The following is a 288,358-nucleotide window of genomic DNA, read 5'->3' as shown; positions in this document are numbered from 1 at the left end:
CCAGCCTGCGGTGTAACTACAGGCTGTGTCCTCGCAGCCGGCGCTCTCTGACCCACATGTGCTTTTTTTTTCTTTCTTTCCTTTATTGAATTTTAAGAAAAACAGGCCGGTGACTTAAAGTGTAAAATGGTGGAGAATTGTGGAAAGTTAAAACAGGAAGCAAAGGGGTTGGCAATGTTAAAAATACACAGGTATTAGACAAGTAACATAGTAGACACACAATTTAAAAAAAAAACATGGCGACAGTCTGGTTTTTGTTCGCAAGAGATAAAAAAAAATCACACCCTGCGACAGTATGAAGGCCGTTCGCAACACTTCCCAAAAGACACACAACACGGAACGCTCACTGTAAAACACTCACTGTAAAACACTGCACGAAAATGTCGGCACAAAGATGACACTCCCTAGCCAAGGGCAAATGAGGGGGGGGGGGGGGGGGGGACCTGGAGGAGGGGGAAAACAGGGCGGAGAAGAAAAAACGAAAAGGGGGGGTGACCAAAGGAGGGAGACGACTCATAAGGGGGGACATACGGGGGAATAGGGGCAGGGCAGATGCGAGAGGGAATGGGAAAAGACAGAGGAGGGAAATCCAAAAGTACTCGGGGGAGAGAAGGGGGGTAGAGAGAGGGGAGGTGGAGAAAAAAGAGATGGAAGGGGGGGAGAGGGAGACTGGGAAAAGGACAGAGGAAAGGAGGGGGAGTTAGGATCAGAGTTGATAGGAGGGAGGGAGGGCATCATCTTGGAGGGGGAGTTCATGGGAGCCACCTTGGGAAAGGAGATGAAGGGTGTAGAGACGAGTAGGGGGACACAACAGTAAAGATGTGGCATGGGGCGGGGATGGGAGAGGAGAGGAGCAACTAGGGGATGAGGGCGATCAAGGCGGCGGGAGGTGTAGAGGATGCGGCTATGTTCCACATCTGTACCCTGCTGTTGTTCTTGTAGTCTCACTTAGGGGTCCTAGACACGCACCAAAAACGGACCGATCAACTTCGTGTGCAACTTTCACACGACCCGACCGACTTTACTCAGCCATTACAATGACGGAGTTAAAAACTTTTGGCGGCGGTTGGAACGACAGCGCTACAACTTCACCGTTATTTTTAGTAAAAGGGGAAGGGCGGGGGGGGGGGGGGGGGGGGGTGATGGAAGCAGTGATGGGATGGCGAGGCGCGGCGACTCCAGCGCACCGAGAAGTACTCCAGCCTCTAGTTCTCAAGCATTCCTCGAGAAGCTCACGAGAAACGGCTAGTCGGCGTGTGCCGCTGCACGCCAGTTGGCTGCGACAACACACGCCGCGCCGATGTTGTTTTATCAATAGAATGCCGCCGCTAGACAAACACGCTCACTGTGCTCGTAACTAGTATGTCTCAGGTTTCATTAGAGTAAAGTTGTTATTCATATCAATATATTGTTGTTGTTGTGGTCTTCAGTCCTGAGACTGGTTTGATGCAGCTCTCCATGCTACTCTATTCTGTGCAAGCTTCTTCATCTCACAGTACCTACTGCAACCTACATCCTTCTGAATCTGCTTAGTGTATTCATCTCTTGGTCTCCCTCTACGATTTTTACCCTCCATGCTGCCCTCCAATACTAAATTGCTGATCTTTTGATGCCTCAGAACATGTCCTACCAACCGATCCCTTCTTCTGGTCAGGTTGTGTCACAAACTTCTCTTCTCCCCAATCTTATTCAGTACTTCCTCATTAGTCATGTGATCTACCCATCTAATCTTCAGCATTCTTCTGTAGCACCACATTTCGAAAGCTTCTATTCTCTTCTTGTCCATTTATCGTCCATATTTCACTTCCATACATGGCTACACTCCATACAAATACTTTCAGAAATGACTTCCTCACACTTAAATCAATACTCAATGTTATCAAATTTCTCTTCTTCAGAAACGCTTTCCTTGCCATTGCCAGTCTACATTTTATATCGTCTCTACTTCGACCATCATCAGTTATTTTGCTCCCCAAACAGCAAAACTCCTTTACTACTTTAAGTGTCTCATTTCCTAATCTAATTACCTCAGCATCACCCGACTTAATCCGACTACATTCCACTTACCTCGTTTTGCTTTTGTTGATGTTCATCTTATATCCTCCTTTTAAGACACTGTCCATTCCGTTCAACTGCTCTTCCAAGTCGTTTGTTGTCTCTGACAGAATTACAATGTCATCGGCGAACCTCAAAGTTTTTATTTCTTCTCTATGGACTTTAACACCTACTCCGAAATTTTGTTTTGTTTCCTTTACTGCTTGCTCAATATACATCGGGGATAGGCTACAACCCTGTCTCACTCCCTTCCCAACCACTGCTGCCCTTTCATGCCCCTCGACTATTATAACTGCCATCTGGTTTCTGCACAAATTGTAAATAGCCTTTCGCTCCCTGTATTTTACCCCTGCCACCTTTACAATTTGAAAGGGAGTATTCCAGTCAACATTGTAAAAAGCTTTCTCTAAGTCTACAAATGCTAGAAACGTAGGTTTGCCTTTCCTTAATCTTTCTTCTAAGATAAGGTGTAAGGTCAGTATTGCCTCACGTGTTACAGTATTTCTACAGAATCCAAACTGATCTTCCCAGAGGTCGGCTTCTACTAGTTTTTCCATTCGTCTGTAAAGAATTTGCATTAGTATTTTGCAGCTGTGACTGATTGTTCGGTAATTTTCACATCTGTCAACACCTGCTTTCTTTGGGATTGGAATTATTATATTCTTTTTGAAGTCTGAGGGTATTTCGCCTGTTTCATACATCTTGCTTACCAGATGGTAGAGTTTTGTCAGGAGTGGCTCTCCCAAGGCCGTCAGTAGTTCCAATGGAATGTTGTCTACTCCGCGGGCTCAGTGCTCTGTCAAATTCTTCACGCAGTATAGTATATCCCATTTGATCTTCATCTACACCCCCTTCCATTTCCATAATATTGTCCTCAAGTAGATCGCCCTTGTATAGACCCTCTATATACTTCTTCAACCTCTCTGCCCTCCCTTCTTTGCTTAGAACTGGGTTTCCATCTGAACTTTTGATGTTCATACAAGTGGTTCTCTATTCTCCAAAGGTCTCTTTAATTTTCCTGTAGGCAGTATCTATCTTACCACTAGTGAGATAAGCCTCTACATCCTTACATTTGTCCTCTAGCCATCCCTGCTTAGCCATTTTGCATTTCCTGTCGATCTCGTTTTTGAGACGTTTGTATTCCTTTTTGCCTGCTTCATTTAGTGCATTTTATATTTTCTTCTTTCATCAATTAAATCCAATATTTCTTCTGTTACCCAAGGATTTCTACTACCTCTCGTATTTTACCTACTTTATCCTCTGCTGCCATAACTACTTCATCCCAACAAAGCTACCCATTCTTCTTCTACTGTATTTCTTTCCCCCATTCCTCTCAATTGTTCCCTTATGCTCTCCCTGAATGTACAACCTCTGGTTTAGTCAGTTTATCCAGGTCCCATCTCCTTAAATTCCCACCTTTTTGCAGTTTCTTCAGTTTTAATCTACAGGTCATAACCAATAGATTGTGGTCAGAGTCTACATCTGCCCCTGGAAATGTCTTACAATTTATAACCTGGTTCCTAAATCTCTGTCTTACCATTATATAATATATCTGATACCTTTTAGTATCTCCAGGGTTCTTCCATGTACACAGACTTCTTTCATGATTCTTAAACCAAGTGTTAGTTATGATTAAGTTGTGATCTGTGCAAAATTCTACCAGGCGGCTTCCTCTTTCATTCCTTTGCCCCAATCTATATTCAACTATTACGTTTCCTTCTCTCCCTTTTTGTACACTCGAATTCCAGTCACCCGAGACTATTAAATTTTCGTCTCCCTTCATTATCTGATTAATTTCTTTTATTTCATCATATAGTTCTTCAATTTCTTCGTCATCTGCAGAGCTAGTTGGCATATAAACTTGTACTACTGTAGTAGGTGTGGGCTTCGTATCTATCTTGGCCACAATAATGCGTTCACTATGCTGTTTTTAGTAGCTTACCCGCATTCATATTTTCCTATTCATTATTAATTCTACTCCTGCATACCCCTATTTGATTCTGTGTTTATAACACTGTAGTCACCTGACCAGAAGTCTTGTTCCTCCTGTCAGCGAACTTCACTAATTCCCACTATATCTAACTTTAACCTATCCATTTCCCTTTTTAAATTTTCTAACCTACCTGCCCGATTAAGGGATCTGACATTCCACGCTCCAATCCGTAGAACGCCAGTTTTCTTTCTCCTGATAACGACATCCTGTTGAGTAGTCCCCGCCTGGAGATCCGAATGGGGGACTATTTTACCTCCGGAATATTTTACCCAAAAGGACGCCATCATCATTTAATCATACAGTAAAGCTGCATGCCCTCGGGAAAAATTACGGCTGTAGTTTCCCCTTGCTTTCAGCCGTTCACAGTACCAGCACAGCAAGGCCGTTTTGGTTATTGTTACAAGGCCAGATCAGTCAACCATCCAGACCGTTGCCCTTGCAACTACTGAAAAGGCTGCTGCCCCTCTTCAGGAACCACACGTTTGTCTGGCCTCTCAGCAGATACCCCTCCGTTGTGGTTGTACCTATGGTACGGTTATCTGTATCGCTGAGGCACGCAAGCCACCCCACCAACGGCATGGTCGATGGTTCATGGGGGGGAGGAGATTAGGGTTACACAAGTCTAAACAGTTTGCCGGCCGCGGTGGTCTCGCGGTTCTAGGCGCGCAGTCCGGAACCGTGCGACTGCTACGGTCGCAGTTTCGAATCCTGCCTCGGGCATGGATGTGTGTGATGTCCTTAGGTTAGTTAGGTTTAAGTAGTTCTAAGTGCTAGGGGACTAATGACTACAGCAGTTGAGTCCCATAGTGCTCTGAGCCATTTGAAGCAATCTAAACAGTTTAAGGAAAAATAGAATAAAATTGTGGAAAGGAAGAAAGATAAAACTTGTAACATTCAAAAATAAATTCTCAACTGAAAAATAATCGGAAAAAATATACGTAGAGGATGTGCTAGTATATATTAAACAAGAATTAAATGTTAAAAACGTAACGAATGATAAAATAATCCCACCAGTCGCAGTCATGCAACTATCTTGAACCGATAAATTGCAGCATTTTCGTTCCTACTTATACGAAACAAAACCGAGCGAGGTGGCGCAGTGGTTAGCACACTGGACTCGCATTCGGGAGGACGACGGTTCAATCCAGTCTCCGGCCATCCTGATTTAGGTTTTCCGTGATTTCCATAAATCGTTTCAGGCAAATGCCGGGTTGGTTCCTTTGAAAAGGGCACGCCGATTTCTTTCCTAATCCTTCCCTAACCCGAGCTTGCGCTCCGTCTCTAATGACCTCGTTGTCGACGGGACGTTAAACACTAACAACCACCACCACCACCACGAAACGAAACCCATATTCTCGAATAGATATTTACAAGCTTCCAGTCCTTTGATTTTGTCCTAACAAAGAAAGTTAGGGAACAGCTTTCTCTCTCTCACACACACATACACACATTATGTTTTTTATTTGTTTGGTGTGCTCCACTATCGGCGAGGCACGAAAATTTCCGTGAATGAGTTTCTTAGTTTTGAGTACAGTCACGAAAGAAATATAAAAACAAGAGTTACTGATTTATGATGCTTGGTTTGCAGACAGTTCTTAGTATTATTAGTAACTAAGCTGCAGTCCCTGAACCTAGTTGCACAAGTATAAAATGCCACTACGAGACGACAGCTAATGTAGAAAATACTTTTCTGACTATTTTGGCACGATGCGCTCTCCCTATACATAATACAAAAGCTTCGAGATGCATCTGCTGCCTGGCCGTCTATTAAACCTGAAAAGAACAAAATGTCGTAGAAGGTTAGCCCTTCTTCCACATGAGACTATTTTGGGTTGAGAAGAGAAGGGAATTATGTTCAAAGTTCCATTAAATTGATAACATCGGCAGACAGCAGAATTGCGTTTAAAAAAATGTAGCAGCGAATGTAATAGAACTCGCGACGTCTTATCTACGGATCGCGACGCTTACCGTTGCGCTACTAGCAATCTTGTAGCTACAGCAGCTCCAGAAGTCAACAACAGTTTATAGCGTCCCCAGTGCTATATGACGAAAAGACTTAAAAAACAGTATTAATACAGAAGAGACATTTAAAAACTGAATAATATATTTTTATCATGTAGCCATAAAATAATAATTTCTCTATGTAAGTTTCGATTGCAAAGAAATAATTGATGACAAAATGATCTAAAGAGGTGACAAGATACGCTCTTTTGTCAATTTTTTAGTCGGCTTCACTCCTTCTCTTGTCTTGATTGTGTATAGACGGACATCTTGCGAGTGCTGGCAAATGTAATCATATTTGTACGAGTTAAGCAGATTATATATATATTCAGTTAATCTTATTGTGCACTTTTAATTTGTTAGAGGTGATCCCGATTTAATGTCCGCCTTCCTTGAATTAACCTGCATTCAAGTAATTTACAGTTCAACAATCGCAGCTGCTCATGCAGCCAACGACGCCATTACTTATGAAAAATTAGCGGAAGCGAAATACTCGTCCGCTATTACCATAATATTAATTCTTCTCCGCAGCCGCACGAAGTTGCACAAATACGTAGCTTTAAGATTCTTATTTTCAGTACCATAGCCGACAGCCAGAGCCAGACTCCGACTACGTGGCAATGGTTAACGGAGGTAAGAGAAAAAGTACTCTCGCGCGTGTGTGGGCCGCAATTGTTATTAATAAGTAAAGATCTTTTGCTTTAAAGTGATCTGACTAGCCGAGGAAATTAATACGAAAAGTTTATTACATTGTTCAGCTTATATACTCATGTTTTAAGATTCAGCGAGTCTATCATTCATTAACGTAACAAATAATTTGAGATTAATGTTGTTAAAAAGGAGAACTTTAGGAAAACATTTAATCGTAAATCAAAATTAAATGAAATATCATTTTTATTAAGGCTTACCACATAAGTCAGCAACAATAAAAAAATAATAACAACAATAATAATATATTAAATTACGACGGCCGACGGACGCGTGATTGGCGCCGCAATTTTGGGGACCGATCAGTATGATTCTATTGTAATGAATGTAATAACGTATGTGTCTAATTGTTGTAAAATATTAATGCTTATATGAATTCTTTTACATGTACAACAACATAACCACACCCTGAGGAGATCTGGAGAAGAAAAAGTGTAGAAAAGAAAAAGGATTGCGAGAAAGAAAAATAAGTAAGGTAAAGCCTATTGTGCAAGCATCCTGTGTAGCTCTGTGCGGAATATCGAACCATTGTGCACTTGAGATACTTTCGGTGAAAAAAAATAGTAAGTAAAGTGGTAATTAAAATTTGTGTATTTATACGTTTATTTTTGAAGGGGATACTTATTCGTGTGTGTATCGGTGTTAAAGATTCGTCAGTGACTTAAAGTGAATTTATTGTGGGTAAGATAGGACAAGCTAAAGCATCCGTACCAGACGAACAAAATTTTGTTAATATGGAAAGAGAGGGTCATTTGCAATACGCAAACGAATCCCAAGCCACCGCCTCGGATAACATAATTTCCGGAGCGGGGGGCGAGGATCTGTGGACGGTGAATGACGCTCCACAGCAGAATGGGAATAGAATAACAACAACTCCACTGCCTGGGCAGGGGGGCAATCAAGTGCTAGATTAAGCGGCAGTATGCTCACCAATTGCAGACCCTTTTGCTGAATTTCTGCGTAGACTCGAAGAAAGAGATAGAGAAAGAGACGAAAAACTGGCTCAGATGCTACATGAGCGGGAGAAAAAATTAACGCAAAAGCTCATTGAGCAAGAGCAGGGCAGTGAAGCGAAGCTAGACAGTATCCAAAGCGAAGTTGCGGAGATGCGGGACGCTTGCAAAGAAATCCCCGATGTTGTGCAAAGCTTAGCCGGCGAGATGCAAAAATTATAGATATCGCAGGCTAGGCTTGAAGATAATGTCCAGACTTTAACCAACCGCGTGGATAATGTGGGGATAGATGCACGGAAAAGTATTGATACATATTTGGAAGTGCAAGCTCAAAAAGAATTCAATGAATGGCTAGAAGTAAAGGATCGCGAGGCATCTGCAAAGATTGAAAGCGACGTAAAAACAGCTGTAGAACAAGCGACTTCGGCCGCGAGTGTAAATATTGACGCTAGCGCCGCCGCACTACATGCCGAATTAACACAGATCAAATCCCGTGTGACTGCGGAGTTGCCAAATTGGCAACAGGAGGTCGCACGGAGACTGTCTGTGTTGGAAAGCAGTGTAAACAGTGGCGGACAGATAATGAATCCGACTCAGCGTACTGACGACTATAATAACGCAGACTGTATGCAGGGTGCGAGTGCCAACCGCAGCCTAATGTGAATTACGGGCACGAACAACATGCGATACCGTGCAGCTCACATCACGAAGTAATGAATGTCACAGAATGTAGCAATCAGATGTGCAAAAAAGGGGACAATGTAATAAAACACAGGACATTCCCACCCTTCAATGGCGAAAGTCGAAATGTCCATCCTGTGGTATTTATTAAGAGCTTCAGGAATGTGTTTCTCAGGACATGGCCGGAAACACAAACAATACAGTTCGTGGTCTGTGGGCCACCGACGTGTCCGAAAAATGTCTAACGATGCAACAGTTTGAAGGTGCATTCTTGCAAAAATTCTGGTCCGATAGCGTCCAAGAAAGACTACACAAGGAGTTGTACAGTCCAGAAATGTTCAATCCTAAGATGGGAACGTTACGCAAATATTTCGAAAAGTCTATAAACAAAACCAGGTACTGGGACAAGCCAATGTCCGATCGTGACATAATCAGATTAGTAAAAATGAAGTTGACCAGTGAAATTAAAAGATAGTTCATCAATGTGCCGGAATACGATATAGAACAATTCATGGAAATAGTGGATTCTGTTGACTTATTGATCGAAGATATGAAAACCGAAAACAAGTGGAACCATGCAAGCTGTAATCAACAAAAAACCGATTACAATAGCAGCCACAGTAACGGTAGTAACTTAGTACCAAATCGTAACAGGAATAGGAAAGAGCACCGGTAACAGAATCGAGGCACAAACAATGGCAATGGTTATAACGGTAACGGTTATAATCGTCAAAATTGGAAGAGTCATCATGATGGACGCATGACTTAATAGATATAACGGTAACGGCAATCCACAATGGCGGAACAACCGAAACCAGTGGCGTGGTTGTAATGAACCGACACCACAGTGGCAACAAAACACAGCGCCACAATGGAACGCCAACCCAGGTCCGTCACAGAACATGTCAGGAAGTTACAACCGACCACCGCAAAACCAGAGCCATACACAGTATCAAAATACACCATCGGGGAGGCAGGGCGGCCAACCCAACAGTGGCAACAACTACAACCAGAACCACAATGTGAGGTTAGTGGAAGTGGCAGACAACTGTCAACCCACTAATGCTCATCCGTTAAACTGAAGACAGCCACAATACGCTCTCCGTTGTTGGCTGCAGGATGGTGTAGTGACAGCCATAAACTTTGTATGCTGAGATACAATGAGGGAATAAAAATAGAAAAGGAGCTTGTAGACATACCGTAGAAATGTAACCAAACCGACAAAAGTGTTGAGCAGGCCATATTGCAAGCAGATATGTACGGAGCACCAATACAGATAATAGGTGGTACCGGTGCGTCAACCAGTGTCATGAGTGCAAATTTTTACAAGTACTTGAGTCAACATAATAGAATACCAGTATTTCCAGTGAAGAATTGTCGTAACAGTTGCAATAAGTGCACAATCTCATGTCATAAAGCACCAGGTGCAAGTTGAGTTTACGGTAGGAAATGAAGCAATGAAAAGCTTGTTCCTAGTAGTTAAGGGATTAGGTGTTGCTTACATACTGGGGATGGAATTTTTACGCCAGAGGGACGCAAAAATCGACCTCTTGTGCGGGGAAGTAAGCCTTATGAATGAGGGTATACGTGTAATTTTGCCATTGTTGAGGTCACGGGAAGTGCACGGTAAATATTGCCGGAACTTTCAGTCTAGATTCGAAGGAATACAGGTAATGAATTTATATTCTGACATAAGTACAAGACAAGCATATTATAAAGACTTTATTACTGAAGACAAAGAGGAAAAAAGTAAACTGATAGCCATGAAAGTCAGGGAGCCAGAACATTTGACTGAAGGACAACAAAACGAATTGACTCAACTACTTACAGATTATGAGAATGTGTTTTCGGAAAAACCCGGTGTTATCGAGGGCTACACCTATAACATCGGAGTGGTACCTCACGATACTGTCTGTCACGCAAACTACACCATCCCGTGGTCAAAGAAGGAGGCAGTTACGAAGGAAATAAGAAAAATGCTCGATTGGGGGATAAATGAACCATCTCTATCCCCGTACAGCAGTCCGCTCGTGGCCGTAGCGAAAGCGGACGGCAGTATACGTCTCGTGCTTGAAGCTGCCAGAAAACATGGATGAACAGATACAGAAGTTTTATGGAGTTAAATATCTGACCTCTATCGATATGCGTTCGTCGTATTGGCAAATCCCACTAACCGAATCATCAAGAAAGTACACTGCATTTGTGTTTGCCGGCAGAAGTTACCAATTTAAAGTTTTACCATTTCGATTAAATGTTGGTGCAGGTGTCTTCATTGCAGCGCTCGATACAGTATTAGGACCAGATTTGTTGGACCGAGTATCGTTGTATGTCGATGACTTACTAATAGCTACTCCCGATTGGGAAAGCCACATGGACACACTGAGATGCGTACTAAAAAGATTTTCTGAGGTAGGCGTAACAGCAAACCTCGCAAAATCCAAATTTGGCAGGGAGAGAATAAAATTTCTTGGTCATGTAATATCACCTACAGGTATTGTGTCCGATCCAAAGAAAATGGCAGCAATTGAGAACTTCCCTCCTTCTAGAACCAAGAAACAGTTAAAGGCATTTCTGGGTCTAGTGTCGTTTTTCAGACGATTCATACCTGACCAGCTTTTAAATGATAATACCCTGTTAAACTTGTTGAGAAAGAATACTCCCTGGATATGGAATGAACTGTGCCAGCAGTCATTTGAGAAAATACAACAAGTCCTTCTAAATGCTAATCTACTGTCACATCCTGACATGTCAAAGGAATTTTGCCTTGCTACAGACGCTTCCACTGTCGGACTGGGCGCTTGTTTATTCCAAATCGATGAGGAAGGTGGAAACAAGAACGTAAGAATAATCGGTTTCGCAAGCCGAGTGTTGTCGGGTTGTGAACGATCATATACAGAACTCGAAACAATAGCAGTAGTATGGGCCATGAAGAAGTTCAGATATTATGCGTACGGAAAAAATGTAAAAATTCTCTGTGATCATCAGGCCTTAAGTTTTTTGCTGACATGCATGTTAATGCACGACAGGTTGACTAGGTGGGTGCTTGCTCTGCAGGAATATCAATTTCAAATAATGTATATAAAAGGTTGTGACAACGTAGTACCTGACGCTTTGTCACGGTTTTCTCAAGGTCTACCTGAGTTAACAACAATACTAGAACAGGCAACAGAGTACAAAATTTTAGTTATGAAAGACTCTACTTGTCGAAAAAGTTCCTGCAGGCGTGCAAGCAACTGCCTAGTTTACAGGACGAAGATCCCGCCTTGGGAAAACTCAAACAAGAACTCCCAGCTTCGGGTGGAAATCAGATAGGTAGCCATTATTCTGTGCAAAATAGGGTATTATATTACCGGGAGGATGTTAACAAGGACTTGTGATGTATCTGTGTACCGGAAGTATGTATCAGCGATTTAATCTGGCACGTGCACCTTTCGTGGGGGCACGTGGGCATTGAAAAATGTAGAGCACTTCTCGCAAGACAATGTCATTTTAAGAATATGAAAAGAATAATTCAGAAAGTTATACGGAAATGTGTAGTTTGTCAAAGGACGAAACCTACAAATCTGCCCACTGTAAGTGAATTGCACCCTGTTGTTCCTAAAAAACCATTACGACAGGTTTCTGTTGACATTCTAACGCCACTACCCACTGGCAGAGGTGGTGTGAAATATATATTTACTATATATGATGCCTTTTCCAAATTTCTAAAATTGTATCCTGTAAAAGCTTCAACGGCCACACCCCTCATTCAGAAATTACGAACAGATTATTTTGTTAATGTTGGCAAACCACAGATCATATTATCCGATAATGCCACCTATTTTACTGGTCTCAAATGGAAAACGTTTCTACAAGAGCAATGTGTTAAACACATTTTTGTAGCTCGATTTCACCCGGAGAACAGTCTTGTAGAGCGTACCTTTAAAGAGTTGAACAGGTTCATGAGAACTTACATTCCGAATCGCCACACCAAGTGGGCAGAATACGTTTCGACTTTTGAGGAACTACACAATAGATTGCCACACTCAGCCACCGGTTATACTCCACTAGAAGTCATGTTTGGAAAGAATGAAACCGACAGCTGGCTGTCACCATTAGCAACTGTACCACGACAAGTTGTACCTCACGAACAAATTATAGCTGAGACTTTAAATAACTTAACGAGGTGCGCGGGGCGCCGAAAGGAGAAACATGACAAGAAAGTAAAGAAGGTAACAGTGTATCAACCAGGTGACTTGGTGCTAATAAGGACTCATCCCAAGTCATCTCTGTTAGCGAAAAAGAATAAGAAATGGCAACCGGTGTATGCCGGGCCCTACAAAATCATAGACACACCACATGGATGTAGCTATTTGTTGGGCGACGTAGAATCGGAAGAGATTAAAGGACTCTATCCATACAAAGACTTAAGGAAGTTCGCTCAGTAGAGCAACGTTTACATATGTGTGTAGTAGGTTAAGTTTAGAGTGTATGTTTTTCTGTGTGTAAATGTTCAGATTGTAGTGTAACATTTAAAGACAATGAGGCACACAAGATTAGTGCGATTCAATTTTGCAGATGTTAAGGAATAACAGTATCTTTAAGCAATTACATTTTGAAGGATTAAATGAACGTAGGTTTAAGAATAATTTACAAATTTCATTTTTAAAAATGATTTAAAAATATTTGTTAAAAAAAGTTCAACAGCATGTAATGATGAAGAAATTTTTCATTAGTGTGTCATGAATGTTTTTGATCTGTAGCAGTAACGAAACTTATGAAATTCAATATTATAGTGTATACACTCCTGGAAATTGAAATAAGAACACCGTCAATTCATTGTCCCAGGAAGGGGAAACTTTATTGACACATTCCTGGGGTCAGATACATCACATGATCACACTGACAGAACCACAGGCACATAGACACAGGCAACAGAGCATGCACAATGTCGGCACTAGTGCAGTGTATATCCACATTTCGCAGCAATGCAGGCTACTATTATCCCATGGAGACGATCGTAGAGATGCTGGATGTAGTCCTGTGGAACGGCTTGCCATGCCATTTACACCTGGCGCCTCAGTTGGACCAGCGTTCGTGCTTGACGTGCAGACCGCATGAGACGACGCTTCATCCAGTCCCAAACATGCTCAATGGGGGACAGATCTGGAGATCTTGCTGGACAGGGTAGTTGACTTACACCTTCTAGAGCACGTTGGGTGGCACGGGATACATTCGGACGTGCATTGTCCTGTTGGAACAGCAAGTTCCCTTGCCGGTCTAGGAATGGTAGAACGATGGGTTCGATGACGGTTTGGATGTACCGTGCACTATTCAGTGTCCCCTCGACGATCACCAGAGGTGTACGGCCAGTGTAGGAGATCGCTCCCCACACCATGATGCCTGGTGTTGACCCTGTGTGCCTCGGTCGTATGCAGTCCTGATTGTGGCGCTCACCTGCACGGCGCCAAACACGCATACGACCATCATTGGCACCAAGGCAGAAGCGACTCTCATCGCTGAAGACGACACGTCTCCATTCGATTCACGCCTGTCGCGACACCACTGGAGGCGGGCTGCACGATGTTGGGGCGTGAGCGGAAGACGGCCTAACGGTGTGCGGGACCGTAGCCCAGCTTCATGGAGACGGTTGCGAATGGTCCTCGCCGATACCCCAGGAGCAACAGTGTCCCTAATTTGCTGGGAAGTGGCGGTGCGGTCTCCTACTGCACTGCGTAGGATCCTACGGTCTTGGCGTGCATCCGTGTGTCGCTGCGGTCCGGTCCCAGGTCGACGGGCACGTGCACCTTCCGCCGACCACTGGCGACAACATCGATGTACTGTGGAGACCTCACGCCCCACGTGTTGAGCAATTCGGCGGTACGTCCACCCGGCCTCCCGCATGCCCACTATACGCCCTCGCTCAAAGTCCGTCAACTGCACATACGGTTCACGTCCACGCTGTCGCGGCATGCTACCAGTGTTAAAGACTGCGATGGAGCTCCGTATGCCACGGCAAACTGGCTGACACTGACGGCGGCGGTGCACAAATGCTGCGCAGCTAGCGCCATTCGACGGCCAACACCGCGGTTCCTGGTGTGTCCGCTGTGCCGTGCGTGTGATCATTGCTTGTACAGCCCTCTCGCAGTGTCCGGAGCAAGTATGGTGGCTCTGACACACCGGTGTCAATGTGTTCTTTTTTCCATTTCCTGGAGTGTATGTTGTTCCATGTATTTATGTCTATACCGATCTTGAAATATGCTCAATCATAATTTACTAAACAACATGAGTGCATGGTGTACATCACCCAAGGTACCTCATGTGTTGTGGACAAGGTACAAAGCAAGTCAGTAAACGCGACTACCGCTAAGCACTGTTAAAATATATTGCCATCTGCTAAGGCAGAGATTTGCACGAATTTATCGTGTAAACAAAAGTCACAAATCTAACACTAATCTAGGAACTTGCACGCTAGACCTATATTATAAAATGTGTACAATAAAGCGAGAGGCAAAGTTTTGTAAAGTCGACCCTGGCTCTGGAGAGCAAGTACGCAATGAATGGGCAGACGTGACATGGGGACTTACATCAGATGAGACGGATAAACAATTGTATAGTAAAAAATAAATAAATAAATAAATAATCTGAAGGCAAGTACGACTCTAAGTGGAAAATGAAAAGAGATAATTAGTGCGAGAGACTGGTAAAATCCAGCACGAGCAAAATCCAGTTCAGGCTGAATGAAATACGTTAGTGTTTGTGAATTAATCGAAACAGTTACTTTAAGCAGTGTGAAAAACTGTGACGGTGAAACTGTGATACGGACAGTGAAGTGCTAGTACTGAACGTTCAACAGCGGTGAAGACGCCAAACGCCAATATTACGCACGAAAAACTGTGAATTTGCTTATAAAAGTGAACTGTTAACGTGAAGTGAACCCACAGTCAATATTTTTTGGACAGGCTGTAGTTTCAGTGAGCACAATAATGCGAGATTGGAATGCGATAGCGACCGCAGAAACGGCGAATGTTTGTGCTAAGCTCGTATTGGGACACTCACCAGTGCCTGCGAGTGCGGCGAAAACAGAAATAAAATATCAAGACAAAAACTGACGTGTAATGGAAACAGTGGCGCATCAAAACTTCATTCACGGAAGAACATGCATGTCATGTATTCTGCAAGACACTCGGAAACTGGCGAAAACTTAACAACTTCCGCACTAATACATGCTTCTTTCCCACTAGCGTAACCATCTGCAGCGGGAAACAAACATTACGTTGGTTGTGTGTATGTTTCATGTACTACGTCGGAGATGCGTAGCAGAGCTGACTCCTACCAACAAGTGCACGGAGGGGGGGGGGGGGGGGGGGGCAGATATCATCCCACTCCGCCACGCCGGGCTGAGACAGAAACGCATCGCCAACCGTGCAGCCTATCAGCTGATTCTGACGTTCCGCGACGGCGAGAGACACGCTGGCGAGGAACGGGCGTTGACCTCTCCGCAGCCGCCGCGAACGCCGAGCACCTAACACACCAACGGGCGCCGTCGCGAGCTGAACGTCGCGGCGTAGATCATCAACGACACCGCAATCAATTGTTAAAATGACCTCATTTCTTTACATAGTGCAACAAAACATTATTCGTAATGTATGCACGTCCTTTACTCCAATGACATCTCAGAAACATTTAAGTGAAGGTAGCCAAAGCGCCGCTCCGCCGAGGTTTTCCCCAGGGTTTCCCTACGGCCGCTCCAAATGGGGAGCGAACAGTTGACACCCCTGGGACTTCAGATATTCCAGACTAACTCGTGATTGTATACCTTGAACACTGCAAAAGTTGCAACCCTAAGAAGAAGCAGCCAAAATGAAACTAATTGTATTGTATGTCCTTTTCTTTTGTACATGACTGTATACGTAACCAATTGTATATTACATTGTTATGTAAATAGCTTCATCTGTATTACACTTTGTGTGCAACAAACCTCAGTAATTACAACGGTTTAAACATACGATGTGACATACGTAGACTGTGAAAGAAAAATCTGCGTGTGGAGACTGTGGAAATGAAAGAGGAAAAATTTACGTCAAAAAACACGAAAATTTTTTTTAATGACATAAACATTTCGGTGGGCAATATAGCGTCCCCAGTGCTATATTACGAAAAGACTTAAAAAACAGTATTTATAAAGAAGAGACATTTAAAAATTGAATAATATATTTTTATCATGTAGCCGTAAAATAATAATTTATCTATGTAAGTTTCGATTGCAAAGAAATAATTTATGACAAAATGATCTAAAGAGGTGACAAGATACGCTCTTTTGTCAATTTTTTAATCGTCTTCACTCCTTCTCTTGTCTTGATTGTGTATAGACAGACATCTTGCGAGTGCTGGCAAATGTAAGCATATTTGTGTGAGTTAAGCAGATTATGTATATATTGAGTTAATCTTATTGTCCGCTTTTAATTTGTTAGAGGTGATCCCGATTTAATGTCCGCCTTCCTTGAATTAACCTGCATTCAAGTAATTTACAGTTCAACAATCGCAACGGCCGATGCAGCCAACGGCGCCATTACGTGGCGATATTAATTAGCGGAAGCGAAATACTCGCCCGCTATTACCATAATATTAATTCTTCTCCACAGCCGCACGAAGTTGCAGAAATACGTAGCTTTAAGATTCTTATTTTCAGTACCATAGCCGACAGCCAGAGCCAGGACTCCGACTACGTGGCAATGGTTAACGGAGGTAAGAGAAAAAGTACTCTCGCGCGTGTGTGGGCCGCAATTGTTATTAATAAGTAAAGATCTTTTGCTTTAAAGTGAGCTGACTAGCCGAGGAAATTAATACGAAAAGTTTATTACATTGTTCAGCTTATATACTCATGTTTTAAAATTCAGCGAGTCTATCATTCATTATCGTAACAAATAATTTGAGATTAATATTGTTAAAAGGAGAACTTCAGGAAAGCATTTAATCGTAAATCATAATTATGAAATGGAAGACGATGTAGATGAAGATGAACTCGGAGACATGATATTGCGTGAAGAGTTTGACAGAGCACTAAAAGACCTAGGTCGAAACAAGGCCCCCGGAGTAAATAACATTCCATGGGAACTACTGACGGCCTTGGGAGAGCCAGTCTTGACAAAACTCTACCATCTGGTGAGCAAGATGTATGAGACAGGCGAAATACCCTCAGACTTCAAGAAGAATATAATAATTCCAATCCCAAAGAAAGCAGGTGTTGACAGATGTGAAAATTACCGAACTATCAGTTTAATAAGTCACAGCTGCAAAATACTAACGCGAATTCTCTACAGACGAATGGAAAAACTAGTAGAAGCCGACCTCGGGGAAGATCAGTTTGGATTCCGTAGAAATGTTGGAACACGTGAGGCAATACTGTCCCTACGACTTACCTTAGAAGCTAGATAAGGAAGGGCAAACCGACGTTTCTAGAATTTGTAGACTTAGAGGAAGCTTTTGACAATGTTGATTGGAATACTCCCTTTCAAATTCTGAAGGTGGCAGGGATAAAATACAGAGATCGAAAGGCTATTTACAATTTGTACAGAAACCAGATGGCAGTTATAAGAGTCGAGGGGCATGAAAGGGAAGCAGTGGTAGGGAAGGGAGTGAGACAGGGTAGTAGCCTCTCCCCGATGTTATTCAATCTGTATATTGAGCAAGCCGTGAAGGAAACAAAAGAAAAATTTTGGGTAGGTATTAAAATCCAGGGAGAAGAAATAAAAACTTTGAGGTTCGCCGATGACAACTTAATTCTGTCAGAGACAGCAAAGGACTTTTAAGAGCAGTTGAACGGAATGGATAGTGTCTTGAAAGGAGGATATAAGATGAACATCAACAAAAGTAAAACGAGGATAATGGAATGTAGTCGGATTAAGTCGGGTGATGCGGAGGGAATTAGATTAGGAAATGAGACACTTAAAGTAGTAAAGGAGTTTTGCTGTTTGGGGAGCAAAATAACTGATGATGGTCGAAGTAGAGACGATATAAAATGAAGACTGGCAATGGCAAGGAAAGCGTTTCTGAAGAAGAGAAATTTGTTAACATCGAGTATAGATTTAAGTGTCAGGAAGTCATTTCTGAAAGTATTTGTATGGAGTGTAGCCGTGTATGGAAGTGAAACATGGACGATAAATAGTTTGGAAAGGAAGAGAATAGAAGCTTTAGAAATGTGGTGCTACAGAAGAATGCTGAAGACTAGATGGGTAGATCACATAACTAATGAGGAAGTATTGAATAGGATTGGGGAGAGGAGAAGTTTGTGGCACAACTTGACCAGTTGGTAGGGCATGTTCTGAGGCATCAAGGGATCAGCAATTTAGTATTGGAGGGCAGCGTGGAGGGTAAAAATCGTAGAGGGAGAAGCAGATTCAGAAGGATGTAGGTTGCAGTAGGTACTGGGAGATGAAGAAGCTTGCATTAGATAGAGTAGCATGGAGAGCTGCATCCAACCAGTCTCAGGACTGAAGACTACAACAACAACAACAATTAAATGAAATATCATTTTTATTAAGGCCCATCACGTAAGTCGGCAACAATCAAAAAATAATAATATCAGTAATAATATATTAAATTACGACGGCCGACGGACGCGAGACGTTCCTCCAGAATGCAATAGAGTAGCTCCTGTTTAAATTTCTGCATCCTACACTGTTGGCAGTTCTGTGTAAGTGGCATTTACGTGATTTTATTTCGGTGATTACAAAATATAGTCGAATGTATGCACTGGGTAGCGGAAGCAGCTAGTTCATGGCGATTCGGTCAGCCAAGTAAATGAATGCACTGAACATGCTACAAACCACTACAGGGAGCCTGTGTGTCAGAATTCTCATCGAGTGTGCCGCAACGCTGTTATGACACAAAAATGAGTTTTACAGAAGTGATTTGGTGGTCTGTTGGATTGATGCTAGGTGCCTATGATGATGGTGTTGGTTCAATTCCAACTTCTGCTGATGATTTTTAATTGGGAGAGACAGATTCTATTCTCTTCTGGTTACGCGAAGTGAAGAAGTTACAATAGAATTGTTGTCTGAAATTCACATTAAACACGATATTCCTTCTGTACCAAGTAGACGTTAGGTTGAAAGACAATAAAGTCAGGAGTGGCGAAATGTGGGAACTGTACCACCAGTAACGTTTCTTATACTAGTTATCTATTGCTAGCGACGAAACAAACGGTATGTACGCTCACAGGACACTTATTCCATCTTTTATTTGAGCTTCTGCATGTCGATAAAATTGGTTCTGAACGGGGAATGCAACTCAGACCACACTTAACGCGGAATGTGATCCCTTCGTGACAATACAGCTCGACTACTATTTGTTGTTTGTTCAAAGCTGCAGATTCCTCAACATCTCCACATATTGCGCGAAAGTGGGTTCGAATCCTGGCCCGGCACTAAAGTTTGCATTATGTTTTATCAAGCTCTATCATGAGAACACCTATCTGATGGTGAATAATTATTTTGATTTTTAATGCATTTTCATTCGTTGTCAGCACGAACTATATCTGACGTTTTTGACTCCCAGTGAGACACAGAACTATTTGAGAGATCACTGTAAGTTCATGGGATGTTATTCCGAGCTGCTGGTGGAGAAAATTTCGCTATCTGACGTCTCTTTGTGTGTAGTCAACAACGATATGTGTGGGGCTCTATTCCCAGTGAGCACTGAACTCTTCGTCATATTATTTCTAGTTCAAACATGCTCACATGTCGCTTCTGGTGTAAGAAACTCATATTTAACGTTCATTTTCCTTAGAATATAACAGCGATAGGTGCCGGGTTGGAGTCCTGGGAGGGAAAAAAGTAGTGTTTCGTCTCTTCATTTCAGTTAAAACATCTAGCTACTGCCGAGAAAGCCGGCAGGAGTGGCCGAGCGGTTCTAGGCGCTACAGTCTGGAATCGCGCGACCGCAACGGTCGCAGGTTCGAATTCTGCCTCGGGCGTGGATGTGTGTGATGTCCTTAGGTTAGTTAGGTTTAAGTAGTTCTAAGTTTTAGGGGACTCATGACCTCAGAAATTGAGTCCCATAGTGCTCAGAGCCATTTGAACCATTTTACTGCCGAGAAAAACCGATATGTCACAGTTGATTGTTCTTCGATAACAATCCGATTAGGTTCTGGGTTCGAATCCCTGTTCAACACAAAGCTTTACCTCACGGCATTTCAAGTACGTTACTTGTGAGGAAGCAATATTTAACATCTCTCTTAGTTCGTTAACAGGGACAATAGATGCTGGGTAGGAATTCGCGTCCGTTAAAAATGTTTGCGTCATGTATCTAAAAGTTGATATTTGCTAACTGATACTGCCTCAAACCGAGGGATATCACTGTCTGTATGCCTAGTCTGGAATGACTGTGAGTTTCTGTCAGTCAACAAATCTTAGTCTGCATGACCTGGGTTTGAATCCATATGCAGAACAAGGCGGTTCGTCGTTTCATTTGAAGTTCATACATATTCTCAACTAGCTGCTAGTGAATAACGTAAATTTTTAATGTCATACTGTGGTAAATAACAAGTATGGTATGTTACTTTGAAGAGGAAATCACGAATGCGACGAACTTACTACGTGCATTAACTATCTGACGTAATAATGAAAATGGTAAACATTTCAGGTACGTCATTTATAGCAATAAATGTGAGCTTACAAGTCTTAAGGACAGTCTTATCTGTGATAAGGTGTTCCCTGATATTTGTAGTATCTTGGTATTACTTTACATCTTGAGTTATTGCGATACAGAGCAGTGTTTACTAGTGGTGATTTGTTGGAACCATTTTCAATAGTCCAACGACTGTACGGAGGAACGATTAGAGGACGTGCTAGACAGCTGCGTTATGTGGGTTGCATGCGAATCAGGCGAAATGCAATTCAGGTCGTTCGGATACTTTTGATCACGACTGTACAATGTTATTCACATTTCTCCTTGTGTTGTGATCTAGTTTTTACAACTAAATAACATAATGAAGTAAGTACCCTTTGTCAACAAGGTATGGAAAGAATTGTTTACAAATCAAAAATTCAACAAATATATACAAATTTAAATTCACCTGAAGATAGAGAATATAAGACAAAATACATCATAACTAGAGCACTAGACCCTGAGGCGCTTATTAAACACAAATGTTACCGCATAACGAAAAGGAAATTTATTGAGTAAATCATAACCTAAGGTAACAATGCAATTAATTGGCCACTGTGTTCGCGTCACTCAGTGTCGTGTGTTTTTGTCTCAAATCGCTGTGCTCAATAATTTCTAGTTGTTCCTCAGGCGTGCGTGTGAATCGGTGTCACAATCTACACTTCGTACTGCAAACTTCTTTAATACCTTCTATCTTAATGACTATAATATTCAGCATCAGCGTTCTGCAATCATGTCTTCTTTCTTCAGTCAGGTACATAAATATTACTTAATTAATATTAGTATCCTCTGCCTGTCATTCTTCTGTGCATTCCCTTAAAACTATTATTTACATGTAGTTATTCTGTGTTGTACTTCTTAATGTCTTTATGCGGATATAATCCTATGATCTTGTCAATTCTCCTGTTCTTTAGTAAGTACGCTCCTGGATGCGGTATCCCGTGGATTATGTATGGACCGTCAGACAAGTCTCCACTTAGCATTCCTATGCATCAGAGCTGAGGATTTGTGGTGAGTACGCAATAGTACAAGTTCACCTTGCATGTAGTTTGGCCTTTTCTTAGTTAGTTTACTGTAGTGTCCTTTTCTTATCTTACTTCCCCTTTACAATGTATTGTAGATTTCTCTTAGCTTGTCCTCTAGTGGGATTTCTCAGCTTCTGTATTGGAGTACTCCATTCATTTCTTTCTGCTATGTTAAACATGATTTCCATAGGTGTATAGGTAGTGTCATATATGTTTAGATTATTGTGCACATCCTCAAATGAGATCAATAGGCTTACCCATTTGGTTTGCTTATTTTGTATACAAGTCCTGATAAACCGATTGAATTCCCTAAATACTCTTTCTGCTGGGTTACCTTGTGGTGCAAATTTACTAATGAATATGGGTTGTATGTTGTTGTCGGATAAAAATTTCCTCCAACGAAATCCAGTATAGTATGTGGCATTGTCCGACAGGATTTTAACCGGTTTTTCTACATGTGGTATGTAATCGTTCTTAAATCTCATGATAATGGCATTGGCTGTTGCAGATTTCAGTGCAAATAATTTTATTTTGCTCCTCGAGAGCTTGTAGGATGAGGTCCAGATATGTCAGTACTTATTATTTCCAATGGTTTGGTAGGCAGTATTGAATGTAGTTCTGTTCTGTGTGACTGGTTACTTGCTTTTGCTTTCTGACATACGGTACAAGTTTTGAGTGTGTTATCTACTTTTCTCCTCACGTTCGTTAAGTAACAGTATGAGCTTAATTTAGAAAAACATTTCTTAGATCCACAATGACCAAAGAGAAAATGTGTATGCCAAATAAGATATCCTTCATATTCCTGGGGAATACAAACGGACCAGTTTTTACTCAAAATGTGTCTTCTGTAAAACAATACTCCTCTATCTAGTTTATATCTACTACACAGTGTGTGCTGAGGCTGATCTGTGATAACGTTCCTAATTTTTGACCAGTGAGGGTCTGCCATCTGTAGTGTTACCATGTTTGTACACAAGTCTTTGTAATACTGTGTATAATTGCTACTCTGCATTAGCAAAATTCTGTAATCATGGAGGTTCTCTGGTTCTGTTGTATCCTTACTTAATCCTTGTGGAAGTCGTGATAGTAGGTCTGCTACGACATTATCTGTACCTTTAATGTGAATTATTTCAAATGAGTATCCTTGAAGGGAAATCGCCCACATGGCTAATCTGGGGTGTAAATGTCAACGCATGATGATCTGTGTATACCCTTGTGTGCTTGCCAAAAATATAATAGTTAATTTTCTTGAAACCCCAGACTATGGCTAATATTTCTAGTTCTGTAGTTGTGTAAGATCTTCCACATTCGACCAAAGTTCTGCTAGCAAAACCTATATTTCTAACTTCTTCCTTACCACCTTTATTTACAACTTGGAAAAAACATGCTCCTAAACCATAGTTGGCTGCATCACAAGCTAAATAGAATACTGAGTTAAAATCTGGGTGGCATAATATGTCTGCATTCATTATTGCATGTTTAATTTTCTCAAAGCCTTCCTGACACTCCTTACTCCAATGCTAAGTCTGGTTTTTCTTATGTCTTTTGAGTAGATATGGGTTGTTTAGAAATGGGTGAGTAAAAAATTTCTAAAAAATGAGAAAAATCCAATTAGCGACCTTAGTTGTTTTTTTGCTCTAGGTGCTGGGAGATTCTTCAGTGCATTCAGCTTCATGGGATCTGGCCGTATGCCTTGTGAATTTATTATATGTCCTAGAAATTTTATTTGTTCACAAGCAAACTTAGATAGATTCACTGTTACACCATATTCCGTAAATCTGTTTAATAGCTTGTTAAGAATGTACGATTTTTTCCCCATGTGTGGGTGGCTATCAAAAGATCATCCATGAAGTGTGTGACAGAATGTTTTAAATCTTCATTCAGTACCGTCTCTAAGACTGAGATGAAAACACCAGAGCTGATATTCAAGCCAAAAGGCAGTACACAAAATTGATAACTCTTTCCATTAAACGAAAAAGCTGTGTGTTTTGTACACTGAGGTTCCAGTCTTGTTTGACAGAAGGAATTGCCCAGATCTAAGGAACTAAAATATCTCGCATCTAGAAGTTTCTGCAGTTGCTCTTCAAGGTTCTCAGGCTTAGTTCTAACAGGTAGTATAATCTGGTTTATTGCCCTAGCATCTAACACAAGTCTAATGCTACCATTAGCTTTCTTTACAACTAATAGTGGGCTGCAATATGAAGATCCACTCCAGCATCTGTTTTAACTCTTTTCAAACTGCTGCTTTCTGTGAGTGTGGTACACTATATGAATACTGAATGAGGCTTCACTTCAATGTGATAAGAATATGTGTTAATTACTGCTGGTCTATTTGAGAAAACACTGGCATATCTATGCAGTAGTTCTGCTGTTTCACTTCGTTCGTCCTCAGACAAGGCCGATGACTGCTGTACCTTACTCTGTATAGTTGTATCTGTCTCAAACATGTCTTGCTTAAGTACTGGTGTGTATGTCTCTATCATCATGTTCATGTATTATCTGTAATTGTATCCTGGATAGTGTTTGTCATGGATTACTTCTCTAGTTTCTAAGTGCATGGTGTACTGATTGCCAAAATCCTTAAAACTACATGTTTGTGCAGAAAAGTCAATTATAGCTTCCTTTTCACACAATAAATCCAGTCCCGGTTTAGCATCACATATTAAATTAGGTACAACTAAGAATGCCCAGTTGATCGATCCATTCTCTACTTAAACTGGTATATAAACTTGCTTCTTAATACTAATAGGCTTGTTACCTACAGCAGTCAGTATATTGCATCCTTGCACTGGGAACACATCCACTTGTCCATGTTCTTGCATTAAATTGTAAAAATTCTCAGATAATACGCTTACAGCTGCACCAGTATCTAATGTGAGACATGTAGTTATACCTCCTACTTTTACTTTACTGGAAGCAAGTAATACTATTTTGGGTGATGACTGGCAGATATTGTTATCATTTTCAATGAGTTCATCTGATAAATTTTGACCATAATTATAACGTAAGAATAACACAGGTTTATGCTTGTAAATACTTCTTACTTTTTCTTGTTCAGTACTTACTGTGTCACTCTTAAATAATTCTTGTAAATCAAAGTCGCCCCCATGGTATTCCTCAGCCACAACTTGGGGTCTAGTAATGGCTGTCATTAGTTTAAATGTCTGTCTTGTGTTCTGTCAGTCTGTCTTGGTGTATGTGGGTTATTGTCTACCTCTATTATGTTTCCATTCGGGTACTCTCTATTCCAGTCACCCGCATTCCTTCCTTGTTGCTGTGTAAAATTTGCATTGGGTGTCTGTTGTGTTGTGTTCTGTACTGCATTGCTGTAATTCCTTTGTGGCGGCCGCTGTGATTGAGTTGGGTGTTGCCATGCGCCGTTGTTTACACTCAGTGGCTGCGGGTATGCTGGATATTGCATTCCGTAGTTTGGGTTATTACTGTACCAAACCTGACCCTATTGGTTTTGGTTACCGTTGTAATTAAAATTTTGTCGGTTATTTTGCCAGTTTTGGCCATTTTCATAATTGCGGTTTTGTTTATTGTTCCGCCTGCGCTTGTAGCCATTGTCGCTATGCGAAAATGTGGGGTTAGTGTTCAAGGTGGGTGGTTGTATATTAGGTACACTGTTGCCAGCATAATTTGCATTCGCTGCAGGGCCAAATTGGGGCGCAACATATGCTACGGTAGGTGGTGTGCGTTGATGAGGTTGGCTATCCTGCTTGTTTTGGTTGGAATTGCGACTGTCATAAGGTTTGCTGTCATGTCGGCTGCTACGCTGATCTTCAAATAACGGATCAACAGTATCTAGAGCCTGGAGAAAATATTCTATGTCGTAATCTGGGATATGTAACAATTTCTCTTTGATATAGAACGGTAAACGTGCTTTCAACGCACGGAGCAGATCCTAGATGCGACAGGTTCTGACAAGAAATGCGTCACATTTATATACTTCTCAAAGTAACGTTTAAGATTTCCGTACTTTGGATTAAATGGTTCGGGTTCTACGATCTGTCTCCTTATTCTTTCCTGCACGATATGTGACCAGAATTTTGACAGGAAAGTATTTTCGAATTGCTGAAAAGTTTGGCATCTGTCTACCTCATCATAAGCTTCCTTGTGTGTAAGATACAGTAAATTAATTTTCCTCCTCTCACTCCACGTGTGAGGAAATGCGTCTTTGAAAGCTTTCATGAAAATTACAGGGTGAATGGTTTTCTTGTCTGAAGTAAAAGGTTGAAAGGTTCGGTGTTTTATAAAACTTTCTTGCTGTCTGTCAGATTGATCTCTGTTTCCTCTTCTCGTCCTTTGTCTCTGATACATTTCAGGACAAGAAGACTGTGGGTCAGAATCATTTCCGAAATTTCGGTTTTGTTCTACTTTTCTATATTTACATCTGTCTGAGTTGTCTGAATAAGTTTCTCTCTTTTGTCTGTTACGTCTCGAAAATTTATGTCGGTTGTGTGTTTGAATGTAACTATCACTGTGATCTGAATTGTCTGTACTGTCAACATCGTGTACACATTTGTTTACACGTATTCTTGTGTGTGCGGCATCAGGTACTTTGCTCGCTTTCGTTAGAGCATATTCATCTACAGTTTGTTTGACTACTGCTGGTAGGTTTGTCCTAATGCATTCGTCAAGATGTTTGTCTTTTCTGTCAATCCACTCATGAAATTATTCATTAATTTTAGAAAAATGTCTGTCTGTCCTTAATTTGATTGTCTGGTCAATTGTCTTTGTCATGGTTTCTAAATCTGTCTCTACTTGTGTGACACGCTTCGTGATGTCATCATGAGCAGTGACGCACTTTTATACTTTTGTCGTCTCGGTGTCACACGTGCTACTTAACTGTTTGACATTGGTTTCAAGAACATCGATTTTGGTTTCATTATGTTTTGCTAAAACAGTTAGTTTTGAAAACTTCGTGTCCATTTCATCGATCCTTTTGTTTAAGTCACTACCAATTTTGGTTAATTTAGCGTCATTACCGTCAAGTTTTTCGTTTATTTCCTGAAATTTTTCCGTAAACTGTTTGTCATTGTTCTGTAAACTTGTATTCACTGCTGAAATTGTTGCATGATTACATTGATAAATTGAGAGAAATTTACTGTTTGAACATTATCTGCCCCGGTAAATCGTGAGAATTTACTGCTTGTGATTCAGTTTCCATATCTTGCGTCTCTATGTTACTGTCTGTTGCTACGGCTAGATTGTTTAGGTTCTTTATTTGATTTACTGATTCGCTTGTTTGAGCATTAGTGTTTTGAGCAAGCGTAATTTGATTCTGTGCTTCTTCATTGGATACGGAACTTGCAGTAGGCGAACTGTTTATGTTATCCATTCTATTTGCCATACTACGAGTCGTGACCATATCAATAGCAAAAATGTAATAAATTTTTTTGAAAATTCAGTAAAGAAAATGCGTGAAATATTTTTAAACTCGTCTCTACAGCAAATATCTACAATGTTTAGGTTGTATGTAACTGTTATTCAAACAATGCATAGAGTTGATCTATTATTGACTATGTATCTACATGCCATGTTGTCTCTACTAAGCTGTGTATCGGCCATATTGCAATAATTGTTGTCGTACTTTGAAAATTTGAATAAAATTTTGAAAAAAAATCACACTCGGTAGTAAAAATCACTTCTTTTTTTTTAAAAAAAAACTTTTGCAAAACTTCATTATATACCGCGAGTTAATGAAAGATTGCGCCAGAGTCAAATGCGATACATATGATAAGTCTGTCCTTCCTTCTCTGTTGTGGTGATTGTTGTCACAGTCTGACCAGATTTTCCATTATGCTTTCTGGATTTAATATTCTTTCCATTCCTTCTTGTTGATTTCTCCGAGTAATGTTTGCGATGAAACATGCAACAAAAAGAAATTATTAGCTCTCAAATAACCTCCTGGCCAACGTATCGCCAATGTAAATAATTAAATATGATTATTTATATTATTTTAATTTTTGTTGAACTGAATAGAGATGGATGGCAATATTCAAAAATCGGTGAATATATTTAAACCATGATAAGGTGGCATTGGACATATACTTTGAGAATTTTGTCGCCGTAAGGAGGTTAGTGGGCCACATTATTTCTGAGCTAAAATGAGATAAATACTGAAAATACAGTTTTCATATAGTGTTGAAATTTTAGGATTGTGGATTAAACAAATAATTGAATCGCAATAGCGTTAATCATAACTATAATTGCTAAATTGGACTATGCTACTTACATTGGGAATACAATATTAATCACTAGTGATATGTTGATTATCCGCACGTCGGTATCTCGTCCGTGCGCAGTGGAAATTTCCTTATGTAATTGCTAGTATGTGCGAGTATGCGCCCTGCAGTACGCAGTGACTTTTTATAAAATCAAAGAGTTTAAATTAGAGCGGCCAGTCTAACACGCGAGGCTCTCCCTCGACAGAAGAAGTAATTGACAAAAGACTAGACGTCCTTTCTGTGTCTCACCAGCGCGCGATCACATGCGACAGCGCACAAGATAACTTGCATTGGCTTTCATGCTTTATTAAACGAGGTTCTCTGATTAATTAAATAGATTTACGTGCTATGGCTAAAATTGTGTCTTTAAAGTTTCCGAAGTGAAATACGAAAGAACCACTTCGCAGCTTTGTTGATGTAGTTCTGGTACTCTGTTGCATAAGTTATACACAGAATACAAGAGCAATAGCCTTTAATTCTTGATTGTATTTTGACAGGTTGGCTTGCACTCTAGCATAATGCATCCACGTATTTCACAAGTGTGACGTGTGCTGCCATCTGTTGATTTCACATGGAATCATTGTCTGTATGAAAGAGCCCGCATATATAGCCCCCAAAGAGTGCATGCGTTCTCTTTACGGCACAACTGCAGATTTGTACCTCTTGAGTGTGTTGTACATTCCGAAGGATAGGTTTTGTTCCTGATGACTTCAAATTAGATTGCTGCTGCTCCTGGCACGAAGTAGTTTGCTTTAATGAGTAGACAGAAAGCTGTGAGTAGAGGACATAGATTTTGGCGTTTCCAGCTGACTGGATCCAGTGCATTAAGTGTGGGAGATGTTGGCCGGTGTGGCCGACGGTTTCTAGGCGCTACAATTAGGAACCTTACGACCGCTACTGTCGCAGGTTTGAATGCTGCCCTGGGCATGGATGTGTGTGATGTCCTTAGGTTAGTTAGGTTTAAGTAGTTATAAGTTCTAGGGAACTGATGACCTCAGCAGTTAAGTCCCATAGTGCTCAGAGCCATTTGAACCATTTTTTAAATTGCGGTCGTTTGTGACATTTGGCCATGTTATACGTACTGTTAAGTGCAGGAGAACGAAAGAGCGTGCATTTCCTGTTTTTTGTATTTTTGAAAATTTCGATAAAAGTATTACCTCTCGGCTGCTGTAGTTTTCTGGACAAGTAAATTTTGTGTTAATAAATACAAACCAGAAATAATTTTGTTCACCTATTGGTAATAACCAAGATAATTAAGGCTTTTTCTTAACTGCGCTCTCTTAGTATCGTTCCCCTAATGTTGATGAACTGGAGAGCCCCTCACTGCGGAATTTCGTAGCTGCAAATATATACCGGGTGATCAAAAAGTCAGTATAAATTTGAAAACTTAATAAACCACGGAATAACGTAGATATAGAGGTAAAAATTGACACACATGCTTGGAACGACATGGGGTTTTATGAGAACCAAAAACAAAAAAAAAAAAAAAATCACTAAATGTCCGACAGATGGCGCTGGACACAAAACGTCAGTGACTGCACATGACAATCGTGTATAAAAGGAGCTGTAATGAGAGAGAGAGAGAGAGAGAGAGAGAGAGAGAGAGAGAGAATCAGATGCACGAGCAGTCGCAGCATGTTGACGTAACCTGAAAAGGCGCTTTTAATGAAGCTGTATTATGAGAATGGGGAATGTGCTAGTTCAGCGTTACGATCCTATCGCCATAGGAAGGGGATTCCAATGGATGAAGCTGTGGTGAGAATGATTTCAAAGTTCGAAGCCACGGGTTGTTTAGACGATAGACCCCGTAGTGGCCGACCGAGCACAAGACGCAATACTGCTGAGACAGTTCACGAAGAAATGGAGACTGTAGCGAGTTCGTCTATGCACAGGGAAGTCAGCGCTCATGCAGTCGCATGTCACACCGGCATTCCATACACTACAGTTTGGTTGGCACTTAGGCGTACCCTCCGATGCTGTCCGTACAAAATCTATCGCCATCATGAACCGTTACCTGACGATTTAGTGAAGCGGAGGGCATTTGCAGTGTGGGCGTTTCAAAAGATGGAGGAAGATGACGATTGGTTGAGTAACGTGTTGTGGACCAACGAAGCTCATTTCACGCTCCGAGGGTCTGTCAATGCCCACAACTGCAGAATTTGGGCTACCGAAAATGCTAGAACTGTCATGAAAACTCTATATCACGACGAGAACGTCATGGTATGGGTTGTATTTACCACATCTACCGTTATCGGGTCTTTTTTCTTCGAGGAAATTCACGATTCTGGTTTTGGAACTGCTACCGTGACTGGTGAGAGGTACGCCGATATGTTACAGAATCACATCATCCCCAGCCTGGCTGATAAACACCTGCTGGAATGTACGATGTTTATGCAGCATGGTGATACACCCCATATTGCTGGACACGTGAAAGATCTCTTGCGCGCGTCGTTTGGTGATGATCATGTGCTCAGCTGCCATTTTCGTCATGCTTGGCCGCCCAGGTCCCCAGACCTCAGTCCGTGCGATTGTTGGCTTTGGGGTTACCTGAAGTCGCAAGTGTATCGTGACCGACCGACATCTCTAGGGATGCTGAAAGAAAACATCAGACACGAGTGCCTCACCATATCTCCGGACATGCTTTACATTGCTGTTCACAACATTATTCCTAAACTACACCTATTGTTGAGGAATGATGGTTGGCATATTGAACATTTCCTGTAAAGAACATCATCTTTGCTTTGTCTTACTTGTGTTATGCTTATTATTGCTATTCTGATCAGATGAAGTGCCATCTGTCGGACATTTTTTGAACTTTTGTGTTTTTTTGGTTCTAATAAAACCCCATGTCATTCCTAGCATGTGTGTCAATTTGTACCTCTCTATCTACATTATTCCGCGATTTATTTAGTTTTCAAATTTATACTGACTTTTTGATCACCCGGTATATTCATTTTTTTAAGGCTAGTGTAAAAATGCCGGGAATAAGCAAGAAGCTGGAACGCTGTAAAACATATTTGGCACGTGCACAGAAACAGTGTCGTAATTCTCGGTGACAAAGCGTTATACTGCAATACACAGCAGAAAGCTAAGCTCCGCTCTCTGCTACTGAAAGATGATAACGAGAGATAAAGTTGAATCATTGCCAGTACACAGAACTGTTATCGCTCCCTTTCTTTACGTAACACAAACACTTACACGCCTGCGTAGACGAGGACTCTAGCGCACGCCTGCGCAGCGAAGCTCAACTCGGGGGTGAGGCGGTTCGAATCCCACGGATGAAATTTTCATTGCTAGTTTCAGGCGGGCGAGGAAAGGACAGGGCGTGGCGAAAGTTCCTGATCGTCAGTCTTTGCTCCATTAACCCCGATTAAATTCCCAGCCCCTCTGCGGTGGCTCCGTCGGATGGGAATTATAAGCTCGCCTCCCTATTCGAGAGCAGTTTCCGTGTCATTGGCGTCGCTATTCTACTACACAAACTGTGCTATGCGTACTGTAAGAACTTCGGTACACACACCATCAGATTATTTGACTTGTCGCTCTAACGAAGTATGCGAGTCTTAGCAGTATGTCTCGTGGTCTTATTGTGGCGTGTTTATCTTCTGCCGTTAGATCAGACGATAGAAATGCCACTTGCAGATTGACAGTGACCAACTTTAAACAGAACTTGATTAATTTTCACATACATTTATTAAAATAATAAAAACCATTACGTAACTTGATTCTGGATTCTGTTTACAATTGACAACAAGAAGTTCCTTTAGTCTTGGTACGTTAATCTTATTCTCGCATATCTCTGATACTTGACAAAGTGTCTATACATTTCTCTTCATGGCTATGTACAGGAATATGATAATCTTAATAGGCGCAGACTGAAACTTGACTATAGACTGGTACAGACAAATGCAGACTAGTACAGACTGGTGCAGACAAATGCAGACTGACTAATCGGAGGTCTGTACACTCATTATAATACCTCGCGCGTTCAGGTATCACTGCGTTAGTGTGATCTGCGAGGAGAAAAGGTTCTACGTTAGCAGCAATCTCAGTGGCGGCGTTACATATTAATACACGGATTGGCGGAAGCAGAATTTGGTCCGTCTCTAAGGCAGCGCCATCTCGTAGTGTAGAGACAGACGAGCGCTGCGCCTGCACTGTTGTGCAAGGCGGGGCGCGATCTGACTACGCGGAACTATGTACACAACACAAACGGAATGCTACACTATACAGGCATCAATTACACCTAAGTACACTCTACAAATACGTACGCCCACCGCAACTCTCGCATCTGCGCAAGGAAACGGGCCAGTGTGTGCACAGGAAGGACACCATGAGATATTCCAGGCAACAATGCCATACGACGTTCACATTTTATACAAACACTTCTTGTGGCTGATACAGATGTATAAGGTAAAGTCAGTTGCTGCTGACGACAGCATATTGAAAGAAAGAAAGAAAAAGAAAATTGCATAGGCTTCTGCGCCAGAGTCAGTCGACATAAAAGTTTTCTGGGTATGGTACCGCCTCATTATGTATAAAACTGCTGCTGCTGGAGAAATACACCCAACGTTTCCACTGTAACTGTGGCCGATACGTTGGTTTTTCTTTTCTCCAGCAGCAGTAGTTTTATACATTATGACGCAGTACCATGTTTGTTGTTGTGGTCTTCAGTCCTGAGACTGGTTTCATGTGGCTCTCCATGCTACTCTATCCTGTGCAAGCATCTTCATATCCCAGTACCTACTGCAGCCTACATCCTTCTGAATCTGCTTAGTGTATTCATCTCTTGGTCACCATCTACGATTTTCACCCTCCACGCTGCCCTCCAATAATAAATTGGTGATCCCTCGATGTCTCAGAACATGTCCTACCAATCGATCCCTTCTTCTAGTCAGTCAAGTTGTGCAACAAACTCCCCTTCTCCCTATTTCTATTCAATGCCTCCTCATTAGTTATGTGATCTACCCATCTAATCTTCAGCATTCTTCTGTAGCACCACATTTCGAAAGCTTCTATTCTCTTCCTGTCCAAACTATTTATCGTCCATGTTTCACTTCCATACATGGCTACACTCCATACAAATACTTTCAGAAACGACTTCCTGACACTTAAATCAATACTCGATGTTAACAAATTTCTCTTCTTCAGAAACGCTTTCCTTGCCATTGCCAGTCTACATTTTATATCCTCTCTACTTCGACCATCATCAGTTATTTTGCTCCCCAAATAACTAAACTCCTTTACTACTTTAAGTGTCTCATTTCCTAATGTAATTCCCTCAGCGTCACCCTACTTAATCCGACTACATTCCATTATCCTCGTTTTGCTTTTGTTGATGTTCATCCTATACCCTCCTTTCAAGACAATGTCTATTCCGTTCAACTGCTCTTCCAAGTCCTTTGAGGTCTCTGACAGAATTACAAAGTCATCGGCGAACGTCAAAGATTTTATTTCTTCTCCATGGATTTTAATACTTACTCCGAACTTTTCTTTTGTATCCTTTATTGCTTGCTCAATATACGGATTGAATAACAGCGGGGATAGGCTACAACCCACACCATACCCAGAAAAAAGGCTTTGCGACAAAATGGTTCAAATGGCTCTGAGTTCTATGGGACTTAACATCTGAGGTCATCAGTTCCCTAGAACTTAGAACTACTTAAACCTAACTAACGTAAGGACATCACACACATTCATGCCCGAGGCATGGATGCAGTAGTCGCGCGAATCCGGACTGAAGTGCCTAGAACCGCTAGGCCATCGCGGCCGGCACTTTACGACAAATGTATCTATTAGCTAGACAAATAGAGCACGACCACTAATAAAATTATTCGTGATCTCACAGGCATATAATGAACTGTTATAGAAAGGAAATTTTTTATGGTGTTCTCGAATGACATGATTACTTTCGTATACGCTGTCAGTTCTCAAAGTCTAGCGAGGTAACGGCCACGATAGTTCACAATCATTTGATCCCAATAGGAGGCTCTTTAATGACAGGTAATGGAATCGTCAGAAACAGCAGAGGACTTGGAAGAGCAGGTGAACGGAATGGACAGTGTCTTGAAAGGAGGGTATAAGATGAACATCAACAAAAGCAAAACGAGGATAATGGAATGTAGTCGAATTAACTCGGGTGATGCCGAGGGAATTAGATTAGGAAATGAGACACTTAAAGTAGTAAAGCGGTTTTCCTATTTGAGGATCAAAATAACTGATGATGGTCACAGTAGAGAGGATATAAAATGTAGACTGGCAATGGCCAGGAAAGCGTTTCTGAAGAAGAGAAATTTGTTAAAATCGAGTATAGATTTAAGTGTCAGGAAGTCGTTTCTGAAAGTATTTGTATGCAGTGTAGCCATGTATGGAAGTGAAACATGGACAATAAATAGTTTGGACATGAAGAGAATAGAAGATTTCGAAATGTGGTGCTACAGAAGAATGGTGAGGATTCGATGGGTAGATCACATAATTAATGATGAGGTATTGAATATAATTGGGGAGAAAGGGAGTTTGTGGCACAACTTGACCAGAAGAAGGGATCGGTTGGTAGGACATGTTATGAGGTATCAAGGGATCACCAAGTTAGCATTGGAGGGCAGCTTGGAGAGTAAAAATCGTAGAGAGAGACCAAGAGATGAATAAGCAGATTCAGTAGGATGTAGGCTGCAGTAGGTACTGGGAGATGAAGAAGCTTGTACAGGATAGAGTAGCATGGAGAGCTGCATCAAACCAATCTCAGGACTAAACAACAACAACAATGGAATCCTAATTACTTGTGTCATCCAGAAACTGCTGTAAAATTTTTTACATGGCTGATGAGCCAAAACATCATGGCCACTGCCCAGTGCGAGGTTGTATGAGGCTGGTGGTGATGAGGGCATGTGACACGATATGAGAAGTATGTGAGCGGAGCAGAGGCGAAGGGGGATTCATTCTAGCCACCATAAGTGGCGCAAATGCGACTTTGACAATAGCCAGATTGCTTCCTGGGAGGGAGCATCTCGGAAACTATGAAGCTGGTCGCCGGTTCGAGTGCTACTGTCGTGAGCAACTATCATAAGTGGCTGAAGGAAGCTTAACCACGAGTAGGCGACCAGAAGTTGGACATTCATACTTCATCGCAGAACATAGGGATCGGAGGCCTTCTCTCTCTTTAAAGCAGGACAGGCGGTGGTCTGCGGCAGATCTGACGAGAGGGTACAGTGCTGACGCAGTCGCAGGTGTTTTTGAGCACATCGTTCAGCTCACAGTGTTGAACACGGTGCTCTGCAAAAGAGGCCCCTACATGTTGCCACGTTAACCCAACAACATCGCCAAGTATAATTACAGTGCGCACGGGATCATCCAGATTAGACCTCGGATTAATGGGATTGTGTCGCCTGGTCCAATTGATGCCGTTTATTGCCAAACCAGACGGTAGTTTCCAGATATGCCGTCATTCCGGTGAACGGCTGTTCGGAAGATGCCGTGTACCGCGGACTCAGGCCGATAGGAGCAGTATAATGTTACGGTGGACATTCACCTGGGCGTCCATGACAGCTGTGGAGTACGTCAACATTATGAGGGACCACCTGTAGCTCCTTGTGGTTGATGTCTTCATCGACAGCAGTGGCATCTTTCAGCAGAATAACTGTCCTCGTCACATGGCCAGAATCGTGCTGCAGTGGTCTGAGTAGCATGATAGTGAACTCACGTTGATGTCTTGGCCGTAAAATCCGGCTTGTCTGAATGCGATGAAACCGAAATGGGAAGTTATCTGGCGCCAGCTCCGCGCCCACAAACCAACCGCTCATAAATTACGGGAAGTGTGACCAAAATGGTACTGTAACAGAGGATGACAGACTAAAGGCCGAAATACTAAATGTCTTTTTCCAAAGCTGTTTCACAGAGGAAGACTGCACTGTAGTTCCTTCTCTATATTGTCGAACAGATGACAAAATGGTAGATATCGAAATAGATGACAGAGGGATGGAAAAACAATTAAAATCGTTCAAAAGAGGAAAGGCCGCTGGACCTGATGGGATACCAATTCGATTTTAAACAGAGTACACGAAGGAAATTGCCCCCCCCCCCTTCTTGCAGCCGTGTATCGTAGGTCTCTAGAAGAGCGTAGCGTTCCAAAGAATTGGAAAAGGGCACAGGTCATCCCCCTTTTCAAGAAGGGACGTCGAACAGATGTGCAGAACTATAGACCTATATCTCTAACGTTGATCAGTTGTAGAATCTTGGAACACATATTATGTTCGAGTATAATAACTTTTCTGGAGACTAGAAATCTACTCTGTAGGAATCAGCATAGGTTTCGAAAAAGACGATCGTGTGAAACCCAGCTCGCGCTATTCGTCCACGAGACTCAGAGGGCCGTAGACATGGGTTGCGAGGTAGATGCCGTGTTTCTTGACTTCCGAAAGGCGTTTGATACAGTTCCCCACAGTTGCTTACTGAACAAAGTAAGAGCATATGGACTATCAGACCAATTATGTGATTGGATTGAAGAATTCCTATATAACAGAACATAGCACGTCATATTCAATGGAGAGACGTCTTCCGAACTAAGAGTGATTTCAGGTGTGTCTCAGAACAGAAGGAAGAACCGATCGGGGTACTCAAAGTACCCTCCGCCACACACCGTCATGTGGCTTGCGGAGTATGGATGTAGATGTAGAACTGTGTGACCCGTGCGTAGGCATATGGTGCTACAAATCTCTCGGAACCTATCAAGAATCTGTCGAATCCGTGGCACGCAGGATCATTGCGTAGGTGGTCAAAATATTTTGGCTCATTAGTGTACATATTTGTATTACTGTTGCGGTCAGGACGTGAGCCCAGGGCGGCGGAGGTCTTGACCGTTCGACGTTTCCCCGGGTGAAAGTCGATTACAGAAGTTGCCGTGAATGAAACCATTCGGCGAGCCGTTAGTGAAACATCCCTGTTTACAATGGTCCTGTATTCGTTTCGGTAAGGTGATGGGGGCGCAGCAGGCTGAAGACTAATCCCTGTCGGGGATGCAGGTGGCTGCCGGTTCGCCAGGCACTGAGCTCAGCAGTCAACTGGCTCGAAGGACGGCTAACGTCAGCAGCGACGGCACCGGCGTAGGCGAAGCAGCCGCTGGAGAGTATGCCACGCAGCTTCTGGCAGCCCGACTGCCTCGTCTCGCCGCCACCACACCGGCACAGACAGTGTTTTTACCCCTAACGGCCATAATCGCCAAAGTTGGAGGCGTATAACCACACCGAGCGGGGATTAGGGACGATGGAGGCTTTCAGAAACCGGTGTGCAGCAACAGAGAGGTCAAGTTCGAAGGCCTTCACCAGCAGAAAATAGTCGTCCGGCAGGTGACTCATTGGTGTGAAGGCGCGAAGTCGTCTCCAGGTCAGGCAGACGCCTGACAGAGACCTCGGAAGGTGACTGCACGCTTAATCTAGCGCTGCAGGGATCTTCGTCCTGAAATTAACAGCTGATGAAAACAGTGGCGTTCGGTATCATGTTCACACACCGAATATCTCAGAGTGAGGTTATGACTTGGGGGTGGGGGGGTGGGTGGGGTGGGAGTTGGGGGGTGGAGGAGAGGGCTACTTATGAGAGTCTGCTGTCCAGTACATCTCCAGCAGCAGAAGAGAGAACAAGCTGTCGTAGCCAGGTATTGCCATTGGATGGCAACGACTTCTTTTGTTTAGTCATCAGGAGCCTTGCTGGAGCTTCAGTATTGACCAACTTCACACTTCGACTACTTCCTGAATAAGCGTTCTTTCGTTTTGAATATGCATTCTTGCGAATCTGTGAGTGCGGTTCAGGCTGATGCTCCCTTCCTCCTGCGTAGTGACGTTTTGCTCAGCATCGCAGGAGTAGTTCAGCAAACCTAACGGGGTCGTGGTAGAACATTATTACGTCCGAGTAACCGTCGTTTGTCACACGCTCTACTGGTGGACGAGCTCAGTGTTGTGTTGCCAGGTCTCCATGCCTTGATATCTGCCACACATACCACGCCTTTTGAAGTGTCCATCGCAAGTGATCCACCGAGAGATCAGTACGATCGAGCAGATCCCAAAGAAGAAGAACTGTCTTCAAAAGAATCAACAGAGTTTAGCGTTCCAATGTCTACGTATATGCTCCGGAAACCATCTTCTGTTCTATTTACAAATGATACGTGTGGAGAATGACCGTTCAAGTCTCCGCGCGAGACCGAATTTGTCTGAATCGCTGATTCCGTAAGTTGCATATCGTGGGAACTAATACACTGCCCGACTCTTCTTGAAACTTAAACGCTCGTAATTTAGACAATAATCCTAAAAGACTTTGTGTAGTATTTGCTGCCTATATTGATGCTATCTGTTATCTGATTACTTGTTCATTTTGAATTTTGATTTTATTAAAATGTGGGATACATCTTTCGCTATATACAGTGAACTTTATGTCAAGCTACTGTGCTTCTTATCATGAGCAGGCGATGCCCCTATGTTTGCAAATTCTACTGTGTGTAATGATGTCTGAAGTAATTAGAAGAATTTGACCCAACGATTTGTCAGTAACGCGCAACGGAATCTAAGTAAATGACTTCACCAAGATTTGTCAAGGAATGTATTCAATTAAGCATTCAAAAAGACATCTCTGAAGCCCAACAGCTATTGCCAATAACTAGAAGAGGCGGAAGGGAGGCTAATGACCTATATTCAGTGAAAGAGGACATTTATTATTAGCAACATGTTCTCGCGTCGACTTTAGGAATCTTTTAACAAGGCAAAGTCATCTTAATATTGTATTTCCTCACAGGAGGGCGTTCTCATAACAAACTCTCTTGGCATAATTCTCTCAGAAAAGGATCATATCACCAAAAGGATGGGCCCGGGCGCTTTTGTCAACGTACTATATCTCAGACACTCGGTACAATTGGAATGGAAAGTTACTAAAAGATAAGTTCATCATACCAAATAATTCCTACGTATTGCGAGCTGTTACTATCAAATCTGGATTGAGACGAATACTTCTGTTAAAGTAGTTGTGTAGAGCATAATGAAAAAATTTTAACGTGGTTGGATAATGAAAGCAAGCCGTCCTTCCAAAAACCATTTGAACCTATAGAATGTAACTATAATGCAGCAAGAATAATGTGTTTGAATTTATAAAACGAAAACAGCACTTCATCTACTTGTCCCTCTAACCAGAGCGTCATCGATATTTACACTGTAGTAGTATGGTATTCTGCCTTAAGACAGGTCAAGTCATGGTTTAAGCATCTTCCACTTTTGTCTGTCCATAGCCAGTCTTTTCATTTCTGAATATTTGCCTCCTTTGATATTGTCCAGCATTTGATATTTTCTTTTTCCTCTTCCCCTTTTTCCCTCCACCATTCCTTCTATTCCTTCCTTCAATAAACAGTCCCTCCTGAAACAATGTCCTATCCAGATCCGTTTTCTCTTTCTGATGACTTTTAGCATGTTTCTTCCTTCTCCAACTCTTCTTAATATTTCTTCATTCCTTACTCAGTCTTCCCATTTCACTTTTTCTATTCTTCTCCACATCCACATATCTATTGCCTCCAGGCTTCTTCATCTTATTTCTTCAATGTCCAGGTCTTCGCACCACATAGTGCAACGCTCCAGATGTTTTACACAGTAAAATACCTTAACAGTGTGGAGTCTGTATACTTCTTTCTTCTTGTTTTGATAAGATATTAGTTATTATATATTATATTGTAGCGGACGTATTCGTCGCGAGAGAGCAGCAGCTGTGATATTCAAAACAATGCAAATTTATTCATCAGTCTTAGTTGCTCATTTTTTGTGTACCACATGTTTCGAATTCTCTCGATCATATTCATATCTAAAACAAAGCAACACTAAACATGTAGTGCGTATTATGTAACAGCAAGGAAAAGAGAATTGTATATAAATGTAGAATTTACTTGTGTAGTTGCGTCAGCGACCCGCCTTGTCTTCTCAGCAGCTCACATCAGAGTGCCGTGTTTTGCAACTGTGGCCAGTGTTTTAAATGGGTATCTGGAGGTTGAATAATAGAAAGTACATATTTAGTTTTACTTTGTTTTAGATATGAAGATGATCCAGAGTGATCGAACACATCACATATTAAAACAGAGGAGCTGAATCTGAAGAATAAAATACTTTGTAAACATTAGTGAATCCTGAAAATAACGCTGAAAATAGTGTATCATAGACGTAAGTTATATGAAATACAGATTTTGTATACAAGCAAGTGGCATTTTAATATTTGTAATAGAATGCCGTTGTGCTCATTTTTGCGCAATATGAGGCAGAACGTTTTGTAAAGTTTTGAAAATCATTTTTGGTCAGCTCCGTTCAGACACTGAGCATGTGGTGTGGAGATATGTTTTTATTTCTAATTTTTTTTTTACTTATCTGTATACAATAAAACATCTAAAATGTGAATCGAATTCAGCGTTCGGTAGTTGTTTCAGGAAATATCTAATGTCGAAGCAGTTTGATTTCTCGACTGTCGCTGACATAGGATTAAAAAGAAAGGAAGGACGGTAGGTCAGTGGCAAGAAGAGCCAGGCAGGAGTTGGACACAATGCCCTCAAAGGGCAGGTTTCCCGTTTCAAGTTCCGGTTCGGCACGTTGTTTTAAGAGGAGGTACCTGTGTTTTAAGAGGAGGTACCTGTGTAATCTAAACCCGATCGTAAAAAAAATTACAGGGGACTAAAAATTTGTTTTATAACATATCTTGCCATGCTGGAGTAAGTGGATACACCCAGTTTGACAAAGGAAATTTTTTTCTTAATTTGGGATTAGTGAATTTTGAAGAAATCATTAGTTTTCCAATGACATACGCGAAGTTGTTGGCTATCACGGAATGTATGCACAAAAAAGGTTCCAGCCAAATATGTTTAAAATTAACAGAGGAGTAGCGTTTTTTTATTGGTGCCAATTTGATTTTGTTTTAAAAAAACTTAGGTACAGTTAGTTTTCTATCACTAGATGGATAGTGCTGAAGTTTAATTTAAACACTATTTTTGTCTATATATGAATGTCTGTATATGTGCATGAATATGTCTATATACGTGCATAATCTATATGTACACCAGTAAACATGTATGTAAATGTGCCTAATTGATATGTAAATCAGAAATTAACGTAAATGTATAAGTTTAACAATAGTTTACGTTTTTTTGCCATTTGCAGAAATGCGGATCTACGTGCGCAGTGGACTCAATTGCGAACTGGGTATTTTAAAACTTTCTGGTCCAGGATGGGTGAAGGCGAGGTGTGAGATTCTTAGGGCGAACAGGTGATCAACATTCGAACACAGCTCAGTTACTTTACATAACATTATTCATACCACGATAAATGCACATTTTTGAAATATAGGGAATAACATAAATTTCTTACAAACTATGGAGTCCACACACTTTATTCGACATGTAAACGTCACTACAGATATTTGGATTTAGTTTATGACATGTCCGATATGCCTGCCATAATTGGCGATGGCGTCGCACAGAAGAATAGTGAAATTCTGAATGACTCGCTGAGGTGTCGTAACATCGATGATGCTTTCGACGACCTCCTTAATGCCTGTTTTTGGCTCAGCAATGGTTTTCTGGTTATTGCTGTACACCTTGTCATTAATGTAGCTCCACAAAAAGAAGTCGCACGTGTTCAGATCAGGAGACTATGGAGGCCAGTCGAGGCCCATGCCAGTGGCCTCTGGGTCCGCAAGAGCCAGAATGCAGTCCCCAGAGTGCTCTTCCAGGACATCAAACGCTCTCTTGCCTCGATGGGTTGAGCTCCGTCTTGCATGAACCACATCTTATCGAAATGAGGATTACTTTTGATAATGGGGATGAAGCCTGCTTCCAAAACCTTCATGTACCATTTGGTAGCCACCGTGCTTGTGAGGTGTACAATTTTACTCTTCTGAATGTTTAAAGCATATTGCCGATCTTTGCACCACTTTGAAATCTTATCTAGATCTTACTGAACATTTATGCAGCTTCTTTCAATCAGAACTTCATTATACACTCTTGGAAATGGAAAAAAGAACACATTGACACCGGTGTGTCAGACCCACCATACTTGCTCCGGACACTGCGAGAGGGCTGTACAAGCAATGATCACACGCACGGCACAGCGGACACACCAGGAACCGCGGTGTTGGCCGTCGAATGGCGCTAGCTGCGCAGCATTTGTGCACCGCCGCCGTCAGTGTCAGCCAGTTTGCCGTGGCATACGGAGCTCCATCGCAGTCTTTAACACTGGTAGCATGCCGCGACAGCGTGGACGTGAACCGTATGTGCAGTTGACGGACTTTGAGCGAGGGCGTATAGTGGGCATGCGGGAGGCCGGGTGGACGTACCGCCGAATTGCTCAACACGTGGGGCGTGAGGTCTCAGCAGTACATCGATGTTGTCGCCAGTGGTCGGCGGAAGGTGCACGTGCCCGTCGACCTGGGACCGGACCGCAGCGACGCACGGATGCACGCCAAGACACAGGATCCTACGCAGTGCCATAGGGGACCGCACCGCCACTTCCCAGCAAATTAGGGACACTGTTGCTCCTGGGGTATCGGCGGGGACCATTCGCAACTGTCTCCATGAAGCTGGGCTACGGTCCCGCACACCGTTAGGCCGTCTTCCGCTCACGCCCCAACATCGTGCAGCCCGCCTCCAGTGGTGTCGCGACAGGAGTGAATGGAGGGACGAATGGAGACGTGTCGTCTTCAGCGATGAGAGTCGCTTCTGCCTTGGTGCCAATGATGGTCGTATGCGTGTTTGGCGCCGTGCAGGTGAGCGCCACAATCAGGACTGCATACGACCGAGGCACACAGGGCCAACACCCGGAATCATGGTGTGGGGAGCGATCTCCTACACTGGCCGTACACCTCTGGTGATCGTCGAGGGGACACTGAATAGTGCACGGTACATCCAAACCGTCATCGAACCTATCGTTCTACCATTCCTAGACCGGCAAGGGAACTTGCTGTTCCAACAGGACAATGCACGTCCGCATGTATCCCGTGCCACCCAGCGTGCTCTAGAAGGTGTAAGTCAACTACCCTGGCCAGCAAGATCTCCGGATCTGTCCCCCATTGAGCATGTTTGGGACTGGATGAAGCGTCGTCTCACGCGGTCTGCATGTCCAGCACGAACGCTGGTCCAACTGAGGCGCCAGGTGGAAATGGCATGGCAAGCCGTTCCACAGGACTACATCCAGCATCTCTACGATCGTCTCCATGGGAGAATAGCAGCCTGCATTGCTGCGAAAGGTGGTTATACACTGTACTAGTGCCGACATTGTGCATGCTCTGTTGCCTGTGTCTATGTGCCTGTGGTTCTGTCAGTGTGATCATGTGATGTATCTGACCCCAGGAATGTGTCAATAAAGTTTCCCCTTCCTTGGACAATGAATTCACGGTGTTCTTATTTCAATTTCCAGGAGTGTATATAAATGCATCATCTGCAAGAGGCCTGACGTTACTATGAATATCGTATGCGAGGTCATTAATTGTAGGGTACGGCACTGCACCCTCAAAGCTTCCGAGCATAACAACACCGATTTCAAACTACTGGTTGTTTACGCAAGACAATGTATACAGTTCTACACAACATCTACAGTCCGCAGGCCACCCTGCGGTGTGTGGCGGAGAGTGCCTTGTTTACCACTTTCACTACCTACCTGTCATGATGATGATGATGTTTGGCTTGTGGGGCGCTCAACTGCGCGGTCATCAGCGCCCGTACAAAGTTACAACCTTTACGTAGTCCAACCTAGCCACTGTCACGAATGATGATGATGATGAAATGATGAGAACAATACAAACACCTATCCCCCGGGCTGAGAAAATTCCCGTCCCCAGCCCGGCCGTGAATCGAGCACGGGACCCCGTGATCCAGAGGCGGCAACGCTAACCACTAGCTTCGTACTCCCCTCCCCTCTTCCAGTCGCGAATAGTTCTCGGTGAGAACAATTTCCGGCAAGCCTCTGTGTGAGCTAAAATAACAATAATTTTATCTTCATGGCCTTTCCGCGAGATATACGTCGGAGAAAGAAATATACTTGTTGCATCTGCTAGTAATGTACGCACTCGGAACTGTAACAAGAAGTCCACTCTTCCAGCCTCTGTCGCTGGAGTTGGTTGATCACAACGGAACATAATCACCCACCCACCCTATAGTCCTGACTTGGCGCCCAGTAACTAACACCTGTTGCCTAGGTTAAAAGAACATTTGGCCGGAAAGCGATTCAGTTCCGACGACGAGGTGAAAGAAGAGGTTCATAAATTTCTGAACAGCATGGCGGCGAGCTGGTATGATATGGGCACACAAAAACTGCCACAGCGTCTACGAAAATGCATCGACAGAAACGGTGATTATATCGAAAAATAGCTAAATGTTCAAGCTGTAACTGATGTAAACCATTGTAGAAATAAACAGGTCCATGTACTTATAAAAACAGGAGACCTTGCTTGTGGGATTACCCTAGTATCTCTGTGTGAAGTGCGATGTGATTGAACTGCACCCGTTCAAACGGAGAACGTAAAACACCTTTCGTTACTAAGTTGTCGCCATCCATAGCCTAAAGCGCTAATAGAAAGCACTGATGCTCAAATAATTGTAGGCACTGAAAGCTGGCTTAATCAGGAGACAAGTTAACCAGAAGTTTTTGTGAAGACCCTAACAGTGTTCCGAAAGCATAGACGAAACACAGTTGGCGGTGGCGCGCATTTTGCTGTTAGAGGTAGTTAATTTTGTAGTGAAGTTGAAGCAGATAGTTCCTGTAAGATAGTGTGAGTTAGTATGAGCAGAACTCATTGTTAGCAACCGAAATAAAATAATAACTGGATCCTTTTACAAAACTGGTTCAAATGGCTCTAAGCACTATGGGACTTAACATCTGAGGTCGTCAGTCCCCTAGACGTAGAACTGACCTAAGGACATCACACACATCCCTGCCCAGGGCAAGATTCGAACCTGCGACCGTAGCAGCAGCGCGGTTCCGGACTGAAGCGCCTAGAACCGCTCGAACACAGCGGCCGGCTATCCTTTTACTGGCTTCCCACCTCAGATGATACAATTGCTGAAAGGTTCAAAGATAACTTGCGTTTAATTTCAAAAACGTACCCGACTCATACAATCAGAGTTGGTGCTGACTTTAATTTATCCTCGATATGTTGGCGAAAATACATTAGAAAGACCGGAAGAACGCATAAAACATTATCCGGAATTGTGCTAAACGTATTCTCTGAAAATTATTTTCACTAGTTAATGAGCACACGCGAATAGTAAACGGTTGTGAAAACACACTTTACCTCTTAGGAACAAGTAATCCGGACCCAGTAACGAGCATCAAAACGGACACAGAAATTAGTGAACACAGTGTTGTCGTAGGGTGATTGAATATTGTAACCCCCAAATTCTCCAAAAATAAACGAAAATATACTTTGCATGGGGGGTTAATTAAATAGAATGCAAATATTTTTAATTTTAGTCGCTGTATGTCCGGCTACGAAGTCTCGTAACCGGTTGGCCTTGAATAATATTAGTACGCAATCTGACTGCATAGAATAACAACAAAGAATGAAGGAAATTTCCGTAAACACAATTAATTAATTAAGTCCCCAGCAACTATAAAAGCTACGAAACAACAAAGCACTAATGTAACTGTTCTGTGTGTGGAAGTGTGATTCAACGTACACATCTGGCACGGTTCTTCCACGATAAGACAAGATATTTTAAACACCCTTTATACTGAAGTAATTAAAAAAAACAGAAATACTATAATTGCATACAGAAACAGAATTACAGTCTAATACAAGAACACGAGCCAGATGCTTTGTTGGCTGAACCTGTGACCAAGAGGTATTGTTATATGGGACATTAAAAACAAAAAATTTTCTTCTTTTTCATATATATTGACAAAAGAAATACACTTTGATCATTACAACCCCAATCTAACAGCATCGGCTGTGTAGCCCATCAGAACAACTGCACACGACATGCTCACAACTAGTACTGCAATTACGGCTACGTCAGAACTACAACTGCCCACAGCAACTTCTTAGCTGCAACTGCCAGTGGAGGCGGCTGAATAATACTCTTTGGCGCAATATCTGGCGCTGTGACACAGTGTAGCCACCTTTCATATGCCCCTCCTCCACAGGCTAGAATTTGATGGTACTATTGCCAGCATTGGTGGTGCAAATACCACCAAATTCGTCCAAAAAATACAGACAAAAATAAAAGATAATATTAAATAAGTAAATACCACATAACTAAATAAATTTTGGCTTTGCACTGACCCTTCAATAACCTAATATATAAACTACAGTAAGGAATACAAATGATTGCATACATGTGATTTGACATAATAGTTTACACAAATATCATGTGGATAAACAATTCAATCAGTAGTGTCACCAATGACGAATAGGTGCACGTAAGAGTCACATAACATTTCATCAGCAGTATTTAAACAGCGGAAACAGTGCCACCCAGGCAAGCGCAGCAGGCGCAGAAAACATCAAGTGACATTTTCTCAGTAGCAGCAGTTCCATCAGTAGCACCCAGCAATGTTGAACAGGTGCAGACACCAACAAGTGACATCAATTCAGTAGAAGTAGTTCGATCAGTGGCGCCCAGCAATGGCGAGCAGATGCAGACACCAACAAGTGACATTATCGCAGTAGAAGCAGTTCCACCAATCGCACCCAGCAATGTTGAACAGGTGCAGAGAGCAACAAGTGACATTATCTCAGTAGAAGCAGTTCCATCAGTGTCACCCAGCAATGCTGAACAGGTGCAGGCACCAACAAGTGACATCATTTCAGTAGAAGCAGTTCCATCAGTGGCACCCAGTAATGTTGAGTAGGTGCAGACAGCAACAAGTGACATCATTTCAGTAGCAGCAGTTCCAACAGTGGCACCCAGTAATGTTGAGTAGGTGCAGACAGCATCAAGTGACATGATGTCAGTAGCAGAAGTTCCATCAGTGGCGCCCAGCAATGGCGAGCAGGTGCAGACAGCAACAAGTGACATCATTTCAGTAGAAGCAGTTCCATCAGTGTCACCCAGTAATGTTGAGCAGGTGCAGACAGCAACAAGTGACATCATTTCAGTAGCAGCAGTTCCATCAGTGGCCCCCAGTAATGTTGAGCAGGTGCAGACAGCAACAATTGACATCATATAAGTCGAAGCAGTTCCATCAGTGGCGCCCAGAAATGGCGAGCAGGTGCAGACAGCAACGAGTGACATCATTCCAGTAGAATCAGTTCCATCAGTGGCACCCAGTAATGTTGAGTAGGTGCAGACAGCAACAAGTGACATCATTTCAGTAGCAGCAGTTCCATCAGTGGCATCCAGTAATGTTGAGCAGGTGCAGACAGCAACAAGTGACATCATGTCAGTAGCAGAAGTTCCATCAGTGGCTCCCAGCAATGGCGAGCAGGTGCAGACAGCAACAAGTGACATCATTTCAGTAGAAGCATTTCCATCAGTGGCACCCAGTAATACTGAGCAGGTGCAGACAGCAGCAAGTGAAATCATTTCAGTAGAAGCAGTTCCATCAGTGGCACCCAGTAATGCTGAACAGGTGCAGACACCAACAAGTGACATCATTTCCATAGAAAAAGTTCCACCAGTGGCACCCAGTAATGTTGAGCAGATGCAGACAGCAACAAGTGACATCATTTCAGTAGAAGCAGTTCCATCAGTGGCACCCAGTAATGCTGAACAGGTGCAGACACCAACAAGTGACATCATGTCAGTAGCAGAAGTTCCATCAGTGGCTCCCAGCAATGGCGAGCAGGTGCAGACAGCAACAAGTGACATCATTTCAGTAGAAGCATTTCCATCAGTGGCACCCAGTAATACTGAGCAGGTGCAGACAGCAACAAGTGACATCATTTCAGTAGAAGCAGTTCCATTAGTGGCACCCAGTAATGTTGAGCAGGTGCAGACAGCAACAAGTGACATCATTTCTGTTGAAGCAGTTCCATCAGTGTCACCCAGTAGTGTTGAGCAGGTGCAAACAGTAACAAGTGACATCATTTCAGTAGAAGCAGTTCCATCAGTGGCACCCAGTAATGTTGAGCAGGTGCAGACAGCAACAAGTGACATCATTTCAGTAGAAGCAGTTCCATCAGTGGCACCCAGTAATGTTGAGTAGGTGCAGGCACCAACAAGTGACATCATTTCTGTAGAAGCAGTTCCATCAGTGTCACCCAGTAGTGTTGAGTAGGTGCAGACAGCAACAAGTGACATCATTTCTGTAGAAGCAGTTCCATCAGTGTCACCCAGTAGTGTTGAGCAGGTGCAGACAGTAACAAGTGACATCATTTCAGTAGAAGCAGTTCCATCAGTGGCACCCAGTAATGTTGAGCAGGTGCACACAGCAACAAGTGACATCACCTCAGTAGAAGCAGTTCCACCAATGGCACCTGGCAGCGTTGAGCAGGTGCAGACACCAACAAGTGACATCATCTCAGTAGAAGCAGTTCCATCAGTGGCACCCATCCGTTGAATAAGTCCATAATATTCACAGTTCATCAGAGTTCATTAGCACAAATTAAACATTTTCAAGTGGCACCCACCAATGTTAATACGTGTAAGCACGAACAGGTGTTTCAATGCACACACAATGGCTTTTACAACATTATCATCAGTGCTCTTACACTAAACATAGAAATTATAATAAACATATAAATGATATCAGATAATCGTAATATTAAGTATTACAAATACACAAATGTCAGTAAACTTATAATATTTACGGGTGTCAGTGCAGGCCACAACAAATAATTAAAATAATATTTAGGAGATAGTTCGGTATCAATTATTTGGGTTAGGTAAGGAAAACACACTCACTCATATTTCATCCACATTTAAGTACTACTGTGTAATTGAATAGTGTGAACTGTGTAAATGCTCTCGTGTCAAAATTTGATGCTCAATATGTGTATGAAGTAGTAGTGGTACAGTGTATAAGAGTCAATAATAGTTAGTCAACGTCACAGTCATCATGTCAAGACCAATGTTTGCCAAGCCAAATCAAAATGTACGGTTGCTGAAGAACTGTCAATGTGCCAAGATATGCCATTACTTCCTATCTCCAAAAAAAAGTACACTCCTGGAAATTGCAATAAGAACACCGTGAATTCATTGTCCCAGGAAGGGAAAACTTTATTGACACATTCCTTGGGTCAGATACATCACATGATCACACTGACAGAACCACAGGCACATAGACACAGGCAACAGAGCATGCACAATGTCGGCACTAGTACAGTGTATATCCACCTTTCGCAGCAATGCAGGCTGCTATTCTCCCATGGAGACGATTGTAGAGATGCTGGATGTAGTCCTGTGGAACGGCTTGCCATGCCATTTCCACCTGGAGCCTCAGTTGGACCAGCGTTCGTGCTGGACGTGCAGACCGCGTGAGACGACGCTTCATCCAGTCCCAAACATGCTCAATGGGGGACAGATCCGGAGATCTTGCTGGCCAGGGTAGTTGACTTACACCTTCTAGAGCACGTTGGGTGGCACGGGATACATGCGGACGTGCATTGTCCTGTTGGAACAGCAAGTTCCCTTGCCGGTCTAGGAATGGTAGAACGATGGGTTCGATGACGGTTTGGATGTACCGTGCACTATACAGTGTCCCCTCGACGATCACCAGAGGTGTACGGCCAGTGTAGGAGATCGCTCCCCACACCATGATGCCGGGTGTTGGCCCTGTGTGCCTCGGTCGTATGCAGTCCTGATTGTGGCGCTCACCTGCACGGCGCCAAACACGCATACGACCATCATTGGCACCAAGGCAGAAGCGACTCTCATCGCTGAAGACGACACGTCTCCATTCGTCCCTCCATTCACTCCTGTCGCGACACCACTGGAGGCGGGCTGCACGATGTTGGGGCGTGAGCGGAAGACGGCCTAACGGTGTGCGGGACCGTAGCCCAGCTTCATGGAGACGGTTGCGAATGGTCCTCGCCGATACTCCAGGAGCAATAGTGTCCCTAATTTGCTGGGAATTGGCGGTGCGGTCCCCTACGGCACTGCGTAGGATCCTACGGTCTTGGCGTGCATCCGTGCGTCGCTGCGGTCCAGTCCCAGGTCGACGGGCACGTGCACCTTCCGCCGACCACTGGCGACAACATCGATGTACTGTGGAGACCTCACGCCCCACGTGTTGAGCAATTCGGCGGTACGTCCACCCGGCCTCCAGCATGCCCACTATACGCCCTCGCTTAAAATCCGTCAACTGCACATACGGTTCACGTCCACGCTGTCGCGGCATGCTACCAGTGTTAAAGACTGCGATGGAGCTCCGTATGCCACGGCAAACTGGCTGACACTGACGGCGGCGGTGCACAAATGCTGCGCAGCTAGTGCCGTTCGACGGCCAACACCGCGGTTCCTGGTGTGTCCGCTGTGCCGTGCGTGTGATCATTGCTTGTACAGCCCTCTCGCAGTGTCCGGAGCAAGTATGGTGGGTCTAACACACCGGTGTCAAGGTGTTCTTTTTTTCATTTCCAGGAGTGTGTATACTGCTTATTGATTTAACAAAGTGTGTGTGTAGACAATCTTCCTTCTACTTGAGTGTTCTAGTCTGCCATATAAACCAACAAAAAAAAAAATTATGCTCCTCACTTACTTTACCTCTTATCCACCAAAACTCAAATAATCATCAGCATCACATAATCTCAATACCTCAATAATACCTCTTCAATACGTCAATACATAAAAACCTTATCACCAATATCATTTCACTTCCCTAACAACTCTTTCCTCGAACAAGTACAGATAAAATCCTAGTGCCAACTTCAATTCATCATCCCATACAATCCGAAGACTCAATGTCCACACACAACCTCTGTGTAATCCATCTGACCCAAATCTTCTACTCATTATGAATTATAATATACATTTTGTTTACCTTGTCCGTCATTAAATAAAAGAAATGCATACATGACCTCTAACAGGCTTTAGTTTGAATAACTTTCAGTAAGTAGGTACGAGTACGGAGTATGAATGATCATATAAGACTTTGAATGAATAAATCGTAATATTTCACAGTGCGTACACCACTTCAAGGATCAGGGCAAAACAGAAGCAAACACGTGGAGTATTTCTTGTGTCTAGTGTCACTTGCTATTTCAATTGCTCACGAAGAATGCAGTGTAATAACTGTCAATGGTCTAAGCCTAGTGTTGGTATGTCGTGTCGTTAGCTTCCTTCCTATTAGCATAAATTTATACAGCTTCCATAAGACCTCCAGCACATGTGACTTCGATGAAGTTTCTTGTACCAATGTCGTTCGTAGAATTATAGGAGTTCATTTTTTTATCTTAAAATGTAAGGCACTGAGCGTAAGCAAAACATGCAATAGCGAGTAAAGATACCAGTAGAGAACAGAATGTTAAGTGGATGTAGCACAATCCCTACAACGAGGCTCTGCCAAGCGAACAATCTATAATTAATACCATGGTGTGACCCAAATTCCATGTTCGTACACGGTATAGCAGCATTTCTATATACCAAATTAAAGAGTAATTATGACAACAAAACAGAAATGTGTAAATATGCAATCCATACGCAAATCAGCAAATATATATCTTACATAATAAACAGGTCATTAGCATCATATCAGCATAAGCAAATACATGTTCATATGTAATCTTAATAAGTAAACATGAAGGCGCAAGCAGATAAATCACGATGACTTACATACATAACCATATAAGCACGACTAATCAGGTGACAATTATAATTTAAATAAATAAGCACAGCAGGCACATAATAAAAAAATATGATATCAGTGAAAAAGCATAGCAGCAAATCGATGCATAATATACATAAGTAACAACACTGTTCATTAATCAATCATTGTCAAAATCAGTAAACACAAAGTATAAATCACGCAATCGCGAGCAGCAAATTAGACGTACCTAAGTGGAAATATGTTAGCTGAAAAATAAACTCAATTAATAGTTACGTTTTTAGTTTATTGCTTTCTTCTTCGAAATTACATTCTTCCTAAAATTTTCTCGATAGCAAGTCCTCTTAACGTCGAACACACACAGAATTTACCTGAAGTTCTTAAATATTTTATACAACCGTATCCTGAAAAATACTGAACGTTAATAACATAATTCATCAAGTCACTATAGCTTTATACTGAACTGAATCAGAGAAATTAGACTGTGTATTTGTTTAGGGCTGTCAGTGTAATCGCACTGAGCGCTCGATCAGCTGTAGGTACGCGTGACGTAGGAAGTAATTGTTTGCGGTCAACGACTGCCTTGTGCGGCGCGCAGACTTGACTGTTGCTTTGAGTATGTGCCGCCGCCGGAACACGGCGCGGTATCCTTGTACTCTCCGTATGTTTACGTATAACTGTTAGTTTCTCAAAAGTATGTCATTCAAAATTTTAACGTTCGATATATGATGTATTCCCTTTGAGCGCCGAGATTTAAGAGTTTCTACTTCGACAGTATTATCATGAATAATTTTGCAAACCCTATATGGACCGTTATAAAGCAGAAAAAATTTGCGACACAAGCCTTTTCCTTTGTGAGACAAACGATGAGACTTAACAGCTTTTGACCAACTGACAAGGTTTTTGAACGACCAGGACGTTTAGCTGATTTTTCTCTTCTAGCAGCCGCAGATGCAATATTCTGTAGTGCCAGGTTGACAACTTCAGAATGCCGCAGTTTTCGTGAAGGCGGAAAAGGAACGATTTCAGAAATGCGATTTGTCGGTGCTTTATTTTTTAATATTAATATAGGCGGTAAAGAAGTTGAATCATTAGGGAGTTCATTCAGAACGTTTTGAAAAATATGAAGGTACTGATCCCACGTTCTGTGATTCTGATGACAATAAATTCGACACAATTTATTGATTTCCTTCATCCATCTCTCTGAAGCGTTAGATTGAGGGTGAAAAAGTGAAATGAAAATTGGTTTAATCTTACGACGCCGTAGAGCACGAAGCCAAATTTTAGAGCGAAACTGTGATCCATTATCTGATATAACCTTATCAACACGCCCCACTTCTTTAAGAAAATGTTTGATGAAAGCATTAGATACTGAACGAGCTGTTGCTTTGCGTAAAGGTGTAAAACACGCATATTTTGACGTCAATTCCACTGCTACCAAAATGTACGCAAAACCATTAGTAGAACGAACCACTGGACCGAACAAATCGACTGCAGCCATCTCCTTTAATTTCGCTGGAATGATAGGAAACAACGGTGCTCTGTGAGAAATAGTTGGCGGCTTAGCCTTTTGACATAATTCCATTTTGCAAGAACAGATGGAATACGTTTTTCCATATTACTGAAGTAGCAATTTTCTCGTAATTATGAAAGCATTTTCTGGGACCAAAGTGTGCATAACTGAAATGTGTATACCAAATCAATTTATTAACCCACTCATCAGGAATGCAAACTAACCAGAGTTGTCGACCGATTTTCGTTTAAAAAGAATATCATTGCGAACTAAATAATACTAACCGCTACACTTTCCTTTCTCCTCCACTTCTCTTAATGTCCTTCCAGACTGGATCCTTGTTTTGCTCCTTAGCGATGTCCTGGAGCGAAGACGAAATAAAATTTTCAAACGTAACACCTTGAATATACATCAAACAATAATTCTTTTCTTTGCAGTCCTCAGCACTTTCTTTCAAACTCATAGGTGCACGTGATAAAGCATCAGAAATAATATTAGAAGTACTCTGTATGTAAACAATAAGTCAAATTCCTGTAGATACAGCGCCCATCGTGACAATCTTACATGAGTTAATTTTGTTGACATAAGAAATTCCAGAGCTCGATGATCGGTGTAAACCTTAGTATGTCTGCCATACAGAAATACGCGAAATTTTGTGAAAGCCCAAACAACAGCCAAGGCTTCAAGTTCCGTAATCGAATAATTCTTTTCTGATTTAGAGAGAACACGACTGCAATGCAATAGGTTTCTGCACTACAACGTCGTTTTCTTCTATCTCTTGAAATAAGTGTGCACCTAGGCCTTTGTATGATGAGTCCGTCGTCAAACAAAAATCTTTAGATAAATCCGGATGTGAAAGAAGTGGAGCAGCAACTAAGGAATCACGAAGTTGTTGAAATTCTGATTCAGCTTCCTCATCACAACACCAATTAGAATTCTTTCTAGATAGTTCACATAAACGAGGTGTGGCCAAATCGTCCAATCTAACAAAGCGTCTAAGAAAATTACAGACACCAAGGAAACTACGAACATCACGTTTTGTAATAGGAACAGCACAATTACGAATAGCATCTAGTTTCTCTGGATCAGGAAGAATACCTTCTGTAGAAATAATATGACCAAGAAATTTCACTTCAGAACGGCCAAATTCAGATTTTTTCAAGTTCACTGTAATGCCAACTCTTGCAGAAATACGTAATAATGAATCCAAAATTTTGTTGTGCTTACTCCATGAACGTTTAGCAATAAGAATATCGTCAACATATGAAGTAATATTGTCACGAACATAAACAGGTAACATTTCGTTTAAACCACGAATGAATGCTGCTGAAAATACAGTAAGTCCAAACGGTAATTTCCGAAATCGCTTCTTGGGTAAAATAGTCATATCCGGTTTTCTTTACCGACTCCCTAGATAGACTGATAGTTGAAGAGTTGTTTTGGTAGATACAAAGAATAGTAAAAGAGTAGGCAGCGGTGCAGAAAACTAAAAGGGAAATAGGACTACTACAGCTCGGGGCCCTGTGCACGCTACGGCACATATTCACTTAGTGTAGCGAATCCCCTGAGGACTTAAGTAGCCGCACATAAATTCCAGTTTGTGACTTAGTGGCCGATTTGGTGGAAGTGCGTACATAAATTGATTTAACCATGAACATGGATCTATGTCATTCTTAGAATTGCGAAAGATCTTAAATTTCCGAACAGTTAAAAAGTGTTTATAGTCAAAGTTTTCGCCTCGTGGCGACAAAGACCTATCGTGTCTGTCCCAGTCCCAATGTCGATTATTGTCAAGTTCACGCGCCTGGCACTCTCTTGTTGCTTCTCGTAAATGAAATAAACTATTTTCTTCAAAGCACTCTGCTATCTGTGATTCTAAATTTCTTCTACTGTCCTTTCCTACGATTTCGCTTTCAATTTGTTTGACTTGCTTTCGTAACGCCTCAAATTCCCTTTTAGCGAGTTCATTAAATTTTCCCTGATTTTCAACATGTTTATTTATGTTCTGGTACGCTTCGGTTTCTGCAAATGGCAATGGAGCTGTATCGTCTGAATCTCTGTCTCCATCTAAACTATGACTTGTCAATTTATCTGAAGTCTCTTCAACTCTTTCCGATAAGTCACCTATTTGTTCTTTCTGTTTATTTACGTCTTCCGTAAGTGTCGCGGCTCGGGTTTCAGTATTAACACATTTAGTAGTTACCTGTTCATACTGTTGTGTTAGGTTATTTATTCTGTCATTTGGTTCCGATTTCTCGATTCTTTCAAATATTTCTTCCTTATCGTGTGCACGTTGTAAATTTAACTCTGAAAATTTTTGTACTATCACGCGATCTCTTTCTTCCTGTTCTCTATCCTGTTCCTTTTGTCTGATTTCTATTGAAATTAATATATTATTGTGAGCATTCAAAATCGGTTGTACTTCTTCTCTAATTTCTTTCTTTAATTCATTTTTCATGTTTTTAAAACATGTCCCTATTCGTGAGTCTAACTGTGTTGCCATTGTTCCCATAACAGTATTAATTGTTCATATATCAGTTTTAATTGTTCCTATTTGTGATCCCAAATTTAATATTGCACTCATCAACTGCTCCATATTAACTGGTTCGAATTTTTTTCGCCCTTAACATTTCCCGTAAAACTAACTTCCTTCGGCATAGCCCTAAAGCTATCTGTGTTCGATTCTATTTCAGAATCTTCTATCGTCAATATCATATTCTGAAAATTTACCGAGTGAGAAAAATTTTGAACTGGTTCCGAACTATTTTCCTTGCTTATTAAATTTCTTTCTACTTCATCATTCATCCTAGTGTTCTGCTGTGTTGGCGAGTTCGCCATGTTAACATTTTCTTCATTCTCCCTATCCATCATTTTTGCCTTTTTCATCGATCGTGTAATCATTTACAAAACATACAAAACTGGTCACAATACAAAAATTACGCAGAATATAACACTATATCAACAACAATAGCATTCACACGACATGCTTCCCGACAAACACGCCTAACGAACAATTAAAATTTTCATAGTTGCACAAAATTGTCAAACCCGTATACAAGACATCAAAAATTAAATTCTGCCAGAATACCATTAGAAGAATGACAAGACAACTACTAATGTTAATCACAAAATCTATACATGCAGTATAAACTACAATTACTATACTACAAATCACTACAACAATCCTACTGTCTGCTATTTTTACTATCAAAAGAATTCCAAGGGACGATCCGAAGCAGCGGTCGCCACGTGCATGGGGGCTTAATTAAATAGAATGCAAATATTTTTAATTTTAGTCGCTGTATGTCCGGCTACTAAGTCTCGTAACCGGTTGGCCCTGAATAATATTAGTACGCAATCTGAATGCATAGAATAACATTAAAGAATGAAAGGAAATTTCCGTAAACACAATTAATTAATTAAGTCCCCAGCAACTATAAAAAATACGAAACAACAAAGCACAAATGTAACTGTTATGTGTGTGGAAGTGTGATTCAACGTACACATCTGGCACGGTCTTCCACGATAAGACAAGATATTTTAAACACCCTTTACACTGAAGTAATTTAAAAAAAAAAAACAGAAATACTATAATTGCATACAGAACCAGAATTACAGTCTAATACAAGAACACGAGCCAGATGCTTTGTTGACTGAACCTGTGACCAAGAGGTATTGTTATATAGGACATTAAAAACAAAAAAGGCTAAGTCAGAACTACAACTGCCCACAGCAACTTCTTAGCTGCAACTGCCAGTGGAGGCGGCTGAATAATAAATACTCTTTGGCGCAATCTCTGCCGCTGTGACTCAGTGTAGCCACCTTTCAACTTATTCACAAAAGCAGTTAAAATTCACTTGACGTCTTAATGAGAGACAACATCCTTTCCTTCCAAATTAAAATGTAAGTGGAGACCACATGTGGCTTGAATTCAAAGAAATAATAAAGACAGTATTTATACCAAATAAATTAACAAACAACGGAGCTGATCTTACTTGGTACACAAAACGGGCCAGAACGCTGTTGCAGAAACAACGAAAAAACATGTCAAACTTAAACGAACGAAAAATCTCCAAGATTAGCGATCTTTTACAGAAACTCCAAATTTAGAGCAATCTTTAATGCGAGATGCTTATAATAGTTGCCTCAACGAAACTTTCTCTCAAAACCTAGCTGGAAATCCAAAGAGATTTTGGTTGCATGTAAAGTATGCTACCTGCAAGACAGTCAATGCCTTCCCTGTGCGATAATAATGGAGTACTATCGACGACAGTGCTGCGAAGGCAGAGTTACTAAAAACAGCCTTTCAAAATTCCTTCACCAAAGAAGACGAATTAAATAGTTCAGAATTCGAATCAAGAACAGCTGCTAGTACGAGTAACTTGGAGGTAGATATCCTTGGAGTAGTGAAGCAGCTTAAATCAGTTGATCAAAGTGGTTCTTCTGGTCCAGACTATATACTAGTTACGTTCCTTTCACGGTGTGTTGATGCAATAGTTCCATACTTGACAATCATATTCAACCGTTCGCTCAACAAAAGATCCGTTCTCAAAGAACGGGAAGTTGCAAAGGTCACACAAATATTCAAGAAATGTGTTAGGCCCAATCCACTACATTACAGGGCCAGCTCCATACCAGCTAGCTCCCTACCGGAAGCTACACGAACCGGAAACTTACAACTAGCGCCGAGCTAAACATTCAGTATCGGTTCGCTAACTGTAATGCAATAAAAGTTTTTATCTTCATTCATGCAGAAGACATAGACTGTGACATCGTAAGTATTTCTTAAAATCCAGTGTCCACGTTGTCAGAACGTGTTCAGGTAGCCGCTGACATTTGACACTATTTGAACAGCTGTTTCTAGCACCGTAATTCTTGCTCGAGGCCCGGAGCGTTCGTTATCATAAGCTGTGGCCTTCGCTGATGGGACGAGAATGACATGCGTTGTAGTGCATAGTCACTGTGCTGCAGCACATCCCCTCTCCCCCCTCACCACACACACACTCATCACCATTACGCTGCAGAGTGCGCGATCGTATATAAAACAGTCCCTCCAGAGAACGGCAATGTGAATCCCATTTGCTCGCATCAGAAAACTGTTACGAAAGATAATTTACTTTCTGACTGAACTGTGCGAGTGTCAGGTCAGCGATATTCGTTTCGGTCTTCTGCCGCATGTAAGTGAACTAACTTCCAATTTACTTATGTTCAGTTCCCCAAGAATTTCATTTATTTGATTTCAGTGTTCTATTGCAAAGCGTAATCCTGAATGTATTGATGCACTTCCTTGTGACCATTGTTCTAGATACAGAAAAGTTATTGGGAATATCGCATTGATTACGCTATGGTTGTTACTGCCCTAGAATTACTTTCGTGTTTTTTCTGCAAATAGGTGAGTGAAATTCTTACATTTCGAAATTCGATGGAATCAAAATCCTCTAAAATAACTTTTGATATTTCACTCTTCATATCTGATGTTGTTGTCGTCCTACATTATTACACTTTTCAGTACTGTGTCCCTTTATCTGTCCAAGCTGCTACACACCAGTAAAGCTGATCCACAATTTAATTACCTCCAATTCGTATACACAGAGCAACGCAGGTTTTTCTCGGTGTATATGAAAAAGTCTTCATTTTTTGGAACACCGTTATCATTACCGTGAAGTTAGGACAGATTTTTAATTTAATAGTCAGCATCAGGTGTACCTATCGAAAGCATTTTTTTTGTAATTATTCTCTTTGTGGGCTGGTACTACAGATTTACCATACTTTCAGATATTCTTTTCGCAATATGTTTGACGCAGGGTCTGCGACGTGTGCTGTAGAAAACCTCCTCTTATATCGCAGATGTCTCTTTGGCCAGCTGATCTGCAAATTCATTTTCAGACATGCTTAATGACCTTTAATCCACTTAATATCTGTATTTTATTTCTCGTTTTGCAAGGCTCTAGCGTATTTCTTCTTCATCATCTAAACTACTGTCGACTGTTTGGATTTCTCTGAGAAAGGAATGTTGTTTTACTACGGATGTTCCTGCCGGTCTCTGTAAACCATCTAATGTGTTAACCCTATCGACAGCTATTTCACTGATAAATCTTGACTACTTGAACATTCGTTTTTCAGTATGCATTTTGTAAGGTAAGCTGGTATTTTTATGAACGTTGCTTTTTCTGATTATGCTGCTGCATTTTCCTCCTGTCTCTGAATGTTTCTTTCAAAAGTGTAACAATCCATTGCGTTCTTAGTTTCAATAATTTTTGAAGGTGGACCCGATAAAATACAAAGTATATGATTTATTGGTTTTGGCAACCTTGATATTAATTAATTGTTGTACTCGTTTGTACTTACTTCACTTTTACTGTTTTGTTATGTTAATCCATATGAGGAATGTGTACTATAAGTAACATGGCTCCTTTGTAGATGTCTGTAGCTGGAAATTAAGCATTTGTTTGTGAATTCAGTAATTATTTGTTCATATCGGGTGTTATTCACATCCTCAGGTCTCTACAAATAGGGGGCACTAATACAAATTCGGCCGACAATTTAGTTAAACAACTTTATAAAACACTCTGTATAAAATGCCCTAGCTCTCAACTCGATTACGAGTTAAAATGTAGTCAACACTTGGCTAAAGTAATCAAGGATCTCACTTCATGATATTTATCCCTTAGAGATGTATTTCATTGAGCTGACCTAATAGCAAGGGTATTGACTTATTTTACTGGATTTATCTTCTGTGTATTCCATACAAGGTAAATAAAGTTTTTACCCAGCAGAAGCCAGCGCCAACAATACTGTATGAACTAATTAACTGCATGCTTCGTAGAGCCATTTTAAGGATTATGGGATTCATAGACTCACCCCCCCCCCCCCCAGTATATTTACTCCTGAATTGGTTTTGTTACTGATAATGACAATCGGTTTTAGGTGAATAGGAATGTACAAAGTCATAATGGTGGACACAAAAAGAACTTTCGTGTAGGCTTTGCTTCCTTTCCAGGATTCAGACTACTGTTATATATTCTGGTGCAAATGTGTGTAACAAACTTCCATCTAACAAATGGGATAAATTTGAAAACCCTTGAAATAACGGTATATTTATAATTTTTATTTTATGGATCGTCTGACAGCAACTGAATAAAACACAATTTTAGTGCCATACGCGTTTCGCCTTTATTTTCTGCAAGGCATCTTATCAACATACCGTAATATTACACAGAACTGAGGAAGACAGGACTACAAAAGCTGAAGATGTCATTGAAAAGAAAATTAAGAAAATATCTCATTACCTACATTCAAGGATTGAAAAGCTCTGTTAGTTACATGAACAGCAGCAGTTCAGTCTGTAAGACATGTAAACGTGTACTGCAAGCAGGACTCTATATTTACAGAAGTAGTAAACTTTTTTTTAAATATCGATGTAATCATGTGAACATTAAGATACGTCAGATATAAACAGTAACTTTGTAACATAAATGAGAAAGCAGCAGCTGTTTTTTCAAAGTATCAGCTGCCTTTCTAGTTTGTTGTGGTCTTCAGTCCAGAGACTGGTTTGTTGCAACTCTCCATGCTATTCTATCCTGTGCAAGCTTCTTCATCGCCCAGTACCTACTGCAACCTACATCCTTCTGAATATGTTTATGTATTCATCTCTTGGTCTCCCTCTACGATTTTTACCCTCCGCGCTGCTCTCCAATACTAAATTGGTTTCACTTCCATACATGTCAACACTCTATACAAATTCTTTCAGAAACGACTACCTGACGCTTAAATCTACACTCGGTGTTAACATATTTCTCTTCTTCAGAAACGCTCTCCTTACCATTGCCAGTCTCCATTTTATATCTTCTCTACTAAATTTCCTCCCCAAATAGCAAAACTCCTGTACTACTTTAAGCGTCTCATTTCCTAATCTAATTACCACAGCATCACCCGATTTAATTCGACTACATTCCATTATCCTCGTTTTGTTTTTGTTGGTGTTCAAGACACTGTCCACTCCGTTCAGCTGCTATTCCAGGTCTTTTGCTGTGTCTGACAGAATTACAATGCCGTCGGACGAACGTCAAAGTTTTCATTTCTTCTTCATGGATTTTAATTCCTGTTCCGATTTTTTCTTTTGTTTCCTATACTGCTTGCTCAATATACAGATTGAAAAACATCGGGGAGAGCCTACAACCCTGTCTCACTCCCTTTCCAACCACTGCTTCCCTTTCGTGCCCCTCGACTCTTATAACTGATATCTGGCTTCTGTACAAATTGTAAATAGCCTTTCGCTCCCTGTATTTTACCCCTGCCGCCTTCAGAATTTGAAAGAGCGTATTCCAGTCAACATTGTCAAAAGCTTTCTCTAAGTCTAGAAATGCTATAAACGTAGGTTGCCTTTTCTTAATCTATTTTGTAAGATAAGTCGTAGGGTCATTATTGCCTCACGTGTTTCAACATTTCTACGGAATCCAAACTCATCTTCCCCGAGGTCGGCTTCTACAGTTTTTCCATTCGTCTGTAAAGAATTCGTTTAGTATTTTGCAACCGTGGCTTATTAAACTGACAGTTCGGTAATTTTAACATCTGTCAACACCTGCTTTCTTTGGGATTGGAATTATAATATTCTTCTTGAAGTCTGAGGGTATTTCGCCTGTCTCATACATCTTGCTCACTAGATGGTAGAGTTTTGTTAGGCGTGACTCTTCCAAGGCTGTCAGTAGTTCTAATGGAATGTTGTCTACTCCAGGTGCGTTGTTTCGACTTAGGTCTTTCAATGCTCTGTCAAACTCTTCACGCAGTATCATATCTCCTATTTCATCTTCATCTACATTCTCTTCCATTTATTTAATATTGTCCTGAAGAACATCGCCCTTGTATAGACCCTCTATATACTCTTTCCACCATTCTGCTTTCCCCTCTTTGTTTAGAACTGGGTTTCCACCTGAGATCTTGATATTCATGCAAGTGGTTCTCTTTTCTCCAAAGGTCTCTTTAATTCTCCTGTCGGCAGTATCTATCTTACCCCTATCTCTTCTGTTACCGAAGGATTTCTATTAGCCCTCGTCTTTTTACCTACTTCACTATTTCATATCTCAAAGGTACCCTTTCTTCTTCTACTGTGTTTCTTTCCCCCATTCTTGTCAATAGTTCCCTAATGCTTTCCGTGAAGCTCTCTAAAACCTTTGGTTCTTTCAGTTTGTCCAGGTCCCATCTCCTCAAATTCCACCATTTTGCAGTATCTTCAGTTTTAATACACAGTTCATAACCAATACATTGTGGTCACATCCGCCCCTGGAAATGTCTTACAATTTAAAACCTGGTTCCTGAATCTCTGTCTTACCATTATATAATCTGTCTGAGATCTTCCAGTATCTCCAGGCTTCTTCCATGTATATAACCTTCTTTTATGACTCTGAAACCAAATGTTAGCTCTGATTAAGTTATGCTCTGTGCAAAATTGTACCATGTGGCATCCTCTCTTATTTCTACCTCCCATTCCATATTCACCTACTACGTTTCCTTCTCTTCCTTTTCCTACTATCGAGTTCCAGTCAACCATGACTATTAAATTTTCGTCTCCTTCACTATCTCCATAATTCCTTTTATCTCATCATACGTTTCATCAATGTCTTCGTCATCTGCAGACCTGATTGGCATATAAACTTGTACTACTGCCGGACGCGGTGGTCTCGCGGTTCTAGGCGCGCAGTCCGGAGACGTGCGACTGCTACGGTCGCAGGTTCGAATCCTGCCTCGGGCGTGGATATGTGTGATGTCCTTAGGTTAGTTAGGTTAAAGTAGTTCTAAGTTCTAGGGGACTGATGACTACAGCAGTTGAGTCCCATAGTGCTCAGAGCCATTTGAACCATTGTGCTACTGTGGTAGGCGTAGGCTTCGTATCTATCTTGGCCACAATAATGCGTTCACTATGCTGTTTGTAGTAGCTTACCCGCATTGCTATTTTCCTATTCATTATTGAACCTACTCCTGCATTACCTCTATTTGATTTTGTATTTATAACCCTGTATTCGCCTGACCATAAGTCTTGTTCCTTCTGCCACCAAACTTCACTAAGTCCCACTATATCTAACTTTAACCAATCCATTTCCATTTTTAAATTTTCTAACCTACCTGCCCGATTAAGAGATCTGACATTCCATCCTCCAACCCGTAGAACCGCCAGTTGTCTTTCTCCTGACAACAACGTCCTCCTGAGTAGTCCCCGCCCGGAGATACGAATGAGGGACTATTTTACCTCCGGAATATTTTACCCAAGAGGACTCCATCGTCATTTAAGCATACAGTAAAGTTGCATGCCGTCGGGAAAAATTACGGCTGTAGTTTCCCCCCTGTTTCAGCTGTTCACAGTACCAGCACAGCAAGGCCGTTTTGGTTAGTGTTACAAGGCCAGATCAGTTAATCATCCAGACTGTTGCCCCTGGAGCTACTGAAAAGGCTGCTGCTCCTCTTCAGGAACCACACGTTTGTCTGGCCTCTCACCAGATACCCCTCCGTTACGGCTATCTGTATCGCTGAGGCACGCAAGCCTCCCCACCAACGGCAAGGACCGTGGTTCATGGGGAGGGGGCTTTCTAGTTAACTTAGTCATATTTTGAAGGCACACTCACGAATAGCAATAGTAATGGAAAAATGTTGTTGCTTTCGTGGCCGATTGTCAACATATTACTTTTTGGGTCATGTCTCGTGAGCTTTGCCCTTCGTCTCTTTAATGATTTTCGAGATGTTTCGCCATCGCGAGTGGCTGGGGGGTGTTAAAGGTTCACGCTCGGTTGTCCGGCCTCATAGTAGCAGATTTCTGCGTCGGACCAGAACCGCGGGCGCGTTCGGCGTGTATTTTTGGCGGATGAGGTCCGTCGTTTCCCCACTGTTGTAACGTGCTGGACGCAAACATCGGACCCAGTCTCTCAGTCCTGGCAGCAAGTCGGTTCTTCCGTGTGTGGGGGGCAAATCGGTGGATTTTTGTGTCTTATACTCTGCGCTCGTATTTGCGTTTGCTGCTACTGGTGTTTTGCTACACACCTTTTGTTGCTTTTTGAGAGCTGTGCTTAGAACAGCTAATACAGATAAATCGTCTGCAGTTTAGAGCATTTATGTTCTCCCAGTGTACAGTTATTCTCTAGGTAGACGTGTCTTTACAATGGTTAAATATGTCTTCATCAAATGAAGACATTAAGTCTGGAAATGAGTCTGTGATCGTATCGTGGCACTTTATTTGTAAAGGTCAACCTTGGTCGCATAAATTTTGTATTTCAATATCACCGGTTTCGGCTACTGCCATCTTCAGACCATAAAATGTTCTGATAAAGGTAACAACTTCAAAATCTATACATGTAGTTACTGACTATGTACCTACATGTGTAGATTTTGACGTTGATACCTTTATCAGACAATTTTATGACCTGAGGATGACAGTAGACGAAACCGGAGATAGTGAAATGTAAAATTTGTGTCATCAAAACGGACCTTGACATATAATATGTATCTTCAGTATAAATACAGAACATAAAGGGTGAAGGACTGCACGTATGCCTGACACCTTCAATTATATTTGCAAATTTGATCTGTCTTCAGACTACCGCTCTATGCTTCCTATAAAGCTGCCATGTCTCGATGTCCTAACTAAATGTGTCTTACGATTTCTAGCCCACTGAGTGAAACTTTCATAATGCGGCTTAAAGAATTTCACAGTTTTCATTTTGTTGGTTTCAAACATTCACACTTTTTATATAGGTCTGGCTTCTTTCATTTGCAATATGTGAGGTAATATTCTGTAAGGAACACCAGTCTACCACCTTAATTTTCTAATAATTTTCATACTTGATATGCCTTTATCAACAGCTTCCCAGCACTGTTGTTATTCTAGTCATTTACCAATGTTAATTACTGCAGCCTGACTTATGCATGCCGTTCGTTAATTATTATAGTTCTGCGACGTTATGCAACTTCTATCCACGACTGAGGAAAAACGTTAGTTTTGTTTCTGAAACATAATTGTGCGGATCTGTCAGTCTTTTAGAGATCTCTTCCTGTATTTCGCTCTAAGTGCACATAACATTTGACAATAAGCTTCGAGCATCCTTTGTTAGGCGAACTCAAGGAAACAACGGATACTGTTCGCGTTGTCAAACACAGGTGATACTGCGTTATGCTGACACCCCCAAAAACTTCCATTCACTGTTTCATCGCTCATGTCTCCAATTGTCACAAATTATAACAAAAACTATAGGAAAAAATACGAGTAAATGCTAGCGATTACCATTGTATGAAGTTTCAATGGCGCACGGAAACAAAGTACAGCAATATTCAGAAATCAATATACACTTCTCAGAAATAAATCAATCTATATTATAAATGTAAGTGCACTTTCAAGTCTAGTGGAACGTTCTGAAACATTGATGACCATTCGAAGTCTTTTTCGTATGTTCTGGAATTCGCCACCGGTGGGGTTGCCCATTGGTGGGGTTATATAAAGCATGACCCGTCGTGGGTTTGAACGCCAGTTCCTTATCAGTGACAAATGGAGGAACCAAAAAAGTAGTGCAATGAGTAAATAAAATAAAACAGCGAAGTGTGAGCAGTCAAAGTGATACAGTGACTGAATATAAATCGAAAATGAAGTTTAAAACATGTTTAAAGTGTACTTAGTGGATTTGTTAGTATAAAGTTGCTTTGATTTATATTTTAGACAAAGCCTAAATGTTAGTATAAAGTTGCTTTGATTTATATTTTAGACAAAGCCTAAACGTAAAACAGGAGGGTATCTTACAAATTGTGAAGCACAACGGTGAAAACAAAAAGAACAGCGAAAAAACGAAACAGACGAAGAGCGCGAAGTACGTTTAAGTTCCCAACGTAGGAAAATGAGCGCTATACAGAAGCAGAGAAACCGAAGAACAACGAAATGAAAGGGTTGAAGAATCAAGAATTGCGACACAATCCACTTATAAAAGACTGCGAACTCAAGCCACCCATGAAAATGTCAACCTACGAGAAGCGCCGACGAGGAGAAGTAAACAGTGCAACCTAACAAGTGAACGATACGGCGAGAGAATACGACAAACACAAACACGCCGTAACCGGTAAAATGCATAACATCTGTAATGTTTTGCAACACGAAAAAAATCATTAGAGAAACATCAGTGTTCTGTTGCATGAATGGAAAAATTCGATTACCACCACTGGAAGCAGGCATTTTTATGTTATATGGGAGAGGAAACTCCAGAATCAAAACACTTTCCTCAAAATATAAAAGCGTACAACGCCAGCTTCCATATGACTTCTTCCGGTGTCACTTCGATCAGCACTAACAGAGATATTTCTTGCATCCAAGGGTAAATCTATCACAACATGGGATGATTATTACCATTACCCAACAAAGATCATAAATTTCCGAGAGCATGTTTCATCGGGAATGAAGAAATATTGATCAGTGACGCGCAGATATCAGTGAATTGAGACAGAAGCAGTCCAAGGTATGCAGAGGATCATACAAAAATACGGTCAACTGATTTACACATTTAAAGAGCAGTAGACCGAATGATTTCTGACGACTATACAGTCATAATTCAAGTCGACAAAGACCAACTGGAGAAAGCGAACGTCCGTCGATTTAATGTACCTCAGATAGACGAAGTTGCCATCGTAACTGCGGACAATGAAAACACAAGAAGTGATATAACTGTACAACGAAGAAGAGAAGGACTACAACTCTCTGCAAAGACACGGCGTTCATACGATGCATTCAAATATCCGTTAATATTTGTGCACTGAGAGGACGGATATCGTTTTTATGTGAAACAAATCCAACCTGAAACAGGGGTAGAAACAAATAAAAAAGTCACTTCCAAGGAGTTCTATGCTTATAGCTTGAAGATCATAGACAATGAAACATAAAGTCGCGTTCTCAACACCCAACATTTATTCCAACAATTTCTAGTAGACATGGGTGCAAAAACAGAAGCGCAACGGATGCCTTACATAAGGCTGAATCAGAAGAAACTACGCACGGAAGAATAATCCACCCTCGAGATGCAGTCGTAAATAGCGGAAACATTGTCGACATTTGAAGAACGGTAAGCTTACCCTCATCATACATAGGAAGTCCGAGCCACGTGCACGAATGAACTCAAGATGCTTGACGTACACAAGAAAATATGGATTACCTGTCCTTTTCATAACATTCACATGCAATTCGCCGCGGCCAGAAATCAAAGAACTAAGATGCAGATAAGCCCTCATCCATCGACACGACATGATAGCCCGAGTTTCCGACAAAAACAAATGAGAGTCATTGTAATAATCACAAAATACATCTTCGGAACCGTTAGGTGCAGGATGTACACAATCGAATAGCAAAAACGAGGACTGCCTCACTCACACAATCTCATATTACTACACTACAGAATTCACACCACGGATATCGACAAGATCATTCAAGCTGAATTCCGAAATCCACAAGAAGATCCGGAACTGTACGACATAGAAGTGAAAAACATGATTCTGCATCTACATCTACATCTACATCCATACTCCGCAAGCCACCTGACGGTGTGTGGCAGAGGGTACCCTGAGTACCTCTATCGGTTCTCCCTTCTATTCCAGTCTCGTATCGTACGTGGAAAGAAGGATTGTCGGTATGCCTCTGTGTGGGTTCTAATCTCTCTGATTTTATCCTCATGGTCTCTCCGCGAGATATACGTAGGAGGGAGCAATATACTGCTTTACTCCTCGGTGAAGGTATGTTCTCGAAACTTCAACAAAAGCCCGTACCGAGCTACTGAGCGTCTCTCGTGCAGAGTTTTCCACTGAAGTTTATCCATCATCTCTTTAACGCTTTCGTGATTACTAAATGATCCTGAAACGAAGCGCGCTGCTCTCCGTTGGATCTTCTCAATCTCTTCTATCAACTCTATCTGGTACGGATTCCACACTGGTGAGCAGTATTCAAGCAGTGGGCGAACAAGAGTACTGTAACCTATTTCCTTTGTTTTCGGATTGCATTTCCTTAGGATTCTTCCAATGAATCTCAGTCTGGCATCTGCTTTACCGACGATTAATTTTATATGGTCATTCCATTTTAAATCACTCCTAATGCCTATTCCCAGATAATTTATGGAATTAACTGCTTCCAGTTGCTCACCTGCTATATTGTAGCTAAACGATAAAGGATCTTTCTTTCTGTGTATTCGCAGCACATTACACTTGTCTACATTGAGATTCTATCGCCATTCCCTGCACCACGCGTCAATTCGCTACAGATCCTCCTGCATTTCAGTACAATTTTCCAATGTTACCACCTCTCGACATACTACAGAATCATCCGTAAAAAGCCTCAGTGAACTTCCGATGTTATCCACAAGGTCATTTATATATATTGTGAACAGCAACGGTCCTATGACACTCCCCTGCGGCACACCTGAAATTACTCTTACTTCGGAAGACTTCTCTCCACCGAGAATGACGTGCTACGTTCTGTTATCTAGGAATTCTTCAATCCAATCACACAACTGGTCTGATAATCAATATGCTCTTATTTTGTTCATTAAACGATTGTGGTAACTGTATCGAACGCCTTGCGGAAGTCAAGAAACACAGCATCTACCTGGGAGCCCGTGTCTATGGCCCTCTGAGTCTCGTGGACGAATAGCGCCAGCTGGGTTTCACCCATGCTGATTCCTACAAAGTAGATTTCTAGTCTCCGGAAAAGTCATTATACTCGAACATAATACGTGTTCCAAAATTCTACAACTGATCGACATTAGAGATATAGGTCTATAGTTCTGCCCATCTGTTCGACGTCCCTTCTTGAAAACGGGGATGGCCTGTGCCCCTTTTCCAATCTTTTGGAACGCTACGCTCTTCTAGAGACCTACGGTACACCGCTGCAAGAAGGGGGGCAGGTTCCTTCGCGTACTCTGTGTAAAATCAAACTGGTATCCCATCAGGTCCAGCGGCTTTTCCTCTTTTGAGCGATTTTCTCTATCCCTCTGTCGTTCGAATACTGCCTCGGGCATGGATGTGTATGGTGTACTTCGGTTAGTTAGGTTTAATTAGTTCTAAGTTATAGGCGACAGATGACCTCAGAAGTTAAGTCGCATAGTGCTCAGAACCATTTGTTCCCTTTGCTTCCGTAGCAGTTTTCTAACTCGGTTGTTGTACCACTGTGGCTGTTTTCCATCTGTTACGACCTTGCTTGGCACATACTCATCTAATGCATATTGTACGATTGATTCACTGGCTATGCCGGCCATTGAACCCCAATTCGCCACATCCTTTTGATGGAAAATGTACCAAAATAAAGGAAAAAATAAACCGAAACCGTACCTGGACGACACACACATCGGAGTTGATGGCTACCCCACACACAGAACACGATCACCCAAAAACAGTGGCTTCACAGAAAAAGCACGAATGTAAGACAGTGCGAACTTGAAACATAATCAATGAGTAGCATATAACACACCACTTTCCAAAATTTTCCAAGCACACATAAACGCAGAATACTGCAATTCAGTGAAATCCATGAAGTATGTCTGTAAGTACGAGAAGAAGCCTGTGACACGGCAGTATTTCAAACATCCAAATACAGCGAACAACAAAACAGAAACGACGAGATCATCATATACCAAATGGGAAGATACAGCAACTAACGAAGCAGCCCAATGGATTTTCGGGTTTCCGATGCACGAACGCGAACCAACTGTGCAACATCTGGCAGCAGATTTGGAGAATGGACAGAGAGTTTACTTCACAAAGGACACCGCCAGAAAAATTGCAAGCGAACCACCTCAGAACACAACATAAATAGCTTTTTACCAACTGTGCCAAACGGATCCATGAACGAAAACGTTACCATATGTCGACGTCCCTACCTATTATACGTGGAACCCACAAGAAAAATCTGTAAACGATGAAAAAAAGGAATTCCAGTAAAACATCATACAGGAATCATGAAAACTGGCGCACTAGGCCGCCTATACACGGTACATCCGAACAACGCCGGATGTTTCTACCTCCGGATTTTGCTGCAAGAAATACGGGGACCAACAAGTTTCACAGATACTGGCAGAAGTAAAGATGTGAGTACCAGGCGTGATTCGTGCTTCGGTAGCTCAGATGGTAGAGCACTTGCCGGTGAAAGGCGAAGGTCCCGAGTTCGAGTCTCGGTTGGGCACACAGTTTTAATCTGCCAGGAAGTTTCATATCAGCGCACACTCCGCTGCAGAGTGAAAATCTCATTCAGCAAGTATTGTAATTCTTTTCAAGAATTTTTTTACCTCTTATACTTTAAAATTTATCGTTTTATTCCAACTACCACACAGTGTTATATCAGCTCCCTGAGCGAAGCCAAGTACCTCAGGTAGTCACGTAAATAATTATGCCATTATGAAAGAAACGACGATGTATAATTTCATCCAACATCAGTTTAAAATGCGAAAGAATTTATATTTCGCACATAAAAAAATAAAAATTTGACCACAATTATTTCTGAAGGGTGTCTATAATAAACGTTCCAATTTCAAAACACTGTAGATAGAGAACCATTGCTTAAAATGACGTCAGATTTGAACACAGTATTATTGACTGTTCTCTTCTTGTGTAATATACCTGCGTTTCATATCCTCTCCTCTTCTGCCGTCATCAGTTTTTTGCTGCACAAGTAGTAAAACTCGTCAACGACTTTTAGTGTCTGATTTCCTCGCCCAAATACCTCGACATAGCGTTATTAAATTCAGTTATATTTCATTGTCCTTGTTTCTGTTTGGTGATGTTTACCTCACGATCCCTTTTCGAGACACTATGCGTTCCTTTTAACTGTTCTTGCAGACGCCTTGCCGCCCATGTCGGAATTGCAGTGTCATCGGCAAACCAAAAAGTTTTCATTTCTTCACCGTGAACTCTAATACCTTTTCCAAATTTCTTCATGGACTCCTTTACAGCTTGCACATTGTAGGGAATGGATAACATCGGGAATTGTCTACGACACTGTCTCACCCCGTGTCACTGCCACAGCTCCCTTTCATGCTCTTCGGCTCTTATAACTATACTCTGGCTCTGTCCAAGCGGTAGGTAACTTCTCGCTCCCTGTATTTTACCGCTGATGCATTCAGAATTTCAAAGGATGTAGTCTAGTCAGCAAAGTCAAAAGCTCTCTCTACAACTAATATGGAATTTTTCCCTTCTTTAACCTACTTTCTGAGGCAAGGGTCAGTATTGTCTGGCATGTTCCTATATTTCTCCTAAAACGATACTCATCTTCCCCGTGGAGTGCCTCTACCAGTTTCCCCATTCTGCCGTAAATAATTCGTGGCCGTATTTCTTTAATATTGTGTACAGATCAGTTATGTAGCCGTTGTGTTTATCCCTTCTGTCTTCCAGAAGGTCGACATATGTTTTGTTGTGGTCTTGAGTTCAAAGACTGGCTCTATGCAGTTCTCCGTGCTAGCCTACGCTGTATAAATCTTTTCACCTGCAAATAACTTGTGCAACCTCCACCCAGTTGCACCTGCTAACTGCATTCCTCTACAGCTGAGTGGGCACAGCAGTTGACTGCCCTGCGGGGTATCGAGCAGGGATTCCCTGTGCTTCCCGGCACTTTCCCTTGGTAGGAGGAGAGGGCTGCAACCGGGCCAACGAGAAATTTGGGCTGCACAACGAACTTGTGACGTCACACTAGTCGGCCTGTCTGCAACACTTCGGGAACGCTCGGCTCCGTGCAGAGCCCACGGGAAAACAGTATACAGGGTGGTCCATTGAGAGTGACCGGGCCAAATATCTCACGAAATAAGCATCAAACGAAAAAACTACGAAGAAAGAAACTCGTCTAGCTTGAAGCGGGAAACCAGATGGCGCTATAGTTGGCCCACTAGATGGAACTACCATAGTTGAAACAGATATCAACTTCGTTATGATCAAAATGCCCAACGTGCGTGTGCTATATATGCTGCTCGGAATCCTGGACGACATCATCCAAGTGTTCGGACCGATCGCTGGATAGTTACGTTATTTAAGGAAACAGGAAGTGTTCACCCACATGTGAAACGTCAACCACGACCTGCAACAAATGATGATACCCAAGTAGGTGATTTGGCTGCTGTCGCGGCTAATCCGCACATCAGTAGCAGACAAATTGCCCGAGAATCGGGAATCTCATAAATGTCGAACTACTCGCTGTTGAGAGGAATGTCATTACACGTATTGCCAAATGCATTGAGTTTGACAGACATCATTTTGAGCATTCATTGCATTAATGTGGTATTTACAGGTAATCACGCTGTAACAGCATGGGTTCTCAGAAATGATAAGTTCACAAAGCTACATGTATCACATTGGAACAAACGAAATAAAATGTTCAAACGTACCTATGTTCTGTATTTTAATTTAAAAAACCTACTTGTTACCAACTGTTCGTCTAAAATTGTCAGCCATATGTTTGTGACTATTACAGCGCCATCTATCACAAAGCGAAAAAAGTGCTGCATCTAAAACATTCATATTTCTTTACGTACTACACGAATATGTAACAAAAAATGGGAGTTCCTATATTAAAAAAAACGCAGTTGATATACGTTTGACCTATGGCAGCGCCATCTAGCGGACCAACCATAGCGCCATCTGGTTGCCCCCTTCAAGACAGACAAGTTTCGTTCTTTGTAGTTTTTTCGTTTGACGCTTATTTCGTGAGATATTTGGCCCGGTCACGATCAGTGGACCACCCTGTATAATTGAAAAGGTACCTACTGAAGGTGTTCACTTTGACGTGTGCTACGAAGAGCTTACACGAATTTAAAGGGGCAGACGAGAGTTATTAAACTCATCTGAAATAGTTAGTCACACCCTGCTGCAGACGGCTGCTGGCACTCGTTAGACCTGCAGTGTGACGTGCTATGTACACATCACAACCTGTCTTTCTTGTGAGCCGCTACTGGAATGGGGTGCTCTGAGCCTCGTGAGGCCGTGGGAGGAGCTACTTACCAAGTAGCGGCGGTTACAAGTCCCGCAAACTGACAGCGGCTTGGATAGCGGTGTGCTGACACCACGTGTCTTCGCACCGCATCCAATAAAGCCATCGGCAGAGGATGACGCGGCGATCGGTCGGTACCGCCGGGGCTACCAGCTGCAGTGGACCGATTTCACAAGTTCTACACTTCCCTCCAGCATCACACTGACAATTCCTTAATGCCTCAGAATGCGTCTAATCAATCGATCCCATCTTTCAGTCAAGTTTTGGGATAAATTTGTTTTCTCTCCAATCCCTTAGTTACACGATCTATGTGTCCAGTACTCGGCATTCTCCTATGCCACCACATATCAAAAGCTTCTATTCTCTTCTTATCTGAACTGTTTATCGACCAAGTTTCACTTCTGTACGAGGATACATCACAGAGAATTGTTGTTCTTGTTGTTGTGGTCTTCAGTCCAGAGACTGGTTTGATGCACCTCTCCATGCCATTCTGTCCTATGCAAGCTTCTTCATCTCCCAGTACCTACTGCAACCTACATCCTTCTGAATCTGCTTAGTGTATTCATCTCTTCGTCTCCCTCTACGATTTTTACCCTCCACGCTGCCCTCCAATACTAAATTGGTGATCCCTTGATGCCTCAGAACGTGTCCTACAAACTAATCCTTTCTTCTAATCAAGTTGTGCCAGAAACTTCTCCCCAAATCTGTTCAGTACCTCGTCATTGGTTACGTGATCTACTCATCTAATCTTCAACGCTCTTGTTTAGCACCACATTTCGAAAGCTTCTATTCTCTTCTTGTCCAAACTATTTATCGTCCATGTTTCACTTCCGTACATGGCTACACTCCATACAAATACTTGCTTCCTGACACTTGAATCTATACTCCATGTTAACAAATTTCTCTTCTTCAGAAACGCTTTCCTTGCCATTGCCAGTCTACATTTTATATCCTCCCTACTTCGACCATCATCAGTTATTTGGCTCCCCAAATAGCAGAACTCCTTTACTACTTTAAGTGTCTCATTTCCTAATCTAATTCCCTCAGCATCGCCCCACTTAATTAGACTACCCATTATCCTCGTTTTGCTTTTGTTGATGTTCATCTTATATCCTCCTTTCAAGGCACTGTCCATTCCGTTCAACTGGTCTTCCAAGTCCTTTGCTGTCTCTGACAGAATTACAATGTCATCGGCGAACCTCGGTTCAGAAAATACTTTCTTAACACTTAAATTTACATTCGATGTTAATAAATTCGCCTTTCTCAGAAATATTTTTACTTGCTATAGCCAGTCTTACACTTTATATCCTTCCGACTTCGGCCGTCATCAGCTGTTTTGCTGCCCAAATAGCAAAACTCGTCCCCTACCTGTAGGGTCTCATTTCCTATGCTTATCTGCGCAGCATCGTAATATTTAGTGCAACTCCGTTCCATTATCCTTGTTTAGCTTTTGTTGACGTTCATCTCATATCCTCTTTCCAACACTCTGTGCGTTCCGCTCAACTGCTCTTCCAGAACCTATGCTGTCTCTCAAAGAATTACGTTATTATCAAGAAACTTCAGAGTTTTTGTTTCTGCTTCCTAAATTTTAATTCCTTTTCAACTACTCTTTAGTTTCCTGTACTGCTTGCTGATGGACACCCACTAAAAACAACGAAAGTCGCGGTGCACAACAAAGCGCATCCGCGGCCTGATGCGGCTAAGGACTCAGTGCAGGTGTTGTCTAGGCTAGTAGTTCGGCGATGGTGGCTTAGTTAAACGGTCATTCAGTGGTGAAACGTTCAGCCGCGTTGACGCAGTAGGTAAAGAGCACGACTCCTCGTTTACAGAGCGAAGATGGGCATGCTCCAAGACGGCTGGATGACGGAGCTGATTTTGGCTCTGTCGGTTGTGGTGCTGGCGCTCTACCTGCGCTTCCAGCGTGGCTACCAGCACTGGAAGAGGAAGGGCGTGCCGTATGAGGAGCCGACTTTCCCGTTCGGTAACCTGGGACGCAGCCTTCTGGGCCAGAAGTACTATGGGGACCTCCTCCGTGACCTGTACGAGAAGGGAAAAGGTAAAGGCCTTCCTTACTGCTGCATTAGTTGAGAGCACTGCAGTTATTGTTATTATTAGTGTTTAGTGTATATAGTAGACAGAAAGAATCATAATACAAGTGATACATCTGATGACTACAATTAAATCTGTAATCGTATGCAGAGCACATAGTAGCTGATAACAGGTGGTAATTACAAAATGCGGCAAATAGCAAGAAAGTCTTTACTTTAGAGTATTGAAAAAGGTAAAGAACTGGCAGACTACTTTATTATGAACTGATTTCCGGACGTTATGTTCAGAATATACAATGGCTTCCATTATATAAAGGTTTAACAACACCTAGATATAGGTTCATGCGTTGGTACAACTGACCTTCTTGAAAATACATTGAATTACAAACTTACTCGTAGAGAGTGCATTAAAAATGTGTATCTAGGAGATACTGATGATCAAAACTAGAAAAAAGTCCGATAAGCATATGACCGGAAACAAATACACTACTGGCCATTAAAATTGCTACAACACTAAGATGACGTGCTACAGACGCGAAATTTGACCGACAGGAAGAAGATGCTGTGATATGCAAATGATTAGCTTTTCATAGCATTCACAAAAGGTTGGCGCCGGTGGCGACACCTACAACGTGCTGACATGAGGAAAGTTTCCAAGCGATTTCTCATACACATACAGCAGTTGACCGGCGTTGCCTGGTGAAACTTTGTTGTGATGCCTCTTGTAAGGAGGAGAAATGCGTACCATCACGTTTCCCACTGATAAAGGTCGGATTGTAGCCTAAAGCGATTGCGGTTTATCGTATCACTACATTGCTGCTCGCGTCGGTCGAGATCCAATGACTGTTAGCAGAATATGGAATCGGTGGGTTCCGGAGGGTAATACGGAACGCCATGCTGGATCCCAACGGCCTCGTATCACTAGCAGTCGAGATGACAGGCATCTTATCCGCGTGGCTGTAACAGATCGTGCAGCCACGATCCCTAAGTCAGCAGATAGGGACGTATGCAAGCCAACAACCATCTGCACGAACAGTTCGACGACGTTTGCAGCAGCATGGACAATCAGCTCGGAGACCGTGGCTGCGGTTACCCTTGACGCTGCATCACAGACAGGAGCGCCTGCGATGGTGTACTCAACGACGAACTTGGGTGCAAGAATGGCAAAACGTCATTTTTCGGTTGAATCCAGGTTTTGTTTACAGCATCCTGATGGTCGCATGCGTGTTTGGCGACATCGCGGTGAAAGCACATTGGAAGCGTGTATTCGTCATCGCCATATTGGCGTATCACCCGGCGTGATGGTATGGGGTGCCATCGGTTACACGTCTAGGTCACCTCTTGTTCGCATTGACGGCACTTTGAACAGCGGACGTTACATTTCATATGTGTTACGACCCGTGGCTCTACCCTTCATTCGATCCCTGCGAAACCCTACATTTCAGCAGGATAATGGACGTCCGCATGTTGCAGGTCCTGTAGGGCATTTCTGGATACAGAAAATGTTCGACTGCTGCCCTTGCCAGCACATTCTCCAGACCTCTCACCAACTGAAAACATCTGGTCACTGGTGGCCGAGCTACTGGATCGGCAGAATATGGCAGTCACTACTCGTGATGAACTGTGGTATCGTGTTGAAGCTGCAATGGCAGCTGTACCTATTCACGCCATCCAAGCTCTGTTTGACTCAATGTCCAGCCGTATCAAGGCCGCTACTGCGGCCTGAGGTGGTTGTTCTGGATACTGATTTCTCAGGATCTATGCACCCAAATTGCGTGAAAATGTAATCACATGTCAGTTCTAATATAATATATATATCGCCACCCGTTTATCATCTGCGTTTCTTCTTGGTGTAGCAATTTTCATGGCCAGTAGTGTAATTGTTGTGTTGAGATACGTGCCATTCACTCCTGTGAGAGCTGCACTATAGGTGTGACTATCACTCGTTCTCCCACATCCATGAGCTGTCACTCCCAAAGAATAATGAACTAATGGCACCACTCCTGGCTGCCCTCGGATCTGACCATATGCTCCTCTAACATGACCACGTTGTCGATGTGTGAGCAGTTCGCTTTTAAATATCCATGTGGACAGAAATCCAACAAGCTGGAGATCTCAGACACGGTCAACCGATTCGGATCACACTTGGCAGGCCCACTGTGTAGAAGCTAAAATGAGAAATTCCAAGATATTTTGGTCCAACGCCCACCCGTTTTTGAGCAAACCATCCCCGAAGTTCACGATGTGTAGTCGACTCAGAATTGACCGGATCGATATGTGAAGAATAAGTATTTCTCATCATCATACGGGAACTACAAACGCGTTTTTTCCTAGAAACCGAGAAAAGAAATTGTTTATGGCAGCCACTTGCATACTCATAATGAGACGTTGAGCAGTGAAATTTCCGCTGGCATGGGGACCAAGGCAATATGGGTAGTAATTGGGAGTTTATTGAAAGCATACTACGCATACCATAACATAACCTGAAAAGTGGATGCAGAAAGTTGATGATGAGATATGCTGCGTTCGTGCAATTCCCGGTAGGTTTCGAGAAGCACATTACAATTTTGAGACCTCTAAATTAATTTCTGTCGCGTGCCCCGCGGAAACAAACATCGCAGGGTCTATTTCCTGTGGTCCCTCGCGCCGAATTCGGAGCAGCATTACACGGAATTGTTGTCATACAACGAGGCGTAAAATTTTAATTTCTTACTACTCCAAGTCATTTGAGAAATTTATTTGTCTACTTTGTTATTATTCTTTACTGGTTATCTATTCCTACCAATTTCGACACGGAAAAAATACAAATAAAAAAATTGAAGAATGCATATGGGAATGGAACACAGATTATCCGCTCTCAGTTGCTTTGGTCGCTACGCCAGCGAAGATTTCACTGAAAACCGTATGGCTTTATAAGTGGCACTCATAACAGTTTCTTTCTTCGATTTGTAGGAAAATGTGCATTTGCGTACCCCTTATGTGTCAACCAACAACGCTCACTTTTCAGTTATAAAAAAAAAAGAATGGTTCAAATGGCTCTGAGCTATTGGACATAACACCTGTCGTCATCAGTCCCCTAGAACTTAGAACTACTTAAACCTAACTAACCTAAGGACATCACACACATCCATGCCCGAGGCAGGACTCGAACCTGCGATCGTAGTGGTCACGCGGTTCCAGACTGAAGCGCCTAGAACCGCACGGCCACAACGGCCGGCTTCAGTTATCAATCGATCCTGTAAACCTTAAGTCGACTGCGCATCGAGCTTTTGGGGGTGGTTTTCTCAAAACCGTAGGGGTGTTGACCCAACGACAAAAAATAATTAATGTTCAAATGGTTCAAATGGCTCTGAGCACTATGGGACTTAACATCTGTGGTCATCAGTCCCCTAGAACGTAGAACTACTTAAACCCAAGTAACCTAAGGATATCACACACTGCCACGCCCGAGGCAGGGCTCGAACCTGCGCGGTTCCGGACTGAATCGCCTAGAACCGCTCGTCCACAGCGGCCGGCAGTTAATGTAGAATAATGAAATTTTGGGAATACATTTGTCTAGGAATCATATTTACGTGATTACCATTGCAAGATCACGGGTTAATGTAAGCCAGAATGTTGAGTACAAGCTTGCAGTCATGCATGCTTTTTGTTGTGGTGTGGGGTTCCATGCCTGTTGCACTTGTCGATTAATACAGGTTTGTGGATGACGCTGGAGTTGACCCAAAATATCTTAGAGTTATTCATTTTACGTGGCATACAAGCGACCTGCCAAATACATTCACTGACTCTCTTCCAGCACGTTTCACAGCGGTCATCGATGCAAAAGATGGTTATACAGGCTTTTGACGGGTGGCCACATTAACGTGACTGCATATTCATCATTTTGATGTGCAGCTCCTTGTATTGGCCGTGTTTGCAGTTAAAAATATTTTGTATTTGAGGTCCGCCAGTTATGCAAAACACCGTTTTTCTTTAACACCCAAACATGTTTCGGCACCACTGTGCCATCATCAGTGGGTTTCCTTTTTATTTTGCACTTTACATTTGATGAATGTGAAATTTACAGATCCCTTTTTTGTTGTAGCTTGTCATAGTTTTTCGTGGCCAGCACTCTGATTTCCCGTATTATGTTGACGTGTAGTGATGCACACGCAAGTATAGCCGGTTTTATCACAAATATCTTGATGAAAAACAGTTTTCCACCTCGCCAAAACACAGTATGATCGCGGTTTGTTGTGTGTCCCAGCCCAGTCGATGTTCATTTTTCACCGTGTATATCAGCACTAGAAGTAACAAAAGTGGTCCGACCTGGTTGGTAGTCACACAGTTGCATTGTTTCAGGCAAACGATTTATTGGGTTCTACTCGATACTCCGTCCTGTGCTGCTCGTGAGGGATCCTGAGCTTATTCGACGAATGCTGATAAAGGACTTTGCTGCGTTCCACGAGCGCGGGGTCTACTTGGACGACGGAGAGCCGCTCAACCGTCAGCTGTTCTTCCTGCCCTCTCACGAGTGGCGCCGCCGCAGGGTCAAGCTGAGCCCCGCGTTCACCTCAGCCAAACTGAAGGGCATGTTCCAGGTGAGCTGAACACTGACGTGTACCCACATCACTGCATAAACACAGGACGTTGTTTAATGATCCTACCAGAAACACTCAGAAGTTCTTGACCGATTTATTTCAAGCTTTTACACGACGCTCTAATAAACTTCCGGCTGGACATTTTTAATGTATACAAACAATGGTAAAACGTTATTAACAAAAATCTCGAGAAGTGTTTCAGCAATTTACTTGTTACCGTTCATTTCGTCCTCATCACTTACCATTGCACACCGCCACACACCAGCAGTTGAATTTAGGACCATGATCAAGCTTCCACGTGTGTCATATAATGAAGGCTTTCACGTCCGGATGGTACTGCTGTTGATAATTCTTCCGGGTTATATGGCCGTGGTCCATGGAATACTTCTATTCCTAACGTTTCGTTCAATACTACGTTGCACATCCTCAGAGGTATGACGTAGTATTGGACGAAACGTTAGGAATAGAAGTATTCCATGGACCATGGCCATATAACCCGGAAGAATTTCACGTGTGTGTTACATATTCGTCTCTTATTCTGTAAAACTGAGTCAGCATCCACGGATGATGATATAAATGCTAGACTTATAAAAATGGTTTAACGATAGTATTACTGCACTATTGATCTTGGTTTATGATTTTCCTGCAAAAAGCATTACTTTCTAACTGAATGTTATAACGTAACAAAAATGTTTCAATTTTAATTTTTTAATTAACCGTTAGTCTGAGATCTCTGTAATTGTCCTGTGTGTGATCTGAGCACATTTTAAATGGACTGATTTTCGTCAGATTTGCAGACGATACTCTAATAAGTTTTTAGAAGGACATAGAATGTATGGTTTTTAATACAAGATCTGCATATTTTTTGTTAAAACTGTCTGCAAGAAAAAAGAATGTTGTGCTGTGAAAATATACGGTTTCGTTTTCTTTCTCGCAGTCAGGTTTCACTACTGTAGTAGGTAGTACACCCGATTGATGTTCCCATATGTGTTCTCTCTCCTAATATGTAATATAAACAAAAGTTGTGTATACAACAATGTGTTGCTTTGTTTTCTTGCTCGCAGTGGTTTCAACAGAAAACAGGAAAGATATTTATCGATTTTCGGATTATGATTAGAATATTACAACAGAATCTGAATCGTCTGAAACTTTGCAATCCTATGCATTCAAAAATTAAAACTATGTGAAATTCTGTCATTGAAGCTACTATCCTCACAGTTCCAGCAGCTGTAGAGGTCTCCCTCATACCCCATGTACCAATGATCCCAACTAAGTTATACATTCATTTTAAGCGACTTTAATTCTCAATAAGGGTTTGAAATAACAATAAATGGGAGTCAAGGTGAAAAAGAGGGGAAGAGAAGATGGATAGAGAGAAGGGGGAAGTGCTGGATAGAAAGGAGACGAATAGGGAAGAGAAGGACTGGATACACAAAGGGGAGTAGGAGATGGAGAGAGAGGGAGGTGAAGAAGAAATGAAGAGAAGTTATGGATGGACAGGGAGAAGGAGAGGTGATGATTGACAGAGAAAGGGCAGAAGAGGAGATGAAGAGAGAAGAGGAGGAGAGATGGATAGAGAGAGGAAGAAGGTTATGGACATAGAGAGTGCAGAAGAGTGAAGAGGAGGAGGGATGGGCAGAGAGAATTGCAGGAGGTGATGGACAGAGAGAGGAGATGAATAGAGAAAAGGAGGAAAGAATTGACAGGGGAGAAGAGGAAATGAAGAGAGAACGAATGGATGCACAGAGAGGAGGAATTGAAGGACAGAGAGAGCAAAGTGACAGGAGGAGATGAAGAGAGGAGGACGGAATGGACAGAGAGAAGGGGAAGAGTCGATAGACAGAGAGAGAGATGAAGTTGAGTTGAAGAGAGAATAGGAGGAGTTGATGGACTGAGAGAACAGAAAAGAGGTGATGGACAGAAAGAGGGCAGAAGCGCAGATGAAGGTAGACGAAGAGGAGGTAAACGACTGAGAGAAGGAGAGTAGGTGATGGACAGAGGGAGGGAAGGTGATGAAGAGAGAGGTGGCTGTAGGGATGTACAGACAGAAGAGGGGGTGTTGATGGACAGAGAGAGGGTAAAAGAGGAGATGAAGAGAGTATAGGAGGAGCAGGTGGACTGAGAGAAGGGGAGGAGGTGATGGACAGAGGGAGGGAGAAGAGGAGATTAAGGTAGGGGTATGGATGGACAGAGAGAAGGGGAACAGGTGATGGACATAAAGGGTGGAGAAGGAGTTAGGATGTATACGTAGTACCTATACTTATTTAGCAATTGCGAAGAAATGCCGTGTTAGCTAGAACAGCGTTAGTAGTACGTCTTCAAGCACCTATTTAGACACGACTTCAACTCTGGAAAGTCATACTGCAGTAATATGGAGCGAGTGATATAAGAACCTGCTAACATCATTCCTTTAATTTACACTGAAATATCAACGAAACCTAACGGTATCAATGTATTGATTTAGTCATCACAGCTTTTGTAAGAACATGGAAGCCGTTTTCGGTGTATAGATGGGAAAGATGACGTATTTAATACAAATCACAAGAGACCGTGGCCAGAAGAAGAGTATCAACTGGATAAATGAAAATCGTGTAGTCGTAAATCCAGTGGATCACTTGGTCATCAGAGCTCTTCACGTTGTTCCTCGTAGGCAAAATCGTAGAAAGGAGTAGTGTTTACATCTACACTAGCATTTTGCGTGCGGCTTCGCCTCTTTGTGCATACGTCACATATGTTTATATTTCGCATATATCTTACATATTTCTCAGGTATCTGTAGCCAATTTTTCCCTGTAGTGTCATCTGAATCCTGTGAGGGAGCTGTCCGGTTCCCAGCGCTGTTTTACACCATACGATTCTGGAGATTGGGTTAAGTGACACTTTGATCTTCAGCAGTGTGCCATCAAAAGATAAGGACAAAACTGTTGCGTCGTGGCAGTGCTCATTTTCGAGACCTGGTTGACGCACTGAACAACACAATATGCGCTTCATACTTTTAAAATATTTCTTGTCAAGAAAGAAATCCCAACGGCTTGTTGTCAAACGTTTTTATATGTAACTCCTTCTCGTCCCAGCCACCATTCCCAGGGGTAGTCGAGGCCACAGAAATGTGTGCGAATAGCAAGTTATAAGTTATGTTTGTACCAGCTTTGGTAGAAGCTTCTTCAGGTGTTGCAGAGACGTACTGTATATCACTGCCCCTTCCCCCCCCCCCCTCCGTCCCCTTCCTCTAGAGGTGCAAAGTCAGGGGGACCATTGGTAATAAGTCGAGAATCCCCGAAAACTATGGATTCGATACTAACATCGGTCATTATCGAATATAATAGACACTTTTTTTCTTTCCTGGTACGAAATATTTAAAGAGGAGATCAGTACGTCCTGGGAACATTAGCCTCACGTATTTCCATACTGCATCATAGTCCGTCACTTAACTATCTCTCTTTGTTCGGCAATAGCACATAGCACATTTTGAGACCTGAGTTTCTCCTGGCGTATACAACTTTCAAACAACTTCCGGGAATTCAGCCAGATAACACTTTCAGCGAACGCCGATATTTCGGCGGGAGAACACCCCACCATTTCCAAGGCAAGCTGCAACTGACAGGCGGCGTACATGAAAAATTTAAAACCTCTGTTCTCGGACTGAGGCAGGAAAGATAAGACACACACTGAACACCAGTGCCACCAAAGATAACCAGAGCCAGAGCTATCGATAGTGAGGCTATGAATTCGCAGGTGAGGTAGCATTGACTCTGTCCCTCTGTTTTTTTGACAAGGGAGAGAGCCGGATTCCAAACAGAGTTTAAACAGAAACCTCCATCCCTGTTAACGAGGTTGCTCTCTAATTTAATCTGAACTGCCTCCCTAATAACACTGTCCCAATAGCTGGACGTGCATGCAAATATCTCGGTGTTATTATATAATGTGGGGTGACCAGTATCTAAGCAATGTTCAGCAATAGCAGATCTACTTGGCTGCTGTAACCGTGTGTGCCGTTTATGCTCAGTACATCGGTCCTCCACGGTCCTGATAGTTTGACCAATATATGCCATGCCGCAGCTACAAGGAATACAATATACACCCGCCTTACGCAGTCCAAGATCATCCTTAACGGAACTGAAAAGTGCTCTAATTTTAGATGGAGGTCGGAAAACACATTTCACATCGTATTTCCGTAAAATACTACCGATCTTGTTGGACGTGTTTCCTACGTAAGGCAAAAAGGCAGCAGACTTAGGTATTGACTCCGAATTATCATCAATCACCCGCTGTACAGTTGGTCGATAGCGCAACGCACGTTCAGTCTGTTTATCACTATAACCATTTTGACGAAATGTAACTTCAAAATGGGACAGCTCAGCTGGCAAAGTCTCAGCGTCAGAAACGACATGTGCTCTGTGTACCAAGGTACGAAGTACTCCTTCACGCTCAGCCGGATGATGACAACTATTAGCCTGTAAGTACAAATCGGTGAGAGTACGTTTCCTGTAGACTGCATGTCCCAATGATCCATCATCCTTCCTCCTTGGTTAGGTGGTATTTACCGAGTATGGACGTTAAAAGTGATAAGCAGACATAAAGTTTAGTCATACTCTTCAAGCAATGGAGAGTGTAATCATAGGAAGCAAATCGAGAATATTTCGAGTCTAGAAATGTATCACTGTCTTTCTCTTCCACCTTACTCGATAGTAACATATTTTGTAACTGCGTGAAGGCAACGGACCTGCGTGTGGTCTCGAGTAGTGAAATGGCAATGGGGATCCACGAGTTCGTCCAGAGCAGCGAAGACACGGGTATCAGGCAGCCGACGCCGGCGGCAGCCGCCAGAGAAATGTTGACAGTGTGAATGGACAACCATGTTATAATCAAAGTAGAAACCGAGTGGTCATAAAGCAAGCCGAAAATAAAAGGCAGAAGTGTGAAGAGCAAATAAAGGAGAGCGAGTCGCACACCGGTACACGAATGTCACCTAGCATCGCGCGCGTGACCTTCCTATTGTTAGATGTCTGCGAAGATAAGCGAAATGATAACCACGTGGGCGACTCATGCGCATGTCCCTTATCGGGATCCGCAAGTCTGTTGTTAACTGGCAGGCAACACACGAGTGGATTTCTGCTTCGAACCAGAACCGTGGTCCGGGTCCACGGGTATTTGTGACGGATCCCCACAGATCGTCCCGGAGCCTCACTCCCTTCTCGTGTGGCCAAAATCGCCAGATTTCCGCACTATATCCGAGGACCCAGGAGTGCGGTGTGCGGTGCATGTTCCACAGGCCAGAAGCCACGGCCGACGGACTTCACCAGCTGTCTCCACTGTGCCCCGCCAACAATACGTTGCGCTTTGGGTCGCTTTTAGGCAATAGTTTACTGTAGCACTTTTACGGATTTTGGAACTCCTTTATATCATTCCGAAAAAGTCAGTATAGACGGCAATAGGTACAAAATTCTGGCAATCGCGTTTTTATGTCTTGTAATTACAAATTTTTCGAAAGAAAAGGTATGAAAAAAATTAATTGGTGAAAAGCAATGTTGCAGCCACATGGGTCTGATCCAGAGTGTGAGGGATACTTATTCTGGCGGCTACAAGATCTCCTTCAGAATGAAGAAGAATGAGATTTCAAGTCACTTTTGGATGTCTACATTTCATTTTTCATAGCACTCAATAGTTGATCTGACGCAGAAAATCGTAATTTAATGTTATTATTTGATATGGCGCGCCCCACGGTACAGTAATGCGTAAAAAAAAAAGACTGACTGCCACGCTTATATACACTTTCGCAAAAAAAAGCGCAACGCCAAAAAATAATTTATGTAGAGTAATGAAATTTAGGGAATACATTTGTTTAGGCAACATATTGTGTGTGTGTGGGGTTGATCTGCTATTCTGTTATTTTGCGCAACGGATTAATCTGAGATGTACCCTTTACCCTGTGGCTCCTGCAAGATGCAATTTCCACCCCCACACTACTACAGAAGTCAGACAGACGCTCCTAACGTTCTAAAGGGAAATGTCTGAAAAACTTCCAGTAATAAATATCTTCTGGAGTCGTCTGCTGTAAGGAAATGACACAAAAATTCACAAAATTTCTTACGTAACTAGTGGGATACTTGGGTACTGGAGTAGTGCTAGTTAGTATAAGAAAATCATGAAACTAACGAATATTATTTTGCAAAAATTCTGAGAAATCACAATGGCACTTTTAGTTATGAATTGAACAAGTTATACCCTGGTTCTTTTCGGAATGTGAAGTTACCTCTCAAGGATAGGATTCGCTAATAAAATTTCTATACAAAGTTTAAGATTGTTATTAACTTGGCAGAATGGCTGAGAGAGGGGCCTACTCAACTTGAATAATTATTCTTTAGAATGTTGCTAGGTACGCTCGAGGCTGTCGCGTGTGTAATGCAGTGAAGTGTACTGTTGTGGAGGAAATATGGGGCTAGCAATAGCTGTAGCGCATAATACCTTAAGCTGCAATGACTGCTGTCTGCGCCGCTCGCTGCTGACAAATAAGATAACTCGTTCTAGCTGGATTGACCTTCGCCGATCAAACTCTCCCTACACCTTGATGAAGTCAAGGATTCCTATTCGCCCCAGTCCAGCTATTGGCGTGGTACACCGCAATGCCACTCAAAAATTAGCTCGAAGGCGTTTAACTATAGCTCTGTCCGTTTACACCGCTCAATAAGTGTGTCGGCCAACACAGTGAACAACGCTTAATCGCAAGGACTCAATATAGAGTTGCACTTCGATTCGCTCTGGACAGAGGTGCTCTCCCACTGAAGTACTGAGGAGAGACTTGTTCTCGCTCCAAGAGCGACAACGGAACTGCGCCTCTCCACGCCGGACGTGAAGGGGTATATCTTTCGGTCTCTTCCATTACTCCTTCAGCTCAAGGCGTCAGAAATATCGTCTGCCAATCAGCATTCCTCTTCTACAACGATCTCCTTGCGACCGGAAGTTCTCGTGGTCACTACTGCCAGCAATCATGTGCAGTGGCCACATTCCTTTCAAGTGTCTGTTCACTATCGCAGAAGGAACATCCAGCCTCTCGCAGCCCTATTACACGACCGCGTTCAAGCTCTGCGCGATGTTCATAATGACTTCTTTGTCCTCTTGAAGGCATTCTTGACTAACGTGGGATCAGTCCAATCTCAAAGGCAACTAATGTTATAGGCTGTATTCAAAGCAAAACTCAGTTGGTCGGCCGAAGTGGCCGAGAGGTTCTAGGCGCTACAGTCTGGAACCGCGCGACCGCTACGGTCGCAGGTTCGAATCCTGCCTCGGGCATGGATGTGTGTGGTGTCCTTAGGTTAGTCAGGTTTAAGTAGTTCTAAGTTCTAGCTGACTGATGACCTCACAAGTTAAGTCCCATAGTGCTCAGAGCCATTTCAACCATTTGAACCATTATCTGGAGTCTTTTCCAATCCTTACGGTCTAAATGACCCTCCCATTTCGAGATTTTTTTTTACTTTTTCGTTTAGGTTACCCGCTCTTAAAAATTTTCTTGTATCCTCGTTTCACTTACTTCTGTTATAAATAATTCCACTCTTCTTAAAATATTCTCCCCCTTTTTAAATAGAGATTGCACTTCTCATATATGGGATATCTTGAATTTACCACATGTAGTTGACTAAATCAGTAGCAATAGCATCACCTTTTCTTCGGAGCATACTTCTCAGCTTGCGCAGTGTGACGTAAAATTAGGTGTACAGCCATTTTAACAAATTAGCGTATACTCACAGCAATATTAAGATACGTTTCTGAAAGTTCATCCATCTCACAACATCTGAGATCTTGAATTGTTAAACTCTTTGTTGAAAAGAATAGGTCCAGACTAGCTGCAATAGGTTTGATATTTTTCATTACGACAGCTGTTTCGGTTATACTTCCGTTCTCAAGGAAAGTCTAGTTTTATTTGACGTCTATAATGCACCTACAGAAAAACTGTCATTGTCAAATTCGTACAGATTATGGGACATATTTTAGTTATAAATGTATGGAATACGTTTTGATACTTATTTGACAGTTCAGTCCGTTTGCTCTGATGCTTACAACGTGCTACAGCGCCGAAAGTGGCTACTTCTTGTGCCATTGACACAATAAGATCGTCCATGTGAGACTTTTTCATCATGCAGCTTCCAACAAGTTTGTTCCGTGCGGCAACAGCATATTAACTACTACGAATTGTGCATCTACATCAAGCCTTCCGTCTTTTTCTCTGACGTCTTTGAGTCTCCCTACCGTAGAAGCTCTGTTTGACTCAATGCCCAGGTGTACCAAGGCCGTTATTATGGCCAGAGTTGGTTGTTCTGGGTACTGATTTCTCAGGATCTATGCACCCAAATTGCGTCAAAATGTAATCACATGTCAGTTCTAGTATAATACATTTGTCGAATGAATACCCGTTTGTTGTTGTTGTGGTCTTCAGTCCTGAGACTGGTTTGATGCAGCTCTCCATGCTACTCTATCCTGTGCAAGCTTCTTCATCTCACAGTACCTACTGCAACCTACATCCTTCTGATCTGCTTAGTGTAGTCATCTCTTGGTCTCCCTCTACGGTTTTTACCCTCCACACTGCCCTCCAATACTAAATTGGTGATGCCTTGATGCCTCAGAATATGTCCTACCAACCGATCCCTTCTTCTGGTCAAGTTGTGCCACAAACTTCTCTTCTCCCCAATCCTATTCAATACTTCCTCATTAGTTATGTGATCTACCCATCTAATCTTCAGCATTATTCTGTAGCACCACATTTCGAAAGCTACTATTCTCTTCTTGTCCAAACTATTTATCGTCCATGTTTCACTTCCATACATGACTACACTCCATACAACTACTTTCAGAAATGTCTTCCTGACACTTAAATCTATACTCCATGTTAACAAATTTCTCTTCTTCAGAAACGCTTTCCTTGCCATTGCCAGTCTACATTTTATATCCTCTCTACTTCGACCATCATCTGTTATTTTGCTCCCCAAATAGCAAAACTCCTTTACTAATTTAAGTGTCTCATTTCCTAATCTAATTCCCTCAGCATCACCCGACTTAATTCGACTACATTCCATTATCCTCGTTTTGCTTTTGTTGATGTTCACCTTATATCCTCCTTTCAAGACACTGTCCATTCCATTCAACTGGTCTTCCAAGTCCTTTGCTGTCTCTGACAGAATTACAATGTCATGGCAAACCTCAAAGTTTTTATTTATTCTCCATGGACTTTAATACCTACTCCGAAATTCTGTTTTGTTTCCTTTACTGCTTCTCAATATACAGATTGAATAACATCGGGATAGGCTACAACCCTATCTCACTCCCTTCCCAACCACTGCCTCCCTTTCATGCACCTCGACTCTTATAATTGCCACCTGGTTTCTGTACAAATTGTAAATAGCCTTTCACTCCCTGTATTTTACCCCTGCCACCTTTAGAATTTGAAAAATATTCCAGTCAACATTGTCAAAAGCTTTCTCTAAGTCTACAAATGCTACAAACGTAGGTTTGCCTTTCATTAATCTTTCTTCTAAGATAAGGCGTAAGGTCAGTATTGCCTCACGTGTTCCAGTGTTTCTACGAAATCCAAACTGATCTTCCCCGAGGTCGGCATCTACTAGCTTTTCCATTCGTCTGTAAAGAATTCGTGTCAGTATTTTGCAGGTGTGGCTTATTAAACTGATATTTCGGTAATTTTCACATCTGTCAACACCTGCTTTCTTTGGGATTGGAATTATTATATTCTTCTTGAAGTCTGAGGGTATTTCGCCTGTTTCATACATCTTGCTCACCAGATGGGAGAGTTTTGTCAGGACTGGCTCTCCCTAAGCCGTCAGTAGTTCTAATGGAATGCTGTCTACTCCGGGGGCCTTGTTTCGAGTCAGGTCTTTCAGTGCTCTGTCAAATTCTTCACGCAGTATCGTATCTCCCATTTCATCTTCATCTGCATCCTCTTCCATTTCCATAATATTGTCCTCAAGTACATCGCCCTTGTATAGACCCTCTATATACTCCTTCAACTTTCTGCTTTCCCTTCTTTGCTTAGAACTGGGTTTCCATCTGAGCTCTTGATGTTCATACAAGTGGTTCTATTTTCTCCAAAGGTCTCTTTAATTTTCCTGTAGGCAGTATCTATCTTACCCATTGTGAGATAAGCCTCTACATCCTTACATTTGTCCTCTAGCCATCCCTGCTTAGCTATTTTGCATTTCCTGTCTATCTCATTTTTGAGACGTTTGTATTCCTTTTTGCCTGCTTCATTTACTGCATTTTTATATTTTCTCCTTTCATCAATTAAATTCAATATTCCTTCTGTTACCCAAGGATTTCTACTAGCCCTCGTCTTTTTACCTACTTGTTCCTCTGCTGCTTTCACTACTTCATCCCTCAAAGCTACCCATTCTTCTACTACTGTATTTCTTTCCCCCATTCCTGTCAATTGTTCCCTTACGCTCTCCCTTAACCTCTGTACAACCTCTGGTTTAGTCAGTTTATCCAGGTCCCATTTCCTTAAATTTCCGCCTTTTTGCAGTTTTTTCAGTTTTAATCTACAGGTCATAACCAATAGATTGTGGTCAGAGTCTACATCAGCCCCTGGAAATGTCTTACAATTTAAAATCTGGTTCCTAAATCTCTGTCTTACCATTATATAATCTATCTGATACCTTTTAGTATCTCCAGGGTTCTTCCATGTATACAACCTTCTTTCATGATTCTTAAACCAAGTGTTAGCTATGATTAAGTTATGCTCTGTGCAAAATTCTACCAGGCGGCTTCCTCTTACATTTCTTAGCCCCAATCCATATCCACCTACTACGTTTCCTTCTCTCCCTTTTCCTACACTCGAATTCCAGTCACCCATGACTATTAAATTTTCGTCTCCCTCCACTATCTGAATAATTTCTTTTATTTGATCATACATTTCTTCAATTTCTCCGTCATCTGCAGAGCTAGTTGGCATATAAACTTGTACTACTGTAGTAGGTGTGGGCTTCGTATCTATCTTGGCCACAATAATGCGTTCACTATGCTGTTTGTAGTAGCTTACCCGCATTCCTATTTTCCTATTCATTATTAAACCTACTCATGCATTACCCCTATTTGATTATGTGTCTATAACCCTGTTGTCACCTGACCAAATGTCTTGTTCCTCCTGCCACCGAACTTCACTAAGTCCCACTATGTCTAACTTTAACCTATCCATTTCCCTTTTTAAATTTTCTAACCTACCTGTCCGATTGAGGGATCTGACATTCCACGCTCCAATCTGTAGAACGCCAGCTTTCTTTCTCCTGATAACGACATCCTCTTGAGTAGTCCCCGCCCGGAGATCCGAATGGGGGACTATATTACCTCCGGAATATTTTACCCAAGAGGACGCCATCATCCTTTAATCATACAGTAGAGCTGCAAGCCCTCGGGAAAAATTACCGCTGTAGTTTGCCCTTGCTTTCAGCTGTTCGCAGTACCGTAACAACATGGCCATTTTGGTTAGTGTTACAAGGCCAGATGAGTCAATCATCCCTGCAACTACTGAAAAGGCTGCTGCCCCTCTTCAGGAACCACACGTTTGTCTGGCCTCTCAACAGACACCCCTCCGTTGTGGTTGTACGTACGGTACGGCTATCTGTATCGCTGAGGCACGCAAGCCAACCCACCAACGGCAAGGTCCATGGTTCATGGGGGGGAATACCCGTTTATCATCTCCATTTCTTCTTGGTGTAGCAATTTTAATGGCCAGTAGTGTAAAACTTAATCATATCCTTAGCACGAAATCGCTGCTGTCAACTGGATGGAGTTGTGAGAAGAGCGTGTACAAACATATGTTTTGATTCTCCCTGCATTGTTTGAGACTGAATTCTTGCTGAGTGCTGTGAAACGCAGATTAAAAGCGACGCCTGCCCGGCAGATGATCCAGCAGTGCGGCCGAGAGCTGGCCCACGTGGCGGCGGAGTCGGCGAGCCGGGGAAGCCCCTTGGAGGTGCGCGAGCTGGCGGCGCGCTACAACACTGACGTCATCGTGTCGGTAGGCTTCGGCGTCGACTCGGACTGCCAGCGCAACCCGGACGCCGTGTTCCGCGACTGGGGCCGCAGGGTGTTCGCGCCGGGACTCAAGGCCAGCCTCAGCGCCAGGCTCAACTTCATGAGCCCCCACCTCGCGCACCTACTCAGGCAAGTTGCGCGCCTTCCCATAAGTCACAATATTATGTAAACACTTCAACAGTTACGTTTTTAGGGTTTCGTACATCGGTCCATAAAAACGGAAACCTTATAGGATCACTTTGCCGTCTGTCTGACTGTTCACAGCCCTTATTCTCAGGAACGAGTAGACAATTCGAGTTGAAATTTATATGACAGGCTGGGGTCTGCGGATCATTCGTGACGTAAAAAAGTGAAAATGTAACTCATTACAGTCAAAAGATACGGCCATTTATGTAACATATCTTCATACTCGCATATTCACTCATAAAAACCTATAGGGTTCTTTCTGTTGGTCTAGAAACATGAAATTTGGCAAGAAGAAATTTTTCGCAGTACAATTAAAGGGAACAATCCGAACTGTTATTTTGTAACTATGTTGTTGTTGTTGTTGTTGTTGTTGTTGTGGCCTTCAGTCCGAAGAATGGTTTGATGCGGCTCTCGGTGCTACTCCATCCTTTGCAAGCCTCTTTATCTCCAAATAACTATTCCAACATACATCCTTCTCAATCTGCTTTGTGTATTCATCTCTTTGTCTTTCTCACGATTTTTGACCCCCCCCCCCCTCCCCCCCGCCCCACAAATCCCTCCAGTACTAAATTCGTGACTTCTTAATATCGCAGAATGTGTTCAACCAAACGATTCCTTCTTCTCATCTAGTTGTGCTACAGATTTCTCTTTTCCCCAGTTCTGTTTCGTATCCCTTCATTAGTTACGTGATCTACCCATATAATCTTCATCATTCTTCTGTAGCACCACTTTTCAAAAGCTTCTGTTCCTTTCTGCTCTAAACCCTTTATTACCCATCTTTCACTTCCGTACACGACCACACTCCAGATAAATTCCTTCAGAAAATATTTCCTAAAATTAAATCTATCTTCGACATTAGCAAATTTCTCTTCTGCAGAAACCCTTTTCTTGCTAGTGTTGCTCTGCATTTCATATTCTATACATCGGCCATCAGCCTTTATTTTGCTACCCAAATAGCAAAACTCACATAGTACTTTCAGAGTCTCGTTTCATAATCCAATTTCCTCAACACCACCTGATTTTATTCGACTACATTCTATTACACTTGTTCTCTTTTTGTTGATGTTCATCTCACGCCTTGCCTTCAAGACACTGTCCAATCCATTCCACTGCTTTCGAAGTCCTTTGGTGCCTGACAGAATTGATATATCATTGGCGAACCTCAAACTTTTCTTCGCGCACTTTAATCCTTACTCCAAATTTTTATTTCGTTTCCTTTACTGTTTGCTCAGTGTACTGACTGAATGAAATTGTTGACATGTAACAACCCTCTCTCCCTTCTCAACAACTGCTTATCTTTCGAGCCCAAACTGACGTCTGGTTTCTGTACAAGTTATAAATAGCCTTTCGTTTCCTGTATTTTACTCCTGCTACCTTCAGAATTTCAAAGAGAATATTCCACACAACGCTGTCAAAAACTTTCTCTATGTCGACTAATTATACAGAAGTAGTTTCGCCTTTCCTTGACACATCTTCTGAGAGAATTTGTCGGCTGTTTCGTCTGTCTCTTATATTATATTATATATAGTTTCATTATGGCTGGCTCTTCCAAGGCCAAATGTCATCTTATCCACCGGCCTTGTTCAAACTTAGGTGTTTTAGTGCTCTTTCAGTACTGCTTCATATTTTACATATCTTCTTCTACGTCTTCTTCCCTTTCTGTTGAAACCTCCCCTTTGAACAATTATACACGACTGTGCTTAAACTGACACACAATATTTTTAGCGCAACGCAATCTGACTTTCAAAAATCCCTACAAAATAATGGCCCTGACTAACATTAACCTATACCTTTCACAAATCACTTACCTCACCAAAAATCTTCGTTACTCGAACTACTGCAATACAGCGAGCGCCACTACTGCCAGCTAAATAAACAATTCAAACTACGGAAGTCACTAACTACTGATAGAGATAGTTAGCAAATGAAAGATTTTAATAGAGAACAAACAATGTATTTACCTTAATAGTCATAATATATATATCAGTTCATGACACCAATTCTTACAAATTTCAAAACTCTGCCATCTCTCTCCCCATGTCTACCACCGCTGGCGGCTCACCTCCAACTGCGCAACGCTACGCGCTGTTAGCATCCAGCTGCCGCTGCCCAACACTACAATGGCAGACAACAATGCAAACAAGCCACAGACTGCACACGGCACAGCCAGTGACTTTTATACAGAGCGCTACGTGGCGGCGGCGTTACCAATAAAAAAACCTAAATAGCCTACTTACACTTTAACACTGCCCTCAAGTTCATTTCCCTTGTATAGACCCGCTATATATTCCTTCCATCTTTCATCTTAAGTTTACCGGTAGACAGTATCTATCTTTTCCCTAGTGAAATATGCAACAAAATCCTTACACGTGTCCTCTAGGAATTCCTGCTTAGCCATTTCCCACATTCTTACAATTTTTTAAAATTTTGTATTCCCTTTCGACTGTCTGATTTGCTGCATTGTTATATTCTCCCCTTTCCTTTTTTAACTTCTCCTGTGACATCGAAGGCCTTCTAAAATGTCTTGTCTTTTTTCTACTACCCATTCGTCTTATAATGTATACCTTTCCCCTGTTACAGTCAACTGTAACCTAATGCGTCCTCTGAAACTTTCCACAGGCTACCGTTGTTTCAGTCTATCTGTGCCCCATCTCCTTAATTGCCTACCTTTTTGCAGTTTCTTCAATTTTAATCTATGCTTCATAACCAATAAACTGCGCTTAAGAGTCCACATGTGCCCATGGAAACGTCAAAAAGTTTAAAATCTGGCTCCGAAATTTCTGTGTTACCATTATATACTCAATCTGAAACTTTCCTTTGTCTCCATGTCTCTTCGAAGTACACAACCTTCCTTCGTAATTCTTAAACCAAGTGTTATCGATGATAAAATTATGCGCTGTGCGGAATTCTAGCGGGTGGCTATTTACAGTTTGAGTTGCATTCTGGAACGGAAACTACTTCGTTACAATAGATATTGATTTTTACTTAAGATATTTCTTTCTCCGAGTGCGTATTTACCTACTGTTTTTTCTTCTCTTCCTTCCCCTACTATCAAATTCCAGTCTCCTATCACAATTAAAATGGTCGTATTCCTGAACTATCTGAATAATTTCTTTTATCTCATCTTATATTTCTTCATCATCTGCGGAGCTATTTCGTATATAATCTTATACTACTGAAAGAAGTGTGAGCTGCATGTCTATGTTGGCTACGATAACGTGCAGCTTACCCGTGTTCTTATTTTCTTATTCATTATTGAATCTACTCTTGCATTAACCCTATTTGACTTTGTATTAATAACCGTATCGCAAAATGGGAGAATACAAATCTTATGATTCCTTACGTCCCAAAGAAGTATTTTTCATGTGTGTGGCCATATTGTCCTTTGTTATTTTACAGTTATTGTGTTTTGACGTCTTTGCAACTACATGAAAATTCGTGTTTTTGTCACCAACCGCGCCAGGTTTTATTAAAATAAAACATTATCAATGGTTTGTAATGAATCCTATTTACAATTTGAGTTGCATCTTAGAACGGAAACTAGATCGTTGCAATAGATATTGATTTTTACTTACGATATTTCATGCCTGCCTTTTCGCTCGCATCTGGAAACTCCGTCTGCTTTTACACTTTTGGGTTATTTCTTCGTTTAACGCTGTTGTTCTGGCCTAAGCCTACACTGGTTTGCATAACTATGTATTTTTAACGTTAAACACAACACAATGCAATACTACCAATGTTTATTTGTATCTTTCTGGCTAAATATGCATCGTTCGTTTATAGGATATAGATTCCGCCTTTATGGAAACACTGTTTTTTCTTTTTACCGAAACATGTTTCCGCACCTCTGTGCCATCATCAATAAGTTTTTGTTTACTGAAGACTGTAGAAAGTGAACATATTATAGTTTATAACTGATCTAACAAACTGAGGCCTTAAGGAAGTTTTTGTACGTTTGGTTTTTACCGCGATTTTACAGTATATGGTTTTGCTGGATCAACTGTATGGTGTCCTGCACTGATAGCTTGTCATCTGCAAACAATGTGAATTTCATCGGCAAGTTAACTCGTCCCTTGATTTAAAAAAAAAACTGATTTTGGCGCGTCAAAGTGTTTTGCGTTTGTATTTGTTACAGGCGCTGCACATCCTTCATTGTGCAGAAATCCACATACATGAAAACCATCAATGACACTTTTCATTTAGGTGAAAATGATATTAGATATTAGGACATTATGGCTACCCAGAGAGTTTAGATACAGTCAGAGCCGTTTCATTTTTCGTGGATTACATTATTTACGTTAAGTTGTCCTACCACTTTGTATTTTATTTTATACTATTTTGTTGTAAATACTGAGTGGAACGTATGAAGGAATGAACATATTTATATATTTCTTATAGGAGCTCGAAATTTTTCTACATCACAGAAAGTAAAGAGAAACAATATTCATAGGAAGTTGATGGTGAATCGATTAATTTCTCCAGATGCTTCTTCTGCATATAACCACAGGGTTTAAGGCTCTGTTTATTTGCACACTGTAAACACGAAGAAATTGAAGAAATGTACGATGAAATAAAAGAAATTATTCAGATAGTGAAGGGAGACGAAAATTTAATAGTAATGGGTGACTGGAATTCGAGTGTAGGAAAAGGGAGAGAAGGAAACATAGTAGGTGAATATGGATTGGGGCTAAGAAATGAAAGAGGAAGCCGCCTAGTAGAATTTTGCACAGAGCACAACTTAATCATAGCTAACACTTGGTTTAAGAAGAGACGGCAAAGGACTTGGAAGAGCAGTTGAACGGAATGGACAGTGTCTTGAAAGGAGGATATAAGATGAACATTAACAAAAGCAAAACGAGGATAATGGAATGTAGTCAAATTAAATCGGGTGATGCTGAGGGAATTAGATTAGGAAATGAGACACTTAAAGTAGTAAAGGAGTTTTGCTATTTAGGAAGTAAAATAACTGATGATGGTCGAAGTAGAGAGGATATAAAATGTAGACTGGCAATGGCAAGGAAAGCGTTTCTGAAGCAGAGAAATTTGTTAACATCGAATATAGATTTATACATCAGGAAGTCGTTTCTGAAAGTATTTGTTTGGAGTGTAGCCATGTATGGAAGTGAAACATGGACGAAAGTAGTTTGGACAAGAAGAGAATAGAAGCTTTCGAAATGTGGTGCTACAGAAGAATACTGAAGATAAGGTGGATAGATCACGTAACTAATGAGGAGGTATTGAATAGGATTGGGGAGAAGAGAAGTTTGTGGCACAACTTGACTAGAAGAAGGGATCGGTTGGTAGGACATGTTTTGAGGCATCAAGGGATCACAAATTTAGCATTGGAGGGCAGCGTGGAGGGTAAAAATCGTAGAGGGAGACCGAGAGATGAGTACACTAAGCAGATTCAGAAGGATGTAGGTTGCAGTAGGTACTGGGAGATGAAGCAGCTTGCACAGGATAGAGTAGCATGGAGAGCTGCATCAAACCAGTCTCAGGACTGAAGACAACAACAACAACAATTTCTCCTAAAAAATTTCTCTTGAATTTCAATTCGTACAGATAAAGTAGGTGTTGTGCAATTAGAGCATATTGTATGGAAGCACATAACAAGGATTTTTTTTGTTTCCTTTTCTTGACTGAGCGACTAACTGAATTGACAACTAAATGACCGTAGCACGTCAAATGAACTGCATTAATCAGATGTTCACCGCATTTTGTATGTTAGAGGATGCTTAAAGTAATTAATATCAAGCATTTCTGCGTTCCAGGATCAAAGGTGGCTTCACGGAAGTCAGCAGCTTCTTTCGGAAAATGATAGCAGACAATGTGGAGTACAGGGAGAAGAAGAATGTGACCAGGAATGATTTTATAGACCTCCTCATGCAACTGAAAAATAAAGGATTCGTCGATGGAGACAAAATGCAAAATGGAAACAATACAGAGAAAACTTGTGAGTTATTTCGCTTTTAATGTAGCACGTAAGTGTACAATGAATAACACGCACATTTATATCGTGGTGATGCGAAGATGGCGAAATAATGACAGCGAGATTCTTGCGGTTAACACAATATAAAGAAAAATAGGTCCTATATCCTTACAAACTATTTCATAAGATGGTTCTGAGCACCATGAGACTTAACATCTGTGGTCATCAGTCCCCTAGAACTTAGAACTACTTAAACCTAACTAACCTAAGGACATCACATACATCCATGCCCGTGGCAGGATTCGAACCTTCGACCGTAGCAGTCGCGCGGTTCCGGACTGAGCGACTAGAACCGCTCGACGACCGCGGCCGGCGTTTCATAAGAATTATGATTCATATGTGTAGAGGTGGTTGGGGTAATTTGGCACAACCAAGGGAATTTTATTATTATTTATAAGATTGTAATCTTAAAATCATGAAGCGCATTCCCAGACTTGAATCCATGTATCCATAACTCATTGTTAATATAGCATGACTTTCGGATGATTGATTTTCGTATGGTGGCATGTCTATCGTAACTTTTGATTGTGCTGTGTTATGCGAACCTGTTGGGAAAATGATTCAGCAAGTGGGATTAAATAACTCATTTTATGATTAGTTTCTGTTTTATGTAATGCCTCATACAATTTACTTTTCTGTAGTGTGTTGTATGATTAGGATTAGCCACAATTTAAAAATACAACTTACCGATACAGAGTATACAAATTAGGAATTGGAGTCAGACCATTATCTCTCAAATGTTAACATACGATTCCATCCACCTAAAACGAAAAGAGAAACTTCAGAAACTAATCACATACAACTTTAGTAGAACCAATATTACAAACATATATACGCAGAGGTGACAAAGGGTCCTGGGATACCACCTAATGACGTGTCTTATCTCGTTTTTTCCGGAGCATTGCAACAACTCGACGTGGCATAGACTCAACAATTCTTTCGGAGATCCTTGCAGAAATACTGAGGCATGTTGCCTCTATAGCGGTCCATAACTGCGAAAGTGTTAACGCTGCAGGACTTTGTGCACAAATTGATGTCTCGATTATGTCCCACAAATGTTCGCTTGGATTAATGTGGGGTAATCTGGGTGGCCAAATGATTCGCTCTAACTGCCCAGAGTGTTCTTCAAACCAATCTACATCTACATACATACTCCGCGGTCCACCATACGGTGCGTAGCTGAGGGTACCTCGTACCACAACTAGCATCTTCTCTCCCTGTTCCACTCCCAAAAAGAACGAGGGAAAAATGAGTGCCTATATGCCTCTGTACGAGCCCTAATCTCTCTTATCTATCTTTGTGGTCTTTCCGCGAAATATAAGTTGGCTGCAGTAAAATTGTACTGCAGTCAGCCTCAAATGTTGGTTCTCTAAATTTCCTCAGTAGCGATTCACGAAAAGAACGCCTCCTTTCCTCCAGAGACTCCCACCCGAGTTCCTGAAGCATTTCCGTAACACTCGCGTGATGATCAAACCAACCAGTAACAAATCTAGCACCCCGCCTCTGAATTGTTTCTATGTCCTCCCTCAATCCGACCTGATAGGGATCCCAAACTCTCGAGCAGTACTCAAGAATAGGTAGTATTAGTGTTTTATAAGAGATCTCCTTTACAGATGAACCACATCTTCCCAAAATCGTACCAATTAACCGAAGACGACTATCCGCCTTCCCCACCAGTGTCATTACATGCTTGTTCCACTTCATATCGCTCTGCAATGTTACGCCCAAATATTTAATCGACGTGAGTGTGTCAAGCGCTACACTACTAATGGCGTATTCAAATATTACGGGATTCGTTTTCCTATTCTTGTACATTAATTTACATTTATCTATATTTAGAGTTTGCTGCCATTCTTTACACCAATCACAAATCCTGTCCAAGTCATCTTGTATCCTCCAACAGTCACTCAACTACGACACCTTCCCGTACACCACAGCATCATCAGCAAACAGCTTCACATTGCTATCCACCATATCCAAAATATCATGTATGTAGATAGAAAACAACAGCGGACCTACCACAGTTCCCTGGGGCACTCCAGATGATACCCTCACCTCCGATGAACACTCAACATCGAGGACAACGTACTGGGTTCTATTACTTAAGAAGTCTTCGAGCCACTCACATATTTGGGAACCAGTCCCATATGCTCGTACCTCAGTTAGGAGTCTGCAGCCAACCATTGTGGCCTGGTCAGCTGGCGCATCGTGACCCGTAAAAATTCCATCTCTGTTGGCTGCAAATGGTCTCCAAGGAGCCGAAAATAAACATTACCATTCAATGAACGGTGCACTTCGACATCTACGCTATCCCTCTGCTAACTGCCACGGGGCTTATGGCTGTTCAGTTTCCTGCCTGGCCCGGTGCACCCCTCCTTAGCTAACCTAGTCGCACAAGACGCCTCTTAAGCGACCATATTGATGGCGATCTCAGTGCGGACGCCAGATCCACAGGATGCCGTGAAACAGAACTCTGATCCTCAGACTATCCATTACACCCAGCCTCCAGGTCGCTGGATTACAGGAGCACGCCACCACTCCCAGCCAGAGAACCCTGTCCATTGCACCATCATGGAGCCACATTCAGCTTACATGTGTGAGCTTTGTTGACAGCTTGGGTGCATGGCTTCGTGGCATCTGCGCCACACTCGAACCGTACCATCAGCTCTTACCAACTGAAATCGGGACTCATATGACCAGGGCACGGTTTTCCAGTCGTCTAGGGTTTAACCATATGTTCAGGGGCCCAGGAGAGGCGCTGCAGTCGGTGTCGTGCTGTTAGCAAAGCCACTCGCCTCCTGTCGTAGCCCAATGAAACCACATTTCACCGCATTGTCCTAACGGCTACGCTCGTTTTGATCCCACATTAGTTTCCGCTGTTATTTCACGCAGCGTTACTTGTCTGTTATCACTGACACCTCTATGCAAATGCCGCTGCTCTTGGTCGTTAAGTGAAGGCCGTCGGCCACTGCGTAGTACGTGGAGAGAGGTAATGCCTGAAATTTGGTATCATCAGCACACTGTTGTCACTGTGGACCTCGAAATGTTGAATTCCCTAACGATTTCCGATATGGAATGTCCCATGCGCATAGCTCCAGAAACCATTAATCACGTCGGACACCTATTCACGTGGATCACCTGAGTGCAAATGGCAGCTACGCCAATGAATTGCCCTTTCATACCTTGTACACACGATACTCCCGCAATCTATACATGTGCATGTCGTTATCCCATGACTTTTGTCAATTCAGTGTATAGAGAAAGTTACAGAAATAACTGAGGCAACTAAAAATGTGATTAGCATGAGCTCCGGGTAGAGGTCACTAAAGCGGCAGAGAAAACATTAGCATTCGAAAATAACAAAAAGAAGAAATGGAACAATGAGGATTGCAAAGAACGATTAGAACAAAGAACTCAAAAATGGAGATGCTAAAAAAAGATCGCTTCGAAAAATTCAGACAACAAGTCAAAACAACATTTGAAACATCTCAAATTTAAGACATACAAGAAAAACCCACTAAATAAACAAGAACTTTTTACTAAACTTACTTAAAGAATAGCAAAAACCAAATATTTGACTGAAAAAATGATAAAATAAGATCAAATAAGAAGGAATATTATGAATTATTATCAAAAACTGTCAAGTTAAAACAGTCAAATCAGAATTTTCAGCTATACTAGAAATTTCCCACCAACAGAGTGAGAAATTCATGAATCCATAAAAACACTCGAAAACGACAAACCCTCCATTACAGTCGGAACCAAAGATTATAAGAGATTTATACTTTTTTATGACAACATTTGTAAGTTTACAAAAGAGCGGAAAACAGCATTAGCTCACGCTAAAAATGTTGAATGCTTGGGTGCCCAGGAGCCTTAAGATATTTATTGAAGGATGTATTCAGAACATCATGGGCTGCACTTAAAATGTTTATTTGCCAAATTGCTATTCGAGTGTGTAACGCAACACAAGTGGCGACTGATACAGAGGAACCGACCACTGTATGTACATCGAGTTGTACATCATGGTGACTGTATATATAATAGCAGAAATATAAGGCTACATACGTTATGTATCTCTAAAACAATCACATGTGTGCGTCAGTTAATGTGACAGGATATGAAACCACTCCTATCATATAGAACACAGGTTGTCGGTTGTGTTATTGCTGTCAGACCTTAGGTAGTGACGAGTCTTGACCACGTATGACATTACTGTCATATATTGTAATCACGGAACTGACAAGTCGAGGAGTTTACATTACCTGTCTTCTGTTATTTATGTCTTACACACCTGTGGTATACGTTTATATATGTAAAATACAACCTCTGAGCAGATGGTATATGAATGTGGAATGTATAACCGGTATGAAATTGCAAAATAATCCAACATATCATGTCAAATTAGACAACTTTGCTTGTAGGGTATGGAGAGACTCCAAGTCCAGCTTCTTTGGCTGAAACACTGTTGAACTTTGGTATATACTTCTTACTCTGAAACTCCGTTTGCTCATTAAGTATTTTGTGCGGTTGTTTCATCACACATACACACACAAACACACACACATATAATATTTAAATATCTGCCTTGTTCTGCTTTACGAAGAATGGTGATGTTTTTTATTTCTGTCATTAGCTGGATGCTTGTATTCCCTCAAATGAACAGTGGATGCTGAGTGACTGACTCCAGTGAGATTAATATGTTCTCTAAATCTTGTTTTGCAGTTTCTCCCTCTATGCCAAATATAAAATTATCACATTCACTACATACTATTTTATATATACCTGACATGTTATATTTCTGTTAACATATGTATATGACGTGATCTTACATCGCTCACTGTCCTGAAGCCAATATGTAGCCTAGTTTTTCGAAACCAACGACTTATTTAGTGGGAAACGTGACCTTAGTATGGTAAAATCATAAATTTATCTCTTTCTGCTTGCTCGCTATTTTCTAATGTGATCAGATTTCTATTCTTAGTGTGTTACTCAAATAAATATTCTGGAAGGAAAAAGCGAATAGAACTGGTTTCCGAATTTTAACTGAATAAAAACAATATTCTTTGCAAATATAGCCCACATCATTTCCGAAAAAGGAATAATACCACAGTGTGTCAGCGTAGAAAGAAAACTAACCCTTCTAGACAGAAAAGAGGTCCAACGTAATATTACGACATTAAATTAATTTATAAACTTCGACCGCCGGTCGTGGTGGCCGAGCGGTTCTAGGCGCTACTGTCTAGAACAGCACGACTTCTACGGTCGCAGGTTCGAATCCTGCCTCGGGCATGGATGTGTGTGATGTTCTTAGGTTAGTTAGGTTTAAGTAGTTTTAAGTTCTAGGGGACTGATGACTCAGAAGTTAAGTCCCATAGTGCTCAGAGCCATTTTTTTATAAACCTCGACCTTTTCGTCGGTGGGGTGGCTTTCGTGCCTCAGCTATACAGATAGCCGTAGCACAGATGCAACCACAATGGAGGGACCTCTGTTGAGAAGCCACAGAAACATGAGTTTCTCGCAGAAGGGCGGCAGCCTTTTCGGTTGCACGGGCAACGGTCTGGGTGATTGACTGATCTGGCCTTGTAACATAAACCGTAATCGTATTACTGTGCTGGTACTGCGAACAGATGAAACGAAGGGGAAACTATAGCCGCAATTTTCCTGAGGACATGCTGCTCTACTGTATGATTAAATAATGATGGCATCCTCCTGCGTAAAATATTCTGGAGGTAAAATAGTCTCCCATTCGGATCTCCGGGCGGGGACTACTCAAGAGGATGTTATCATCAGGAGAAACAAAACTGTATTCTACGGATCAGAGTGTGGAATGTTACATCCTGTAATCGTGCAGGCAGGTTAGAAAATCTAAAATGGGAAATGAGTAGATTGAATTTAGATATAGTGGGGATTAGTGAAGTTCGGTGGCAGTATGACAGGGCTTCTGATCAGGTGATTCGAGGATCATGGGTACAAAACCAAATACGAGTACTACAGGTGTAGGTTTTAAATGAATAAGAAAACAGGCATGTGGGTTAGCTACTATGAACAGCATAGTGAACGCATTATCGTTGGAAAGAGACACACTAAGCTTCCACCCACCACAGTAGTAGAAGTCTGTATGCCGACCACCTCCGCAGATGAAGAGAGTGAAGAAATACATGATGAGCTAAAAGAAATTATTCAGATCGTTAAGGCAGCAAAAATTTAATTGTGATAGTGGACTGGACTTCGACGGTAGGAAAAGATACAGAAGGGGAAATAATACGATAATATGGACTGGAAAGGAATGGAAGTGGAAGCTGTCTGGTAGAATCTAGCAACTCGTTTAAGAATCACTACAGATGGTTGTATATCTGGAAGAGACATGGAGACAGATTGAGTAATATAATGGTAAGACAGAGATTACGGGCCCAATTTTAAATTGTGAAAAATTTCCAGGGGTGCATGTGGTTATGAAGTTTAGATTAAAACTGAAGAAATTACGAAAAGGTAGGAAATTAATGAGATGGGACGTGGATAAGTTGAAACAACGGGAGGTTATGGAGAGTTACAGAGGAAGCATTACGCAACAGTTAACAGGGGAAAGGTATACAGTAGAAGATGAACGGGTAGCTTTGAGAGATGAAATAATTAAGGCAGCAGAGGATCCAATAGGTAAAAAGACAAGACCTTTGAGGGCGGTATTGCAGAAAGGGGACATAGATATGATACTATAAGGAGAACTTGTCAGAGCACTGGAACATCTAAATCCAAACAAGGTCGCTGGATTAGAGGACATTCCGTCAGATCTACTGATAGCCTTGGGAAAGCAAGCTATGATAAACCATTCCATTTGGTGCACAAGATGTATGAGACGGACAAAATAGCCTACAACTTCTCTTAGAAGATGGGTTGAGCGAGGGCAAACCTACTTTCATAGCTTTACTAGACGTAGAGAAAGCTTTTGACAATGTTGTGCGGAATTCTTTGAAATTCTGAAGGTAGCAGGGGTAAAATACAGGGAACGGAAGGCTATTTATAACTTGTAGAGAAACCAGGTGGTGGTTATAAGAGCCGGTGGGCATTGAAGGGAGTGAGATAGGATTGTAACATGTCCCCGATTTTATTCAATCAGTGCGTTAAGCAAGCAGTAAATGAAACCACATAAAAAATTTGGAATAGGAATTAAAGTAACCAGAGGAGAAAAAAAACTTTGAGGTTTGACGATGACATCGTAATCCCGCAGAGACAGCAAAGGACGTGGAACAGGTGTTGAACGGAATGGGCAGTGTCTTGAAAGGAGGAAATAAGATGAACATCCACAAAAGCAAAACAAGTGTAATAGAATGTAGTCGAATTAATCAGATGGTCATGAGAGTAATAGATTAGGAAACGAGACTCTTAAAGTAGTAGGTGAGTTCTGCTACTTGAGTGAAGATATGGAATGCAGAGCGACAATGGCGAGAAAAGCATTTATGAAGAGGAGAAATTTGTTAACATCGAATATAGATTTAAGTGTTAGGAAGTCTTTTCTGAAGGTTTTTGTCTGGAGTGTGGTTATGTATGGAAGTGAAAGACGGGCAATAAAGCGGTTAGATAAGAAAGAAATAGAAGCTTTTGAAATGTGGTGAAGATTAGATGGGTAGATCACGTAACTAATGAATGAATACGAAGCAGAACTCGGGAAAAAAGAAATGTGTGGCACAAACTGACTAGAACAAGGGATCGTTTGATAGGACACATTAATACATCAAGGGGTCGCCAATTTAGTATTGGAGGAAAGTGTGGGGGCAGGGGGTTAACAATCGTAAAGGGTGACTAGCAGATGAATTCAGTAAGCAGATTCAGAAGGATGTAGGTTGCAGTAGTTACTCGGAGACGAAGAGGCACGTTAGTACCAGTTTTTGGAATGAAGAGCACAACAACAGCAATATCAGTTTGTGACAATAAACTAAAATGTGTACTTCGTAGGTTCAGTAAACGGCCGTTGTTTTTTGTCTTTGCCACTAACATCAAAACGATCTTACGGCACTGCAGATTTTCCAATGGACGACCTAGCAGCAGAATCTTTTGGATTCTTCATCGCGGGGTTCGAGACCTCGACTACTACAATTAGCTCCAGCTTATACGAGCTGGCGCTGCACGAGGACATCCAAAGAAATGTGCAGCGGGAGATAGACTCTGTGCTGGAGCGCCACGGCGGCAGCATCACGTACGACGCTGTAGCGGAAATGTCCTACCTGGACAACGTCGTGTCTGGTGAGTTATTACGTAGCTTTTTCCGCTTTTTTGCTATGTCGTATGCAAGCTTGAGCCAAATTCGGGGACCATTTTGCTATTTATGAGTTTGTCATACTTTTTGTAGCAAAGGCAGATACACTCCTGGAAATGGAAAAAAGAACACATTGACACCGGTGTGTCAGACCCACCATACTTGCTCCGGACACTGCGAGAGGGCTGTACAAGCAATGATCACATGCACGGTACAGCGGACACACCAGGAACCGCGGTGATGGCCATCGAATGGCGCTAGCTGCGCAGCATTTGTGCACCGCCGCCGCCAGTGTCAGCCAGTTTGACGTGGCATACGGAGCTCCATCGCAGTCTTTAACACTGGTAGCATGCCGCGACAGCGTGGACGTGAACCGTATGTGCAGTTGACGGACTTTGAGCGAGGGCGTATAGTGGGCTGCGGGAGGCCGGGTGGACGTACCGCCGAATTGCTCAACACGTGGGGCGTGAGGTCTCCACAGTACATCGATGTTGTCGCCAGTGGTCGGCGGAAGGTGCACGTGCCCGTCGACCTGGGACCGGACCGCAGTGACGCACGGATGCACGCCAAGACCGTAGGATCCTACGCAGTGCCGTAGGGGACCGCACCGCCACTTCTCAGCAAATTAGGGACACTGTTGCTCCTGGGGTATCGGCGAGGACCATTCCCAACCGTCTCCATGAAGCTGGGCTACGGTCCTGCACACCGTTAGGCCGTCTTCCGGTCACGCCCCAACATCGTGCAGCCCGCCTCCAGTGGTGTCGCGACAGGCGTGAATGGAGGGACGAATGGAGACGTGTCGTCTTCAGCGATGAGAGTCGCTTCTGCCTTGGTGCCAATGATGGTCGTATGCGTGTTTGGCGCCGTGCAGGTGAGCGCCACAATCAGGACTGCATACGACCGAGGCACACAGGACCAACACCCGGCATCATGGTGTGGGGAGCGATCTCCTACACTGGCCGTACACCTCTGGTGATCGTCGAGGGGACACTGAATAGTGCACGGTACATCCAAACCGTCATCGAACCCATCGTTCTACCATTCCTAGACCGGCAAGGGAACTTTTCTGTTCCAACAGGACAATGCACGTCCGCATGGATCCCGTGCCACTTAGCGTGCTCTAGAAGGTGTAAGTCAACTACCCTGGCCAGCAAGATCTCCGGATCTGTCCCCCATTGAGCATGTTTGGGACTGGATGAAGCGTCGTCTCACGTGGTCTGCATGTCCAGCACGAACGCTGGTCCAACTGAGGCGCCAGGTGGAAATGGCATGGCAAGCCGTTCCACAGGACTACATCCAGCATCTCTACGATCGTCTCCATGGGAGAATAGCAGCCTGCATTGCTGCGAAAGGTGGATATACACTGTACTAGTGCCGACATTGTGCATGCTCTGTTGCCTGTGTCTATGTGCCTGTGGTTCTGTCAGTGTGATCATGTGATGTATCAGACCCCAGGAATGTGTCAATAAAGATTCCCCTTCCTGGGACAATGAATTCACGGTGTTCTTATTTCAATTTCCAGGAGTGTATTTGTGAGGGGAAGCAATGGTCGATGCTCTGGAGAATATATCACTCCACCGTGAAATGGTTAAGAAATTATGTTAACATATTAGTGTAGTGGGCATCAGCACTGAGCGTTGGTTGGATAAGGCCAATTGTATCTTAGAATTTCGCGTATATAGTGGGGTAACTGTGAGCACGATAAAAGTAATTAAAAATACAGCAAGCATTACGTATTGATGTTTCCAAGTTCTATACTAGTATTTACGTCTAGTGAGACGAGATATGTAATTTCAGCATTTTTGGCATTGAACTGATCTGTATTCAGGGTGTTTTCTGGGAAAGAGAGTTCAGCCAGTTGAGAAACTGGCCTGCAGGCGCCTTTTAATAAATATTTTAATTTGTCTTTCCATATCACAAAAATGAGACTTGCCAAATATTCCATGAATTTTAAATTGACAACTAGATTTCAAGTGAAGAACGAAGGAAAAGACGGACAAACGCTCACGGGCTGCAAGGGAGAGAGTCTCAGGAATAAGGGACCGCAAGAAACTTTTACGTTACGTAGCCCCTTCTGCAGATTCTAAAACCTGAGGATGTAGTTAATGAGGGGAATGAGACATGCGTTTCTGGAACTGAAGATGAATAAACACTTGTACTGATAACGAACGACATGTGTAAGTTTGTGAATATTTGGAAATGCATCCCATATTGGGTACATTATTCAGGAATACTTGCAATGAGAATGTATACTTTTCTTTCTCTAGTGCGTTGTCCCGCGGTTTCGCAGGGTCGGAATGGTTAGGACGTATTTGGCAAGGTTAATACCAAGGGGTAACCGGGTGCCCTTCCTGCCGCCACCCCACACCCCGCATCCCCCCAGGACGGAATTAGCGTACCTCAGCTCTCTGCATCAAATGTAATTCATGGAATAGTGCGAACGTGTTCAGATTTCAGCGAGTCGTGGAACAGACGGAACGTGAGGAACAGCCCAGTATTCACCTAGTGGGATGTTGAAAACCGCCTAAAAACCACATCCAGGCTGACCAGCACACCGGCCGACGTCGGTAATCCGCCGGGGGCATTCGATCCGGGAAATCGCGCATTAGCGCTCTCGGTTACCATGGCGGATCAAAATGTATATTATCTGCCCAAGAAGAAGAAAACACAGAAGACTTTGCCAGACATCAGTGTAATTTCGTAACATACAAATTGACAGGGAGTATGTAAATGAATAGAGTTAATAATTCTCTGGGGCAGATGGAACGGTCAGCAGACTGAATTAGCGTTGTTCGTGTTTAGTGTTGTTGCCAGGACTTAATAAAATAAATAAATAAAAAATATAATATAATATTAATTATTGTATATGTATGATAGTGATCGGTTGTAATTGATATTTGCTTATCTAGTTCGTGGACGTTTAATTATTTGGTATCAGACGCTTGGCAATCGCTTTTTCGTAAATGCAATGTTATTCATAGTTGACCGTGAAATGTGACACAAATAATCGGACTTAGTTTTTGAATCGTTTCCAAAGACTGCTGCGGTAGGTGCGGACTCAAAATCTCAATATTAGAATAATTTGCCAGCCATGTCAATGCGTCGTACAGAGGTGACTGTCTACTAAACATAAAAAAGTTTACACAGTTAGTTAAATCAGATATATTCAAGGAGTAAGCCTACAATTAAATAATTCAACTTACTTTCATAAATATGAATCTTTATAGAGTCGAGTGCCTAGTGAGATTGCAACTCGCAGTGTTCTTATATAACATCAAATATGGCGGTGTGCCAGTTAATAAAATATACGTGCTTTCCACACCAGCTGTTGTACAAGTCCTTACTTCTTCTTAATGAAACATAAGAGAGTCCTAATTGTATTTTGTTTTATCAGCGGCATAGCGCTGCAGTTCTGTGCCATAAGCTTTACTTATTTGTCAGAGATTAGTTATTTAATTAAGATTTCGCGTTTTCGAGGAAACTCACGCACGGCATGCAAATGTGCCTTTATAGCTTGTAGGGTATGTAAGGAGTTTCAACAGCGTCAGATGTTGAGTGATTACTCTGAAAGGATCGGAGATGCCACGCAACCGTATGAGGCAGCGTTATCAGCACCTGACAGTGCTTGGAAGGAGCCTCATCTTGTGTCTCCGATGGGCGACTGGTGCTGTGACGTGTGACGCAGGGGCGATGGACTGTACGAGCAGGTGAGGGCAGGAAGGAGTGAGACAGGGTTGTAGCCTATCGCCGATTTTATTCAATCCCTACACTGAACAAATAGTAAAGGAAACCAAAGAAAAATTTGAAGTGAGAATAAAACCCATAGAGAAGAAACAAAAACCTGGAGGTTTGCCGATGACGTTGTGATTCTGTCAGAGACAGCAAAGGACTTGAAAGAGCAGTTAGTTGAATGAAATTGGCAGCGTCTTGGAAAGGAGGATATAAGATGAACATCAACAAAAGCAAAACGAGGATAATGGAACGTAGTCGAGTTAAATCAGGTGATGCTGAGAGAATTAGATTACGCAGTGAGACACTTAAAGCTGTAGATGAGATTTGCTGTTTTGGCAGCATGAAGATGGTCGAAGTAGAGAGGGTATAAATTGTAGACTGGGGATGGCAAGGAAATCGTTTCAGAAGAAGAGAAATTTGTTAACATAGAGTTTAGATTTGTCAGGAAGTATTTTCTGAAAGTATTTGTATGGAATGAAGCCATTTTTAGATGTGAAACATGGACGATAAACAGTTTAGACAAAAAGTGAATAGAAACTTTTGAAATATGGTGCTACAGAAGAATCTGAAAATTAGATGGGTAGAACACGTAACTAATGAGGAGGCATTGAATAGAATTGAGGAGAAGAGAAGTTTGTGGCACAACTTGACCAGAAGAAGGGATAGGTTGGTAGGACATATTCTGAGGCGTCAACGGATCACCGATTTAGTACTGGAGGGAAGCGTGGAGGGTAAAAATCGTAGAGGGAAACCGAGAGATGAAGACACAACGTAGATTCTGAAGGCTATAGGTTGCAGTAGTTACTCGGGGATGAAGAGGCTTGCACAGGATGGAGTAGCATGGGGAGCTGCATCAAACCATTCTTTGGATTGGAGACCACAGCAACAACAATAATGTGAAGGAAGGCAGAAATTCAGGTTCAAGGGAATTGAAATTGAGCACACAAACGACAGCTGTTTGTGTAGACATCAATAAAGCTCTTAAAACACCTTTCCTTTATATCGTATTATTATATTAAGGTGAATAGCAGTGATCTCATGTCGTATTATTATATTAAGGTGAATAGCGGTGAGTTTCAATAGGTAGTTCCTCCAGTACTGAAGACAACACACTAACGGAAAAATGCAATTGCGTATCGTACACTGTCCAGTACTACCAAAGATTAAATGCCATAAATTGATCGAAATTAATCTGAAATTGTTTTGATAATTAATTGAAACCGTCAGCTGCCGACAGGTGTTGTTGATATACCTCGATGTGGACAGCTGAAAATGTGTGCCCCGACCGGGACTCGAACCCGGGATCTCCTGCTTACATGGCAGGCTCTCTATCCATCTTTTCTTTTTTTTATCTCATTTTGTTCTACATTGTCCGTTGAATTAGTTCGTGGCGGACCTCCGATGACACCCGTTCAGGCTCTCCGCTGATCTGTTAACTCAGTTTTTTTTTTTTAATACATAGGCTGAACTACCGTGCCGGCGTCCATGTGAGCCACCGAGAACACACATGAATAGCGCGACTGCAGGGACTTATTGCTTGCACGCATCCCGTGAGACCCACATTCACAACTGTCCACAATCTACATACGTAATGTACCTAATGAATATTTGCCCACCCACTCATTACTCGCGCACACTAAGGTGACGATTCTTGTAAGAGATCGGGCAACCAGTGGATATTAGGTGCATTGTGGACAGTTGGGAATGTGTGTGTCACGGGAAGCGTGCAAGGGATAAGTCCTTGCAGTCGCGCTATTCATCTGTGTCCTCGGTGGCTTACATGGACGCAGTCGGTTTTTGCCGTGCTGTGAAGCGGACGCACGCGAGGCTCTGTGCGGCGCTCCGCAAGCTGGCCGTTGTTTACTCGAGCGGGCAGTGGTATTGAAGTGTAAACAGACCACCTAGAATGACGATGGCGCTTTCTTATAGAAAGGCTACGATTAAAGTAACGTTCGATGCCCAGTATTGACGACCTAAGGCATACAAAGTAGAGCATTTCCTGCGTGAAGCCATGCACATCGATCTACAGGAAGTTATCGGTATACATCGTTTAATCATCTCCAGTACAGTTTACCTGAAACTTGTAGATGAAGCAGCGTGCGAACGACTTCTTCGACGTTCCACCGATGGATATCGTTTCCACCACTCGGACGGCAACGTGGGTGTAGTGATTGTCGACCACGCAGGACTCGGCGTTCGGATCATACGATTCTTCGAACTGCCGTTTGAAGTTCCGGATATACTTGCCGTGAACGCTCTACGGCCTTACGGGGAAGTAGTAAGACACGTGTGTAACGCCGGAAATGCATATCCTCCTATTTCCATCTATTGCACTGCAAATTTTTTTCCTTAATTTGTTACCTGAAGATATAACATTTCTGTGTCTTTGTATATTGTAATTGTTTTACTATTTGTGCATTTATGTCGATTTATAATTGGTTTGTTTTGTGAATATTATTTGTATTTATATGCTGGGTCTGGCCTAGGGAAAACTATGCTATCGAATGATTACATCGATAGGTCGTGTGGAGAACAAAAGTGTGTAGGATCTTTGGTAGTGTTAACTCTGCCGCGTGGAGCGCGAGCAGAGCGGAGTCTGGCTGGAGTAGGGCGGTGGAGCAGGTGTGTTGAGTGACGCTCCCGCGAGTTGCCGCACATCCGGGGTTTGTGAGCATGTAATTGCGCTCGACTTGCTATGTTAGTTTCTGACACGGTGTCGCGGACGGGGAGCATTAGCTGGGGCACATCAAGAGCCCGTTTCGCCTGGTGACCGTGTCGAAAAGAAGGCGCGCCAACATACAGCTTCTGCAACAGCGACGGCCGACAATGAGTGACTGTCGCCACTTCATCGATCGACGATTGCAAACCTTCAATCAACCAACAAGGGAAGACTGGAAGCACGTAAAGTTTTAGAACTGTATGGCACACAGCTTTTCAAACTGTTCAAATCACAAAATTACAGCAACGTAGCATGAACCTTTGTTGCTCATTGTCCCAATTCCATTACCAAGCAGGATCCCTTCTTTTCCGAAATGAACTCGAGTGTCGCTGAAATTCAAACGCCAGCAATAAAGTAATATCATTCCATTTCACTGCTTTAATTTCAAAGTTCAGTTAAAGTATTCATAGCTGGCTACAATATTTAGATTACACAAGCACAAATTAAGAGTGGGAGTTCCGTTACCATATTTTCGCTTACCAGTGACTGCAGCTCAGCTTGGTACGTACTAAATTTTACTATTGTTAATTGCTCAGAATCATTTAATTCAAGTTCAAAGTTAAATCTCTTATCTCTGAATTGCGTAGATTCAAGTAGCTTTTGAAATGATTGTTGAGGTAGCCCAAGACTAACCTTATTTCGTTGAATTTCGTAGTGCTTCAGAAACAAAGTTGACTATTAATTTCAGTCACTAAATTAACTTTCAATTTTCCGGTTTTATTAATTCTTTTGCTAAATTAAGTCAGAGTGTAGCGAAATTTATTACTTCTGACAAACTTTCCGTTTTCACACTACACGTGCCAACCTTCAGTTGCCACGCTTCTAGTGCTAATTATATGTGCAATAACCTTTCTTTTTGAGTTACTATAGTAATTATCCATAGAACTGGCGACCATAATTTCCCCAAGTCCCAAATATCTAATTACCGCTAGTTAATTGTTAACGTAACGACCGCACATTTACTTTATTTACTAACTTTACCCCTGTTGAAAATTAATTTCCACCAATTTCATTTGCATTTTTCCTTTCACTTAGATATAACCCTTTCCTCCCCCTCTACCGACAGATTAACTTCGGTGACGATTGCTTTTCCCAACTTTCCATTAGGTACATGCGGTTTAATTTTTCACTGTCATTAAGGTTGATAAGTGAGGGGGTTACACGTGGAAGAAAAGTGGCATACGTGTGAGGAAGGCATTTTCACACATGTTTCTAGTCTTACACGCAATTTTCGTACAGTAATAAGACGCATTTAGTCTCGTTAATATAACTTCATTTTTGGTATACGTTTCGAATTAACAAGAACAGGAGTATGTAACGTGACAGGGTTATTTTCGTAACGCACCATTTTCCTTAATGTAAAACGACGAAACTGATATTCGGGTTATGTCCTCTTCCCGAAAACTACTGAGAATGTTTTGCTATGTTTTGTCAGTTTCCGGTCTTTCCTTCTCAGAGCGTTCACCCAGAGAGCAGGACTGATAGAAAAACTAATATCGAATTCCAGGGATGAAACCAATACAGTAATTAAATCGCGCCACCAGAATTGATGTATATAAAAAATAATATCGCTTGAATGAGTCCAAATGGCTCTGAGCACTATGGGACTTAACTTCTAAGGTCATCAGTCCCCTAGAACTTAGAACTACTTAAAGCTGCCCGAGGCAGGATTCGAACCTGCGACCGTAGCGGTCACGCAGTTCCAGACTGTAGCGCCTAGAACCGCATGGCCACTCCGGGCGGCCTGAATGAGTACAATTACAAATTATATCTGATTCCTTTACACTTTATACTATAATCAGAATTTTTGGTACAATGGCAAATGATGAAAGCTGACACTTTTTACCAAAATATTACGACCGAAAGCTAATGTTTGGGCAACTGACGTAGCAGACATAGCCTTCAAGTTTGTGACGTCATGACAATTCCCTTTACTGTTTTGGCGGTAATTATTAGCTACTATCTGCTTTCATGAATTGATGAAAACAGACTGCAGAATATGCAGGAGGCAAAAAACCTCATTACTTCTTTTCCACATTTACTTGGCTCGTTACCTATTCCGTGGCTCATTATGCATTGAAATTCTGACTTAACTACTTATCCATTTCAAATATGGTAATTGGTATGTGAAAATAAAAGTACGAGCGAAGGGTAATGCCTGGTGTTTGCGTTTGTGATTTTACAAGCTATCACTGAGATATGTAAGTCAAGCCACTTATCACTTTTAACTTGATGAAATATAAGAACCTTCAGTTATTTAAGTTTATAACGAGTGGTGCATTAAGATTTTGTCTGGTGCGTGACAGTTCTTTTACGAGCTTTGATGATTATTTTCTGTAAGCGACATGGGACCTGCATTTAAGAAACGAAATTTTACCAATGATTAATGTTAACTTTAGCCCCAGTAATTACAAAACAAAGATTCATTTTAAATATATTCCCACCGTGTAGGACGAACAGAGTATGCCACCACATGCTCTGATTGACTGACGCATCATCACGTTATAGGCTGCAACTAACTTTTTTTCATAATCCGGCAGACTTTAGACTATTTGATGTCATGGCACACTCCAAATCTACTTATAACCAAAGAATTAACTTGATGTGTACCATATTTTTAAAAAATGTACATTTGATACATGTCCTTATAAACTCGAAAGCCTACCGTATAATGATGTAAATTTAATTAAAGTAGTTGCGGAATAACAGATATTCCAACAGTTTTGTGGTTGTGTTCATGCAAATGTCTATTAATATTTAGTGGAATAGATTATCATGTATATAGCATTCTGAACGTTTACAATCATAATTACGGATTTATTTATTTACGCCTCAAGTTCCGTAGGACCAAATACAGGAGCAAATCTCCAAGGTCATGGAACGTGTCAGTACATGAAATTACATCATAAAAGTAATAACAGATAAAAATAAATGTTTGTGAACCCGAAAAAAGTCAGTTCATAAGAATGCAATCAACAATACAATGAGAATCAGCTTAATTTTTCAAGGAACTCCTCTACAGAATAAAAGGAGTGACTCATGAGGATACTCTTCAGTTTCGATTTGAAAGAGCGTGGATTACTGCTAAGATTTTTGAATTCGAGTGGTAGCTTATTGAAAATGGATGCAGCAGTATACTGCACAACTTTCTGCACAAGAGCTAAGGAGATCCGATCCAAATGCAGATTTGAGTTCTACCGAGTATTAACCGAGTGAAAGCTGGTTATTCTTGGGAATAAGCTAATATTGTTAACAAGAATTGACAGTAAGGAATATATATGTTGAGAGACCAATGTCAAAATACCCAGACTCGTCAACAGGGATCGACAAGAGGTTCGTGAACTTATACCGCTTATTGCCCGAACCTTCCGTTTCCGAGGCAAAAATATCATTTTAGAATGAAGAGATTGGTTCAAATGACTCTGAGCACTATGGGACTTAACATCTGTGGTCATCAGTCCCCTAGAACTTAGATCTTCTTAAACCTAACTAACCTAAGGACATCACACACATCCATGCCCGAGGCAGGATTCGAACCTGCGACCGAAGCTGTCACGCGGTTCCAGACTGAAGCGCCTAGAACTGCACCGCTAATGGAAAGATTACCCCAAAATATAATACCGTACGACATAAGCGAATGAAAATAAGTAAAGTAGACTAATTTTCGTGTAAAAAGGATCACTCACTTGAGATACCTTTCGAATAGTATAAATGGCAGTATTATGTCTTTGAACTAGATACTGCTTACTCTCTATCTGAACACCTAAAAATTTGAACTGTTCAGTTTCACTAATCATATGCCCGTTCTGTGAAAATACATCGTCAGGTTTTGTTGAATTGTGTGTTAGAAACTGTAAAAACTGAGCCTTACTGTGATTTATCGTTAGTTTATATTCTACAGGCCATGAACTTAGGTCGTGTACTGCACTATTTGAAAACGAGCCAATGTTGTACATCTGGTACCGCGCGCCGCGGAATTTGAATCCGCGCCAGACGTCACGGACGTCTCTGCACCATTGCGCCGTAAGCTGTGGTGGCGCGCGCCTCCTCGCACGCACTTAGCGTGAGGGCGCCGCAGGGGAACACGTGGTTGCAGCGGCCAACAGCGGCGTCCCCGATCGCGTAGTTAGGCGCCTGTCTGTTGCTCAGCCTGCCAGTCTAACCTCGCGTGCGTCTCAGGACATATCGCCTCGCATTAGACAGTGTACTGACTTCCGTGTTTCTATACGAGTGGACGTGATTGTCTGTTCTTGTTGCGTGGTAAGGTCCTCCGTTGGTCGTGTCCGTTGTGTTGTTGTCCGCGAGCCTCTCCGCAGGTCCCACCGCGTTTCCGTCACTACCACCCCGCGAAAGAACTTGCCGCCCTGCTAACAGCCGTGTATCGCAAGTCTCTAGAGGAACTGAAGGTTCCAAATGATTGGAAAAGAGCACAGGTAGTCCCGGTCTTCAAGAAGGGTTGTCGAGCAGATATCTGTGACGTCGATCTGTTGTAGAATTTTAGAACATGTCTTTTGCTCGAGTATCATGTTTTTGGAAACCCGGAATCTACTCTGTAGGAATCAGCATGGATTCCCGAAACAGCGATCGTGTGAGACCCAACTCGCTTTATTTGTTCATGAGACCCAGAAAATATTAGATACAGACTCGCAGGTAGATGCTATTTTCCTTGACTTCCGGAAGGCGTTCGATACAGTTCGCACTGTCGCCTGATAAACAAAGTAAGAGCCTACGGAATATCAGACCAGCTGTGTCGCTGGATTGAAGAGTTTTTAGCAAACAGAACACAGCATGTTTTTATCAATGGAGAGTCGTCTACAGTAACCTCTGGCGTGCCACAGGGGAGCGTTATGGGACCATTGCTTTTCACAATATGACCTAGTAGATAGTGTCGGAAGTTCCATGCGGCTTTTCGCGGATGATGCTGTAGTATACAGAGAAGTTGCAGCATTAGAAAATTGTAGCGAAATGCAGGAAGATCTGCAGCGGATGGGCAGTTGGTGCAGGGAGCGGCAACTGATCCTTAACATACACAGATGTAATGTATTGAGAATACATAGAAAGAAGGATCCTTTATTGTATGATTATATGAAAGCGGAACAAACACTGGTAGCAGTTACTTCTGTAAAATATCTGGGAGTATGCGTGCGGAACGATTTGAAGTGGAATGATCATATAAAATTAATTGTTGGTAAGACGGGTACCAGGTTGAGATTCATTGGGAGAGTGCTTAGAAAATGTAGTCCATTAACAAAGGAGGTCACAAAAAATCGTTCGACCTATACTTGAGTATTGCTCATCAGTGTGGGATCCGTACCACACGGGGTTGACGGAGGAGATAGAGAAGATCCAAAGAAGAGCGGCGCGTTTCGTCACAGGGTTATTTGGTAACCGTGATAGCGTTACGGACATGTTTAGCAAACTCAAGTGGCAGTCTCTGCAAGAGAGGCGCTCTTCATCGCGGTGTAGCTTGCTCGCCAGGTTTCGAGAGGGTGCGTTTCTGGATGAGGTATCGAATATATTGCTTCCCCCTACTTATACCTCCCGAGGAGATCACGAATGTAAAATTAGAGAGATTAGAGCGCGCACGGAGGCTTTCAGACAGTCGTTCTTCCCGCGAACCTTACGCGACTGGAACAGGAAAGGGAGGTAATGACAGTGGCACGTAAAGTGCCCTCCGCCACACACCGTTGGGTGGCTTGCGGAGTATAAATGTAGATGTAGACCGTTCCGGTCGCCTTTACAAGAGCACACAACATCCTTTACTACCAAGCTAGTGTCGTCAGCAAACAGAAATATTTTAGACTTACCGTTAATACTAGAGGGCATATCATTTATATCAAGCTGATTCTTATTGTGTTGTTGACTGCATTTACATAATCTTATGAACTGACTTTTTTCGGGTTCATAAGCATTTATTTTTATCTGTTATTACTTTTATATTGCAATTGTACGCACTTATACGCTCTAGACCTAGGAGATTTGCTCCTCAATTTGGTCCTGCCGAACCTGACGTGTAAATGAATAAATAATTATGGATCGTCGTCCATACTGTACCAGAACCAGTTGAGTCCTCCGACAGTTATGAGCTTCCACGCCAGTGGTGAACTGAGGTGTGTTACAGCTTCAGACTGAGTCCGCTCTTCCCACTTTCCGACAGAGACGCTCAGGAAGTACCCTCCGCTGCCTTTCCTGAATCGCGACTGCGTGGAGCCCTACAAGATCCCGGACAGCGACGTCGTCGTGGACAAAGGAACGGCAGTCGTCATCAGCCTGTTCGGCCTTCACTACGACCCGGACCACTTTCCTGACCCGGAGCGCTACGACCCCGAGAGGTTCTCCGAGGAGCAGAAGGCCAAGAGGCACCCCTACGTGTACCTGCCGTTCGGCGACGGGCCTCACGTCTGCATAGGTCTGTACTGGCTGCTGCTGCTCGTTATAGGTGTACAACTATAGTCACAAGCAGAAGTAGAGTAGACAACGAGACGTCTACTTTACAATTACGTTTGGTTTGTTAGGTTGCAAGGTGTCATGAAAACCCTGACATGATAGGCAAATCCGGCAGTATGTGACACAGCACCGAATAAATCCTGACATTAAATTAAACAAATTAATACGGTCAACGAGTGAGCAAATGGAATACCACAGACTAACACAAGAACGCCTAAATGCATGTCATACCTTCCCACCGTGAAACAGACGCAGTTCCGAGGGGAGAAAGGGGAGAAACGAGAACAGAAGCCGAGAGCAGAGTCGTGTAAGCTAGAAGGCCTTACGAGAAGGGACAACCACATCGCTCGCCGACCGCCAGGATCCCCCCCCCCCCCCCTCCCCCATGTTAAAAGATAGAGCCCTCCAGGAGAACAGTATAGATCTTACGATAGCACTAAAAGGGCCACACCAGCTGCAAGTTTTAGCGTGAGAATATATGCGTCTCTGTTACGTAGCAAACTGTTGTGTACATAGTTCCGCGTAGTCAGCGCGTACACAACTTTCCCACTAGAGCGCGCCCCGCTAAGCACAACAGCACAGGCGCAGCGCTCGTCCGTCTCCGCACTACGAGATGGCGCTGTCTTAGAGACGGACCAAATTCTGCTTCCGCCGATCTGCGTATTAATATGTATTGCAGCCAGTGAGATAGCTGCTAACGTAGAACCTTTTCTCCTCGCAGATCATACTCGCGCAGTGATACATGAACGCGCGAGGTATTATAACGAGTGTACAGACCTCCGATTAGTCAGTCTGCATTAGTCTGTACCAGTCTATAGTCAAGTTTCAGTCTGTGCCTAATAACATTATCATATTCCTGTACATAGCCATGAAGATAAATGTGTGAGAATTAGATTAACTTACCAAGACCAACGAACTTCCGATTGTCAATTGAAAATGGCATCCAGAACCAAGTTAAGTAGTTTTTAGGCTTGTTATTATTTTAATAAATGTGTGTGAAAATTAATCAAGTTCTGTTTAAAGTTTGTCACCGTCAATCTGCTACCCTTAGCGTGCAAGTGGCATTTCTATCGTCTGACCTAACGGCAGAAGATAAACACGCCACGATAAGACTACGAGACATATTGCTCACACTCGCATAAAGCGACAAGTCAAATAATCTGATGGTCTGTGTACCGAAGGTCTTACAGTATGCACACCACACAAACATTAAAAACATTGCCTACCACGAAAAGCATAACGTTTCTCATTCGATAGACAGAATTTTTGTAGGCGGAGCTTAGAGTTAACATTGAGACCCTGATTGGTCAGTTGAAAACACAGCCAGATACCTTTTCTTAAACCAACTTCGGTAAATTGTAGTAACGAGAAGTTAGAAAGAGTTGCTTCCGAGACGGCGAGGTGTGTGGAGCTGCGCCGCCCGCCGCCCCCTGACGCTGACTAACCACCGACAACGTAATGAACGCACGCGATGCCGCATAAGAGTCATAAGGCTTCACTCAGAACTGCAGAAGTCTCAGCTGTTACACCCCCTTTTTGCGTAATACTAGTGTCGATCGTCAATTAAAGCTCATGGTATTCACATTTGCTACTAGAAGCTAAAATCTGAAACGCGATGATTTTTCTGTTATATAATTACTGAGAAGCCACATCAGCCACTGTAATTTACGACAAGGTAGATAAGTAATTGAAGATAATTGAGGGTCACTGTAGACCATTTTGATAGTTTTCTCTTTTATGAAACTTAACGTAAACCTAGATTATAGATGTGAAATGGCATCCTTCCATCCATTATAGCACTTGGAAACCCATTCAGGGAATATTCGTTCACATTTTTATTGAACGCAGTTGGTTTTTATCATCCTGTATTAAAATATTTCCTTTTAGCAATAGTGCAATTTATAAACAATGTTTAGTGAGTAGAATAAAAATTCCAATAGTGAACTTAACTGCTTTCTCGACGTTATTTTACCAGCTAACTAAAAGTAGGAAAGCCTTGAACCACTTCCACTGAATTTAGTTAGTATTAAGATTCTTTTACAGGGAGTGCAGTGGAGCTGACGCTGAAATCATTAAGTATTTGATTATATCATTGCTAGTCTCACTGAACTCTTCTGAATTCTACATGTCATGTGTGGTCTGGCGTCTCCTTACCAGCAACAGGTCCCAGGTTCAAACTAGTCAAGTCCCTAAAAAACATGCTCAGAGCCTCGTTGCGCGAAAGTTGTAGGGAGACACGACTTAGAACAAACAGACACCACGCAGAATGTTGGAAGGTGTTTCCCTTAATAAAATACACTTTACAATGCGTTCCTTTCATTAGCCTACTTGATTGCTACTTACACAGCTGTATTGAGGCCCACTTATCGTTGTTTGTGATGAGAAGTAAACCACTTCCAACGTTGCGTCAGAGGATATAATATAGTAATTTTTAAAAGAGATCATACAGGGTGGCGCACGAAATGTTTTACCATTTTGTTTCTAAATATAAACTCTATTGTCAATACAATGTGAAAGGAACATATAATACAATGAAGAGCCGTCCATGGAGATTTGTTCTAATTCAGCACATGCTCAATATGTCCACCATTTCGTTTCCTAACTTCCTTCAAACGAACACTGAAGTTAGTGTTTACCCTACGGCACATGTCTTCCGTAATTTCACTGCAAGCTTGAAGAATAAGTCTTCTGAGCTCTATTAAATCACGTGGCCGTTTGGGAAAAATTTTTCCTTTAGGTACCTCCAAAGAAAAAAGTCACGTGGATTGAGGTCTGGACTATTGGGGGCCAATTTTATCCGTCATTGAAGCGACCTGGAAACCTGAGTGAAATGATCCACATCTCGAAATGCTCGTATAGAAAACTCCAACACAGTGTTTGCAGTATGTGGCCTTGCTCCATCTTGCATGAACCACTGCGTGTTACAGGGCAAGACAGTAGCAAGAAGCTGTGGAAAGAAAAAGGGTCCAATAAGTCCGTGGCTGTAATCCTCGGAGCATAATGTTGTCGTACATGAAGCACTTGTGGGTTTTCAGTGGCCCAAAAGCGTACATTTTGTTTGTTAACCACACCGTCTAAATGAAAATGCGCCTCGCCTGAGAATCAAACGTTGTTGAGAGTTTCGTCCCTATACTCCGCCCGCTGAGCAAACAGTAGTCTCTGCTGCTTGTGTTCTTCAGTGAGCTTCTGTGCACAGCTCATCCTGTATGGGTACATACGGAGGTCACTTTCAAGAATGCGTTGAACGGAGCGTCTGGATATTCTCAGTTGCACTGGCTGCCTTTCTAGACGATTTCCCGGGACTTCTCTGTACAGCAACTCGTTCCGCTTCAATTGGTTTCATGAAAAAGTAATACAATTGCCTATCGTTGCTGTGTTGTCTGTCTTCTATTGTCAGCCATTGCTGCTTACTAGTCTCCTAGCGGCAGTATCGTGAATTACACGTCATTTCCTAACTCATTTGTTTTTACAAGCTCTACTGGTACTGATGTAGAGATCCCAGCGGGATATCTGATGTGCGTCGTAAATTGTGAAAGATTCAATTGGTAACACATTTCGTGCGCCACCCTGTATATTTACGTGACTGTGAACTCCAACAATGAGAACTGACACAGTAATAATATCATATGTTAGGAATATTTTATGCAACAAGGACGCTGGACGAAAAAAGATCAGTCACCCGTTCAGAGACGTCGCTTTGTAATACCGTGTGACACCGGACTACGCCTGATGATGACGTGTTGTTCGTTCGTAAGCTGTTTGAGATGGAAACTTTACAGTTCTACGACCGATTGTCATTGACAAGGCGTGACATTCACCTCCTGTCTCTATCGGTTAGGATGGTCTCACGACCACTATTCTGACTCCGTCTGTAAATTCTGTAACTGGTATATCATTCATTGTAGACAGGTTCCACCGTCCGCGCTGAGCTACCAACAAATCGGGCAACCGTATTCACGGTGTGGTCGCGATCACGCCAAACCGTGAGAGCTCTTCTCTGTCACTGTGTATCTCTCTATGTCGATTTACAAGGAACTTCTTGAGTGTGAGGTCGTCAAAGACCAAGAATATTTACGGCATGCGATGCCCCACATATTGTCTACTACGCAACTACAATATTGATTGCTAATGGCAACTGGGGGCGAGACTGAAGGGATCCAATGGTGAACACAGCATGAGGCGAGTACCTCACAACAGTGTTACAGTGCTAGAGGTATTCGTACAAAGCAGAGCAATGGAAACGATAAACAAAGCAAACATTCCATTATATCTGCAAGAACAGTTGCCGAAATTGACATTTCGTCACAATGGAATCGAAGGAATTTCGCAGAGTGAGAAAGAAGTGACAGATGAAAGTTAAGCATATATGTAAAATGAATCAGTGCAATGTGCAATGTGTGGTGTCGTATATAATCGACTGTGGGGACAATGTACATGAGGAGTACAAAGATGACGATACGTGCTTAACAAGTAAGAATGGTGTTGAAACACGTGTCGAGCCAAATAGTTCATCAAATGGTTCAAATGGCTCTGAGCACTATTGGACTTAACATCTGAGGTCATCAGTCCTAGGGAACTTAGAACTACTTAAACCTACGGACATCACACACATCCATGCCCGAGGCAGGATTCGACCTGCCACAGCGGCCGGCCATGTAGTTCATCATCCTTGTCGGACAGAGAGCCACAGATCCAATCTCCAGTGACACGTAATAAAGGAAATCAATGTCCAAGGAGCGAGTACTAAATATAATCACGTACATGGAAGATCATCCGCACCATAATAAAAAAAAAACAATTACCAATAGATTTCGAGTAAGTCAGCAGTCTAGTCAGTCTAGTGTGAAAGAAAACCTACCGATATTCAAGCGAGGGGAAGACGCATGTGTTACAAAACTTAGTGTTTCCGCATTTCAGCGATGCTCGATACAGCTTACAGGATCTGTGTGTTAGTAACCTACAACGTTATGCACATCAGAGTGCGCGCGACACTGAGTATAATGATTTCAAAGGAAGCAGTGAATGGTTGCATAACTTCAAACAAAGTTACAGAATAGAAAGACGTAACATAAAGAAATTTCAAACAAAGCGTCAACTTGACGATGCACAGCAAACTGCGGAATCGCCCCAAAAATTTGTTGAAGAGATAAACAAAATAATCCCATTGGTCACAAGGAATTAGTTTTCAACTCTGAACAATTGGAATCTGAAGAGGAAATGCACATTAAAGGAGCCCTGGAAATAAGAGCTACAGAGAGTTGTATGAAGGTCGACTAACATAAATGCCTCAAAGCAGTCGCATACAATTATGCTAACTGTTAATCTGGATGGTAGATTGAGTGCAAAGTTATTTATTGTGTTGATAGAGGTTGGTGGTGCTCTGCCCCTACGATTCATTCTCGTGTACGTGGGCTTTCAAGGGCATTACGGAATATTTACGCCACAGCAAGCAAGAGTGGGAAAATGGGCGTAAGAGAACTACAACTACGGCATGACCGCTGACTCTGACCAGTAGTTGGTCAAAATAACTTGCTTCTGCTTGATTCCTGGTCTGCATATAAAAATCATACTATCCGTCCTGAAAAGTGCGTGACATTTCAGTTCATACACCTGGCACGACTTGGCAAATTCAGCCTCTGGATGTCTGTTTTTCCGCACCTATAAAGCACATTATCGCACTATCTGCAGTTTCGCCTTAAAAGATAGCCAGTTCCACGATAAACTCCGCTACAGGCCGTTTCGTATTCCGTTGCATGTCATCACATTCCATCAGTTCTCGTCACCCTGTTACACCAGTGCATTCTCTAAGAGTGGAGACCTAGCTGAAAGTCCTGCACGGTTTGTAACTCCCAAGGAGTTCGCCTTCGAATCTGATGGTGCGAACCTTTGTGATCACTGTAGCATGTGCCCCTTCATTCCGTGTTCACGGTGCAAGCTAATGATTTGTTTCGAAGATTTCTTAAGTGTCAACTACGTCCATCTGGTGAAGTGTGGTACATACATCCCACAGAAAGTTTATCTCTGCACCTCATGGACACTCATTTTCTGTCGCCCTCATAACGCACATGGTGAGTCATTGTCAGCTAATACTTTTCCTGTCATAACTGTTGAAGCAGCACTTTCAAATGACACTTACTGAAGGTTGAACTTGCTACTTCGCTCTCAAGAGGTTCCTTGTTTGTGCTATAATCCCAGAAAAGCGGCTGTAACGTACACATCACACCACTACCATTACGTATGCCGCGGGTCGAGGGCCACGTGACTGCCAGATATCCGGCGTACAGCACTCCAAAACGGACATTGCGCTGTTTTGTGTGGGCGCCAAACATTTAGTCTGGTGGGATTACATTATAAAACAGTAACGACCCTCGACACTCGCTAGATGTACTCCCAAATTTAGTCACATTTGTACATTTTGTTCCGTTAAGAACGACTTGTAGCGTTCTCTCTACAACGAATCTCCGAATCTATCCACTAATACGGTCCGATTGTTGGTAGGCTCGTATTATGATTGCTAAGCGACACTGCAGAACTGTGACGAATGCCTCTCGGAAGCCAAGGAAAAGGAGATGGCGTGACAAATAGTCCAACTATACTTCACAAGAAGCATTGGACCAAAGATATTTGGGGAGACATTGGAAGACATAAATCTGGATGTGCACATCTGTATTTGAACTACCGTCCTCCAATACGTGAGTACAGTGGCAGGGTAGGAGCACGCCGAAACTCCATCCCACTTGCCCTCGGGGCGCTGCCCAGCAGATTGTGGAGACAATTTGTTGTGGGGAACGTTGACAGGTGTTGTCAGTGGGATCATGACGCACCTACCCTTACTTTTCCCCGGCGAATGATCATCTCAATATAATTTCTGTCGACTACTTAAGTTCTGAAGATTAAATTTAGTATTTTAACCTTCTCTCCGTCGACCTTCATTTTAGTGCATCTTCACACTGAGCTACTGTATTCCTTCAAAAGTTTGGTCCTCCAGTAACAGCGCTAGAAAGTTCCTGAACTTGCACACAAACCAGATGGCGAAAAAATCAATGGGAATGTCATCAGAACCTCTTGACGTGCACTGTGGTTAAGAAGTACAGCACAGTGAGAGTTCTTTGTACGGTAATGAATTCCCAAAATCACGGATCATGAACAGTTCTGTAACTCTAATAACTAGTTTTTCCCTGTACCTACTTTCTGATGTCAAGTTTATTTCACTCACATTTTGTCTTCTTTAATGTGCTGAAATATTTTACACTTTTCAGAATGTTAAACAGGCGAAATATGCATTCTGAAGTGCTTCACTGTGAAACCACATGGAATCTTGATCTGCTGTAATTAAGTTTTTGATAATCAGGCTGACACCCTCTTTTCGATTTGCAGGTATGAGACTCGGTTTACTGCAGACCAAAGTGGGTCTTGCGAACATCCTGTCCAAGTGCTCCGTGCGACCTACGAAGAACACAACCAGGCATGTCACCTACAACACCAGAAATGTACTGCTGCTGCCCACAAAGGAAATCGAGCTGCAATTTGTGAAACGATGCTAGGAGATTCACTACCGCGCTAACATGACATAAAGAGGAACTTTAAAGACTGTACATGGCTTAATCGTCTGTCTATTGTGCAGCAGTAGAGTATGTTTGTTTCATTTTGTAATAATAAAAGTATAATACCTATGAGTCTATTTTTCACACATTTACTTTCCTCCTCGCACTATGGACAGAGTATTGCCAAAATTCACGGTGAGAACTACACAGCACTCTTCACAGGAAAGCCCCTCGTTTTATGATCACTGATCTTTCCGGCTGCTTCCATCATATAACTCTGGAAACAAAAACCCTCCCGCTTTTACAATTTGCATACCATGTTTTCAGCTCACTTATTCGTCTACTGGAAGTTATTTATGGTATGTTATCTATTGGTGTAATTAGCTAGATCACATTACAATTTTGTGGCCATTATTCAATTTAGTCTTTGAATTATTCATATCACTTTCTAAGTCAGCATCTGAAACCACCTGATTTTTATAAATACGTGCTACTCAGTAAAATATGTGTAACATTTACAATAATATTGGTTATAATTAAAATAATAATCATAAAAGGCACAGTAATAATAATAATATTATTAATAATAAACCCCGTGGAGGCCCGGGAAAAGAATAGGCCTCCGGTATGTTCTGCCAGTCGTAAAAGGCGACGAAAAGAACAAACCACTAATAGGGCTAACCCCCCTTTTAGTGTGATTGGTTGGTTCAGGACAGAACTAATGAAGCCTCGGACAAGCGCTGTCATGGTCGGGGACGACGCTTGAACCCTATGCCCGTCCACAATGGTAACGACACTGCTAGCCACACGGAAAATTATTTAAATCTAAATTGAGGTGTTTTGCAGGATATGCTTCCTGCAACCACCCTAGAAGGAAAACAAAGACAGAGGATGAGATGGTCAGATGAAGCTAACCGACACCTCATATTCTTTTATTACCAAGCAACAAACCTAGGAAACAACACAAGTGGATACAGATCAGAAGTATACACAACATTTATTATCAGATACCTAGAATTAAAATTTTTAACACAACAACGACTAGCTGATCAGATCCGTGTAAAAATCAAAAATAACAGGACACCCCAGTCAGAATTAGAAAACATCAAACAACAACTACAACAAATACTGGAACAAAATACAGTAACGGACTCAAACATCCCACAGCAAACAAGCAAAGAACAACACGCATTAATTAAACAATCAGAGGAAAACGAAATCTTAAGACAGCCACCAGAACAAGCACAAATAGAACACGAAGTGACACACATATTACATATAGAAGAAAAATTTCAGCTAACATATATAGAATACAGACATTAGACCATTCTTGCATGGACCACCAAATAACCCACAAGTTGAAACAACAGAAACAACTATCACCACAATCGTACACAACAAACCAAATGAAAATACAACTATGGACAAGTTACAACTACTGGTTTATATAGGAGCACTCACTACACTAAATATACACACTAGGCAAGGGACCAGAACAAACCAACACTGACAAATGGTTCCACCACACGCTACGCTTTCTCTGCTCGCGGTCTGATTTCATCGCACCACATAAGCGGCCGGTCTCTACCAACTGTAGATTGTTTTGTCTGTTGTACCTTTTGCGTGAAATTATTTCATGTGATACTTCGTTCGCAATAGTCTCTGAACTGTCACAACTGATTAACATTTAGCGAATTTAAGGACACAAAAGGGACGCATCGCTGCATAATACGAAATTTGACTGGATTGAGGGTTTTTCTGATAGAGAGGACTAAGCATATTGTTTCGGGTGGAGAGCCACCAGCAGATGTAGAAATAACTTCAGGTGTGCCCCGAGGAAGTGTATTGGACCATTGCTGTTCATGTTGTAAGACGTGTGTATTTCTATGGTCTATTGTCAAACCACAATTTATGAAAGATGTTTGTATTTTAGTAGGATTAAGTAGGAATAATTAATATTTGTCATATTGGAAATAATTGTGGTAGCAAGAAATGTCTGCACCAAAGTAGTGTTGGCACGAGACGCCGCACATTGATATAATTTTTAAAAAGGGCGGGAGAGACAGCGTACGGATACAGTTTAAGAAAAGAGCGGGAAAGACCGCGCATTGATACATTTTGTAATGGTAGCAGGGATTGTCTGCACCAGAAAGCATTGTTGGCAGCAGAGACAGCACTTTAGCGTTCGTAGAAAGTCGGTAGTAAGCGAGTAGTGAAGCGAGTCGGTAGCAGGTCTGAAGCGAGAGGTTGAGAGGAGCCGTGTGCCTGCCAGCCACCAGCTATGATTCACAAGAGATTATAAACGGATGTACAGAGACATCAGCAACTATTATCATAAGAGCAACTAATATTATTGAATTGATTTTTTGAGAAACTCAGGACTACTGAAAGTATGTTTGCGCATTGCTAGTTGTAAGATTATTGTATAAAGTAAGTCCCATTTGAACGTTTGTAATATCATTTCATTCAAAATATAATTAATTTTTTCCAGCAATATTGCATTACTGATTATAATCCATCCCAAAAACCATCAACATAAAACTTTGCAAAAATTTTATTGTTGTCAAGAAAAAGTGTAACTATGAATTACGTAACTTCAGTCAAATTAATTAAAGAATACAGTCAGCTTTGCTGTTAAAGAATAACGTCAGCTTTGGTAATAAATACAGCCACTTATAATGACAGCCCACCAGCAGTAAATAGAGTATAGAAAAACAGAGTAAGTATATTCATGTCGCAGTTCGATGTAGCAGTCAGATGGCGATCCAGTAACAACAAAAAAGGTAAGGAACCGTTTTGGGTTATTGCAGGTAACGACTGAGGGCCACGACGACGACACATTCTGTGTTTCGTAGAAATAATCAGAAAATAACTTTTAATAAGCAGCATTTAAATTTGTATGTAAAGTTTGCGAAAGAGAATTAATTTCAAACGGGAAGGTTTCGTAACAAAAAAATAGATGTAGAGGGAAGGCTTCAATGTTTCAATGTTGTAAATTAATGAACTTGTAGACAATATTGATAATAACCTCAGACTTTTCGCAGATGATGTAGTTATCTACAACGAAGTATTATGTGAAAGAAGCTGCATACATGTTGAATCAGATCTTGAGTGCGAAGACTGGCAAATTGCTTTAAATGTCCAGAAATATAAAACTGCGCACTTCGTAAAACGAAAAAAAAAAACATAGCATCCTATGACTGTAATATCAATGAGTCACTGTTGAAATCGGCCAACTCATACAAATACCTGAGTGTAACACATTGCAGGGATATGAAATGGCATGGGAACATGTGCTTAGGCGTGGGTGAAGAAGGAGGCAGACATCGGTTTATTGGTGGAATACTGGGGAAGTATAATCTGTCTACAGAGGAGATTCCTAATTCAATACAAATCACTAGTGCGACCGCTTCTAGAATATTGCTCAGGCGTGTGGATCTCTTACCAATAGAACTTAAAGGGTATATTGAACGTATACGGAGAAGGGCAGCACGAATGGTCACAGGTTTGTTTGATCCGTGGAAGAGTGTCACAGAGATACTGAAGAAACTGAACTGGAAGACTCTCTCTGCCCCGAGAACTCCTGTTAACAAAGTTTCAAGAACCGGCTTAAATGACGATTCTAGGAATATACTACATGGGAAATTAACAAAGCCTTAAGTACCGCCTTTAAATGATGACTCTAGGAATATACTACATTCTCCTAAGTATCGCTCATTTAGAGATTGTGAGGAGAAGATTACAATAATTACTGCTTGCACAGAGGAATTCAAACCATCATTGTTCCCGCGCTCCATTCGTGTATGGAACGGGACGAAACCCTAATAAGTGTTAAAGTGGGACGTACCCTCTGACACGTACCTACGGCTGTTTGCTGAGTGTAGATGTACATGTAAATGTAGAATGTTCAGACACGCCTGGCCCGAACGGAGCGCTCTCCAACAACTAACGACGCTTATTACCAATTAATACTTGCACGGGTGCTTTATCCACTGTAACGATCCATTTTTTCTATATGTCTCATACAATGAGCACGCAATTAGAGGTCATTTTTTTGAAACCCCTGTCTGCCATTGGGACGCAGAAGTTTCTCAATTGGTGCGAAGGTGTGGCGCCCCGTGACGTCACCTTCGTTCTTGACAACGTTTCAAACAGCAAGGTGTCGATATAAGAAAAAGCCCGCCATAGCTCAGACGTTCGTGTGCATCAGATCTCAGATCATGTTCACTGCGTTTGAAGCCACATGGTGTCTTTACAGAAGCGATGAATCGTCTGGGGGGGGGGTTATTTATTACACTACTGGACATTAAAATTGCTACCCCAAGAAGAAATACAGATGATAAACGGGTATTCATTCGAGAAATGTATTATACTAGAACTAACATGTGATCACATTTTCACGCAATTTGGGTGCATAGATAATGAGAAATCAGTACCCAGAACAACCACCTCTGGCCGTAATAACGGCGTTGATACGCCTGGGCATTGAGTCAGAGCTTGGATGGCGTCTACAGATACAGCTGCCCATGCAGCTTCAACACGATACCAAAGTTCATCAAGAGTAGTGACTGGCCTATTGTGACGAGCTAGTTGCTCGGCCACCATTAACCAGACGTTTTCAGTTGGTGAGAGATCTGGAGAATGTGCTGGCCAGGGCAGCAGTGGAAGATTTTCTGTACCCAGAAAGGCCGGTACAGGACCTGCAACATGCGGTCGTGCATTATCCTGCTGAAATGTAGGGTTTCGCAGGGATCGAATGAAAGGTAGAGCCACGGGTCGTAGCACATTTGAAATGTAACCTCCACTGTTCAAAGTGCCGTCAATGTGAACAGGCGGTGACCGAGACGTGTAACCAACTGCACCACATACCATCACGTCGGATGATACGCCAGTATGGCGATGACGAATACACGCTTCCAATGTGTGTTCACCGCGATGTCGCCAAACACGGATGCGACCATCACGATGCTGTAAACAGAAGCTGGATTCATCCGAAAAAATGACGTTTTTCCATTCGTGCACCCAGGTTCGTCGTTGAGTACACCAACGCAGACGCTCTTGTCTGTGATGCAGCGTCTACATCTACATCTACATCCATACTCCGCAAGCCACCTGACGGTGTGTGGCGAAGGGTACCCTGAGTACCTCTATCGGTTCTCCCTTCTATTCCAGTCTCGTATTGTACGTGGAAAGAAGGATTGTCGGTATGCTTCTGTGTGGGCTCTCTCTGATTTTATCCTCATGGTCTCTTCGCGAGATATATGTAGGAGGGAGCAATATACTGCTTGACTCTTCGGTGAAGGTATATTCTCGAAAATTTAACAAAAGCCCGTACCGAGCTACTGAGCATCTCTCCTGCAGAGTCTTCCACTGGAGTTTATCTATCATCTCCGTAACGCTTTCGCGATTACTAAATGATCCTGTAACGAAGCGCGCTGCTCTCCGTTGGATCTTCTCTATCTCTTCTATCAACCCTATCAACCCTATCTGGTGCGGATCCCACACTGCTCAGCAGTATTCAAGCAGTGGGCGAACAAGCGTACTGTAACCTACTTCCTTTGTTGTAGGATTGCATTTCCTTAGGATTCTTCCAATGAATCTCAGTCTGGCATCTGCTTTACCGACGATCAACTTTATATGATCATTCCATTTTAAATTACTCCTAATGCGTACTCCCAGATAATTTATGGAATTAACTGCTTCCAGATGCTGACCTATTTTGTAGCTACATGATAAGGGACCTATCTTTCTATGTATTCGCATAACATTACACTTGTCTACATTGAGATTCAATTGTCATTCCGTGCACCATGCAGCGTCAAGGGTAACCGCAGCCATGGTCTCCGAGCTGATAGTCCATGCTTCTGCAAACGTCGTCGAACGTTCGTGCAGATGGTTATTGTCTTGCAAACGTCCCCATCTATTGACTCAGGGATCGAGACGTGGCTGGACGATGCGTTACAGCCATGCGTATAAGATGCCTGTCATCTCGACTGCTTGTGATACGAGGCCGTTGTGATACAGCACGGCGTTCCGTATTACCCTCCTGAACCCACCGATTCCATATCCTGCTAACAGTTATTGGATCTCGACCAACGCGATAAGCAATGTAGCGATACGATAAACAGCAATCGCGATAGGCTAGAATCCGACTTTTATCAAAGTAGGAAACGTGATGGTACGCTTTTCTCCTCCTTACACGAGGCATCACAACAACGTTGCACCAGGCAACGCCGGTCAACTGCTGTTTGTGTAAGAGAAATCGGTTGGAAACTTTCCTCATGTCAGCACGTTGTAGGTGTCGCCACTGGCGCCAACCTTGTGTCAATGCTCTGGAAAGCTAATCATTTGCATATCACAGCATCTTCTTCCTGTCGGTTAAATTTCGCGTCTGTAGCACGTCATCTTCGTGGTGTAGCAATTTTAATGGCTAGTAGTGTAACTTAGTCCTTACTGCGAGACACTGCATAGTTTAAGTCATTTTGCTTACTAGTGTATCAGACCAAAAGTTAGTCAGCACCAGAAGACGTCACGCTTATACCGCGCAACACCGTCCCTAGACTTGTTAAAGTCCTGAACTCGGCGAAGAAGAGAGCACACTAATTTCTTCAGGCTTACCACTCTCAGCTGGATCCTTTCAGTGATGGTAAGATTCCGTAGAGTTACGAAATTCCGGGAAGCCGATTGCTGCATTTCACCTGTCGTTCCAGTTAGCCTCGAACGTTTTCTTTGGCACTGAGATCAGGAGACTCAGTGCACCAGTCCAGATGCGATCGCGTTCCTGAGTGTTTGTTAGACAGGGTACTATGCTTGCAACTTTGAAGTCTTCTTAAGTTGGCAGTGTCCGTGAAAGTGCGGAAGAAAGAGCAACAGCTGGTCATCGAAAATATTGGTATGAACAACTTGGTTCATGTTCACAGTAACCTCGATGAGTACGTCTGTGACCAAAGAAAAAACACCACCAAAACAACAGAGAATCAACTCCAGCCAGATTCGTACCATTCACGTACAGTGGGTTGAACGCTTTTCTGGACCGTGTCTGCGCTCGACACATCATTTGAACAGAGAGAAAATAACGACGCATTGGACCGCAGAACACGCCTGTATTCATCCAACTTAAAATTTGAACAATTACAGCCCTAGGTTCCCGTAAATTAAGTGTTTTTGACCTAGGTTTCTGCCACTTAAGACTACGTTAAGAAACCTAGATCAAAAATACTTCATTTTCACTACCGAGGGCTTTAATTGTTTCAATTTTACCTTGTAATCGTCGCCGACGACGCAGCCATGTTTAAATTTTCATCCAATTTGTCGTTTCTGCTCGCACTAAGACGTGCAGTTTGAAGTGCAGCTGTGAATAGTGTTTTTTTGGGCGGAACCGTACTCCATATGTCCACAGCACGCAGTTTCCTTCACATTGTTCCCTCTTAAATTGGGAGGTAGACCTGCATTCACTGACAGCGGCAATTCGTGTACGGTCTGAAACCGATTACCGATGACAGGGCGAGAGCGCCGCTGCCCGTCTCCTTCGGTGAGTGTCTTTTTTCGACCGCTCTTCTTACATCTACATCTACATCAATACTCCGCAAGCCAGCTGACGGTGTGTGGTGGAGGGTACTTTCAGTATCTCTATCGGTTCTCCCACTGAGAACGCAGCATGTCGTTCTCAATGGAGAGAAGTCTTACGAGGTAATAGTGATTTCAGGTGTACCGCAGGGGAGTGTCGTAGGACCGTTGCTATTCACAATATACATAAATGACCTTGTGGATAACATCAGAAGTTCACTGAGGCTTTTTGCGGATGATGCTATGGTATATCGAGAGGTTGTAACAATGGAAAATTGTACTGAAATGCAGGAGAATCTGCAGCGAATTGACGCATGGTGCAGGGAATGGCAATTGAATCTCAATGTAGACATATTTAATGTGCTGCTAATACATAGAAAGAAAAATCCCTTATCGTTAGCTACACTATAACAGGTCAGCAATTGGAAGCAGTTAATTCCATAAATTATCTGGGAGTACGCATTAGGAGTGATTTAAAATGAAATGATCATATAAAGTTGATCGTCGGTAAAGCAGATGCCAGACTGAGATTCACTGGAAGAATCCTAAGGAAATGCAATCTGAAAACGAAGGAAGTAGGCTACAGTAAGCTCGTTCGCTCACTACTTGAATACTGCTCAGCAGTGTGGGATCCGTACCAGACAAGGTTGATAGAAAAGATAGAGAAGACCCAACGGAGAGCAGCGTCCTTCGTTACAGGACCATTTAGTAATTGCGAAAGCGTTACGGAGATGATAGATAAACTCCAGTGGAAGACTCTGCAGGAAAGACACTCAGTAGCTCGGTACGAGCTTTTGTTGGTTTCGAGACCATACCTTCACCGAGGAGTCAAGCAGTATATTGCTCCCTCCTTCGTATATCTCGCTAAGAGACCGAGAGGATAAAATCAGGGAGGTTAGAGCCTACACAGAGGCATACCGACAATCCTTTCCACGAACAATACGAGACTGGAATAGAAGGGAGAACCGATAGAGGTACTCAAGGTACCCTCCGGCACACAGCGTCTGGTGGCTTGCGGAGTATGGATGTAGATGTAAATGTAGATGTAGATATTCCAGTCTCGTATTGTTCGTGGAAAGAAAGAGTGGTACAACGTGATCCTGGACGCGTCCAAATACCGTACCGCTTTTCTTCATTTCCGTCTCCACACCGAGCCACCTTTACTGAACTGTTTGAATTTTACCGACTGGTAGACACTCAGTATTACACTGCCATGACCTACGTCTACGATGGAGAATCACGTTATCATATTACCACCTGTGACTAGAACAAATTGACTTTGTATGCTGAATCTCATGACCGAGAGCATCAGAAGTTACGTAAATTTATTTGCTCGAACTCTGTTCTTACCCTGTAACGCTATAAGGAAATTGGGACCAAATTATATCTTTGGTTTAGTCTCATTTACTTTCGTGAAAGTCAAGGATGATAATAATTCTATTAACTTTGATTTACTTTAAAACTGCAAAATAGCTATGGTCACAGTTATCTAAAACAATTCGTTTGCTAATTTACTGGCCGTGGAATTAAATGAAGTTTTCTTTCGGAATATCGCACTCAGAAAAGTTATCGGATTTGGAGAAAAATAGGTGATTGTAGCTTCTAATGAATGTGATGTGCAAATAGTAACTACTCAGAAACTGGCTTTTGGCATAATCGTGAACCAAACGAAAAAATTCATTATTTACTTATCTCAATTGAATCGAATAAAATTTATCTTTTCTTTTAATCTAAAATGAAAGAGGCTCTTCAGTTTCAGCATTTTGTTGACAGGGAACTAGCAACTTTATTAAATTCTTAAATCATTTACTAACGATTCTGTCAACTGCAGGATGTATATTACCTGACTAGTTTCGAACCTTACAGGTGCATTTTCAATCTAGCCTATTCACAGTGCCTAGTAACAGCGCCATATCTTAATAAATAAACATCAAAGTGGCAACACGTGATTCATAAATATCTGCAGAATGAACGCCAAAATCCGCAAGTGCCTCTTAACAAGTCAAAATCAAGCTGATTGACTTTGACTTGATTGTTTTTGACTTGGTGAGAAGGCACTTGCGGATTTTGGCGTTCATTCTGCAGATAGTTATGAATCACGTGTTGCCACTTTGATGTTTATCATTAAGGTCAGGCACTGTCTGGACGGCCTCAGTAGGCCAGTCTTGAAAATGAACGAAACTATTCGACTGATGTAAATACTGCAATTCTTGATAGAATCGTTAATAAACGCTTTGAGGAAACAGGTCCTTCATATGATGTGATCTTAATACAACAGAATACTTTTAATGCTTGTAATGACGGTCGGTGTAGACACACAAATCAGACTCTCATTTAATAATTCAGCCCAGCTGCATCGATCAAGGAACACCTTATTCCCAACAAGATATAGTCGTCTACAGGACTTAGTAGCAAGACAGCTTTACTTACACCGGTCCATTACATGTCATAGCCATTAACACCTTTGTTTGTACAACAGATAATAATAACAAGTTTCACATTTCGCTATCTTTCACAGATGACAGATTTTTAGAAAGTTAAATTTTATTTTTAGTGCGCGTCCTTGACGCTGTTACTCATTTGGATAAAATGGGGGAACCTTTAATTACGGGAGTGACGCCACAGCATCAACGCCCAGTGGTCGTTCTACGACGTCTATAGTGTTCCTAAGCTCCTAGTGTGCTCTCTTAAATGCGTTACTCATACATTTTGAGTGGTGCACTTATTTATGAACATTGCCTTTGTTTTCTAAGTGATACTGATTGTTGATACCAAACTTAATACGGCAGCAAAAGCGTGCTGTGAGGCTGCTGTGACCACACCTAAATACACTCATGGAAATGGAAAAAAGAACACATTGACACCGGTGTGTCAGACCCACCATACTTGCTCCGGACACTGCGAGAGGGCTGTACAAGCAATGATCAAACGCACGGCACAGCGGACACACCAGGAACCGCGGTGTTGGCTGTCGAATGGCGCTAGCTGCGCAAGATTTGTGCACCGCCGCCGTCAGTGTCAGCCAGTTTGCCGTGGCATACGGAGCTCCATCGCAGTCTTTAACACTGGTAGCATGCCGCGACAGCGTGGACGTGAACCGTATGTGCAGTTGACGGACTTTGAGCGAGGGCGTATAGTGGGCATGTGGGATGCCGGGTGGACGTACCGCCGAATTGCTCAACACGTGGGGCGTGAGGTCTCCACAGTACATTGATGTTGTCGCCAGTGATCGGCGGAAGGTGCAGGTGTCCGTCGACCTGGGACCGGACCGCAGCGACGCACGGATGCTCGCCAAGACCGTAGGATCCTACGCAGTGCCGTAGGGGACCGAACCGCCACTTCCCATCAAATTAGGGACACTGTTGCTCCTGTGGTATCGGCGAGGACCATTCGCAACCGTCTCCATGAAGCTGGGCTACGGTCCCGCACACCGTTAGGCCGTCTTCCGCACACGCCCCAACATCGTGCAGCCCGCCTCCAGTGGTGTCGCGACAGGCGACAGGGACGAATGGAGACGTGTCGTCTTCAGCGATGAGAGTCGCTTCTGCCTTGGTGCCAATGATGGTCGTATGCGTGTTTGACGCCGTGCAGGTGACGCCACAATCAGGACTGCATACGACCGAGGCACACAGGGCCAACACCCGGCATCATGGTGTGGGGAGCGATCTCCTACACTGGCCGTACACCTCTGGTGATCGTCAAGGGGACACTGAATAGTGCACGGTACATCCAAACCGTCATCGAACCCATCGTTCTACCATTCCTAGACCGGCAAAGGAACTTGCTGTTCCAACAGGACAATGCACGTCCGCATGTATCCGGTGCCACCCAACGTGCTCTAGAAGGTGTAAGTCAACTACCCTGGCCAGCAAGATCTCCGGATCTGTCCCCCATTGAGCATGTTTGGGACTGGATGAAGCGTCGTCTCACGCGGTCTGCACGTCCAGCACGAACGCTGGTCCAACTGAGGCGCCAGGTGGAAATGGCATGGCAAGCCGTTCCACAGGACTACATCCAGCATCTCTACGATCGTCTCCATGGGAGAATAGCAGCCTGCATTGCTGCGAAAGGTGGATATACAGTGTACTAGTGCCGACATTGTGCATGCTCTGTTGCCTGTGTCTATGTGCCTGTGGTTCTGTCAGTGTGATCATGTGATGTATCTGACCCCAGGAATGTGTCAATAAAGTTTCCCCTTCCTGGGACAATGAATTCACGGTGTTCTTATTTCAATTTCCAGGAGTGTATTTAGTGGACACCACACATTATCCTACTTACACCCTTCTCTGCAACAAATTGTTTCTTCGTAACTGAAGACTTTCCTCCAAATGTGGCCTCATAAGTCGTTAGTGATAGAAAATAAAAAGAAAGTTAAGTTTCGATATTTTTGTCTACATCTACATTAACATAATGCAAATACTCCGCAAGCCAGTTTATGGTGCATGACGGAGATTACCTTGAACCGCTTCTTGTGACTATTACCTTTATTGTTCCCGTCGCAAATGGAACGACGGAATAACTACTGTCTGTATGCCTCCGTACTAGTCCTTTTTTCTCTTATCTCGTCCTCACGGACCTTACTTGAAATGTACGCCGGCAGTAGTATGATCGTCCAGCAAGCAATCAACCCCTAGTTTCCAAAACTTTCTCAATAGCGTTTCGCGAGAAAGACGGCATCATTCCTCCTGGGATTCCTACTTGATTTCACGAAGCAAGGTCGAAACTACCGGTAATAAATCTAGCGGCACACCTCTGAACTCATTCAGTGTCTTCCTTCAATCTGAGCTGGTGGGGATCACAAACACTTGAGCTGTACTCGAGAACGGGTCGAACCAGTGGTGGCTTTGTAGACGAGCTACACTTTCCTGAAAGTCTCCCAATAAACCAAAGTCAAACATTCGCTTTCCCTAATGCCGATATTACGTGCATCTCCCATTTCATATCTCTTTGCAAAGTTACGCATGACATTTCAGCACAACACTAATACTGTATTCGAACGCTAAAGGATTATTTTTTTCTATTCAATTGCATTAAGACACGCCAGGTTATCCGAGAGCGCCTCGGGTAGGCGCGTCGGCCCCAGATTGAATCCGCCCGGCTCATTAACGACGTGGGTCGGTGTGCCAGCCAGCCTGGATCTGGTTTTTAGGCGGTTTTCCACAACCCAGTAGGTGAATACCGTGCTGGTCCCCACACCCCGCCTCAATTACAAGACTCGCAGATATCTGCAATGCGTTCGCACTGTTTCATGGTTCACAGTAGATGCAGACAGCTGGGGTACACTGATTCCGTCCTGGGGTGGTATGGGGTGGCGGCAGGAAGGGCATTCGGCCACCCCTGTAAATTAACCAGGCCAAATCAGATTGTAACAACGCCGACCCTGCGAAAACTGCAGGATAATGGCACAAGCGAAAGAAAGAACTCCACTGCTTTAAGTTACAGTTTTCTACAGTTAGAGCAAGATGTCATTAATATCAACAAATGTAAATTGTGTCTGACAATCATACCACGTTGCGGTCAGATGTTTGTAATTTTTCATGTTTATGGTACGTCAAGTACAAGCTTCAAATTTCAATTTCTCAAAGAAGTTTGATACATCTCCAAAAAATTATCGAGAAAATCGACTTTAAAGTTTTGCAAGCGTCTTTAATGCCATGAATCAAGCACAGATTTTCGGTGGGTTCCGTGGCTCTGCCGACGAATGCTCGGCCGTCTTATAAGCGATCAGGATTCGATACCTGCCCAGTGAATATTTTTAAACAAAGGTGTATGTTCTACGACCACCCTCGGTGAAGCATAAAATACACAAAGGTCGAAAAAAAATTCCGTAGCACTCGAGACTGGTAAGAACTTCGTCGCTGGTTCGAGCCTCGTTTTGTTCATTATTTTTCTCATCTCTTTCCGTTTAAGATTGAATCGTATACGTACATCATTTAAATATAAAACTCATCTATTGTATGCTAAAGAAGTCATATGTAATTGTAATTTTTATGAAAAATCCACGTCGTCTTATTTAAAATTACTTATCACACAAAAAAATCTCGTTGTCATTGGAAATATAAATTCTTAATTACCGATCAGTTATAAAATATTGTTAATGTAGGTTTATTTAGATTAAAATCATTACAAATTATATTCTTTGATATTTGTGTATGTTACGCTTTACGGAAATGATCGTAGAACATGTACCTTTTCCAGAATGAGATTTTCACTCTACAGCGGAGTGATATGAAACTTCCTGGCAGATTAAAACTATCTGCCGGACCGAAACTCGAACTCGGGACCTTTGCCTTTCACGGTCAAGTGCTTCTTATGTGAAGTTTAGAAGGTAGGAGACGAGGTACGGGCAGAATTGAAGCTGTGACGACGAGTCGTGAGTCGTGCTCGGGTAACTCAGTCGGTAGAGCACTTGCCCGCGAAAGGCAAAGGTCACGAGTTTGAGTCTCTGCCCGGCACACAGTTTTCATCCACCAGGAAGTTTCAACATGAACCATTGTTTGAAGACAAGCATCGACCGGGAAGCAAACCAAGCCCGTCAACAGAGCAGGACTGCATTCTACCGAAGAGCCACCTTTCGATAAGTTCAGCTTGATTTAGCGTGTCTACGACGTTCAAAGAACTCCGAAGGCAATTTTCCCGAGAATATTTGAGAGCTGCATCGATCTGGTTTGGGTACTTGATGTCTGTGGTCTGAATTTCACGTACCATAAATATTATTACAAAAATCGAAGTGTCACGTCCCGGTGGCACTGCTGGCGACGTCCTGGGCTCTATTAATACAAGATCTTCAGCTATATATGGAGGCCTCTTCCGTATGCTCGGACCTTCGTTAACAATTTGCATTCTGACACCTGCCCGTTGCCCTCCACCCATAGTTCGGAGTATGGCCTGTGAGAAAAGGGCAAGCTGAGTTTCACACGAGCGACGCTTTCTAAATCCATGCTGATTTCTGGATGCAGACTTTTCTGTATGAAGAAAATCTGTGACATCCGAACTTAAGAATATGCACATGAACTTATGATCTCATATCAGTAGTTTCCATCAGCTCCTGAAAATCTTCTGAGAGTTCAGCGCAGACCTGAATACCAAACTAACTGACTGCTGACATCTACATACGCCCGCAAGTCAGCGCACGGTGCTTGGCAGAGGGCACCCTGTACCACTACCACTCGATTCCTTTCCTGTTTCCCACTCGGAGAGAGAGCTTGGGAAGAACGGCTGTCTGTATCCTCCGTATGAGGCTTAATTTGTGGTATCTCATCGTGTTCCCTAAACGAAGTAGATTCAATGCGCAGTCAGCTCCAAAAGCCGGTTCCCTAAATTTCTTAATAGTGTTCTTCAGAAAGTACGGCATCTTTCCTTCAGGAATTCCCATCTGAGTTCCCCAAGCATCGATTAACACCTGAGTGTTGTTCGATCCTGCTGGTAACAAATCTGGTAGTCCGCCTCTGAATTGCTTCGATGTCTTCTTCTAATCCGACCTGGTGCTTATCACAAACACTGGAGCAGTGCCCAAGGATAGGTCGCACTAGCGTCTTGTATGCGGTCTCCTTTAAAGCTGAACCAAGCCTTCCTAAAATTATCCCAATAAATCTAGTTCGACCATTCGCCTTTTGCAGTACAATCCCTCGTATGTGCGTTCCATTTGAAATCGCTTTGCAACGTTATGGCCACGAGACGTTGCTGTATCAAACGGAACACTACTAATGCTTTATACGAACACTGTTAGTTTGTTTTTTCCTGCTCATCCGCCCCAACTTACATATTTCTATATTTAGAGCTTCCTGTCATTCATCACACCAACTGCAAATTTTGTGTTTCCTCCTACAGTCACCGTACACCACAGCATCATCAGCAAACAACCGCAGATCGCTGCCCACCCTGTCTGCCAGATCATTTATGTGTGTAGAAAATGAACAGCAGTCCTATCGCACTTCCTTTGGACACCCCTGATGACACCCTTGCCTCTGTAAGCACTGGCCATCGATGACAGCATACCTCGTTCTGTTGCTTAAGAAGTCTTCCAGAGACTTACATGCCTAGGAACCTATTCTGTATCCTCGTACCTACGTTAACAGTCTGTAGTGGAGTACCGTCGCAAATGTTTTTCGGTAATCCAGAAATATAGAATCTGCTTATTTCCCTTCATCCATAGTTCGCAGCATATCATGTGAGAAAAGGACAAGTTGAAGTTCACTTTCTAAAACCTTGGTGATTCGTGAACATGAGCTTTTCCGTCTCTAGGAAATTTATTATATTCTAAATCAGAATATTTTTCCTGGTCTGTTCTTTTACGCTTCGTATACGCAGCGGAGTAACCTGCGTCTTTTTTTTTTAATTCGCTTGGGACATCGCGCTGGGCGATAGATTCGCGATAAGTGCGAGCTAAGTAAGCAGCCAGGGCAGCAGAGTACTCTTTGTAAAACCGAATTGGGATTCCGTCCTGAAGGGCGACTCATTTGTTTTCAGCTCTTTCAGTTATCAGTTGTTTCTCTGCGCCAGGGATGCTTACTAATATGTCGTTCAGACGGGAGTCTTTGCGATGGTCAAACGATGATATGTTCGTACGATTCTCCTGCGCGTACCATCTCTTAAGCGGTACGTTAAACTTCGGCTTTTGTTTTGCTGTCATCAACTGCCACTCCAGAGTGGTCAACGAATGACTGTAAGCACAATAGTTACTTGGTGAGAAAATAATGCAGTGCGTCTCGACCCGTCAGGGGTAAAATGCTAGTAAGTGACGTTGACGTGGCTTCTTTTGTGTGGAAAGGAGTCAGTTTTATTTGTATGTGCACGTGCCACGGTTACCGGCTAAACACATCGGACATTTACTGAAGAGGCAATACTGCGGCCTCATCGAATGTTATAAAACTGTCCTGCGGAAGCGGCTGGAGTGATAAACTTAGAGCGGCCCGTCCTCCGCTTGTCCAGAGGTGGGTGGGGGAGAGCACTCACGGTGCGGCCAGCGCTACACGGGACCCCTCTCTGTTGACACAGCAGCGCGGCGTCTGGCCCCAGGCAGGGACGGGAAGAGGTCGGCCTGCAGCGTGGAACCCATCAGCGCTCAATCAGCCAGATGGACCACGCGCGCCGCCGACGTTTACTTTGCCCTAATAGCGCCAGCCGCTCACGGGAGGGTATATAGGCCGCCGTGTGCGCCAGATGCCGCGTAGTCTGCCCGCAGCCATGGCACCCTCGACTGCAGCACTGGTCGTGGTAGCGCTCCTAGCTGTCTCCGTCTCCGCGAGCGACGCTCACCCGTTCCACAGGTACTCTCTCTCTCGATCCTGATTACAGCGCGAGGCCTGAAACTGTAAGTCCAGCTTAGCGAAGGGTGGTGGACATCTAAACTTCTGCTAAACTCCTCCCGAACGGGCCATGAAGGCCGAAAGGCACCGAGCGACCACCGTGTCATCCTCAGACAACATATGATGCAGATATGGATGGGCATGTGTGGAGCACACCGCTCTCCCGCAGCCGCTACTTTTCGACCAAGTAGCTCCTCAATTTCCCTCACAAGGGTTGAGCACACCCGACTTGCCAACAGCGCTCCGCAGAAAAAAAATGGCTCTGAGCACTATGGGACTTAACATCTGACTTGATCAGTCCCCTAGAACTTAGAACTACTTAAACCTAACTAACCTAAGGACATCACACACATCCATGCCCGAGGCAGGATTCGAACCTGCGACCGTAGTGGTCGCGCGGTTCCAGACTGTAGCGCCTAGAACCTCTCGGCCGGCGCTCGGCAGACCGGACGGTCACCCACCCAACTGATAACCAAGCCCGACAGCGCTTAACTTGGGCTGATCTGACTAGAACCGGTGTTACAGCTGTGGCAAGGTCGTTGACATCTAAACTTCTACTTGTTTTTAATATTTTTTGTGCCTGGCTATTACAAGACCTGTTCCCTGCGTACGTGTACTTCATTCTCTTACACTTACACCACCTGCGGTGACACTGCATATTTCCTTATCTTCATCTATTTTGGAGTCAGAAAATGACTGGCACATTTATTATTTAAACTGAAAAAAAAAACACTGAGATGACTAAAGCCATGTGTTGTTGTTGTTGTGGTATTCAGTCCTGGGACTGGTGTGATGCAACTCTCCACGCTACTCTATCCTGTGCAAGCTTCTTCATCTTCTAGTATCTACTGCAGCCTACATCCTTCTGAATCTGCTCAGTGTATTCATCTACTGGTCTCCCTCTACGATTTTTACCCTCCACGCTGCCCTCCATTACTAAAATTGGTGATCCCTTGATGCCTCAGAACATGTCCTACCAACCGATCCCTTGATCTAGTCAAGTTGTGCCACAAATTTCTCTTCTCCCTAATTCTATTCAATACCTCTTCATTAGTTATGTGGTCTACCCATCTAATCTTGAGCATTCTTCTGTAGCACCACATTTCGAAAGCTTCACTTCCATACATGGCCACACTCCATACAAATACTTTCAGAAACGACTTCCTGACATTTAATTCAATACTCGATGTTAACAAATCTCTCTTCTTTAGAAACGCTTTCCTTGCCATTGCTAGTCTACATTTTATATCCTCTCTACTTTGACCGTCATTATTTGGCTCCCCAAACAGCAAAACTCCTTTACTACTTTGTCTCATTTCCTAATCTAATTCCCTCAGCATCACATGACTTAATTCGACTACATTCCATAATCCTCGTTTTGCTTTTGTTGATGTTCATCTTATATCCTCCTTTAAAGACACTGTCCATTCCATTCAACTGCTCTTCCAAGTCCTTTGCTGCCTGTGACAGAATTACAATGTAATCGGCGAACCTCAAAGTTTTTGTTTCTTCTCCATGGATTTTAATGCCTACTCCGAACTTTTCTTTTGTTTCCTTTACTGCTTGCTCAATATACAGGTTGAATAGCATCGGGGAGAGGCTACAACACTGCCTCACTCCCTAACCACTGCTTCCCTTTCATGTCCCTCGACTCTGATAACTGCCATCTGGTTTCTGTACAAATTGTAAATAGCATTTTGCTCCCTGTTTTTGGCCCCTGCCACCACCAGAATTTGAAAGAGGGTATTCGAGTCAACATTGTCAAAAGCTTTCTGTTAGTCTACAAATGCTAGAAATGTAGGTTTGCCTTTCCTTAATCTTTCTTCTAAGATAAGTCGTAGGGTCAGTATTGCCTCACGTGTTCCAACATTTCAATGGAATCCAAACTGATCTTATCCGAGGTTGGCTTCTACCAGTTTTTCCATTCGTCTGTAAAGAATTCGCGTCAGTATTTTGCAGCTGTGGCTTATTAAACTGATTGTTCGGTAATTTTCACACCTGTCAGCACCTGCTTTCTTTGGGATTGGAATTATTATATTCTTCTTGAAGTCTGAGGGTATTTCGCCTGTCTCGTACATCTTGCTCACAGAATTTTCCTTCCTTTGCCCTCCTTTTTGCAGCCACCAGATCCTCCTCATATGGTGTCGGAGCTCCTCTTGCACGACGAAAGTGCAGCTACTCAGCGTGGCAGGGGCTCAACAAGTCGTTGAAAGCCCCCTGCACAAGTATTGAACCATGTTCTACATCTACATACATACTCCGCGGTCCACCATACGGTGCATGGCGGAGGGTACCTCGTACCACAACTAGCATCTTCTTCCCTGTTCCACTCCCAAACAGAATGAGGGAAAAATGACTGCCTATACGCCTCTGTACGAGCCCTAATCTCTCTTATCTTATCTTTGTGGTCTTTCCGCGAAATGTAAGTTGGCTGCAGTAAAATTGTACTGCAGTCAGCCTCAAATGCTGGTTCTCTAAATTTCCTCAGTAGCGAATCACGAAAAGAACGGCCCCTTTCCTCCAGAGACTCCCACCCGAGTTCCTGAAGCATTTCCGTAACACTCGCCTGATGATCAAACCTCCCAGTAACAATTGTAGCAGTACGCCTCTGAATTGCTTCTGTGTCCTCCCTCAATCCGACCTGATAGGGATCCCAAACACTCGAGCAGTACTCAAGAATAGGTCATATTAGTGTTTCATAAGCGGTCTTCTTTACAGATCAACCACATCTTCCCAAAATTCTACCAATGAACCGAAGACATCTATCCGCCTTCCCCACAACTGCCATTACATGCTTGTCCCACTTCATATCGCCCTGCAATGTTACGCCCAAATATTTAATCGACGTGACTGTGTCAAGAGCTACACTACTAATAGAGTATTCAAACATTACGGGATTCTTTTTCCTATTCATCTACATTAATTTACATTTATCTATATTTAGAGTTAGCTGTCATTCTATACACTAATCACAAATCCTGTCGAAGTCATCTTGTATCCTCCAACAGTCACTCAACTACGACACCTTCCCGTACACCACAGCATCATCAGCAAACAGCCGCACATTGCTATCCACCCTATCCAAAAGATCATTTATGTAGATAAAAAACAACAGCGGACCTACCACAGTTCCCTGGGGCACTCCAGATGGTACCCTCACCTCCGATGAATACTCACCATCGAAGACAACGCACTGTGTTCTATTACTTCAGAAGTCTTCGAACCACACACATATTTGGGAACCAATCGCATATGCTCGTACCTTAGTTAGGAGTCTGCACTGGGACACCAAGTCAATCGCTTTGCGGAAGCCAAGGAATATGGCATCCGTCTGATACCTTTCATTCATGATTCGCAAGATATCACGTGAAAAAAGGGCAGGTTGCGTTTGCGCCACTACAGCCGTCAGTCATTACGAAAGTGTAGCTCGTGCAGGATTTTGTGCACAAACTGACCTCTCGATTATGTCTCATAAGTGTTTCATGGGGTTCATGTCGGACGATCAGGGTGGCCAAATAACTCGATCGAATTTTCCAGAATGTTCTTCAAAACACTCGGAACCAGTTGTTGCCTGGTGACATGGCGCATTGCCAGCCATAAAAAAATCCATCGTTATTTGGAAACATGAAGTCCATGAAAGGCTGAAAGGAGCCTCCAATTAGCCGTACATAACCATTTCCAGTCAATAATCGGTTCACCCCACAGCACACCATTATCCAGCCACAAACAGCTTGCACAGTGCCTTGTTGACAACCTGTGTGTATGGCTTCGTCGGATCTGCGCTACAATCGAACTCTACCATCAGCTCTCGCCAACTGAAATCGGCACTCCTCTGACCTAGTCTCGATGTTCCAGCTGTCTACGGTCCAACCGATGAGGTCACGGCCCCAAGAAAGGGGCTGCAGGCGATGTTAGCAAAGGAATTCGCGCCATAAGCCAATAACACCAAATTTGACCATACCTTTCATATTGATTTGTGTGGTTATTTCACGCAGTGTTGCTTGTCTGTTAGCACTGACAAGTCTACGCAAACGCCTCTGCTGTCGGTCGTTTAGCGAAGGCCAACGACCTCTGCGTCGTGAGACCTAATGCCTGAAATTTGGTTTTCTCGGCACGCCCTTCGACACTGTGCATCTCGGAATATTGACTTCCCTAACGATATCTGAAATGGAATGTCCCACGCATCTAGCTCCAACTACATTTAGCGCACAAAGTCTGTTCATTACTGTCATGCGGGCATGACCACATGAGTAAAAATGGCAGGTCTGCCAATAGACAGCCGTTTTTACCTTGTGTGTGCGATACTATTGCCTTCGTTTTTGTGACGCCTCCCTAACCCAAGGTCCTCGGCGGTACTTTTGGAGCAGCCACCACAAATTGTATGAAGCGTGGGTAGTGACCAACATGTCTGTTGGCCGAAAAATAATTAACGACAAGAATTGCGCCAGCTAGAATTAAGAGATAACTTATGTTTATTTCTGACGAAACGCGCACCGGCAATAAAAGTCCAAGTAATATCTGAGAGTAATCCGTGTACGGAGCCTAGTCGAATACAATAGCAAATGGCTCCGATGCAGACTTCACGAAAGGCTACTAATAGACAGTCGACAACAGACTGCCCGTCTCGGGGCCAGCGCTCCTCCTTCTATGAAAAAGCCAGAGGGCGCTGCGGATCCGAGCTCAGCCATGGCGCTACCTCTTCCGTCGGCGGTGACGCCCTGAGACGCCGACGTCAACGACAGGAACTGTGGCCAGCGATGTCACGGTCTGGGCCCGCGTGTGCGAGTTGGTTGGTTGGTTGGGTCCGTGGATACAACAATCTTTATATGTTCATATCGCTATTTCATGACTTTTGTCATCTCAGTGAGGAATGCAACAAGCATTATGAAACAAAACTCAAATTTCTTCCAAATAGGCCTTGACGACCCAACGGTATTTACCGATCGCCGGTTTATCCACTGGATGCGCATATGGAGGCGCATGTGGTCAGTGCCTCTCTCTCCCGGAGCCGTTGTCAGCTTCTGTGACCAGTCGCTAATTCTCAACCAGGGAGCTCCTCAACTGGCCTCCCAAGGAGTGAGTACACCCCACTTGCGAACAGCACTCGGCAGACCCAGGCAGATGCTAGCCAAACCCGACAGCGCTTACCTTTGATGGGAATCATTGTGACCACTGCGGCAAGGCCGTGGTCCACTTTCCACTATTATATGTATAAAAATACGTCCAGACTATTGCTGCGAGCTGCTACTACGAAATTATCACAGCAGAAAGAAAGCTACATTTATCTCCTGGCAGGGGTGGCGCTTACCAAGAAGTGACGTGTTTTTCCTCTTTATCTGCTGTGCTTCCTGGCAGGAACTGTTGGCGTCAGGGATAAACTTTGTATTGTAGGGTATAATGCATATTGTCAGAGACAGCAAAGGACCTGGAAGAGCAGCTGAACGGAATGGACAGTGTCTTGAAAGGGGGATACAAAATAGACACTAACAAAAGAAAAACAAGGATAATGGAACGTAGTCGAATTAAAATGGGTGATGCTGCGGGAATTAGATTAGGAAATGAGACGCTTAAAGTAGTAAAAGAGTTTTGCTATTCGGGGAGCAAAATAACTGATGATGGTCGAAGTAGGGAGGATATAAAATGTAGACTGGCAATGGCTAGGAAAGCGTTTCTGAAGAAGAGAAATTCGAGTATAGATTTAAGTGTCAGGAAGTCGTTTCTGAAAGTATTTGTATGGAGTGTAGCCATGTTTGGAAGTCAAACATGGACGATAAATAGTTTAGACAATAAGAGAATGGAAGCTTTCTAAATGTGTTGCTACAGAAGAGTGTTCAAGATTAGATGGGTAGATCACATAACTAATGAGAAGGTATTGAATAGAATTGGGGAGGAGTTTGTGGCACAACTTGACTAGAAGAAGGGATCGGTTGGTAGGACATGTTCTGAGGCATCAAGGGATCTCCAATTTAGTATTGGAGGGCAGCGTGGAGGGTACACATCGTGGAGGGAGACCAAGAGATGAGTACACTGAGCAGATTCAGAAGGATGTAGGTTGCAGTAGGTACTGGGAGATGAAGCAGCTTGCACAGGATAGAGTAGCATGGAGAGCTTCATCAAATCAGTTTCTGGACTGCACAACAACTACTATGCACTAGCATGTTATACAATCATAATGTGTAAGGGTACTGTGCAGTTCCGCCTAGCTGCCAACAGGTCATACCCCATCACTCTTTAAAGATTCCTTCCTGGATCAATAAAAATAAGAGAAAAGTTAAAATAGTGGTTTTTGAGTACAGTGCAAGGAACGTTCGTATAAACATATGAACAGTCCGATTCCAGATGGTGTTCAACTTACGCATGAAAATCGACCTTGGTTCGGTCCTGGCGAACCACCAGAGACGTTTTCTGCAGTTTCTCGTTTCGCGGTAGATTCGGAGTTATATCACCAAGTCCTGCCATGGGCGATGATATTTTCCAGGAAAGATTTTCCGCATCTTTTATTTCAGGCGTCCAAGTCTCGTCTTTTCTGTTGAGGAAACACCGTGTGCGGGACGCACTTGGCACAAACACAATTTTTTCTCTTCTTGAAAATGTTCTTAGCAATATCTTCAACGGATAATTTATAAACGTTCAGATCGTTGCTCCACTGCGATTTGCGACAAAACAACGTTAACATACTTCAGCCGCCCGTTCACTACTGAACGCTGCCTGATAATATAATGGGTATCCGCTGTTTCCTGTTGTCAGTTCAAGCTGCCATCGTTGTTACTGCGTTGACTACACTTACATCTCTGCACAGCGCGATCCTCGCGTGTTTCGCTTTGCGGGGCGCCTGAGGTTGCCAGCACGTTCAAATCTCGCCTCCTCGTGTTCCGGGGACCTGCAGTGGCAGGGTGGAGATAATAGTGTTACGCGGTCACTGCAGCTCTTAGTCGTGTTATCGTCTACTTCTTGTATGGCCTGAGTCTAGTGCGAATGCTTTCTGTTGCAGAGAGAGCGGTTTTAATGGAAGAGGTTTTCCGCACAGGAGGTAACTTTAAGGTGCATGTGAGGCGGCAAGTTAGATTGCGTATTCCTGCTTCGAGACGTTCACATTGTGACACTATATGTGATTTAATTTGCAAATTCCAGACAAAAGGTTCAGTTCATGATGCACCACGAACTGGTAGGGTCACAAGTTCAACAGAACAGAAGTTTCACGATATTTCGAACGTAACGTTGCAGAGTCCATCAAAGTTAGTGAGAAGATTATCGCAGAAGCCTAAAGGCTGCCGTACGGCAGCACAGAATGCCGTAACCAAAGAGCTAGGATGCGTCCGTATAAAATTACTGCTGTGCAAAAGTCACGCTGTATGGACCATGCGAAGCGAATAGCGTGTCGTGAATCGTTTCAGGGATTTATAAACCGACATTGTGTTTTAGATCGAACCTTTTTCACTTATGAGGCTTTGTTTCACCTACCTGGCTACATTCCCAAAATCCACAAATATTGTCATCAGAAAATCCACATGCCTTAAGATAAACGCCCCTGCACGGGATGTCGCAGAGAAATGTAGCCGCGTCGCCATGGCGGCAACCTGCCGGGCAGTGCTGCGTGGCGTGTTGCTGTGTCATCAGGCGCTCACCATACACTGTGTACGCAGGGCGCTCGGAAACTATCTAAAAAGCTGAGTTCTGAGTAATAATAAGAAAAAATTCGATAAGTTACGCCGTTACCGAGTTATTTAGAATCGAAGTCAGCGAATCAGGTCGCCGTACGTGCAAGTTGCTGCAGCCTTCCGGAAAGAGTGTCGCCAGACATGTTCTTCTTTCGCTTTCCTCAAATCAAACAAACGTGTCTTTCGCTCAACTAGCTTAAATTTATAATTTTCAAATAAAGGCATATTTTAGCTGGTAATGTGCATTGTGGTAACTCACAGACCATTAGATGTGTTACGCGCACGTACGAGTGTATGAATTTGTGTACGCAACGACCTTATTGCCTAATTCCAATGCTAAATAAGTCGGAAACGGCGCATAAAGGAAACCTGTTTGCACGATATCACAGATCTGGCAGCGCCTTCAGTTTTGCATTTACTGCAGGTAGGGAATCAGTCTGCGACATGTTGGTTAGACCATAGTCTTCTACAACGGAGACCAGAGCTGTCAATGCTGCATAATAGTAGACGCAGAAACCTGTCTAGCAAAGCATATCTGAAAAAGTACGGGTACACTTCGAAGCGGATGGTTACACATCGAAGTGGTGTTATAGCCTTTGACGCCTTTTACAACTCAATAAAACACTGAAAGACAAGAGATGAAAGTAAAAACATCTGGCAATGCCATGCTTGGATCCGTATTAACTTACTTGAGAGTGCACAGCCAACGAAAAGTGATCACGATATCGTCACAGTAAAGAAGTATCTACATTTATACTCCGCAAGCCACCCAACGGTGTGTGGCGGAGGGCACTTTACGTGCCACTGTCACTACCTCCCTTTTCTGTTACAGTCGCGTATGGTTCGCGGGAAGAACTACTGTCTGAAAGCCTCCGTGAGCGCTCGAATCTAATTTTACATTCGTGATCTCCTCTGGAGGTATAAGTAGGGGGAAAGCAATATATTCGATACCTCATCCAGAAACGCATCCTCTCGAAACCTGGCGAGCAAGCTACACCGCGATGCAGAGCGCCTCTCTTTCAGAGTCTGCCACTTGAGTTTGCTAAACATCTCCGTAACGCTATCACGGTCACCAAATAACCCTGTGACGAAACGCGCCGCTCTTCTTTGGATCTTCTCTATCTCCCCAGTCAACCCGATCTGGTACGGATCCCGCACTGATAAGCAATATTCAAGTATAGGTCGAAGGAGTGTTTTGTAAGCCACCTCCTTTGTTGATGGACTACATTTTCTAAGGACTCTCCCAATGAATCTCAACCTGGTACCCACCTTACGAACAATTAATTTTATATGATCATTCTACTTCAAATCGTTCCGCACGCATACTCCCAGATATTTTACAGAAGTAACTGCTACCAGTGTTTCTTCCGATATCATGATATCATACAATAAAGGATCCTTCTTTCTATGTATTCGCAATACATTACATTTGCAGCTAACTTTAAAAGATGAATACAGGGTGTTCACCTTAATTGAAGACATAGAAATATCTCAAAAGCCACATAGCGGATTAAAAGAAGTTATAATTCCAATATGTTTAAACTCGGGGGCGGACAGCCAATGATACCACTCTCGACCCCCGCCGCCCTCATCCCATCCCGTGTATCCGAGGTTCGGGAAAACTTTGCAGTATACAATGGGACCCTCGTTTTTTATTGCAGAAATTACATACGTTTCGTCTCAAGCATTTTCTTCGTTTCGTCACAGATGGCACTGTAATCGGAGGAACAGAAAGGGGCTCTCAATCGTAATTTACTACATGCTACTCAATGGCCCTTGAATATCCAATGGGACGAGAGACTTTACCTCCATACTACGAAGGTAGAACAGGCCATTATTTCGTAACTTCTAACCGGAAACCCCATTCGCAATGCTGTATTCCTCAGACACATGGAACAGGAGACTTCTCGACGTAACACTGTGGTCGTGGCTCGAGGCGAAAGCTACTCTGCTTTTCCAATTACAGTAAATGTTCAAACATAGCACCGCCAACTTCAGTATACTTAGTGATCCGCTTTTCAAATATCCATCACAGGAGAGGAGCATATCTACGGAAATGCCAGCACACGTGTTTCTGATGTCCTGCAGTAGTACCGGTGGTTTCCTTCCAAAACCATTCGATATCTGCGTCTGTTCAACGTGCCGTTTATAAAAGACAGACCATTGAGTTTGTTCCGCATGATGACACACCATACATGAACCCACCAAAGACGTTGATGGTCAACCAGTGGGGATTGTCTACACTCCAGTAATGCACCCTGTGCATTGGAAAATAGTTCCTCAGCAAAGAGAGTGGGGCTCGTTTGCACTTGTAGGCGTACTCATTCACAAAACACTACCCAGTTATGGAAATCGGCGTTATGTAATTCTTGATGCAGTAACACGTGGTATGGATGATACTTATGACGATGCAGTATTGTGACAACACTACCTACGAACATACCGGATTCACGGTGTAGTTGCCGGGCGTTTATCCGTGTGTTCTGCTACACTGTCGCTAGTACAGCTATTTCATTAGCTTCTCCTGTAGACCGTTTGCTTCATTTCCTTTTGCAGGTGTGTACGCTGCTATTAGTCATAAAGGCGTTCATAACCACGTAAAAAACCAACGAGAGAGAGCTTTCTCTGGAAAGCACTCGGCATACATGGCAACAGCAGTCTCAACATTTCTCCTACGTCCTCCATAAATGAGCATTATTTCAATTTTATCTTCTGTGATTGTAACATTTATCATCCACTTGCACGTCTGTTCTCAAACTAATAAATAGGTGTGGAGGCAATAAAAACTGGGCAAGTACTGTAATGTTTAGAGTTGCTACGTCTGCACGATAAGTGAGCTCCGGTCGCAGTGTACTGCCTGTTATGATAGTCATAGTTGTCTACACGGCCACGGTGGCGTGACGAGTGGTCCCCTGTTCGATATATTGGACGAATACAAAATTGCGAATGGGGTTTGCAGTTAGAAGTTATGAAAAACTGGTCTGTCCTAAACTCGCAGCATAGAGGTGGTGTTCCACGTGCCACTGGATATTCAGTGGTCATTGAGCAGCATGTCGTACATTACGATTGTGTACCCATTTCTACTCCTCCGATTACAGCGCCAACTGCGGCGAAACGAAGGAAATGCTTCAGACAAAACGGATACAGATTTTCATGTAGAATCCTAATAATAAACGGGGGTTTCCAGCGAAGATTTCAAAGGTGGGCTCCATCACCCACGCACAGGTCGAGTGTGGTATCGTTGCATATCGCATCCGAGGCAAACAAATTGGAATCATAACTTTTTTAATCCAATGTGTAGTTTTCGATATATTTCAAAGTATTCAGTTTGTTTGGCATGTTTGCCACTGTAAGGATCTTTGCACACCCGAATACATGAATGATGCGTATTCTTTGGCTGTCATAGTTGTTTAACAGTATCTACTACTTGGTATCCATGGTGAATTATCAGTCATGTGGTCAGCATTCAAATTACCTTTCTACTTCCACTGTTAGTCAAAAATATTTCCATTAGGAAAGCAAAGAGTAATACTTGCGTTATTTAATATCGTGCGTAAAAATAATTTTTGTCGTGTATAGCAGTGTTGAGAAAAGATTATAGGGCATGTTTGTACAAGTTACTTGTGCGTCATTAAAAGGATTGCGCACTTAATACTTTTGCAATACGCAGACAGAGTAGAATCCAACTATTCGTTGCGAGGTAGCAAACAACTGTCGGGTCTAAACGAATATTTGAGAGAAAATTATAAACAGCTTCCATCTACAAAAGTTTCATATAAATTCAGTAGAGTCGTTTGCTAACGGCGTTTAGTTTTCGATATGCAACAGTTAGCCATTGTGTGATTGTGACAAAGCCAGTCTGAGTGTTATTGACAATTATTCTCTACATTTAATTTCATTTGCAGATAGCCAGATTAACTTTAGATTAAGTTGAGAAGTATGACAGCTAAGACTATTCTAGATAAAAATACATTGATCAGCCAGAAAATCATGGGCTCCGATATACTATTGACATAAAACCGTCCAGACAATAGCAACCTCACCTGTCTAGCACTGACTGTTAGTCAGACACACCTACGATGTATGCAGTTTCAGTCGGCGTGCTGTCCGTGTGTACAGGGTGAAAAATATTTAAACCGACAAACTCTGGGAGATTGTTGGGGACATCAAAACAAATATTTTTCCCTCATGTCATTTTTTCCTATGATGATTATTTAAACCGGTGGACGTCGTGTTACGCTCTTCAGTTGTTAGAGGCCGTATTACGATCTTCAGTTGTAGGCAACTGCTGTCCACCAGTGTAGTAGTGCATTCTCTCTGTTTACTAATGGACCGGAACACCTGGTTCGTAGCGCACCCCAACGGACGAGATGCACAGTGGGTTTATCAACAATAATATCATAATCTCCGTATCCCTGCTGTGTACCAACGTCTGAGTGAGATCGGGTCATTTAGCACATTACCTGTACAGGGACGCCGTCGCTCGGTAAGAACGCTGCTTGCAGCTTATGCTTGCAGCATGTGGAGCGGGATCCTTCAATCAGCACTCGTGCAATTGCACGTAACACAGGGACGAATCAGACGAATGTAAGAACAGACCTTAGAGAGTAATTGTTACGTCCATTTCACTTACAGTGTGTCCACAACCTGGAACCAGTTGATTATCCACCCAGAGCACAGTTTTCGCAGTGGTACCTGGAACAGTGCATCCTACATTTCCATCTTCTGTGTTGTTTGCCGATGAAGCAACGTTAGGGCGTGATGAAGTCTTCAACATGCACAATTCGCATGTTTGGAGTGAGGATAACCCACATGCCACAATTACTAGCGCTCAAGTGCGATTCTTCGTTAATGTGTGGGTCGGTGTTGTTGGGGACTGTTTAATTGGGCCGTATCTGCTAAATAGACCATTAAATGGCAGGCACTATTACAATTTTCTCGCCAGAGCATTGCCAGAGTTGCTGGAAGACGTCCCGCTCTCTACAAGACAACGCATGTGGTTCCAACATGACGGGGCGCCGCCGCATTTCAATCGTCGTGTGCGTCCATTCCTGAACCGATGGTTCCCAGAAACGTGGATTGACAGAGGTGGTCCTGTACCATGGCCTGCTCGATCCCCAGATATGTCACCTCTGGACTTTTTTGTGTGGGGAGAGATGCGCAACCTTGTTTACGCAACTCCTGTTGCATCAGAAGATGATCTTGTTGCCCGGATAGTAGCAGCACCAGGGCCCGTGTTGCGCCCGGCAGCCTCACCAGCGGCTAAGTCCGCTTCAAGGTCACCCGCCTAGCGAGCAAACCAGAGGCCCGGCTTTTTTTTTTAAAAAAATCTCTAGAGCGGTCTGGCGCGACCCATAACCACCTAGATCAATGTTTTGTGTGTTTTTTTAAGGGAATTAAGGAAAGGAGATAAGGATCTTTATTGTCTATAATATATCATACAATCACCATTAATCTTTATTTTGCAATTGCCATTACCAACTTTAGCCCAAATAAACAAGTACTCATCAGCGTTTAATTTTTTCTTCTTTCTTGTACTCAGAACAAATGGCATGCTTGGAACTAGAGTACCATAAGGCTGTTTAGCCAACAGTCCAGTAGTCTCAGAAATACTCCATGTCTTCCAAGTGAGAATATTAGCATCTGGAAAAGCTTCAAGGCCACCATAATCTGCTTGATTGCCCCACACAACAGCAAGTGTGAGCCAAGTACTACCTCCAAACACTGCCTGTACATCACAGGTAAAGTTCAGATGCAGTCCACGGAACACATTGGGGCCTCCAATTAACTGCTGTTTATTAAATTGACCAGCAAGGTCAATATCAATAGCCTTCAAGCTGCGATACACAGGTACACTGCGCCGCCAGCGACGACGCCATGCACGTCGCAGAGGCATTGCTGTGGCTACGTTCACTTTCCTTTTTTTTTAAGGGAATTAAGGAAAGGAGATAAGGATCTTTATTGTCTATAATATATCATACAATCACCGTTAATCTTTATTTTACAATTGCCATTTCCAACTTTGGCCCAAATAAACAAGTACTCATCAGCGTTTAGTTTTTTCCCGTGTCAGACAGAACATGATCCGACGGTGTAACCTCTGTTTACGTGTCAATGGAGGCATTTTTGAAAATCTACTATAACTGAAATTGAGTTGTGTTAATGTGTTGTCTCTTGGTTATAAAAAAATGGAAAAGTGTTTGTTGGTTTAATTAATTTGCCGCCAGAGAAATCTTCCTCTACCGGTTTAAGTACACCTCATAGGAAAAAATGACATCAGCGAAAAATATTTATTTTGATGTCTCCTACAACCTCCCAGAGTTTGTCGGTTTAAATACTTTTCACCCTGTGGAATGTGGAAGGATCGCGATCCGTCTGAATTCGACCGAGGGCAGATTGTGATACGCCGGAGGCTCGGCACGAGCATTTCGAAAATTGCACGACTTGTCGGGTGTGCTGTGGTGAGTGTCTTCAACGCGTGGTGAAACCAGGGTGAAACCCCGTACAGATGTCGTGGGTTGGACGGCCACCCCTCATTACAGGTGTCGGACGTCGGAGGCTGGGCAGACTGGTTAAATAGTGCAGGCGGCGGTCCGTGGGCAGATAACATTAGACTTTAATGGTGCGCAGAGTACAAATGTTCAAATGGCTCTGAGCACTATGGGACTCAACATCTGAGGTCATCAGTCCCCTAGAGCTTAGAACTACTTAAACCTAGCTAACCTAAGGACATCACACAACAACCAGCCATCACGAGGCAGAGAAAATCCTTGACCCCGCCGAGTACAAATGTGTCTGAACACAAGGAGTACCGAAGACTTCTAATGGTGGGCCTCCACAGCCGACGACCCACTCACATTCTACTACGACAACGGCGACTACAAGTGAAATGAGCACGTAACCATCGGCACTGTAAGCTGGCGTAGCGACAGAGCGTTGGATGGTCTGATGAATCTAGATACCTTCTTCATCATGCCCACGGGAGACCGTGATCTCGTCATCTTTCAAGGAACAGCTCCTTGATACCTGTACTAGATTAGATTAGATTAGATTAATACTTGTTCCATAGATCATGAATACGACACTTCGTAATGATGTGGAACGTGTTAGGTTAATGAAAGATGTCTGTACAAGATATTACATTACACAAAATATTGCATGACACTAATGCTTAAGTTAGTTTTTCCCCTCCCTTAATTTATATCTAAAAATTCAGCCAACGAGTCGAAGGAGTTGTCATCTAGAAATTCTTTTAATTTATTTTTAAATGTTGATTACTATCTGTCAGGCTTTTGATGCTGTTTGGTAGGTGACCAAAGACTTTTGTGGCAGCATAATTTACCCCCTTCTATGCCAAAGTCAGATTTAACCCTGCATAGTGAAGATCATCCTTTCTCCTGGTGTTATAGCTATGCACACTGCTATTACTTTTGAACTGGGCTGGATTATTAACAACAAATTTCATAAGTGAATATATATACTGTGAGGTTACTGTGAGGATCCCTAGATCCTTAAATAGATATCTGCAGGATGACCATGGGTGGGCTCCAGCAATTATTCTGATTACACGTTTTTGAGCAATGAATACTTTCCTACTCAACGATGAATTACCCCAAAATATGATATCATACGAAAGCAGTGAATGAAAGTAGGCATAGTAAGCTAATTTACTGAGATTCTTATCACCAAAATTTGCAATAACCCTAATAGCATACGTAGCCGAACTCAGACGTTTCAGCAGACCATCAATGTGTTGCTTCCAGTTTAACCTCTCATCAATGGACACACCTAAAAATTTTGAAACTTCTACCTTAGCTACAGACTTCTGTTCAAAGTCTATATTTATTACTGGAGTTGCGCCATTTACTGTACGGAACTGTATATACTGTGTTTTATCAAAATTTGAAGAGAGTCCGTTTGCTGAGAACCACTTAATAATTTTGTGAAAAACATCATTTACAATTACATCACTTAGTTCTTGGTTTTTGGATGTTATTACTATACTTGTATCATCAGCAAAAAGAACCAACTTTGCATCTTCATCAATATGGAATGGTAAGTCATTAATGTATATCAAGAACATTAAAGGACCTAAGACCGAACCCTGTGGGACCCCGTACTTGATAGCCCCCTAGTTTGAGGAATCAGCTGTTGTATTAACATTACATGAACCACTTATTTCAACTTTCTGCATTCTTCCAGTTAAGTATGAATTAAACCATTTGTGCACTGCCCCCCTCAAACCATAATGATTTAGTTTATCTAAAAGAATTCCATGATTTACACAGTCAAAGGCCTTTGAGAGATCACAAAAAATACCCATGGGTGATGTCCGGTTATTCAGAGCATTTAATATTTGATCAGTGCAAGCGTATATAGCATTTTCTGTTGAAAAGCCTTTCTGAAAACCAAACTGACATTTTGTTAGTACTTTATTTTTACATATATGGGAGGCTACTCTTGAATACATTACTTTCTCAAAATTTTTTGATAGAGCTGTCAGAAGAGAGATTGGGCGATAGTTGTTGACATCTAACGTATCCCCCTTTTTATGCAATGGTTTTACAATGGCATATTTCAGTCTATCGGGGAAAACACCCTGCTCCAAAGAGGTATTACATACGTAGCTGAGAATCCTACTTATCTGTGGGGAACAAGCTTTAAGTATCTTGCTGGAAATGCCATCAATTCCGTAAGAGCTTTTACTTTTCAGTGAGTTTATTATTTTACTGATTTCAGAGGGAGAGGTTCGTGGAAAAACAGTTGTTTCAAACTGCACAGGTATGGCCTCTTCTATTAGAAGCCTTGCCTCCTCTAGTGAAGATCTAGATCCTACTTTCTCCACAACATTTAAAAAGTGATTATTGAAAATATTTCCAATTTCAGATTGACGGAGACAAGCTGGCTGTGACTCCATTATGTTCTGAGAAAAATTCACGTGGGCATCCATGGCTCCAGTGGAGCTTGTGCAAGACATCATGAGGGCCAAGGAGTACCGTACACTGGTTGAAGAGTGTGATGGTGTGGTTCGAGAAACACAGTGGCGAGTTGCAGTTGATATGCTGACCCCTCCCCCCCCTCCCCCGAGTCACCGCTCCCCTCCCAGAAAGTTACGAGAATTAGCAGACTCGTGTGTGTAGGTCGGGCGCCAACTCCCTCCAGCGACCTACCAAGACCTCACTCCTTCCAAGCCACGACGTTCAAATGGTTCAAATGGCACAGTGCACTTTGCGACTTAACTTCTGAGCTCATCAGTAGCCTAGAACTTAGAACTAATTAAACCTAACTAACCTAAGGACATCACACACATCCATGCCCGAGGTAGGATTCGAACCTGTGACCATAGCGGTCGCTCGGTTCCAAACTGTAGCGTCTAGAACCGCTCGGCGACTTCGGCCAACAAGCCACGCCATGTCTCGGCTTGAATCCGAGTCAAAGGTTGACATACGGGCTATTAGGTAGATGGTCATAATGTTCTGGCTGATTGGTGTACACTGACGACATTGTAGCCGGAATTTAAAAGTACTTGCCTTGGCATTGCCAGCGAGAGGCTTTGTCACACGAAGTTTTAAATTAACAATTAAAAGCATGTACTTTTCAACCTTTATGTACAAATCATACATAACATGTTTATGAAAAAAGAAGATGATTTCGTTAACAAAACTCTAGAAAGCGGGAAGAAATTTTCTTATAAATATTTATGACATTTTTGCAATGAAAACTATGTCCTTGCTTTTGATCAATCTGTGAAGGATGCCTGTGTAACATGCGAGGAACTGAATTTAAAAAGTGGAAGTCTCTTTCCGCATGAGAATGTGAAAAGAGTGGCCGTCGCCAAACTTCTGGTGCATAAGCGCAGTGCCAAAAAGTTTTAGACTTCCATTAACGATATCATTGCCAAACGTGTGTTGGAGCCTTAACAAAATGTTGGAAGTCTAAAACTTTTTGGCGATGCGCTTATGCACTAGAAGTTTGGCAACTATCACTCTTTTCACATTCTCATCCGGAAAGAGACTTCCACTTTTTAAATTGATGCCATTGTCAACATCTCTTTACCTCACATTCCTGTTGAGGACACCTACTATTTCAGACAATTTACGTGGAAGTTTATGCTGTGCTTAACCACACATCAGGGGATGAGGGATGACGGTAAGAGAGAAAAGAGTTCAAATAATGTGTGTGCGATGTTGAACTGGTGCATTCAAAATATGATAGGCAAGAATGTAAAAATGTTATACAGAACAAAAATAATACTCTGGTTATTATGATGACGGCACTGTGTGAGATCATATGATTCAATGAAATTAAATTTCTTTCCAATTAGAGGTTAATAGTTGATGCCGAATGATAGGGATCTCGGGATTGTTAGCAGGAAGTTAAAGAAGGAGAAAAGATAGTTAACACTGGATGACGTAGCTGAACTGGTGAAGCATTCCTTAAAAAATGATAACTTTTGTTCAAATGAAAGTGGATTAATTTATCGACTACAGTTACCGATGGCCCACATTCTATAAAATAGCCTGCTTGAGCGTGCGTTGATTTGTACGGTAAAGTCGTTCATAGATACCTGAAAAGGATTCTCACAATACCATGAGCTGTACAAACTTTGGAGCTCTTCTCTTCAGAGAAAGTCACCTTATCTTTACTGCCTACATATAACAACAAAAGGGATGACATTGAGAAATATTTAGATTGTATCCCTCAACGCAAGGTATAGTGTTAGAATTTAGTCGCATCATGGCGAACAACAACGGCATCTCGTGTTGTAGATGAAGATGACTGAGTAATGCAACCCTGCAAAATGTCTAGTAGTATTCAGAAAAAAAAACTAAACTCCGTCCTAACAGGCGTCGGAAGGCCCAACGGTACCGACCGGCCGCCGTTTCTTCCGCAGCCCACCGACAACACTAGCTGCGGATAGGGAGAAGCATGTGGTCAGCACACCGCTCTCCCGGCCATTTGTCAGTTTACGAGACCGGAGCCGCTACTTCTCAGTCTAATATAAGGCTGACTCTGGCTGTTGAGACACTAGTCCCACTGTTATTTATTTCTCGTTCGATCTGTTGCATACATTTTACAAAGAACAGATAAGATTAATATAAATCACAATATACGTTTGGAACATACAATGTGGAAACAAATTATATCAGTTATTACATTACAATTATGTCAGGGAAACTACATTATTACATTAAATAGAACAAAAATCACATAAATTGAAGACAATTAATTACACAGTAACATTAAGATTGTGGAGCCATTTCCTGGCGTTGTCCGTTAACTTGTGGAGCGACATCAGAGAGCCGTCTCTGAAACAATGAATGTTACAAACCAGAAGATGGTCCATTGTTTGTACCTCGCCACAGTCACAAAACGAATCGTATATATAGCCGCATTTGGTTGTTTGCTGTCTGCATCGTCCAACTCCAGTGCGAAGCCTGTTTAGAGCCGACCAGTGTCTCCTGTTGAGATTGAAGCCTTCAAAACTTTTGGTTGGGTCGTGGATTAGGTGATGGTTTTCCACGACGCCTCTTATCAGACCCTGCCATACATTCTTCCATTCAGCATCGAGACACACTGTGCCCAATGTTCTGCTCCAGACGATAGCTTTCCTGGACTTGAGTCTCGTGGGTCCTTCCTTGTCGGCATGTATGTGTAGTCTTGGGTTCGCTTCAGTTTTTTCTACTATGTCCTGGGTTGCTTTCTCTCTACTTACGGAAGCAGGAGCGATGATTGCCAGCACCGGAAGCCAATCAACGGTGATTGGCCTGAGAGTGCCGGTGACGGTTCTCAGAGTGGCATTTAGTTGTGCATCGACTTTTTTTGGCGTGCGGGCTTCTGCTCCAGACTGGGGCACAGCATTCTGCAGCGCTATACACCAGTGCAGCAGTTCGTAGAGTGGCAGCATCACAGCCCCAAGTGGTGCCTACCAGTCTGTTGAGCAGACTATTTCTCGTCTTTACCTTTTGGGCAGTATCAGTTAGGTGTTGTCTGAAAGTCATGCTCCGATCTAGCTTAATACCGCGACACTTTGGGAAATTCTCGTGGCTGACAGCTTTACCATTTATAACCAGGCGCAGTTCCCTTCTCGCTTCCTTGTTGTTTAGATCCATGACTGTGCTTACTGTTTTCGTCACATTGATTTTTAGATGTCATGTGTCATAGTATTTTTTCAGTGTAGCTAGGTCTTCATTTAGTGCTGATTCCAGGTTTTCAAACGAGTTACTTTGCGCTGTAATAGCTAAATCATCTGCGTAGGTATATTTAAGTGAGTGTAGATCAGGCAAATCTGCTATATATGTTGAAAAGCTAGGGAGCTAAGACTGATCCTTGCGGAAGACCATTTTTTGGGATATGGTACTTGCTGGTTTCATTATTTAATTTGACCCTGAACTTCTTTTCGCTCAGCATGTTGTTCATGAGCTTCAACATTGTTTTGAATTTGACTATCTTTGAAAGTTTTGACATGAGACCATTTAGCCATACAGTGTCGTACGCTGATGTCAGGTCAATGAGGACCATCCCTGTTTTCTTCTTTTCCTGAAAGCCTCGTTCATTGTGTGCCAGCACCTGGTCGCAGCAGCTTCTTCCTTGTCTAAAACGTGCATGCTCCACTGGTAGTTGTTCCTCCTGTACTGGTTTAAGTCTTTCCAACAGTATCCTTTCATATAGTTTGTAGTTTATGCACAGTAATGAGATCGGCCTGAAGTTCCCTGCGTCATTTCCACTCTTCCCTGGTTTAAGTATGGCAATGATTTTGGCTGTTTTCCATTCTCTGGGGATTTCGCAGGTTTCCATTATTCTCGTGAATAGTTTGCATAGCCATTTCACCGCTTTTGGTCCAAGATTTTTCAAAAATTCAGGGAGGATGTTGTCTGGTCCAGCTGCCTTCCCTGCCCCTGTGTGTTGGGTGCCGTCCTCACCGCTTCTTCTTGGACTGCTGCCGTGAACATGTCGGCTTTTTCTTCACATTCCTGTAGTGCCACAAAAAGTGAAGTCCACTGTGACACAAGGAGGTAAATGGCTGTCTCATACAATTTCCGGGGCTGCGATCTTAATCAGTTCCGCATGCGCAGCTGGGCGTCGTCGTCCATGAAGAATCGTTTGCCCCAGACCAAAAATGGCATAATCACAGGCTGCTCGCGTCGGTTGAGACCCAATGACAGTTGGCAGAATATGGAATCGGTGGGTTCACCTTGTGGATGACATCGGGCGTTCACTGAGGCTCTTGCGGATGATGCTGTGGTGTATCGACAGGTTGTAACAATGGAAAATTGTACTGAAATGCAGGAGGATCTGAAGCGAATTGACGCATGGTGCAGGGAATGGCAATTGAATATCAATGTAGACAAGTGTAATGTGCTGCGAATACAAGAGAAAGAAAGATCCTTTATCGTTTAGCTACAATATAGCAGGTGAGCAACTGGAAGCAGTTAATTCCATAAATTATCTGGGAGTATGCATTAGGAGTGATTTAAAATGGAATGATCATATAAAGTTTATCGTCGGTAAAGCAGATGCCAGACAGATTCATTGGAAGAATCCAAAGGAAATGCAATCCGAAAACAAAGGAAGTAGGTTATAGTACTCTTGTTCGCCCACTGCTTGAGTACTGCTCAGCAGTGTGGGATCCGTACCAGATAGGATTGATAGAAGAGATAGAGAAGATCCAATGGAGATCAGCGCGCTTCGTTACAGTAGTAATCGCGAAAGCTTTACGGAGATGATAGATAAACTCCAGTGGAAGACTGTGCAGGAGAGACGCTCAGTAGCTCGGTACGAGCTTTTGTTGAAGTTTAGAGAACATACCTTCACCGAAGAGTCTAGCAGTATATTGCTCCCTCCTACGTATATCTCGCGAAGAGACCATGAGGATAAAATCAGAGAGATTAGAGCCCACACAGAGGCATACCGACAATCCTTCTTTCCATGAACGATACGAGACTGGAATAGAAGGGAGAACCGATAGAGGTACTCAGGGTACCCTCCGCCACACACTTGGATGTAGATGTTGGTGTAGGAGTGTAATACGGAACGCCGTGCAGGATCCCAACGGCCTCGTATTACTAGCAGTCCAGATGACAGGCATCTTATCCGCATGGCTGTAACGGATCGTGCAGCCACGTCTCGATCCCTGAGTCAGCAGATAGGGACGTTTGCAAGACAACAGCCATCTGCACGAACAGTTCGACGACGTTTGCCGCAGCATGGATAATCAGCTCAGAGACCATGGCTGCGGTTACCGTTGACGCTGCATCACAGACAGGACCGCCTGCGATGGTATACACAACGACGAACCTGGGGGGCACGAATGGCAAAACGCCATTTTTTCGCATGAATCCATGTCCTGTTTACAGCATCATGATGGTCGCATCCGTGTTTGGCGACATCGCAGTGAACGCACATTATAAGCGTGCATTCGTCATCACGATACTGGCGTATTACCCGGTGTGATGCTATGGGGTGCCATTGGTTACACGTCTCGGTCATCTCTTGTTCGCATTGACGGCACTTTGAACAGTGGACGTTACATTTCAGATGTGTTACGATCCGTGTCTTTACCCTTCATCCGATCCCTGTGAAACTCTAAATTTCAGCAGAATAATACACGACCGTATGTTGCAGGTCCTGTACTGGCCTTTCTGGATACAGAAAATGTTCAACTGCTGGCCTGGCCAGCACATTCTCCAGATCTCTCACCAATTGACAACGGCTGGTCAATGGTGGCCGAGCAACTGGCTCGTCACAATACGCCAGTCACTACTCTCGATGAACTGTGGTATCGTGTTGAAGGTGCATGGGCATCTGTACCTGTACACGCCATGCAAGCTCTGTTTCACTCAATGCCCAGGCCGTTATTACGGCCAGAGGTCGTTGTTCTGGGTACTGATTTCTCAGGGTCTACGCACCCAAACTGCGTGAAAATGTAATCACATGTCAGTTCTAGTATAATATATTTGTCCAACGAATACCCGTTTATCATCTGCATTTCTTCTTGTTGTAGCAGTTTTGATGGCCAGTAGTGTATATATCAAGGAAAATTATCTACATAAAGAAACCAGAAATGCATGTCAGGATATAAATTTCATTAATTCGGTTTTATTTAGTTTTTTGTCTCTAATTGGTGCTAGGAAATGTGGACACGTTGCCCTTCTGCAGTGCGCGGTTCTAGAGACGGGCAGCTAGCTATGTAGCGCTGGCGTTTGTTTGTGTGTTCAGGTGGAAGCGGCTGTCGGACCAGCGGCTGGCGGAGCTGCAGACTCTCGTGGCGCTGCAGGCGATGGGTCACAGTGTACCCGTGGGCGCCGGCGTCGTGGATCCCAGAGCCGTGTGAGTGCCGCGCCGCCTGTATACCTGGAACCGATACTTTGCTGAAATATTCAATGTTTCACGAGGAATAGTAAGCATCTTAGGAGACTGTAGTACAGACTAATAAAAGAAAAATTCCATATAACATGTGTTCGACTGTTACTGGTTACAGAGGTACAGCCGTCACAATACAACCCAAAGGAATACTCAGTTGAGAATGAGATTTTCAGTCTGCAGCGGAGTGTGTGCTGATATGAAATTCTCTGGCAGATTAAAACTGTGTGCCCGACCGAGACTCGAATTCGGGACGTTTGCCTTTCCCAGGCAAGTGCTCTGCCAACTGAGCTGCCCAAGCACGACTCACGGCCCGTCCTCACAGCTTTACTTCTACCAGTACCTCGTCTCCTACTTTCCAAACTTCACATAAGCTCTCCTGTGAACCCCGCAGAACTAGCACTCCTGTGATGTTTAGAGGAAGGGGCGTGAGTCGTGCTTGGGTAGCTCAGATGGTAGAGCACTTGCCCGCGAAACGCAAAGGTCCCGAGTTCGAGTCTTGCTCCGGCCCACAGTTTTAATCTGCCAGGAACTTTCGAAAACTCAGTGTCGTAGAGTTGTGTACGACTTCCTACACAACGGTAAGCATTGGTGGGCTACAAAGTTGTGTGGCAATCGTCGTTGTACACAAGCTGGACAGGAGCAGAATAATTGTAATACCCCACCAGTTGCTTGTCCGATTTTTCCGTGTGTTCGCCCCTGACAAACAACTTGCAGAGAAATTGGGACTGAAACTATACCCAAAAATGGATAACGCTACATTTAAATGTAGGCCGGTCATCCCTAATTAATCTTGACGGAAAATCACACCTATTTTTACTTCCAAATATGAACACATACACAAAATAAAATAGAGCAAAAGGGTGAATTCAGGATCAACTACTGAAAGTAAAGGCTCTACTGAATCACAATAATTTTATTGTAACCTTCAGATCAATGCTGAATAAAACATAATTAACAATTTACAAATTATCCTCTTAACTGGCATTGGCAGTAACTGTGTTAAAATGGGTCCAAAACGCTCGAAAGTACTGTGAAAACTCTATGGAAACAGCAATTGCAACTGATCCAACTATTTAACGTTACTCCTAACACAGGCCGAAGCGGGAGCGATCTCGCCGTAATATTCCTGTTGTAGCGGCGGTCTCTGACGGCGACGGCGCAGCCGCGCGATCGGCGTGTGGCGTCTCGGAATGTACAATCCTACACTATTCGAACACCAGACTGCTGTCCGTAAACTTCTCTAATTGAGACAATGTTCCCATCAGCAATGAGCTGGCGCGGCTAACGTCCACTCAGAACGAAAGACCAAGAGGGGAGACGACTTGCCTAACGTCCTCTCAGTACGAGAGCCCAGAATGGAAGACCTCTACCGAGACTCCAGCAAGATCGCTCTTCACCTTTATTTTCTCACCTCAACTCTTACCGAGCGAATCACATCAGTAGGAGCTCTCAAAATACCCAGTTTGCCAGTGCCGACCAATGTACGACCTGGGAATAGAACTCTCTTCCACCATTCTTTTATTTCTACAAAATTTCACAAGCAAGCTCCGCCCTCGCCAGATTGGGAAGAACCACAGCTGTGGGCAATAACACGTTTACTGGGAGTTTTCTCCCAAGAGGCGACTCGAGATTTTCCTGGCAAGATTCCCCGTCGTAACGAAAACAGATTCGTGCATTGAAAGTTTGTTATTCGGAACCTCTGGCCTGCCCCAGTTGAGTTACTCGGAGCCGTAAAATTAGTGGGACATAGGCGAGATCACGCACAGGAAAGCCCGTCCAGCTATCCATTGCTCTGTTTTGGTAGACACTTTAACACCTGCAGCCGCGCATCCCTCAGAGGTTGGCGACCGCTGTGGCCTCTCTAACAGGATTACAGAAATCCCCCAGTTCACCATTCATACCGTCAGGCTGTGGCAAAGTCTTATAATTACAAAATCGCGGAATTCTCACATGCCGACGCCTTTCCACATAGATTTCCTACACCGTAATTTAGAGTATTACTCCAACAAAACCTAAAGTGTCACGTTAAATTGACTTATGTAAGGTGCAAAGCCGTTGCCACCTTACATAATCATTAAACGAGTTAACACAGTAAATATGAGATTTACTTAACTTGTCTATCTCCAAGTGTGCAAAGACTCATTACAAATAATGCAGCACAAAGAGTGCAGGTCTCAATGTCAACAAGTAAGAGGTACTACTAAGCGAAGCACAAAAGGTGGGGACGGCCGGCGTGGCCGAGCGGTTCTAGGCGCTATATTCTGGAACCGCGCGACCGCTACTGTCGCAGGCTCGAATCCTGACTCGGGCATGGGTGTGTGTGATGTCCTTAGGTTTAAGTGGTTCTAAGTTCTAGGGGACTGATGACCTCAGCAGTTAAGTCCCATAGTGCTCAGAGACATTTATGAACAAAAGGTGGCGTCGGAGTCGCGACTAGGTCGCGTCTGTTTAGCGTCAAGTAGCAAAGTGGCTCCGAGTGTGGGTGGCCTGTGTGGCTGCTGCTGGTCATTGTACGAGGGCTATCCACAGAGTACATTACGTTTTGGAATTAAAAATAAATAAAGTATTGGAATTTTTTTTATTATATACAGATGAAAGCCACACTTAAATACTACTTTTCTACATAGTTGCCATTTATATTAAGGCACTTATCGTAGCGATAGACGAGCTTGGAAATTCCTTCATCGTAAAATAATCCACAACTTGAACTTCAAAACAAAAATGTCAATCCATAAATAAACCTATAACAATAAACTTTTCTATGTAACCAAATGTATCTCTGTAACCAATAAAAAATGCATCACGTGTTACGTGTAATCTTTCATTTGAATTAGTCTATAGTACCATTTCCTAAAATAGTTACTCGTCCTCGTGAAATGCTCTGCATAGGCATCATTGTTCTAAGAGCTAAGGGACATTATAAGAAATCATTCTTCCACCTTGTTTGATACTGTCCTGAATCTTTTCTTTATCTCCTACTATCCTTTTAGTCCGTATTTAACTACTACTCTCAATATCTTCTAACAGTAATATGTTTTGAACGTTTTACTCTCTACTCTGCTTTTCTTATCTTGTGCTAAGCTTTCCTCTCTACTTTTCTACTACACGTCCCTGAAGCAGGGACTCATGAAACCATTACCCAAGAAGAAATCTGCAAAACAACTTCCCGACTCCAGACCCATTTACATTCTACCTGCATTATCCAGGGTTTTAGAATGATAGTCTAACATAAAATAACCTTGTAAACGTATACCAGTCGAGTTTTCGTAAAAATCGCAACATTAGGACCACTGAAACAATCTATGAACGAACAACAGCTGCAATTACGCACTTTTTTGGATTTCAGCGATGCTTTCACCACTGTCGATTTTGACGTTCTAATTGCTAAACTCACAAGTCAATATTTTTCTTGTAGTGCTGTGCAAAGGTTCCACTCGCACCTTACATCTCGCCATCAGTATATAATGATTGAAAATAAAAGGTCGCAATATAGAGATGTCATATCAGAGGTTCCACAAGGTTCAGTATTCAGACCATAACTTTTCTCATTATACGTTAATGATGTGTATTTTATCCTCTCCTACTGCAGAATCACCTACACGCTCACGACCTCCAGTTCTAACTAAATGAAAGTCCGTCAAATCAGCCATACATTATGTAAATGCTGATTTACTTGCGTTATCTGTGTGAGCGCGGAGAAAGCAAACTTACTCGCTCCCAAAAGACTTATTACCAGTTCAGAGAACGTTCTCCACTCTCACTTCTGAACGACACAGACATAACCTTTTGCTCTTCTGCAAAGAATTTCGGGTTAATCCTGGACAATCACTTAGACTGCATTGATAATACAACTTTAATTTGTATGAAGACTCAACATCACTTTGTTCACTACAGAAATATAAAAAAGTATTTGCTTTCGAAATTAGGAAGAAACTAGGAGAGTCATTTATACTGCTCGGACTTGAGTATGATGATGCTATTGTCCAAGAAGTTCTGTACGAAAGCTGACGCAGGCTAGAATGTCGATGAATGCTTGTGTGCAATATAGTTGTGATGTACGCTATTTCGACCTTATCAGCGCTGCCTACGAACCGTTACCATGGCTCCGTGCCGATAAGCGTAGAGACTATCATACGCTACGTTTGCTCTATCGTCTTCTCAACCATTGCCCTCTCTTTTATTTAGAATCAGCTCTTACACTACTATCTGAACAATGTAAAATCCCCTCTGTACCATCACGTAACACTGCCATGTTCTCTAAATCATTTTCTGTGTCAGGAATCCGACTTTGAAACAAATATTCCTCAAAAAATAGGAGAAATTAAATTCCTTCAAAACTTCAAAACACGGTTAATGACTACCTTCTGCCACAACAGCCATCTCTCCAATATACTGGTCTGCTGCTTAGATTTGTCAATCCGCCCTCCCCACAGATCTTCCTTCACACATGTTGACAGAGTTCTTTATGTAAATTCTATTCTCTCCTAATAGCCGCTGTCACTGTCATTCGAATCTCCTCTTTCTTTCTCCCTTCCGCTTCTATAATACTGAACATGTATTCAGAGGTGTTAAACTAATCTGTATCATTCTTAATGCCTACTGCTGTTGTTATCATGGTTATTATTAGTGTTATCTATTATTTTCATTAGCGTTATTATTGTCACTTTTTATTTTTGCTACTACTACTACTACTACTATTATTATTGTTTATGTGAATGTTTGTGCAATATCTTTTGTGTTGTTCCTTGCCAGATGTAATGTAGCTGGGCCAAATAAGCCATGAATAAATCACTAAATAATACTTTGATAGTCACAAACAAACCCAACGAAAGCGGTAGGTGCGGGCGGCCAAGATTTCAACTCGCACCCAGTGCCTTGGCACGTATGCCCGCTGCACATTTCCACCACTATCATGCCACGTTACCGAATGTGACGAATGTGACGAACGTGACGAATGTAAATGGCAGTGCAGTCTCACTACATAAGACTTGGTTTTACATTTCACATTTCGGACATAGAAGACAGTGAAAGAAGTATTCAATGTTATTTAATTATTTTTGGCGTGTAGAAGACATAATATAATTTTTATCAGGTTCAAACCGTCGGCATAGGACAGATGCAGACAATGTCGCAGACTATGGCACTTGAGTTGCCACGTAGTCATCACTTATTTAATTTCATAATCGAAAAAAGATCTTTCTCATAAATATGTCGATCGAAATAGTGCAACACGTTTGCAGCCTCATTATGGAGACGTGAAAACTAAAAGTAATGCAGAAGCCCTGGCAATTTTCAATGTAAAAGAGTTTGACATTAAAACCATCAGTTCCATCTGCACATGTGTGGCGCGCTTTCACCTGAAAAGGCGAACGGTTTCGAAAACAGACTGAAAACAGATGTAAGACTGATAATGTCCTCGTAACGTTTAGGGAACCACCGTTGTAATTCTTTAAACGTAGTGTTTTGTTTTAACTGCAGTGAGATTAGGGAACTGGATTTGTTTGTCAGAATGCGTCGCTTCTATAATGCGGTTTCTCAAGATCGAAGAACACATCTACAAGCTGCTGTCTGTGAAGAAAGGATTGTTGGATTTCCTTCTCTAGCAGGATGTTGTTTCCAAAGGTTGAACGATACCTTCGAAAACCACACTGGGAGCGACTAAGTAGGTCCAGCGATTCTAGGACCCAAATCAGTTGACCATGTGTTCTCGTGTCTTTCCTATACATCTAGTGAGGGCTATTTTGCGATAACTATCGGCCAACATGTGGCCTTTCCCTAGTTTTGGAAGGGACACTAACCTCCACGAGTCAGAAAAGTCCCCGGTCAACCGAGTCGCATTAAAAAGGGACAAGAGTATTCTCTTTGTGTCCTGGTGCTGTAACATGCTGTATGGGATTCGATCCTTACCTGGGGCAGTATCCTTGACGCGAGACAGAGTACACAAAATCTCTCACATGGAGAAAGGGCGATTGTAATCTTCGTTGTCGGTGGAATTAAAATTTCAACCAGCTCTCTCCACCAATGCTCGATGGCGGCGGAAAGCTGGATGTCGATTTCCATTGGCAGTGATCGAACCACAGTAATCCGGTGTGGTATTCGCTATGTTTCCACGTGTAGATTGTAGATACCCCTGCCGAAATACAGCAGTTACAGATCGTCTGGAACATTTGCCAAATATCCTTTGTATGGCTTCCCATACCTTTGAAGAGTTAGCGGAACGATTGATCGAGCCCAGAAACACTTGACTTGTTTTCACTGATTTTCTATCGCGCCTTTTCGCTCACGATTCAGAAAGAGGTTCATAGCACAAGGCTGACGTTTGAATCGTCACAGGGCCATACGTCTCTCCCTGCCGGTGGAGCGACACTCATCGTTGCACCGTGGGACATGCCGCCTCCGAGGTCGGTTTGAAGACTTGGGGATGGACGCATCAGCCATCCAGTGACCCATCCAGTCCTGGACCCTACCTAGACGTTCAAAAACAGTCTCCAGTCCGCTCTGCTTAACATACACCATGTCGCTTTCCTTTCAGGGACAGCTCTATCTGACAGGTGAATCCAGATAGGGGAGTGGCAACTGGAATCCAAGACAGCGACCACTTTCCAGTGTGCAGCATCGACAAGGGCTGGAGAACAGAAAGCAAAGTCTATGGCCGAGAAGACCCCATGACAGTAAAAAATTGTGTACTATCACCATCATTAAAATAGGCATAACTCCTGTGACATAGTAAGGCATTCCACAACCCCACCCCTGGGGCATGTTGATGAAGATCCACATAGCACATTGTGAGCATTAAAATCTTCTACAAGTAGGAAGGGTGGAGGGAGTTGTGAAATCAGTTAAGAAAGACCGACCCTATCCCGAATTTCGTTGGGCGGCAGAAACACACTACATATTGTAAGGACAAATGGAATATGCACCGTGAGAACAGCTACCTGAATAGCTGCATTGAGGGAGAGAGAAGTGGAGTATTACGTGTCATTCACAAAGATATCCCCTCCATCTTTAGCCCTGTCTCCACCACAGTCATCTTCCCAATGAGGGCTGTATCACTGAGCATAGGGATGTTTAAAGTGCCTTTCCTGTGGACGCAGACAAAGAGGCTTCTCCTGTTCCAAATGTCTCAGCTCCTCCATTTGTGTTCTGTACTCGTTCATGTTCCACTGAAGCACAGAAGCCATTTGTCTGCGGGGGGATTTATGTTTCCCTTTTGCTGAAGCCGCTTCAGAAGGCGGCAACTGGAATCCAAGTCAGCGACCACTTTCCAGTGTGCAACATCGACAAGGGCTGGAGAACAGAAAGCAAAGTCTATGGCTGAGAAGACCCCATGACAGTCCAAAAGTGTGCCTCGAGTAGACTCAAGGATTCATCGAAGCAAAGTTCTAAGTCCATAGCCGTGTCGTCATCCTCTAAGTGTTCCTGGACCTGACGATCCATATGCTTCGATTCTGCCCTCTTGATAGTACACTTAACCTTAGTCTTCCGCTTCAGATTCGACGACGCTGAGGTATGCTGTGCCGTCCCAATGTGCATCACTTGCCCTGACAACGTTATAGCAACACCAGGAGAGGAAGCAGTGGTCACTGTTGGAGTCCACGTGAAGACAGCAATATTAGGAGCGAAGTAGTGTTCACCGTTGGAGTTTGGATGGAGACAGCAACAACATGAAATGAAGCAGTGCTGACTATAGGAGTGAGCGTGGTAACAGCAACAGTTTCATCGGAACTATCGCAGCCACAGATGTCCTTGCAAAAACATTTCTTGGTATGAGGGTCCACAGGTGACGTCTGGGTGGCAACATTCATAGGGTTTCTTCGAGAGTACTGAAGCAAATGATGTGAGAGGCTTTGGGTTTGAAGCGATTTGCACATCATTTTCGCTCCAGCTATATACACGTTTAGTCGCCTTTAACTCTTGGATTCTCTTTTCCTCCTTGTACACCATACACTCTCCGCTCCAAGCTGGATGTAGACCTGAACAATTGACATAAAGGGCAGGGAAGGTGTATGTAGTTCCATCAACATGGGTGTTCATACCACACTGTACCACATGTAACTCGTCCGTTACACATGGGAGTCGTGTGCTAGAATTTCTGGCACATGAAACACTTCATAGGGTTGGGGAAGTATGGTATGGCTTTATTAAAAACCCAGCCTTAATATGATCCAGCAAAGCCGGCAAACTGAACGTCAGTGTAAATGAGCCTGATTTTCATCCACACGATGCATTAATTGCCTCACCTCGGTGACCCCTTGGTGAGGCCATTCCTCCTGTTGCTCTGCAGTGTCCATGTGCATGACGTCACTGCATGCGATCACTGCTTGACTGTAGTTAAGGGCGCGGTGCTGTTCAGCTGCAGTACGATACCCAAAATTTTGGACTTCAAAAGGTTGTTAACTCACTGTGATCTGGCTGTTTCGAACAGCAATGTGCCGTTACACAGATGTTTAACAGATCTGAGACTGAAGCCGAAACATGAGGGAGATTTCTCGCGAGGTCTGTCTCCTGTCTCGCTTTGAAGGATGATTGTCAGTAGTACCTAACAGATAACAAAAATTTTCGGGAGGAAGTTCATTGAAAGTCGTGTATTTTTTTATTTTATTTATTTAATTATTGTTCCGTGGGACCAAATTAAGGAGAAGTCTCCATGGTCATGGAACGAGTCAATACATGAAATTATAACACGATATTAGAAACAGATAAAATGAAATATAAAAAAACATTCAGGTGACAAGTCGTAAGTTTAAATAAAGAAAATCAACAATGTAACACTGGAATTAGCTTAATTTTTTAGCTCCTCCAGGAGCTCCTCGACAGAATAGAAGGAGTGAGCCATGAGGAAACTCTTCAGTTTAGACTTAAAAGAGTTTGGGCTACTGCTAAGATTTTTGAGTTCTTGTGGTAGCTTATTGAAAATGGATGCAGCAGAATACTGCACTCCTTTCTGCACAAGAGTCAATGAAGTCCATTCCACATGCAGATTGGATATCTGCCTAATATTAACTGAGTGAAAGCTGGTAACTCTTGGGAATAGGCTAATATTGCTAACAACAAACGACATTAAAGAAAATATATACTGTGAGGGAAATGTCAGAATTCCCAGACTATTGAATAGGGGTCGACAAGAGGTTCTCGAACTTACACCACATATAGCTCTAACAGCCCGTTTTTGAGCCAAAAATACCCTTTTTGAATCAGAAGAATTACCCCAAAAAATAATACCATACGACATAAGCGTTTGAAAATATGCGAAGTAGACTACTTTTCCTGTTGAAGTGTCACTTATTTCAGATACTGTTCCAATGGTAAATAAAGCAGCATTTAGTTTCTGAACAAGATCCTGGACATGGGCTTTCCACAACACCTTACTATCTATCCGAACGCCTAGGAACTTGAACTGTTCCGTCTAGCTTATAATACGCCCATTCTGTCCGATCAAAATATCGGTTCTTGTTGAATTGTGAGTTAGAAACTGTAAAAACTGAGTCTTAATGTAATTTAGCACCAAATTATTTTCCACAAGCCACGAACTTATTTCATGAACTACATTACCTGATAATGTTTCAATATTACACACAAGATCCTTCACTACCAAACTGGTGTCATCAGCAAACAGCAATATTTTTGAATCACCTGTAATACTAGAAGGCATATCATTTATATAAATAAGAAACAGCAGTGGCCCCAGCACCGACCCTTGGAGAAAGCCCCACTTAACAGTGCCCCATTGGGACTGAACATCACTACCACTCTCAATATTGCGAAGAATTACCTTCTGCTTTATGTTCTTAAAGTAAGAGGGGAACCAATTGTAAGCTACTCCCCTTACTCCATGATGGTCCAACTTCTGCAGTAATATTTTGTGGTCAACACAGTAAAAAGCCTTCGTTAAATCAAAGAAAACACCTAGCGTTCGCAACCTTTTATTTAATCCGTCCAAAACCTCACAGAGAAAAGAGAATATAGCATTTTTAGTTGTTAAACCATTTCTAAAACCAAACTGAACATTTGACAGCAAATTATGTGAATTTAAGTGCTCCAGTAACCTTGTATATCCAACCTTCTCGATAACTTTAGCAAACACCGATTGCATAAAATAGGTCTATAATTGTCAATATTATCCCTGTCTCCCTTTTTATAAAGTGGCTCCACTACCGAGTACTTTAATCGGTCAGGAAACCGACCACTCCTAAAGGAAAAGTTACAGATATGGCTAAGTACTGGGCTAACATAATATAACAATACTTCAGTATTCTGCTAGATACCCAGTCATATCCATGAGAGTTCTTGGTCTTTAGTGATTTAATTATTAACTCAATCTCCCTCTTGTCAATATCATAGAGGAGCATTTCAGGTAACAGTCTCGGAACACTTTTTTCTAAGAGCGCTATGTGATTCCCGGTTGGGACTAGGTTTCCATTTAGTTCACCTGCTATATTCAGAAAGTGATTATTAAATACTGTACATATATGCGACTTATCAGTAACACGGACATTCCCACTACGCACTGATTCTATATCCTCGATTTGTCTCTGCAGACTAGCCACTTCCTTTACAATTGAACATATGGTTTTAATTTTATCCTGAGACTTAGCTATTCTATCTGCATACCACATACTTTTTGCCTTCCTAATAACAGTTTAAAGCACCTTACAATACTGTTTGTAATGGCCTCCTGCATTTAGATTCTGACTATTTCTAACGTTTTGATATAATTTCCACTTTGTTCTACAAGATGTTCTCCCTCTAGTCAACCACCCACGCTGTCTGTTTATGGTAGTACCCTGTTTTGAACGTTCTAACGAAAAGCAACTTTCAAAGAGAAAAGCATTATATTTATCATGTGCTGTACCAGCGCTATAAACATCTTGCCACTCTTGTTCCTTGATAAGGTTTACAAAGGTCTCTACAGCAACTGGATCAGCTTTCCTAAACAGCTGATGACTATATTTAACACGTTTTGCAGCACAAAAATCTTTTAGAGCTAAAATTTGTACATCATGATCTGGAAGGCCATTCACCTTTTAGCTAACAGAATGCCCTTCTAGTAATGAGGAATGAACAAAAATGTTGTCTATGGTTGCTCTACTGTTCCCTAGCACTCTCGTTGAAAGGATACGGTTGCATAAGATTATATGAATTAAGGAGGTCTACTACCATCCATTTCCTTGCACAATCACTTATACAATTAATATTAAAGTCACCACATATAACTAACTTTTTGTATTTCATATAAAGTGAACCAAGAACCTTCTCTAGCTTTAGCAAAAATGTTGTGAAATCGGAGTCTGGGGATGTATAAATAACAACAGTTACAAGTTTAGCTCCATTAAATTTAATCACACCTGCACAACATTCAAACATCTTTTCAGTGCAGTACTTTGAAACATCAATTGACTCAAATGGGATGCCGTTTTCACATACATGACTACTCCCCCACACCGCAAAGAGCTCCTAGAAAAGCTGTCAGCCAACCTGTATCCTGGTAAAGGAAGCCTCTGAATTATCTCCTGATGTAAGAAGTGTTTAGATATACCAATAACTTTAGAGTCAGCATCTACACTCCTGGAAATTGAAATAAGAACACCGTGAATTCATTGTCCCAGGAAGGAGAAACTTTATTGACACATTCCTGGGGTCAGATTCATCACATGATCACACTGACAGAACCACAGGCACATAGACACAGGCAACAGAGCATGCACAATGTCGGCACTAGTACACTGTATATCCACCTTTCGCACCAATGCAGGCTGCTATTCTCCCATGGAGACGATCGTAGAGATGCTGGATGTAGTCCTGTGGAACGGCTTGCCATGCCATTTCCACCTGGCGCCTCAGTTGGACCAGCGTTCGTGCTGGACGTGCAGACCGCGTGAGACGACGCTTCATCCAGTCCCAAACATGCTCAATGGGGGACAGATCCGGAGATCTTGCTGGCCAGGGTAGTTGACTTACACCTTCTAGAGCACGTTGGGTGGCACGGGATACATGCGGACGTGCATTGTCCTGTTGGAACAGCAAGTTCCCTTGCCGGTCTAGGAATGGTAGAACGATGGGTTCGATGACGGTTTGGATGTACCGTGCACTATTCAGTGTCCCCTCGACGATCACCAGAGGTGTACGGCCAGTGTAGGAGATCGCTCCCTCACCATGATGTCGGGTGTTGGCCCTGTGTGCCTTGGTCGTATGCAGTCCTGATAGTGGCGCTCACCTGCACGGCGCCAAACACGCATACGACCATCATTGGCACCAAGGCAGAAGCGACTCTCATCGCTGAAGACGACACGTCTCCATTCGTCCCTCCATTCACGCCTGTCGCGACACCACTGGAGGCGGGCTGCACGATGTTGGGGCGTGAGCGGAAGACGGCCTAACGGTGTGCGGGACCGTAGCCCAGCTTCATGGAGACGGTCCTCGCCGATACCCCAGGAGCAACAGTGTCCCTAATTTGCTGGGAAGTGGCGGTGCGGTCCCTTACGGCACTGCGTAGGATCCTACGGTCTTGGATTGCATCCGTTCGTCGCTGCGGCCCGGTCCCAGGTCGACGGGCACGTGCACCTTCCACCGACCACTGGCGACAACATCGATGTACTGTGGAGACCTCACGCCCCACGTGTTGAGCAATTCGGCGGTACGTCCACCCGGCCTCCCGCATGCCCACTATACGCCCTCGGTCAAAGTCCGTCAACTGCACATACGGTTCACGTCCACGCTGTCGCGGCATGCTACCAGTGTTAAAGACTGCGATGGAGCTCCGTATGCCACGGCAAACTGGCTGACACTGACGGCGGCGGTGCACAAATGCTGCGCAGCTAGCGCCATTTGACGGCCAACACCGCGGTTCCGGTTCCTGGTGTGTCCGCTGTGCCGTGCGTGTGATCATTGCTTGTACAGCACTCTCGCAGTGTCCGGAGCAAGTATGGTGGGTCTGACACACTGGTGTCAATGTGTTCTTTTTTCCATTTGCAGGAGTGTATAAGCAATTCACTAACTTTATTTCTAATAGCTTGTATATTCTGATGAAATATACTAATTCCCTCATTACTCGGATACCTAAGCTTTGTCAAAAGTGGTTCCTTTGTCGGCGAGACTTCTCTTAAGCAGGAATACCTATCAGCTGAATTCAATCTAAAAAAGGTGCAGCTCTAACTCCCACAACTGCAGAAATTTTGCCATGAGTGATCCCACCATCCCCCACCTATGCTTTGCTAACCTCCTCTTCTCATGCCATAGCGATCCCACCATCAGCTGGGGAAACGAACAGTCCGCCCAGACAAAGCATGACTGAGTAAGCCTTATATAACTAAGGTGCGGCAGGTTCACCAGAGGTTGCCCGCTAATGACTGTTCCATCTCAACAGGTACGTATCTCATTGGCACGCAGGATATCGTAGGACTGGTAGTTTTTTTATAGACATTTTTACTATCCTAGCGACCTGGGCGGTCAAAGCAAGATCCCTATTGCCTGTGGTACACGACGTTCCACCGTCTCACCGGACAGTGTTCGCTGAAGCATGCCCAGAGGTTCACGATTTACCAGTCCCTAGCACAGGAACCCCGGGGTCGTCAGATCCCTTAACCAGCAAACAAATGCTGAGCTACTGAGGGAGATTTCAATTGGACCCCACATTATAAGTTTCGTCCTGATTTAAGGGAATTGGTTCAATACGTTTGCGTGATGTGTGGGAGCATAAATATCCCACATTGATTAGATACACGTTTCTTACGGCCACTTATAGTAGTATCGACAAGTTTTATTTGATTATGTTATAGTATTTATATGGTTGACGTTATCACCATTTCATATTCTGTCTATTGTGCTGTGGCTGCTTTTGTAAACCTTGAACGGGAACCTCCGAAAATGTTCAGGGCTCAATGAATGGTGAAATGTTCAGGGCTCAATGGATGGTGATCTTCCCCCATCTCACGGATAGCGGGCTGGATGATAGGGGCCGGCGCCGTGTGAGAACGTTGGCCTTTCACTGTTGGATTGGTGCACAGATCAGTCCTTAGTATCATACTCTGCTGCTCGAGGAAGGGACTTCAGGAAAACTTACGACGTTTGTTACTTTCTTTCGCATCAATTATATAAAGAGGCGGGTAATACTCCCCTCCGGATCCAAGACGTTCAGCGAATTAAAGCTAAGCTGCTGCAGCTCAAGAGGTATCAGATGGAGGGTTTACAGCTCGGTTGCTGGTTGGATGGAAACTGGCATCACTGTGTGGCCTGCTTCTCCACCAGTCCCGACGTCGTCACTCCTTCATTGCGCCCCTCACAGTTGCTGCAGGCCCTCAACTGATTGAACAAGGTGATGATGTTAGCGCTCTCCACCAATACCATACGTAATTATGTGCTGTTGATTACATTGTGAGCCCCTCTCCTTACGATGCTCGTGGAGCCCTGTGTGGGAGGATCATGAATGCTCAGAATGTTGACTTTCTGGCAGTCCTTCAGGTAGATGAGGTGTTTACTCAGAAGACCTGCGTCTTCCTCCCTCAAATCACCTGGTCTGGATAGTCTCTCTAACCAGTTTTTTGCCCACTTTGGGGCCCTCTTGGGTGGTACGTTTACGACGATGTTAAACGAGGTTACGTAAGGGAGAACTATGCCTGTAGACTTTAGTATTAATACCGAAACAACAAGGCCGTGTCTCTGGATTCTTTTCGTCCTTTCACGTTGCTTAATTTTGACTATAAAACTGTAGCGACGGCAATCAGTAGCAGGTTATGTTCTCCGTTGGCGAATGTGACAGGCGAACATATAGAGTTGTCATTCTGGTCGCTCAATTGTGACTCCAGTATCGGAGAACTGAGATGTGATTTCAGCTTCTGCAGGAACTTGTGCCCACTGCGCTCTGCTTTCCTAGATGTTAACAAGGCATGTGACCACGTTTCTCATAGTTATTTTACCTGTGCGTTGCAGGTAATCGATTTCACCCTGAGGCTCGTGTAGTTCTCTCCCACATAAGGCATCGTCGCAAAGACACTTGCCGATGGTCAGCTGACGCGATCAGTCGGTGTGTGCCCTAGGGCACCCCGCTTTCCTTACTTGTCCCGTCTCTGAAACTACTGCTTTGCCGTCTCCCATTGCAGTTACGGAGAATGAGTCTTTCTGGCGCAACCCTTACTGTTCAGTCGTATCCAGACGTGGTGGTCCTTCTCCGTCGTAGTGAGTTTCCAATGTAAAATTATTGTTGAGTTCCTGACGTGGGTAAAAATAAAATTCTCACACTAGCGAGCTTCGATGACGTTGCTGCCCGTGGGCTACTGCTGTAGGCTGGCGTACGCCATTGGGTGCCATCGTTGATTGTTACCCTCTTAAAATGGCGACACCTAACTGAAAAATTGACAATGTCTACGGGGGCACACTGGAACACGACTGGCTCCATGTTACAGTTCTCCAAGACGTTAGCATCTTGGATGCATATGTCTTGTGTAAGTTATTTTACATTGCCGGGTTGGTACCTATCCCTGCGATGATGGAAAAAAAAAATTCCGCTCTTGTCTGGGCGGTTTTTATGGAGACGTTACACATTTAGGTTGCGCTATGCGATCACGACGCGAGAAAGACTTACTATCTTACGGGGGTTTCCCTCCAGTTTATACATTCGGTACACGGTTTTGATTATTATCCAGGAATCATATAATTTCAAGACTTGCTATTCTGACATGTGCGCCCATCAAGTCCTGCTCTACCTGTTAATATTGGTCGCCTTGATTTTAAACTACGACACGTTAGAGAATCTTACCTTGGCGTGGGCTGTTCGGGTTCCGATGTACTGCAGCGGCCAGTACCTTCGAGCTGGTCTCTGCTAGTTCGCTCGGAAAGGATTGTCTGTCCCACTCACATAGAACTGCTGTCCTCTGGAAGACAGTGTGGAACAGTATTAGTTTCCCGTTTCTTTCCATGACAGTGGTGTCTTCTTTGTACAGAGCGGTAAATAATTTGATCCCCAATGACGACCGGTCGCATCGGACTGAATCGGCAACACAGACAAATGTAGCAGTAAATTTTCAGAGTGTTCGGAATAAAGTTCCTGAATTTACTAACCTCGAGGAAGCGTGTGGAGCGCAAATTATTCTCGGGACCTGGACCTGGCTGAACCTTGTGATAGGAACTTCTGAAATATTTAGTGAGGGTTGGAACGTGTATCGAAAGACACCGTATGAGGTGGTGTCTTCATTGCAGTTGACAAAAATATTGTGTCTACTGAGGTCGAAGTAGAGTGTGATTGTGAAGTTATCTCGACACGTTTAACAGGGCTAGAAGAAATAAAGTTAATTGTTGGATGGAAGAATTATGGGCAAATTTTAAACACGGATAAATCACGCATTGGAGGAATATGTGACGAAAACATGAATTACAAACGGAAAAGACCCACCTTGGTTTAACAGTGCAATTCGGAGAATTGTACTCGCAGTACAAGAACGATCGGGAGAATGAGGACAGGCAAAAGTTAGAGATTCGTGTTGCTGTAAAAAGAGCAATGCGCGAAGCATACAACCACTACCACCGTCATACCTTAGCAAAAGATCTTGCTGAAAACCCAAGGAAATTCTAGTCTTACGTAAAATTGGTAAGCGGGTCGAAGGCTACCATCCAGTCACTCACTGATCAGTCTGCCCTGGCAACGGCAGACGGCAAAACGAAAGCTGAAATTTTAAATTTAGCATTTGAGAAATCTTTCACGCAGGAGGATCGTACAGATTCCCGTATGGAGGACGTAGTGATAGACATCCCTGGGGTTGTGAAGCAGCTGAATGGGTTGAAAATAAATAAATCGCCAGGTCCTGATGGGATTCCAATTCGGCTTTACAGAGGGTACTGTACTGCATTGGCTACTTACTAAGCTTGCATTAATCGCGAATCTCTTGCGCAACGTAAAGTACCAAGTGACTTGAAAAAAGCGCAGATGACGCCTGTATATAAGAAGGGTAAAAGGACGAATCCTCAAAATTACAGACCACTATTCTTAGCGTCGGTTTGTTGCAGGATTCTCGAACATATTCTCAGTTCGAATATAATGAATTTCCCTGAGACAGAGAAGTTGCTGTCCATGCATCAGCACACCTTTAGAAAGCACCGCTCCTGCGAAACGCAAGTCCCCCTTTTTTCACATGATATTTTGCGAACAATGGATGAAGGGTATCAGACGGATGCCATATTCCGAGACTTCCGCAAAGCGTTTGACTCGGTGCCCCACTGCAGACTCCTAACTAAGGTACGAGCATATGGGATTGGTTCCCAAATATGTTAGCGGCTCGAAGACTTCTTAAGTAATAGAACCAAGTACGTTGTCCTCGATGGTGAGTGTTCATCGGAGGTGAGGGTATCATCTAGAGCGCCCCAGGGAAGTGTGGTAGGTCCGCTGTTGTTTTCTATCTACACAAATGATCTTTGGATAGGGTAGATAACAATGTGCGGCTGTTTGCTGATGATGCTGTGGCGTACGGGAAGGTGTCGTCGTTGAGTGACTGTAGGAGGATACAAGCTGACTTGGACAGGATTTGTGATTGGTGCAAAGAATGGCAGCTAAATCTAAATATAAATAAACGTAAATTAACGCAGATGAATAGGAAAAAGAATCCCGTAATGTTTGAATACTCCATCAGTAGTGTAGCGCTTGACACAGTCACGTCGATTAAATATTTGGGCGTAACATTGCGCCGGCCGCGGTGGCCGTGCGGTTATAGGTGCTTCAGTCCGAAATCGCGTGACTGCTACGGTCGCAGGTTCGAATCCTGCCTCGGGCATGGGTGTGTGTGATGTCCTTAGGTTTAAGTAGTTCTAAGTTCTAGGGGACTGATGACCTCAGATGTTAAGTCCCATAGTGCTCAGAGCCATTTTTCGTGACATTGCAGAGGGATATGAAGTAGGACAAGTATGTAATGGCAGTTGTGGGGAAGGCGGATAGTCGTCTTCGCTTCATTGGTAGAATTTTGGGAAGATGTGGTTCATCTGTAAAGGAGGCCGCTTATAAAACACTAATACGACCTATTCTTGAGTACTGCTCGAGCGTTTGGGATCCCTTTCAGGTCGGTTTGAGGGAGGATATAGAAGCAATTCAGAGGCGGGCTGCTAGATTTGTTACTGGTAGGTCTGATCATCACACTAGTGTTACGAAAATTCTTCAGGAACTCGGATGGGAGTCTCTGGAGGAAAGAAGGCGTTCTTTTCGTTAATCGCCACTGAAGAAATTTAGAGAACCAACATTTGAGGCTGACTGCAGTACAATTTTACTGCCGCCAACTTATATTTCGCGGAAAGACCACAAAGATAAGATAAGAGAGATTAGGGCTCGTACAGAGGCATATAGGCAGTCATTTTTCGTCTTTCTGTTTGGGAGTGGAACAGGGAGAGAAGGTGCTAGTTGTGGTACGAGGTATCCTCCGCCACGCACCGTATGGTGGATTGCTGTGTATGTATGTAGATTTAGATGTAGATGTAGTAAACGTGCTCTTACAGACAGCATCCAGCATCGACTTACCTGCATTTGGTAAACTGGAACTGGCTCCGTAACACTTTGCTTTCCACACCAGGTCTGTTGACCCCGTCTGCACCACTGATATCATTCGGGGGCTTGTAACTTTATTTTTCATAAAACGAAAAACAATACAGTAACCTGGCTGCTCGGTTGTATTGTACATTCCGTGGTTTCTGGTGATGGGGAACCCTTACTTTGCGTTTACCAGTACATGCATTCCGCCCACTGGAGCAGCCAGCCGCTTTCAGGACTCTTGACAACATGCTCACCCCTACGTTTCATCGGCAGGGCATAGGCTGAGGTCAGGTGCGAGGCTTCTAATGCCATGCTCTGCAGCACAGCTGCATATGAACACTCATGTGAGAGATGACTTGACTTACAGTGCTGTCTGATGGGTAGTGGATACACAACGCTACAGATGTTCAGCATTAAACAATAAAATAAAATGAAAATAAATAAATGAAGTGTAGTGAGTAGAGTTTTGCGCTGGAGGGCTCCAGTTGGATAGTTCACTTACAGGTCTATGTACAATGTTTTTTATTTTATAATTTGCCTCTACAGAATAAACAAGGCAGCTTTGGCTCAAATAATAATAATATAATAATAATAATGGAAAGGACGGAAAAACGTCTGGTCAGAAGCCAATAAGTTGTAGGATCGAATATGGACAGTATAAATTTTTTTCTCTCTGCTTTTTAACCTAGCACAGAAAAGCGGTAAAATGTCTGGCTAGGAAACGAAGGGTTGTTGGATCGAACGCTACCTGGGTCACTTTTTCACTCTCTAGCTTTCGACAAAAGAAAAGGCGGTAAAGGGCGTGCCTAGAAACTGAGATGTTGCTAGATCGAATCTCGGTCGAACCACGAATTTTTCAGTCTTCGTTTTAACCTAGCCTTCACCTCTGAACAATGTGAGACGCCGCCAGCAACGACACGTGGTTCGGATTCCACGTTACTCTGTCAACTTTCACCACGTGGGCAACTGGCGTAGATTAAGGACTCGCAGGTCGCCGATGTCGTCTCCAACAGAAAAACTTGGTTACTGGTGCACACGAAATTATAGTAACAACAATAATAATAATAATATATATATATATACATACAATTAAGTTTGCACAGAACCCTCAGAGCACGAATCCTACTCGCAGTTGTCTGTTTTTTGTTTTTAATTAGGATTATCAGAAGCAATCAATTTACAATTCGTTTCCTTAGCTAAAAAAAATTATTCCTGTCTTAATCTACTAATATTTACCTCGAAACCAGCAGATGTGGATCAAGTGTTTGGTTCTGGGGAGGAGAAAGGGCGTTCATACTTTATTGTTTCTTTCCCCCTCCCCCCCCCCCCCCTCTCCCAATGTCAACCCACTTGTTGGCAAGATCGTTTCGAGTGTATTGGAAAACTTTCACTGCGAATCCTTTACACTCTGAGTTGGCTGGCAGCAGCATAGGCGCCGCTCTTCAGGCGAGAGACAAAGTACAGAACATGGAGACATTTAAAACAACATAAAGAGAAAAAATGGTGAGACAGAGATATAAAAAAAGGAGGTAACCTAATGGAATATAAAATACAAAAGGCAAGACTGTAAAAATGGAGATAAAAATCTAAAATAACCACACACTGTGACGATTAAAAAACATGAGGTAAAGTACAGCTGGAGCATAAAAGTGTTGACAGGTGAAATATCCGAAAAAAAATCACAGACGGAAACACTAGTACAAGTTCAGCACACGATAAAAGTCACAGCACTTGATGTCATTGTAGTACAGCACCATACACAACAATGACGTAGCACACTGATGACAAATAACAAACTGGAAGGATCTCCCAGCAGTATGGATACAAGGAAGGTGGAAAGAAAGGCAGGGGGGAAATGGGTGGTGTTAGAGGGGGGGGAGGGAGAGGAGGGGAAGGGGGGCGCGCTGAAGGGGGCCTGGGAGGGAAGACTGCGAGAGGGAAAGGGCCAAGGAGGGGATGCCCAGACTCAAGGGAGGGGAAGGACCAGAAACAGCTTCAAGGGGAGGAGGGGAGAAGAAAGGGGGGCTCTAGGAAGGGGGGAAACAAGGCCAGGCTACAGTTGGTAATAAGGGCCGAGATCCTGGCAAGATTCATCATCTGTGAGGGGGAGACGCTGAAAATTGCCCTCATGAAGGAGATGGAGGGTGTGGAGGAAGAGAGAGGGAGGAATACAGCGACAGAGGCGCAGCAATGGGATAGGGGTGGAGAGGAAGGAGGAATCCAGGGAGGGGGGGGGGGGAGAATCAAGCCTGTGGACAGTGTAAAGGGTGCAGAAATGTTCGAGGAAAAGGAGAAGCTGGGGGAAGGGGATAAGGTCACAGTGGAGTCATATGGGGGACGGAAGGTGCATACAGAAGGCGACTAACTCGTCTCGCAGTAGGATAAATGTGTAACAGTTATGTGAGTTACTTTTCAAATTATGAAGAGTTTAGGTTATGTTTTCGAACTGTCTTGTTTTCATTATGCTGTCCCTTATATGTATAAAGTACAGCAATATAAGAAAGTAATTTATTAACTAGGGGAAACTGAAAAAGAAATAAATCAAAGTTTTTGCGATATGGTATGAAGGGACAGGATTATAGGACATATATCAAGACATCAGGGAGTAACCTCCATCGTAGTAGAGGGAGCTGTAGATGGTAAAAATTGTAGGTGAAGACAGAGATTGTAACTTCCTATTATGCTTTCATGCGTAATTGTTCTCTGTTATGATAACTAAGCGTCACTGCCTAGCTAGAGTTTCACAAAGGATTACACGGGAAGGGTGAGGGAAACACGTGTCGTCACTTTCAGCTTCGAACAACAAACACTGGTGTTCAAAATTAGAGCAACAAACCACTATTTCCTCGCGCTGTGCTTAATTCGCGATACAATCATACAAACGGTCAACAGGTGTCCATGCGATCGTGTCCTGCACGAAAGACGGCATTCTGGTCTACATACAACCACGCCAGTGATAGTGTCACGGCAGCAATCAAACGGGGTGGTGTCCCACATCCACAATCGCTGTGTACACAGTCACAGACGGTGCAGTATGGCGCAGAGAAGAGCCCTACCAGCCTCTCTGAGGTTGAGGGCCGTGTGAAGAATGGGAGCAAGGCAGTCGGAAACTACTGAGGCCTGACTACAGCTACATCCACATCTACATGGTTACACTGCAATTTATACTTACGTGCCTGCCATAGGTTTCATCGAACCATTTTCATACTACTTCTCTACCATTCCACTCTCGAATGGCGCGTGGGAAAAAGGAACACCTAAATCTACATCTACATCTACATCCATACTCCGCAAGGCACCTGACGGTGTGTGGCGGAGGGTACCCTGAGTATCTCTAACGGTTCTCCCTTCTATTCCAGTCTCGTATTGTTCGTGGAAAGAAGGATTGTCGGTACGCTTCTGTGTGGGCTCTGATCTCTCTGATTTTATCCTCATGGTCTCTTCGCGAGATATAACGTAGAAGGGAGCAATATACTGCTTGACTCCTCAGTGAAGGTATGTTCTCAGAAACTTCAACAAAAGCCCGTGCCGAGCTACTGAGCGTCTCTCCTGCAGAGTCTTCCACTGGAGTTTATCTATCATCTCCGTAACGCTTTCGCGATTACTAAATGATCTTGTAACGAAGCGCGCTGCTCTCTGTTGGATCTTCTCTATCTCTTCTATCAACCCTATCTGGTACGGATCCCACACTGCTGAGCAGTATTCAACCAGTGGGCGAACAAGCGTACTGTAACCTACTTCCTTTGTTTTGGGATTGCATTTCCTTAGGATTCTTCCAATGAATCTCAGTCTGGCATCTGCTTTACCGATGATCAACTTCATATGATCATTCCATTTTAAATCACTCCTAACGCGTACTCCCAGATAATTTATGGAATTAACTGCTTCCAGTTGCTGACCTGCTATTTTGTAGCTAAATGATAAGAGATCTATCTTTCTATGTATTCGCAGCACATTACGCTTGTCTACATTGAGATTCAATTGCCATTCCCTGCACCATGCGTCAATTCGCTGCAGATCCTCCTGCATTTCAGTACAATTTTCCATTGTTACAACCTCTCGATACACCACAGCAACATCTGCAACAAGCCTCAGTGAACTTCCGATGTCATCCACAAGGTCATTTATGTATATTGTGAATAGCGACGGCCCTATGACACTCCCCTGCGGCACACCTGAAACCACTCTTACTTCGGAAGATTTCTCTCCATTGAGAATGACATGTTGCGTTCTGTTATCTAGCAACTCTTCAATCCAATCACACAATTGGTCTGATGATCCGTATGCTCATACTTTGTTGATTAAACGACTGTGGGGAACTGTATCGAACGCCTGGCGGAAGTCAAGAAACACGGCATCTACCTGGGAACCCGTGTCTATGGCCCTCTGAGTCTCGTGGACGAATAGCGAAGCTGGGTTTCACACGGCCGTCTTTTTCGAAAACCACGCTGATTTCTACAGAGTAGATTTCTAGTCTCCAGAAAAGTCATTATACTCGAACATAATACGTGTTCCAAAATTCTACAACTGATCTATAGTTCTGCACATCTGTTCGATGTCCCTTCTTGAAAATGGGGATGACCTGTGCCCTTTTCCAATCCTTTTTAACGCTACGCTCTTCTAGAGACCTACGGTACACCGCTGCAAGATGGTGGGCAAGTTCCTTCGCGTACTCTGTTTAAAATCGATTTGGTATCCCATCAGGTCCAGAGGCCTTTCCTCTTTTGAGAGATTTTAATTGTTTCTCTATCCCTCTGTCGTCTATTTCGATATCTACCATTTTGTCATCTGTGCGACAGTCTAGAGAAGGAACTACAGTGCAGTCTTCCTCTGTGAAACAAGTTTGAAAAAAGACATTTAGTATTTCGGCCTTTAGTCTGTCATCCTCTGTTTCAGTACAATTTTGGTCACAGAGTGTCTGGACATTTTGTTTTGATCCACCAACCGCTTTGACATAAGACCAAAATTTCTTAGGATTTTCTGCCAAGTCAGTACATAGAACTTTACTTTCGAATTCATTGAACGCCTCTCGCATAGCCCTCCTCAAACTACATTTCGCTTCGCTTAATTTTTGTTTGTTTGCAAGGCTTTGGCTATGTTTATGTTTTCTGTGAAGTTCCCTTTGCTTCCGCAGCAGTTTTCTAGCTCGGTTGTTGTTCCACGGTAGCTCTTTTCCATCTCTTACGATCTTGCTTGGCACATACTCATCTAACACATATAGTACAATGGTTTTGAACTTTGTCCACTGATCCTCAACTCTATCTGTACTTGAGACAAAACTTTTGTGTCAGCCGTCAGGTACTCTGTAATCTGCTTATTGTCACTTTTGTTAAACACAAAAATCTTCCTACCTTTTTTAATATTTCTATTTACGGTTGAAACCATCGATGTAGTAACCGCTTTATGATCGCTGATTCCCTGTTCTTTGTTAACTGTTTCAAATAGTTCGGGTCTGTTTGTCACCAGAAGGTCTAGTATGTTATCGCCACGAGTAGGTTCTCTGTTCAACTGCCCAAGGTTGTTTTCAGATAAAGCACTTAAAAAATTTCACTGGTTCTTTGTCCCTGCCACCCGTTATGAACGTTTGAGTCTCGCAGTCTATATCCGGCAAATTAATATCTCCACCCAGAACTATAACATGGTGGGGAAAGCTACTCTAAATATTTTCCAAATTATCCTTCAGGTGCTCAGCCACAACAGCTGCTGAGCCAGGGGGCCTATAGAGACATGCAATTACCATGTCTGAGCCTGCTTTAACCGTGACCTTCTACCAAATTATTTCACATTTCGGATTTTCGTCAACTTCCTTCGGTGCTATTGCACTTCTTATCGCTATAAACACGCCTCCCCCTTCACTGTCCAGCCTGTCTCTGCGGTATACATTCCAATCTGAGTTTAGGATTTCCATTACTGTTTACGTCTGGTTTCAGCCAATTTTCTGTCCCTAGTACTATATGGGCGTTGTGACCGTTTATTAATGAGAGCAGTTCTGGGACCATTTTATAGACGCTCCTGCAGTTTACTATTAGCACATTAATATTGTTATTCCCTGTTGCATTTTGCCTAACCCTAACTTGCTGCGTCTCAGGAGGCGTCTTGTCGGGCCTAGGGAGGGAATTCTCTAACCTAAAAAACCCCCATGTGCACTCCACACGTACTCCGCTACCCTTTTAGCCGCTTACAGCGTGTATTGCACGCCTGACCTATTCAGGGGGACCCTACATTTTTCCACCCGATAGCGGAGGTCGAGAAATTTGCACCCCAGATCTCAGCAGAATCGTCTGAGCCTCTGGTTTAAGCCTTCTACTCGGCTCCAAACCAGAGGACCGCGATCGGTTCTGGGAACTATACTACAAATAGTTAGCTCAGATTCCACGCCGCGAGGGAGGCTTTCCGCCTTCACCAACTCCGCCAACCGCCTGTACGAACTGAGGATGACCTCTGAACCCAGACGGCAGGAGTCATTGGTGTCGACATGATCAACAACTTGCAATCTTTCCGTTCGAGCTCTGATTTCTCTTGTTTTGTTATAATCATCATTTCTCTCTACGTAGGCGGATATTAATACAATATTTTCGCCTTCTTAAGAGAAAGATGGTGATTGAAATTTCATAAATAGATTTCGCCGCAAAGAAAACCCCTATTGCGCGATAACACGAAACGAGCTGCCCTTCTTTGCACTTTTTCCGTGCCCTCCGTCAATCCTACGTGGTAAGGATCCCATAACGCCCAGCAATATTCCAGCAGAGGACGGATAAGTGTAATGTAGGCTGTCTCTTTAGGGGATTTGTCAAATCTAGTGTGCTGCCAACAAAGGTCAGTCTTTATTTCTCCTTCCCCGCAATAATATCTATGTTGTCTTTCCAGTTTACGTTGCTCGTAATTCCTAAGTATTTAGTCGATTTATCGTATACCCAAAATTTATCGGCTTTCTTTTAGTACCCATGTGGATGACCTCGCACTTTTCTTTGTTTAGTGTTAATTGCCACTTTTCGCACCGTACGGAAATTCTCTCTAGATCAGTTTGTAATTGGAATTGGTCGTCTGATGATTTTACTAGACGGTAAATTACAGCGTCATCTAAACAATCTAAGGGGGCTGTTCAGATATCACCTAGATCATTTATGTAAATCACGAGCAGCAGAGGGCTTATGACACTACTTTGCGGAACGCCAGATATCACTTCTGTTTTATTCGATGATTTACCGTCTATCAATACGAACTGTGACCTCTTCGAGAGGAAATGACGAATCCAGTCACACACCTCCATATGCACGCAATTTGATTAATAGTCGCTTGTGAGGAACAGTACCAAAAGCCTTCTGGAAATCTAGGAATATGGAATCGATCTGAGATCCCTTGTCGACAGCACCCATTACTTCATGGGAATAAAGAGCTAGCTGTGTTGCACAAGGACGATTTTTTCTGAATCCGTGTTGGTTATGTATCAATAAATTTTCTTCAAGGCGATTCATAATGTTCGAGTACAGTATATGCTCCAAAATCCTACTGCAAATTGAGGTGAGTGATATGGGTCTGTTATTCAATGGGTTACTCTTATTTCCTTGCTTGAATATTGGTGTGACCTGTGCTACTTTTCAGTCTTTAGGAACAGACATTTCATTAAGTGAGCGATTGTATATGATTGCTAAGAAAGGCGCTATTGTGTCTGCATACTCTGAAAGGGACCTGATTGGTATACCCATCTGGACCGGAAAACTTGCCTTTCTTAAGTGATTTGAGTTGTTTCGCAACACGTAAGGTATCTACTTTTACGTCACTCATGCTAACAGCTGTTCTGGTTTCGAATTCTGGAATATTTAGTTTGTCTTCTTTGTTCAAAAAATGTTCAAATGTGTGTGTAACTACTAAGGTCAGTCCCTAAGCTTACACACTACTTAACCTAAATGGTCCTAAGGACCAACACACACATCCATGCCCAAGGGAGGACTCTAATCTCTGCCAGGACCAGCCGCACACTCCATGACTGCAGCGCCGTAGACCGCTCGGCTATCGTCTTCTTTCGTGAAGGAATTACGGAAAACTGTATTTAGTAACTCCGCTTTAGTGGCACCATCATCGCTAACATTTCCATTGCGATCGCGCAGTGACTTCTTTTAAATTTTTTTTTGTTTTTACTGGTGTACTTTACATACGACCAGAATCTCTTTGGGGTTTCTACCATACTTTGAGACAATATTTCATTGTAGAAACTATTAAAAGCATCTCGCATTGACGGCCGCACTAAATTTCGAGCTTCCGTGAAACTTAGCCAGTCTTGGGGATTTTGCGTTCTTGTGAATTTGGCATGCTTTTTTCGTTGCTTCTGCAACAGTGTTCCGACGTGTCTTGTGTACCATGGTGAATCAGTCCCGTCTCTTATTAACTTAGGCGATATGAATCTATCTATTGCTGTCGATACTGTATCTTTGAATTAGAACCATATCTGGTCTACACTTATATAATTAGCTTGGAAGGAATGGAGACACTCTCTTTCGAAGGGATCAAGAGAACTTTTATCTGCTGTTTTAAAAGGTTATATTTTGCGTTTTATTTTTAGTGGTTTTTGTTGACATGGTTTTGAGCCTCGCTACAATTACCTTGTGTTCACTAATCCCTGTATCCGTCATGACGCTCTCTACTAGATCAGGATTATTGGTAACTAAGAGGTGAAGTCTGTTTTCGCAAACATTTAAAATCAGTGTGGGCTCATGAGCTAATTGTCCACAGTAATTATCAGAGAAAGCATTTAGTACAATTTCGGAAGATGTTTTCTGCCTTCCCCCGGCTTTGAACATGTATTTTCGACATCATCGTGGGTAGATTGAAGTCTCCACCAATTATAACTGTATGAGTGGGGTACTAATTTGTAATGAGAGTCAATTTTTCTTTTAAGTGTTCAGCTATTATGTCATCTGAGTCGGGGGGTCGGTAGAAGGAGCCAACTATTATTTTGCTACGGCTGTTGAGTATAACCTCTACCCATAGTAATTCGAAGGAACTATCTATTTCAACTTCACTACAAGATAAACTACTACCAACAGACACAACACCATCTACTTTATTTAATCTATACTTTCAGAACACGGTTTGCACCTCTGTAAAAATTTCGGCAGAGTTTATCTCCGGCTTTAGCCAACGATTCCAGCTTCAGTGCTTTCTATCAGCGCTTGAAGCTCTGGTACTTTCCCAACACAGCTTCGACAATCTACAACTGCAGTACAGACTGTTGCTTGACGATTTTCGTCGTTTATTTGCCCTGTACGTTTGAGACTGGAGCCCTTTTTGATCTTTCCCGAGGCTGTCTAACCTAAAAAACTGCCCAGTCCACGCCACACAGCCCCTTCTACACCCGTAGCCGCCTCCTGTGTATAGTGGACACCTGACCTATTTAGCGGAACACGAAACCCCACCACCCTATGGCTTAATGTGAGTAGTAGTGTTATTTTTCGGATGGGGCGACAGTTTATAAAGGTCGAGATTATCTCGAAGACCTTGGACGCAGCCGACCGCGTGTAACATCTGAAAGACAAAATCGTTATTTGACTGTACGGACGCTACGTTACCGCCTCAGTACTGCAGGGCAACTGGCATCTGACCTCGAAGCATGCACTGGTCGAGTTGGCAGCGAGGAAGATGGTGTACAGAGGGCTTCGGTAGAGCGCACTTTACTGTACGTGTACCTCTGACGCGTCTTCACAGAAGGGAACGTCTAGAGGGATCTGTCACCATGCCACCTGGACGTTCGAAGAGTGGGCCGATATTCTGTTCATGTTTAGTTGCTGCACTGTTTCGGGCAGGAGGAGGTCCGACATGGTATTAGGGGGTGTCCCATGTCTACTCAGCGCAGTGTAAGCGTGCGTTATAATTTTCAATACACGATACTAATTCTGGCACCTTTCCCTGGATGCAACTGCAGTTTAGTAATATATCATCAGCCCGTCCTACATCGGATCTGCAACGACAAGAATTCTGTGATGACATTGTTGCGGATGTATTTTCGAATTAGGTAGGCAATTCGGCTCTAATCCGAAAAGGGGGATTTCTGTAACCCAAGAAACATCCATGTGCACGCCACACGTAATCCACTACCCCAGTAGCCACTTTCTGCGTGCACTGCACGCCGGACCTATTGAGGTGAACCCTAAAATCCTTTGCCTCATAGCGGAGATGGACTAATTCGCATTTTATACCAGCGCTGAACTGTCTCAGTCTCTGGCTTAGACCTTGCAATCTGCTCCCAGGTCCAAACCAGATGGTCATTTGAGTCTTTTACACGTTTAGTTCTCTGCATCGAAGAGCAGAGTGAACTGTTCGAGTCCCAGTGCCAAGCTCTTCCAGCCACGTGTAAGGTGGGAGGAAGGGGATTCCCTGTGCTGGCATTTGCAACCAGCAGAAACATTCCAATTACTTGTTTGGAACTGCAGTGCTGAATGCTTCCGAAATTTCAGGGACAATCCGTCTAACTCAAAGTAGCATTCTGCATTCAAAGTCTGCTGATTCGCATCGTGTAGGCATAATCACGTCAGAATCCTTTTCACACCACTTGAGTACAGATGACAGCTCCTTTTATACCTTGTCCTAGCCAAACATATAAATGCTACTGTGTGTCTGCGAACGTGTTTGTATCTTATACATGTTCGTAGGGTCGATTTCTTGCTTAGCATGTGTAGTGTGCTTGCTATTTCTGGATGTTGCAATTTTTGCAAAGGAAGTGTAGGCAAGGTTTGTGTGTGTGCGTTCACGTTTGGGAGCGCGCGCGCGCGTGTGTGCGTGTGCGTGTGCGTGTGCGTGTGCGTGTGCGTGTGCGTGTGCGTGTGCGTGTGTGTGTGTGTGTGTGTGTGTGTGCGTCGAGGACTAAAGTTTATGGCTTTCTTGACTCTCACTAGAGTGCTCAAACTTTCCGTTAGCTCTGTGTGCCATTTTATAAGTCTGTTCATATTTTTCGGCCGTCGCGCGATGTGTTTCAGTGGTCGCAAACGTTCTGATTGGGATGACACCCGGCGACCGCAAGGCGAAGCAGATGTGCCGCTGGCTCTGTACGGTGGAGCCCAAGAAGTGTGGCCGGCGCAGCAGTAACTGCAACAGGAGCCGAGACACTGGGCGCACAAAACGGTAACTAACTCACTTCTTATTACATGTCAATTGTAAGCTTAACATATTTATCACAATCGGTTTATCAGGCATTCGAGAAGAAAAATGAATGATTAAAATGTAGCGATGGAGGAGACAGAGAGAGAGAGAGAGAGAGAGAGAGAGAGAGAGAGAGAGAGAGAGAGAGAGAGAAGCAACGATCATAATACGATGGGCGTTAAATAAGTAATGCAACACTTTTTTTCTGAAAGCAGGATCGCAATACTCCATATTATTATATTAGAACAAATAAGCCCTCGTCCCAAATATTAAGTCGAAATTGACCAGGTTTCGACACTACTATGAGCGTCGTCTTCAGAATTAAACTATCTGTTCTAAAACGTAATAGGTATATAAGACATTAATAAACTAAAGTGTGTACTGACTGGAAAGAGATGCCCTATTTACAAGTCAAATTCTAAAAACTAAGCCGGAAAGTCGACGTCATGAAAAGTTTTAAGTAAGATAAGATGGCGAGCCGCTAATGGGTGCTCGTACCTGAGTGAACATGGGTTCAACAAAACTGAGATGTCCACTATAGAAAGTGTGGGCAAGTAAACATGGTGTTGCTACAAGCGCCATCTAGTAGCCGCAGAAACAACTAGGCTACTGTACATACAAAATTAGACACATGAAATTGTAATTAAGTAGATTCAGGTATAACGTAAGCACCAATAATAATAAGATGAAGTTACATATTTATCTGCTTTAAACAGAGATACATTTTGTAACGTAAAAAAAAAACGTCAGTTATGACATAGAAGAAAATAGCACAGAAGTAACAGGAAAATAACATTTCGGCAAACTGCATGAGTAAATGTGACGAGATAGATGTTTGAAAATCTTCAACTCCTCTAAAACATCTAATCTTCTTTTCGGTATGCAGAATACTGCTATCGCCAATGGCTTTAGGCACGTGTCCAGTAGTTAAGAGATGATCGGCAAAGGATGAATTTAGGGGACTGGTGCCGTTATTTCTCAAAAGATGGTGAAAACACGTCCAGTTTGCCCTATATAATAGGAGGAGCACGTATCAGAGATGATCTTATAAACGCCAGAACTTTCTGTAGGGGAGCGAATGGATTTCAAATTATAAATAAGTATCTCTTCAGATTATTATTAGTAAATGGGTCAAATGGCTCTGAGCACTATGGGACTTAACTTCTAAGGTCATCAGTCCCGTAGAACTTAGAACTACTTAAACCTAACTAACCTAAGGACATCACACACATCCATGCCCAAGGCAGGATTTGAACCTGCGACCGTAGCGGTCACGCGGTTCCAGACTGTAGCACCTAGAACCGCACGGTATTATTAGTAGAGAAGGCAACATTGCAGTTTTATTTGTTGCGAAGCATGCGCTGAATCTGATAGGCAATGGGTCCTACGAAAGGAATAGAAAAGCTTTTACTTTTTTGGGGGGGGGGGGCGGGGTGGGGGTTAATTTCAGCGTGTGAGGCGTTGATCGTAGTAGTTCTTGTAGTTTGCTTTTTGAGGATATCGTCCACTATGTTAGGCGTATATTCATTATTGACTGCTATGGTTTTAAGTAAGCTAATCTCCTCATTCAACTTTTATGTTGAAAGTGGTATAGAGATGGCTCGGTGGACGGCACTCTTTTGGCTACAAAACCCAATTTTCCAAGATAATATGCGTTCGGTGCCTGGTCTTACGCCACCTTATTGTGGGGGCCTGCAAGCCAGCGTGGTAACACTCCACAGGTCAGGTCGACGTCAGGGCAAACATCTTGCTGCTTCAGTAACCTCTCCGTCATCCACCTACTGCCCCTGTGGCGAGCATACTCCATTGGGCCAAACAGATGAAAGTAGGAAGTGCGAGATCCGGGCTGTAGGGTGGATGAGGAAGAACTGACCAACAAAGTTTTGTGAGCTCCTCCTTGGTTTCGAGTCTCGTGAGGGCTTGTGTTATCATGGGAAAGGAGAAATTCGTTTGCATTTTTGCGGCGACGAGCACACTGAAGTGATTTATTCAGTTTCCTGAGGGTAGCACAATACATTTCTGATTGGATGGTTTCACCATGAGGAAGGGCATCAAACAGAACACCGCCGCCATGATATACTGGCTGAGGGTGTGGCTCTGAAGTTATTCTTTCAAGAAGAGGCGGATTGGCGCCGGTCTATAAATGGCCGCTTTGATTCTGGTTCGAGGCGATGAAGACAGGTTTCATCGCCTGTAACGATGCATGATAAAAAATTTGCACTATCAGGCTAGTAAACGTGCAATAAGTTCCGCACAGATGGTCATACGTTGCTCTTTATGGTCTTCTGTCAGGCGGCGAGGAACTCAACCTGCACACAGCTGTGAGTACCCCATCTGGTGGACGAGCATTCCTGGCTGTTGTGTTACACCTGGCAATTTTATTAGTTATTTTCCTTTGAGTCCTGTTAAAAGTAACGTAGATGCTGCAATGTGAGAGATGCGGTACTTAAACCTACCGCGCTGCGGCTCCTCTAGACTCGGTGGAACTTCGCACCAGGGTCGTGAGCACACCTTCCCTAGGTGCACGTGCGCTACTGGCGAGGCGTAATTGCCTTGCGGGCCAAGTATATACGGACTTGATAAGCGTTGTGCACGTCTTACGGAGTACACATGTCACCCTCACCACTCAGCTACAAGTTTACGTCAGTGCCACCAGGGGGTAGCATACTGCAGCAGACTTTCATCCACGTTCGCTTGGCGTACATCCCGCTAGCCAATAGCACACTCCATAGATTTCCAATTCACTCACTACATAGTAACAGTAGATGAGACATCAGTATATGTTATAGTTATACTGATAGTTAAACCTATTTTGTGGGATTATAAAAAGATATAGTACATTAAGTTTTGAAATTTATCATACAGTAATCCATCAGAGGCGGTTTTTTTGTGGTTTTAGGGCGCACAACTAAAATGGTCATTAGCGCCCTGACTAATTTAGGAATGTACCGCGAGGCACAAGGTTAAAACAGCAACTAAAAGGGACAACACTCTAAAAGGCGTATTAACAGACATAGGATTAAAAAACTACAGCATAATCAAACGTCCTTAGACAGGTGTGACAAGTCGATAAAACGAAGAACGCGAGCAGCAGCTCCTGGGTCATCCGCTAAAATGGCATCCAGAGTACATGGCAGGCCAAGATCAAGACGCAGCGTAGTAAAATCCGGACAGGACGTTAAAATGTGGCGGACCGTCAGCAATTGCCCACATGGACACAACAGCGCCGGCGCTGCCGTCAGCAGATGGCGATGGCGATGGCGATGGCTCAACCGGCAGTGTCCAATTCGTAGCCGGGCCAAAACGACCTCCTCCCACCGAGAAGGACGTGAGGAGGACGTCCAAGCCACGGGAAGAGGTTTCAAGGCCCGAAGCTTGTTGTCCCTAAGTGCAGCCCAATCGGCATGCCACAGCGATAAAATGCGCCGACAAATGATCGTGCTACAATCTGATGAAGGGACACAACAAGAAGCCGTCCGAGGCTGGAGGACCGCAGCCTTGGCCGCGGCATCTGCAGCTTCGTTCCCAGGGATACCGACATGGCCAGGAACCCACATAAAGCTAACTGGAGACCCGTCGTTCACCAGCTGATGAAGAGAGCGTTGGATCCGGTGCACGAAAGGGTGAACCGGATACGGATCACTGAGGCTCTGGATGGCGCTCAGAGAATCAGAGCAGATGACATAAGCAGAATGTCGGTGGCGGCAGACGTAAAGAACAGCCTGGTAGAGGGCAAAGAGCTCAGCTGTGAAGACCGAACAATGGGCATGTAGCCGGTATTTGAAACGTTGTGCACCGACAGTAAAAGAACACTCGACCCCGTCATTGGTCTTAGAGCTATCTGTATAAATGAAGGTCATATTAATGAACTTCGGGAGTGGTATACTGAACCGGGGGTAACCTCCTTTGGGAGCGAGTGGAGGTCAAGGTGAACGCGAACCTGAGCCTGGAGCCAAGGTGGCGTGTGGCTCTCGCCCACTCTAAAGGTTGCAGCGAGTGAAAAATCAAGGTGTTGAAGGAGACGACGAAAGCGAACTCCAGGGGGTAGCAGGGCAGAGACGTACAACCCGTATTGACGGTCGAGAGAGTCGTCAAAAAAGGAACGATACGATGGGTGGTCGGGCATTGACAGAAGCCGACAGGCGTAACGACAAAGCAGCATATCGCGCCGGTAGGTGAGTGGCAATTCACCGGCTTCAGCATGAAGAGTCTCAACGGGACTAGTATAAAACTCTCCGATCGCAAGGCGTAAACCCCGATGTTGTATGGAGTTGAGGCGGCGTAAGATGGACGGCCGTGCAGAGGAGTATACAAAGCACCCGTAATCCGGCTTGGAGCGGACGATCGACCGATATAGGCGAAGTAGGACGGTTCGATCCTCTCCCCACGACGTGCCACTGAGAACACGGAGGACATTTAGAGAACGGGTACAACGGGCAGCCAAATATGACACATGTGGAGACCAACTAAGTTTCCTGTCAAATGTAAGACCTAAAAATTTTGTGGTCTCTACGAATGGGAGAGCAACGGGGCCGAGTCGTAAGGACGGTGGGAGAAACTCTTTGTAGTGCCAGAAGTTAATACAGACCGTTTTCTCGGCAGAAAAACGGAAGCCATTGGCGACACTCCAGGAGTAAAGACGGTCAAGAGAACGCTGAAGACAGCGCTCCAGGAAACATGTACGCTGCGCGGTGCAATAAATGGTAAAATCGTCCACGAAAAGGGAGCCTGATACATCAGCTGGGAGGCAATCCATTATTGGATTGATAGCTATGGCGAAGAGAGCGACGCTCAAAACGGAGCCCTGTGGCACCCCATTTTCCTGGCGGAAGGTGTGACAGGACAGAACCCACACGTACCCTGAACTGTCGATCCATTAAAAAGGAACGAATAAAAAGAGTGAGGCGACCGCGAAAGCCCCATGTATGCTTGGTGCGGAGAATGCCCGCCCTCCAACAGGTGTCGTAAGCCTTCTCCAAATCAAAGAACACAGCCGCGGTCGGGCGCTTCCGCAAGAAGTTATTCATTATGAAGGTCGTCAAGGTAACCAGATGGTCAACAGCAGAGCGGCGCCTTCGAAATCCACATTGTACATTGGTAAGTAGGCGTCGAGATTCGAGCAGCCAAACCAAACGAGAGTTAACCATTCGCTCCATCACCTTACAGACACAGCTGGTAAGCGAGATGGGTCGATAACTGGAAGGCAAGTGCTTGCCCTTCCCCGGCTTAGGAATCGGTACAACAATAGACTCGCGCCAGCATGCGGGAACATGTCCCTCAATCCAGATGCGATTGTAAGTACGAAGAAGGAAACCTTTACCCGCAGGAGAAAGGTTCTTCAGCATCTGAATATGAATAGAATCAGTCCCCGGAGCGGAGGACCGTGACCGGGCAAGTGCATTTTCGAGTTCCCGCATGGTGAATGGGGCATTGTAGTTTTCACAATTCGAGGAGTGGAAATTAGGTGGCCGAGCCTCCTCTGCCTGTTTTCGGGGGAGGAAGGCAGGGGGGTAATGAGTGGAGCTCGAAACCTCTGCGAAAAAGCGGCCGAGGGCATTGGAGACATCCTCAGGGGCCACAAGGACGTCATTCGCGACCGTCAAGCCAGAAACTGGTGAGTGGACCTTAGTGCCAGATATCCGGCGCAGGCTACCCCAGACAACAGAAGAAGGAGTAAAACTGCTGAAGGTGCTTGTGAAAGCAGCCCAGCTGGCTTTCTTGCTTTCTTTAAAAATACGACGACACTGCGCACGTAATCGTTTATAATTGATACAATTCGCCACTGTAGGGTGGTGTTTAAAGGTGCGTAAAGCACGTCGACGAGCACGTAAGGCGTCTCTACATGCTGCGGTCCACCAGGGGACCGGTACGTGGCGTGGAGAAGAAGTAGTGTGAGGGATGGAATATTCAGCAGCAGTGAGAATGACTTCCGTGAGGTGTGCGGCCTTACTATCGCAGCTGGTGAACGTTTGATCCTGAAAGGTCGCCCTGGAAGTGAAGAGCCCCCAGTCTGATTTGGAGATGTTTCAACTAGTTGAGCACGAAGAGGGGGTATGATGCAGGAGATGGATAACACACGGGAAATGGTCGCTCGAATATGTATCAGAAAGCGCATAACACTGAAATCGGCGTGCAAGTTGGGTAGTACATACAGAGAGGTCTAAATGGGAGTAGGTGTGAGAGGTGTCTGAAAGGAAAGTAGGGGCGCCAGTATTGAGGCAGACAAAATTGAGCTGGTTGAAAACGTCTGCTAACTGGGAGCCCCTCGGACAGGATGATGGAGAGCCCCAAAGAGGATGGTGAGCATTGAAGTCTCCAGTTAACAAAAATGGCGCAGGGAGCTGAGCAATAATTTGCAGCATGTCTGCCCTGGTAACGGTAGACGACGATGGAGTGTAAACGGTACAGATGGAAAATCTAAAATTGGGGAGAGTAATGCGGACGGCAACTGCCTGCAGGCCGGTGTGCAATGTCATGGGATCACAGTAGATATCATCCCGGACCAGCAACATAACCCCTCCATGAGCCGGAATACCTGCCACAGGGGGTAAGTCAAAACGCTCAGAGGTGTAGTGTGCTAAGGCAATTTGATAGCATTGGAGGGTAGCTTCGTTTCCTGAAGGGCTACGACGAGCGGACGGTGCGAGCGGAGCAGCAATTTCAAGTCCTCTCGGTTGGAACGAATGCTGCGAATATTCCAGTGAATAAGTGCCATCGTGAGAGGATGAAGATGCAAGAAGGGGTCATCGAGAAGGCCGCTGAGGGCCCGGCTTCGAGCGAGCACTGCCGCCGCTAGCAGGAGGCGGACAGTCATCGTCCATTTGTTCTAGAGGTTCATCGGCCATCTTGTGAAGATGGCCGGCAGGGGGAGCTTCCTCCGCTGGTGAACGGCCAGATGTTCGGCTACCAGCGGTGCGGCCAGGCGAAACGGATGACGGCCTGGGGCGGCAACCGCTGGGGGAGAAATGCGCCGTGGCGGGGAAGGAGAACTGTGCTTCCTATGAGCCTTCTTGGAAGGCCGTTTTGTGGAAGGGTTGGTCGATGGCTGAGGGTTCGAGGTACGTAGAAAGTCTGCACGAGACGGTTCTTTCTTGAAGGCCCGTGCTTCTGACTTCTGGGTCTTCGTCCTGGCAGAAGCTGATAAAGGTGCTTGTGTCGGAAACCGTCCGTCTCCGGACGCAGGCGCTAACTACCCCCGTGAGGGGCAGGGACTCCTTTTAGTCGCCTCTTACGACAGGCTGGAATACCTCGGGCCTATTCTAATCCCCGGACCTGCAGGGGAGATTTGAGGCGGTGAGAACCATAAAGCACATCATCGTCAATTGCGGGACAGCAGGATTTACTCACACTTTTGATGTCTGTTGACCTCATGGTGGGCCAAGTTGGTCTGCACTGCAGGTAAGCATGACTACTGGCGAACATTTAACAAAGAAGTGTGCGACAAACCTGAGCTGTTGTGTGGCTGCAAGGTAAGGGCGCCCGAGTTTCAGCCCGGAAGTTAATACGTTAGGTAGTGCATGAATTAGAGGCCTTATACATCTTTCCAAAAAGGCACGAAAATCCCCACTTACACAAAAATGTGAGACGGAGAGTAGCGAAAACGTAAACATTATTTCGTTCTTGCCCTAAACTGCACTTAATTATGTGCGAAACAACAAAATTCTTCCTTTTTTCAGACAAATTATGCATATTGTTAACATTATTATTACTGTAATTATTATTATTACTTTTATTATTATAATTATTATTATTTTCTTGTCTCAGACGTTATGTCTGGTTAAAAATGGAAAGTGACGCGGACCTTGATCAAGCGTGACTTCCTTTTAACTGTACAGTATATGTTATATTGCAATTAGGGACTTTCGGGTAATTGAACATGTATCATTAATTACAGATTTTTGTTGCTGTATATATACGTTTACATGTAGCTGTATTGCACTGATGTACTGGTGGATATTGTGTGGTATGACTCCTGTAGTTGATAGTATAATTGGTATGATGTCAACTTTATCCTGATGCCACATGTCTTTGACTTCCTCAGCCAGTTGGATGTATTTTTCAATTTTTTCTCCTGTTTTCTTTTGTATATTTGTTGTATTGGGTATGGATATTTCGATTAGTTGTGTTAATTTCTTCTTTTTATTGCTGAGTATGATGTCAGGTTTGTTATGTGGTGTTGTTTTATCTGTTATAATGGTTCTGTTCCAGTAGAATTTGTATTCATCATTCTCCAGTACATTTTTTGGTGCATACTTGTATGTGGGAACTTGTTTTATTAGTTTATGTTGCATGGCAAGTTGTTGATGTATTATTTTTGCTGCATTGTCATGTCTTCTGGGGTATTCTGTATTTGCTAGTATTGTACATCACCTTGTGATGTGATCTACTATTTCTATTTGTTGTTTGCAAAGTCTGCATTTATCTGGTGTGGTATTGGGATCTTTAATAATATGCTTGCTGTAGTATCTGGTGTCTATTGTTTGGTCCTGTATTGCAATCATGAATCCTTCCGTCTCACTGTATATATTGCCTTTTCTTAGCCATGTGTTGGATGCGTCTTGATCGATGTGTGGCTGTGTTAGATAATATGGGTGCTTGCCATCCAGTCTTTTCTTTTTCCAATTTACTTTCTTCGTATCTGTTGACGTTATGTGATCTAAAGGGTTGTAGTAGTGGTTATGAAATTGCAATGGTGTAGCCGATGTATTTATATGAGTGATTGCTTTGTTTATTGTGCTAGTTTCTGCTGGTTCAATAAAGAATTTTCTTAAATTGTCTACCTGTCCATAATGTGGTTTTTTTTTTTCCAGAATGAGATTTTCACTCTGCAGCGGACTGTGCGCTGATATGAAACTTCCCGGCAGATTAAAACTGTGTGCCCGACCGAGACTCGAACTCGGGACCTTTGCCTTTCGCGGGCAAGTGCTCTACCAGCCACGTCTCTGCAATATCCTTTCTTTCAGGAGTGCTAGTTCTGCAAGATTCGCAGGAGAGCTTCTGTAAAGTTTGGAAGGTAGGAGACGAGGTACTGGCAGAAGTAAAGCTGTGAGTACCGGGCGTGAGTCGTGCTTCGGTAGCTCCTTGCCCGCGAAAGGCAAAGGTCCCGAGTTCGAGTCTCGGTCGGGCACAAAGTTTTAATCTGCCAGGAAGTTTTAGGTTTTTACTGTCGATAAATCCCCTTCCTCCTTCCTTTCTGCTTAATGTGAATCTTTCTGTTGCTGAATGTATGTGATATATTCTATATTTGTGGCGTTGTGATCGTGTAAGTGTATTGAGTGCTTCTAGGTCGGTGTAACTTTATTTCACTACTCCAAATCAGTAGGTCAATATTGATATAGCATAGGTATTTATAGCTTTTGTCTTGTTTATTTCTGTCAATTCTGTTTTCAGTATTTTTGTTAGTCTTTGTCTATATTATTCCTTTAGGTCATTAATATTTGTATTATCTATTCATATTTTTTGCCTGCATCCTAGATATTTATGGGCATCTGTTTTTTCCATCGCTTCTATGCAGTCGCTGTGTTTATCCAATATGTAGTCTTCTTGTTTAGTGTGTTTTCCCTTGACTATGCTATTTTTCTTACATTTGTCTGTTCCAAAAGCCATATTTATATCACTGATGAATACTTCTGTTATCTTTAGTAATTGGTTGAGTTGTTGATGTGTTGCTGTCAGTAGTTTTAGATCATCCTCATATAGCAAATGTGTGATTTTGTGTCGGTATGTTCCGGTAAAATTGTATCCATAATTTGTATTATTTAGCATGTTGGATAGTGGGTTCAGAGCAAGGCAGAACCAGAAAGGACTTAATGAGTCTCCTTGGTATGTTCCACGCTTAATCTGTATTGGCTGTGATGTGATATTTGAATTTATTTGGATATTAAGTGTGGTTTTCCAGTTGTTCATTACTATGTTTAGGAACTGTATCAATTTAGTATCTACTTTGTATATTTCCAATATTTGTAGTAACCATGAGTGGGGTACACTATTAACAGCTTTTTGTTAATCAATGTAGCTGGTTTTGCTGTGTCTGCTTGATCTTTAGGTTTCAGATAAGTTATTCCATGTGTAAGTGTATCAGGGAATGTGCATGGGTCTGCAATGAAACTGTTAAATAATTTAGTTAGATGTGAATGTGTTTAGGTGAACTTCTTTAGCCAGAAATTTGCTATTTTATCTTTTCCGGGGGCTTTCCAATTGCGCAAAGAATTAATTGCTTGGGTGACTTCATGTTACAAAAGTATCACTTTGGGCATTTGTGGTATCATCTTGTATGTGTCTGTTTCTGCTTGTATTCACCGTACACGCCTGTTATGTTGTGGCTGGTTTGACCATATGTTGCTCCAGAAGTGTTCCGTGTCTGTTATGTTTGGTGGGTTGTCTATTTTAATGTGTGTGTAATCTATTGTCTGATAAAATTTCTTTTGGTTTGTGTTGAATGTTTGGTTTTGCTTCCTTCTATTTTCACTTTTTTTGTATCTTCTAAGTCGTTTGGCCAATGCTTGTCATTTCTGATTCTTTTCATCTAATTGCTGTATCGCTTTTTGTTGTGAGATTGTACCTGATCTTTTTCGTTTTTTGTCTGATATTTCATTTCTTATAAATTGTGTTAGCTGTCCGATGTCTTTTCTCAGTTTTTCTACTCTGGTCTGTAGCTTGTGTTGCCATGCTGGTTTTGTGGATTTCTTCTGTGTGTTGGTTTGTTCTGATCTCTGCCTAGTGTGTATATTCAGTGTAGTGAGTGTTCCTATATAAACCAGTAGTTGTAACTTTTCCATAGTTGTATTTTCATTTATTTTGTTCTGTATGACTGTGTTTGTCCAGAACCGTGTGACTGCTACAGTCGTAGGTTCGAATCCTGCCTCGGGCATGGATGTGTGTGATGTCCTTAGGTTAGTTAGGTTTAAGTAGCTCTAAGTTCTAGGGGACTAATGACCACAGCAGTTGAGTCCCATAGTGCTTAGAGCCATTTGAACCATTTTGTTGATAGTTGTTATTGTTGTTGTTTCGACTTGTGGGCTATTTGGTGGTCTATTTAAGAATGGTCTAATGTCTGTATTTGTGTCTTTGTTTTCTATATATGTCAGCTGAAATTGTTCTTCTATATCTAACGCGTGTGACACTTCGTGTTCTATTTGTACTTGTTCTGGTGGCTGTCTTAAGATTTCGTTTTCCTCTGATTGTTTAATTGGTGCGTGTTGTTCTTTGTTTGTTTACTGTGGTATGTTTGAATCCGTTACTATATTTTCTTCTTCTGATTTCACATTATTTTGTTCCAGTATTTGTTGTACTTGTGGTTTGATGTTTTCTAATTCTGACTGGGGTATCCTGTTATTTTTGATTATTACACGGATATGATCAGCTAGTCGTTGTTGTGTTAAAAATTTTAATTCTGGGTATCTGGTAATAAATGTTGTGTATACTTGTGATCTGTATCCATTTGTGTTGGTTCTTACGTTTGTTGCTTGGTAATAACACAACATGAGGTGTCGGTTAACTTCATCTGACCATCTCATCCTCTGTCTTTGTTTTCCTTCTAGGGTGGTTGCAGGAAGCATATCCTGCAAAACACCTCTATTTGGATTTAAATCATTTGCCGTGTGGCTAGGAGTGTCGTTACCATTGTGGGCGGGCATAGGGTTCAGTTGTCGTCCCCGACCATGACAGCGCTTATCCGAGGCTTCATTAGTTCTGTTCTGAACCAACTAATCACACTAAAAGAGGGGGGGGGGGGGGGGGTTAGCCCTGTTAGTGGTTTGTTCTTTTCGTCGCCTTTTACGACTGGCAGAACATACCGGAGGCCTATTTTTTTCCCGGGCCTCCACGGAGTTTATTATTATTATTATTATTATTATTGACAGCAGCTGAAGCTGTAAAAATATGTTGATAAGCATTACTGTTATACAGCACATGCAAATTCAGAATATACATCTATGAGGCGCCACCGTGGACGAATGTCTCAGCACTACCAACAGAGATATTGATTAGCGAGGTGTTTGATTGTGATCAGTCGATCACCTCGAATGAGAATTGTTGCACATTTAAAACATAAAACTCCTGGAAGGCTACAGAACAGCAGCCAGAATGAATATGTTACCTAGATATTTCTGAGTGTTCAAAGGAGACGCCACAGGAAAGGCATGGGTTTGAGCATTGGCCGTAAATGTTATGTACACTCACGTGAGCTGACTTGCTGAGCCGCGAGGGCCTCAGTGCATTGGTTGTGCGCATCATGTGGTCGTACTTGAGGCCGCACAGGACAGTGTCTAGAAGCGCCAGCAGTGTGGTCTGCCCGCACAGTATAACGGCGGAGGTGGCGTAGCTCGTCGGACAGTTCAGTACAGACAGCGGTCCAAGAGGGACCTGTTTCGCTCTGGCCTGGGAGCTGGACTTGTTGTGTTTGCCCTGGCTCTCCTCGCGCTCATACGTAGCCGTGTACCTCCCTCCATGGGACTTTGCAATCATGACTAGTGTAATTTCATTGAAGTCATTATACAAAGTGACTCAGATGAACAATTAAAGACTGTACTTATTCAAGTACTTTGCTCGATTATTACCCGTTAGAGTTCTATAAATCTTTCAAGCTTCCTGTTAGCTGTCTGCACGGACCTTCTCCAGTCTCCAGTGCACTGAGTTTCTGTACCGCTCCCTGGAAGCGACACAGTGCCGCACGTTCCAGCACTGCTGGAGTCACAGCTGTGTGCAGCCGGCCGGCGCACGGGAGATGGACTGAGTTGCGCAACCATTTTTGCGATGACGACATACGCCTCACCCAGCGGTTCACCGTGCTTTTTTTCACTGACAAGTCTCCACAGACATTCTGCAAGCGTCTATGAATATCTGAGTGCTCTTGTTTTCACAATGACACCTCTCTGGTTGGAACGTACCTCCGCTACAGACGCCATTTTGAAAGCCGTACATAGAACCGCCACCTCGTGGAACTACAGGGGTGGAGGATGGAATATTCCACGGCGTCCCACAACATATTCTGTATATTTCTTATTGAATGCCAAACGTATGCAATATTCATTCAGCAAAGGCCACCCAAGACTGCAAGAAGTAACCTGGGAGTTATTACAATACCAAATAGTGCGTCGTAGTTGGAGGGGGACATTATGCTCCGGGCAAAGTGAATATTAAAGCAGTTATTAATTACTATATATGTGCCCAAATTAACTCTGACATGTTTCATTACTCACTTCTTTACAATAGTAGTCTGTGTAAGGAAAATGGAAAATATATAGGAAAAATGGAAAACACATTTAACTCATCTTGATAATTTAATAATATTATTTATGCCGCCCCGCCATGAAACATATATCTCACTGAGGTGAATTAGCTAACGTGCATCAATACAGAATGGGATTTTCACTCAGTAGCGGAGAGTGCGCTGATATGAAACTTCCTGGCAGATTAAAACTATGTGCCGGACCGAGACTCGAACTCGGGACTGCCTTTCGCGGGCAAATGCTCTACCAACTGAGCTACCCAAGCACGACCCACGCTCTGTCCTCACGGCTTTACTTCTGCCAGTACCTCGCCTCCTACCTTCCAGTGTTTACAGAAGCTCTCCTGTGTACCTTGCAGAACTAGCACTCCCGAAAGAAAGGATATTGCGGAGACATGGACAGACGTACCGTGGGTGCAACCGCAGTTGGCAGGAGTCGCAAAGACAGCAGAATTCATGACTGACGCATGTAGCCTTGTAGCATTAACCAAAATCACATTCAGGGGCGTACCTGCTGTATTTTGGCACCTGATGTGGAGTTTAGTCGTTACCCCATTATCTGCCGGCAACAGTTGTACGAAAACATCATATGATAATTTTTTGGTTGGATGCAAGAAATTTTTTGATGCAAGTGATTAAGTAAGTGAAGTATGAGGTTACATATTTTGTAAATAGTTTTTGTAGATGAAAAAAATTCAAACACAGTTTTATAAATAAATCACTTTACTTGATGATTAATGGAGCAGTAAAAAAACCAAACATTTTCTTACTAACAAGCGAATTCAACATGTAGCTTAGAATTTTTGATTACTGGATATAGCTTCCACCTGTTATACAAAAACACTTTTTTTATTGTTATCGAAACTTGTTTTGGCACCTCTGAGCCTTCACCATTGAGTTTCCCTTATAGAAAACTGTAAAAAGTGAACATATTTTAGGTTGTAACTTGATCTAACAAAGTGAGACCTAAAGAAAGGTACTGTTCGCTTTTCTTCTTACGCGATTTTACATTATATGGTTTTACAGGACCATCTGTATGGTGTCCTGCACTGATACCTTGTCAACTGTAAACTAAGCGATGTAAACGTTAATTTCACTGGCAAGTTAAAACATCCCTTCTTTTTTTAAAAAACATGATTTTTGCATGGCAAAATGTTTTGCGTATATATTCGTTATTGCTCACGTTTTGTTGTGCCTGATCCTTCTTTCTTGTCGCTCTGAGGGCACTGCATATACATATTAATGTACTTTGCGTAATTTCGGTTTTACAAATGCTTTTTCACTTCGCAAAACGCGGTAATCACTATGTTGTTGTGTTTCTAACTCCGTTGGCGTTCATTTGCTAGCGAGAGTGTTTGGCGCAGAATTTGAATTTTTTTCCCTCTTTCTGCGTGTGCGAGCGTGCGTTCGTGTGTGTGTGTGTGTGTGTGTGTGTGTGTGTGTGTGTGTGTGTGTGTGTATTCGCGCGCGAACACGCGCGTGCATGTATGTATGTATGTGTGTATGTGTGTGTGTATGTGTGTGTGTGTGTGTGTGAGCTCCTTTAGCTGTTTGTGTTTCCTTTTCTGTAAAGTTCCTTGAGTGCTTTAAATATTGTGCCTTAACAGAGTGTAGTGTTTTCATTTAAAACTTCTTTACGTTCTTCTGTTGCCTTTTATATGTAAAATTTATTTTCTACTATCAGTTTGTGGTGTAGACTGTGGCCGGATGTGAGTATGTTTAAATCTGTTGACGTTACACTTTTAAATGTGGTTGCTGTTTCATTAATGTTTGAAGCTGGTGGGTTTCCTTGTTTGAGTCATTGTATGGCGAGGTTGATTGTTTTATTTATTGGAATACAAGATACACTAATGTGGCATCAAATGATATGATGCTTGGTGTGTAGCAGAGGAAAATGGTTACAAGTCCCATGTTGTTGTTGTTGTTGTGGTCTTCAGTCCTGAAACTGGTTTGATGCAGCTCTCCATGCTACTCTATCCTGTGCAAGCTTCTTCATCTCCCAGTACCTACTGCAACCTACATCCTTCTGAATCTGCTTAATGTAGTCATCTCTTGGTCTCCCTCTACGACTTTTACCCTCCACGCTGCCCTCCAATACTAAATTGGTGATCCCTTGACGGCTCAGAACATGTCCTACTAACCGATCCCTTCTTCTGGTCAAGTTGTGCCACAAACTTCTCTTCTCCCCAATCCGATTCAATGCTTCCTCATTAGTTATGTGTTCTACCCATCTAATCTGCAGCATTCTTCTGTAGCACCACATTTCGAAAGCTTCTATTCTCTTCTTGTCCAAACTATTTATCGTCCATGTATCACTTCCATACATGGCTACACTCCATACAAATACTTTCTGAAATGACTTCCTGACACTTAAATCTATACTCGATGTTAACAAACTTCTCTTCTTCAGAAACGCTTTTCTTGCCATTGCCAGTCTACATTTTATATCCTCTCTACTTCGACCATCATCAGTTATTTTGCTCCCCAAATAGCAAAACTCCTTTACTACTTTCAGTGTCTCACTTCCTAATCTAATTCCCTCAGCATCACCCGACTTAATTCGACTACATTCCATTATCCTCGTTTTGCTTTTGTTGATGTTCATCTTATATCCTCCTTTCAAGACCCTATCCATTCCGTTCAACTGCTCTTCCAAGTCCTTTGCTGTCTCTGACAGAATTACGATGTCATCGGCGAACCTCAAAGTTTTTATTTCTTCTCCATGGACTTTCATACCTACTCCGAATTTTTCTTTTGTTTCCTTCACTGCTTGCTCAATATACAGATTGAATAACATCGGGGATAGACTACAGCCCTGTCTCACTCCCTTCCCCACCACTGCTTCCCTTTCATCCACCTCGACTCATAACTGCCATCTGGTTTCTGTACAAATTGTAAATAGCCTTTCGCTCCCTGTATTTTACCCCTGCCACCTTCAGAATTTGAAAGAGAGTATTCCAGTCAACATTGTCAAAAGCTTTCTCTAAGTCTACAAATGCTAGAAACGTAGGTTTGCCCTTTCTTAATCTAGCTTCTAAGATAAGTCGTAGGGTCAGTATTGCCTCATGTGTTCCAACATTTCTACGGAATCCAAACTGATCTTCCCCGAGGTCGGCTTCTACTAGTTTTCCTTTCGTCTGTAAGGAACTCGCGTTAGTATTTTGCAGCTGTGACTTATTAAACTGATAGTTCGATAATTTTCACATCTGTCAACACCTGCTTCCTTTGGGATTGGAATTATTATATTCTTCTTGAAGTCTGAGGGTATTTCGCTTGTCTCATACATCTTGCTCACCAGATGGTAGAGTTTTGTCAGTTCTAATGGAATGTTGTCGACTCTGGGGGCCTTGTTTCGACTCAGGTCTTTCAGTGCTCTGTCAAACTCTTCACGCAGTATCGTATCTCCCATTTCATCTTCATCTACATCCTCTTCCATTTCCATAATATTGTCCTCAAGTACATCGCCCTTGTAAAGACCCTCTATATACTCCTTCCACCTTTTTGCTTTCCCTTCTTTGGTTACAACTGGGTTTCCATCTGACCTCTTAATATTCATACAAGTGGTCCTCTTTTCTCCAAAGGTCTCTTTAATTTTCCTGTAGGTAGTATCTATCTTACCCCCTTACGTTTGTATTCCTTTTTGCCTGCTTCATTTACTGCATTTTTATATTTTCTACTTTCATCAATTAAATTCAATATTTTTTCTGTTACCCAAGGTTTTCTACTAGCCCTCGTCTTTTTACCTACTTGATCCTCTGCTGCCTTCACTACTTCATCCCTCAAAGTTACCCATTCTTCTTCTATTGTATTTCTTTCCCCCATTCCTGTCAATTGCTCCCTTATGCTCTCCTTGAAACTCCGTACGACATCTGGTTCTTTTAGTTTATCCAGGTCCCATCTCCTTAAATTCCCACCTTTTTGCAGTTTCTTCAGTTTTAATCTACAGGTCATAACCAACAGATTGTGGTCAGAGTCCACATCTGCCCCTGGAAATGTCTTACAATTTAAAACATGGTTCCTAAATCTCTGTCGTACCATTATATAATCTATCTGAAACCTGCCAGTATCTCCAGGCTTCTTCCATGTATACAGCCTTCTTTTATGATTCTTGAACCAAGTGTTACCTATGATTAAGTTGTGCTCTGTGCAAAATTCTACCAGGCGGCTTCCTCTTTCATTTCTTTGCCCCAGTACATATTCACCTACTACGTTTCCTTGTCTCCCTTTTCCTGCTACCGAATTCCAGTCACCCATGACTTAAATTTTCGTCACCCTTCACTATCTGAATAATTTCTTTTATCTGATCATACATACAAGTCCCATATGACTGAGAATTTACACCAAGAAATTTGTAAACAGTAAGGGAACAAACTCACGACACAGATACAAAATCTTACACAACATACAAACAATGACCACATGCAATATGCAAGAGTGCAACAACAACACACACACAAAGCTAGATGACACATTGTCACCTGCACAACAGAACTGTCCACAGAATAGGCAACATATTGAAGAAACAGGGACTTCAAATGGAGTACAGGACAGTCAACACAACACACAAAAAACTCAGAACACAGAAGATAGCCACAGACAAATCCATCAGATTAGGAATAAAAGAAATCACCCACAACGCTTGCCAATAAGTATACATAGGACAAACATTCAGAAAAGGCAAAGGAAATTACCCGCACACACACCCCCACACCTACACCCCTCCCCCACAGACACACACACGCGCGCGCGCGCGCGCGCGCGCGCGCGCATACAGAAAGAGAGAAAAGAGAGGGACAAAGTAAAAAAAATTCAAATTCGTCTCCAAACTCTCTCGGGAATAAATGAACGCCGATGGAGTTAGGAAACACAACAACATAGTGCTCACAGCGGTTTGCGAAGTAAAAAGGCATTTGTAAAACCGAAATTACGCAAAGTACATTAGTATGTGTGTGCAGTGCTCTCAAATGCGAAAGAAGAAGAATCAGGCACAACAGAGCGCGATTAATAACGAATATGTACGCAAAACATTTTGCCAGGCCAAAATAACGTTTCTTAAAAAACAAGGAATGTGTAAACTTGCCAATGAAATTAACGTTTGCATCTCTTGGTTTGCAGATGACAAGGTATCAATGCAGGACACCGTACAGATGATCTTGCCAAACCATATAATGTCATAATAAGAAGAAAAATGAACAAAAATCTTACTTAGACCTCACTTTGACAGATCAGTTACAGCCTAAAATATATTCACTTTTTACAGTTTTCAATAGACAAAACCCATGATGATGCCATAGAGGTGCCGAAATATCTTTGGATAACGAAAAAATAACGTTTTTTTTGCATAAAAGGCGGAACCTTTATCCAATAATTTAACTGCAAACACGGAAAGAAATACAAGAGCTACAGATCCAAAATATGAACCTTCTAACTTTGAAACTCTGGGTCAAAATCGTCACCTCTAGCTGCACTTCTTTCGATTGTCAAAACTAACAAACTAGAGAGCAGAGCTTGAGTCGTACTGGACCTAAAATGATTCTTAATTAGTTCGAGTTTTGAAAAACTCATCTCTCATGATCCTCCAGAGAAATCTCTATGTCAAAATGAAATTCGGAAAAATATTCAGTTACGAACAGTAATACCCTTAAATGTGTCCAACCAACAGGCTCTGTTTCTTAGAACTTTGGTAGCTAGCAAGATATCTTGTTAGTAGCAAGATATCTTGTTAGGCGTGGAATTTCTGCGAAGATACCATCTACAGAAATCTCATAACTGTAAACTATACTTTTGTTCAATAGTTGGAAGTTTCCGCTTCACAGATCTGATCAGATAGCTGTGCTCTAAAAGAGCAGAGCGTTCTGATACACGTTTCACGATTTTTTAACGTGTACCGGTTTCTCGCAGAAACCTGTCGATGACCTTCTCCGTTCCTGTTGCAAAGGCCCTGCAGCCTTCTCTCCAGGCACAGTTTTTTTCTTGTTTACAATTCCACTTTTTGCCACAGTATTAACCACCTTGTCATACGTATCCTTTGCAGAAATAAGTACTCTGGCAGCAAGATAATTCCTTTGAGATTTTCAGTTTCTTCGCATACGTCCTCTCTCTCTGGTTCAATATCCATACGTGTGGCTGTTTATACGTTATGTATGTATTCACTCCAGAACTGAGGTAATTTTATATCTTTCGCAAGTCGTTTTGTTCTGATGCTTTTTGAAAACTTTATACGGAAGGGATGAAGGGTGTAGAAAGTTTAACAACATTCAGCACTGAGGTGACCAGTGACTGGTCTTTCACAACTTTCCCCTTCTCTGTTTTGACAACTGTGTTCCACTTGGGAGCTCTTTCATGTTTATGTATAATTTTACATTATATTTATGAAAAAATTAATTTTACTTAAAAATATATTTTTAGTCGATAAGAACAATTGTTAGTAAAGCATGTGTTGACAGGTGTGAAAATTACCGAATTATAATAAGTCACAGCTGCAAAATACTAACGCGATTTCTTTACAGACGAATGGAAAAACTGGTAGAAGACGACCTGGGGGAAGATCATTTCGGATTCCGTAGAAATATTGGAACACGTGAGGCAATACTGTCTCTACGACTTGTCTTAGAAGAAAGATTAAGGAAAAAGCATACCTACGTTTCTGGCATTTGTAGACTTAGAGAAAGCTTTTGACAATGTTGACTGGAATAAAAACCAGATGGCAATTATAAGAGTCGAGGGGCATGAAAGGGAAGCAGTGGTTGGGAAGGGAGTGAGACAGGTTGTGAGACATGAATGTAGTCCGATTGAGTCGGGTGATGCTGAGGGAATTAGATTAGGAAATGAGACACTTGAAGTAGTAAAGGAGTTCTGCTATTTGGGGAGCAAAATAACTGATGATGGTCGAAGTAGAGAGGATGTAAAATGTAGACTGTCAATAGCAAAGAAAGCGTTTCTGAAGAAGAGAAATTTAACATCTAGTATAGATTTAAGCGTCAGGAAGTCGTTTCTGAAAGTATCTGTATGGAGTGTAGCCATGCACGGAAGTGAAACATGACCGAGAAATAGTTTAGACATGAAGAGAATAGAAGCTTTCGAATGTGGTGCTACAGTAGAATGCTGAAGACTAGATGGGTAGATCACATAACTAATGAGGAGGAATTGAATAGAATTGGGGAGAAGAGGAGTCTGTAGCACGACTAGAAGAAGGGAACGGTTGGTAGGACATGTTCTGAGGCATCAAAGGATCACAAATTTCGCAGTGTGGAGGGTAAAAATCGTAGAAGGAGACCAAGAGATGAATGCACTAAGCAGATTCAGAAGGATGTAGGTTGCAGTAAGTACTGGGAAATGAAGCAGCTTTCAGAGGGTAGAGCAGCATGGGGAGCTGCATCATACCAGTCTCAGGACTGAAGACCACAACAACAACGTGCAAAATAAAGGAAATACTAGTACAGTACGTAAACAGTGTTTTCGAATTATAGCATAAAAGTTTTGTAGCATCACAATACCTCGGTTTGATCAACATTTTGGTAATCGTTTTGCACACACTTCCACGACAAGTAGCACACAATGTTAATGTTTGCGCAAGGGCAGTGTGACGTCGCTTTATTTTCTAACATATTTGCCCAGTTTGTATCTCCTCGTGTTTTTGATGCTGCTCATGCTATTGCTGATTTGGTGCCTTTGTTTCTGTATCCATCAGACACCATTCTCTCTAATGATATGAGATATTTAGCTATTGCTAATTTTCTGAGAATTTTTCCATTATATATTAGTATTAAGCTCCTAAGGAAATATCCTTTTATTTTATCTTTTTATTGGGACCATTTTGTAAAGGAGATGAGACTTTAATGAGCAGACGTTAAAAATTAGAACATAGCGAGGGGCCATGTACTTATTTTGCTCGTTGCACAAATGTTCGCACACGTCCAGCTTTCCCTTAGTGCAGTTATATAGTCAATTTTTTTTGGGGCCTCCTGTATCTTCACATATGTTAACATTCCTTATATTAGAACTAAACAATGAGACTTCATGGGAACAAAAGCACATACACATTGTCTTGTAAAACAAATCGAATTCAACGTTTCTGTACTTATTGGGCAGGAGCTCAGCAGGAATTTCGCGTTTGTTCTCGTTCAGTCTCACTTTAATCAGTTTCAAGTTGATCAAGGTCCTGGCATGCCGGACACCATTATGTCAGCTGTCAATGGCTGTATTTCTTACCCAGTGTTTTATGTGAGTAACAAGATGTTTAAGAACATTTGAAAGGCATGTATCTTTATATTCTACTACCGCATCCACCTTTACTTCCAACTTTCTTTGGATTTTCAGGCAAGTACTGCCTAAGTGAGCAACGCCCTCGAAATGGAGTGAGTTGCTTAGCAGTCATCAGATACTCCTTAGGACTTGAAAGGGCCTGGGCTGAGACCCTTAGGGTTGCATGGCTTCAAAGCGAGGAGTTGGGTGGTAAAGGCCTGTCCTGCTGGTGCTCTGCTCACTAATGAAATGGCATGAGTGAGACATTTATTCCATTTAAGTGTTACCATAAAGTCATCTCCGTGACCGTGAGGGCAGTGGACGCGGCATGCAGCCTTGGAACACATGGACTCTTCTACCTAGAAATATGACGACAATTTCAGACTGTCAATTTCTGCTTCCCTTAGATTAGCTGTCATAATTCAGATTCTTAATTCACTGCAAGTTATTCGAACAACGGGCAGTGAGTTACTCAGTTTTCAAGTATCGTAATAAAGATGACGAATAACGAAAAGATAACCATCTCGTCGTCATGCTGCGATGTGAGACTTACAATTTAAAATAATCAAACTTTTTAATCGATACTTTTCCTGCGATCGTAAGTTATACGAGATGACATTCACTTACTTAATGTTATTTTCTGAATTTTATCCGCGGCCCCCAAATGAAATACGCTACTCCAGTGAAGTAGTTGAGGGTATTTGTCTGCAGTGAAGCTTTGTACAGAAGTAAAACGTGAATAGTAACCAGTTTAGACAAGAAGAGAATGGAAGGTTTTAAACTATAGCGTTACAGAAGACTGCTGAATATTGGATGGGCAGAGGGTATCACGTACTAGGAGGTACTGAATCGAATACAGAAAAAAGCAATTTGTCTTACAACTTGAATAAAAAAAAGGGGTTGGTTAACAGGATCAGTTGGATGTAGGCTGCAGTGGGTTTTCAGAGATGAAGAGGCTTGCACAGGACAGGCTTGTGTAGAGAGCTGCATCAAATCAGTCCTTGTATTGAAGAGCACAACAACAACAACTACTACAACAGCAATATCGATACTTCAGAGACCCTTAATTTCAGTGAACATTATACGTTCTGGTCCCACAAATGATACATTCATTTCTGTATACTTATAAGGCAAATTTCGTCTAGTTATGACACGAGCTTTTCTATTTGAGATACAGAAAAATATATTCACATTTTAAATCCTATGAATCAATTTTTACAACATTTTATATATTTTCATTTGGTTTTTAGTGGGGGTAAATGAAAACAGTCTCTTCATTTTTGCAGGTATACTACGACAAAGAATGCCCAGAAGGTTCCCAGCGAAATGATCAGCCGATCAAAGAGATTCCAGCTCCACCACTTCCGTAATGAAGATGGCTTCACACACTGCAATTACTGCAAGACTCAGCCTCAAGCATCGATGCTAACATTCGGAGTTTCTGTGCGTCACTTAGCCTCCACAACTTCATATTAACTTCACGTTCTTCCAAAAATAAAGTTTCATCGAAATTACTGTTTCTGTCTGATTATTGTATTCCTGCTGCTTCCCAGCCAGTTCACTTACGCTGTCTGATAAAATTCCCAGCCGGGTTGCAAATTTTCTGTGCCCGGGGACTGGGTGTTTGTGCTGTGCTCATCATTTCATCGCTATAATCATCATCATTCGTGACAGTGGCTAGATTGGACTGTGTAAAAAATTGAACTGTGAAACAATTCTGACTCTGTACGGGCGCTGATGACCGCGCATATGAGAGCCCCCAAAAAACAACATCTAAAAAAAATGTATCCTGCGAACCACGGATTAAGAGCAACAGGAAGATTTAGTGTTCTTAGATTTACAGAGTGCTTTTGTCACGGTGCCCAGCTGCAGACTTAACGAAGTTACGAGCATACAGAATAGCTTCCCAAATATGTAGATGTGAGTGTCTCGAAGACTTCTTAGATAACAGAACCCAATACGTTGTCCTAGACGGAGAATTTTCATCAGAGACAGGGGGATCGTGAGGAGTGCCCCAGGACCACCCTTGTTCCTTATGTACATAAATGATCTAATGGATGCGGTGAGTAGCAATCCAAAACACTTGGTAGATGACGCCATGGTACGTGCAATAGTATCGCTATCGAGTGACAATTGAAGGATACAGAATTTATATTTCGTGAGATGAATGAGAGCTTCCTTCAAATGTAGATAAATGTAAGATAATGCAGATGAGTAGGAAAACAACCCTGTAATATTTGAGTACAGCATTAATAGTGTGCTATTTGCCATAGTTATGTCGATTAAATATCTAGTTTTATCGCTGAAAAGCAATATGAAATGGTATGAGCACGTAAGGACGGTGGCAGGGAAGGCGAACTGTCAGCTCCAGTTTATTAGGAGAATTTTAGAGAGGTGTAGCTCATCTATCCCATTGCTTGAGGTATCTCCATCATGTCGGATTAAAGGAAGCCATCGAAGCAATTCAGAGGCGTGCTGCTAGATTTGTTACCGGTAGGTTCGATCAACATGTGAGTATACAGAGATGCTTTATGAACTCCGATAAGATTCACAGATGCTGAAGACAATGTTATTTTCGTTGATACAAAGTAAGAAAATTAAGCGAACAAGCTTTTGAAGCGGACTGCACAACAAGTCTACTGCCACTGACGTGTATTTCGTGTAAGGATTAGAAAATCAAGACAAGGCAAATTAGAACTCGTATGGAGGTATGTGGACAGTCGTTTTTCCCTCGCTTTATTTGCGAGGGAAACAAGAAAGGAAATGTGCAGTAATGGTACGTGGTACCCTTCGCCGTGCACCACATCGTGGCTTGTGGAGTATGTCTGAAGATAGAGATGTATGGTACAATTAAATATTGTTCTATAAAACATATGATGCTTGTCGAGAGTTACAATGTTAATTCAACGTTTAACATATCTGCAAGAAGACTTAAACTTCAACATCAATGCAGTGTGTATGTCAACGTTATTTTCGTATCTTATAAAAAATATATCATCAATTAACACACACACACACACACACACACACACACACACACACACACACACACATTTAAGGGTTACAATGATATCTCCACATATGAAGTATATGTCAGACTACGTAAAGGATATTGGCATTTCTGTCAAAGGCTAGGTTACTGTTGGTACGAAGAACGAAGTATGATCACCAAACATTTTAGTAGTTTCTCGGTAACGCATGACCTTAGTAAACACCATTTAATGAAGAAGGAGATAATGTATCATGTTCTCGTGATCTATGCTACAAAAATATAATCGATGATATTATCTGGCTCTTATTACTTTTTATGGCATTTATTCGAGCCCCACGAGAGATAAAGTACAAAACGTAATTTTGCTGAAGGCTCCGACGTCTACCAATCGGAACTATGGTATCAAGGCTTTCTAAAACATCTACAGACTATTTCCGTAACCAGCTAGTACCTAATAACAAAATATAATTGTAATGCTCCCAAAAAAAGAGATGTAAACACACAAAATAATCAAAGATAAACGACCTGACCAAGAAACATATGAGTAGAGAATTTTGATGAGATATCTATTCCGCTGTAACACTTTCGTAATGTATAGAATACAGAATGACCAAAGACAGTAGTGGAACAAGTTTTCACACTTGATATTCCTTTGCACCACAGATCTCTGGTTGCAAACAAAAATTTGATCGTTACGCGAAAATAAAATTATATATCAAAATAAGAAAAGATATCGAGTAGAAAAACTTACACACATGTAGCTTGCCATAATACGTAATTAAATATCTCTAATAGCAAATGAAAATGTAATCTTTGAACGAAAATAAAATTGTTTCTCAAAATAGTGAGATTTCGAGCACAAAACGTGCATGGTACTATTGTCATAATTTTGTTGTTCTGTAACATATAAAGCCGACCGTTGTGGTCAAGCGGTCTGGGGACTGCACATATTGATGAAAACGGTTTGATCTTTTTAGGAAAGTAAACAGTGTTATTCCTTTGCCTAAAATTGTCAAAAACTTAGTTCAGATAAAACCGTTATCAAAGTCAGCCAAACGTTGTAGTGACTCCCATGGTAAGGTATTGAGTTCACCCAGCAGTACAAAATGTTTTTCATTTTTCGCTTATACTGCTAGCTTACACCATCACACAATAGAGACTACATGACTCTTTAGCCTCCATACATCATCACATTAATGAAAATTGTAACAAACAGCACGATATATAACAACATTACACCTGAATTGTAACAAAATAACATTATATTTATTTATTTATGCATTTATTTTACCTGGCAAGATTAGGGCCTTCAGGCCCTCTCTTACACCTAACCAGGCATACTCAGATTGAATGAGTTACAGTTACTAAATAACATTAAGAACATTTAGCGTATTATGCAGTATTGATGTCAAACGAAAAAAAATTGAGATTATAACAGTAGTACAATGATAGTTATAACAATAAAAATAATTATAACAATCAACGATAATAATGATAATAATAATGATAATAGTAATAATAATAATAATAATAATAATAATAATAGTGACTAAGTATATGAAAGTAAACATACATTTCTTTTGTGAATGTCAGTTAGTTGGGAATTTTCTCGTTATATTCTTGCAGCTTGTGAGTTATTCTCATCGAGCAGAGACATAAGACGATAGAATGGGGTGAAAGAGATATATAAGAGGTAGATAGGTTTGAAGAAGAGAAAAAGAATGGTAAAATTCGAAGCTGTGATGGAGAGAAGAAAGAAAGAGATGTTAGGGGCACAACAATGGTGGCTATACCGTCCCTAATATGTAAGTTTTGAGTTCCCTCTTGAATGTTGAGTAGTTCTGGATAAGACGCAGATCACAGGGGAGTGCGTTCCATAGTCGTATGGCTGAGATGGAGAATGACACGGAGAAAGATTTTGTGTTATGTAAAGGTACAGCCAAGATGATAGACGTATCCGATCTGGTATTGCGATTGTGGAATGATGATAGATGTTTAATGTGAGAAGATAAGTATTGAGGGCACCAGTGGCTAAGAAATCGATGAAGTAAGCACATCGTGTGGAGATCGCGTGCCTTATGTGGGCGTATCCAACCTAGCTGGGAGTATGAAGGACTGATATGATCATACAACCGAATATTGCACACGTATCTGACGCAAGCATTCATCACTAGCTCGAGGCATCTAGAATTTTCACTATTCGTGCCGTGTTGAACTACATCGCAGTAGTAAAGATTAGGCAAGACTAGTGTTTGGACTAATTTTTGTTTAACATGGGTTGGAAATATTTTTCTAAATTTTTGAATTGCATGTAGGGAGGAGAGCGATTTCCGGCAAGCTGTGACTGTTTGTTCTTCCCAGTTTAGGTGTTCATCCAAGATTATTCCAAGGTCTTTTACTGTTTTTTGGTATGGTAGTTGGGTACCATTGAGGAGTATTTTAGGGACCGTTTCGCGAAAGTACCGGCTGATTAACTTTGGATGAGATATAAGTGTGACCTGGGATTTCTTGGGGTTTAGTTTCAGACCTAGGTTCTGTGCCCATCGAGAAACAGAGCAAAGATCTGCGTTCATACTCGCTACTGCGCCAGCTTGCTGGGGCTTGCACTTATGTACAGTTGGATGTCGTCAGCATATAGATGGTAGCTGCAGGAGTGAATCACTGAAGAAATATCATTAATATACAGTGAGAAGAGTAGTGGACCAAGGACGGAGCCTTGGGGAACTCCAGAGTGCACACTTTTCCATGATGACTTTTCCGACCCACAAACGACTTGTTGACTTCTGTTTTTGAGGTAGCTGTCGAACCAGTGTATTGCGCTGATTGAGAAATTCAGCTGTTTCATTTTAATTAGTAATATATCGAAGTCAACTGTGTCAAAAGCCTTGCTAAAGTCAAGCAGTGTTAGGATAGTAGCTTCACGTCTGTCCATAGCATGTTTAATGTCATCAGTTACTTTGATTAATGCAGTTGCTGTACTATGGTGCTTTCGAAAGCCTGACTGATATTCGTCATGGATGTTATGAGTTTTGAGGTAATCCGTCAGCTGTTCATGGACGATGTATTCTAGGGCTTTAGATATTGCAGGTAGTATGCTGATCGGCCTGTAGTCACCTGGCGACTTAGGGTTGTCAGTCTTGGGTATAGGCTGGATTAAACTTTGCTTCCACTCAGTAGGATATATACTACTGACAAGAGACAGGTTGAAGATGTCTGTGATAATTGGAATAATAGTGGCTACGACGTTTTTAATCATGCCAATGCTCACTCCATCATTTCCTACTGCCTCGGAAGAGATTCTCATAATTGCCTTGTGTACTGTGCCGGTAGTGACATGTTTTAGGAAAAACTTGTCTCTCAAGAGATTGATATCTTGGGGCTGGTAATTTGTCGCTGCGTGGCAGATTGCAGCTGTTGAGAAGAAATCGTTTAATTCTTCTGCAGACGCTTGATAAACAGCGTCATATCTTCGCTTCCCTATACCGAAACTGCGCAGCTTTTTCCACAGTGCAGCAGGTTTTGATATGCCGCATACGACAGAGCGGGCATGTCTGATTTTGGCATTTCTCACGCTTTGCTTCGTTCTGTTTCGGAGTTTCCTATAAGCTTCGTACGCCTCGGGAGCTGGGTTACGCTTGAAGGCCCTGTGTGCAGCATCACGTTTATTCATTAACTGGCGTAATGCAGTGGTGAGCCATGGAGCAGGAGCTCTCTTTACCTTGACAGTGCGTTGAGGAGCATGTTTATCATACAGTGCAATAATTTTGCTACATAATTGCCGAATTTTTCCGTCTAAAGTCGGTTCATTGCTTATATCATGCCAAGGGATGTCTGAGCAATCCTTTTGAAGAGCGTCATGGTTAACATTTTTTAAGTTTCTGTAGGTTACCAGGTGAGATTTTTCTTTGGTAGTATGTACTGAGTAATTTAAGAATATCACGTCATGAGCAGAGAGTCCCGGAGCGGATGTCTGATTGGCGCGGATTATTTTATCTGGTCGCTTTGTTGCTATTATATCTATGAGTGTGTGGCTGTGTGACGTGTGGTGAGTTGGGTCCAGCGGTGTTAAACTCATATCATTGGAGTGGAACAGTCGCCTTAGTTTTTCGGCAGAGGGAGATTTTAACTGTAAGTCGATGTTTGTGTCGCCCATAATGATTATGTGTTCATACTGTGTCACGAGTGAGGACAGGGCAGACTGAAAGGAGGACATGGCACCGACGTTTGGAGGTTTATAGATTACTCCAATTAGCAGTTTCTGATTTGATGTATTTATTTCGAAAAACAAGAACTCTGCTTCTCCTTCGCCCTTTGCATCCGATGTGCATACAAGTTGCACTGCATATGACAACCTAAGTAATTATCACATATGCAGATAAAAAATAATTGCAGTGATAGTGGATAACACACTTAATTCACACAGCAACAATGCTTAAACGATGTGACTGATCATGGCAGCGTCACATAATGTGGCTATATTGTGTTCATGGAGTCTAGTACTAGAAAAATGTCGACTCACTACGGTGACATTAACGGAAAGGCTAAAGTCGATGAGTTAACAATACATTAAATAAACATAAAAACTCTAGGTAATGGACAACACAAATTCACATGTAAGACACTTGACACAGCCACAAAATTCTCGTGTACTATGTTTTGTTAATGGCTTCTTACCATGAACGGTATTTGTCTTCACAGACTGCAGTTCCTATTTGTTGGCGAATGCGCAATGTCTGGATAATGTTAGACATAGAGTAATGTCTGCAAGGGTACCGCCACACTTCATTAGGGCACTTTATCTTCATAAACCAACAAATTACTTGACATCAGTGGCGCCCGTGGAACCAGTCGGATACTTCCACTGAATATCTAATTAGACATCCCAACAGTGATACTGCGTTGATGCACATGTTTACAAGGCGAACGTTTCCTTGTGGGAAGATGCAGTTACTGCCAAATTACAAAATTATCTGCTACAATGTGATTATATATTGTCCAAGATTGAATGCAAACCCCAGCCTCTTAGGAGACTGATCTCATAAACCAGGCATTTAACATCTAAGGAGAACATTATAATCACTACCTCAACATCAACTAAGGGAGTTGACATATGGTGTTATACAAGGTGTAATAGAGTGAAGTTCTAAAAATCTGGAAGATTGTAGGGGATGAAATGTGAAATTTTTACACAACTACGGAGTTTCCATGCATTCGGTAGGCTAAACGAAATACCAGAGTACTGTAGTTTCGGAAAGGTTTACTGACAGTAAAGTACGATCAAATACTGTAAACCTAATCAGTGACTTCATTACTTCAGTGTGGAGACCATCAACTTCGTTACTCTTGTGGTTGGCAGGAGAACCAACACAAGGTTAGTACATGAGGCCGAAATGCACGCGTTTTAGCTCAGGCAGGCTGGCGTGAGGTCTGGAACATGACAAGGGAATTAGAATTGAGAAAAACGAACGTAGCTGGTGGAATACTTAACTTTAATCCATTAATGACGAACGTCGCTCTTGACATTATATGATTCACAGTACCAATAGCAACAGATAATGGCGCCTTGCTAGGTCGTAGCAAATAACGTATCTGAAGGCTATGCTAACTATCGTCTCGGCAAATGGGAGCGTAGAAGTCAGTGAACTATCGCTAGCAAAGTCGGCTGTACAACTGAGGCAAGTGCTAATAAATCTCTCTAGACCTGCCGTGTGGCGGCGCTCGGTCTGCAATCACTGATAGTGGCGACACTCGGGTCCAACGTATACTAACGGACCGCGGCCGATTTAAAGGCTACCAACTAGCAAGTGTGGTGTCAGGCAGTGTCACCACATTCCTCCCCCGCAAATCGGCGTACGGTTGTGGCATAAGGCTTCCGCCCGCCGCGGGGAGGACCGCATGTTGACGTATGCGACGAGGTGGGGAGCCTAACAAAAGGCGAGGCTGTGCCACCCGCACCCTGCCATTCGGACCGCGGGGAGCTAGGAAACGCCTGAAAACCTGCTTCAGGGTGCACGCCAATATGCGGTGTATGCGCCTGTAGACAGACAGGAGGGGCCGAAGGGTCGACCTCCATCGGGCCGGGACACCCGACGGGAGAAGACGACATATAGTTCGGAACGGGCAAAAGTTCCATGTCGGAGGACAACTGGTTACGGGAAGCTACAGGCGGCGCGTGACCCAAGGAGGCGCCCGGCGGTTGCAGCGACGCGTCCACTGCGGGCGTCGCCGGCGGGAGAACAGTCGGCGGCGGCGGCGGCGGCGGCGGCGGCGTCACGTCGCCATGGGTCAAAATGGAAGGCAGCGTCGGTAACACCTGGGGCTGAGGCGAGCCAGTAGATGGGTCCCCGGGGCGCTGACCGGACGGCACCGTCGCTGAAAGCAGACGGCGAGCGGCAGATCCCGTGCGACGACAGAGGCGCAGCTGATTTAGATGCCGACGCACCGCACCAGAGGCCCCCAAAACCAGATACATAGCGCGTCCGAGGCAGCGAAGAATGCGCCCTTCGAGCCAACGCCGTGAACCTCGGTAGTGGCGATAGTAGACAACGTCCCCTGGAGCAAAAGCAGGTGTCTGCCGCTGCACAGGAACCTGATGCGGCGGATGTAGCAAAGACAGCAAGGTTCGATGATGACGACCGTGGAGCAACTCAGCCGGCGAGCGACCATCTCGGGGCTGAGAGCGATACGAGGACAAAAAGAGCAATAACGCGTCCTCCCGAGAATGCGACTCGTTCAGCTGCAACGTTTGACTGCGGCGAAAACGGAGCGGACGTCAGATGTTGAATACCATTGGCCTTGCAGAATGACAAATTCTGCGGACATGAATTGTGGGCCAGTGTCGGAAACAATAGTCTCTGGAAGACTTTCAATGCAAAAGATAGCGGATAAAGCTTGGATGGTGGCAGATGACGTCGTGGAAGACATCCGGACAACAGAAGGAAAATTACTTTATGAATCTACCACAACCAACCACCGAGAATTCCAGAATGGACCAGCAAAATCGATGTGTAAGCGATGCCAAGGGGAAGTGGCTTTTGGCCATGCAAAGAATTTCCGCGGTGGTGCTGATTGTTGTTCGCCACACCATGCAAGAAGAGCACATATTCGTAATCGCGGCATCGATTCCGAACCAAGTACTGTGCTGACGAGCAAGTTGTTTCGTTCTCACTATACCCCAATGTCCTTGGTGGAGAAGCTGTAAGACAGAGAACTGTAACGAACGTGGTACCACGACCCTGGACTGGTCATTATCAGAACGCAACAGAAAAACACCACGTCGTACAAAAAGTCGCTCCTTGTGAACAAAAAATCGGCGAACCAACGGGTCCCCGATCCGTGACTTTGACAAGGGCCATTGCGTAGGAACAAAACGCAGAACGGGAGAAAGGACAGGGTCGGCAGCTGTGGCTGTAGCTACACGACGAAAATCAATCGGAAAAGATTCGACCACGTCATCGGTTTCTGCATCAATGAACATGCAAGCAAGTTCGGAGGAATCGAATGCCTTATCCTCAGCAACAGGCAAGCGGGGCAACGTATCGGCGTTTCCGTGCTTAGCAGTGGACCGATACCAGATATCGTAGGGGTACTGCGAGAGGAAAATAGACCAGCGAATGAATTTCTGCGCTGTACGTGGAGGTACAGGCTTGGCCGGATGAAAAAGCGATGTCAAAGGTTTGTGGTCTGTGATTATGGTAAAGTGACGAGCATACAAAAAATCATGAAACTTTGTAACACCAAATACGAGAGCCAATGCTTCTTTCTCGATCTGTGAATAATTTCTTTGAGCAGAGGAGAGCAATTTGGACGCAAAGGCAATACGGCGATCGTGCGATCCATCTTTGTGCGCAAGCACAGCACAGATCCCAACATCCATGCATCCACCATCAACAAAAGGGGCTTCTGGGGATCGAATGGCGTAAGGCAAGTATTGGAAAGCAACGCCGATTTCATCTGGCGAAAGGCGCGTTCGCTTTCCGTCGTCCAGACGAACGGAACACCCTTACGGCGTAAGCGCTGAAGCGGAGCTGAAATGAAAGAGGCGTGTGGTATATAACGGTGATAGTTTTTCCCAGAACACTCTGTAGCTGCTTCAAATTCTGGGGCGAAGGCAAGTCTTGTATGGCACGAAGGTGCGTGGGACTGGGATGTATGCCTTGGGCATTGAGTACATGTCCCAAGTATGGCAAGTCCCGAGCAAAAAACACACATTTGTCCTTCCGCAAGCGAAGACCATTTTGTCGCAAGACCTGAAATAATGTTCTGAGATTGTCCGAATGTTCTTCTTCCGTCTCTCCGGAGATCACTATATCGTCCAGATAATTTGCTGCAGTAGGGACCGATGAACAAACAGTTTGTAGATATTGCTGAAACAATGCAGGGGCGGATGCACACCCGAATGGCAGTCGTTTGAATCGATACAAACCAAGATGCGTGTTAACCACCAAAACGCGCTGGGATTCTTCGTCCACCGGTATTTGCAAGTACGCATCTGCTAGGTCCAACTTCGAAAAGTATTTACCCGGGCACAGTTTGTCAAAAAGATCTTCCGGGCGAGGTAAAGGAAAAGTGGCAATCACTAGTTGTGGATTCACTATTGTCTTGAAGTCCACACAAAGTCTCAATTTTCCGGAAGGTTTTGGAAAATTACTAAGGGTGATGCCCAGAGAGAAGCCTGCACTCGTTCAATTACACCTTGTGATTCCAAATCGTGTAATGTTTTTGCGACCTCATCACGCAATGCGTGGGGAACATTGCGCGCTCTGAAAAAATTCGGTTGCGCGTTTACTTTCAGTTCCAAATGTGCTTTATAGTTCTTAGCGCAAGCGAGGCCTGGTGCAAAAATGTCCGCAAATTCTTCACATAGATGAGAAACACTGTCTGAAGGCACAGTCTGGTTCACTGATAGGACCTGATTTACTATAAACAAGTTAAACAACTGAAATAAATCGAAACCAAACAAGTTCACTGCAGAAGAAGAACGAAGGACGTAAAATGACAGAAGTTTTGTTTGTCCTTTGTATGTTGCAAGAAGGTTGCACTGTCCCAACACAGGGATATCTTGACCTGAATAGCTAGTTAACATTTGCGGCAGGCAACGGAGGTGTGCCCAGCAGTTTGTAAGTGTCTTGATTGATCAGTGAAACTGCAGCTCCGGTATCGAGCTGGAATGGTATCACTTTGCCGTTAATGTCCAAGTCTACAAAAATTTTATTGTCCTGCTGACGACAAGAGCGACTGTCTCGTGCAGCGTGAACTGACACTGGTACATAATCACTTGCGACTTGACGGGAGTTCCGGCGATGTCGACGCACACTATTTTTGGGACGAACACAGTCACTGTTAGAGAGAGTGGCACTGGGCGGAGTGGAATGAACTACATGAATTTCCATGGGCGAAGTTTCACGAGCCTGATACTCCTTGGTTGGATTCCGATTCCGGCGCGAAGCAAAGGGCCTGGAACGGTTTTGAGCTTCCGATCTGAGCTTTTTCTGGCAAACACTCTGAACGTGTCCTTTTTTATTACAATAAAAACAAATAGCTTGGCGTGACCGGCAATTCTCACGCGAAAGTTTAGTAGCCCATCGCCGGCATGATTTGATCACTGCATTTGCTTGCCGGCGCGGCAAACGTGGCTGAGAGCCAGGCGGCAGCTTCGCGGCCGGGCGCGAGGGCTGTTTACTGCTCCGTGCAGCTCGCCCGGCGGGCCGGTTAACCTGACACACCGCTGGCGAAGTTTCAAATGATTCATGAGCAAATTAACGTGTGTCCTGCCGATCCAATATGTCCATCACTTGTTGAAGGGAGGGATTTACTAGTTTCAAAATCTGTTCCCTTATGCGAACATCAGAAACGTTTTGTGCAATTGCACCACGTACCATAGTATCTGAATAAGGGAGTCCACATTGACACTCAAAAGCACAATCCCTAGTAAGGCCTTGCAAGTTTGATACCCACTCCCGATTATTCTGACCTGTCGTACGTTTTGTACGAAAGAAGGTATACCGTTTGGCAATTTCATTGACTGAGTGTTTGAAATATGCATCTAATGCAGTCAAAATTTCGTCGTAGGACAGAGTTGCTACGTCACGTCGGGGAAATAATTTGAATATCACACGGTACGTGTGAACCCCAACTGAAGAATGGAGAAAAGGCTGCCGCTCGTTACCTTGAATTCTGTAGGCGGCGAGATGGAATCCCAATTGGCGTGACCACTCCGTCCAGCTTTCCAGTGCAGCATCAAAAGGTCGAAAAGTGGGTGCAACAGCGTGTGGTGGCTACGTTAATGACGAACGTCGCTCTTGACATTACATGATTCACAGTACCAATAGCAACAGATAATGGCGCCTTGTTAGGTCGTAGGAAATAACGTAGCTGAAGGCTATGCTAACTATCGTCTCGGCAAATGGGAGCGTAGAAGTCAGTGAACCATCGCTAGCAAAGTCGGCTGTACAACTGGGGCTAGTGCTAATAAGTCTATCTAGACCTGCCGTGTGGCGGCGCTCGGTCTGCAATCACTGATAGTGGCGACATGCGGGTCCGACGTATACTAACGGACCGCGGCCGATTTAAAGGCTACCACCTAGCAAGTGTGGTGTCTGGAGGTGACACCACAGTTACACGATGTGGGACGACGCATTTTGTTTTATCCGATTGTAGGATCTCGCGCTCCCCTCAGATGGTGTCAAATGCTGTAAATATGTGTTCAGTAAGCACAGGTATTGCTCCTTACTGGAGTTTATAGCGCTATGCCCTGGCCTGACGATCATAGTGCACCATCGTTCTGAAACCAGAAACAACAGCTGCAAGGGAATGTCTGTAAAGTTCAGGCAATGCATTGCTCAAAAGTGCAAATACCATTCAACGTTCAAATGATCTGGTAAAGTGTGTGGTCAAATAAAGTGATCTCCAAGAATTCTAGCCCAAATGTTCACTCAGAATCTCACGTGGTAACTTCTGGAACAGGTTGTATAGAAGCTTTATTTCAAGTTTCCATGTTTCATATATGGAAATGTTCAAAACTTCATCCTCTACAATGGCCCAAATTTTTAAAACATGATTCTGTCGCAGCCTATATACTGATGATTAAAAACGTTATGACCACTGCACATGCTGAGGCAGGGTAAGTACGAGGGGCGTTCACTGAATAACGGAACACAGTATTTTCTGTCGACCACTTTCAGTCGAAAAATGAAGAATTTGTTGTGGGACATCGTGGAACACTCCCACTTCAGCCTCTATAGTTTCAGAAGTTTGGATAGGTGGCCGCGCTTACGTAGCCTTCAAAATGACGTGTGTACCGGAGGTGTGATCCGAACAGAGAGCTGTCATTGAGTTTCTTTTGACGCAAAACCAGACAGCAGATATTCATAGGCGCTTGAAGAATGTCTATAGAGACCTCACAGTGAACAAAAGCACGGTGAGTCGTTGGGAGAGATGTCTATCATCACCACAACAACGTCGCGCAAACCTGTCCGATATCCCGCGTGCCGGCCGACTGAATTCGGCTGTTCTACCTTCAGGTAACTGAAGAAACAACTTCTGCGCGTTCGTCGCCACAAAAATGGAAACGAAATTCTCCATGACAAACCAAGGCCTCATATAAGTGTGTGCACCAGAGAGGAACTCACAAAATTTCGTCGGAATGTTGTTCCTCATCCACCCTAAAACCCGGATCTCGCGCCTCCCGATTTCCATCTGTTTGGCCTAGTGGATGATGCACTCCATGGGCAGTATTACGTGGATGATGGGGAGATTATTGATGCAGCAAATCATTGGCTCCGACGTCGACAGGCGGAGTGGTACAATACTGACACACAAGCAGTGGTGTACATGTTCCACTTTTAACACGCCCATGCTTGCCCGGTTGCCAGGTGGGCAGGCCGCCGGGCGGTATCAACAGAACGAGCAGGCTGCTTCACTCCCAGTCAAGCCAAGTAGAACCCAACCAGGGCAGGCTGGGGGGAAACTAGCTTGCCTGCCCATATTACTGCTGAGCTGCGCTACGCACCCGTTTAGTCTGCGCATGTCATTGTCGTATTATGAATGTTAATTGAAAGTTTTTATTTTACCTGAACACCAAAAGACAAACCCCAACATAATATATATATATATATATATATATATATATATATATATATATATATATATATATATATATCAGGTCTAAAAATGTTGGGTTTTATTTGTACATTCTTCCTTTACCCGTATATTTCGGGCTTATTATCTATATAAATAAAAATTAATTGCCAAATGTGTTGTTAAGTGTAAATCTAGAGAACGGCTGGACCAATTCGGCAATTTTTTTTGCTGTGTTCGTAATTCTCAGGACAAGGTTTTTAAGAAATAAATTTTTTGGAAAATCGACCGATTAATTGGAAAATTTGAGAAAAACTGAAAGTGCGTTTTCATTGCGCACGTGTGTTTGTATTGCGTACAATCTTGATGAAATTTTGCATACTATACCTTGAAACTAAGAGAAAGGTCATAGTCTACATAAAATTTCGTAGGGTTCATGGCAAAGGTTACTTTACCTAACGGAATTCGACAAATTGTACGTTTTTATTCCGATCTTGATGAAATTTGGCACACTTGATATTCAAAGCAGGATGAAAGGCACTGTCTGCTTCAAATTCTGAATGGTGCATGGCGGAGGGTACTTTAATAACACACTTCTACGCCAACCTACAGTTTTATTCCGACCTTGAAGAAATTTTGCACACTTGACCATCAAGGGGAACTACATAATATTTCGGACAGTGCATGGAATAGAGTAGCTTACAAAAGATTTTAACATCGTTTGTAAGTTACCATGAAAGTTGGCTCATGTACGTATAATGTGTATGTATATACATTCGTGTGTGTATATGTATATATACAGACATTATTTAAACGAAATGTCTATGGTCTTTTTGAAATCTGAGAGATGTCTGACACATTCACAGTCATCGTGTTTGACAATTCTCGCACAGCAAATGTCTTTTAACAGTTGCAAACCATTTTTGGTTGAGCGAACGTGTTATATTGGCTACAAGAAATCTTGATGGTAACGAAATGAATTTTCAGATTCAAAATACAGGTATGATACTTGGCGAATTAATGACATACAAGTCCGTTTATTCCGTTACTAACCAAGATGATGAAGTCAACTATTCTGCGGAATTTTTAAATTCGCTGGATTTGCCCGGATTACTATTCTGCATATCAAAAAATATTAAAATAAATGCTAACTAGCAATAAACTTTGACACTGCTTCACTGATTATCAAATAAGTTGACAGATATATATGATTTTTCATAGATAGGTGAAGAGGAAATGAACTGAGGTGGCGGAGTTCAACATAGAGAGGACGAGGAGAAGAATCGAGAGTGGGGGGGGGGGGGGGGGGGGGGAGATGGGCCAAGGGATGGAGAGGGGGCCGGGAGGTGAACAGAGAGATAATGGGAGAGGAATAAATGGATGGAGAGAAAGTAGGGGAGGGAAGAAGGGCTACGAGAGTATGGAATAAATAAATGCCCAGGCAACGCCGGTTTTCAGCTAGATGTCAAATATAAAAGGATTTCTTCGAGACTTCACAATCTCTCAATACTGAATACTATCAATGCGAACCACCATCAGATCAATCTCAAACAGGTTTGTGTAGCAAGCAGAACAGAAAATGTGCGTTAGTATGTTGCATAAACATAGTGTTTTTTGTTTTAGTGGAATGCAATGCAGTCTGTGTTGCAGTTTTCAACGCTGAAACGGATGGATATTTGTACTAAAGAAGTGAACCTCCACCCCCCACTCCCCAGGGAATAAATTATCTACGCCCCTGATAACCACTGTACTGCAATGAGAACCAAATTAAGATTTTGGAAGTCTAGATTCTTTAACTTTAGCATGTTTCAGCCAAGTATGACACCAGTTATACAAATATTTAATTACTTTTCCAGGATGAATTTTACTGATTCTGTGAATTCATTCGAAGTTGGCAAAACATTCTAAATTGCCAAAATGCATTTTAACAAAATCGAAGCACTTGTTTCGTATTCAGTTCGTCTAAAAACTATAGTACTCTGAATACAATGACCATTCTGAGCCATTTTAGCAGCGTCTACGTTTGCATCATGAGAGTCAAGACTTGTAGTCTAGGTCTGCATCATGAGGGAGCATGGTTTGGACCCTCGCGACGCAGACGTAGACGCTGTGGAGAGTGGCCCAGAGTTTCGATTATATTCCTACTACAACACATTCGTGGAAAAAGACGCTCTTCATTTTAAAAGGATTTGTAATGTCTAGGTCTTCAGCATCTTGACCCTGCTCGTGGGATTCCCCTTAATATAGAAATACAGGAATAAAATTACATTTCGCAATGTTGAACCCAACAAAATAAATTGTAATTTAAACTCATAATGTGTATTGCCTTAATCCACAAATGAATATTTTATTTTGCAGAACACGTTTCAATATAAAATATTTACAAATTTTCCTTCAGTTCCCCTGAAAGTATTATAAAGGCCAAACCAGATACTCCTAAAAATATTTAGCTGTTTTTGCAAACACAAGTAACAGAAAATGGATTACAAACAATAATAAATGTCACTTGGGACGTTCTATAATATTCAGATGTAATAAAATTACAAACCTCTTCATCGTTATCCCGTACAATACAGTGAACTCTTAAAGCATAAAACCACGGCAGAACAAAATGTAGGGTTGGCTCCTTGTCACCCTCTAGGTCAACTGTGGCTTCTATAAACGGCATAACAAAAGCTATAAGCTGGCCAGTTAATTGGTGGTCATAACCCAGCATCGTATAAGAGGCACATACCTTATGTAAGAGAGCCTTCACTGAAACAGTCTGAGGATGTCAGAATAACTGTTCTAACGAGTTGAAACCCACTGCTTTAAATATGAGTTCAGTCTCACACAGAGACATCTTCTCTTGAAGTAGGAAACTGTAGCCCGCACTGTATCAAGAATGGCTAATATATTTGGAACATTTTCTTTCAAAAAGTGTTCGCTCATAACATGTTTCAAGAGTGTGTTTATACTATGAGCCATGCATGGAAGACGCTGATATATTTCGAGAGCTTTGAAATGTTACTGCCCTGGTCTGTGACAAACGTAATTTTGGCAATGTCTTCACGAGAAACACCCATAGTTTCTAAGTGGTCTTCCAAATCGTTTAGAATATTCGAGCCAGTTTTTGGGCAGTCAGGAACCGCAGAGCACATCAGTACATATTTATTCAAACGCCAGTCTGAATTTATGTAATGCATTGTCAAAGACATTATAACACTACAGTCTGCTACCATAACCTTAAAGCTGGAAGCAGGTTGTGTGATAAAATTATTTTATTAAAGCAATCATGGTACAACGCAACAGAGCAGTGTTACCCTCTGGGAGGAATTTTGTTGTGTTGACTGTGTTGTACCTAATGGAAGTGGCTTATCGGAAAATGAAAGTAAAATTACGTAAATATTTGAACAGTAACAAACAAATTTTGCCTATCTGCACTGTTCAACGGATAAAGAAAACGGTCGCCAGCCTAACTAGGCAGGAGAATGATTAACATTCTCGTTCAATAAAATAGTTATTAATAACTTTAATGGATAAACACAACCTATACTTGGCCACACGCGAGTGCAGTGAACTCTGACACATATATATGTTTACGGTAAGATTGAAACTAACAGTTAGAGTAGCACAAACTATTTGCAAAATTATAACAGGTACCGAAGCACGCTATTACTTTCAGGGCTACACAAACTGAGTGGTCTTTATAACGTTATTATTACTATTCACTGCAGAATCATTAATTGGATATAGGTTAAGTCTCTCTCAGTTAAATACTTTACTATTTAAAATGAAATTTAATTGGAATCCACCATCAGGTTGCTCCTCACTATCATTTGAATAAAGAATTAATGTTTTTCATAATTAGTAGTCTTCCCATTACTTGTTACCGAGTATTAACACAATAGACAAATTGTGGATCCTGGTATACTATTCATATGCACACAAGAGAGACAAACACTTAGCAAACATGAGTATATAACGTTTTATACTGCAGTTTTCCACTCTTACTACATTGAAAGACAAAATTAACATATATGTAAGATACTGACTCACCTTCTGTGATTTACAACAGGCAGTACTGAGATCATTTACGAAACAAATCTTTATAAGCCTGAGTCTTAAGAACTTTTAATGTGAAGTTGGCAACAATACATTAATAAGCAGTTTTACTAGGAAAATTATTTTCGGCAAGCATCATTAACTTTAACTTTCATTTAACTATGTTCAAGAGGCATCAATTAGCAAAACACTGGGCTTTAATGTTCTTTCAGTAAGGACACTCGGAAATCACTTTAGTTCAAACGGAGAGGAACCTGAGAGGTGTTATGATAAGGAGAAAAATCAAGGTAGGTACATAAATTGAGTTATAAATTACCTTATATTTGAGCACACTAACACATCCATTTAGCTGATCCTTCACTGTACATTATTATAGTACTCCTTTACAGTGATTGCGCAATGTGGTGGCAACTGCAAGTCGGTAGGCGGATTTGAAGACAGAATTGCTGGACTCTGGCCTTTCGTGGTGGCGATGATGAATATTCCAGAGTCATTCCAGCTATTTATCCATCCATCCGAGGCATTGGAAAGTAGCAGAAAAAGCCTCTCTCGGAACCAGCACAGTACGCAACATTTACATGGCAGTGCACAGTTTGGTAGCTCGTCCCCGACTGGTAGCTCGTCCACGACTGACTCTTGTTCCACCTTTTCTTCATGGGCCAACCACAATTAGCGCGCGCTACACAGTTTCGTTCTCCAGGGGAACCACTACTCCTTTTACATACAAACTAACTGAGAACCGTAAGTGAGGATCAGCAGTTTACATAACAGCAAACAAATACAATAAATAAAACAGAACATTTGCACATATTCACGTTTCTACCAAAAATTATTCAAAATTACAATTATATACAGTAAGTTTTGTTCCCTCGAAGTGGAACAAACAATTTAAACGACAGATACACTACATTGCATAGAATCATATCATGACATCGAAGTTCTTACAATGAAAGGAGTATACAATTTTATGTTATCGATTCAAACAACCACATTTGCAGAAGCTCAATGATGTAACATTAAACACAAGCAAACTAAATCAGTACAGCATTAGAGCTATGGTGTTAAAGCATGTAATGCACCCCTTTGCAATTGTCTGTCCATAGATCAATTGTACTGGCACCTACACCAGAAAGAATCGCATTCTCTATATCTGGGAGCATTTTGCTGCGCACTATATCAGCTAAGGTTTGAACTTTCCTAGCTACCGTCACTCGGGAAGGCATACTACTTTTAATATGAGCCATATTTTTTACCTATGTCGATCAGTGCGTGCCCTAAATTAAGAAATCCTTCTCCTTCTGTACTGCTTAACGGTATCAGGTCCTTCGCACACATTTCGACACACTTTTCGGCCACCGAATCTTTGTCATCTTTCAAGATATTTACGGAGTGGGGGAACTGCTTGTCAAATTTTAACACATGTCGTAACATACTCGAGGTTCCAGAATAAGTATTTAAGACGTTTTTACATAGTTTGCATTGAGACACACCTACCGATTCATTTGAAGCGGGCTCATAAACACACGAAAACGTTTCCCATGGGGCACTTGTGCTCTGTTTCGTTACCAGCATGTATACGCTAGTTGTCAATTTTTTTCAATCTCACTAAAGTTCGACCTATTCATCGTGCTGCCCCCACCGTTGCGATAAATGAACTGCGGGCTAACTACCTGGCTACCCTAGTCTCGGTAGCTTGACAGCGCAACCTGATGTCAGGCGCAGCGGGTCCCGTGAAGCTTGGCAGGCCTGCGGGAGCCCAGGTACCCAGTGCTTGCGGGAGCCCAAGTCGGCCGCATTACCCACTCTGACTCAGTACACGCGCACTCTTGTGTTTACGTCGCGGCAGGCTGACCTGCATGAATGGTTGCAGAGGACCTAGTGGCAGGCAGGCTGCAAGGGGAATTTGTACACCTCTACACACAAGCCCTCTCAGTAAGGTGGCGTAAGGTTGTCTGACTGAACTTAGACTATGTTGAAAAATGGGATTTTGATGCCACAAGAGTGGGAAATATCTTGTATTGGAATTATTCATAAAACCAACCTGCTTTCGGAGAAAAATGTGTTACATGTTGAGAGGACTGTCGTTACACATATTTCCAAATGCACTGAGGTTGACGGACGTCATTTTGAGCATTTACTGCATTAATGTGGTATTTACAGGTAATCACGCTGTAACTGCATGCGTTCTCAGAAATGATAAGTTCACAAAGGTACATGTATCACATTGTAACAACCGAACTAAATTTTCAAACGTACCTATGCTATGTATTTTAATTTAAATAACCTGCCTGTTACCAACTGTTCGTCTAAAATTGTGAGCCATATGTTTGAGCCTACCACAAAGCAAAAAAGTGGTCCAACGAAAACATTCATATTTCTTTACGTACTGAACGAATAGATAATAAAAATTGGGGGTTCCTGTTTAAAAAAATGCAGTTCATATCCGTTTGACCTATGGCAGCGCCATCTAGCGGGCCAACCATAGCGCCATCTGGTTTTCTCCCTTCAAACTAGACGAGTTTCATTCTTTGCAGTTTTCTCGTTTGACGCTTATTTCGTGAGATATTTGGCCCAACCTGTATAAGCGAAGCAGAAAGGAATGGGTAATTGTTGTAACGACAATACGGATTCCGTATGCGAATATGTACAGAGATAGGTGGCTTTGGGAAAGGGATGTTGATAAGGGTCAGCTTATGGGACAAACATATTAAACTTATCCTCCGGTCCAAACGCAACACGGCCCCTGGTCATGACTGTGTCACCTACCGCCGCCTTTGAGAAAGCCTCTATTCCTTCCTGACTGTCCTCCCCCATCTCTATAATGTCATCCTCTCTACTGGCTTCTACCCTGACCTGCAGAAGACCTCCCGTGTCCTCTTATTCCTCAAACCCAGCAAGCCCCCTTCTGCCGCCTCTTCCTATCATCCCATATGCCTCACCTCCATCTTCAGTAAGGTCTTCGAATCCATCCTCTCCCTCCATATCCATCAGCACCTTACTCAACTCCACCTCCTCCCCCTTACCCAGTGTGGCTTCTGACCCTCCTTCTCCGCTGAAGACCAACTCCTTAACCTCGTACACCTTCTGTCCCTCCAGATCAACGCCCGATGCTCCACCATTTCTGTTTCATTTGACCTCCAAAATGCCTATGACCGTGTATGGCATCCTGGTCTCCTCTCTAAACTCCAAACCTACGCCCTACCTATCAATTTTGTCCATCTGGTCGCCTCCTTCCACTCGCACCATCCTTCCTATGTCACCCTCTACAACACAACTCCCGTACCTTTTATCCCACTGCTGGCGTCCCCCAGGGCTCTGTCCTCTCCCCTCTCTTTCATCTCTTGTATATGGCTGATATGCCCAAGCCACCCCGCCGTCCTGGCTCTCTGTCATACCCTTCAACGGTTCCAACGAACCCTCCAAACCTACCTTAACCAATTCACCACTTGGTGTAACCAGTGGTTCCTCCATCTCAACCCCTCCAAAACCCAGACAATCATCATGGACCGCATCACCTGCTCCTTTCGTCCCAATGATTTCTATCTCACCCTTTATGGTCGTCCAATACAGCTCACCCCCACCCTGAGATACCTTGGCCTCACCCTCGACCGACGCCTCACCTGGACCCCTCACCTCCAGACCATCCAGCAGAAAGCCCATTCCCGCCTCTGTCTTCTGAAAGTCCTGTGTGGCCGGACATGGGGATTGCATCCTTCTACCATCCTCTACACCTACCAATACCTCATCCGTCCTATCCTCTGTTATGCCAGCGTTACCTGGATCTCCACACCCACCCACTTTTACAAGGCCCTCCAAATTCTTGAACGCCATGTGCTTCGCCTTGCCTTCCATATCTGCCTTCCTTGCCCCACACAGTTCCTGTATGAACTCATCCCCTTTACCCACCTCTTCCTGTTCCTCCAACATCTCTGCATCCTTTACATTGACCGCAGGCTTGATCCCCCCCACCCTCCGGTTTCCTCCATACTCTCCACCTCCACACCCTCCATCTCCTTCATCAGGGCAATTTGCAGCGCCTCCCCATCCCAGATGATGATCTTCGCTGTGACATCTACCCTTCCTTCCAACTACAAGCTGGCCTTGTTCCCCCCTCCCCAGGGCCCCCTTTTTCCTCTCCCCTCCTTCTCCCAGAGCGAATTTCCTCCTTCCACCCCCCATCCCAAGACCCTGCACCCCATTCTTGCCTCTTTCCTTCCTAGATCCCTCCCTACCTGGCCCTCTTCAGTGCGCCCCACACCCAAAACCCCCCTCTACCCCTCCCTCCTTTCCTTCCTCCCTCATTTCTTCCAGTCTCCCTTATCTCCTTGCACCTGTCAGATCCTCCGTTTTGATCATCGTCAGTGTGCCACGTCAGTGTTGTGTTTAGTGCTGTTTCTCCTGTGTGTCAAGAGGTTCAAATGGCTCTGAGAACTATGGGCCTTAACATATGTGGTCATCCGTCCCCTAGAACTTAGAACTACTTAAACCTAACTAACCTAAGGACATCACACACATCCAAGAACGAGGCAGGATTCGAACCTGCGACCGTAGCAGTCGCGCGGTTCCGGACTGAGGGTCTAGAATCGGCCGGCTGTGTCAAGAGGTGTGATTTTAATTGTGTGCTGCCTTGAGGTTCGCTGTCAGTGTTTGTTATATGCTACGCCATCCGTCGATACTTTTATGCCCTGGTCATACGGTGCCTTGTGTTCTTTTAATTGTCCCAGTGTGTGGTCTTTTGTGTGCGCTACTTTTTTACGGCTTTTATCTCCATTTTACAGTCGCCCTTTTTTTTTACTATTGCCTTCCATGATGTTCCCCCTTTTTTATGTCTATGTTCATCATATTCTCTCCTTTGTATAATTTTAACTGTCTTCTATTGTTTGTTCTATTTCTTTCGGCTGAAGAGCAGCGCATATGCTGCTTCCAGCCCGCCCCGGTAGGGAACTGAAATACAATAAAGAAAAAAAAGGAGGACAAGGATGTCGGGAGAAGAGAAGCCGGTTGGGTGCTTCGTGTGCGACTGCCAGGAATGTCTGTGGGAAATGGCTGAAGGACGGTGAAACGACGCCTCATCACGGGGATCGAAGGCTAGTCCGCCTCGTAAAGCAGGACGGAGGGCGATCTATGGCAGAGCACAGTGCTGGTGCAGGCACGAGTGTTTCGTAGCACACCATGCAGGCCGCACTATTGAACATCGAGTTCAGCAGCAGATGACCCCTCTCCACTCGGACGTGTACTCAATACGTGTTCCGGTGGTGGCAGTGGGGGACATTCACTTGAGCTTCCACGGGACTTGTGGTAGTAATCGAAGGAGCCGTGATAGCCACAGGCTGCGTTAATGCTGCTGCAGACCACCTCCAAATCAACCACTTATATACACCGATGAGCAGAAACACTATGATCTCCTCTTTAATAGCGTGTTGTTCTGTTTTCGGACACACTACAACACAGATTCTGCTTGGAATGGATTCTACAAGTCCTCGACATGATTCCTGAAGTATGTGGCACCAAATGCCAACGCACAGGTCGAGCAATTCCCGCAAATTACGGGATGGTGGTTTACGAGCACGCAGCTGGCGCCAGAAGTCTGTTGCAATTGGTACAGATCACGCACATTTGCTGACCAAGACATCAATGTGAGTTCACTACAATGACCGTCAAGTCACTGCAACACGATTCTGACCTTGCAACACGAACTGTTATCCTGCTGGAAGATGTCGTCGCCAGATTTCAAGCATGAACTGACGATGCCTTCGAGTACCACCATACATCCCATGGAAGTCGAACTCAATGTACCACACAGCGTAATTCTGCCCTCGCCTGCTTGCATCTGTGGCGCGGTGCACGTTTCGTGCAGCCAATCGCCTAGATAATGGCGTGTATGGACACAACCATCGATATGGTAAAACCGGAAATGCGATTCATTCGACAGGCATCACGTTTATATATACCACATAAATTAATATGTTACACAAAACGGGTCAGATCTCTGCCGGCCGCTGTGGTATCGTGGTTCTAGGCGCGCAGTCCGGAACCGTGCGACTGATACGGTCGCAGGTTCGAATCCTGTCTCGCGCATGGATGTGTGTCATGTCCTTAGGTTAGTTAGGTTTAAGTAGTTCTAAGTTCTAGGGGACTAATGACCACAGCAGTTGAGTCTCATAGTGCTCAGAGCCATTTGAACCATTTTTTTGGTCAGATCTCTGTTGCAGAAGCAACGAAAAAAACATGCCAAATTTAAAAGAACGCTAAATCCCCAAGATTGGCAAAGCTTTACAGAAGTTCAAAATATGGCACGTACTTAAATGCGAAATGCTTTTAATAATTTCCACAACGAAATTCTGTCTCGAAATCTGGCAAGAAACCCAAGGAGATTGTGGTCATACATAAAGCACACCAGGGGCAAGACACAGTCAATACCTTCACTGCGCGATAACAACGGTGAAGTCACTGATGATAGTGCCATTAAAGCAGAGTTATTAAACACGGTTTTCCGAGACTCCTTCACCAAAGAAGACGAAGTAAATATTCCTGAATTACAATCAAGAACAACTGCCAAGATGAGAGACATAGAAGTAGATATCCTCGGTGTAACAAAGCAGCTTAAATCACTTAATAAAGGCACGGCCTCCGGTCCAGATTGTATACCAGTCAGGTTCCTCTCGGAGTACGCTCATAAAGTAGCTCCATGTTTAGCAATTACATGCAACCACTCCACAGAAAGAGACGTACCTAAAGACAGGAAAATTCCTCAAGTCACACCAATACCTAAAAATGGAAGTAGGAGTAATCCGCTGCATTACGAGCCTCTATCACTAACATCGATGTGCAGTAGGGTTTTAGAACATATACTGAATTCGAACATCATGAAGTACATCGAAGAAAACGATTTATTGACATATAGTCAGCACAGATTGAGAAAATATCATTCCTGTGAAACACAACTAGATCTTTATACTCATGAAGTAATAAGTGCTATCGACAGGGGCTGTCAAATTGAGTCCATATTTTTAGATTTCCAGATGGCTTTCGACACCGTTCTTCACAAACGTCTTCTAATCAAACTGCGTGCCTACTGAGTATCGCCTCAGTTGTGAGACTGGATTCGTGATTTCCTGTCAGAAAGATCACAGTTCGTAGTAATAGACGGAAAGTCAAAGAGTAACACAGAAATAATATCCGGCGTTCCCCAAGGACGTGGTATAGGCTCTTTATTGTACCTGATCTATATTAACGACAAAGGAGACAATTTGTGTAGCCGTCTTAGATTGTTTGCAGATCATGCTGTCATTTACCGACTTGTAATGTCATCAGATGATCAAAATGACTTGCAAAATGATTTAGATAAGTGGCAAGTGATACTTTGTTCACATGAGTACTAAAAGAAGTCAGCTAAATTTCGATTACGCGATAAGTCACACAAATCTGAGGGCTGTAAATTCAACTAAATACTTAGGTATTACAATTACAAATAACCTAAATTAGAACTATCACATAGATAATATTGTGGGTAGAGCAAACCAAAGACTGCGATTCACTGACAGAACACTTAGAAGGTGCAATAGGTCTACCAAAGAGACTGCTTGTACAAAGCTTGTCCGCTCTATTCTGGAGCACTGGTGTGCGGTGTGGGATCCGCATCAGGTGGGACTGACGGATGACTTCGAAAGAGTACAAAGAAGGCAGTTCGTTTCGTATTATCTCAAAATAAGGGAGATAGTGCCACAGACATGATACGTGAATCGGAGTGGCAATCATTAAAACAAAGGCATTTTTCTTTGCGACGGGATCTTCTCACGAAATTTCAATCACCATTTTTCTCCTCCGATTGCGAAGACATTTTGTTGGCACCCACCTACATAGGGAGAAATGATGATCACGATAAAATAAGAGGAATCAGGGCTCGCACGGAAAAGTGCTTGTTTTGGAACGGTAGAGAGACAGCATGAAGGTGGTTCATTGAATCCTCTGCCAGGCACTTTATTGTGAATAGCAGAGTAATCATGTAGATGTAGATGTAGATCCAACGTGGAAACTCAGTGATGATGTGCCCACTGCAATCGTAATTGACCATGTCGTTGGGTCAACGCAGGAACGCGTTGAAGTCGTGTGATGTGGAGCCTAATGTTCAACAATTTGTTTATGCGGGAGCGGGATATTTAATAATACCACACTCGGCCTCCAGCCCACACCGTAATTCGGTAGCAGGGGCAACTTCCAAATCTTCAATGGGAACCTTAGTTTTTATTGTACGTTACTATTCTAAGGCAAGATATAAATACGTTTCGTCTGAAGCATTTTCTTCGTTTCACCACAGATGGGGCTGCAATCGGAGGCATAGAGGTGGCTACACAATCGTAATTTACGACATACCACTTTATGCTCCTTGAATATCCAAGGTCACGTGGGACCCCACCTCCATGCTACTAGTGTTGTATATGTCAGTATTTCATAACTTCTAATTGGAAACTCCATTCACAATGTTGTACTGCTTTTTGGACCTACTCTATAATATTCTAAGCACCACGGAATTGTATGATTACAGTCACAAGCATTTGTGCATAATTATATCCCATTTCACATATCAGAGATTGGTAAAAAGAGACATTTCCTGTATTTGCTAGCTACTATCTCGTTTTGTTATAGGGATTAATGAGCGAGCATCTTGTGCCTTCTGTACTGTTTCATAAGGTGTAGTTACACCGATGCGAGGTGATGTGTAAGATTACTGTAGCTGTGAACACCCTAACCATTTTCAGCCCTAAGGACGGACAATATATTTATTTTTGCGCTACTCTGTTATGAATAAATTTCCTGTTTCAGTCCCTCTCCGTTGCACGACTGTATAATTACATATAAAGTTGTACTTTATCAACAAACGTAAAACTGTTTTATGATACTAAGCCTACAATCGTTCTTCTTAGAATGTAATATCTCTGACAAGAGGAAAGAAATATGACTTGTGTATGTATGTTCACGCCAGATTCCTCATTTCACCTCCACAGTGTGTAAGAACATCGGTTTATGGCGATTTGTGTTACGGGTTTTAACAATGGCAATATTTCATCAAATTTTATCATCTGACTATGTACGGAACGTAGCTCTCCGGCAATGCTGCTGTATTATTACAGTGAAAAGAGGCAGTTCCGGCGAAGATATGTATATATGTCCGAGGATTTAAAAGTTTGACATTTATTCAAACAAAATGTACTACTGTATACATGGTATGTGCGAGCAGTTCTAATTGCACACTCTGTGCTTAATTTTTTAATTATTAGGTTTTACTGTACCACTTGATAATGACCTTAAAGCCGAGATTGTAATTGTGAAATAAATAATCTTTACACTCAGAGACGAATGTGATCTCCTTTAAAATGTTCTACACGACTGTTAATCCCAACAATGAGAAGTTCGTCAGTTATATCGACTCGGTTTTACTAGCAAGAAATTGCGCTCTTTAATGAACAGAGAGGAAATTGTTGATTGGCTTGAAGTGTTATATCCCCTCAACGCTCGGTAGAGAGCTGCAAGTTAAGGTTTACACAGGTGGACTGCATAGGACGACAGGCAGCACAGCGGACGCTTAGGGAGCCCAGCCTGTGCTCAGCTCGAGGGCAACATCGTTACCTCGATCGCGATGCTCCCGGAATTTTCCGTTCTCGTATTGTGTTGGAGGATTTACGGTTATCATGGAAGCTGACGATCTTCACATTAATTGTAGTCCAGGATCAAAAAACCACGCTTTATGGGCTTTAAATCGCCTCTATAATAAAGTTATGTATTCACCAGCACTCAAAAAGGTTTCTTGTAACTACTGCCTGCAATTAGAACATCCGGTACACTCTCAATTAGTATAGCGGCGGTAACGACTTCCGCGTGAAATCTGAGTTTCCAGGAGGGTTTCAAGGTTCTGATGTCGATGACATAGCATTTCAAAAAGAGCAGAAAACCAGTGGCCTTGACTCTTGCCGGAGAGAGAAAAAATTCAGGACAGGTTACTCGGAAACGTATATGTAGTCACCACCAAAAGTATTTCTTTCACAGGTGGCTGGAACTGCAATTGTGGACAGTCTTTCTTCTTATTTTCGTTTGTCAGAACACTCGAGCTTCCCTCAAACATCAACAGCTCTAAAAAGACGAGGAACAAAAACCGAGAAGGAGCCCCCTTCGTATGAAGTAACTAATGTCCTGCAAGGTCGCTGAGTGTGGATGAGGTCACCTGTCCGCTGCCATTGCAGAAGCAATAGTCGTCTCAGAGGAAACAATGAACATGCACTGATGGGACTAAACATAATGATCACTCAAATGAAAATGTATAATTCTTGAGACTTTTTCAAGTCTCAAACATCTATAATGTACATATTCAGAATGAAACGACGAATAAAAATTTGCACTAAAGGCAGAAATTGAACCCAGGTGCTAACCGCTACGCCATCCTGGCGCTGTAGATTTTCCCACCTGCACGGAAGAATCTAGCACTCCTCCCTCCTCAGTCCAAATTCCCATTCACGTCTCAGTCCATTTGGTATTCCTCCAAAACTCGAACAGAATTACAGAAATTATCCAATTGTATTGGAATAGCATCGAACGAAAATGGGAGATCTTTCCCAGGCATAGGTGCTTTTAATCATATGTATTTATATGGCTACAGAGTCCTTCTCAGGTGTCAAACAACTATGATATGCAGTCTGAAGTGATGAATGAAAATTCGTACTAAGGTCAGGATACAGCTGGAAAGCTTCACCACTCCTATTCGAGTGTAGGGCGAACAGAAGTGGGCTGAGGCGTGAGTAGCTGTTTGAATTGAGGAGGACGAGGTACTAGGGTAGTCCATGCAATTATGAAAAGCCACTTCGTCAAGGTGGTGTACTGGTTAAGCACATCTGCCTCCGGAGGCTCAGGTCTGGGTTCTCATGCCAGTCTTGGTAAAATTTTTCGTTATTCGTCAATTTATTTTGCATCACAATGAGCACCTGCTTAACAACGTGTCAGTCCACCACTGGAAAGCAGTAGAATGGCGACTCTGCATCACAGTATCTTGACAAGGCCTCGGTAGGTTTCCGAAGGTTTGTGGCACCAATTGTCTACTGACAGATCACGCAATTTCGGTCAATTACGGACAGGTGGAACGTGAATGCGGAGATGAAGTCTTCCAGATGCGGTCCATCGGGTTCATATCGGGCATTATTTCGTGGTCTAGACATCGACGGGAGTTTACTATGCGATTGCTATAGCACGTTTCTAACCTCGTGACACTGACAGCCTGCTGGAAGAGGCTATAACTGTCAGAGATGCATCGATCACGAAGAGATGCAGGTGGTCCGCAGTGGTGTGTACGTAGCCTGCAGCTGTCATGGCGTCCTCGAACTGGCAGAATTCCAAAGGGAGCCTAGGTGAATGTCCCCCCCCCTCCTCTCTCCCCTCCCCATAACCCCTCCGCAGCATAATACTGCCAAAACAGACCTGCATCTGCAGAGCGGTCCACGTACTGATGTGAACTGGCCGAAAAGGCGACGCTTGATTCACAGTGCTTGAAGCACTTTGCACAGATGGTCACGACAGCAGTATGTAAACAACTGGCCAACTTATTTTTTGCTTTTTATGTGTTTTAAATATCTAAACTACCAGTCAAAAGTTTTCGATCACTCGTGGTAAAAAGTATATGCTTTATTTCAGTTCACATACGCATCGCACGAACTAAATAGACAAACGAAGTGTATTTTCTCTCTCTATCATGAAGTATAACACAGTATGATTTATATATTAGCTTCTTCGAAGTATTCATCCTTTGTCCTCAGAGCAGCTCCACAAACTTTTGGCATTCTGGAGACTTTTTGCAGACGCTGCGGTCCAAGACTTTAGCGGGATTTAAGTCAGGTCACTAGGTCACTGACTTGGCCAAATCATATTCTTCAGTTTTCGACATTTCTGTTTTCCATTGTCGTACCCATCGAGAAGTTTAGAAGCATTTTTGGGATCACTGCTCTGCAGCTGAAGAAACTCACGACCAATAAGCCTCTTGCAAGGAGCTTCTTGAATATTCCATAAGTCATCGATTTTATTACCAGCAAAACATCCCCACACCATGACCGACCCTCCCTATGCTTCACCGTTTGCGATACACCCTGACTACTCATATCTTCTCCACGAAGTCGCCGAACAAACATTCGATGATGGCTTCCAGATACTTCAGACTTAGATCCGTGCGTGAACGACATCTTGGGCTGGGCCATTGCTGCACTCTTCAGTTTTTGTGTTGCTCTGCCCATTGTGATCTTTTTACCTTATTTTGTTAGCGTATTAAAGTTTAACCAGGTACAGGTAGACGGCATTGCAGTGTTAATTGGAACTGCTCACACCTTCTTCGCGAATTTTAGGTGCAGTAAGAGTCCTATCACGTTTACTCTGTACTCCCATGAACTGACCTTTCCTGTGTGATGTTACTCGTGGTATTCCAGATGGTGACACGTTTGTCTTGGCACCAGTTTGCGTGAAGTACTGGAATGTGTACACCACTGTAGACTAGGCTGTTGTCCTACTAGAAAAGCCTTCTTGATGCAAAGCTACAATTACAGGACGTTTTTCAATTCCACTGTCCCACTTCCATTCCAGTAGGAGGTATGAACCTGATTAGCTGTACAGACACAATGCTATATGGACACAATGTACTGTAAACGAATGCCAACTGCCTGCTAGGCAGACAGCTGAAGGAATGAGGCCTGTTCAATAGGAACTGTGTTATGTAAATGTGATTCATTGCTGTTGTGGACAATCATCAGCGCCGCTCCATCCGAGCAATCTGTCAAATACACAAAAGAGGCGCTTTTAGTCTTTGCATGTTATAATCAGAACGGCAATGCGATGTAATATTCAAATCGTTAACCCTGTTGTATCCACAAATTCTTACTTGTTATAGTCACCAAAAACTTTTGACCTGTATGAGAGCTGGTTTCAAAGTATGGGGCAGGATAAGGTTACGATTGTGGATGAGGCTGTAATCAGTTACTCTCGGTTGCACAACAAATACGTAAACTTTATTTAAAGAAATTAAAATTTTAAAACAAACTCTTAAAAACACAATTGACAGTGTGACGGCTCACGGCCTTATCACAAAAAAGAATTCCACAATTTTAGGGCCGAACGCCACCAAGAATAGCCTCAAACAACAAACGGCTGAAGGCCTGAATTAGAAGTCAGACGAACAATTCCAAATAGCACATATTAAGATAAATACTTCGTTTTAAAACAAACTGTAACATGGCTGAAGGCCTTATTATAAAGGAAGTGAAATTAACATTTGGTTGAAGGCCACAAACAAATTCAAATAACAAACGGGTGAAGGTCTGAATTAGAGGTCAGGAAAACAATTCCAAATAGCACACATCTCCACAAATACCTTGCCCTTAAAACAAGCTTGCTTTAAAAAAAAAAACTTACTGTAACAAGGCTGAAGACTTTATTATGAAAGAAGTAAAATTATTGCTCGTCTGAAGGCCACACACAACTTCAAATCACAAACGGTTGAAGGCCTGAATTAGAAGTCAGAAGAACAATTCCAAATAGCACATATTAAGATAAATACTTCATTTTAAAGCAAACTGTAACACGGCTGAAGGCTTATTATAAAGATGTGAAGTTATTACCCGGCTGAAGGCCACAAACAATTTGAAAAAGCAAACAGCTGAAGACCTGATTTAGAAGTCGGGAAAACAATTCCAAATACCACTTTTAAAATAAATCCCTTGCTTTTAAAACAAGTTTGCCTTGAAAAGACGTACTGTGACACGGCTGAAGGCCTTATCACGGAAAAAATGAAATTGTTTCTCGGCTGAAGGCTACACCAACAATAATTAGAAAATTACAAATATCTTTAAAACAAGCATAATCTAAGGAATCAGGATAAGCGGTGCTCAGCAAGTGTCCCAAGGGTCGGCCTGGGCAGGTAACTCAAACATAAGGTAAGGTCAGAGGGGCAGCTTAAGCACCGACCGAACGACTAACCATGTCGCCTAACGTCCAATTACCGGTAGATCGATGGAATATTTTTGGGCAAGGGCGAAGAGACAGACAGCCCTACGTCTTCAGAAAACACCCAAGGCCGAAGGAAACACCAGAACCAAGGTAGACCTCCCAGAAAAAATATGCACAGTACAATACAAGAGGCTGTCGAACTACACGCCGTGTCGGACAGCGTCAACACGACGAGGGAAGGTATACTGCCAGAAAAGTACTCTAACCTCCAGGGCAGGTAACTGGGGTGTTAGCGGCCAGAAAGCAGAAAATACTGCTGATTGCACTTCACTAATTAGAATAATACTAAATTCAATGAGGAATAATGAATAGAGAAAGACGGCTGCAATATTTCATCGCCTTCAAACACTTCACTCGTTGCCGCCAGGCTCAGCGGTCCTGGGAGCAACAACCCGCAGCCCAAAGGCGAGATCTCAGAACAGTTGAGGTTGCATTAGCAGTTAACTCCTCACTCAACTTAAGCATCCAGGTTTCCGTGTGCAACGAAGTCGTCGCTCTCGCAGCTACCCCTCCTCGATCCGGCAGTGGCAGCACGCCGCCAGCGACCTCGGCTTGCCCTCGCGCTGGAAGGACCTTCTAGCTGCTGCGCCCCCAACTAACCCGAAGTCCGTTCGCAACTACCCACTGCACACAACGCCACCCGGAAATACTAGCAGTCGCTCCAAAGATAGTACCACAGTACTCGCATCGAATCGATAAGTGCTGCTGGTGCCACTCACGGGCAGGCAAGCCAGAAACTTAGCGACGCAAGTAAATCGAATAAGAAACGAGATGCCATAACTGCAATGGCAAGATGCCAAGCAATTAACGGCATGAGCACGAGCCGTGCACGGCTCACTGTAGTGTTCTTTTCATATACCATATTTATATAATTTTATTTCTTAGATTGTTGTTGTTGTTGTTGTTGTTGTGGTCTTCAGTCCTGAGACTGGTTTGATGCAGCTCTCCATGCTACTCTATCCTGTGCATGCTTCTTCATCTCCCAGTACCTACTGCAACCTACATCTTTCTGAATCCGCTTGGTGTATTCATCATCATTTCACCATACAGTAAAGCTGCATGACCTCGGGAAAAATTACAGCTGTAATTTCCGCTTGCTTTCAACCGTTCGCCGTACCAGCACATCAAGGCCGTTTTGGTTATTGTTACAATGCCAGATCAGTCAATCACCCAGACTGTTGCCCCTACAACTACTGAAAAGGCTGCTTCCCCTCTTCAAGAAACACACGTTTGTCTGGCCTCTCAACAGATACCCCTCCGTTGTGATTGCACCTAGGGTACAGCTTTCTGTATCGCTGAGGCACGCAAGCCTCCCCACCAATGGCAAGGTCCACGGTTCATGGTTCATGGGGGGAGGGAGAGGTAGATCAAGGTCGACAATCCCAACATATTCTTAGATTATACTACATAAAAATCAACCTGTGTATGTGGGACGTAAGAAGTGGGTGGTTGGCCTAAGTCGAGATGGGTATGATGGTTTCCTTCAAAATGGATCGCATATTTTATTACATTAAAACCTTCCCTTAAAAAAAAGACAATACTCATGGAGTCCCATAAAGTCATAATTTAGGAGGACAAATAACTTTAAACAGTTAAATTGATATACCGCCATAACTTCCTCAGCAAATACAAAATGCACAATAATTAAACAATATTCTTAAAACTCATATTCTACAAATTTTTGATTATCCACACATGGAAAATACGGTCAGGAAATGAAATGCGCTAAACCGCTATAAAACTAATTTTTACATAGACAAACAACCATCCACATTGATCGACATAGTTAGTGAATGTTATACGATAGTGCTCATGACTTATCCCACAACTGAAGTTAAATACAGCAAACCAGAAAGACGAGATAGATCTGCACTCATCTGCCCTGGAGGGCAGGCGACGTTCTTTTCGAGAAGCACTATTAACACTACTGAGAAAATTTAGAGAACCGGCTTCTGAAGCTGCCGAAAGGTTCCACTGCCGCCAGCATACATTGTGCTTAATGTCCACGAAGATGAGGTACGAGAAGTTATTGTTCTTGTGGAGGCATACCGATAGTCGCTTTTCCATCGCTCTATTTGCGAGTGGAACAGGAAAGGAAATGACGGGGTACTGCCCGCCACGAACCATACGTTAGCATGCAGGAGTATCTATGTATATGCAGACGTAGATGTAGAAAAGACAACGTTAACACACTGGATAACTCGACGGCAGTTGCCGCCGTTGACGATACAGAACCAGAGAAACAAGCAGGTCGTAGGAACAACGTGCTTTGGCGGCGAAACAAGACGCCCCTCCACCCCCGGATGTCGTCGCTCCCCGTGGGCAGCTTCCTTTACGGCGTGCCGGCGCTCAACACGGCGCTCAGTGGGGAGTAACGCCAGCCACTCTGCATTGACACAATATGTCTACATTAATTTTGAACCTAGAGTTTTTTCACATAGTGTTTGCTTTTTTTGATAACAACACGTTACGATACATACTTGTCTCTATTATTTTACTGTTCCTCGAACTCGTAGATGACAAAATCTAAATGATTATTTAGGGCATTTGTTAAAGTAAACTCCCGTGTTTTTTGAACAACTTCTACTTTTAAAAGTTCGGCAGCCGTACATCGGTGGAGCCATTTTTCCCAGTCTTGGTAGCAGCTTCAAGTGCTAGGGCCAAAGAAGACGTCCCTTGAAGAATTTTTTCAATTTACGGAGAAGAAACAAGTTACAGTGAGTTAGATAAGGTGAAAATGAGGGCTGTAGAACAACAGAAACGTCTTTTGAGGGCCGGCCTGTGTGGCCGAGCGGTTCTAGGCGCTTCAGTCTGGAACCGCGCGACCGCTACGGTCGCAGGTTCGAACCTGCCTCGGGCATGTATGTGTGTGATGTCCTTAGATTAGTTGGGTTTAAGTAGTTCTAAGTTCTAGTGGACTGATGACGTCAGATGTTAAGTCCCATAGTGCTCAGAGCCTTTTGAGGTCAAAATTTTCATGATGGAAGTGGCCGTGTCACATAGAGCGCTGTGATGATGCAAGTTCCAATTCTATGCAGTGTCCAGTCCCACTAGATTAACTCTTTGCTGCGCCTTTCAAGGACATCTTTGCAAAATACTTGGCTGACAGTTTGTGCTGGAGGAACAATCTTAAGTTTCTGTCAGTTTTCAAGCTGAAAGTCTCCCTGAACGAGATTAGTTTCTAACTTCTCGGCCTTCCTAAAATAAGTTGTACCAAACTTGTGCTCTTGATAAGGAATGTTGCCCACAGGACTGTTTCAACTTTTCAGAGATATCTCTCGCGGATTCCCCAAGTTTAACTCAAAAGATGATGCCAAAACGTTGCTCTAAATTCCGTTCTCCCATGTTCGTAACACCTAACAAAAACACAACTTCACTGATGTGCTCTTAAAGATCACACGATGGTTGTACGGAGCTGACCGACCATTTGGAAATGATGAACACACCGGCCTCCACAAGCAGAGCAACACAGCGATGCCAGATCTCTCGCATTGTTGTCAGTCTCATTACCTTTCCCACACACATATCGTATTTGCACACTGTTCCCATATTACCATATTGCTCGTAGAGGCTATTCAATTTCACTCCCTGATATTTGTTCTAATGGAAATGTTAACTGGGGAATTTTCTGGAAGAAAGGCTCGTAAGACCAAACGATTGTTTGACATAGGCAGTTTAAATACTTACTTTTAATACATTTGAATAACAACCAGGTTATAATATACAATTATATTTTGATATTATTTCTACAACACTAGATATTTTAACGAAATTTATTAATGTGAAAAATAATATTTCTGATAGACATTTGTAGGCCATTTTATCATAAATCATTGTCAGTAGGTTAAAACGAGCAAACTGTTCTTGTATCAACTATTGTTTTAACCCTCACAGCACAGTAAAACATAATAGTAATATTATTAGTAATAACAGATACGATCAGGAAATCCTCAAAAAAGAACAAAAATAAAATAAGAAAGTAAATTCATAATAAAATACAATTATAGAAAAAAATCCACTGTTTTCTCCTGTCTCCATACCTGACGATGGAGAGATACTGACATAATTTTTAGTTGCTGATGAACCTTTTGTTTCTTCACTTAACTGAATTGGTGTCTGTTTTCTGAACAGCGTTTGACAGCTGGTAACTGTCTTCAGGCACATTGTTTAACCACAAACTTCTTTCTACTTAAATAAATCCCTAACCTACTTTCCTCTTTCTGGCTTCATTGGATCAAATGCCACTGTTGATAGTCTCAGGTCTTTCAGTACTCCATTACTGTATTTCTGTGTTCAAACTCGGTATTATCTGTATGGAACTTTGTATGTTAGTGAGCCTGTTACAGAACCAACTGCCGATGCTCAAAGTAAAGTGACCTGCATAGTAAGCACTCCCTACAGAAAACTGAATGAGAAGCGCTGAGTACACGCGCACCAAGAAAGCGCTGACATGACCTTTAGCATTCAGATAATGAAACAAGACATTGGTAGAACATTCTACATAACACGATGATTAATCTTAAACAATCTGCCGAGAAAGGGCCTCTATTTCGGGAAATGTATCAATTGCAGTTTTTCTGGTATATTTGCTGTAATAAATATGAAGATGTCTAACGCCAAAACTGGTACTCATAATGAAGTGAGTATTTGAGCAATGACTGAAAAGAGCTGCAGTAAAAGTTAAGTATCAACGGGTAACCACTGTATGGCAGCTGAAAATTACGCCACCACATTCAAGACAAAAGAGATGGTGTGCTCAGCCTTGAAATTAGCATCTGTTAATTGGTTATTACTAAATGAAATACCACAAATTTCTCATTTACGACAGAAGTTGGGGTGACACAAACGAGTATCCTGGCGTCAGAATGCTGAGGTCAGACAGGAATGCTGCAGATTTTTAACGACGCCACTGTCCTGAGAACAAGCTGTTAGGTAACGGCTAATAGCCCCCACTGTAAACATTTAGGACCTCTAGCTATGTAATTAGGCGCGGATTGTGAAAAGCATCCAGTGACACGCGGTGAGCAAACGAGCTGCCCTCTACCTCGGTTCTCGAGATCCTCAGGTTCCCGCTTCCGGCTCGTTAGCAGCACGCGATGCGAGCCAGCTGACGCCGTGGTTAGGGACCCTCTGTCTGGAGGACTCGCGTTCGAAACCCCGTCTGGCAATCACGATTTACTTTTCCCTAAATAATTCCGGGATAACGGTGAGCTCATTCTTTCTCGAACCTTGTTCCACCGAGTTATATGCTCATAAAGCCTTTGCCTGATTATAAAAAAATATTTCTGAGGAGAAGCTATGTGGTTTGTGGAAAATGGTGCCTTAACTCTTATTTTATGAATATGCTTCCACACGTGCTCCATTTGTGATCCATCGTAACTGTCATCGCCTCTGCAGCACCTCGTATTCGTGAGTTAAGAGATTGTACGTCAGGAACTGGTGAACTGAACACTTCATATTCCACGTCAAGAGAGGTTACGTCCGACGAAAGAAGTGGCCGCGATCCATCTGACCGGAATTATGTCGTCCAAGAACTGGCGAACATGAAGCCCCCGCGTGACGATGCACCATCTTGTGGAGACACTATCCGTGGTTGAAATTCTGGTATCTGAGGTGCAACGTAGACTTCCAACATGTCCAGTTAAACTGTTGCCGTAATGGTGGGCTCAGTGAGAAAGAACGATCCAGTAATTGTCTTGTTCATTAAGCCAAGCCGGCCGCTGTGGCCGAGCGTTCTAGGCTCTTCAGTCTGGAACCGCACTGCTGTTACGGTCGCAGGTTCGAACCCTGCCTAGGGCATGTATGTGAGTGATGTCCTTCGGTTTGTTAGGTTTAAGTAGTTCTACGTCTAGGGGACTGATGAACTCAGATGTTAAGTTCCGTAGTGTTTAGAGCCATTTGAACCATTAAGCCAAACATTTACTTTTGGGCTGTTCCTTGTCTTCTGTACCAAGATATGTGGGCTCTCTGACGCCCAAACCCTGACATTATGCTCGTTTACTTTCCCAGAGATCTGAAAAAGTACGATACTGCAGAGGCTGTGTTATTCCCATTACGATACAAAGTGCCTTTGGCCATGCATGGGTGTCCAAAGGAACTTTGCATCATAATCAGAATAATACAGGCTGTGCAGTATTGTATTTCTCTGCCGATACCGGGCAAGGGACTTTTAAGTACAGCGTCTGACCTCTACGGGAATATACATAATGAATGTACGAGTACAGGTGTTAGAAGCGTCGTTGACGACATATGGAAGTTTGGATGTGGCCGTGATTCGAGCACGGATAGCCAAATGGTAAGGCGACCGCTCGTGATAAGCGGGAATTTCGGGTTCGAATCCCGGTGTGGTACAAATTTTCATTGTCATTACAATCCACAGATTATGGTTGTTATTATTCGCAGTTGCGAATACATTTAAAATACGTCAAAAAGTTGCTTCATCGTAAAAGCAAACTTTATTAAGGTAGTCATTGCCTTCATTAGTCCGTTGCAGCATGTTTTTAGTAAACTCAGCATGTCTGAGCCTATCAGTTGCTTGCAAAGCTTTCAGGAGTTGCACATTATATGCACTGATATGCAGCCTTTTGTGTAAGAGGGTTTACGCTATTGCTCTGAAGCATGCCTGTTCTTCTGCAACCACACCGGACCACGTCGATTCCCGCGGGTTGCAGGGTATCAATCGTGGCTTCTCTCTCCAGGTCTGCCATTTCTCGCATTGTCACCAACACCGCCAGTCTCTCTAAACTTTATGTATCATCCTTACATGTTCTTCACACCAGGTAGGTATCAACCAAAGGGCGCTTCGCAGCTTTCGCTGAACTATAATAGGCGAACGTGTTACGTGAAACCAAAAAACATGCTATTTATACAGCAGCACTCCTATATTAAGCTGCGTGTCACGAGAGAGAGAGAGAGCACATGAAAAAGTGTATCCATAAAACTTATGAGTTAATTTAAAAAAAAAAGCAGCGTAGACATGTAAAAGTGTATCCATAAAAAACCGTATGAGCGAAGCTGCCATCCACAACAAACATTTTAGTTGCACCTGGCATACTTCCATAGAAATATATTTTTAAGTCGAGGAGAGACTTTATACTCAACCTGAATAAGGAATGAGGCGCAAAATGATATATGAAAAATAAGCTATATCCATCTTTAACACAGGGAATTTTTCCGGACAGATTAAATTATGCCATTTTTAAACCTTGTAAGAATAGGGAGAGTAAAGATTTTGATAATTATCATCCAGTTTACGGAATCTTTTTGCAATATGTTTTGGAAGCTAACGTACCCAACATTAGTGTCACATTAGCAAACAAATACTATAATTAGTATGGTGCTGTTTATACTCCCCATTTGAAAATTTCTGGTCTGTATGTAAAGCTTTTGATTGAGTAAACAGTGATATTCTTCTATTCTTCTACAAAAGCTTGAGTATTGTACAATTAAGGGTGTTACAGAATGTCAGTTTGAACCACACTTAGCAAAAAGAGTGCAAGGTCTTGTGTTGAATAGTAAGAACCGTTACGGGACAGGAGAGAATTTTAATGACTCAGTTTAAAGCCTTACTGGCTGTTATTGGACGGTGACGGCGTGTGAAAATTTACTAACGGCTTTTTCTGCGGCTGCTGCCCGGTACGCCGAACTCTGCAAGTCCCATTTCCAGAACTTTAGTGACGTGGTGTAAATTGCGAGTTAAGTCTCGCGTTTCCCAGTTTTTTCCCATCCATGTTGCATATATTACGATATAACAAGCAGACTTGCTGACTTGGCACTTCTTCACAGATGAATAATGGATAATTAAACCATTAGTTTCCTATTACTAGAGGTTTTAACAGTTTGCTACCAAGTAGAGTTCATGTAAATAAGTCGATATTGAAGGTAATAGTTAAAACGACAATTTTGGTCAAAAGTAAGTAAACACTAATTTCTGATCGCAGCATTAAGAATACTTGTGGGTAAACGAAAATGTATGTATGTGCGGATGAATGGAGAATACAGTAAATAATAGTGTCGTTTTCCGCTGCCAAAACCTTGATTTGAATCGCGTTTGCTTTTCTTGGGAACTTGATGCACTGGTCGAGCAGCTTCCTTTTATTTCACGCGTAAACCCATAACAAGCGCAAACAACGGCGTACTGAGGTGCGGTCTGTCGGCGCTGGATAGCGCAATTCGTGCTCTGATCTAACGCGCGCCTGAACAGCTCAGTGCGAAAGGTGTAACCCCAAGGGCCAGAGGCGTCGCTCACTGTAACACTGTCGCTGTCTTCTTCAGTAGTCTTAAAAAAATGTTCAAATGCGTGTGAAATCTTACGGGACTTAACTGCTAAGGCCAGCAGTCCCTAAACTTACACGCTACTTAGCCTAAATTATCCTAAGGACAAACACACACGCCCATGCGCGAGGGAGGACTCGAACCTCCGCCGGGACCAGCCGCACAGTCCACGACTGCAGCGCTCCAGACCCAGTAGTCTTAGCTTCCATGTAACTGGTAAGTACAATAGGACTTACAAGGAGTGATTCTGGTTTCAGTTGTGCATGACGATGGACGTGTTCTACATTGACGTATTTCTTGTTAATTGCCGTGCGCCATCGTAGGCACACACGAGAAATTTCATGTTTGAAGTTAGAAATGAAAGTATAATTTCAGATGTATGAAGAGCGCTGTAAGAAGATTACTCGATGCATGTATGAAATTCAGGTGCGTCTTCGAAATTAATTTTTGACTTATCAAGAATCGATATCATTGAGTGAATGCTACGCTGTAGACTAGGTTGCATGTAATTCTTTTGTGTGCAAGAATCTGCCGTTTCTAAGGCTGTCGTAATATTCTTATTGTCATTAGTGAGCGATTTAACTTGTAAATCGCATTCACTTCCCTCCACGAACTCCGAATTTATCTGTCACAGTTCACCATTGCACCCACGTGAGTACGTGATCTACCGGTACGGCGCAGAAACTATTTCCGTGTTGCCATACTAGAGAATTTCAGCGGTCGCAGCAGTTTCCTGAAATCAAATAGAAGGTAACTGAATTTCTTCAAGTAATTGAAATTTATGTTTGGGGCGTGGGTGAGTTAAAAGTTATATAGACGGGTTAAGCAGTTAAAGAATTTAAGAACGATAATTGCATCTTTATATCAGTTCACAAATGGTTCAAATGGCTCTGAGCCCTATGGGACTTAACTGCTGTGGTCATCAGTCCCCTAGAACTTAGAACTACTTAAACCTAACTGACCTAAGGACATCACATAGATCCATGCCCGAGGCAGGATTCGAACCTGCGACCGTAGCGGTCGCGCGGTTCCGGATTGTAGTGCCTAGAACCGCTGGGCCACTCCAGCCGGCCAACGTGTTTCTAACGTAACCCAGTGACCCTACCGGGCTAAAGAGAACCCACAATTCAGTTGGCAATTTTATCTTTGGACATTTGTGATTTGCTAGCACTTAAAAATCGAATTCGTACTCAAAAGCTGCTTAAAAGTCAAATCTGTTAATTAGCAGTAGTAGTTAGTCAACTATTGATTCAAGAGCTGAACTATCCAGCAACTTGGAACTTTATAATTTTCTCAGCATTAAATGGAGGGTCCACGTGAGAGTGTGCAGCGTAGACCGAACTCAGTAAATTACAGCACTTGTTGTCCAGGACACGTGACCTTGTGCACCATATGTAGTTCTTTATACAGATACACGGTTCAGCTATCAAATAACGAACTAAGAAACAAGCAGACACATACATTCAGACTTTGCTAAGGAGGGAGATAACGTATTGTGCAGTCTGGGTATATTCCCGGCACGCGAGCGTATTGCCGATTTTAATAAGCGCACATGCAGAACGCGTGAAAAAAATTAAAATCAACTGTGGAAAGATCCCCGGATGATGGTCAGGATAACAATTTGTTTGAAGTTAACATCGTATTTACTAAAATTTTAATACATTTTCTGTTTTCTCTAAAAACAGATTTGTATATAACCTATGTTTTTAATATCAGAAGTATCTTTGCTTGTGAATTGTAAGGAGAAAGATTACAAAACAACTTTGCACTAACAAGATTTATCGCGTCAAGAACTGGTTTGGTCGTGAAGTCACTGAGTTGCTGATTCATAAGCTTTTTTGCAACAAGAACATTCCGCAGGTACTAACTTGAGTTCGTTTGGTGACTGTACGGCGTTATTTCTGTGCTGTGATTCCACTCCACACCGTGATACAATCATCTAACGATTCGAGCTCAGCGTCTCCAAGGAAACAGGCTAATTGCACTACTAAAAAAAAAAAAAAAAGTGTGAAAGTAGCTCAGAAACGAATTGTATGTATGGTCGATCTGTGGCATCTATGTGTTATTATATTATTTGTTCTGTAGATCGTTAACACTGCAGCTAGATTTTCGTTCTGTCCCTTTAGTTTCGGTCATTTTGCCAGAATATTAAATTTGCGCTTATCTGTCTCCAAGTTGCATTTTTCTTCACGTTTTTGTGCTGTGGATGAAATGTAGCGCCTGCCCCTGTGGCCGAGCGGTTCTAGGCGCTTCAGTCCGGAACCGCGCTGCTGCTACGGTCGCAGTTCCGAATCCTGCCTCGGGCGTGGATGTGAGTGATGTCCTTAGGTTAGTTAAGTTTAAGGGACTGATGACCTCAGATGTTAAGACCCTTAGTGCTTAGAGCCATTTGATGACATGTAGCGTACGAAAAAGCATTTTCAGCACTAAATACGAGAGCCTCCCTATTTCATCTTCCACAACAATAATAAAAATAACGTCATGTGGCTCACGAGCCTGGTGAATGTCTTTGAGCTGGACGCCATTTGGACGACCAACGTGTTTCTAACGTGCCCCAGTACCCTACCGGGCTAAAGAGGACCCACAATTCAATGTGTAATTCGAACCACGGCTGTTAATAGTCATTTCACAACGCTGAGAAGTAAAGGATATGTCCACAGGTCAAATTTCCACGACCCGACCAGGATTCGATCTGAATTTTCAGCCAAGTGCTTTAGCCGTTACACGACCATTTAGTACACGCATACGCCTCGCGTACTCTGCAGAAGACCACAAGCTGTCTGCTGCTTGCCATGGTTAAGAGAAAACCAGCGCGGCGCTCGTCTTCTGCTTGAACTAGCCGCTAAGCGATGCGGGTTCAGTGCAACACACTGACTCAAGCACAAAACTGCCAGGTTCGTTTCTCAAACTAAGCGAACCGCAACAGACTCCTTCAAAATTATAGCCTCTTCAGGAGATTTCTTTTTACTACGGAGAAGTAGATTCTCTAAGCTAGAAATAACCTTGCTAAAGGTTCACGCCGTGCTATTTTTTTCTTGCGGGAGGACACTTTTCTGCATAATCCGTGTAAAAATATTTAATTACAAATGAAGAAGTCAGCCTCAATATATATGTTGTAAACTACTATAAGCAACAACAATTGTTTATTCATTTCACTTCCAGTATTCTGTTTCTACATTTTAAATGTCAAATGTTTTGCTAAACATTACGGAAGAACAACAAAAGGCACAGTTTTATCATTTTTGAATATAAAGGTTAATTATTGCTCTTACATTTATGTTCCACTTAGCAAACTTTTTGATTAGTTGACTGAATACGTTGAGCATACAAGTAAGGGCGTAACAATATTTTTGAACTCTTCGATTACGTGATGTGTACAAGGAAATGAATCAGAGTAGTATTACAGGACATTCTTTTTCATATGTATAGATTTGATTTTTAACGCAAAATATATTATTATTTATTGATTTCTTGTAGTAATAAATGCTATCAAAGGTATTGAATTTTCATCTATTAATGAAATTATTGTTAGTAAAATATAGACTGTTCTAAGAAAGTACACTTACATTTAATAAAATAACTTTAAAAATCGTTTATAAACCTCACAATAATCGAACATATAAAAATTATGTTCTTAACTATAACTACTTGTTTTAAAAAAGCATTAGTAATGTTATTGAGAACTTTTTTAAAAACGCCGTCTGGTGTGGCAGTGCGGTTCTAGGCCCTCCAGTCTGGAACTGCATGACCGCTACGTCGCAGGTTCGAATCCTGCCTCGGACATGGCTGTGTGTGATGTCCTTAGGTTAGTTAGGTTTAAGTAGTTTTAAGTTCTAGGGGACTGATGACCTCAGATGTTAAGTCCCATAGTGCTCAGAGCCATTTGAACCATTTTTAAAAAAGAAAGTACTGTGAAAAATCTTTTGTTTAGTTATTATTAATAAACACAACAGGATCTGAAAATTTGTAGCGAAGACTTTTAGAACTACCACTAATATGTACTTCAGTTAACACAGAAACAGTATCAACTAGACAAACATTAAAGATATCATTCTGGACAATTTTAAATGTGTTTGTCTGTTGACTTCATTCTTATCACTTCGTAAATGTCTTTATCCATATGAAACTTCTGAGTAATGCATGCATACCTGTGTACAACGGTTGTATCACTAAACACTCTGCAAGGTAAACATGACACATTAGTCAAGACTGAATCACTTGCAAAACTTCCTCAGAATTAATCGATCCTGCTGCTGCTTGAAAACATTTGCATACTGAATAATTCTATAGGTGCTACCCCTCCTATGACGCAGAGAATAAACAAGAGTAAAGAATTGTGAGAAATCATATTTTTGAAGGCCACTTATAGCCAAGCAGCTGCTATACCTCCGGTTTTCCAACGTTGTCTTTACTGCTTCAATTCTTGACTCTGAAACGTAAATCACAATAATGCTTTTGTCAAGATCTTTTTCAGTTCTTGAAAATTCCTCGCATTGGTCACTAATTTTTTCTGGAGTATGGAACGTAAATCACAATAATGCTTTTGTCAAGATCTTTTTCAGTTCTTGCAAATTCCTCTGCATTGGTCACTAATTTTTTCTGGAGTATGGAACTAAAAATGACTTTTCAGTTCTGCTCCGATACCTTCATGTGGATCTTTTCCCCAGGCATTCTCGAAGTAACTTTCATCAGCTGTTACACCAAAATCTTCTCCATAAAAAATATCACAAACAGAGAGCCGGCTTTTCAACTGACTGGCAGCTCCATCATTAAGTAGTGAACATGTGAAATTGGAAATTCCATTTATGTGAAACTGGAAATTCCATTTATGTTTCCAAATGTGTTAAAATTCCCTCACTGAAAGCACAGACACTATCCTTACTGTGTTCTAAAGAACCAGATACAACGTAGAATTTCATATACTTAAGTTCAGGGCATAGGGCACAGTACACTATTACTATAAAAGTTGAGAGACTGGAGAACGCCTGTGAGCCTACATGATCTCAGACTGATGTTTTATTGAACAATTTGCGGAGAAGTCTTCTAATAAAAGAAAGTTAGTTTCAGGAAGGATGTGTCTTAACATGCGCATTTCGCAGTGCTGCCTATGTCCATTGTAAACATCCCTGGAAAAAGTCTTTAACCGTAAATAAAGCTGGACCTTTGCTTCTAATAACTTTGTTTGGGTTTCTCGTTTTTCTAAGACCTTTGTCTAGACAACATTCATAAAAAGTTCCACTTTCGTTTAAATCAACTTCTTCACAATTCCTATCTATACAACTGATATTGGTGGAATCATAAACTGTTTTCTCAACTTCTTCACATCAGTTTTTTGGAATGTTTGACACGTGCTTGTTGAAAGGGCTTAATAATGAAGCAGCAATTTCATGCAAAGTGCACACAAGCGTCTTGACCTTATAAGTTATAGGTAAAACATGCTTTGTGCGTGATTCTTTAAATTTTGAAAGGTCTGTGGTTAACTCTCCACACTATTTACAAAAAAGATAATTTTTTAATGTTCTACCATAAAAAGCCCCTTTGCACGTAATCTTCACCACGTTTTAATAGAAATAAATTCCTTTCTACCTTGGCACTGCCAACATATATCGTCTCTTTCATAAAACTCTACAATCTTTGTTGTAAGATTTGGCGAAAAATCTTTCTTTCAAATTCTGTACTGGTTTTACATCCTAGTAGTAAAGCCAGCAACTTCAAAAATTTTTAAGAAGTTTTTGAGGTGAAAAGAATTCAAAGATCTTTTGCATGCCTGGAAGCAGATTTTGGGAGATATCTCTTGACCCTGGCTGTAGATATATCTAACGTGCTAGGCAACATTTTTTTATGTTGGATTATCAGTTGCATGGTCATAAGTGCACGTGCAATATTTTTCGTTTCGTTTTGTATTTTTGTAAAAGACCTATTTTTCCCTCAGCTATTAACTTATGCCGTTTTGCTTTCCTTCTTTCCCAGTCTTTTTGACGATACAATTGTTGTTCTTGGATCATTCATTTCCGTTGTCTGCACTCCTTAGCACGACGGTCACCAATTTTGGCCATCGCACTTGCACGTGAATTGAAGAAATATGTTAAGTCTATAACTGAATCAAAGAAGCAATTGTATTTACACAAAAACGGCGTATTAGGTCATTGATTCCATATTATTAACGGTTTAAAAGAGTGGACGTATAATCAGCTCAAAGGAGATGTGACATGTTTGATTAGAAAATAAATAAAAAATTAAAAATTAAGGAATTATTATTTTCACAAATTTTAACAAGTGTTGTACATAAAGGCACACAATCTTCAGAGAGCACGCTATAAGATTCCTTCACTTTAAGTCATTATAAAAATGTTTGCAAATTGTCAGCCAAATGCTAACAACATTAAAAAGACAATTCTGTATGTAAAAATTTGACACATTTGCTTATATGGTACAGGGAATAATAGCCTACATTCTTCTCTCAGGCCTTTGAAGTAATCAGGCTCATTCAAAAGTGTTGAAGATTTATGCAATAAAAACTATTTTCAAACTTGTTTACATTAAAATAATACTTACTTTCAAATGTTCATATCCTTTATAAACGTCAAATTTACACTTCATAACAGGAATAGCCACTTGCACCCGAAACAACAGAGGAGAAAGAACGAAAAATGGAGAGAAAAATGTGACAGACTTGCCTCACTGGCTACGTAGATAAATTCGTGCTGTGAGTAGCGACTGGTTTCATTTTTAAAGGGTAATTCAACTAGAGATTTATAGCTAATGTGATTCCATGACAAAAACTTTCCTTGTGTAAGAAGTTTTACAAAGTAAATCTGTGTTAAATAGTCATGTTTCTTGTGGATCATTGGTACTGAAGACATTATAATACTCCTATTTTATGAATTTACGGGAAAAAATTTATGAATTGTTCATACTTTTTATAATGAGATTATGTCAACGATTTGTTACGAAAAGACATTTACGCTTTTGGGGGTAGTTTTATGTCTTTAATAAACACATCAGATTTCTTCTTTTTAGTCTAACTTAAGTGCTGATATAGATTTTTAGTAGAAAGGAGAAAGTGCCTAATAAAATAAGAAAACTGTGGTTTTCAGTGGCTACAAGCAGATAAAAGCACATTATGTAGACATAGGCAGCACATCAGCTACTTCCTATTTTTACTGTAAACAATGAATGAATTGTCGTTAAGTTTTATTTTAATTTTAATAATCCTAAAAATAAAATTAACTCGCTTTTTAAAAAAGGTTTGTTAAGCGACGAACATAATTAGCACTGCGGGTATGGGGAATTGATTTTCGGTGTTCTACCCGGTTATTAGTAAAAAATATAAAACACCTATTCTAACCGATGCCGAAAAATGCCGGTTATAGACAACTGAAATATCGGTATTGGTTTTAACTGGTAGTTTTTTCCCGTCCATAATTGTAACCTGGAACATAAACACGGTGCGCATTTTACAAACCTTACCCTCTCATATGGAAACTATGTGTTTCTTTCAATGGTTTATTCATCCACATGTTCTTATAGATTGTCCCACAAAATTTCATTGTCCTACAATCACTCACTTGCCATTGGGGCCCCATTCAAGTAGCGAAAGTTTAATTACTGATTAATTAACTACCTATAATTAATGTTAATCTTAGTACCAAGCTAAGCGTTCATAGAAACCACTAGTGATGAGGAAAACTACTGCAATCACGAGATGACGTTGTCAGCTATTACAGAGCATCAATGAGTACCGCAAAATTTTACCAACTCGAGGTAATACACTGAACCTTGATTATGTATTATACAGTTAGAAAATCACAGACTAGTGTTTAAAAGAATTGTGTAATGTGCAGAATTAAAAGTAATTAATACCAGGGACGTCCAATAAGAACTGTAACACTTTTTTTGGTCAATTTCTGTTGAAAAATGCGGAATTTGTTATGAAACATCGTGAAATATTACTTCAGCACCTATAGATTCACGACGTTCCGATAAGTGGCGGTGCTATACGCAGCCTTAAAAGTGGTGTCTGTGACGGAGGTGCGTTCCAAGGAGAGAGCTGTCACTGTTTCTTTTGAGGAAAACCAGAGCATCGCAGACATTCATAGGAGCTTGCAGAATGTCTATGGAGACCTCACAGTGAACAAAAGCATCGTGGGTCTTTCGACGGGACGCGTGTCATCATCGAAAGGTGGTCGCGCAGACCTGTCCGCTCTCCCACGAGTCAGCCGCCCGCACACTGCTGGTAACTTCTCACTCGAGGTGATCGACGGATCACACTCAGACACCTCACAGAGTAACTGGGCTTCTCTACTGATAGTGCCGACACACTCGTCCACCAGTTAGTGTACTCAAAGGTGTGTCTACTGCTTTCATGGCCTCCAAAGAGCTTCCATCTCCGACGTCGACCGGTAGAGCTGTACCTTGCTGGCAAACAGCCGCCTCCCCTACACTACGGTAGCGTAAAATCCTTGCTCTGAACGAAGATTATCTTGAAAATTAGGGTTTTGTAGCCAAAAGAATGGGGCCAACTTGATGTTCTGAGATCCTCAATAAAACCAACATGATTTCAGAAACAAAAGTGTTGCATTATTTATTCAACGGCCAGCGCATAACAAAATACATAGATATCATGTAAGATTTTAGCTGCTATAATTACTAAACCATGTGCAAGTATCATCTGAGATGTAAATTATAATTACGTGCAATATACGCAAATATATTAGATTTATAATTGAGTACAGTGAGAGTGTGAGATGTGACATAGCTTTGCATTGTAGCCATAAAAATGAAATACACACACACACACACACACACACACACACACACACACACACTCACACACACACACACAAAAGTTTTGTATCACCTTCGCTCCGAGAGTTCCGGAACCTGTACAGAAAATTGGAATAGAGATCAACATAAACTTCATTTCCGTCCTTTTTATTGCTGATGAAAACCACACTTTGCATGTTGTACCACCACACAGCTAGACCTTCAGAGGTGGTGGTCCAGACTGCTGTACACACCGGTACATCTAATGCCCAGTAGCACGTCCTCTTTGCATTGATGCATGCCTGTATTCGTCGTGGCATACTATCCACAAGTTCATCAAGGCACTGTTGGTCCAGATTGTCCCATCCCTCAACTGCGATACGGCGTAGATCCCTCAGCGTGGTTTGTGGGTCACGTCGTCCTTAAACAGCACTTTTCAGTCCATCCCGGGCATGTTCGATAGGGTTCATGTCTGGAGAACAAGCTGGACACTCTAGTCGAGCGATGTCGTTATCCTGAAAGTCATTCACAAGATGTGCACGATGGGGGCGCAAACTGTCGTCTATATAGACTAATGCCTCGCCAATATGTTGCCGATATGGTTGCACACTCGGTCGGAGGATGGCATTCACGTATCGTACAGCCGTTACGCCACCTTCCATGACCACCAGCTGCGTACGTGGACCCCACATAATGCCGCCCCAAAACAACAGGGAACCTCCACCTTGCTGCGCTCCCTGGACAGTGTGCCTTAAGGCGTTCAGCCTGACCGGGTTGCCTCCAAACACGTCTCCGACGATTGTGTGGTTGAAGGCATATGCGACACTCATCGGTGAAGAGAACGTGATGGCAATCCTGAACGGTCCATTCGGCATGTTGTTGGGCCCATCTGTAGCGCGCTGCAGGGTGTCGTGGTTGATAAGGTGGACCTCGCCATGGACGTCGGGGGTGAAGTAGAGTATCATGCAGCATATTTCGCACAACTGGAGTCGTAACAAGACGTCCTGTGGCTGCACTAAAGGTATTATTCAACATGGTGGCATTGTTGTCAAGGTTCCTCCGAGCCATAATCCGTCGGTAGTGTCCATCCACTGCAGTAGTAGCCTTGGGCAGCCTGAGCGAGCCATGTCATCGACAATTTATGTATCTCCTCCATGTCCGAACAACATCGCTTTGGTTCACTCCGAGACGCCTGATCCCTTGTTGAGGGACCTTCCTGGCACAAATGCGTTCGCGATCGAACTGCGGTATTGACCATCTATGCATGGTTGAACTACAGACGAGCTGTGTTCCTCCTTTCTGGAGGAATGACTGGAACTGATCGGCTGTCGGACCCTCTCGGTCTTGCATGGTTGTTTACATCTTTGGGAGTGTTTAATGACATCTCTGAACAGTCAAAGGGATTGTATCTGTGATAGAATATCCGCAATCAACTACTATCTTCAGGAGTTTTCGGAGCCGGGGTGATGCCAAACTTTTTTTGATGTGTGAAATTTCAAAGCAAAAGTAACAGAATGACATACTGTCGGCGGATCACAAAGTAAAAGGAAAGACAGACATACCTGCATCATAAACGTATACAGCGTATCATAAACGTTAAAACGTAAAATGATAGAAGAAACTGAAAGATAATATGTTAAAACTGTCAGCCATGCTGTAATAAAATAGTTTACACGGTGCTATGCTGAACCTAACATTACAACAGGAAATGTTATGAATCCGAATGTTATCAGTAAAGTTAAAGTGCCATGAAATAACATGCATGTTGTATCGTTCGTAAAAACCCATAAAACGCCATCAGCGATGACTGTGTAGTCATAAGATTGCGCTAGGGCAAAATCTAAAAGTAAAACCAAAGTATCATAGGAAGTACAGTGTTCAAAAATGGTTCAAACGGCTCTGAGCACTATGGGACTCAACTGCTGTGGTCATCAGTCCCCTAGAACTTAGAACTACTTAAACCGAACTAACCTAAGGACATCACACACATCCATGCCCGAGGCAGGATTCGAACCTGCGACCGTAGCAGTCGCACGGTTCCGGACTGCGCGCCTAGAACCGCGAGACCACCGCGGCCGGCGAAGTACAGTGTGATATCGACGCACATATAGTGCAAAGTGAAAAAGACTGTTTCTAATACGCGGTCTAATGTCAATCCGTAAAGGACTGCAACAAAATACATGGTCAGAACGTTACAGGGTATTATCAATTAACAAACGAAAACTCTGTCATGACAAAACGGCACAGAAATAATGCTGAAGCAAACTGACGAAAATTAGGACACCATATGAACAAAACCGATGCTTCCAATGTTAATTTGTAAAAGAATCAAAAGAGATGGACGGAAGAGTTTTGCAGCACATACTCGTCTTTTGCAACTTTCCCCGTCCATGATTTACTACCATACTACACTGCTAAAAACGTATGTGGTTTGAATCTTCTTCCTCAAATTAAGGCCGATATTTGATACAAGCAGATTTCTCTTGACAGATGCCCTCTTTGCCGGCACTAGTTTGCTTTTTATGTCCTTCTTGCTCCGTTCCTCATGTGCTGTTTTGCTTCCAAGGTAGCAGAACTTCACAGCATCGCGTACTTCGTGGTCCCCAGTTTCGATGCTAGGTATATCGCTAATCTGATTTCTGCTACTCTTCAGTACGTTCGTCTCTCTTCCGTTTACTCTCAGTTCATACACAAAAACACTTTGGTATATTCTTATTAGACTGTTCATGCCATGTAATTCTTCTTCACTTTCACCTAGGATAGCATCGTCTTCATCAAATATTATCATTAATATCCTTTCACCCTGAATATTAATCCCCATCTTGGATTTTTCTTTTATTTCCGTTATTGCTTCCTCGATTTATAGCCTGAACATCAGGGGTTAAAGACAAAATCTTTGTCTTAAAACGTTTTTAATCAGGGCACTTCGTTCTTGGCCTTCCATTATTGGCTCTTGTACATACTGTATATTATTCATCTGTCTCTACTCTTACGCCAATTATTCTCAGAAATACAAACATCTTGCACCATTTTACACTGTCGAATGCTTTTTACAGGTTTTGTTTCCATTATAATGGAAACTGATAATTATTAATCAGAACGCCAGAACAGTCTCTTTGGTGCCCACACCCTTCCCGAAAGCCAAACTGATCGTCATCTAACAAATCTACCAGTTTACTCGTTTTATCCATTTTTCTGTGTATTATTCTTGTTAGCATCCTGATGCATGAGCAGTTAAGCCGATTTTGCGACATTTCTTACACTTATCCGCTCTGAATTTCTTCGCGATAATGTGGATGATTCTTTTAGACAGTCTGAAGAGGTATGTCAAACTCATATAGTAGATTCTAAGCAGCAGCTTGAGTAGTTGCGTGGCTGGACACACGGTTCACTTTGAGTGTGTCCAAGCCACAGCAACATAACAGGCTGCAGTGTTTATAAACGAGTAGGAGAAAACCTTTAACTCAACTACACAAAAACACGTTTGGTACATAAAAACAAACTTGTCACTCCTAGGGACTTGGAAAATACTACAACGATAACGTGGGCTGCTAGTCTAAACCTGCGGCTAATTTTGGTTGGCAGCAATAGGAGACACACCATGTAAAACAAAAGGCAAATATCAACAACAACAAAAGCCACTGAGGATGCCACAACTGTGGTGCAACAGCTTTAAGCGATTAAATGAAATAATAATTTGTGTACTTGCAAGAAGGTCCCTAATTCACTACTTTTTTCTGCAAGCACGAGAACTGTTTTCAAAACTCCAATTTTATAGCTAACTGGTAGGAAGCAAACCTAATAGGCGGAATCTGTGTTACAGCAAAAAAATAATAGGCTGACTCTGTGCTACTAAAAGCAAACTTTATAGAATATATGTTACTGAAAGTAAACCTGTTAGGCAGAATAGGTGCTAGTGAAAGCGAATGTGACAAGCAGTCTGCATTACTGAGGCTAGTTTAATACCTTGACGGTCAATGCTGATAATACTAGAAAGAAGGTTACTGTGCCTAGGAATCTAATGGACACAAACAGCAACCAACGGCTATTTCTGACATCGTCATTGTTAAACAACAAACACTACTGGCACACAAAATTTTCACTAACAATATAATAATACGTAGATGGTGTGGATGGGTATACAATGGTTGATAATGACAGAAAGTTGCGGTATAACACACATATAGTGTGAAATATATACGCACAATTGGGCTGATTTTACCAACGCACTTAGTGAATCTTTTAGAAGTTACGGTGTCTCGTATACTTTAAATTTGCGCAGTTTTTCGATTATTATCGTTATAGTTGTGTTAAAAGCAGCTACAAGACTTCGAATGAAATTTGTGACGCTACACTCGTCGTTTATACATCGAATTAAAAGCATCTGAGTCGTTAAGCATCTTTAATTGAATGTGTTTATGAAAAGAAGTTCAGTAATTGATATCATTACGAATCTCTAAATTTGTGAATTGACATTTCAGTAAATTATCATTAAAAAGTTGAAAGACAATAGTCGTTAAATATTGGCAAAAAGTTATAGAACAGGTTAGTCTTAAGATTCTTGTTTCTTGAAAGGACAGACTTGTCGGGAACGGAAATTTCTGTGCTGAGTAGCGTTGCGTACACGTCAAAGTGAAATGATTCATTTCCGAGGCGAAGTGCGGTGTACATGTAAAAACTTGGTTCGGAATTCGCCGCGCTAGAAGCAAAACAATTACGTAACGGTGGAGAGTCCTTCAAAAGCTTTTTTGTGAGTCGCGGTTACGAAATTTTTCTTCAAGGTGACCCGCCAATACAAAACCAAGTTGAAAAAAACCTTCATAATCAACTACAGACAGTGGTTCCCCGACTACATTCCTCCATTGTTGAGAAACAATACCCTACAACATGTTCAAATCCTAAAGACGTATAGATAACCAAAAGGAGTGTTACTCAAAAAACAATCCCTGTTGCACCCAGAAAAAGCACTCTTAGGGCGTAAAGAAGTTCAGAGAAAGCCTTACGATGTAGAATACTTTCCAGGAGTCAAGGAGATTCTGTGATTCCGATGAAAAGTCTTTGCAGCTATGATTAGATCTATAACGCCAGATGAAAGAGTAACCACTATACATAAAAAGAAATGTCCTGATTGACGAAAGACTCATCATCGCCCAACCCTAATCGTTAACGATAGACACTTGAAATTTGGAGAGGGTATTAATATTATACAGTAGGCATCTATTAAGAACGAATTTTTCGAATTTTCACCATTAAGTGGGTTAAATAGGAAATTATAGGTTTTTTGACACTATGTCGCTAATACGGCGATTCTGAAGCTAGAATTACGAAAATTGGTACTTGGTTTCTCTGTCAGAAATAAAAACATACGTGTTCCAGCATTGAGTCCCTAAGGGGGTGAAAGAGTGGGTGAAAGTTTTTCAAAATAAATCATTATTAAAGAACTACTGAAACATTTTACAGTTACATCTATGAAAATGGACGTTCGACTTCTACCTTAGAAATAAAAAAAAAAGTTTGTCAGTGCTTTTGGAAATTCAGTCTCTAAGGAAGTCGAATGGGGGAGCGGAGGGTGAAAAGTTTTATGAAATATTTCGTTATGAAAGCAGAATCTCGTTTTGGTGATAAGTACGAAATCCGAAAAGACCATTCTTTTACGGGTTTAATTAGGGTGAAAAGTTTAGAAAGTGTTGAAATCTGTGATCTAAATCAATGAAAGCTATTTAGCAGTCAGCACGACAAACCGGTTTTGTCAGAATTGCATAGAAAAAGAAACTGACCATTAATGCATTAATTTTTCAGGGTGCCTAATATGTGTCTACAAAATTATCTTTATTATAATTGTTAGACAAATTGCTCACTATTGACGAGCAAATAGACACCACGTTTAAAAGCGATTATATATACTGGGATTTAGAACAGGGCGAAAGACTGGCTCTGTTTACTATAGAACCACGAATTGTACTCGCAGTTGCAAATACAGGCAACGTTCAGTTATATAATGGACTGAAAATGAACATCAGTGCTGAACCGGACCTCAGCCCTCATCTAGAATTTAACGCGAGTGGTCCCCTTACAACCAGGCTACTGGTGCACGCTTCTCAGTCAGACCCGAACTTCCATAATTTGTTTAAAGAGGTTCAAGTACCGGTCCGGCACAAATTTTCATTGTCGTTATTGTGTTATACTGTACATACATGAATGTTGGAGGGAATATTTGCGTCTTACTGATGGACAACACAGAGATTGCACCATCGTATCGTCGTAACTGCAGACCAGTTATCTGATTTGCTCTTACTCTTTTTAACTCGCTATACGAAATAAAATTAAACCCGTCGGAACACTTTAATTGTACAATGACTGGTAGCCATCTAAAGCGTCATCGACCGTTTTATATTGTGCAGATGGTCGTAACAGCATACAAATTCGACTAAAGGAGAACAAAAAATTTGTCAGGCCCTGCAGTCTACGAAACCGAAGCAGCGGGCGCTAAGCTGGCGTTATTATGTTTGGCGTAGAGCCAGGAAAAGCTTCACGAGCCCTGCTTACTGCTTGTGGGCTTAAGCTAGGGAAAAAAACGTAGCTGTCCATTTGTAAAGATCAAGGACTGGCTTAGTTATACTACGTAGTCCTTTTCTGTGTAAGTACTGTCTGCCTTCCCCTATAAAACATTGTGGCGAGTGCCCACCACGAGATCGAATGGGGCTGGCTGGCGATGCGGGCGTTGATACCGTGTAAGCAGAGTAGAGACGTCTGGAGAATTGTTGTGGCGATGATACGGACTGCAAGTGGAGAAATCCACAGGTGTAGGTGACTCTGAGAAAGGGTAGCTTGTTACGAGGATGTGCAGACAACGTTCTCGGCTGTTTGCTTGCTGCTGTCGTGGGCATCCATGGAGAGCACCTGAAGGGGCACTAAACCACGAGTAGGCGGCAAAGTGTTCGACGTGCACGTCACACTACAAGATGCGGAGGTCGGGGGGTGTATCTCTGTAAATCTGGGCAGGCCGCGTGTTACGGCAGACCTGATCACAGAGTATAGTGCTGGTGTAGACATTGGTGTTTGGCAGAACATGACTCAGCGCACCTTGCTCACTCTTCGTAGCAGGTGTACGTTACGTGTTCCGATATTGACCAATGTAAACTTGTCGATCGGTCGGGTGAACCGGTTTCCTTTTACAATAGGTCGATAGTAATGTCGTGGTAAATCGTTATCCATGAGAGCAGCTACTCGAACATGCTCTAGGCTACAGTCGCAAACCGGTGGAGGACTTACACCTGAGCTTCCACTGGACTTGTGATAGTACACTACTGGCCATTGAAATTGCTGCATCAAGGAGAAATGCAGATGATAAACGGGTAATCGTTGGATAAATATATTATACTAGAAGTGACATGTGAAATGTAGGGTTTCGCAGGGATCGAATTAAGGGCAGAGCCACGGGTCGTAACGAATCGGAAATGTAACGTCCACTCTTCAAAGTGCCGTCAATGCGAACAAGAGGTGACCGAGACGTGTAACCAGTGGCACGCCATACCATCACGCCGGATGATACGCCAGTATGGCGATTACGAATACACACTTCCAATGTGCGTTCACCGCGATGTCGCCAAACACAGATGCGACCATCATGATGCTGTAGGATTCATCAGAAAAAATGACGTTTTGCCACTCATGCACCCAGGTTCGTCGTTGAGTACACCATCGCAGGCGCTCCCGTCTGTGATGCATCGTCAAGGGTAACCGCAGCCATGGTCTCCGAGCTGATAGTCCATGCACCTGTAAACGTCGTCGAACTGTTCGTGCAGATGGTTGTTGTCTTGCGAACGTCCTTATGTGTTGACTCAGGGATCGAGACGTGGCTGCACGATCCGTTACAGCCAAGCGGATAAGATACCTGTCATCTCGACTGCTAGTGATACGAGGCCGTTGGGATGCTGCACGGCGTTCCGTATTACCCTCCTGAACCCACCGATTCCATATTCTGCTAACAGTCATTGGATCTCGACCAACGCGAGCTGCAATGTCGCGATACGATAAACCGCAATCACGATAGGCTACAATGCGACCTTTATCAAAGTCGGAAACGTGATGGTACGCGTTTCTCCTCCTTACATGAGGCATCACAACAATGTTTCACCAGGCAACGTCGGTCAACTGCTGTTTGTGTATGAGAAATGGGCTGGAAACTTTCCTTGTCTCAGCACGTTGTAGGTGTCACCACCGGTGCTAGCCTTGTGTGAATGCTCTGCAAAGCTAATCATTTGCATATCACACCATCTCCTTCCAGTCGGTTATTTTTCGCTTCTGTAGCACGTCATCTTCGTTGTGTAGCAATTTTAATGGCCAGTAGTGTAAATGATGGCACCATCACAGCTGTGGAACACGTGGACACTATTGCGGTCCACCTTCATGTTTGGCGTCTTTCCTGACGGCGATGGCATCTTCCAGCACGATAACTGTCCGTGTCACGCGGCCACAATCGAGCTACTGTAATTTCAGGAGCATGATACTGAACTGACGTTGATGTCTTGGTCACCAAATACGCCTGTCGTGAACCCAATGAAATACATTTAGGACACCAGCGGGCTCCGGCGCCGCGTTCTCAAACCACCGCTCCGTTATTTACGTGAATTGCGCGATCTGCTCGTAGAAACACAGTGCCGTGCCTTAGGAAAGCTTCCAAGGATTTGTGGATCCCGTGCCACTCAGAATCGCTTCCGTATTGCGCTCTGAAGCCGGACCAACACGCTATGTTTTGCCCAGTCAGTGTACGAGCTGCCTGCGTTCGCTCTATTGCCTCATGCAGAAACGATAACGCCTTTTAGAAGCACCAAAAGTACAATCTACTACAAACATATGAAATTCTTTATGAGTGACCCAGTCTTAATCATCTATTGTCCAGAACTCTTCTGGTTTGATGTAGCTGAGAAGGAAGAAACAGTTGAAAGTTGCCCCACTTTTGCACATGCACTACTTCTGTGTTCGGAGGAAGAGCGTTCCTGCGAGTGGAACAGCCACGCGCTCCACATGATTTTTTTGGGAGGGGGGAGGGCGGGGGGGTGGTAGGTCATCAGACGGCGTGCTGGCCATCACGCTAAGGCCACGGAATGGGGGAGACGTGGGATCTGGGAGCAGTCGGCTGGGTCCGAGTGGCCGGCTCTGGCCGAGCCCCTGACAACCTCAGAGAGTTGCGAGCGGAAATCCAGCAGTCACGGACTGGGACACCTTCCCGACGCTTTTGGTGTCGTCAGTGCCACCAACGGACAAAGAGTGAGCTACAACCTACTCTAGTTATCTCTAATTAAACTACCCATCACCACACAGCGTCTTTCCGTCATATACTTTCCAGGCTGAGGAAAATGGTTGAGATGGCTCTAACAAGGGAACCTCCCCATCGCTCCCTCCTCAGATTTAGTTATAAGTTGGCACAGTGGATAGGCCTTGAAAAACTGATCAATCGAGAAAACAGGAAGAAGTTTTGTGGAACTACGAAAAAAATAAGCAAAATATACAAACTGAGTAGTCCACGAGGAAGATAGGCAACATCAAGGATAAGGTGAGCTCAGGAGCGTCGTGGTCCCGTGGTTAGCGTGAGTAGATGCGGAACGAGAGGTCCTTGGTTCAAGTCTTCCCTCGAGTAAAATGTTTACTTTCGTTATTTTCGCAAAGTTATGGTCTGTCCGTTCGTTCATCGACGTCTCTGTTCACTGTAATAATTTTAGTGACTGTGTTTTGCTACCGCACCGCAAAACCATGCGATTAGTAGACGAAAGGACGTGCCTCTCCAATGGGAACCGAAAACATTTGATCCGAAGGTCATAGGTTAACCGATTCCTCCACACACAGGAAAACACGTCTGATATATTCTATACGACACTAGTGACGGCATGTGCGTCTCATGACAGGAATATGTTGTCGACCCACCTAACTTGTACAGTTGGCGAATGGGTTAAAAGGTTCTTCTACCTTGCCCGATTTAGGTTTTCTTGAGGATGTGATAATTACTCCCAAAAAAGTGATGAAAACATAAGAGTTTGTCACATAAACTGAAAATAAAAAATTAAACTTTTCACTCGATGGAAGACTTGAATCAAGGACCTCTCGTTTCTTAGCTGCTTACGCTAACCACGGAACCACGACGCTCCTGAGCTGACCTTATCCTTGATGTTGCTTATCTTATGCATGGACTACTCAGTTTGTATATTTTGCTTATTTTTTCATAGTTTCACACAATTTCTTTCTGTTTTCTCGATTGATCTGTGTTCAGTTTTTCAAGGTCTATCCACTCTGCCAACTTATAACTAATTCTGAGGGGGGTGCGATGGGGAGGTTCCCTTGTAAGCACTGTGGAACTTAACACCTGAGGTCATCAGTCCTCTAGAACTTTAGAAATACTTAAACCTAACTAACATAAGGTCACCACACACATCCATGTCCGAGGCAGGATTCGAACCTGCTACTGTAGCGGTCGCGTGTTTCCAGACTGAAGAGCTGGGCTGAGGAAAACGACCTATTTGTCTGTTGGAAATGCTGTATTGATGTGATACCCTAGATATTGCGTCTTTGACTAGTAAGCAGAACATATTGGGCCCCAGGTTCGATCCCAAACACTCAGACCTTGAATAACGATTATCACTAATGGCAATCAATAGCCTCCCGTATAGGCAGCCATCCACGTTCTACCATTCGCCGTGTCAAAGGAGTGGAGGAGAACAAAGGGACTCTGGGCAACATCCTGCCCTCAGGATGAGACACTGCCCCTAAAGCACAGGAGAATCAGGAATCATCAACAACTGCATTAGAGACACATCAGCTGTATCCACGGAACAAGTTACCTGCAGCTGAAAAAGTGGCGTGACGGTCTCTCCATTGGCAAGAGAATCCAGTTTAGACAGCCATTCAGATCCAGACGGGGACTATCAAGTGGAAGGTGACCATCACGAAAAGAGTGCATAAACAAGAGAACGGTAACATTCTGTGCGCGGGGGTCAGTAAAGTGTAATGAAGAGGAGATAAGAGTTTCTTGTCAGACGAATTTATCGCAACGTGAATAGCAACAGAAAATGGTATAGTTGGAATAGACCGCGTTATGGACAGGAACGTATGGCTGAGAGTGAATTATTCTTCTTCTTAATAGTCGCTTTGGCCTGGAAGGCTATATGAGCTCTCTACACTACTTAATCAGTCATTTATAGGCCATTGTTCTTTTCTCGGGCCTACTCAATATTCTTGTTGATATCACCCATCCTCATTCCCTTCTAGCGTCTACGGATGCTGACAACCCTACTCGCAGTATTCTTTCCTCTTCCACCCTAATCAGATGCCCTTTCGTCAACAGTCTTCTTCTCTTCGTTCTTCGTCCGGTATCAGTTTGTGCAAACAGCTCTGCCGGTTCCTAGCGTTCAGTATCCTCCAGTCCCGTGACTGGGGTCCCTTTTGGCGCCAGATATTCTCCTTACCAAATTATATTTTTCTCGACGAAGAGCAGTTTTTGTTCATCTGCTTTCCTTAACGTAAATGTTTCAGACGCATTTAGAGGTACCGAGAGAAATGAGCTCTGGTATAAACTGATTTTAAAACTTGTTGAAACGGCTCCACTGCACAGCACGCTCCATAGGCCAAAACGTGCGCTACTTGGAGTTGCGATTCTTAATCTTAATTTTCATTCCATTCTGTTCGCTACAGATAGTTTCCAAATACGTAAATACGTCTACTCATATAAAATGAAACTCGACAACTGTCAATAGGCTACCATTACTGAGTACCATGCTAACGACCATCTATTCAGTTTTTTGTTCATTGGTCTGTAATCCTGCTTACCTTGCAGTTTTTCTGTAAGAAGTTGTCATGGACTGCAACTCTTCTTCACTATCACTTATTACAACAAAACCGTCCAAATCTGCAAGCCGATTAAATATTGCCCAGCCTTATTGCAGCGAGACTGAATTTTCTGTGTTCACTGGCAATTTTTTCTAAAATTAAATTAAAAATATCAGAGATAATGCATATCCGTATATAAAGTCAGTTCTGAGCTCAAAATGATTGACAGACCCGTACTAATCTTAAATCTGTAATAGGTTTCCTGTAAACATGTCCGTACTTGAAACTATACATTTTGTGGAACCTGAAGCTCATCAGCAAACCAACTCCAACAGCAATAGCCCCCCCCCCTCCCCCTTTCGGGACCGGGGTCAGAATAGGCCGGAAATATTCCTGCCTGTCGTAAGAGGCGACTAAAAGTAGTCCCTCCCCCTCATGGCGGTAGTTTGCGCCTGCGTCCGACGGACGGTTCAACGACTTACATTTGTGGTCGTTTTGATTTTTCTCTTATTCTCGTTTCTTCCTTCCTTTGTTTGTTTCCTTTATTTGTCCTTCTCCCCTCTTTCATTTAGTAATTGCGAAAGCGTTACGGAGATGATAGATAAACTCCAGTGGAAGACTCTGCAGGAGAGACGCTCAGTAGCTCGGTACGGGCTTTTGTTAAAGTTTCGAGAACATACCTTCACCGAAGAGTCAAGCAGTATATTGCGCCCTCCTACGTATATCTCGCGAAGAGACCATGAGGATAAAATCAGAGACATTAGAGCCCACACAGAAGCATACCGACAATCCTTCTTTCCACGTACAATACGAGACTGGAATAGAAGGGAGAACCGATAGAGGTACTCAGGGTACCCTCCGCCACACACCGTCAGGTGGCTTGCGGAGTATGGATGTAGATGTAGATGTAGATGTCACTGTCTTCCTTACCTTTTACCCTGCCTTCTTCTCCTTGCCTTCTTGTCCACCCTGTGGTCTCCGCCTCGTCGTTTGAGACAGTCTGTTCTTTCTCTCCCTCTCTCCCTCTTTTTTCCTATTCTTCTTTCCTCCCTGTGCTTGCCTGAAGACCGACCCACGCGTTCGCACTCGTAGCCGGTGACGGGGTAAAGCGTAATTCCCCTCCCTGGGTAGACAGGTAGGCCCCGTGCGTACCCCCTGTCTTGTACCAGGATGCGTAACGGTACCTTGTTGTTGGAAACTGAGAGCGCCTTTCAGACACAAAAACTCCTTCGGGCCACACTCCTGTACACGTTCCCTGTCCGGGTGGTGTTTCACCGCACTTTGAATTCGTCGCGTGGTGTGGTATATACTCGATCACTTGACGCATTGACTGACAAGGAGATTCAGTCTTTTCTCGCTGAGCAGGGCGTGATGGCTGTCCGTAGGGTCATGAAACAGGTCGACAATGACCTTGTACCGACCCGGACACTTTTCTTGACATTTGATGGTGTTAGGTGCCGTCGCGCATCAAAACGGGCTATGAGGTGATGTCTGTTCGCCCCTACCAGAGTCAGCGTTTTAACCACACCCGCCAGTCTTGTTCTAATACGGCCCAATGCGTCACTTACGGCAGGGACGCCCATAAGGGTAACTGTCTCCTCGTTGCGTGAACTGTCAGGGCGACCATGTAGCGCCCTCTCGCGACTGTCCCATCTACAAGGATGAAAGCTATATACAGGAAATTCGGGTCAAAGAGAAAGTGTCCACCTCAGCTGCTCGCAAGCTATTTCCTAGTAGGAAGTCCACGCTGCTCCCAGCGGGGAAATACAGTACCGTCCTCGCCTCTCCTCGGCCTACCAGGGAGGTATCGACGCAGACAGGCGATGTGACCTTACCGCTACGGTCGTCCGTTCGGCCAGTGCTAAGATCGCCCGGTCCACGTCTCCTCTTCCTCCCGTCACCCCTCAGACACAAGCACCTTCATCAGCGTCTGCCAAGACTAAGACCTAGAAGTCAGATGCACGGGCCTTCAAGAAGGAACCGTCCCGTGTAGACTTCCTACGTACCCCGATCTCCCAGCCATTGACCAGTACTTCGACTAAACGACCTTCGAAGAAGGCTCATAGGAAGCACAGTTCTCCTTCTCCGCCACGGCGCGTTTCTTTTCCTGCGGCACCCAGCGGTTGCCGCCCCAGGCCGTCATCCGTTTCGCCTGGCCGCACCGCTGGTAGCCGAGCATCTGACCGTTCACCGGCGGAGGAAGCTCCCCCTCCCGACCATCTTAACATGGCGGCCGACGAACCTATTGAAAAAATGAACGATGACTCTCCGGTCATTGATAGCGGTAGTAGTGCTCGCTCAAAGCCAGGCCCTCAGCGCCTTCGAGGCGACCCCTTCTTGCTTCTCCTTTTTCTTTTTCTTCTCACGATGGCACTTCTTCATTGGAATATTCGCGGCATTCGCTCCAACCGAGAGGACTTAAAGTTGCTGTTGCGCTTGCACTGTCCGCTCGTAGTAGCTCTCCAGGAAACGAAGCTACGCCCATGCGATCGTATTGACTTGGCACACTATGCCTCTGTGCGTTTTGATCTATCCCTGGTGGCAGGTATTTCGGCTCATGGAGGGGTTATGTTGCTGCTCCTGGATGATATGTACTACGATCCCATCACATTACACACCAATCTGCTGGCAGTTGCCGTCCGAATTACTCTTCCCACTTTCACATTGTACTGTTTACACTCCATCGTCGTCTGCCGTTACCAGGCAGACATGATGCAAATTATTGCTCAGCTCTCTGCACCATTTTTGTTGACTGGAGACTTCAATGCCCACCATCCTCTTTGGGGCTTCCAGCATCCTGCCTGAGATTCTCCCTGTTAGCAGACCTTTTTAACCACCTCAATCTTGTCTGACTCAATACTGGCGCCCCTACTTTTCTTTCGGACACAACTCACACCTATTCCCATTTGGACCTCTCTATATGTACTACCTCTCTATATGTACTACCCAACTTGCACGTCGGTTTGAGTGGTACGCTCTTTCTGATACGTATTCGAGTGACCACTTACCTTGTGTTATACGTCTCCTGCATCATACGCCATCTCCATGCTCAACTAGTTGGAAGAAAGCAGACTGGAGGCTCTTCTCTTCTAGGGCGACATTTCAGGATCAGGTCGCACACCTCACGGAAGTCATTCTCACTGCTGCTGAATATTCCATCCCTCACACTACTTCTTTTCCACGTCGCATACCGGTCCCATGGTGGACCGCGGCATGCAGAGACGCCATACTTGCTCGTCGCGTCGACGTGCTCTACGCACCTTTAAACGCCACCTTACAATGGCGAATTGTATTAATTATAAACGATTACGTGCGCAGTGTCGTTGTGTTATTAAAGAAAGCAAGAAAGCCAGCTGGGATGCTATCACAAGCTCCTTCTGTTGTCCTGGGTAACATGCTACGGCTATCTGGCACTAAGGTCCACTCACCAGTTTCTAGCTTGACGGTCGCGAATAATGTCCTTGTGGCCCCTGAGGATGTCTCCAATGATTACAATGCCTCATTCACCATGCCGGAACTCAACGTGCACTTGCGCGGTCACGGTCCTCCGCTCCGGGGCCTGATTCTATTCATATTCAGATGCTGAAGAACCTTTCTTCTGTGGGTAAAGGTTTACTTCTTCGTACTTATAGTTGCATCTGGATTGAGCGTCAGGTTCCCACATGCTGGCGCGAATCTATTGTTGTCCCGATTCCTAAGCCGGGGAAGGACAAGCACTTGCCTTCCAGTTATCGACCCATCTCGCTTACCAGCTGTGTCTGTAAGGTGAGGGAACGAATGATTAACTCTCGTTCGGTTTGGCTGCTTGAATCTCGACACCTACTTACCAATGTACAATGTGGATTACGTAGGCGCCGCTCTGCTATTGACCATCTGGTTACCTTGTCGGCCTTCATTATGGTTAACTTCTTGCGGAAGCATCTGACAGTGGCAGTGTTCTCTGATTTGGAGAAGGCGTACGACACCTGTTGGAGGGCGGGCATTCTCCGCACCATGCATACATGGGGCCTTCGCGGTCGCCTCCCTCTTTTTATTCGTGCATTTTTAATGGATCGAAAGTTCAGGGTACGTGTGGGTTCTGTCCTGCCCGACGCCTTTCGCCAGGAGAATGGGGTACCACAGGGCTCGGTTTTGAGCGTCGCTCTCTTCGCCATAGCGATCAATCCAATAATGGATTGCCTCCCAGCTGATGTATTAGGCTCCCTTTTTGTGGACGATTTTACCATCTACTGCAGCGCGCAGGAAGAGGTGCACTTGGGAAAGTCCTGGAGACACAGGAAGATATCAGCTGAGTTACATTATGGGCGGACAATGATTACAACATCTCATACTGAATTGTAAGACATACCCGGAATTAGATCTAGACTCAGACCACAATTCAGTATATAACACTACCGTCTGTCAGTGCTATACGATAACCTTAAAGTTGTAGGCAGGTCGTTAAATAAAACTATCTTGTTAAAGCAATTATGGTATAAAGCAACAGAGCAGTGTTACCCTCTGAGAGGAATTTTGTTATGTTGACCGTGTTGTACCTAACGGAGGTGGCGTATCGGAAATGAAAGTCAGAATTACGTAAATATTTGAACAGTAGCAAACAAAATTTTGCCTATCTGCACTGTTCAACGGATAAAGAAAACGGTCGCCAGCCTAACTAGGCAAGAGAATGATTAACATTCTCGTTCAAGAAAATAGTTACTAATAACTTTAATGGATAAACACAACCTATACTTTGTTACCCGCGAGTGCCGTGAACTCTGACACATACTTATGTTTACGGTAAGATTGAAACTAACAGTTAGAGCAGCACAAACTATTTGCAAAATTATAACTGATGCCGAAACACACTATTACTTTCAGGGCTTACACAAACTGGATGGTCTTTATAACGTTATTATTACTATTCACTGCAGAATCATTAATTGGATATAGGTTAAGTCTCTCTCAGTTAAATACTTCACTATTTAAAATGAAAGTTAATTGGAATCCACTAACAGGTTTCTTCTCACTATCATTTGAATAAAGAAATAATGTTTTTCATAATTAGTGGTTTTCCCATTACTTGTTACCTAGCATTAACACAATAGACAATCTGTGGAACCTGTTATATTATTAATATGCACTTCCAATACACAAGAGAGACAAACAGCAAACATGAGTATATAACGTTTCACACTGCAGTTTTCCACTTTTGCTACATTGAGAGACAAAATTAACATATATGTAAGATACTGACTCACCTTTTGCGATTTACAACAGCCAGTAATGTGATCATTTAGTAAGCAAAACTTTATAAGCCTCAGTCTTAAGAACTTTTAATTTGAAGTTGTCAACAACACATTAATAAGCAGTTTTACTAGGAAAATTATTTTCAGCAAGCATCATTAACTTTAACTCACTCTCTTGCCACTTTAACTTTCTTTTTACTATCTTCAAGAGGCATTAATTAGCAAAACATTGGTCTTTAATGTTCTTTCAGTAGGAATACTCGGAAATCACTTTAGTTCAAACGAAGAGGAACCTGAGAAGTGTTATGATAAGGAGAAAAATCAAGGTAGGTACATAAATTCAGTTATGAATTACCTTATATTTGAGCACACTAACACATCCATTAAGCTGATCCTTCACTGTACATTACTATAGTGCTCCATTGCAGTGATTGCGCAATGTGGTGGCGATTGCATGACGGTAGGTGTAATTGCAGGTAGAATTGCTGGACTCTGTCATTTCTTGGTGGCGATGATAGATACAGATTCCAGAATAGTTCCAGCTGTTTATCCATCCACCCGAGGCATTGGAAAAGTAACAGGAAAAGCCTCTCTCGGAACCAGCACAATATGCAATATTTACATGGCAGTGCACAGTTTAGTAGCTCATCCCCGACTTGTAGCTCGTCCCCGACTGACTCTTGTTCCACCTTTTCTTCATGGGCCAACCACAATTTGCGCGCGCGACACAGTTCCGCTCCCGAGGGGAACCACAACACCTTTTACATTCAAACTAACTAAGAACCCTAAGTGAGGATCAGCAGTTTACGTAACAGCAACCAAATTCATTCAATAACACAGAATATTTGCACATATTGACATTTCTACAAAAAATTATTCACACAGAAATTACAATTATATACAATAAGCTTTGTTCCCTCCAAATGGGACGAAGATTTTAAATGACAGATACACGACATTGCATAGTATCATATGAAGACATCGAAGTTCTTACAAAGAAAGGAGTATACAATTTTATGTTATCGATTCAAAGAAACACATTTACAGAAGCGTAATGATGCAACATTAAAGAAAACAAAACTACATCAGTAAAGCACTAGAGTTATGGTGTTACAAGTGAACACGAAGAGCAGGCTGAAGTTTGAGACTCGCCATAACAAACAATGTGGGATGAAATCAGATACAAAAGTAATAACTAACGTCAGGCTGTATGGCAGTCAACAGTTATGTTGGCATCCCACCACTTTTTGGGAGTGTCGAGATACGTCTTTGGCCTGGGTCCTCATTGACTGGAGTAGAATTGTCTCCAGTGACGAGTCCCACTTTGGACTAGCCCCGATTACCAGCGAAGACATGCCTGGAGACGCCCCGGACAGTGAGGGGATACCAGCTTGACTGTCCACCTGCTTAGCTGAGTAGTAACGTGTTTTCCTACTATGCAGTGGGCTCGAGTTCGATTCCCAACAAAACAAAGCAAAGTACAAACAAAAATGATTTTGATAACAATACACAAATTGCGCCCACGAAACTTAAAGGTATCTTCATCTGTACCACTGTATTTGTTAACTTGTAAATAAAAGTTTATTATCTTACAAGGAAGAAAAGTACACGCAAGCCTACCAAAGTGGCGTCACCTGAAGTAAGAATTGCAACCCGGCGGCCGAACTTCGGCGATGGGGCCTCCCTGCCAACAATGCCATACGATTATTTCTTTCTGACGAACTTGACTGTGTCCTATTACGGGGCCCGCAAAACGAGCACGGATGGTCTGGGGCGTCATTTCACTTCATAACAGGACCCCTTAGGTTCTCATTCACTGCACCGTTGTAGCACAGCGGTATGTCGATGATATTCTATGCCCAGTTTTGTCGCCCCTAATGGCGAGCGAGCCCTCCCTAGGGTACATTTAACAAGATAATGCCTGCCCATATATGGCGAGAATTTCTACTGCTTGTCTTTGTGCTTGATAAACCCTCCCTCAGCCAGGAAGGTTTGCAGGACTGAATCAGCAGACACAGATGTCGAAAAAATATTCTGTGCCGTTAAAAATAAAAGAATGAACATTAATTGTGCAAGATGAATTCGACAGGTAACGCATAGGAAAGAACAGACAGAAGAAAAAAATATAGTGAAAGACTCTAAGAGAGGGAAGGAATGTCTGACATGATAGAAAAAGAATTATGATCGGTGTGGATGACACAGGGACCCAGTACAAGCTGGTGCCAGTGCACCATGTGGCAAATAGGTTCCAAGACGACAGATAGAGGCCAACAACAGACTCACAGGAAACGCTCCGCCAACGTCTTCTCCGCCACCAGTATTTAGATGGCCAGTGCAGACCGGAGGGTGAGTCTGTCACAGTCTGTCGCACCGAATAAGTTCCAGTGTCATCAGTCGCAGCCAACTGGAAATAGCAGTACCAGTTGGCTCCGCCGCTAACTCAGAGGCAGGCAGCACATCACAATAGTGAACATAGTGGGATTTGTACTTCACCAGCAGTAAGGCTAATGTGGACTATACGCAGAGCTTGTGCCACAACGGGTATTGCGAGATATGTAAATTTCTATTCTTATGAATAAAGAAGCCAGTTAATCTATGCATGAAGTTTGTGTTATAGAAAAAGGATCTACAGAGACAACTAGATGATATAAAACGTGGCGACGAGAATCTTTTAGTAAAAAAAGATTTTTATTGCTTCTCTTGTGTTTCAGATTGCAGGGGTGATCGTATTCAGTGTTTGCTAAATTTTTGTTGTGTTCTTGCATTTATTCCAGGAGGGCTGCCCCAGAACTACATCAGATTACTCTTTTCAGATACCTTGCTTTTCTTTTTGCTGTAACATATTTGTGTAAACCATGACCACCCCGCCATTCCACCCCATACTCCTGTGCTTCTGCCATAGAGGACCAATGTAATGGATCTAACACAAACTTTTCAGTTTCAGAATCAGAGAATTGCCGCGTTACTGACCACGCTACAAAAACTACTGGCAGCACAAGCTGCGTCAGCCACCCTACAGACCAACCGACTCAGCCCCAAAAGTGCCACCGACCAGCATATCACTGTTCCGGCAAGAGGAATAGCTCGAATACCTGACACAGTTCCAAG

General features: G+C 42.9%; 2 protein-coding genes across 2 annotated transcripts; both read left to right on the top strand.

Annotated features, from left to right (window-relative positions):
* Positions 1-58,528: 58,528 nt before the first annotated feature.
* LOC126284254 (cytochrome P450 6k1-like) lies at positions 58,529-127,145 on the top strand. Its single transcript, XM_049983055.1, has 8 exons — positions 58,529-58,683; positions 75,308-75,534; positions 79,868-80,106; positions 92,008-92,270; positions 98,099-98,280; positions 106,336-106,557; positions 119,179-119,430; positions 126,846-127,145. The coding sequence occupies exons 2-8, from the start codon at positions 75,315-75,317 to the stop codon at positions 127,010-127,012; spliced, it is 1,545 nt and encodes a 514-aa protein (XP_049839012.1). The 5' UTR covers positions 58,529-58,683; positions 75,308-75,314; the 3' UTR covers positions 127,013-127,145.
* A 16,619-nt stretch (positions 127,146-143,764) lies between these two features.
* Positions 143,765-219,532, top strand: LOC126284763 (uncharacterized). Its single transcript, XM_049983923.1, has 4 exons — positions 143,765-143,847; positions 166,764-166,874; positions 196,383-196,527; positions 219,304-219,532. The coding sequence occupies exons 1-3, from the start codon at positions 143,765-143,767 to the stop codon at positions 196,489-196,491; spliced, it is 303 nt and encodes a 100-aa protein (XP_049839880.1). The 3' UTR covers positions 196,492-196,527; positions 219,304-219,532.
* The last annotated feature ends 68,826 nt before the right edge of the window (positions 219,533-288,358 follow it).

Source organism: Schistocerca gregaria, chromosome 8 (assembly GCF_023897955.1).
Source record: "Schistocerca gregaria isolate iqSchGreg1 chromosome 8, iqSchGreg1.2, whole genome shotgun sequence".
In the NCBI taxonomy this organism is placed as follows: Eukaryota; Metazoa; Arthropoda; class Insecta; order Orthoptera; family Acrididae; genus Schistocerca; species Schistocerca gregaria.
The sequence above is the reverse complement of the archived record's forward strand: the minus strand, read 5'-3'. Positions and strand labels throughout refer to the sequence as shown.

Bases quoted from the DNA above. Each gene is read 5' to 3' on its own strand.
- LOC126284254 (XM_049983055.1), top strand. From the start codon at position 75,315: ATGGGCATGCTCCAAGACGGCTGGATGACGGAGCTGATTTTGGCTCTG. The intron at 80,107-92,007 runs GTGAGCTGAACA...CCTGCCCGGCAG, and splicing joins AACTGAAGGGCATGTTCCAG to ATGATCCAGCAGTGCGGCCG. The intron at 98,281-106,335 runs GTGAGTTATTTC...ACGGCACTGCAG, and splicing joins AAACAATACAGAGAAAACTT to ATTTTCCAATGGACGACCTA.
- LOC126284763 (XM_049983923.1), top strand. From the start codon at position 143,765: ATGGCACCCTCGACTGCAGCACTGGTCGTGGTAGCGCTCCTAGCTGTC. The intron at 143,848-166,763 runs GTACTCTCTCTC...TTGTGTGTTCAG, and splicing joins GACGCTCACCCGTTCCACAG to GTGGAAGCGGCTGTCGGACC. The intron at 166,875-196,382 runs GTGAGTGCCGCG...GATGTGTTTCAG, and splicing joins GTCGTGGATCCCAGAGCCGT to TGGTCGCAAACGTTCTGATT.